We start from the raw sequence: 269,493 nt of genomic DNA, 5'->3' as shown, positions 1-269,493 counted from the left end.
AGTTTAGACACAGTCATTGAGAAATTGCTTTCTGAGTTATAAGCAGAGTTGTGTTTTTGTGGTGGAACTTTAGGGGACTTTTCTTTATGCTTTTTGCCCTAATTTCCAACCCTTTCCCTCATGAACAAGAATGACTTCATTATTATATTCATTATACTGATCTCCTGGGAGCCTTGCATATTGTTGATTCTAATCCAAGCTGTAGACAGTCTGGGCATTTGCCTATTTCCTGTCTCTGTCAGCGCAGAAGACGCTGAGAAGAACCTGAGACCAGAAGGGATCTTTGCTTCTTCTCTCCACCGGATTCCAGTGGCTGAGGGCTCAGACAGTGAACACACATCCAGGGAGTATGTACAGTGATTTCCTGGGATTCCACAAGAAGATGCAAGGACATCTCTAAAAGTTTGCATTTTTTAACTAGATCCTTTTAATATTTTTGTATGTTTTGTAACAATCATGCTGTGTCAAAGAATTGACAGATGACATTTGTTAAGGGTTGGGGCTGAGATATTTTTTCACTGATTGGGTGATCAATGTCGGGATGCTGATTTATCTGATGAGTGGTAGCCTGTGCCATTTGGAGAGTGTCCTTGGAAGACTTCAGAGGTAGGGACCATCTGGCCGGTGGGCTGTGCAAGTCCTGTGAAATCATTTGGCCTGACCTTGCCAAAGCAGCCACAGGAGGCTGTGGTGAATAAATATCCAATATCCAATAAATGTAATGCAAGCTAATATTTAAGTTGATAATTTTGTATTGCCCGTTGAACGATGTTCTAAATATCTAAATGGCCGTTGGCAGGAAAGGCTCTTCTCTCCTGCATCTAAGAAGGGTTCCCACCTGGGGAGTTGGAGTGGGTCTGTGTTGGGTGAGCTGGGAATGTATTTAGCTCCCAACACTGGGCACTGGAAGTAACAACTGACTGGCCTGGGCCAGACTGCTGCTCATGGCCAAGATGAGGCTGTGGTCATGAACACTGTCCTCAACCTGATTCAGAGCCCAGTGGACACCAGGGAGTCTTTGCTCTAAAATCACATAAATTAATCAGTTCAACAGCTTGCATTCTGATACTCCTTGGAAATTTTTGAATATGTAACATGTGATTGTGTATATACACCACATTGTGTCTGTTCATCCACTGAGGGACACCTAGGCTGAGTCCCCACCTTAACCACTGTGAACAGTGCTGCAATGAAACTTGGGGTTACGTTTGTTCTCCTGGGCACCCTGATCTCAATTCCTTTGGGTATATATCCAATTGTGGGATCACTACCATCAGATGCAGTTCTTTTTTTAAAAAATATTTATTTATTTGAAAGAGTTACACAGAGAGGAGAGAGGAGAGAGAGAGAGAGAGAGAGAGAGAGAGAGAGAGAGGTCTTCCATCCGCTGGTTCACCCCCCAATTGGCTGCAATGGCTGGAGCTGGGCTGATCTGAAGCCAGGAGCCAGGAGCTTCTTCCAGGTCTCCCACGTGGGTGTAGGGGCCCAAGGACTTGAGCCATCCTCTGCTGCTTTCCCAGGTCATAGCAGAGAGCTGGAAGGGAAATGGAGCATCAGGGACTTGAACCGGCACCCATATGGGATGCAGGCGCTTCAGGCCAGGGCGTTAACCTGCTGCACCACAGTACCAGCCTCAGGTGCAGTTCTAATTTTAGTTTACTAAGGGAACCCTATATGTATTGCATATTTCAAAACTGCTAGAAGAGTTATTTCTAAATGTTCTCACCACATACACAGAAAACAAATATATGAGATGATGCACATCCCATCTCAATCTAGAAACTTGATCATTTTTTTCCCTTACTCTCTTTCTAAGAAATCTCATCATCCAAGATAATGGTCTTATTTATTTTTATTTTTTTTTGACAGGCAGAGTGGACAGTGAGAGAGAGAGACAGAGAGAAAGGTCTTCCTTTGCTGTTGGTTCACCCTCCAATGGCCGCCGTGGCCGGCGTGCTGCGGCCGGCACACCACGCTGATCCGAAGGCAGGAGCCAGGTGCTTTTCCTGGTCTCCCATGGGGTGCAGGGCCCAAGGACTTGGGCCATCCTCCACTGTACTCCCTGGCCACAGCAGAGAGCTGGCCTGGAAGAGGGGCGACTGGGACAGAATCCGGTGCCCCGACCGGGACTAGAACCCGGTGTGCCGGCGCCGCTAGGTGGAGGATTAGCCTAGTGAGCCGTGGCGCCAGCCCCGATAATTGTCTTATAATAATTTTTCTTCTCCTCTCTTACTTTCTCCCTGGTTTTTTTTTTTTTTTTTTTTTTTTTTTTGACAGGCAGAGTGGACAGTGAGAGAGAGAGACAGAGAGAAAGGTCTTCCTTTGCCGTTGGTTCACCCTCCAATGGCCGCCGTGGCCGGCGTGCTGCGGCCGGCACACCGCGCTGATCCGATGGCAGGAGCCAGGAGCCAGAGCTCTCCCCTCTGCTGGTTCATTCCCCAAATGTCTGCAACAGCCAGGACTGGGCCAGGCCAAAGCCAGGATCCAGGAACTTCTTCCAGGTCTCCCATATGGGGGTCCAAGGACTCGGACCATCCTCTGCTGCCTTCCTAGGCACACCAGCAGAGAGTTGGATTGGAAGCAGAGCAGCCGGGACTTAAACCAGCATCCGTGTGGGATGCTGGCAGCTGCTTAACCCACTAAGCCACAATGAATCATATAATCTGTGGGCTTTTTGTGAGTGGTTTCTTTCACTTAGCACAGTGTTTTCGAAGTTCATCCATTTTGGATAGTGGATCAGTTCTTCATTCCTTTTTATTGCTAAATAACATTCCATTTGGGGTGAATGTTTGGCACAGTGGATAAGATGCTACTTGAGATGCCTGTGTCACATGCTGGAGTGCCTGGGTTCAAGTGCTGACTCTGCTTCTGCTTCTAGCTTCCTCCTAATGTGCCCCTGGGGACAGCAGGTGATGCCTCAAGTTGGTGGGTCCCTGGCATTCATGAGGGAGTTTCTGTTTCTGGGCTTTGGCCTGACCCAGCCCTTGTTGTTACAGGCATCTGGGAAGTGAGCCAGAGGATGGAATATATTCTCTCTCTCTCCTTCTCCTTGCCTCTCAAATAAATGAAAATTTTGAAAAATGCAAGAAGTTGGTCTAAAACCCAACTCCATTGTATGACAGTTTATCTGTCAGTTGGTGGACATCTGGGTTGTTTTCACTTTCTAGTTGTAGTGAATAATGCTGTTGTGAACATTAGTGCCCAAACTCTTGTTAGTGACTAGTTCCTGTCTCGCTCTTTCTTTCTTTCTTTCTTTCTTTCTTTCTTTCTTTCTTTCTTTCTTTCTTTCTTTCTTTCTTTCTTTCTTTCTTTCTCGCTTTCTCGCTTTCAGATGTTATTTGAGGGGTAGAGTTATAGACAGAAAGAGGGAGAGACAGAGAGAAAGGTCTTCCATCTGCTAGTTCACTGCCCAAATGGCGATAATGGCTAGAGCTGAACTGATCTGAAGCCAGGAGCCAGGAGCTTCCTCTAGGTCTCCCACGCTGGTGCAGGGGCCCAGAGAGAGGTAGAGACAGAAAGAGAGAGTGGTGTTCCATCTGCTGGTTCACTTCCCAAATGGCTGTGACAGCCAGAGCTGAACCAATTTGAAGATAGGAGCCAGGAACTTCTTCCAGATCTCCCACCAGGGTGCAGGGGCTCAAGGACTTGGGCCACCCTTTGGTGCTTTCCCAGGCACATCAGCAGGGAGCTGGATTGAAAGTAGAGCATCTGGGACTTGAACTGGCACCCATAAAGTTTGCCAGCACTGCAGGCTGGGGCTTTAACCTGCTGTGCCATAGCGCCAGCCCCTTGAAGTTTTCTTATGCCTTTTTTTGATCTTGAAAACTAGACAGAGACACACAGAGAAACAAAGAGTTCCCATCTGCTGGTTCACTCCTCAGTGGCTACAATAGTCAAGGCTAGGCCAGGACAAAGCTGGGCATACTAGAATGCCTTGTGGGTCCCATGGGAGTGGCAGGGACCCAACCACTTAGTCATTACCATGGATCCCAGGGTGTTTTAGCAGGAAGCTGGAAACAGGAGTGGAACTGAGCCTCAAACCAAAGCCCTCTGATATTGGATTCAGGCATTCCAAGTAGCATTTTTATATATAATTTTTTTTGACAGGCACAGTGGACAGTGAGAGAGAGAGAGACACAGGGAGAAAGGTCTTCCTTTTGCCGTTGGTTCACCCTCCAATGGCCGCTACGGCCAGCGCGCTGCGCCGATCCGAAGCCAGGAGCCAGGTGCTTCTCCTGGTCTCCCATGCGGGTGCAGGGCCCAAGGACTTGGGCCATCCTCCACTGCACTCCCGGGCCACAGCAGAGAGCTGGCTTGGAAGAGGGGCAACTGGGACAGAATCTGGCTCCCCAACCGGGACTAGAACCCGGGGTGCTGGCGCCGCAGGCAGAGGATTAGCCTAGTGAGCTGTGGTGCCGGCCTATATATAATTTTTTAAAAAGATTTTATTTATTTGAGAAGTAAAATTACAGAGAGCTAAAGGCGAGACAGAAAGATCTCCCATCTGCTAGTTCACTCCCTAAATGGCTGCCATGGCTGGAGATGGGTTGATCCAAAACCCAGAGCCAGGAACTTCTTCCAGGTCTCCCAGGCAGGTGCAGGGGCCCAAGGACTTGGGCCATCTTCCGCTGCTTTCTCAGGCCATAGACAGAGAGCTGGATCAGAAGAGGAGCAGCCAGGACACAGACTGGAGCTCATAAGGAATTCTGGGCCACAGGCAGAGGCTAAGCCCATTATGCCACAGCATCGGCCCTCCAAGTAGCGTCTTAACCACTAGGCCAAATACCCACCCTGACGTTTTCTTCTTTTTGAATTTATTTCCTCTGAATTTCTTCTCAAGTTTGCTTTGGTTCTTTCATTCTCTTTATCCCTGAATAACTCAGCCCTTTACCTTAAGAACTTATTGAATGAAACCCTGCACATGTGACATCACTGTTCCACTCTGGCATCTTCCCTATGTGTGTGTGTGGGGGGGTGAGGGATGTGACTGGAATGTGCTATGGTGGTAAGGTCCCCAGTGGAGCATCTTTAGGTCTTTTCTCTTTGATGATCAGAGTCCCCAGAAAAGTTTGCTCCATGTTTTGCCCTAATGGTCTTGATCTTGGCTTCCAGCAATTCTGACAGCAGAGTGTGTATGTGTGGGGGTCTCATCACTCAGGGGTAAAAGTGTCACTCCCCCTCTTCGTGGAGGAACGACACAGGACCCTGCGCTGTTCTTTTGTCTGCTCGGCCCTCCCCGGGTTTGCTGCTGGTTCTTCCCGGGTTGGCTACCGTCCCTTCCACCTCCGTGGAAGGGCAGTTCCCCCTGGCCACTTTCCCCACTTCCGCGGGGGAGCGGCACACCGCCGGCCGGCTCTCTCGGGGGCTGCACAGGTGTTCCTTCAGATGTTCCTGGTGCATGTTGTCTCTCTCCTCCTTTATAGTCCTCTTCCGCCAATCCCAACTCGGCTGCCCACACGCCGAGTACGCTGCCCTCCTCCAATCAGGAGCAGGTCCTGCTGTTTATTGGTTGAACTGGAGGCAGCTGTGTAGAAGCTGTTTACTCCTCTCCCAGCGCCATATTGTGGGAGAGCAGATGCATAGAATAAGTCTTAATTCCAGTAACTTAGTCTAGTCCGAGTTGCTCCCCACAAAAAGCCTCACTAGTCTCCCCATCTTCAGAATAATGAGTCCCTCTTTCAGCCATGCTCCTTGTCCTCCAGAAGATCCTGATTTGTCCTCTCCCAAGAGTGGAGCTGGGGTCCTCTACCAGGATAGGTAGGGGTAAGTGTTCAGCTGTGTGGAGTGTGGGAGTGGATGGAAGGTGGGCTGATATTTAAGAAGTTTTTATTTCCACGATTCCCAGCATTTCCTGATTTACCAGTCACATCTATTCTGCTGCTATATCTTTGGGAATCTCATGATGAGAGTCAGGGTGCTATCCTGATTTTCCTACTGCAGCCCAGGGTCCAGCTTTCTCAGGCCCGCTCTGTCAATCACAATTGACATCTGCACTGTCCCCCTTCCAAAACTGTGTTTCTATTTTTTTCTGTTATTTTTCTTTTTAGGTTTATTTCAATTTAGTGGGGTTTGGGAGACAGTAGAGATTAAATGCCCTTGGTCAATTTTGACATATATGTGGGGGATATTCAAAAAGTTCATGGAAAATGCATGTTGTACAAAAAAGGTGTGGATTTTCAAAAGATTTTTGCACCAAAATAAACTTACCTTTAATTAATTTATTTACAAATTGTTTATTTGAAAGAGAAACAGACAGACAAGAGATCTCCTGTTGGCTGATTCATTTTCCAAATATTTGCAACAGGCAGAGCGGGGCCAGGCCAAAGCCAAGAGGAGCCTGGAATGCAATCCAGATCTCCCATGTGGGTGGTGGGGACTCAAGAACCTGAGCCCCCCAGGGTGCACTTTAGCAGGAAGCTGGAATCGGGAGCCGAGTCAAAGCTTGAACACATGCACTCTGATATGGAATGTGGGTGTCCCACGTGGAGTGATAACCACTGTGCCAAATGTCAGCCCTGGAACTTCTCTTTTCACTCCATCTTCCCACAAACTGTTTGAAGTACTCTCCTAGATCAGGATGAAGAAGTACTAAATTCTCTTGCATCTAATAGGCCCTATTAGGACTCCATTTTTTAAAAATACACTATCATTTGGCACTCTCAATGAAACTAGACTTGTTTATCTGAGACACCAAGAATTGGGAAATGGAGAACTCATTTAAGGGCTGTTGCAGTTGATTTCTCAACAATGTTGCAGTGGATTCCTTTCTGAGAAGAGGAGCGGGGTGCGGGCAAAAGGCGTGGAGTCACCACACAGACCCTGGGAGTCCGGTGAAAGCAGGCCTGAGGCACGCAGCCCGCAGGCTCATTTATTTGAGTTAGTACAACAGCTTATATAGCCAAGACCAGCCAATCCGGTCAAGGGGCAGTCTATGCCCCAACCAATCACAGCCTGTTGCCAGGCAGTTTCCAAAGCCATCCAATCACAGCCTGTTGCCAGTCAGGCTCTTGTCGCCGGGCAGTTTCTGAAACCATGCAATCACGGCCTGCCGTCAGTCGGGCTCTGTGCCAGGTGGGTTTCAAAGCCATTCCTGAGTAACTGACACTCGCTTGCCAGCGGCCACCTTGGCATGGCCTTCTCATTCCACCACAAAGGGCAACCTTTGTCTTAGCACCAGAAACAGAAGGCTAGTTTGCTTCACCTGGGAATGATACTCAGCTTCCTGAAGCAACAATTTTAGGCTCACACACAGCTGCAAATACTCCACAGTAGCCCAGATGCAGCCTTCAATCGGCGGTATCTGCTGCCCTGACTTATACCTTTTAGTTTCCTGAACTAGGTGCGCATGGTGATCAGGAGAAATCATTTTCTAGTCCCAAGATGGTCCGTGACAGTCCTGCATATTCAATCTGTGAAGTCTAAGATCTTGCTTCGTACCTCATGGAGAAACTAGTAAAAATGTGGAGGGAAGCCTCATCTTCCCACGGCCATGTACAAATGCATTTTTTTTGATGCCACTATGTTCTATCTTCCTCTTGGTAGGTGGTCGGTGTCTCTTCCCTTATCAACAGCTAATTCCCCACATGGTCCCAGTGCCATTCCTCTCACTCTCTCTAGCACTTGCTCTCTTGCAATTTCCTCTCTCTTCCTTGCACCACACGTTCCTTGCTTTCAGTAGATCATTCTCTACAGAAACTCAGGTCCCAGTTGCTTCTTGATCCATGGAAACAGGTCTTGTCAGGATTCCTGCTGCCAGGATCAGAGGGCTGTCCTGTGGCATCATTGATGCAGTGCCACTTGATGCTGCTCTTAAGTGGCGCTTCTCTTCCTTTCTGTGAACCCTCCCTGTGCCTTCTCTCCCTGCCTCTTCTTGGTCTCTTTTGCTGTCTTTAATTCTTCCTCTTGGCCCCAGAATGGTGGGGGGTCCAGGGTGCAGCTCCAAGAGCTCCTCCCTTCTCTAACTCTTGCTCTCTCCCAGGTCACGGCTTAAAGTAGGCTTGTGGTATAGACCTGTCCTTCATGTTGATCACTCCCAGATTTCTACCACATCTTCCCCTCTCTCCTTGGGTTCCAGACTCTTCTCTTTAAAACTGCCCTTTGTATGCCTAATGGCCATTTCCTTTTCACAAGTACAAAATGAAAGGCACACTTCCCATCACCAATTCCCTCTTCTCTCTCATTTCCAGCTCAGATAAGGAGATCATGGCTGTTCAAGGCTCAGGTCGAAAACTTAGGAGGCCATTTTTATTTCTTTCTTAAGTTCCACATCAAATTAGTGATCGAGACCTGTCCGTTCCACCTTTGGGGTGCATCTCTAATACATCACTCCTACTTCAAATGATCACCTTCTTGTAGTTGGTTTTCCATAGGATCTCAATCTTAAATGATCTCTCTGCTTCTACTACAAAGTGGCTTTAGGAATATTTTAAAGCTATAAACCAATTGTATGCGTTCCATTTCTTATAACATTTTTGTGGTTTCCTTTGGTATTTGGAACAAAAATGCCACACGCACTGTGCCCTGGCTTTTGTGCTCTGCACTATGTGCCTTCTGCTAACCACTGACCCTTGCCATGCCTCCGTCACATGAGTCAGTCACTTTTATGGGCTTTTCTGTCCCTGTTCATTCCTGCCTCTGGAATTTTGCAACTGTCTTTTCCTATGCTTGATATATTTTCCCAAGAGCCAGTAGATTTAACGTGGCTGTATTGCTAATAGCTCCATGGAAGTAGGAAGCTGGTTTTTCTAATTTTCTGTAGCCTCAGAGTCTATCTCAGTGAATGAATGAATGAAAGTTGTTCTAATCTTGATGCCCCAAATGAAGGAGTGATAGAGGCAGTGTGCTGGGAAGAGAGCTGAGGAGGCATCCAGAAGAGAGTGGGGAACTCCCCCATGTTACCTGCTACCCCTTGCTGAGCTTTGGGAGGAGAGAGAGAAGATTAAGGAGTCATGCCTTGGTTTGCTGGTGGAACTCTGGCAGTGCAGTGAGAGCCAGAGGGAGAGGACGGTGAGGCCTTGAGGCAGATGATGTAGTGTCATCAGACCTGAGAGGTTGCACAGGCATGCATGATGAAGTCACTGTGGATAGGTAGCTCAGAGATGCCTAGCCAGCACACCTAGGGCCATGAGCTGTTATGTATCCCAAGGAAAGAGGCTGGGGAGGGGAGAGGGTGTTCTGGACTGACTCTCCAGGCTCATGGGGAGTGGTTTACATTCTATGCTTCCTTCCAGTCCTCCCAACCACCCAAGCCAACTTAGGTTACTTCACACCACGTATTGAGATTGGCCATGGTGGGAGAATCGATATCATGGACATTAGCAAATACTAGAAAACTCAGGACTTTCCCCTCAGAGGTCCTGATTTACCAGCACACCCCTAGGGCCAGGCCTGTTTCTAAGCAAACACTTGAATCTGGGAGAGACAAGGTCTCTAAATAGAACTTTGCTGAGTTTGGGAGATGGGTGTTTGGTGCAGGGGTAAAGATGCCACTTGGAGCCAGGTTCCACTCCTATTTATCGGCACTCACTATGCTGCAATGGGTATGTGTGAAGATTAGGGGTTTACTTAAAATGCCTGTGTGTATGGGTGAGGTAAGGTGGGGGATGTGCTACAGTCACTCCCTAGCCTTCAGTTTCAGAAATGCACCCATACAAGTCCAGAGGGAGGGGTGAGCCCATGCACTAGGACTGTGCATCCAGCTGCAAGCTTGGCTGGGGGTTCCAGCACAGAAACTGGGCCACCTGCACCAGAACCACAGTGTCTGTTGCTACTGACACACTGTGGCAGAGGCCCGGCAGCTGGTGGCAGCTGGTGGGGCAGTACCCCAAACCCCCCCAGTCCCTCTCCTCCCAGCCACCAATGTTGGGAAATAGGGTGGGAACTGTAGTCGCTGTTCTGGCAGGCAGCACTCTGCTTCCAGAAGCCAGCTGAAGGGAAGGAGCCTTAGGAAGCACCTGGAAGGTGCACCAGTGACACCAGCCAGAGACTCTCCCGTGCCAGGCAGCAAGCCCAGCCCAGAAGGAGTCCCACAGACATGCAGGTCTTCCCCAGAAGTGCCTGGTGGCAGAGAAGTTTTCAGAGCAAGAGAAGTGGGACTGGTGGGCCTTTCTGAGGTCAGAGGTAGAGCATTTGATGTATGGCCAGGTCGAAGGCTACTCATCCGTATCCCTGTCTATCACCTCTTGCTGTGGTTGTCCCTCTGTGGGTTTGTGTGTGTGAAAGCAGGCCCAGGAGGAGCGAGGAGGCAGTCATTCCCCAGACAGGAAAGAATAAAATGAGTGTTCAGAGAAGAGCAGAGGCAAGAAACGGGTGCCACCCAGGGCTTTTCAGGTTTGAGTCCTGGGCCTTTTCTCAAGCCAGTGGGGGTCTGGGCCTGGGGTTCTGCACGGTCTTGGCCATGAAAGCTCTCTCTCTCTCTCTCTCTTTTTTTTGCCTTTCCCGGTTCCCCGGTTTCTTTATTTGGGGGCCTTCCCTTTATCCTTGCTGATTTTAACTCAAGCTCTTTTTCTTTAGATAAGTCCCCCCTGCCTCTCCTGGTACCCTTGTGTGTTCCATCTGCAGCCTGGCCTCTGGTGCCCACCAGATCCGGTCTCTGGAAGAGGCTCTCCTGGAATTCAGCTTTGAAGCCCTGTGGTGCATCACAGGGCCTGACCATCACAAGAGCTCGCGCAGAGTTTAAAGACTGAGCATCCCAAGATGAGGATAAAACCTTCCCGTGCTCTGGGCAGAAGCTCGGGCATCTCCCACAGAAGATGGATGTGGTCATGGAGTGGTCAGGGGAAGTCAGGATGCCGGGGATCAAACAGTGCTCAGGAGAGATGGAAGGAAAGGAGGAAACTGAGCAAAACTTTCCAGAAATTTGTCTGTGAAGAGGAGACAGCATCATCATGTCTGGGCGGAGCTCATCCCTTGAGTGACAAGAGGAAAGGGTGGCCTCAGGATGGAGCTTGGTTGCATAGCAGCCCACAGTTCTGTGTAAAATTTGAAATGATGGATTTCTGGACATTGGGTCCAGACATCACGGCCCTGGTGGTTGCAGGCTCAGGACTAGCCTCCAGTCACACCTACATGGGGAAGGAGTGGGTGGGTGGTCACATGGGTCAGAGCAGTGCTTCTGGCGGGTTATTCGTTGAAATAGTTATTGTGTGATCCTGAGCTGCCCTTGGCACACATCTTTGGGGGGTCCTCCAAAGGCTCACTTGTTAAGACAGGATGAGGCCCATTCATTGAGATCATCACCTGTCCTCAGCTCCATTTAGAAACTGTGAGAAAGCTGGGGTTCGCCCTGGGAGTGAGAACTGAGTAGGTTAAGGGGGAGTTGGCCATGCGACCACTGGCCCCAAAGATTCTCAGGCAGTGACAGTTGCTGGGGGGACAGTTAGAACCTGAGGCAGTTGGAGAGGCTGTGACAGCCGGCAATCTAATAGCCAGCAGGTGCTGTTGGCAAGCAGCTGGGGCTGAGGCAGGGTGAAGACCCAGGAAATATCACATCATTGAGACCCTCTATCCTCTTTTGCGTCACAGTTCCCCATTGCAAGCTTTGGTGGAAGGTGCTGAGAAGGTGGAGAGCTGGAGGGGCGAGTGCTCTTCCACTTTAGCTGCAAGGTGTGGGGTGAAGCTTACCCCAAGGAGCAGGGGTGGGACCAGAGGGACCCGACCTGCAGGGACAAGTTTTTCCTGTTCTTCCACCTCTGTGGTCAGGTGTTTTCTCCTGTTCCACCACCTCTGTGGTCAGGTGGCCCCTGCACACTCTGGTTACTTACTTGGCCCTCATGAGCACAGCCAGGTGGGAGTCAGTCTGGTCCTTTACTAAAAGGCCAGTGGAACAAATGGGAAGACCAGGTATTCCCCAAGGAGATCATTGCCCTTGGCAGTAGCATCTGCCGGAGGTGTTGGACTTGACCATGATTTTGGCTCCCAGTTCCCTAACAACCTGTGTGAAAGGAGGAGGGAACGCTCCCTCCCAATTCCCACAGCTGTCACTTGGCCCTCACTGCTCTCAAGTGAGTGGGACGACTGGCTTTTCTGGGTGGCCTACCTCCACTCTACTCTTCACAAAACAGCTGGAATTTGAAAGTGGGGCCCTTCCTTCCACAAGCCCTTGCATGGCCTCGGAGACTTCCCTGGCCTTAGGCCCCCGCACTGCCCTGCTAACTACCTGCCTGACATCACTGTATGCTTCCTCCTCCTGGGGACTGTCTCCCTGCCTGCCTCTGGGGTCCTGCAGGTCTCACCAAGAGCACACATTCTGGAAAGCACGCCTGTCTCCCAGCGCCTCCCTGCCTGGTCTCTGCCTCCAGTTACACTGTCCAGGGCCGTGGTCACAGAGCATGGGTGTTTCTCTGGTCAGGTCTGTCCATTGGTGACTTTGTTTTCTTCCTCCAGTGCTGAATGCACACGCGGTACAAAGCTGATAAGTGAACAAACTCCAGATTTCTCCTTTGGGCAAGCTGGCCTGCATTCTGCCATGAGGAAGACTTCATTTGCGCCTTGCTCACTTGCTAGGAAGTTTTGGTGGCTTGGAGTCTTACGGGCTGATGCTACAGTATCGCAGTGGGGCTCTCATAGGCACCAGGATTTAACACTCTGGCCAAGGCGGTCCCTGGAGAAACCCAGCTCTTTTTGGACTGTGGTTGGGGCTGTCTCTCCTGCACACTAGGTGCCTCCCAACTCCCTTCAACAAGCCTATGGCCTCCTTACATTAAACTCTGATTTCTCTTCCTCTGAATGATTTTAAGGGTTCGTTTTTGGCCCTGATCATACTACTTTAGCCTATGTCTTTCACTGGTAATTGTTTTTGTGTGTCTGATTTCCCCTCAGCTACTTTTAAACTTTTAAAGGGTGAAGACTCTTGGTTTTGTGCTTCTCACAATGCCTCCAAGGACGTTAACCAAACTCCGACATACAACCCTCTGCACTGAAATCAGAAATATGTGGTTCCTGGTAGAATATAAGGATGTGAGAGTGCATGTGCACATGGGCAGTCAGGGGTTTTGTTTGTTTGTTTGTTTGTTTTACTGTTTTGATCACTCTTACACCCGCGGAGCTTGAGTGTAAGTGCTTGGAGTACTGACACTAGTTAGTTGAAGAAAGTAATTTTTTAAAACATGGTGGGGAAAATACACAGGCTCATTCTTACTCTGAAAAGTTCTAATAATAAAAAGCTGTTAACATGGCAGCAATCTTCCCAGTTTTTCCTGATCAGTGGTTTTGAGTTATTTTGAATAATATATTATAATTTACTACTTATGTATTATAAATAGTATATAGTAATAATTTATCGGTTGGTTTCTGACATGTTGAACCCGACCAAATAACAGCACTGCTAGCAAGATTGGTTTAATCTACAGGAAAATAGTATTGGATGACAAAAGTTTGCTTCCTAGCTGAATACTTCAGAGATGTGACCCTTAGGCAGGGCAGCAGCTTCTTAAAAGCAGATTTGCAGAAGGGCAGCTGGAATACAGGGAGGAGCTCTTCTCTGTGATTCCAGAGACTTACTGCCCTGCTGTGCCCTAGGCGAAGCAGCCCTGTGACTTTGGGAGGGGAATAAATAGGAGGAGGTCTTACTGGGTTCCCTTGAATTTTAACACTGGAAGGGATATTATATCAGTCATTCAAGCTTTTCCCAAAGGTTGCCCTGATGGAGATGGGGGAAAATGTGGACTGGGGTCTGGGGGTCATGCTGCTGTGGGGTGACAGCATGACATATCTGGAACTTGAGTTGATGGGCAGGTGCATTACACAGATAAGAGATGCGTTAACTTGTGCTACCTCACCGCTGAGTTTCTGGGCCTGTGACGCTGATGACCGATCGATCCACCCAGGAGGCAGGCATCTTTCTTGGTGTAAAGATCTGACCTCCAAAGATTTTAGGGGAGATGATCTGTGTGCAAAATGGTTCACACAGTTAAAAGAATCTGAAAAAGAAGTGTGACAGTAAACAGGAGATGGCAGCATTTTAAATTTATTTCTTTACACTGTGATAGGTTCCTCCCTGATTTCATCCTTTGTGGGCCCACAAACTTGCCCGAGGTACACTGAGAGAATGTTTCTGCTCTCACTGTTTCTAAAACAAGAGAGTTGAAATAGATGATCCCTGGACTCCCTTCAGCTTTACCAATCTGTGATTTAAGTTTACATCCCTGAAATAATAGGTGCTAGATAACCTTTGGCTCCGATCCTGCCCTCTTTGGTTTACTGACCTGGTATTTTTTGTTGGCAGCAGGATCTGGGGCCACAATTGCTGCAGCCCAAAACAACTAGTGAGAAACATTGTGCAAAATGAGTTTTATCACTTCTCAGGCTAGGGCTTCCTTTATCCTTGTGGATGGGTTAGGGGGAAAGCTTCATGCCCACACAGCACTGCCTGAATCGCTACTAGGGGGAACTGATGGGCAGGTGTGGAAATTCTCAAGCTTGCTTGCCTCTCTTTTATCCGCAGCCGAAAGTTGCTCCCATACAACATTTGTCATTTTCACTGAACACATGACTGAAAATCCTGCCTCAGTTCCTTCCTTCCTCTGAGTTGAAAGAATGGGACAACACTGCAGTCTGTTCCTCTTTATTTTGTTTGCAAGTCCAAGCATCTTGATGCTTAGGCATGTTTTTGCTAGCCATGCTCCTTAACTACCAACACAACACTTTTCAGAATACCATGATTACTATTGTGTCAAAAAAAGAAAGAATACCACGATTATTGATGAGCAATACTATTGATAACAACTATAATATAGCAAGTACACTCAGATTATCATGCATTTTCCTTTACAATATTTCTAGCAGGACATCAAATACCCTTCCAAATTAATAATTTAGCTATTTCAATTCACAAAGTTTTGCTTTTTGATGAATGCTAGCTTTGAGTCAAGACTCCTGGTTGCAAGTGACAGAAACCCAACTTAAACTAGCTTAAGCAAAAGGAATTTCTTGGATCAGATCATTCAAAAGTCTTGAAATGCAATAGTCTCAAGTTTGCCTAAATCCAGGTGGCTCAAACACCATCAAGACCCTTGCTCCATCTCTTAGCTTCACTTTCTCTCTGCATTGGCCTCTTTTCCAAGCAGACTCTGTATGCAGGAGGAATCAAATATGGCTTCCCTAACCTCACAGTTCATTCTCCAAGCCATGGAGAGTTGTTTCTTTTCTGATAATTGCAGCATAAGTTCTAAGAAGAGGTCTGGCTGGACAGGCTTGGGATGCATGCTCCCTTCCGAATCAGTCTCTGGGACCTGGTTGAGAAAGCACCCTGGTGGGCTGGGCCTGGGACACATCCCCAGAACTGGGGGCCAAAGATCAGTCTCTCCACCCCTCATACAAAGCATAAGAACTACGGATGAGGAGGGCTGGAAACCTGGGTGGACACCGGGCAGGGAAAGTACTTTATCCATAGTAATGGAATGAACAAAACCGATGCCGCCTTCCCAAGCCCCCTAGCATTCCTGGGAAAACCTATGTGGCCCATAAGCTGCATGACTGTAGGTTACAGCTACCGTGACATCTGCCTTGGGTTTTAAAGGGACCTGACATTTCAGGCATGTGTGCTTACCACGTGTGGCCCTTCACGTCTTCTGCACTGGTTCCCTCCAAGTGTTGGTTTTGTTTTGTCATTTCCCCAAGTGACAACACCTATATAGCAAAGAATTTTTGACAATGTGGCAGTTGCATTTTCTTGCAAATATTTAAGAACAGGTTTGGAGCTGCACCCAAAGGCTGCCAAGTGAAGTGGGGGCTGGGGGTGGGGAAGAAGCACTGGCCCCACGTGAGAGACCCTGGGCTCAACTTGTAGGTCTCTATTTTCATAACACTGGTGAAGGAGCCTTATCTCACCTCACTTTCCTGATTGGCAAAACAGGGGTGATTCTATTAGTTTCTTCTGCCTTAGAGGGTTTTTTTGGGGGGGGGCAAATGAGAGTGTGTGTGAGAGAGTGCTTTGGTAAGATGGATAAAGGTCCTACAATTTAAGCTGATATATAAATGGTATGTGGCAGGTACATGCTTGAGTGGGGGAATCTAAGCCTCTTCAATGAGTTGTTCTCCTAACAAAGCTCACTTTTATATCCAGCCGAGACAGAGCCACCTGTTTCTGCTCCAGGGTATGTGACAGCATCACCATTCTGCAAGGGCAGCAAGAGGACCAGGCAGGAGATAGGGCCTCCTCCTGGTCATCAGGGCCCTCCTGGGAGTGCTCCATGAGGGACCTGGGGCTTAAAGACAGCCTGGGTTCTCGGCTGCCAGTAAACTCTGAAAGCTGCGCAGGCCAAGGAGTCTTCTGTCGCCCGCGGGGACTATGTGGAAGGGAGGCACCTTCACAGATAGATTGTAGCCCAGGCACTTCACTTTCTTCACTTGAAGTGGCTATTTTACAAAATTGTCCTCTAGAAGCCCCGGAAACCCTGGACAAAAGCGTTCCTTCCTCTCTGCAGAGAATGCGAAATTCACCGGAGACCCTACACAGGGTCGGAGCTGGCCCGGGGCTGGGATGATCTCAGGACGCACCCCCTGCTTGGGGCCTGAGTTGCGTCTGAAGAGCTCTCAAAAGTCTGGGACTTTGGGAAGCTGCTCCACCATCCTTCATCTGCGCTCTGTTAAGGATTCTGTGAGTGCCAAGCTCCTAACTGGAGGGCTGTAACTCAGAATGAATGATGCCAAGCTGCCCTTTGGCCTGCCTTGCTGTCTGTTCTTCCGAAGGAAAAAAAAATGAACTTTCTAAAGAAAACAGTACTTAGAGTGCAAGCCTATGTGATGATCAGATCGACAGTCAATTTCAGACAACCTTTCAATGTTGCTTGAAAGAGAGGCGGAGGAGCTGCTGCCTCATAGGGACCATGCAATACGTATGCTGGCTTGGGGACAGGTCCTTGGATAAGCCCCTAGGAAAGCTGTGACTCCCCCCACTCCCACCCCACCTCCGAGGCTGGGAAATGTGTGTGAGTTAAGTAGCCTCAGCCTGAGGGTGGCCCTAAGCATACACTGGCTTCTCATCGGCACACTGACAAAGACGTGTTCTTTAGTTCACAAGGGATTTTAAGAAAGTTTGAATTGGTTACAATCAAAAACTGGGGATTTTAACATACACACAAAGTTGTGCTTTTGGCTCCTTTTGGGGGAAACAGACTCATGGAAACATCCTGCTTTGTGTGAAGTTTCAATTTCCACGTCACAGCCAAAGGGTATTGAATGGACACACCCAGCCTCTTGCTCTCGGGTGTGTTTTTCAGTGGTAGCTCCTCAGGATAAAGCGAAAACTTGCAGAGAGTCCCATGCCAGCTCCCACATGCTTCCCTCTCCCTCCTGCTCTGGATCCCTCCTGACGTGACAATGAACTTCAGCCGGTGCATTTGAGTCCTGTAGGGTGAGTTCATCGCCTCAGCTCTGCCCCTGGCATATTTTCATTTCTTTCATGTTCTTTGGAAGTCTTTTCCTCTTCTTTCCAAATTAGCAACACCTTACATGTGTTATCGGCTCTAACAAGATCTTTAAGAGAATTACTTTGTTTGAATGTTTGAGTTCTGGGTGGAAATACAAGGTGAATTTAGGGTCCTAAGAAGTTGCTTCCCCTGCCCTTCCCACTCCCAGACCATAATAAGCAAATGTGTGGGCAGAAATGTCAAACAACAAACAGGTTAGCAGTGTCCCTAGGCACTCCTGAGGCACCTCCTGCCCATGCCCCCTCCACGGCCGGCATCTCAGCTGTCTCTCAGTTGTGTCTGCCTCATTTTCACAGTGCACTCATTTGTCTCTGCGTAGATGCTGACTTCTATGTTCAGTTAGCTTTGCAACTGTGGTCAGACGGTGTCTCTTCCCCAGAATAAAATCCTCTCCTCACTTGGAATAAAATCCAAGTTCCTGGTCTGGGCTCAGAGGGTGCTGCATGCTTGGTTTGGGGCCTGAGTCATTGAGCTCAATTGGAATCTTTGCTCTCTGGGGCTGCCTGCCCCCCTGGCCTTTGTCCTGTACAGCGTCCCTGGGACACAGCCACGCTGCGTCTCCATGCCCTCTTTGCAGAAAAGCTCTCCTGAGGCCTCTGCACTCTCTCCTTCTGGAGAACATAGCGTCTCCATCATACTTTGGAGAAGACACAGGCTCCAGTCAGTAGAGGAGGGGAGGCGCCCCGCCTGGCCGGACCTGCCCCATCACAGTGCCCTTGGGGGTCTCTGCCTGAACTTGGCTGTGTCGCTAGCTTGGAAGCTCCGTGAGGGCAGGGGGCTGGTCTGTTGAGTTCACTGCTTTGCTCGTGCCCACCAGAGTGCCTCAGTAAAAACTGTCGGGGAAACGTTTTGCTTCTCCAGTGTGAGCATAAGCTCCTGGGCACGGGGATGAACGGCAGCTGAATCTCACTTTCCTTCCTTCTCCCAGTGAGTGTTCACCTGAGGCTCCCTTGAGTGTAACCAGCCATCACATATGTGGCAGACACGAACGGGGGAGGACGACACCTAGAGTAACAGTTTTCAAAGTGGGGCTATGGATTTTCTCTTGGAAACCGGGTAAAAACTGGGAGTGCGTGAAGTGGGGGAAAAGCTCTGATTTGGATCCTAGTTCTGTTGCTGCCACTACCAAGCTGTGGTTCCCCGGGCAAGTATTTTATGCATTCTCCATGTCTCTCAGCCCCTCTGGTCCTTCCATCTCGGATCCATGAAGGTTTCAGGATATTGGAAGTCACCTTTCCACTTCTCAACTTGAGACCTGGGTCCTTTTAGGCTGGCACAAGCACCATCATGAGGCTGTCTTCATGTGGCTTTTTGAACAGATGTAAATGGGGGCTGGTTGCATAATCACAGAATGACACAGGATGAAGCATTGTTGTTCCCATGGGGGAGAAAAGGGACAATGGTGAGAGAAGCAATGGCTTCAATGAGAAGTTGAGAGATGTTGGAGGGAGAAGAGGGCTCTGTAGCTGGAGAACCAGGGTCCTGGGCTGTGCATGGTCCTGATGCTCATAGTGTGTTGCACACACAGATGCCCCAATGTGGCCGATGGCTAATGTGAGAGAACTGGCCTGGAAAAGAAGTCTTGTCCTGGTCATGAAGGAGGCAGAGGAGTAGGTGCAAGGAATATTGAACTCTGCCATGACTCAGGTCTGTGTTACACCCAAGTTCAACATGTACTCCACAGTGTGGGGAGGGAGAAGCTGCTTCATGAGGTTGTTCCAGTGAGGATCCAGCTGAAACCAAGATGTGCATGCAGTGCTGGGTTGAGGGGTTTGCAGGTTGGGGCTTCCCAGCTAGATTCAGGACCTGTCTCTGGTGAATGGCAGATGAGTACTTGAATGGAAAAGAAAATTCAGTTGGGCCTTAAGGAAAAATCTCCCCAAGTGTGTCTTCCTCAGCTGCTTCCGCTGGCCTTTGTGTTGGGTCCAAGCTACGTATTTTTCTTTCCTACATTCCTTAGCTAATCTTAACCAGGGCCCAAGGAGTAAAATCAGCCTGAGACTGTAGTCATTCTACTCAGCGTGATGCGGGGATTTGTGCTTCTCCAGGAGTTACTAAGCAGCTCATATGCTTCCTCTCCTTTGCTCCAGTTTGTGTGAATGAGTTTTTGCCTTGGTTTCCCTGTCTAGCCTCCCAGGCCTTTGTAGGCCCTAGAGCACTGCCCACAAAATTCCAGCCTGAGTGCCAAGCATGTTGACTTGCTGCCTGACTCCCTGGTCCTCCTGGCAGGGGTAGGCTCCCCCTGCCATCCATGTCTGGAAACAAGGCACCAACCTGCTCAGGACTTCCCAGAGCTGTGCTCTCTATGCCTGCATCTGCCCATGGCAGCAGACCACTTCTAGTATTAACAGGCCTGAGCTTACTGGACCCCTTGGGCTTCATTGTTGACTTTGTAGGTGGGTGAGTCTTCTCTTTATTTTATTATTATTATTATTTTGACAGGAAGAGTGGACAGTGAGAGAGACAGAGAGAAAGGTCTTCCTTTACTATTGGTTCACCCTCCAATGGCTGCCGCAGCCGGCGTGCTGCGGCCGGCTCACTGCGCTGATCCGATGGCAGGAGCCAGGTGCTTCTCCTGGTCTCCCATGGGGTGCAGGGCCCAAGTACTTGGGCCATCCTCCACTGCACTCCCTGGCCACAGCAGAGAGCTGGCCTGGAAGAGGGGCAACTGGGACAGAATCCGGTGCCCCGACCAGGAGTAGAACCCGGTGTGCCGGCACCGCAAGGCAGAGGATAAGCCTAATGAGCCGCGGCGCCGGCCGCGAGTCTTCTCTTATGGACTGGAGGGCCCCTGATGCTCCCAGATCCATGTCCTTTTCCCTCCTGAAGGCTTGTGTCTACACCACGATGAATAGCCAGATCCTCTGAGGAAGTTACTTCATGTTTGAAAACCACCCATCCCAAACCCAACTCTGCCTTGTGAGTATGGGTGTTGGTGTGAATTTTATCTTTGAATGTGCATAAATCAAAGAAAACTAACTGGGAAAAATAAAATTAGTCAATGAGTTCAGGGATGATACATCGAAAGGAACATGAAAAAAAAGCATACATTTCAGAGAGTTGTGTTGCTACCTACAAGCCGATGGGACTTTCAGGATGGCTGCACTTTGCAGATGGAGTGTGCATGTGATAGCAGTCAAGAAGGCTTGGGAATATTGTATCTTTAATCATTTCTCAGTCTTGATCTTCTGGCTATGATACCTTTATTTGGACCATGGTAAGCCAGAAGCTTCATAGAAAACAGCTCTTTGAGTTAAGGTTTGCAAACTAAGTAAGTATCCACATTTTAGTGTCTTTCTCTAACCAGACAGACATACAAAAGAGCTCTTTGTGAAATACAGAATTATAGAATGCTCAGGGGAAGACAAGGATTTGCCCAGCCTCGCTGGAGGCTGGGGTCTTCTCTCAAACCCTCGCAGCCCACCTGTGACTGGCTGGCTGTTCGTAGTCTTACCTCTGCTGGTGACAGAGCTCATCAGTTGTCAAGAAAGACCATTGCATAATTGATTGTGGTGTTAGATGGGTCTTGCACGGAGCCCAAATGTGTTCCCTTCCCCTACTTTTTTTTCATGCTTCCCTTTAGTGCTGGATGGAAGCAAATCCTCACTTGCACCTAGGTTCTCTAGAAATCAAAGCCCAAGGCAGAAAGAAGGCATAGGAGTAGGGCTAAAGAGGAGTGGGAGATGGAGAATCTCTATCAGGGAACTTATGTCACTGAGGGTGACCAACTTCTCAGTCTCCTAAACTGTGCCTCAGAGAGGCCCCACCAAGCCCAGGGTGTTCCATCTGCAGTGGAAAAGGGGGCTACTTCACTTGCTGGTTCCCATGCTAGATGGGGCTGCCAATTCCTGGGCATTCTAGGCTCATGCATGTGCGAGCATGGACACATGGTGACCTGTCCAGGCATGTGGGTAGGGGTAGGAAAAGGGGAGGTGGCACTTTCAGCCTGTGCCTGTTGAAGTTGGCCACAGCTCTGTGGCCATGGTTCTTACAGCTCAAACTAAGACACTTGTGAGTGGGGGCATAACAAGGATCCGAGGACAACAGAGGTGGACAAAGAGATGGATCTGGGCCCACTGTGATGTGACTGCCACCCACCTCTCCAAAGCCCACAAAGAGCTCAATCAGACACTCCTGCAGCCTTGAGGCCCTAAAGGGGTGCAAGCAGCAGGTGAGCTACTAATGGACCACAGGAGGGCAGAATTTTGATGGATTCCAATGTTGAAAGTTTAGGGACAAGGAAGAGCAGGAGAGGGCCTCAAGGGAAATTCAGACAACATGGCTTATGGTATAAGGTATACAGAGAGCAGTTACTCAGGAACAAGGTGGGTAATTCCGTGTAAGGCTGCTGGGAAGTCTAAAGGGAAAAGACAGCGGAAGGATCAATGTGCGAGTCACTTTGGGCCCAAAGAAGGGCTGTTCGGTGGCGAGAAGCATGCTTGGAGGGGAGAGGTGTGAGCCTGGTGGATGGGTGAAAGCCAGTGGTCAGCCCGTTCAGGAAGAAACAGCGTGTGTGGGAACTGGAGGGAGGGGGTCCTGCTGGGAGAGCCTAAGGTTAAGAGGAGGAAGAGGGTAAATGGAGTATGGTTCCTAGGAAGGCACAATGGGGACAGAACTCAAACCCCGGGGCTTAGTAGGAAAGAGAACGGAGCGGAGGGCACTAGCTTCTCTGTAGTATTTGAGATAAGACCACCAGCCAGAGCACGCTGCAGAAAGAGGTGGAGGTTTGAGGAAAATGGAGACTGCCTGAAACCGGTCTGGGTGGACCAGCAGAGTTTGGGAATCTTGATGCACTTAGAAGAAAATTTCTCTAAGAGGCTGCCGAGCTGAACGGGCAGCTGAAAAGCCAGGACACTTTCTTGGGCTGTCCTTTAACCCCGGATGTTCATCAATTTCTTTCATGGCCCTGGAAGCAGTTCTGCACTTCCGGAAGCTGTTCTGAAATTCCTGGAAGCAGTTCTAGACTCCATCTCCTAGGAGCGTTTTGGGGGTGGAATCCCTGGAACTTCCAACTGATTCAGCCAACGTGGTTTCACACAACTCTCGTCTACTCCCAGTGTGGGGATCTGAAATGTGGCTTGAAAGTACACCCGAGTTTCTGGGAATGTTTGTGACCCCACAGTGGAAGCCATAGAACCTCCGAGAATAGTGTAAGTTTTGGGGATTCTTACTCTTGTGTTGATGGGATGTGGTAGCCATGAGGTGGACTGAGGGTAAAGGCTGATGAGGTCAGAGATGGAAACTGCCCCCTCCCTTGTGTTTAGCCTTAGCTTTGTGTTTCTTAGTTGTAGAAACGGTGGCCAAGTTCTCAGGACAATGCCTGAGTTTGCTAAAATGTGGCGTATACTTCAACAAATCAGACTTTTTATGAGAATGCCATTCTGATTCAAAACTTCAAAATAGTTAGTTCTGAAGCACTCTATAGTGAGTAGCCTAATTTTGACTTGTGTCCCAGTAAGATTCCCTGATAGTGGGCCTGAGATGTTCCTGGTAGGGACAGAGTAAAAGCGGATAAGGAGAAATGTTGATCTGCATGCCAGTGGTTTGGACTTCGGTACCTTCTTTGGTGATACATTTGTAAAGTTAATGGCTACTTATAAACCTAATAACTACTGCATGCCCTGCCTTGGTTTCCAGTGCTCCACGATGTGGTTTGACTCAGGTGTCATCTCTGATCCCCGACAGGAGCCTTTTACTCCAGTTATACTGATAATGTAAGAATGGATCACCCTTGATGCATAGAGCGCTCCTGAGTCAGTACCTTCTTTTACCGTTGTTAGATCAGTTTCTGGAAGGCAGGATGGTGTCTGTTTTGTATTCCCAGTGGCCACCGTTGAGTAAGTCCTTTTTTGGGATATGCTTACCTTCTTGTATTGTTAGAAAAGCTGCTCAGTTATAAAGACTAGAGACTGAATTTGCTATTGAAATTTCTGAAGCTGGCACCCTTTTTTTTCTTTTGCTGTGAAGTCAGAAAATCCCATTTTCTGGCCTGTGTTTAGGAGACATGAGGAGCCTCTCATCTGCGTTACCCTTTTGCACAGTAGTTTCTTTCTCAGGTTCCTCCTCTTTTTCTCTCCATGGTCTCTCTACTGTCGACTGCGATTCGACCATTTGGAAAACAAATGGTTAGTATCTATTTGCTAAAGCAGATATTTAAAATGAGCATTTTGAATTTCATTCCAAACTGCAAGCCATACTAGAAAAGCAAACAGTGGGTGCAGATGGCCCTCTGCTGGTTTCCCCCCGGATTGCAGGGCCCCAGTTGGGAAGAAGCTTTGCCCAAACCCAAAAAGATTGAGCTTGTTGGAATTGCAAAGGCAGAGCCTGTGCCTGGTCCTTTGAGCCCCGTGCCTGCAGCTGTAAGGAATGTCGGTAAATAGCTTAGCGTCACTTGGGAGCTTATGTAGCTTTGAAAATCAAATGATATTTCTGCTTTGCATCTTTGGACCACACCTGGGCTTGAGGTGAAGCTGCCCTTCCCGATTCACACTCAAGCTTAGAGTCAAAGAGGGCAGGGCTGTGCCCTCTGGGGCAGGCTGGTGCCATCCTATGGTGGGGAACAGGGCTACGCTGGGGTTTTCTTTGTGAAAAATCAAGTGGCTTGACTAGATGATTTTTAAGGAGCCTTCCGGCTGTATATCTATGGCGGGCAGCACCATCTCTGCCTCCTGAGCTGCCGATGGTCAAGGTGGTAAGGGCAGGCAACATGGCAGGCTACCTGATGCTATCAGACAAGATGGGTGTCTTGCCACCTGTAGGACTGGACCTGGGCGACTGAGTTTGCTGGGACACACACAAGCACGCACACTTCCTTCCAGGGCTGTGTTCCCAGATGTCTGCATTGGCCGAAGTCCTCTGGGTGTCAGTTCCCACCTGGAAATTCTTATTTCTGGTACAGCTTGCCTTTCTCTGGCACTCAACACAGGCACTGTTTCTACAGGTCTCAGCTCTCCCAGGACTTTAATCCTGACACCATTTGTCCTACTCTGAGCAGGTGACTTTGCCTCCCTCCTGAAAGACAGAAGCTAGCCCGAATTGCTAGCCTGTCCTACCTCTGAGCAAATAGCTCTCCCTGGATGCCCAGTATCTCATTTCTCTCTTCTCTTTCACAGCCAAATTTCTTGAAAGCAGTGTCTACATCTGCTGTCTCACTGACCACTGCAGTCTGGCTGCCTCCCTCATAGCTACTCTGCCCAGATCACACTAACTCAAGGTCAGTCATGACCTGCAGGTGGCTAAGCCAGTGAACCCTTGGCGCTAGTTCTTGTGATTTTCCCAGCAGGGGGTGTTCCCCACTCTGTGATGATATGCTCTTTCTTCTGTCTGTGGCTGCCTATGTTCGGGTCAAGAGTCTATGTCAAGAGTTCTGGTGCCTTTGTTTCTCCTTTGGTTATGGTCCCTTCTGCTTCCCTCTTTTGCTCCACGCACTTCCGCCATGGAAAGAAGAAGGGAACAGAGGCAGGGGCCCAGAAGCGTAGTGGGGGAAGTGCCTGCATCAGGTTGGATAAAAAGCCAAATGCAGAAGGGATTTGGTCCTGTTATGTCAGGACTCCTGAGGGGAGGGGGACTTCACATGGAAACATGCGGATGTTCAAGTGCTCGTGCACAGCTGGGTGGGACCAGCTGTGCATGCACACCCACAGGGCAGGGGATGGGCTGGGCTTGAGGGATTTGCTGGGAGCAGCCCAGGAAGGCTGTCAAGATGGACCAAGATGGGTACGATAGAGGGTCCTGCACACCAGGGTGGCCTGGTGAGCTGCCTGGGTCAGGGATTGGAGTGGAAGGGGGTGGCAGTGCATCAGGTGGACTCCACAGGGCCCGCAGTATCAGTAGGAGCTGGGCGTGTAGGCTAGCTCTTTGGCAGGAACACTTATGTGGAAGCAAAAGTCTAATTTTTCAGCTGGGTTCTAGTGTAGGACCCCAAAAGCGGTGTCCTCTTGTGACGACCCCAGAAACACAGACTCCGGACCAGACGATGCAATAGAACAGGAGGTAATTTATTTCATTTGTACAAATGGGCCCTCTACTGCTGCAAGCAGCAAGCAAGCGAGAGGAGCCCCGAGCAGCTATCTCACACAGCTTTTAAAGGGCAAAACCACAAAATTAACATATTATAGGCTGGTGTAAGTTCATTGGATAATTTTCAGTAGCGGGCCTTGTATGGCAGTCTAAAAGTGGTAATGTCGGTGGAAAAGTACTAGGTCAAAGGGATACATTAGGGGAGGGGGTTTCTAGGAGAGAGGAATAGGTTGCTACGTGCCTTGCAGCTTTCTTTGTTAACCTTGAGCAAGCGTAGGGAAGGGGCTTATCTACAAGGCAGGTGTTCTGTGTATCTCTGGTTAGTAGCTGACTGCTTTCTCTGTGAACCGGTTTACTCCCCATTTCCCAAGGCCGTCTCTGGAACGGTTTGTCTTAGGAGCCCCATTTTTTTTATGGTGGCTCTTGGCTCCTTTCATTCCCCCATTTTCTCTTTGAACTAATTTTAATCCTAAAATTGTGTGCCGTTAATGAGGGGTTTTAATACGGTCACTGGTGGCCAGGGCTTGATAGTGTTGCGTGAGGACTAATGCCAATGATCAGCAAGCCAGGCCTTAGCATGTGGGCCCATGGCCAGCCATGGGTCCCCACATTTCCCCCTTTTTTTATTAAATTGAGAATGGCCTCTGTCTTAGGTTGCCCTCAGTCATCTCTGTCCTTACCCGTCATCGGTAACTCTGGCAGCTTGGCCTAGAGCCCTGTCTTAGGTTGGTACAGGATGCTGAGCGTCTTACCCGTCTTTGAGTACCATTCCAGCCCAACATTAGGTGAGAGATGAAACATACAGCCAAATATCAATTATTTTGATTACAAAGGAGGCTTGGTACGAAGTTTTAAATGATGAATCTCAGTCCATTTATACTATAGGGAAGTCAGCATAAAATGCAGAACACACGGAAGACATCCTATACAAAGTGGGAAAAGCAGTAGCAGTCCAGCCAACATTAATAACCAATGAATCCATTGAAACCCTTCAAATGAATAGTGGGTTAGTAATAAACATATGTTGCATTTTACTCTTAAGTTTATCAATAACAGACTCTATATATGGCACATTGTTAGTAATGTTAAAATAACATCCCCCAGGTACAGATTTATAACTTAAATGATCTTTTTAACAGCAAGTAATTGTTAGCTGCATGGCTTAAAAGCACTCCTGAGTGAACTTGATCCAATTTTTTGGCTATATTGGATAGCACAGTAGCAGTAAGATTGATTGCTTTGGTCACCAAACATGTAAGCCTTCATAGTCCACGATTATTTCCAAAAGCCAGTCCAGGAACACTTACTACTGATGCAGCCATGGCAAGGGCAGTGTCCTCTCCTATTAGGATGACGTTGTTATTGTAGTCTTCAGGTAAAGCACACCACTGACGTGCTCTATCCGCTGCTGTAAATACAGATGTTAGCATCAGGGCCACACGGCCCAGGGAGCAATTGCAGAAAGGCATGTTGGTTACATGGAAAAACCCATCCCTTAGGAGCCCTTGTCCCATACCAGTACTGGATCAGGTCCATTCCATTGATTGGTGATAGGATCCCTCCATTTCACCATTGCTCTTTTTACAGCTGTTTTTAAGCAGTTAGAATTTAACAGAGACATCAAGAGAACATAATAGATTACTTTAACTCATTGCTTTAACAGAGGATCAGATTTTGATTTTATGTCAAAGAAAATAACCAAAGATTTTTTCTTTCCATAACATTTTGCGACTTTTTTACACCTTCTGTAACTTGCTTAAACCTTTCCCCCCCCTTTTTTTTCCAGTATAAACCAGCCATTAAGATAAACAATTTTTACAAATCATATCCTTTTAAAAGTATCTCTTTTTTTTAATTTTTTTTATCAAGAATATGCTTTTATGTTTGTGATCTTTTACATTAAAATGATGGTATCTGGGACTGTAGCAGTCAATGGGAGAGTAACTTTGTTTAATTCCCTGTAATTCACAGTCATTTTTCAGGTTTCATCTGATTTCTTAACATGCCAAATTAGATAATTCCTTTTAGTGATTATGGGAATCATCACTCCAGCACTAAGATAATTTTTTTTACTGTTTTAGATATTTCCTCATATCCACCTGGAATTCTGTATTGTTTACACTGAATAACCTTAGTTGGCCCTGGCAGCAGTACAGGAGCTTGATATAATTTTTTTACCACTACCTAGCAGTTTGACTCCAAAGGGCAGCATTTTTTTTTTAATTTATATTTATCCTGTACTTATTTTTCTAATTGCTTACACATGCATCAGTATGCAGATAACAAAATCCATTCTCACCTCCCAAAGCCTATAGTTTATCCCCCTTTTCTACCGGCACTGATAGCAAAACCTCAATAACTTGTGGAGGCTGTGCACTCTGTAACTTGCCATCCCAATTCTCACTCGATTCCGAGCAGAGAGCCCATTCCTTCACCAAAGAGGCGAACTGAAGGTCTTTTCAGCCAGGAACATCACAGGTTACACATGCAACTTCAGTTTTTCTTTTAAAGAAAGGCATTGCTTTGCATACTTGCAGATCCTGCCAACTACGCCAATTTGTGACAGTAAATTACTTTTTAGCTGTCTGCTGTGCACAGACTTAGTTACTTTTAATCTGCAAGAAATACGCTGCAAGCCTTGTAGTGCACACTAAAATTATTTAGAGGAAAGATGGTAAAGGAGCATAGATTAACAGAATGTTGCAATAAACATGGCTCTATTGCTTTAATGATACTATAGCAAGATGGTCCACTGATCCCTGTAGGGAGGGCCTGAGGCTGGCCCCGCTTCCAGTTTCCTGAACTCTGTTTTTTAATGAATTACCTTCTTTATCAGTTTTGGAGTGACACTTATTGGCCCAATGCCTTTCCCTTTAGCACTGGAAGCAAATCCCAGGAAGAGCCTTATTTTGATTTTTGACTTCTGGACAATTTTTGTACATGTCCCTGTTGCCCACATTTATAGCACCCTCATTTATCAGGCATAGCCCTCCTTGATGATTTTTGTAATGACATACCAAGCAGAGCGTCAGGTCCTGAATGTCCTGTTATTAATCCATTTTGTTAATTTTTCATTAAAGGGACTGTCACAGAACACCTCAATCACAGTAGCCAATTGATCATGTCCACGTTGTACTTATGTTTTGTAGAATTTACAGTACTGTGGGCATCACTAGGCAATCTTCACACAGCTCCGGAGAAGGATCCATACTGAGAATTAAACATTATTAGTAATCATCACGGGCACATTTAACATTCAGCTTGACTGCGTGTTCCCCCCGAAATGAAACAGCAGCAGCAGAGGCTTGCTCCGGCTCCCCCTTAAAGCCTCCAAGGACAAGGGTGGCTCATTGCCAAGATTTTAGGCAAGCAGTGCGTCCCATCTCGGGTCTTGGCCAGAGAGCCGAGACATGAAGCATGCCCACCTGTTTATCAGAAAACATTCCTTTATCCTCCTCCCCGGGAACTGGCCAGGCTCCCAAGGAGCAGGAGAAGGTCATTCGGCAGCAAAGTTTCTTGGTTACCAGAGCCAAATCTAGGTACAAGCCTCTCCAGCCCAAAAATTTGTCCTTACATTTGGCCCTAGAGTTGCATTGAGAGGTAGACATAATTAACACATTATAAGAATACAATACACATTTTTCATACAAGTATACATCTAGCAATCAAACACAACAATAAAAACAGATGGGGGAGACAGTAAGAGATAAAGGACAACAAAAACAGCGACACACAGAACACAAATCACAAGCTGCGTGGCAACAGACCGAGACAAAACCGAAACTATCAGAAGGGAGCGGCAGTCTGGCCAGGCTCTCCCCTGGAAGAAAGGAAATTCCCTCTTTCCCTCCTTCCCAGACCACCACTGGAACATTCTCCAGGGTTGAACCAGGGGTCTCAGGACACGTCTGAAATCACAAGCCGCGCAGCAACAGACCGAGACAAAACCAAAACCAGAATTTCAGAAGGGAGCGGCCGTTTGGCCAGGCTCTCCCTTTGAAGAAGGGAAACACTCTCTTTCCCTCCTTCCCAGACCACCACTGGAGCGTCCTCCAGGGTTGGACCAGGGGCCTCACAACACGTCTGTCTCCCCTTTGGTCCAGTCAGTACTGAGCCTGTACAGGCGCCCCAGGACGGATTCCACGTCGTCCTGGCAGACAAGAACAAACAGTACAAACCACAGTTACAATAATACACAAATAAGCAAACTTACCTCCGTCTGGCCGATGGAGTGTGGGAGTCTGGGGTCCCCCAAATCCCGGACGAGCCCCCATATATAGGACCCCAAAAGCGGTGTCCTCTTGTGACGACCCCAGAAACACAGACTCCGGACCAGACGATGCAATAGAACAGGAGGTAATTTATTTCATTTGTACAAATGGGCCCTCTACTGCTGCAAGCAGCAAGCAAGCGAGAGGAGCCCCGAGCAGCTATCTCACACAGCTTTTAAAGGGCAAAACCACAAAATTAACATATTATAGGCTGGTGTAAGTTCATTGGATAATTTTCAGTAGCGGGCCTTGTATGGCAGTCTAAAAGTGGTAATGTCGGTGGAAAAGTACTAGGTCAAAGGGATACATTAGGGGAGGGGGTTTCTAGGAGAGAGGAATAGGTTGCTACGTGCCTTGCAGCTTTCTTTGTTAACCTTGAGCAAGCGTAGGGAAGGGGCTTATCTACAAGGCAGGTGTTCTGTGTATCTCTGGTTAGTAGCTGACTGCTTTCTCTGTGAACCGGTTTACTCCCCATTTCCCAAGGCCGTCTCTGGAACGGTTTGTCTCAGGAGCCCCCTTTTTTTTATGGTGGCTCTTGGCTCCTTTCACTAGGAGTAGGACCTGCCACCTCACTGAATGAAACCAGCCTGTGTGCACCCATGAGAGGCTCCAGGTCGGGGGGTGGAGGGAGTAGATGTTATTCGTCCTCAGAAATCACTGCCAAGAGCTCATTTAATTGAACAGGGCCTGTGGCAACATAAAGTGTCAGGTTCAAATACTCATCCCCCATAGCTCAGAGTGTGGGAGGACTCAGAGTATCTCTGAGACATTATGGGGCAGGACAGGGAGAAGCCACATATGACCAGTGAAACATTCATCAATTTTGCAAGAAACTTGAAAGAGACTATGGTAACTCACAATCATGATGAAAATAAAGTCGGAATAACCACAGAGATGTGATGTTAAGTGAACAAAGAGTAAAACTGTTAGGCAGGTCAGGCTTATATGCATTTGAGTAAAATCTGGGACATGTGGGAAAATGAGATCAGTTCTGTCACGGTGGCAGGCATGAGGGTAGCTCAAGAAACTGTTTCAAGATGCAATTATTTTGATATGTTTTTAGAATAAATGAACAGAAATTATATTTTCATCTCTTTTGCTTGTGGTGTCATCTGCGCCATACTTTTCTTTCACTGGAACTCCTAATGTTTCCATTTGAAAACCACACATGATTAACATTTCAGTAGCCATTAATTTAAAAATATCTTTTTTAAAAAAACATGAAAAAGGCATATTTCTGTTTCCCTGAAAAAATTATATAAATGTTAAGAGTGAAATAGGCTCTGAATACTAAGCACAGGGTGAACCCATTTGTGGAAAATAACCAGTTGTCTCCAACTGCATGCCACTTTTCTGTTATAAATTCTTTAATGTGTTCTCTTAATTCATTTTGGTTTCAGTATATTTGTTTCTTTTGTAAAATTTTTTATTATAAAGTGTATCACTTATTGCTGCATAAAAAATTACCCCAACACTCAGTGGATTTTTTTTTTGACAGGCAGAGTGGACAGTGAGAGAGAGAGACAGAGAGAAAGGTCTTCCTTTGCCGTTGGTTCACCCTCCAATGGCCGCCGCGGCTGGCGCGCTGCGGCTAGCGCACCGCGCTGATCTGATGCCAGGAGCCAGGTACTTCTCCTGGTCTCCCATGGGGTGCAGGGCCCAAGGACTTGGGCCATCCTCCACTGCACTCCCTGGCCACAGCAGAGAGCTGGCCTGGAAGAGGGGCAACTAGGACAGAATCCGGCGCCCCGACCGGGACTAGAACCCGGTGTGCCGGCGCCGCAAGGTGGAGGATTAGCCTAGCAATCCACGGCGCCGGCCACTCAGTGGATTTAAATGATAGTAGCTCGTTTATCATCTTATGCTAATGATAAATGAGCAACTTGGGACTGTTGTAGCTGGAAGTTGCTCATGGAGTGGCAGTCAAGACCCCAACCAACACTGCAGTTACTGAAAACTTTGTATTGGGTGGACTATCCAGCTCTTGCCACTGCCAGAGCTAACGCCACAGCTTCTCCTATGTCTTAAAGTCTTTGTCATTGAAGCACTCTATTGCCGCATTTCAGCATAACAAGTTACCCCAGCAATTAGATGCCTAAAGCCACATTTTAGAGATGTCTCACTCACATGATTGGCACACTGGGGCTGACTACTGGCAGGAGCCCTTGGATCCCTGCCACATGGGACTCTCCGTGGAGCCATTGGATTTCCCAAGAAAGGTGATCCAAGAGAGCTAAAGGGCGGGCTAAAATGTCCTCTGTTACCTAGCATGGGATGTTGTACCCTGTGATTTCTGTAATATCTCATTGATTGCATACACAAGCCCTGTGCAGGTGTACACAAGTGTGTTAATACTAGGAGGTGAGGAACAGCAGAGGGCGTCTTGCTGACTGGCTACCACAATCTGCCCTGGGGCCCCAGAGGACTCATGTCCTCCTCACAAAACATCTCTGCTCAAGACCTTGAAAGTCTCATTCTGTGAAAGCCTTACTGTGGTAGGTCCAGGGTCTCCTTATCTCTCTGGCCTGGGTGTCACTGAGGCTACTTGGATCTAGTTCTTTCCAATATAAGGAGCTAAGAACTACAGATACAAGTTGTTTCCTTCCCACAGGCCTACACTCCATGGTGGAACAGGCCCAGGGTGTCCAAATGGAGAGCGGGTGGGATGCGATCCACTTCCGAGTCGCGTTGTTCCAAGGTTGCTCTGTAAGGCAGCCGGGCCCATTTGGAGGGTTACTCCTACAGGATGCAGTCCTGCTCCTGCCTGCCTCCTGGCCCTGCCTCCCCATCTTACTTTCACTGTGACACATCCTTCCTTGGAACCCGTGATTGCAACTGAAGAGTTTCCCAGCCATCCTGTCTTTGGATTACTGCGGGTTCAAAAGCCACTTTTTATTTGGCGCACTCTCTGCTCCTTCAGTCCAAGTTGAAAGTATGTGGGTATCCTGTCTTAATGGGCTTATACTGTTGAATGAAAGTCACACCTACAAGTCTCTCCAAAATAAGTCTTTCTCTACCTTAGGCTGCCACTGAGACTACTGAAAAGGTGATAATATCCTTTTAAATACTTAAGAAGCCCTACTGTTTAGTGCAGCAGTTTTTTATCATGGGGACAAAGGGCTTTGTAGACTTGCTCTGGGTTTCATTTTGAGAATATGTACGTTTTTGGAAAAGGCCTCAACTATGATCTTTGTCAGAAGTCTCATCTTAACCTAAGCTCCCTTTGCCACTGGGACAACCTGGGAATGCAGAAGGCCATTCCTGGCTCTTTCCTGCCACAGTCCCTTCTTTAGCTTACCTCTGTCCAGGCGCATCTTAGTGTGAACTCCAAGAAACAAAGTCAGGTGCACCTTCCAGTTTGGCCATATTGCCTTGTACTTTGGGTACACTTTCTACCCTATGCCTTCGGTAGATGACAGTGTGGTCAACTGTGTCACTGTGAGAGACACTCAATTTCCAGTCACATAGGCCCCAATCCTCTTTAATCCCTGGCTGGAAACCTTGTCATTGTCACTGAGCATTTGCTAACAGTCTCTTCCGAGTCCTTTTAGTCTTCCGGGAACACTCCTCAAGTCCTTCCAGTGTCTTTGCCAAATCTACAGCTTTGTTCAGCTTTTAGGTTTTTGTTGCAGTAGCACCCCAGTTGACATTTCCAAACTCTGTTGGTTACTGCTGCTCATCAAATTACCTCAAAACTTGGATGCTTTAGAATGATAACAACCGTGTATTCTGCTCATCCATTTTCTAAAGGTCAGGGCATTCTAGGAAATGACTTAGCCTGGTGGTCCCACTGCAGGGTCTCCCCTGAAGGGGCAGCTCACATGTCAGCTGGAGCTGAAGTCCTTGGAAGGCTTGCCTGGGACCTGCAGTCCAGTTTCTAGCTGTCTCGCTCATGCTGCTGGTGAGTTGTTGCTGACTGTTGTCTTCTCCACAGGGCAGCTTGCGGTGTCTCATAGCACGGCAACTGCTTTCTCTCAGAAGGAGCAAGAACTTGCCTTTATGCCCTTGACCTGGCTTGGATATCAAACACTGTCCTCTCTGCAGTGATTGCTCATTCTGCTTATTATGGGCAGGGACGACCCATGGACATGGATGGCAGGACACAGGCCATTGGGGCCATCTTAGAGCTGGGCTACCCTATGAAATGTGTAAACAGAGGAGTGTGTGGTTATACATATCTCTATTTACACAAAATGAAAGCCAACTCTCCTCTTTCCCCAACCCCCCAAAAAAGGAGAGTGCACAGGCACACACACACACACACACACACACACGAACACGTAGAGTAAAAGGAAAAAAATGGAAATCTATAAACATATGTATGGGAAATAGACCTTACCAATAACTTCAACTTTTAAGTTTTTATTTCCCACATCCTGTTCCTATCCTGGAATGGGAAGGAGTTGAATTTTGTGATTATATTTCCTCAACCTTCTTTACTTTTTTGGTGGGGGTGGGGGATAGGAGGAGATGGTAATATTCAGTACATCTAACAACCAAAAGGCCCTGGGCAGTGATCAGCAAGATAGGACAAGGCCATGGGTAACCTGATCTTTCTAGTACGTGCTGGCCAATGTGATGTTTGATTTTACCATTTGCCTTTGTATCACTAACCAATAAATTTTAGTTTTTAATGTTTTTAAATTCTGTGTTTTTCATTTAACATTAACATAATGTGGCGCTTTATTCCTGCTGAAGCGTGTAGCAGGAGTTTGTTTCCACTGCTATAGAATGTTCCCTTGTGTGACAATGCTTTTATTTACATTTTCTCCTGGTTGTGCCAAAATGTCCTGTTCTGTTTTCTCCTGCTAGTCATATAAAGTTCCTAGGAAGTTTTCTGTGCCTTTCTTCCTGCTAACTTGTGTAAGAATTGCTCAAGGTGTATATGTAGCCGAGAAATTCCTGGCTCTCAAAACACAAATGTGTTCAGCTTCAGAAGGCAATGGCAAATGTTCAAAGTGGCCCTGGGAAGTTCTGTTCTTCTTCTTCTTCTTTTTTTTTGGACAGGCAGAGTTAGAGAGACAGAGAGAAAGGTCTTCCTTCTGTTGGTTCACCCCCCAAATGGCCGCTATGCCTGGCGCGCTGTTTACTCTCATAACACGGAGCCCTCTCCCCCAACTTTCATGGTAACTGTTGCATGGTAGGTAAACTCTTCGAAATTGTACGTTTGCAAACTTACTCTGCCTTTCTTAGGATTGACAGTTGGGAGAGCTTTAAAATTCTAATTTGGGGATAAAATTTTCCCTTAGAAGTTTGCATTGTGCCATTATTTTCTAGATTGTTTTTATTGAGAAGTGGGGGTCAATTCTCATTCTTGATCAGTTTTTCCTCTGAGAATATTTTCAGATTTTGGGGGACCAAAATCCCCTAATTTTATGATTGTGTGTTATGGCATGGTTCACTTTCCCCTTAATTTTGTCCCAAGAGCTTTCACTATCCTTTTGGTCATGTCATACAATTCTTTTCATATGTTGTCAGATTCCATTTGCTATTTTCATTTTCAAAACCTGTTGATTTTATTATAAGCATGTCCATTGTCCTGTGTCAGTGTAAGATTTGTTGACTGTTTCCTCTTAGCCTGCTGTGGAGATGCAGTGTTAGTTCAAGGTGTCTGGGACTCGCTGCACACAGGGTGTTGCATGAATTGGTGGAGTTCTCTAGGTTCCTTCGCTGCTGCTTGCATTTCCTTTTCAGCAAGTGATAATAGATAGATATTGTGGCTTTTCCCTTTTTTAGATCATCTTGAATGGGTGGTAGGTGTTCCCAAAGGTTTTTTTTTTTATTGTTTCAACACATTTAAAAGAGGTGTTTTTACGCATATGGCTGTCTTGTGTACTTTGTTACTGTCTCTGGACTTGCACTGATGGTGGCAGAGTGGGGAGGCAGATGGCATTCTCTCCTTCCTTCACAGGAACGTTGTAGCTCATTCTCCACTTATGTTTGGTTGTTTCCTGCTTCTGGTAGGTTATTCTACTGCTAATAGTTTGCTGAAAATTTTGCATCTCTGTTCAGGAGAGATACTTGTCTATAGTTTTCCTTTCTTACGATGTGTTTGGCTGGTTTGGATATTAGGTAATGGTGGTCTCACAAAATGACTTCGGAAGTGTTTGCTCTGCTTCCAGTTTTTGAAAGGGATTGTAGAGAACTGGTGTGTGATTTCTACCTTCAATGTTGAATAGAATTCTGTGAAAGACACAGTGATTTCTGATTTGGAAAGTTATTAACTATTAATTCAGTTTTCTTTACAGATATAGTCTTTTTTTTTTTTTTTTTTTTTTTTTTTTTTTGACAGGCAGAGTGGACAGTGAGAGAGAGAGAGAGACGGAGAGAAAGGTCTTCCTTTGCCGTTGGTTCACCCTCCAATGGCCGCCACGGCCGGCGCACTGTGGCCAGCGCACCACGCTGATCCTATGGCAGGAGTCAGGTACTTCTCCTGGTCTCCCATGGGGTGCAGGGCCCAAGCACTTGGGCCATCCTCCACTGCACTCCCTGGCCACAGCAGAGAGCTGGCCTGGAAGAGGGGCAACCGGGACAGAATCCAGTGCCCCTACCGGGACAAAAACCTGGTGTGCTGGCGCCGCAAGGCAGAGGATTAGCCTAGTGAGCCATGGCGCCCCCCCCAGATATAGTCCTTTTAAGGTCATTTATTTTTGTTTCTTGTGTGGATTCTACTAGATTACATCTTTCAAGCAATCAGTCCATTTTATCTGGGTTAAATTTTGGGGCAGAGAATTGTTCACTCTTCATTATTATTATCCTTGTAATTTGTTGGGATTGGTAATGATGTCCCCTCTTTAATTTCTGAAGTTAGACATTTGTGTCTTCTCTTTTCTTAGATTACTTGGCTAAGAAGTATCAGTTTTATTGAATTCTTCAAGGAGCACAATTTTTGTTTTGCTAATTTTTAGAAATGAATGCACTATTTTCAATCACTTTGATTTCTGCCCTAAATTGTATTTCTTTTCTTCTGCTGACTTTGGGTTTAATTTGTCTTTCCCCTGTGCCATGCCATCACTGTCCCCCAATTTTCTTTTTTTAATTGATTTATTTGACAGGTAGAGTTATAGACAGTGAGAGAGACAGACAGAGAGAAAGGTCTTCCTTTTTCCGTTGGTTCATTCCCCAAATGGCTGCCATGGCCGGCGCTATGCCAGTCCGAAGCCAGGAGCCAGGAGCTTCTTCTGGTCTCCTACGTGGGTGCAGGGGCCCAAGGACTTGGGCCATCGTCTACTGCTTTCCCAGGCCATAGCAGAGAGCTGGATCAGAAGAGGAGCAGCTGAGACTACTGGAGCCCATATGGGATGCTGGCACTTTAGACCAGGGCTTTAACCCGCTGTGCCATAGCACCGGCCCTGTGTCAGCGTAGATTTTTATTTATTTATTTATTTTTTATTTATTTATTTATTTTTTTTTTTGACAGGCAGAGTGGACAGTGAGAGAGAGAGACAGAGAGAAAGGTCTTCCTTTTGCCGTTGGTTCACCCTCCAATGGCCGCCGCTGCAGCCGGCGCACCGCGCTGATCCTGGCAGGAGCCAGGAGCCAGGTGCTTTTCCTGGTCTCCCATGGGGTGCAGGGCCCAAGCACCTGGGCCATCCTCCACTGCACTCCCTGGCCATAGCAGAGAGCTGGCCTGGAAGAGGGGCGACCGGGACAGAATCCGGCGCCCCAACCGGGACTAGAACCCGGTGTGCCGGCGCCGCAAGGTGGAGGATTAGCCTATTGAGCCACGGCGCCGGCCCAGATTTTTAAGTATGTATTCTGATTTGCAGTCTCCAGGTTTTCTGGATTTGTGGTTTGGTGTCTGTCTTTAATTCTGCAAAAATTCTCAGCCATTATTACTATTTCTTTTGTTCCTTTCTCTTTTTCTTCTCCTTCTGATATTCCCACTACATGTATGTTAAATCTGTTATAATTGTCCCACAGTTCCTGGATATTCTAATCTATATTTATTTTTATTTGTATTTCAGTTTTGGAAGTTTCTGTTAACTAGCTCACTAATTCTTTCCTTGACATATCTGGTATATTAATGATCCCATTGGGGTCATTCTTAATTTTTTATACAGTGTTTATTATTTTTGACATTTTCTTTTAAGAGTTTCCATCTCTGATTACTTGACCTACTTTCTCTTGGCTATTTCCCCACAATTTTTTTAAAAAAAGATTTATTTTGTTTGTAAGAGTTACAGAGAGGGAGAGAGAGAGAGAGAGAGAGAGAGAGGGAGGGAGAGAGAGAGGTCTTCTATCCACTGGTTCAATCCCCAAATGGCTGGAACGGCTGGAGCTGAGCCTATCTGAAGCCAGGAGCCAGGAGCTTCTTCCAGGTCTCCCACACGTGTGCAAGGGCCCAAGGACTCGGGCCATCTTCTACTGCTTTCCCAGGCCATAGCAGGGAACTGGATTGGAAGTGGAGCAGCCGGGTTTGCAACTGGTGCCCATTTGGAATGGCGGTGCTACAGGCTGTGGCTTTAACCTACTGTACCACAGTGCCAGCCCCACTATTGCTCTACTTTTTCCTTTATGGCTCTAAATGTATTGTCATAGCTGTTTTAAATTTTTGGTCTGATAATTCTAAAATGCCTGCCATATCTGTCTCTGATGCTCTAGCTCTTCAAATTATGTTAATTTTGTTAAGGGCATATGTGTTTTGGTCTGACTTGTACTTTTTTATTGAAAGGCAAACATTTGCTGGGTGAAAGGAACTAAGGTAAAGAGGTCTTTGGAGTGAAGTTGTATGCTTATCTGGCTAGGAGTCAGGCTATGTTTGTTGTTTGCTGTATCGGTAGGTGTCAGAGGCTCAAACATCTTTTCGTTTCCTTGTTTTGGTCTTTCCTGTTGACCTTCGGTTCCCCTAGAGTCTTCTTTTTTAAATAACGTCTGAGACATGCAATTCTTGCAGTTGAATCTTCTGTTACTGCATGGGAGTCCAGCTGGTATGGTGGTAGGGCATGGAGAAAGGGAAAGGGTCTCAGTCATCTAGTGAGGCTGTGGCCTTCCTAAGCACGTCTCAGTTTTCTTCCCCAGCCCTCTTTAGGTGAGCTGAGAAGGTTAGAGGGGACTGGAGTTGAATATTCCCCTTCATTCAAGTCTGTTAGGTGATGATAGAACCCCAATTGGTCAGGCACTAGTGAAATGGGTTCTCTTGAGGGTAATCCTTGCTGAGATGAACAGATTATTTGGAGTGCATTTCTTTTTTTCTTTTTCTTTTTTTCTTTTTTTTTTTTGACAGAGTGGATAGTGAGAGAGAGAGACAGAGAGAAAGGTCTTCCTTTGCCGTTGGTTCACCCTCCAATGGCTGCCGCACCGCGCTGATCCGATGGCAGGAGCCAGGTGCTTCTCCTGGTCTCCCATGGGGTGCAGGGCCCAAGCACCTGGGCCATCCTCCACTGCACTCCCTGGCCACAGCAGAGAGCTGGCCTGGAAGAGGGGCGACCGGGACAGAATCCGGCGCCCCAACCGGGACTAGAACCCGGTGTGCTGGCGCCGCAAGGCGGAGGATTAGCCTAGTGAGCCACGGCGCCGGCCTGGAGTGCATTTCAAAATGCCTAATTTTACCACCACCTAGCTGGAAACAAGGGGAAATTTTTGTCTGATCTTTACTTTGAGAACGTGGTAGGATAACTAGAAGTAAAATTAATGAAAGTAGAGCTTCCCTAAGAGCCCATTCCTCCTCGAGTGTTTAGCACTCCAGCTTGTCTCCACCTAGTCTCCAGGCTCTCAGTTCCACTTTGGTTTTCTGACTCCATAAATGAGTTCTGTGGCTAGCTGCTGCTCCGGACTTCTGCTCTTGGTAAGCTGAGATGCTGTTCATCTGCCTTCTTGTATGTCGTGCTTTTGGGGCGGGCTTGCCCTGAGATCTCAGTTATCTGATGGAGCCCTGAAGACTTGTTGATTTTCAGCTTTTTCCTTCTTTTGATGATAGGAGTGATGATTTTCATGCTCTTTATTTGTTGCACCAGAAGCCAGAAGTCCACACATTTATGTTTGTAAATGATTCCAATTTTTCACCCTTGTTACCAGAGCATCACTGAGTCAAAGTTGACTGATAATGAATGTCTCAATGTATATCTGTCCATTCCTATAGAAGAGTCAGGCAAAAAAGGCTGATTGGAAACTGTGTGTGTGGTTGATTAAATGGAGCAATTGATATGGAATTATTGATGGAGGTCTCTCTTTGAGAGACCTGCAGCATCAGCATCTGCTAGTCTTTTGTGACTTTGAATTTCTCTGAGAGAATCCTACAGTCTTGTTTGTGGGTCACAAGATTGAGGCCAATATTTTGAGTTTTGAGTAAGCAAAGTAGGTTATTGATCTCATTTTTCCCCATTAAAATATGCTTCTGCGTTTAGTTCTTCACTGTGTCCTTATCTTCTGTACTTGGAATTCTGGGATTCAAAACCCCTACCCTTCATTTTTTGCAGAGAGTAAATCTCTTGTATTCTGCCTGGTTGTAGTAGGTGGCACTGGGTGACAGCACTCCTTTGTTGTGTACCTTCAATTTTATCTTCAAAGTTATTTGATGCTTTTAATTTCAGGTTTTTCCTCTGGTATGATTTTACTTGCTGATGTCTGTCTTCTGTAAATAGTAGGTTTTAGCTTTCTTTGTTTTGCTAAATCACTTGCCATTTGCTTTTCATCTCAGCATTTGTTATTGTTCTCATCAGGTGTCATTCTCTATTTCAATCTTAATGAGTTTTGCCCTTTTAAAAAGCTATTTTAGTGAAAGCAGAGGTAGGAAAGTATGTTTCAATGTGACACACTTAAAGTGGAAATCTCTTCTGTCTTTATTGTCCCCAGGGACTTTTTGGTTTGGGTACTGGACTGACTCCTGGATGATTTCTCGGAAAAACCTTGGATTTGGATGAAAGTTTTCCACAAAATGATGCCATTGATTTCACTCTCCTTCCACTGCCAGCAGTTAGCACTCATTGAGAACATGACATCCCAGATATCGAGTTAAATCATTTACATATATTATCCCATTTAAAACCTATCAAAAGGCCGGTGCCGTGGCTCAATAGGCTAATCCTCCAATCCTGCGGCGCCGGCACCCTGGGTTCTAGTCCCGGTCGGGGCGCCGGATTCTGTCCCGGTTGCCCCTCTTCCAGGCCAGCTCTCTGCTGTGGCCAGGGAGTGCAGTGGAGGATGGCCCAAATGCTTGGGCCCTGCACCTGCATGGGAGACCAGGAGAAGCACCTGGCTCCTGGTTCGGATCAGTGCGGTGCGCTGGCCGCAGCGCATCGGCCGCAGCAGCCATTGGAGGGTGAACCAACGGTAAAGGAAGACCTTTCTCTCTCTGTCTCTCTCTCTCACTGTCCACTCTGCCTGTCAAAAATAAATAAATAAATAAAACCTATTGAAAGATTATGCTCATTTCATTTAGAGGAATATGAACCTTAGAGAAAGTTAATACTGAAAAAAATCACACAGCTGATGAGTGAAAGAACCTTGAATGAGGCAACTTAGTTCTAGAGCTCAATACATATGAAATATAAATCTCCAATTCTATAGAGTGTTATAAGATATTTAATTATAATAAAAATGAGATTGAAGCAGGAAACTTCTGAATTTTCTACTCTTCTTTGTTGTTAGGGGACAGTCTTTTTTTTTTTTTTTTTAAGAAGTCAAAATGCTCTGTGCTTTCACAATGGCTATCTTGTCAAAGATATCTTGGATTAGCTATGGAGCTTCCAACATTGATAATGGCATACTATGTAGTTTCAAACAATGTTACCAGTGGGTAAGACTAAAAATGTCATACAATACATCTGCTTGAAGGACTCAGATTGTTTGAGTAAAATGTAGCCCAAATTCACAGAGCAAATGAAAAGGTAAGGAGACCAGCTGACCTGTTGGAACTCAGAGTTTTATGTTCTTCTTGCTTCTTTTCAATCCTCTTTACTTATTGGCAGTAACCATTGTCTCCAGAATAGACCAGCAGCTTGTTCATGTTTGCATGTCTATGCCATGTAAGAGGAGAAGCCTTATGTCCTTCAATGATCATGTGACAGGTTGATTATGACTTTGGCTGCTGAAGGAGGCTAGTCACAGTTGTACATTAGCTGGTGAGTAACAGATGGGATAGAAAAGGTTGAGAAAGAGTTCTTGGTCAAGAATTACAAAGGGGGAGGATCATGCTATGGCTTAGCAGGTAATGCCACCACCTGCAGTGCTGGCATCCCAGATGGGCACCAGTTTGAGTCCTGGCTGCTCCACTCCTGATCCAGCTCTACGCTATGGCCTGGGGAAGCAGTGGAAGATGACCCAAGTGCTTGGGCCCCTGAATCCGCGTGGGAGACCCAGAAGAAACACATGGCTCCTGGCTTCAGATCGGTGCAGCTCCAGCTGTTGTGGCCATTTGGGGAGTGTACCTGCAGATGGAAGACCTCGCTCTCTCTGCCTCTGCTGCTCTGTAACTCTGCCTTTCAAATAATTTTTTTTTTTTAAATTATGAAGGAAACTTCTTATCTTGACCTTTTGGTTAATGGGGCTGTCTGATCATGGCAGGGGGACATACAACCACTTGAGAAATTGATGGAAAGTTTTGGCATGACCCATGAAGACACTTGTCTCCCTGAATTGGGCATGGCTTTTCCTGGAGCCCATAGCAGGAGTACTTTTGCTAAGTGAAATCTTCCAAGTACCTATAAAGCAGAGCCAATCTTGTATTTGGTGACGTCAGGGTCACCGCTGCAGGTCAGATTGTTCCTGTAGCAGTAGAGAGTTTGATGTTTAAACATGATTTCTTGGAGAAATCAGTAATTTTTCTCCTCCTGAGCAGGTAAAGTTGCAGCAAGCTCAAGTGTTTAGCTGCATCAATAAGAATACAGCAGCTGGTGAAGCACTGGGAGAGAGAGAGAATTCTAAGTTCTTGAGCTGAGAAGTTACAGATTTCCTGGACAAAGTTTCCTTACTTAACCATATGGCCAAAGTCAACAAATCTCCTGCCTAGGCTTTGAAGCCTTTCATGTATTCCTTAACGCAGTAAAAGGTAAGGGTCCAGTTTCCTCCATGATATCATTTCACAGGCCACACAGACTTCACAGCAGAACTTTTGACATATCATGCAATGGAATCAATGCAAAGGTTTTATGATTATTGAGAACCCCACAACCCCCACTCCTTAAGTATACTGTTTTCTTGTTGATTCACTATTTCCAAACTTTGAGCTTAAATTTTTTTCCTTGCTAGAAGATGGCTCGTAGGGTTTACAAGTACAGTGTAATCGGGTAAAAACATTCATGCAGAGATGACTGTGTTCAGCGTGACAGTAGGCAGGTTATGTCATATCTGTAGACCACCTACTCGGTGTCTTTGGCCGTTGGAGCTTTATGGCATCCTCACACATTTGGTTTTTAAGCTGTTAACCTTTCAGGAAACACAGGGGGAAGGAAAGGAGACTCTGTACCTTTCCTGAAGATCTTTCCCATTCATGTAAAATGAGAAGCCAAGAAGACACAGAGCATGGCCAGGTATCGTTAGGAGACATCCAGACAAGACCACCTGAAAAATGTCAGTATGAACCTCAGCTTTAACACGCAGCTCCTCAAGTGGAGGACAGGCAAGGAGAAAAAAGATAGAGGATTGAGCAACGCAAGCAGGGGCATTTGCTTGGTTCCTGTCTCAGCAGCAGGAGTGAAAACATGACATTATCTTGATTAGTTTAGAAATGTGAATTAGGATGGCAACTTCCTGCTTCACCTCCAGCCTCGTTTGAGGCCACTTCCTTCCTACCTCATGCCTTTGAAGCTCCCAGTGAGCACCACTCCTCCTCCACTAAAGTTCCCACACAGCTTGTCTCTTCTGCCTGAATTGTTCATTCTCACATTCTTTGTATTGTTTGGTTCCTTCTGAACTTTCTGATAGTACATTAGAGAGAGGTTTCGTTGGAGCAGACAACATTCTTTTGGGCAACATCCCTGCAGGGCACATGGGTCATGCTGGGACTTCTCTGAGCTGTTTCTCTTGCTGCTAATGAGTGACCAGCATGCATTATTCCCCTGTATGTACTCCAGCTACCTGTTATTGCTGTTCCTTTGGCCTCTCTGTATTGCCAAAGCAGATTGAGTTGAGGTGGTTTGTGGTTTAAGATGTGGTTTTGTATTGTTTGTGTTTTGCAAGTTATGGTCTCTGTACAGTATGTTCTCCTATTATATATATTTTTTTAATTTCTACAGGTGAGCCCCATCTTTTGGCAAGACTGTAAGATCATACTTAAGCCAAGACTGTGATCTTAGGTGGTGACAGCTCAAGATCTACACTGCTGATCAAAGCAGCTGTAACTATCTTGAAGGTCAGTTGAATGACAACAAACTTTTTTTTTTTGACAGGCAGAGTGGATAGTGAGAGAGAGAGACAGAGAGAAAGGTCTTCCTTTTGCCATTGGTTCACCCTCCAATGGCTGCCATGGCTGGCACGCTGCGGCCGGTGCACCGCGCTGATCCGAAGGCAGGAGCCAGGTGCTTCTCCTGGTCTCCCATGGGGTGCAGGGCCCAAGCACTTGGGCCATCCTCCACTGCCTTCCCAGGCCACAGCAGAGAGCTGGCCTGGAGGGCAACCGGGAAAGAATCCGGTGCCCCGACCAGGACTAGAACCCGGTGTGTCGGCGCTGCTAGGTGGAGGATTAGCCTATTGAGCCGCGGCGCCGGCCAACAACAAACTTTGTAACTTTTTGTATGTTCTGTTGAACTGTCATTTGGTGAGTTAGTGGCCGAATAACAGAATTTTAGACCTGGGGATCATACATCTGTGCACTGCAAATCATGTGGAGGCTAAAAGAAGGATCAAAATCAGAGTGTGTATCACACTTTCAAGATAGGTACCACAAATAGCCAAATTAAATCAGAAAACATATCCCACCTTCAATCTCTGAAGCCTGTAGTAGCAGACTTAGGAATATCAGACAGTTGTCTGGTTTTGTAATTTCTAGTGTTTTCAGATCTCTGTAGGAACATTAAAGTTTCTGGAAAAGTCTGTAGGGATTGGGGGCTGGCACTGAGACACAGTGGATTAAAGTCCTGGCCTGCAGTGCCGGCATCCCATATGGGTACCAGTTCAAGTCCTGGCTGTTCCACTTCTGATCCAGCTCCATGCTATGGCCTGGGAAAGCAGTGGAAGATGGCCTAAGTGCTTGGGGCCCTGAACCAATGTGGGAGACCCGGAAGAAGCTCCAGCTCCTGGCTTCAGATTGGCTCAGCTCCGGCCATCACGTCCATCTGGGGAGTAAACCAGTGGATGTAAGACCTTTCTCTCTGTCTCTACCTCTCTCTGTAACTGTCTTTCAAATAAATAAAAAATAAACCTTAAAAAAAGTCTGTAGGAATTAAGTGCAATTTTCTTCCATAAATTGGCACATGGTCCACATGGGAGCTGTAACGACCAGGCAGCTCTTTCCAAACCACTGTTTATTGATCTCATGACATTTTCTGTAAGCTTTATAGTCTCGGTGGCATTATTGTCTAGTCACCCTGGAGTTCTTGGAACTGTAACATAAAGGATTTTTCACACCTGTTAGGCCAGCTTTAAAGCTTCACATGAGATGTGAGCAAGGAAAGAAGCATCCCAAGAATATGATTAAGTTCACAGATGGAGAACTGGATTTTCTTCTTCATGAATTAATTTTTTGAATATTTATCTATTTATCCAAAAGTTAGATTTTCAGGGTGGGGCAGAAACTGATTTTCCATCCACCAGTTCAGATGATTGCAATGGCCAGGCCAGAGCCAGGAGCCAGGAGCTTCTTCCAGGTCTCCCATAGGAGCCCAAGCACTTGGACAATCTTCTGCTGCTTTTCCCAGGCCATCAGCAAGGAGCTGGATGGGAAGTGGAGCAGCTGGGACATAAATTGGCATCCATGTGGGATGCTGGCATTGCAGGTGGTGGCTTTACCTGCTATGCCACAATATCAGCCCAAATTAATTTGTATAAAGAGATATATATTTTTCTGAGAGTATAAACTGGTAGGCTAAAATGTACCTAAAGTGATATTTGGAACTATTCTGAAAGTAGGCATCAGTTTACCAAGAAAGCAAGTCCTTCTTTGATTTGCAAGTGGTAACGAAGAGCTTTCAATCTGAAAATCCTAAAATAGTCACTGGGGAGTACCCAAGAGATCCTACGAGGTTAAAGCATGTTGCACCAGCTGATGGAATTTAAAGATCAGCCAGTACAACTATGGTGGAAGAGAGTGAACTTGTGTTTCAGTTGTGAATCTTCCTCATAGGGTTTATAAAAATGAAGCATCTTCCAGTTGTGTACTAATTTCTTAGTTTCTTATTCAGCTCTATTTATATGAAAACATGGTTATAAAAGTGGGCTCTTATAAAAGAAATCTCTCTTCCTAGTTGTGAGGTGAGAATTACGTATTACCCAAAGGAAAATTGGTAGCAATCAAAAGAAAGTGACTACTGCCCAAATGAAAGTGGACCCGAACCCAACAGATGGTTTAATGACATTTTTTTTATTTTTTATTTTTTGACAGGCAGAGTGGACAGTGAGAAAGAGAGAGAGTTTAGAAGGGTCTTCCTTTACCGTTGGTTCAGCCCCCAATGGCTGCTGCGGCCGGCAAACCGTGCTGATCTGAAGCCAGGAGCCAGGTGCTTCTCTTGGTCTCCCATGCAGGTGCAGGGCCCAAGCACTTGGGCCATCCTCCACTGCACTCCCTGGCCACAGCAGAGAGCTGTCCTGGAAGAGGGGCAACCGGGACAGAATCGAGTGCCCTGACCGGGACTAGAACCCGGTGTGCCGGCGCTGCAGGCGGAGTATTAGCCTATTGAACCGCGGCGCAGGCCTCAATGACATTTTTAAGGTAAATCATAGTTGATTTATAATCAAATATTGTACTCACCTTAGGGAGTGAGGAGGGGTACAAAAATCAGTATCAAGAATAGGGCATTGGAGGCCAGCATTGTGGCACAGTGGATTAAGCTACCACCTATAATGCTGGCATCCCGTATGAGTGCTGATTTGAATTCTGGCTTCTCCACTTTTGATCTAACTCCTTCTAATGTGCCTGGGAAAGCAGTAGAAGATGACTCAAAGGCTTGGAACCCTGCCACCCATGCGGGAGACCCAGATGGAGTTCCAGGCTTCTGGCTTTGGTCTGGCCTAGCCATGGCTCTTGCAACCATTTGGGGAGCAAACCAGCAGATGGAAGATGGATTTCTCTCTCTCTCTCTCCTTCTCTCTATGTAACTCTGCCTTTCAAATACATCTTTAGAAAAAGAATAGGGTAACATAAGTCCCATAGTTAAGAGAGACAACATATCCATCAGAAAGCCAAGACCTTAAAACTGCAAAGACGAAAGTCAGTTACTAGGGTTATAAAGAATGCAAGCACGCAAAGAATGCACAGCAAGTAAAGGTTCCAGGGATTTGAGAGACTTCCTGATATTTTGGATGGGAGCTGTCTGCCTCATGTTGCCATGTCTGTCTGATCCAGGGGTTTTGGGTCAGCAGGTATCTTCAGAAGATTATGTTGAAAATAAAGTCGAGTGCCTTGATTTGGATCACTGTCCAGTGTCTAAGGACTTTTGATTTCATTTTTATTCAGAATCTCAAATCCAAGGATCAACATCTTAAAGGTAAAGCATGGTATTGTTGGTCAGCAGGCTGTAATGGAACCTTTTTCGCTGGACTTGAGAGCTTGTATCTCTCCCAGAAGACTAGCAAGTCTCTGGGTTTTAGTTTAATTCGTTGGTTAGAAAGATACTGAGGAATGATCAACAGCAAGATGATAATATCAGTCCCTTTAACTATTTAGCCATATATTTATTTTTTAAAAGAGATTTATTTGTTTATTTGAAAGGCAGAGTTACAGAGAGGCAAAGACACAGAGAGAGAGAGAGGTTTTCCATCCACTGGTTCACTCCCCAAATGGCTGCAACAGCCGGTGCTGTGGTGTAGTGGATAAAGCCACCGCCTGCAGTGCTGACATCCCATATGGGCTCCGGTTCAAGTCCCAGCTGCTCCACTTCTGGTCCTACTCTCTGCTGTGGCCTGGAAAAGTCAGTAAGGATGGCCCAAGTCCTTGGGCCTCTGTCCCCGCGTGAGAGACCTGGAAGAGGCTTCTGTCTCCTGGCTTCGGATTGACTCAGCTCCAGCTACACCATGGCGCCGGCCCCTCCATGTATGTTTTTAACAGAATATAAGGTCTAGGATCATATTATGAGATGTGTAGGGTGGCCAATCACTAACTCATGGAGGGAAAGTCAGTGAACTCCAGTAAGAATTCATCCATGGTCACTAAGGCCAACAACAACTTTGGTCACAGGACTTTGAGGGCTCCTGAGAGAGTTCTGCTAATTCTCCTTTTTTAAAATCAATTTTTTTTAAATTCAGGCTTTCACTACTAAATATGGTGGTTACTAGTTTTTTTTTTTTTTTTTTTTTTTTTTTTTTTTTTTTTTTTTTTTTTTTTGACAGGCAGAGTTAGACAGTGAGAGAGAAAGACAGAGAGAAAGGTCTTCCTTCTGTTGGTTCACCCCCCACCCCAAATGGCTGCTACGGCTGGCGCTGCGCCGATCTGAAGCCAGGAGCCAGGTGCTTCCTCCTGGTCTCCCATGTGGGTGCAGGGCCCAAGCACTTGGGCCATCCTCCATTGCATTGCCGGGCCACAGCAGAGAGCTGGACTGGAAGAGGAGCAACCGGGACAGAACTGGCGCCCCAACTGGGACTAGAACCTTTTAAAATAACATTTGTTCTGCAGAATCCTAAAGTTAACAGATCATATGATTGGTGGACTTTTTGAATGAATGGTAGGATTTTTCAAATCTTCACAATGAGTTTCAGTGAAGTATTTCTCTACTACTGGAGATATACATTGAAATTCTCTAGGTAAGATGATGGTAATTGCATGAAATCTATGTGGAAGTGTTCAAGGGGGTGTTAAGGACTAATCACTTAATTAACATTCTACCTTGATAGGCTTCAGAGGAAAATATTGGTCACAAATGACATATGTAACCAGTGTCTGCTTGGTAGTTTTAGTAATTTCCATATCAGAATTTAGTACACCTTATTCCTGTGGATAATTTTATGTGTAATGTTTGTAAGGCTCCACTTTTGAAATTTCATAGCAACACCAGAAGGCTAAGATAAAGAGCGGGAGAGAGGAGAGTATTCTCATGCAATATACAGCCAGGTCATTACCAATATTTTTTCTGTCTGATTCTGGAGTCAGTAATAGCTTCTTTCAACCTGTTCAGCAATTTGCACCTGTGTAGTGTGAGGAGGACTTGATTTTATTTTGTCTTGTGGCACAGTGGTCATCTAGAGCATTTCCCATAATATCTGAAGATGCTTTTTTGTACCTTCTCCTTCTTCTTTCTTCTTCTCCTTCTCCTTTTTTTTGACAGGCAGAGTGGACAGTGAGAGAGAGAGAGAGAGAGAGAGAGAAAGGTCTTCCTTTACCGTTGGTTCACCCTCCAGTGGCTGCTGCGGCCAGTGCACTGCGGCTGGCGCACCGTGCTGATCTGAAGCCAGGAGCCAGGTCTTCTCCTGGTCTCCCATGGGGTGCAGGGCCCAAGGACTTGGGCCATCCTCCACTGCACTCCCTGGCCACAGCAGAGAGCTGGCCTGGAAGAGGGGCAACTGGGACAGAATCCGGCTCCCCGACCGGGACTAGAACCCGGTGTGCCGGCGCCACAAGGTGGAGGATTAGCCTACTGATACGCGGTGCCAGCCCTGTATTTGCTGCTGCTGCTTCTTCTTCTTCTTCTTCTTCTTCTTCTTCTTCTTCTTCTTTTTTTTGACAGGCAGAGTGGACAGTGAGAGAGACAGAGAGAAAGGTCTTCCTTTGCTGTTGGTTCACCCTCCAATGGCCGTCACGGCTGGCATGCTGCGGCCGGCGCACTGCGCTGATCCGATGGCAGGAGCCAGGTACTTATCCTGGTCTCCCATGGGGTGCAGGGCCCAAGGACTTGGGCCATCCTCCACTGCCTTCCCAGGCCACAGCAGAGAGCTGGACAGGAAGAGGGGCAACCGGGACTAGAACCTGGTGTGCCGTAGCCGCAAGGCGGAGGATTAGCCTAGTGAGCCGCGGAGCCGGCCTGTATTTGCTTCTACATTTACAGTAGCACTTGCTTTAGGAAGCATGAGACATCTAGGAGTTTTTTTTTTTTTTTTTCAACATGAGGACCATTATTTGGCTCCTCAATCTCATTACTTCCAGAGCACCCCAAAATCATGTACATCCCTAGAGGTGTGCCTACCACCCGTGCCTATATTAATTCTTTAATCTTGGGCCTCACTGATAAGCTTTTGTGAGCGTATCAAATGAGCTTATCCAAATGAGCTCTGCCATTGGATTAATTTTATCTCTAGTAAGAAGTGATAATCTGCAGGTGAGTTTTGAGTCCCTGCACACATTTCTTAAAACTCAAAATCCAATTTCGATGTGACCCATCAACAAATGATATTAGGTCTGTATTTTCTATGAGTCTAACAAATTTGTCTGAGGTCCGGAGAGTTCCCAAGATGTTAGTGATTGTCATATTTACCTTCCACAAGTAGAATTATGGCAATATATTTAAAAGCATTACGAGGGAAGATAAGAATGTCAAATTTGGAGATCATGTAAGATGATGTTGCTTGCAGAGAAATGTTGACTTTTCCTGGAGAATAGCAAGGACTATTTCACATGACAGACAGTAATGTTCAGAGGATATCCCAGGTCTCCACACACTTTGCTGTTGTTACTACTCTGAAACAAGTTGAATACATGCTTTTTCTTTTTTTTTTTAAACTTTTATTTAATGAATATAAATTTCCAAAACAGCTTATGGATTACAATGGCTTCCCCCCCATAACGTCCCTCCCACCTGCAACCCTCCCCTTTCCCACTCCCTCTCCCCTTCCATTCACATGAGGATTCATTTTCGATTCTCTTTATATACAGAAGATCAGTTTAGCATACATTAAGTAAAGATTTCAACAGTTTGCTCCCACACAGAAACATAAAGTGAAAAATACTGTTTGAGTACTAGTTATAGCATTACATCTCAATGTACAGCACACTAAGGACAGAAATCCTACATGAGGAGTAAGTGCACAGTGACTTCTGTTGTTGACTTAACAAATTGACACTCTTGTTTATGGCATCAGTAATCACCCTAGGCTCTTGTCATGAGCTGCCAAGGCTATGGAAGCCCCCTGAGTTCACTGACTCTGATAATTTTTAGACAAGGCCATGGTCAAAGTGGAAGTTCTTTCCTCCCTTCAGAGAAAGGTACCTCCTTCTTTGATGACCCGTTCTTTTCTTTCCACTGGGATCTCACTTGCGGAGATCTTTCATTTAGTTTTTTTTTTTTTTTTTTTTTTTTTTTTTAGAGTGTCTTGGCTTTCCATGCCTGAAATACTCTCATGGGCTTTTCAGCCGGATCCGCATGCCTTAAGGGCTGATTCTGAGGCCAGAGTGCTGTTTAGGACATCTGCCATTCTATGGGTCTGCTGTGTATCTCACTTCTCATGTTGGATCATTCTCTCCCTTTTTTATTCTATCAGCTAGTATTTGCAGACACTATTCTTGTTTATGTGATCCCTTTGGTTCTTAGTCCTATCATTATGATCAATTGTGAACAGAAATTGATCACTGGGACTAGTGAGATGGCATTGGTACATGCCACCTTGATGGGATTGAATTGGAATCCTCTGGTATGTTTCTAACTCTACCGTTTGAGGTAAGTCAGCTTGAGCATGTCCCGAATTGCACATCTCTTCCCTCTCTTATTCCCACTCTTATATTTAACAGTGATCACTTTTCAGTTAAATTTCAGCACTTAAGAAGAATTGTGTATTGATTACAGTATTCAACCAAAAGTATTAAGTAGAACAAACAAAAAAAAATACTAAGAGGGATAACATATCAAGTTGCTCATCAACAGTAAGGGTGAGGGCTGATCAAGTCACCGTTTCTCATAGTGTTCATTTCACTTTAACAGGTTTCCTTTTCGGTGCTCAGATAGTTGTCACCTATCAAGGAGAACAAGTGGTATTTGTCCCTTTGGGATTGGCTTATTTCACTCAGCATAATGTTTTCCAAATTCCTGACGGTTGATGTACAATGTAATATTTTATCCATTTTAGTACTTTTTTTTGTTCTAGTACCGTTGGTTGAACTCTGTAATTAACACACAATTATTCTTAGGTGTTTAAATTTTAACTGAAAAGTGATCCCTGTTAGGAATTTGGAATACATGCTTTTTCTATAAGTGAAGTGTTATTATGAGCAGTCAATCTCTATGGTGCCCATGAGGTTGAGTTGAAGCCAGAAGAGCTTGTCTAGAATGTTTGTGCATAAACAACTAGATACATTATAATAGCCATAATAACTAGGTAGATTCATTAAATGAGGTCGTTAAAGGGTTAATTCAATTTATTTTTTAAAAAGTTTACATTTTGGGGGCCAGTGCTGTGGCTTCTGCCTGTGGTGCCAGCATCCGATATAGGCACTGGTTCTAGTCCCAGCTGCTCCTCTTCTAATCTAGTTCTCTGTTATGGCCTGGGAAAGCAGTAGAAGATGGCCCAAGTCCTTGGGCCCCTGCAACCATGTGGGAGACCCAGAGGAAGCTCCTGGCTCCTCGCTTCAGATCAGCTCAGCTCCAGCCATTGCAGCCGTTTGGGGAGTGAACAGCGGATGGAAGATCTTTCTCTCTGTCTCTCCTTCTCTGCCTGTAACTACCTCTCAAATAAATAAAAATCTTTAAAAAAAGTTTACATTTTGAAAATCAGAGTAATAGAGAGGGAGCAATATGGAGAAAGAAGGGGAAAGAGAGATTCCACCAACTGGTTCACTCCTCAAATTCCCATTAATAGCTGGAGATGGGTCAGGCCAAAGCCAGGAGCCAGAACTCCATCCAGGCCTCCCATATGGGTGGCAGGAACCCAAGTACTTGCACCATCACCTGCTACCTCCCAGGCACAGTAACAGGAAGCTGGATTGCAAACAAAGGTGGGACTTGATTCTAGGCCCTTGGTATAGGATATGGGTGTCCCAAGCCACAGCTTAACCTGCTGTGCCACAATGCCTACCCCACGGGCTAATTTTAAATCACAAAGTACCTACTCACGTTTGGGTTTCCAGTAGAAGGACCCTGAAACTACAGCTTATGGGCCCACCTGGCCTCAAGTCCTAAAGGTTCTGCCACCTCTCAGGAGTACTGCCCTGGAAACCAAGCCTTTAACACATGGACTTGTTGGGGAGGCACAAACCATAGCAAAAAATTCTCTAGGATAGACCACATACTGAGGCTATGAAGCAAGCCCAAGAAAGTAAAAAAATAGAGCCAGTATCATGCATCTTCTCTGACCACATGGAGTATAAATAAAAATCAAAAACAAAAGAAACTTTGGAAATTGTGCAAATACATGGAAACCAAAAATCATGCTTTTAATTGAACAACAGATCATTGAACAAAATAAAAGGGAAATTTAAAAAATTTTGAAACAAATGAAAATGGAAACACAGCATACCAAAAATTGCAGGAAACAGCAAAAGCAGTACTGAGATAATTTTATAGAAATAAATAGTTTTATTAAAAAAGAAAGATTTCAAGCGATCTAACAATGCACATCAAGGAACTAGAAAAATACAAACACACCAAATCCAAAATTAGTAGAAGGAAATTAACAAAGATCAGAGAAGAAATAAAAGAAACTAAAAAATACAAAAGATCAATGAACTGAAGAATTGATTTTATAAAACTGACAAACTTGTGATGGTGCTAGACTAACGAAGAAAAACACTCAAATAAAATCAAAGGTGGAAAGAGATATTATAACTGATGCTACATAAATGCCAGTGATCATTTAGGATTACTATGAAAAACTGTATTCCAATAACGTAGAAGAAATGGGTAACTTTCTGGACATGCATAACTTACCAAATTGAATCATGAAAACAGAAAACCTGAAAAGACCAATAATGATTTAAACTAATGAGTTTGAATCAGTTACAGTGCTGGCTTCAGCAGCACATATACTAAAATTGAATCAATCATAAAGAGATTCCCAACAAAGAAAAGCCTGGCAATGAATGGCTCCATCACTGAATTCCAGCTAACTTTAAAATAATACCAATTATTTTTTTTTGACAGGCAGAGTGGACAGTGAGAGAGAGAGAGAAAGGTCTTCCTTTGCCGTTGGTTCATCCTCCAGTGGCTGCTGCGGCCTGCGCGTTGCGCTGTTCTGAAGCCAGGAGCCAGGTGCTTCTCCTGGTCTCCCATGGGGTGCAGGGCCCAGGCACTTGGGCCATCCTCCACTGCACTCCCTGGCCACAGCAGAGAGCTGGACTGGAAGAGGAGCAACAGGGACAGAATCCAGCGCCCTGACCGGGACTAGAACCTGGGGTGCCGGCGCCGCAGGCAGAGGATTAGCCTATTGAGCCGTGGCACTGGCCAAAATAATACCAATTCTGACTATTCCAAAAAGTCAAAAAAGAGGGAACTCTTTCCTTCCAGACTATTCTATGAGGCTAGCATATCCTTGATTTCAAAATCAAAGACACAACTAAAAAAGAAAACTATAAATGAATCTCCCTGATGAACATAGATACAAAAATTCTCTTTTTATTATTATTATTTTTTTGACAGGCACAGTGGACAGTGAGAGAGAGACAGAGAGAAAGGTCTTCCTTTTGCCGTTGGTTCACCCTCCAATGGCCGCCGCGGCTGGCGCACTGCGGCCGGCACACCGCGCTGATCCGAAGCCAGGAGCCAGGTGCCTCCCCTGGTCTCCCATGCAGGTGCAGGGCCCAATGACTTGGGCCATCCTCCACTGCACTCCCTGGCCACAGCAGAGAGCTGGCCTGGAAGAGGGGCAACCGGGAAAGAATCCGGTGCCCCGACCAGGACTAGAACCGAGTGTGCCGGCGATACAAAAATTCTCAACAAAATACTGGCAAATTGAATCCAAAGCACATGACGAGGATCATACACCATGATCAAGTGGAATTTATCCGAGGAATGTTGGGATGCACCAACATATGCAATTCAGTAAACATCATGCATCAACTGAATAAAGGTCAAAAATCATATATGATCATCTCTATAAATGCAGAAAAAGTGTTTGATAAAATTCAATACTCACTGGAAAATCCTGAACCGATTCAGTTTAGGCAGAGCATACCTCAACACATATGTGAAAAAACTCACGGTCAACATTATACTGAATGAGAGAGCTGAAATTGTTTCCTCTAACTATGGAGTAAGAGAAGAACTCTTGACTTTTAACACTCTTATTCAACATAGCACTTCATGAAAGTCTTAGTCAGAGTATTTAGTCGAAAGAAAAAAAAAAAATACAAATAAGAATGGAGAAAGTAAAAATATCCCCGTTTGAAGAAAACATGATTCTCTATATAGAAAAATCTAAAACTCCATCAAAAATACCATTAGAACTGATGCACAAATCTACTAAAGTTGCAACATACAAAATGAGTAGCATTTTATACAGCAATAATGAATTTTCTGAGAAAGAAATCAAGAAAGTAATCTAAAATATCTACCAAAAATACCTAGGAATTAAGTAGCCAGGTGCCCTAGCATTGGGTGCATATACAGTTACTATGTAACACTTCCTGTTGAATTGGTCCCCTAACCATTAAATAATGGTCTTCTTTGTCTCTTTTAACAATTTTTTAAAACTCCATTATGTCTGATATTAGAGTGGTCACTCTTGCTCATTTTTAAAAAAGATTTATTTATTTGTTTGAAAGGGAGAATTACAGAGAGGTAGGGAGAGAGAGAGAGAAAGAGAGAAAGAGAGAAAGAGAGAAAGAGAGAGAGAGAGAGAGAGATATTTTCCATCCGCTGGTTCACTCCTCAAATGGCCGCAATGGCTGGAGCTGCACTGATCCAAAGCCAGGAGCCAGGAGCTTCTTTCGGGTCTTTCATGCAGGTGTGGGGCCCAAGGACTTAGGTCATCTTCTACTGCTTTCCCAGGCAGAAGCAGAGAGCTGGATCTGAAGTGGAGCAGCCAGGACTTGAGTCAGTGCCCATAGGGGATGCTGGCACTGTAGGTGGCAGCTTTACTCCCTACCCCACAGTGCTGGCCCCCTGCTCATTTTTGATTCCCATTATCATGGAATATCTTAGCCAAACCCACAATCTAATATGGGATGCTGACTTCACATTAATGGCTTAACCCACTGTGCTACAAACATGGCCCTGATAAATTTATCTTGGTGCAAAAAGTTTTCAAAATCCGCTATTTTTTTTTTAATTTTTACAAAAGATTTGGTTGAAAGGCAGAGTTGAGAGAGAGAGAGAGAGAGAGAGAGAGCAAGAGAGAGAGTGCGAGAGTTTTCCATCCACTGGTTCACTTACCTAATGACTACAACCAAAGGAGCCAAGTCTCCCACTTGGGTGGCAGGGGCTTAAGTACTTGGGGCATTTTGCAGTGCTTTCCCAGGCATAGTAGCAGGGAGCTGTGTCAGAAGTGGAGCACCCAGGACTCAAACTGGCACTCATATGGAATGCCAGTGCCACAGGCAGTGGCTTAACTCATTACACCACAGCACCAGCTGCCATGAATGTTTTTTCATAAAACGCATTTTCATGAACTTTGAAGATGCTTGTAAATATATAATAATGTTGAGTTGCGTAATAGCTCCCCTCACTAACAATTTGCCCATGCCCTTAAAATGAAGAGGAAATTGAGGGAATCATTCCGTTAAATCTACTGCTACAATGGAAATTACTGCTTCTATGGAAAAATGAAGTGTATGATTGGATTTCCTGCAATTTCTTTTCATCTAAAATGAAGACATACACAAAAAAAGACTTTGCTTGAAATTTATATTTTTTAGCAAAATTTTTTTAAAGGTTAAAAGTATTCACACAAACAAGACTAGTGTCTGAGAATACTAACTGATAGAATAAAAAAGGGAGAGAACTATCCAACATGGGAAGTGGGATACACAGCAGACTCATAGAATGGCAGATGTCCTAAACAGCACTCTGGCCTCAGAATCAGCCCTTAAGGCATTCGGATCTGGCTGAAGATCCCATGAGAGTATTTTAGACATGGAAAGCCAAGACACTCTGGCAAAAACAAAACAAAACAACAACAACAAAACAAAAAAACAAACAGCAAGTGAGATCCCAGTAGAAAGAATGGGCCATCAAAGAAGGAGGTACCCTTCTCTGAAGGGAGGAGAGAACTTCCACTTTGACTATGACCTTATCCAAATAAGATCAAAGTCAGTGAACTCAAGAGGCTTCCATAGCCTTGGCAACTCATGATAAGAGCCTAGGGAGATTTCTGACGCCATAAACAAGAGTGTCAAATTGTTAAGTCAACAACAGGAGTCACTGTGTACTTACTCCTCATGTGGGATCTCTGTCCTTAATGTGTTGTCCAATGTGAATTAATGCTATAAGTAGTACTCAAACAGTATTTTACACTTTATGTTCTGTGTGGGTGCAAACTGATGAAATCTTTTCTTAATATCTACTAAATCAATCTTCTATATGTAAAGATAATTGAAAATGAATCTTGAATGAATGGAATGGGAGATGGAGCGGGAAATGGGAGGGGTGCGGGTGGGAGGGAAATTATGGGGGGGGGGAAGCCATTGTAATCCATAAACTGTACTTTGGAAAATTATATTTACTAAATAAAAGTTTAAAAAAAAGAAAAAAAGGTTAAAAGTGGAAAAAATACTATATGGGCTCTTCCCAGTTAAAATTGCTTTCATATGGGCACTGAATAGTTATTTAATGTGACAATTTTTGTTTGTACAGAATTACATTCAACAAAGGTTTTAAAATATTTTATTACATTTGCTTATTATTAATTTCTAAGAGCTAAAGGCTTGAAGGGTAATTTTACTGTCACTTTACTTTATGGATAACAGTTAAATATGCACTATATTTGCAGTGATGTTCTATAGTACTACTTTTAAAAATGAAGAGGAGAAAAAAATTCGTCCTGCTTGTCAAACTATCTTCAATTTTTTTCACCTCATCTTATGTGGTATATACATACAATAGAATAATACTCAGCCATAAAAAATAATAAAATGTTTTCTTGCAACAAAGTAGATGCAACTGTAGATCATTATGCTTCGTGAAATAAGCCAATCTCAAAAAGACACATATAATATTTTTATGATATTATCATATCAGTTTTCCTTCCACCTTTTTAGATAAATGTATGTTCGCGCTAGCTCAAGTTTCTGTCTGTAGCTTCAGAGTGTACCATTTTTTCCTTATGGCACTTCTTTTCCTACATACTCCAGAATCACTCTGATAGGCTTCCATCGCAAAGGATTAAGAGGAAGATCCTTACCCAAAAAGTGTCTTGGACTGACTGAAAATAACCTCCCCCATCAGGTCAGTTCATTCTTTTGAGGTTTGGGAAACTGAGGTCAGAATCGTTTTTAGCCCGCAGGTCTTCCAATTCAGCAACATAGTGTCCGAATGAGGTGTCAGCAGGCTGAGGGCCGGGTTTTCCCTGCACGGAGCAGCCAAGCTTTCTAGCCGGAAACCCCTGCACCTGCAACCAATGGGGGCGGGGGGGCACCCACGCGACCCCCTGCCAGCTAGGGAGGCACTCGCGGCGGCCTCCCCCGCACACCGCCCGCGCGCGTCCAGGAGACAACCGCGTCCACGAGCAGCTCCTGCATTCGGAGGCGCGGTCCCGGGATGCGGCCCGCGGCCCTCGGCGGTCGCGGTCCCCGAGCGCTCGGGAGGGGCGGCCGGCCGGGTGGGGGTGTCGCCGGCCCGCGAGGGCCGCGGAGGACGCGGGCTCGGACGCGGGCGGGAGCCCCGCGCCCCGGGGTCTTCGCAGAGGGGTGGGCGGGGCGGCGGCGAGGGGGCGGTTCCGCGCCGCCGGCTTCCCCTGCCTGGCGCCGCGACTCGGGGCTGAGAACTTCTCCCCGCAGCCGCAGCGCCCCGCGGCTTCCGCACCTCGTCCGGGCCCGCCGCCTCAGCCTCCGACTGCGGCCGCGCTTCGCCAGCTTTACGAAGGAGGGAAAAGTGAGCCGGGTGGCGGCGGCGAGCGCGGAGCCTCCACAGCGGCGGCGAGCGCGGCCGCCCCCGCACCACGTCAAACACCCCCGCCGGTCAGCCCAGCCGCGGCCCAGGCCCGAACGGAGCCCGCCCGGGCCGCTCGCCCCCCGAGCCCTGCGCGTCGCCGCCGGCCGGCGAGGAGGTGGTGAGGAGGACGAGCCGGAGGCGCCGCCGTCCCGCGCCGCGCGCCCTCGCCGCTGTCTGCGCTCCGCTCTGGACCAGTTTGGGGAAGTGGCCTGGGCCCGCGTCGTCCAGCTGTGTGACCGGATTGAGCCGCAGCCGGCCGAAAAGATCGGCACGTGAAGAAGTTGCGGAGAACCTTGTCGGAGAGTTTCAGCCGCATCGGTGAGTGGCCAGCGTCCCCCGCCCCGCTCCCGCGCCCTTCGGCCTCGCACCCCGACGCACCAGCCGGGCCGCTGCCGCCCGGGCAGGGCTGGAGGGAGGCGGCGACCCGGGCGACGGCGAAGGCGGAAGGGGAGACCCTTGCGCCCCCTGACCTGGCTCCTGCGTGGATGGCTTCAAGCCTGGGGTTGGGGGCGTCCTCCCCATCCCGTGTGCTCGCTCCTAGCGCGCGCGGGCGAGGGGACTCCGTCGCCCCGCAGCGCACCGGGCGGCGCGGCCGTCAGGGTCTTGGGCTAACTGTCCGCTGTTTAGGTTTTTTGCACATTCTAGAAATGCTCTTAATTTCCACCCCTCTCTGTCATTTTAATTCCATTCCTGTATTTACTGTATTTTTTAGTACAGTAAGTTCACATTTACATTTTCTGTAATTATTGTTACATCAAAATTTATTTCTGAATTTCATATACCCATTTAAGGTATTATTTATTCTTCCATTTTTTCTTGTCTTCTTCCCGCTATGTAAAAATTTCTAATGCTGGTTTGAGAGTTATGCGTTAATTGTGTCCTTCTAGTGAGTTATTCTTAATATTAAGAATAAGTATTAAGACCTATCTTGCTGGTTTCTATTTTTCAGTCTCACAAGTGAATCAATAACTATGTCTTCCCTCAAACACTACAAATAATTTAGTATTCTCTCAACTTTATTTAGTTCTTCTCTGAAATGTGTTGGTTCCTATCACCCAGAGTTCTAGTTTGAGACCATTATGTATATATTTTTCTCACTGTCTCTGTCATTCTTTTTATTCTTTTTCTTTTCATTCCCTACTTTTTGTCTTTATTTTTTTAAACAATGATAAATTTAAAAGTTATATACTTACGTTTTCTTCTCATATATCTATAACATCATTCTGAATTTATTTCCCTTCTAATTGGAGTTCTTCCAAACACTTGTGTCTTTCTGTATTTTAATGGTGATAAAATACATGCCAACTTTACTGTTAGTCATTTTTAAGTGACAGTTCAGTGCATTCACAAGGTTATAAAATCATCACCACCCCATATTTCAGAAGTCTTTTTTCCTCCAAATTGAAACTCTGTCCCTGTCAAACAGTAATTCTCCATTCCCTCCTCACCCTAACCTAACCCCTGGCAACCCTCATTCTACCTTCTGTTTCTATGCATTTGACTCTATGAACTGCATGTAAGTGGAAGCATACAATGCATCCTTTAGCGATTGACTTATTTCCCTTTGCACAGTGTCTTCAAGGTTCTGTCAAGTACTAGCATGTGTCCAAATCCCCTTCCTTTTAGAGGCTTAACAATCCACTGAATGTGTGTCCCACGTTTTGTTTATCTATTCATCCATCAGTGGGCACTTGGGCTATTTCTACCTTTTGGCTTCTGTAAGCGATGTTGCTCTGAACATGGAGGAACAAAGAAATACAGGTTTGAGTATTTGCTTTCAATTCTTTTGAGTCTATATAAAAAAGTAGAATTGCTAGATTATATGATAACCCCATATTTAATTTTCTGAGGATTTGATTTACTTTTTTCCATGGAAGTTGTACCAGTTTTACATTTCTATCACTAATGCAGAATAGTTCCAATTTCCCTACATCCTCAGTAACATTTGGTGCTTTTTGTTATCTTTAATGTTAGCCATCCTAATGGGTGTGAAGTAGGCTACCTGTGATTTTGAATTACATTTTTTTGTGATAATTGATGTCAAGCAGTTTTCCATATGCTTATTGGCTATTTGCATATTGTCTGGAGAAATGGCTATTCAAGTTCTTGGTTCATTTTTGAATCAGGTTTTTTATTGTTGTTGAATTATAGGAGTTGTTTCCATATCCATGAGAGTAATTGCTCATCTTATACAGGATTTGCAAATGTTTTCTCCTATTTGCTTGACTACTTTTTCATTCTGTTGATAATGTCTTTTGGTACACTAATGGTTTTCCATTTTAATGAAATTCAATTTGTCTATTTTCTTTTGTTACTTATGCCTTTAGTGTCATAAGTAAAAATCATTGCCAAGTCTAATGTCATTAAATTCTTCCCCTGTGTTTACTTCTAAAATTTTAGAGTTTAAACTCTTCTTACTTTTTATTTTCTATTTTTTTAAATTTATTATTTATTTACTTGACAGGTAGAGTTATAGACAGCGAGAGAGAGAGAGACAGAGGTCTTCCTTCCGTTGGTTCACTCCCCTAATGGCTGCCACGGCCAGTGCTGTGCCAGTCCGAAGCCAGGAGCCAGGTGCTTCCTCCTGGTCTCCCATGTGGGCGCAGGGCCCAAGGACTTGGGCCATCCTCCACTGCACTCCCGGGCCACTGCAGAGAGCTGGACTGGAAGAGGAGCAACCGGGACTAGAACCTGGTACCCATATGGGATGCCGGCACCACAGACGGAGGATTAACCAAGTGAGCCACAGCGCCGGCCCCTAGAGTTTAAAACTCTTACAGCGGCCTGGCACTGTGGCATAGCGGGTAAAGCTGCCTCCTGTAGTGCTGGCATCCCAAATGGCTACCAGTTCGAGTATCAGCTTCTCCACTTCTGATCCAGCTCTCTGCTATGGCCTGGAAAAGCAGTAGAAGATGGCCTAGGTCCTTGGGCCCCTGCACCCACGTGAGAGACCTGGAAGAAGCTCTTGGCTACAGGCTTCTGATCTGCACAGTTTCAGCCATTGAGGCCATCTTGGGAGTCAACCAGTGGATGGAAAACTGCTCTCTCTCTCTCTGCCCCTGCTTCTCTGTAACTCTGCCCTTCAAATAACATGAACCTTACAAAAAAAAAAAAAAAAAAAGAAAAGAAAAGCTTTCGCTATAACATATGGGTTGATCCACCTTGAGTTTTTTGAATATAACAGTCCAATTCCTTCCTTCCTTCCCCCCCTTTTTTTCTTTTTGCATGTGGATATCCAGTCTTCCAAATATAACTTAGTGAAATGACTGTCATTTCCCACTGGATGACCTTGGTGTCTGTGTCAAAAATCATTTTACTATATACATAAGAGCTTTATTTCTAGGCCCTTTATTCTGTTGCTCTATATCTGTTTTTTTTTTTTTTGTGTTTGCTAGTATAATGTTGTTTTGATTAGTGTAACTCTACTAAGTTTTGAAATAAGATGATGAGAGGTCTATATTTTTGTTCTTTAAAAAACCGATTTAGCTCCTTGGAGCCCTTGATATTCTGTATGAATTTTAGAGTGAGTTTTACTATTGTTTTAAAACTGTTTTTGGAGAATTCATACATACTGCATTGACTATGTAGATTGCTTTGGGTAGTATTAAAATCTGAACAATATTAAGTCTTCTGACTCATGACATCAGAATTTTTTTTTTTTTTTTCAGATCTAGATGTTTTATCTGCTAGTTCATTCTCCAAATGCCTGCAATAGCTGGGACTGGGGCTGGGCCTGACCAAAACCAGGGATCTGTAATTCAATCCAGGTTTCTCATATGGGTAACAGACACCTAAGTATTTGAGTCATCACCTGCTGCTTCTTAAAGTATATATTAACTAGCAAGAAGCTGGAACAAAAGCAGAGACAGGACTGAAACCAGGTACTACACTATGAGATACAGGTTTCCCCAGCAGAGTTCTGTCTGTTGTGCCAAATGCCTGTCTCCTTTCTTCTTTCTTAGAGTAAGCATTTACAGCTATAAATTTACATCTTAGCACTGTTTATGATGCATTCCATTCATTTTGGTATGTTGCTTTTTATTTGCCTCAAGTATTTTTGAACATCCCTTGTCTTTTTTTTTTTTTTAAATTTTGACCTACTGGTTCTTTAAGAATTTGTTTAATTTCCACATATTTGTGAATTTTTCTGTTTTTTCTTGCTGTTCATTTCTGGTTTCTGCACTCCCTCTGGCCATAGCCCCTCCTGGAAATGGGGTCAAGGCAGCAGGACTGACGTTGGCCAGGGGAGCTCAGCTGAAACCCTGCATATCCTCAGATCTGAGAAAGGAGTTCTCTGGGAACCTGGCAATGAGTTCCTGTTCTCCTGAATGATGGTCTGGGTGCCACCGTTTTTTAACTCTTAACCCGGAACTCCTTAAACCCAGTAGGTTGGCAAGAATACCAAAGCTGAAGCCGACTTTGCGGAAAAGCTCCCTGCCTCCCTGGCCCTCTGTTTCCTCCTGGAATGAACTAAAGCAGACATCCTGCAGGGGCTGGGCGGGTGACCGCCATATAATCCACTCACCCAGTGTAACTAGAAATGATATTATAGGATTGCAGTTTTTTTTAAGTATTTATTAAGAATTTCTTTGCTGTTGTTAGATGGAGTATTTTGTATATGTCTGGGATATCTGCCAAGTGTTGTTCAATTCTCCACTTATGGTCTTCTGAGAGAGAAGGAGAGAGAGAGAGAGAGAGAAGGAGAGAGAGAGAGAGAGAGAGGACTGGGGAGTGGGGAGAGACAGAGAGATATCCTCCTTCCACTGGTTTACTCCCCAAATAGCTACAACAGCCAGATCTAGGCCAGGCTGAAACCAGTGGCTTGGAAACACATACACGTATCCCAGGTGGGTGCAGAGGGTCTAGACACTTGAGCTATCTTCCACTGATTTCCCAGGTGCATTAGCAGATAGAGCTGGAACAGAAATGGAGCAGTCAAGACCAAACTTGTACCCACATAAGATGTCAATGTCAAAAGCAGCGGTTTACCCGTTGCGTCATAATGCCAGCCCTCTACATTTATATTTTCTAATCTGTGTTGCTGTTGTATAGGAATGCAGTTGATTTATATAAACTGCACTTGAATCCACACACCTTGTTGAATTCTCATTCTAAAAACTTACATGGGAGGGGTGGCACTGTGAGGTAGTAGATTAAGCCTCCACCTGCAGCACTGGCCTCCCATATGGGCACTGGTTCCCATCCTGGCTGCTGTATTTCTGATCCAGCTCCCTGCTGATGACCTGGGTACTTGGGCCCTTGCACTCACCCTGAGATGGCTCAGGTGATTGGGTTCTGGCCCCTGAAGTGTTAAGACCCAGATTGAGTTCCTGGCTCCTGGCTCCCGGCTCCCGGCTTTAATCCCAGTCACCGTCCACTACAGGACTTTGAGGAGTAAACAAACAGATAGTTGCTCTTTTTCCACAAATCTGTCTCCCTGTCCCTTAAATAAATTTTAAAAATTGAAAAAATTAACTGCATGTTGTATTCTATGTAAATTATCGTGTTGTTTGTGAATAATGGCAGTTTTGATTCTCCGTTTCCAGTACCTGTAATTTCTATATAGCATTCTTTTATTATTGAAAGGATTGGGACCAGTGTTCGATAGAGGCGGCAGCAATAATAGACATGGTTATGCTCCTGCTTTTGTGCGAAGTTTGGCTGTTTCACTGTTAAGGATGTTGCCTGCTGCAGTTTTGGCAGTTTTAAAGGCAGTTTCCTTTAATTGTGGTTATGCTAATATTTACTTGAATTTTGTACAATTATTTTTCTTTCTATTGAAATGATTCTATAAGTTTTCTCCTTTATCTATTTTTTTTTTTTTTTTTTTTTTTGGACAGGCAGAGTGGATAGTGAGAGAGAGAGAGACAGAGAGAAAGGTCTTCCTTTTGCCGTTGGTTCACCCTCCAATGGCCGCCACGGCTGGCGCGCTGCGGCCGGCGTACTGTGCTGATCCGAAGGCAAGAGCCAGGTGCTTCTCCTGGTCTCCCATGGGGTGCAGGGCCCAAGCACTTGGGCCATCCTCCACTGCCTTCCCAGGTCACAGCAGAGAGCTGGCCTGGAAGAGGGACAACCGGGAAAGAATCCAGCGCCCCCACCGGGACTAGAACCCGGTGTGCCGGCGCCGCAAGGCGGAGGATTAGCCTCCTTTATCTGTTAATGTGGTGAACTATGCTACTAGATTTTACAATCACAGTTCATCATAGTGTCCTCATGAGACCTTGGAATCAAGATTTAACCCAATTTATGAAATAAATTGGAGGGTATTCCCTTGGTTATAGTATCTGGCAGTGATTATATCATTTTGGAAACCCACTTCCTTAAATACCCGGCAGATTTTGCCAGTATAGTCATCTGGATCTGGTCTTTCCTTGGAGAGAGACTGTCCACTACTGAGTCTGATTTTTTTTAAGTTTTAGATTTAGTCAGGGCTTCTTTTCCTTTTTGATGTATTCTTAAGGAGATACATATTTAAAAACTTTGGAATTAAATTCTTTTTACTATACTCCCATATTTTTCTAATCTTTGAATTCCTTTATCATTGACTGTTTCTTTGGGTCCTTTCTCTCCTTTTTTCTTGATGCCTTTCATCAGTAGTTGCCCACTTACTAAATCTTTTCAAAGAATTAACGTTTGGCGTAGTCTGTTTGTTTTGGGATTTTATTCTTACTCTGTTTTCTTTGGGATTAACTTGTTCTTTTTAAAACATAGGCTGGAAGGCCAGCTCTGTGGCGTAGTGAGTTAAGCCCTCTACAGCCACAGATTGTGACTCTGTGGCTCAGGCTTGGAACCAGCTCTTTGCTATTGGGCTGTCCTTGCCTCTGGTGCTGCCTGTGGTGGCAGTTACTCGCTGAGGGACTGGACACTTTCCTCATCTAAAAAAATTGGGCTCACTGCTGGGTTCCTGTGATTATTAAATGAAATTGGCGTTTATGCAAAACATTTATGTGGCCTTGCGTTGTGAATGGCCCATAATAAACATGCACAAAATGTATTTTATGTTATCCTTGAATGGCCTGATTGCTAATTAATGATAGTTTATTAAGTAAATGATGCTGAGAGATTTATTTCGGCTAATTTTTTTATAAAAAGAATTTATTGGGCCGGCGCCGCGGCTCAATAGGCTAATCCTCCGCCTGCAGCGCCGGCACACTGGGTTCTAATCCTGGTTGGGGCGCTGGATTCTGTCCTGGTTGCTCCTCTTGCAGTCCAGCTCTCTGCTGTGGCCCAGGAATGCAGTGGAGGATGGCCCAAGTCCTTGGACCCTGCACCCACATAGGAGACCAGGAGAAGCACCTGGCTCTTGGCTTCAGATCAGTGCGGTTCGCCGGCCGCAGCAGCCATTGGGGGGTGAACCAACAGCAAAAGAGACAGGGAAGCCCTGTCTCTCTCTCTCACTGTCCACTCTGCCTGTCAAAAAAAAAAAAAAATTATTAATATGAGGGTAATTCAGAATGTTCATGGGAAAATGGAATTTATGTATGTGTGTGTGCAAAAATGAGACAATAACCCATGAGAGGTCATCCCATCCGCATCCAGTGAGGATCTCCACATTTGTGGCAGTCCCCAGGCACCCCAGGCTCTCAGGGCAGCCGCTAGACTCCATCCCACCTGTATGTTTGCTGTTAATGTCAGAGTGGATCCAAAATTCAGGCCCTGGATTCCAACGCCTGTAAAAAGGCTTCTGCTAACCAAGGGCCGAGGATAATCTTGTGTCTTTCCAGAGAATATGGGACAGCCCATATGGGTACCAGCCAGAAACGTCAAGCCTGCAACTGACAGTGAACCAGACCAGCTGAACAAGACTGAGAGTCTGCCTTGTTAGCAGATGCACCTGCCCTATCATCCTACCCTGAGACACTGCCCATAGCCACATCCGTTACTGTTTTATACCCCACCAGCTCTGGTCAGCCACTCAAACGGCCCACAGCCTGTGTGTGGTCATGCCTTTCCTGAGTACTATTGTTCCTTGTTCCTACCCCCATCTGAGCAAGCACTCCTGTGGTCTCCGGTTTTGAGCGCTGGTTAGTCAATGATGGGTAAGATCCCCTGGGGGACAACCTAAGACAGGCATAGCCGCGAACGGAGACCATGTGGAAATGGGGTCAACAATGGTATGGCCAAGAATCATGCCTCCAAATGTGGTGGAATGAGAAGGCCATGCCAAGATGGCCACTGGCAAGCGACTGTCAGTTACTCAGGAGTGGCTTCAGAAACCCCCTGGGAAACCACCTGGATAGAGCAAGCCTATCAACAGGCTGTGATTGGATGGCTTTGGATACTGCCTGGCAACAGGCTGTGATTGGTTAGGGCATAAACCGCCCTTGACTGGATTGGCTGCCTTGGCTATATAAGCTGCTGTACCAACTGAAATAAATGAGTCTGCAGGCTACTCGCCTCTGGCCCGCTTTCACCAGACTCCCGGGGTCTGTGTGGTGACTCCGCGCCTCTTGCCCCCACCACACTCCTTTTCTCAGAACGAATCCACCTCAACATCATTCCTGTTTTCCCATAGATAATTTAATTGTCCTAGCAACTTTTATTGAAAAGACCATCTGTTTCCATCATTTTTCATGTTACCTTTGTTGTAAATAAGGTGATATAATACGTGTGAGTCTGCTTCTCATCTTCATTTCTATACCATTCACTGTTTGTTTCTTTAATTTGAAAGGCAGAATTATAGAGAGGGGAGAGGCAGAGAGAGAGACACACACACAGAGAGAGAGAGAGAGAGAGAGAGAGATCGATCTTCCATCTTCTAGTTCACTCCCCAAATGCCTGCAACTGTTTGGGGCTGAACCAGTCAAAAGACAAGAGCCAGGAGCTTCCTCTGGATCTTCTGCATGGGTGCAGGGGCCCAAGCACTTGGGCCACCTTTTGCTGCTTTCTCAAGCACATTAGCAGGGAGTTGGATCAGAAGTGGGGCAGCCGGGACTTGAACTGGCATCCATATAGGATGCCAGCATCACAGGTGGTAACTACCAAGTATGCACAACCCCGGCCCCATCTATACCATTCAGTTTGAATTTTCTACTTCTCAGTATGTGTGTTTCTTTCCCCTTGTGTATTTTTGTCCCTTTGCATTTTCTGTATAAAGTTTTAATCTGTTTATGAAGATCCTTGTACAAAATTGTTGGGATTTTGGTTGGGATTCAACTCTGTTGAATTGTAATGATTTTTTAGATCAGTTTAGGAAGAATTGACTTTTTAACAATCCATGAAAATGGAACATTCCTCCAATTTAATAGAACCTTATTTCCCCTTCCCACCCGCCCCTTTTTTGTGCTAGAACTTTATTTTTCTTAAGATTTTCTTATGTAAGCCACTGCAGCGCTGGTCTGGGTCAGTGCGGTCTTCACAACTGCCTCCACATGGCAGAAGCCTCGAGCCTGGCTCCTCCCCTGGTGGTGGTGGCAGGAAGGAGTGGAGGAGAACAGAGGGAAGGTTCCACGGAGGATGACAGACATCCAGGCAGAGAAGGCGCTTCCCTCCCGGACCCTGGGCTGCAGTGACCCTTGCTCACCTCCAGCACTGAGTCAGAAGGACCACTGGCCCCAGGACTGAGTGGCCTTGTCCCAGCTTCCCGTGCCGCCCTCTCACCCTTCAGTGCGCCTGATGCCCCTGTGCCCCAACTCGCCCTCACCCCCACTCCCCAGCAGGATGGCAGCACCCTGAGCAGCAGCTGCAGCAAGAGCCCACCTCTGTGATGAAATTCAAGGCCAACCAGACGTGGACCTATGACCACAAGAGCTTCAAGAAGTGGCCATAGTGCCTGTGCTTTACGAGCAAGTAAGAGGAAGAGGTGGGGGCAGCTGGCACACAAGCTGCCTGCTATGGGCTCCACACGGCCAGGCAGGTGGTCCTCCTCCCCCTCCCCGCCAGGCCTAGGTCTGTCAGCAGGGCCAGGAGGGAGTTGCTCCCCTCCCCTCTCCCCTCTCTGCCACAGTCTCTCCCCACTTGCTTCTTCTCTGAGTTCATGGAGGAGACAAAGGAGTTCGCCCAGTGGTCAGGCCCTTCTGAGGACGTTAGGTGGAGATGGCCCCCTGGCCCCAGGAAGGTAACAGGCTGTGTGTGTCTCCTGGGAGCCACCATCTTGACCTGTGAATTGAGCTTGAAGCTGAGTGAGGCTCCAGGGCTGACAGAAAGGGTAGCAGTGCCTTGAGGCTTGCTGGCCTCTAAGCCCTTGTGCCTCTTTTCCGTTTTCTTTCCGTGTTAAGTTCAGTTTGCATTTTCAGATTAGATCCAGGTGCATCGGTGGAACAGCAAACAGCCTTCATGCTTCGAAATAAAATGCCCTTTGGTCTGGCAAAAAAAAAAAAAAAAAAAAAAAAAGAAAAGAAAAGATTATCTTATGTATTTGAAAGTCAGAATTCATAGAGGCATGTACGGACATAGAAAGATCTTCCACCTGGTTCATCCTCTATATGGTGCCAACGGCCAGGCCAGGATGCAACCAGGAACCCAGAATTCCACCTGAGTTTCCCATGTGAGTCTTGGGGACCCAAGCACTCAGGCTTTCTTCTGCTGCTTTCCCTGGTGCCTTAGTAGGGAGCTGAATCAGAGGTGGAGCAGCTGGGGCTCAAAACCGCAGCCACATGGGATGCCTGTGTTGCAGGCTACAGTTCAAACTTGTGTGCCACAGTGTGAGCACAGTAAAGATCTATGGATCTTTACTTTCTCTCAGCAAATAGGCTTACCACAAACTATGTTCAAATCATTTTAACTACTAATTTGATAATTGTTTTCATTTCATTTCCCAATTTTTGCTGGTAGTGTGTCAAAATAAATTTTACTTCTGCATATGTACCTCATGTATTGCTGAGTTTATGAATTTTTCACCTATCAAGTCTAGTCATAGGTGCTTTATGGTTTTCTATGTAAGCAATCATCTTATCTACAAAAAGGGGCAGTTTTACTACTTTTCTTTATGCTTTTTTATTTTTTTCCCCCACTGATTAGGTAGACCTCCAGTGCAATTTAAGTAGACAAAAAGAGAATGACATTCTTATATCATTCCTGAGCTTAGTGGGGACATCATTCCATATTTTAAACTATATTAGCTCAAGGCTTTTCAAGTTTCTTTGATCAGATTCAGAATTTTTCTGTCTCATCCAGATTTTCAAGAATTTTTTGTGATGAATGTGTATTGAATGTTATCAGTCATCTGCATCTTTTGAGATGGCTACATGATTTTCTCCTTATTCAAATAATGTATTATGATGTGTGTTGATTTTTAAATCATTTATTTTTATTTGAGAGGTAGAAAGACACAGAAAGAACTCCTGTCCACCAGTTCACTCCTCAAATGCCCAGGAGCCAGGACTTCAGTCGTCCCACGTGGGTGGCAGGGACTGAACCATTTGAGCCATCACCTACTTCCTGCCAGGGTGTGCATTACAGGAAGCTGGGATTGGCTGCAAAACTAGAATTTAGATGTAGGCACTCTAAATTAGGACATGGCTTCTTAAAGGCATCTCAACCCTTTGTGCCAAATATCCATCCCTGTTTTGATTGCTTTTTGAATGTTAAAGCAATTTTGAGTTACTGAGATAAGACAGTTTTTTTTACATTACTGAATTCATTTGGCTTATATTTTAATATTTTACTGGGATATTAATTACTGAAAATCATCTATAAATTTCTTATAATGTGTTTGGGTTGTGTATCAGGATTATATAAGCCACATGAAATGAATTGGGAAGTATCCCCTTCTTTCTTATATGAAAGAGGTGCATGCAGATTGCATTATTTTATCCTTAAATATTTCATAGACTTTACTAGCTAACTAATTTCTTCTTGCAGTTTTCCTTAAGGAAAGGTTTTCATAGTTAAATTACCTTAACAGATATTAAGCTAGCCATATACTCTATTTCTCACAGTGGTAAATTTTAGTTTTCAAAGAATTTCTCCATTTCATCTAAGTTTTTGATTGGTATAAAGTCGCTTATGGCTTTCCTTGCTCTTTGAATGATTGTAGAATTTGTATGATATCCCTTTCCATTCTAAATGCAACTGTTTGTGCCTGTTTTTATCTATGATTAATCTAACTTGTGATTTATTCACTCCGGATCTTTTCAACTATTTTCCACTTTGTTAATTTTCTCTTGTTTTTCTGTTTGGCATTTCACTGGTTTCTGAAATTATCTCCATTATTTCTCTACTTCTTACTTTGGATGTATTTTTCTCTTCCTATTTGAGCATATTCAGGTATAACCTTGTATCATTTGTTTCTTTTTGTGCTGTTAAATTCCTTCTAAACATTACTTTATCTCACATGTTTTGATATGTTTTGTTTTCATTTTCATATAATTCAAAAATGTTTTCCGATCTAATGTTTGTATTATTTATCAAGAATATGTTTGGTTAGCATTAATTACCTTTTCCCCCTAGATATCTTGTTGGCAATGGTTTCCAGTTCCTTGGTAGTTAATATATTCCATAAGAATTCGGCATTTTAGGCCGGCGCCGCGGCTCACTAGGCTAATCCTCCGCCTAGCGGCGCCGGCACACCGGGTTCTAGTCCCGGTTGGGGCGCCGGATTCTGTCCCGGTTGCCCCTCTTCCAGGCCAGCCCTCTGCTGTGGCCAGGGAGTGCAGTGGAGGATGGCCCAGGTGCTTGGGCCCTGCACCCCATGGGAGACCAGGAAAAGCACCTGGCTCCTGGCTCCTGCCATCGGATCAGCGCGGTGCGCTGGCCGCAGCGCGCCGGCCGCGGCGGCCATTGGAGGGTGAACCAACAGCAAAAGGAAGACCTTTCTCTCTGTCTCTCTCTCTCACTGTCCACTCTGCCTGTCAAAAAAAAAAAAAAAATTAAAAAAAAAAAAAAGAATTCGGCATTTTGAAAACTGGGAGAATTATTCTATGAGTATCTTATGGAATGTGCTCTCTGCATTAGAAAGAACTGTATTCTGCAATTGTTGGATATGGTCTTCTGTAAATAACAATTAGCCGCTCAATGTGATTCATAATGTTCATTTTATTCTATGTCTTTACTATTGATTGTGGAGAGAGAAGGATTTAAATTTCTTACTATGGTTGTGAATTTGTCTATTTCTCCTTTCAATCTCAATTTTGCTCTCATTACATACAAAAGTTCTGTTATTAGGGTCATATACCTTTATGATTGTTGTTTCCTGATTCATTATTAGTTTGTCATTAATAAATGTCCTATTCTGGTCATACTCTTTGAGTTGTACATTATCTGATATTAAGATAGCCACTGCAATATCTCATGACTTCTTTCGCAGGGTATATTTTTCCTCAGTCCTTTATTTCAAGCTATCTTTAACCTTATATTTAAAGTATTTCTCTTAGAGATAATGCCTTTTTCTATTCTGACAATCTTTGATATTCTGTTGGAGTATTTATCTAATTTGCATTTGATATAGCTTGTTTTATGTTTGAATTTGGATATAAAAATTTATTCTTCTCAGTTTGAATAGTCTGTCTTCTCTTCTAATATTCTTCCTTTCCTACATTCTTTTGGGTTGGTAGGATACTTTTCAGAATTTCATTTAAATTCTTCTATTAACTTTTTTTTATTTTTTGACAGGCAGAGTGGACAGTGAGAAAGAGAGACAGAGAGAAAGGTCTTCCTTTGCCATTGGTTCACCCTCTAGTGGCCACCGTGGCCAGCGCGATGTGGCCAGCGCACTGCGGCCAGTGCACTGTGCTGATCCGATGGCAGGAGCCAGGTACTTCTCCTGGTCTCCCATGGGGTGCAGGGCCCAAGCACTTGGACCATCCTCCACTGCATTCCCTGGCCACAGCAGAGAGCTGGCCTGGAAGAGGGACAACCGGGACAGAATCCGGTGCCCCGACCGGGACTAGAACCCGGTGTGGTGGCGCCGCAAGGCGGAGGATTAGCCTAGTGAGCCGTGGCGCCGGCTCTGTTAACTTTTTAGCTATACTTCTTTTTGTCTGATTGCTGAAATAACAAAATCCATACTCAACTTTTAACACTGTACCTAATGATGATAATGTACTACTTCATTTAAATTGTTAAGTTTGTTGTAATGTAATAGGTCATCTTATTCTTATTGTAAGGAAATTAAGAATTGGGAGCTCAGTAAATGTAATGCCTAACATACTTGAAGTTTAATGCAAACATACATTTGTAGAATAGACTCAACATGGTTTTCATGCATATTTCTTTTTAAAATTTGTGTTCTGCTAATACTTTATGAGTTTGACTTTTGTATGAGGAAGAGAAATTAGCCTGTAAATGTTCTTTATTTTAAGTGTTCTTGTCAGGTTTTGTTATGAAGGTTATGGTAAACTCATGAAGTGATTGAGACCATTGTCATATATTTCAAAGCTACAGTTCTAAGAATGTTAGGATACTTCCCTCTCTCCCTGCTCCTTTCTCTCTTTTTTCCTTCCAATTTTTGTGATAACATGCTTCAAATTACTTTAAATTACAGGCTTAGTATTTTTTTTATTTGTTCCTTTTCATCTTTGTTAATTTCTTCATTTTTTTTAACTTTTATTGAATGAATATAGATTTCCAAAGTACAGCTTATGGACTACATTGGCTCCCCCCCCCGCATGACTTCCCTCTCACCCGCAACCCTCCCCTTTCCCGCTCTCTCTCCCCTTCCATTCACATCAAGATTCATTTTCAATTTTCTATATATACAGAAGATTAGTTTAGTGTACATTAAGTAAATATTTCAACAGTTTGCACCCACATAGAAACACAAAGTGAAAAATACTGTTTGAGTACTCGTTATAGCATTAAATCTCAATGTACAGCACATTAAGGACAGAGATCCTACATGAGGAGTAAGTGCACAGTGACTCCTGTTGTTGACTTTACAAATTGACACTCTTGTTTATGGCATCAGTAATCTCCCTCTGCTCCAGTCATGAGTTTCCAAGGCTATGGAAGCCTTTTGAGTTCTCCGACTCTTATCTTATTTAGACGAGGCCATGGTCAAAGTGGAAGTTCTTTCCTCCCTTCAGAGAAAGGTACCTCCTTCTTTGAAGACCTGTTCTTTCCACTGGGATCTCACTCACAGAGATCTTTTATTTAGTTTTTTTTTTTTTTTCCAGAGTGTCTTGGCTTTCCATGCCTGAAATACTCTCATGGGCTTTTCAGTTGGATCCGAATGCCTTTAGGGCTGATTCTGAGGCCAAAGTGCTGTTTAAGACATCTGCCATTCTATGAGTCTGCTGTGTATCTCGCTTCCCATGTTGGATCGCTCTCCCCTTTATTTATTCTATCAGTTAGTATTAGCAGGCACTAGACTTGTTTATGTGATCCCTTTGACTCTTAGTCCTTTCATTATGATCAATTGTGAACTGAAATTGATCACTGGGACTAGTGAGATGGCATTGGTACATGCCACCTTGATGGGATTGAATTGGAATCCCCTGGTATGTTTCTAACTCTACCATTTGGGGCAGGTCAGCTTGAGCATGTCCCAAATTGTACATCTCTTCCTTCTCTTATTCCCACTCTTACATTTAACAGGGATCACATTTCAGTTAAATTTTAACACTTAAGAATAACTGTCTTCGTTTTTTTTGTTTGTTTCTGTTTGGATAGATTGTTTTGTATTACTCTATTATTCCTCTTGTATTAGTGGTGTTGATATACATTCTGTTTTTTTTTGACAGGCAGAGTTAGTGAGAGAGAGAGAGAACGGTCTTCCTTCCGCTGGTTCACCCCTCAAATGCCCGATATGGCTGGCGCGCTGCGCTGATCTGAAGCCAGGAGCTAGGTGCTTCCTTCTTGTGGGGAGCAATCCGGACTAGACTAAGTTACTCGAATTAAGACTTATTCTATGCATCTGCTCTCCCACAATATGGCGCTGGGAGAGAAGTAAACAGCTTCCGCACAGCTGCCTCCAGTTCAACTAATAAATTGTAGGACTTGCTCCTGATTGGAGAGCAGCGTACTCGGCGTGTGGGCAGCCGAGTTGGGATTGGCGAGGAGGACTATAAAGGAGGAGAGAGACGGCATGCACCAGGAACATCTATGGGGAACATCTAAGGGAACCCGTGCAGCCCCCGAGAGAACCGGCCGGCGGTGTGCCGCTCCCCTGCGGAAGTGGGGAATGCGGCCAGGGGGAACTGCCCTTCCACGGAGGTGGAAGGGATAGTAGCCAACCCGGGAAGAACCAGCAGCAAACCCGGGGAGGGCCGAGCAGACGAAAGAACAGCGCAGGGTCCTGTGTTGCTCCTCCACGAAGAGGGGGAGCGACATAATGGTGCCGTGACTCGGATATGAAGCCTAGGCAGGGTTTAGTGTCGTTCCTCCACGAAGAGGGGGAGCGACATAATGGTGCCGTGACTCGGATAGGAAACCTAGCTCGGATAGGAAACCTGACTCGGATAGGAAACCTAGGACGGATAGGAAACTTAGGAGGGAAGAAACGGGAAGAACTGGGAAAATATCAGAGAGAGAGACTAGCAAACAGCCTAGGGAAAATACCGGAGAGAGAGACTAGCAAACAGCCTAGGGAAAAGCCGGACGAAAAGGGTGCCGGAAGAAGCTATTGAAAGCCTAGGCATAGACTCAGATACGGACTACGGGGGGAAGCTGGGAGAAATCTCTAAGGTCGAAAGTGAAAGTGAAAGCTAGAACAAACAGACTCGGACGTGGACTGTGGGGAGAGGCCAGGAGAAATGAGGGAGGAATATTGTTGGAGGAAAGCTTGGGGAAACATACCGGGTAGAGAAAAATGTTAGGGAAATTGAAGCCGCGGGGGGCAGGCCGAGGCGGATACGAAAGCCACTTTGGGGTTCCCAAGTTAGCCCGGGAATAGGGGGCGAAAAGTTGAAACCAGAAGCTGAAACGTGAGCCAGATTGGGATCCGTCTGATTAGCCCGGGGAGCAAAGGACGGGAAGCCAAATCATGGGGCGGAGACGTACGCTGGGTTGAATTCGCCAGGCTAGCCCGGGGAACTTAGATTGAATGCTAGTGGCGGACACGTAAGCTACGCTGTGTTACTCGCGGAAGCCGCCGCGTGCAGAGAGAGCACGGGGCGTGAATAGATAGGGAACGCTGGCGTAGGCCGTGGTGCAGACGCGAAGGGCGTGGAGACCGCGGAGCGCGCAAAGCCGGAAAGCCGCGCGGAGCCGTGAAGCTGCCGGCAGGGCGAGGCGCCGGGAAGCTGCGGGGATAAGAGAAACAGAAGTTTTAGAAGTAAAGTGAGAGAAATAGGAATGCTGGAAGATAGAAGTAAAATGGGAGAAATAGGAATGCCCGGAGATAGAGAAATAGAGAAATAAAGGCCTCCCTACAACACTGCAATGTGAGAGCTTGGATTCGGTCTGCCCGATTAGTGAGGCGATGAGCACCTGGGCGGCTAGCAGCTTATGCGCCGCAGGTCACCGAAGACAGGCACGAATTAACATCAGTAAAGCTTCCCCACAATGCAACAATTAGGAGGCTTGGATTCGGTCTGCCTGATTTAAGGCGGTAAGCGCCAGCAAGCAGCTCGACCAGAGTATGAGCTGCAGGTCACCGAAGATAGGCACGAACCAACACTAATAAGTCTCCCCCACAATAAGGCAATGAGAAGGCTTGGATTCGGTTTGCCTGATAGGTCTTGTAAGTCCCCTGCAGGCAGAGCAGAGCATGCGCTGCAGGGCACCGAACACAGGCACGTATCAGCGCCTAAAAACCTCCTCACAACATGGCGAAGAGAGGACCCGGATTCGGTTTGCCTGATAGGACTTGTAAGAGCCTGTGGCAACTCTAGCAAGTAGAGCAGAGTGTGTGCCGCGGGACACCGAAGACAGGCACGTATCAACGCTAAAAAATAAAAAGAAAGGGGGATCTGTGGGGAGCAATCCGGACTAGACTAAGTTACTCGAATTAAGACTTATTCTATGCATCTGCTCTCCCACAATATGGCGCTGGGAGAGAAGTAAACAGCTTCTGCACAGCTGCCTCCAGTTCAACTAATAAATTGTAGGACTTGCTCCTGATTGGAGAGCAGCGTACTCGGCGTGTGGGCAGCCGAGTTGGGATTGGCGGAGGAGGACTATAAAGGAGGAGAGAGACGGCATGCACCAGGAACATCTATGGGGAACATCTAAGGGAACCCGTGCAGCCCCCGAGAGAACCGGCCGGCGGTGTGCCGCTCCCCTGCGGAAGTGGGGAATGCGGCCAGGGGGAACTGCCCTTCCATGGAGGTGGAAGGGATAGTAGCCAACCCGGGAAGAACCAGCAGCAAACCCGGGGAGGGCCGAGCAGAGGAAAGAACAGCGCAGGGTCCTGTGTTGCTCCTCCACGAAGAGGGGGAGCGACACTTCTGGTCTCCCATGTGGGTGCAGGGCCCAAGGACTTGGGCCATCTTCCACTGCCTTCCCAAGCCACAGCAGAGATCTGGACTGGAAGAGGAGCAGCCGGGACAGAACCGATGCCCCAACTGGGACTAGAACCCGGAGTACTGGTGCTACAGGTGGAGGATTAGCCTAGTGAGCCGTGGTGCTGGCTGATATACATTCATAGTTTCTTCTTCTAGTGGTTGTACCAGAGATTACAACAGCCATTCTTTTTTTTTTTTTTTTTTAAACAGGCAGAGTGGACAGTGAGAGAGAGAGAGAGAGAGAGAAAGGTCTTCCTTTGCCGTTGGTTCACCCTCCAATGGCCACCGTGGCCGGCGTGCTACGGCTGGTACACTGTGCTGATCCGATGGCAGGAGCCAGGTGCTTCTCCTGGTCTCCCATGCGGGTGCAGGGCCCAAGCACTTGGGCCATCCTCCACTGCACTCCCGGGCCATAGCAGAGAGCTGGCCTGGAAGAGGGGCAACTGGGACAGAATCTGGCGCCCCACCAGGACTTGAACCTGGTGTGCCGGCGCCGCAAGGTGGAGGATTAGCCTATTGAGCCGCAGCGCCGGCATAACAGCCATTCTTGACTTAGCAAAATCTAATGTAAATTCATGCTTTTACTTCCTCCTGGACATCATCAGGACCTCAGAATTTAACTACACTGTGCTCCTGCAGACTCATATATTGGTTGTCGTAACTTTTAATTCTAAATTCTTTTAATGATCTAAATGAAAGATCTCTGTGAGTGATATTGCAGTGGAAAGAACGGGCCATCAAAGAAGGAGGTACCTTTCTCTGAAGTGAGGAGAGTACTTCCACTTTGACTATGAGCTTGTCTAAGTTCAGAGTTGGCGAACTCATGAAGTGTGCATAGCCTTGGCAGCTCATGACAAGAGCCTTGGGTGATTACTGACATCATAAATAAGAGTGTCAATTGTTAACAACAGGAGTTGCTGTGCACTTACTCCCCATGTAGGATCTCTGTCCTTAATGTGTTCTACTATGTGATTAGCGGTAAAACTACTGCTAAACCAATACTCTATACTTTGTGTTTCTGAGTGGGTGCAAACTGTTGAAATCTTTACTTAGTATATACTAAATTGATCTTCTGTATATAAAGACAATTTAAAATGAATCTTGATGAAGAATGGAATGGGAGAGGGAGTGGGAGATGGGATGGTTGCAGGTGGGAGGGAGGTTATGGTGGGAGAAGCCACTATAATCCAAAAGTTGTACTTTGGAAATTTATATTTATTAAATAAAAGTTAAAAGAAGTAGGCTATAAGTTCAAGGATTCAGATTCATTGGCTATGACAGAAGAAATTAGTGGTTCAGAAGTGCTGGATACATCAGTGATATCAGGGATAATCATAAGGGGTAACATGGCTCCATTGCACTAGAAAGCTTGGGAGAAGGGCCTGATGCAAGAGTGGGCAAGGAAAGGGGAGAAGGGCGTCGGCACACGTGGATGTCAAGGCTTCCTTTCTGTAAGAGAGATGCTGAAAGCAGAGTGTGTCAGGCCAGTGTGGTGGGGAAGATCAGAAATGTGAGGTGCTGCCACTGGGTATGAAGGCAAAGACTCTACACCGACAATGGACCTCAATAGAGGAAGAGTCAGCAGGGACGGTGGAGGAGGAGACTTAGGGGCAAGTGCGCTGTGCTCTCACCAGCATGTGGTATGGCGTACATACAGGGTTGAAGGAAGAGCAGGCAGGTCGCCAAGCCAGTTGTGGTTACAGCAGCTAAGACCTGCAGAGTGTGTGTGGACAAAGACAGGAAGCTGTCTCTGCCTCAGGTGAGGAGGAAGAAGGGCAGGTAGTGAGGCACTGCAGGCTCCCATTGTGTCTGTTCCATCCCTCAGAAATAATATATTTGGACACTGAGTCCCAAAGCTTTCCCTCATTAGCTGTAAGAGGCAGTAGGAGCTGGGGGAAACTCATGTGGGTTTATTGCGCTCCCACAGGAGTCCACCAGCGGAGGTGGCAGCTTCAGTGTGGTGAGACTTCCAGGCCCAGTGACGACCTGCAAGAGGCAGGTGCAGCTCATGCCGGATGCTGGTTTTCATTAGCGCTGCAACTTCACGCCTGAAGATCAGGATTCTCCTGGATTATCTCTTCCACCATTGACACATAGTCAGGTTGGGCAGGACAAGTCTCTGTCAGCACCTCCCCATCTGTCCAGGCCCAGGCTAGGCGGACGGCAGGACGGGATTTGGGATGAGAGTGTTGTATGGCAAGGTCTGGCTTCTGGAGACAGCCCTGGGCCTCTCGATCATCAGGTGGTAGGGACTGGTGGTTTCCCTCCAGAGGCCCAGGACTTCTCTTGAAGGTGTGACAGGCTCTTTGGTCTTCCCGGGACATTCTTTCCTCCAGCTCTTCCTCCTCCTCCTTGCTCTGCCTTTTCCAGCCCTGTTCTTCAGTCCTCTCTTGGTTTTCCCAGGAGCCTAGAAGCGAAGAGTCACAGGACTGCACCTCCTCCTCCTCTTCCTCTTTAATGGAAGGCAGGACATTGAGCATCAGACTTCCTTCCTGGCGGTCCAGATGCCGATTGGCCTGGACTCTTTTGTTCACATGGCGCCTGTCCTTGTGCCCTTTTATGGACAGGGGCCACCACCTCCTACTGCTGGGCCTGGAGCCAGAGCCAGCGTGCTCGAGGTCCCTGCCCCACTTCCTACACTCCCAAGTGGGAGTGGGTGGCGGCGCAGGTGGAGTGTGGTCCACCCAGTCGGGTGGGCCAGTGCGGCATGGCTCCGAAACCACACAACGGTTCCTGAAGCACGAGAATTTGGGGAGACAATTTCCCATCACAGTGAAGTGTGTGAGTTTGCAAGTGGCAGGATGGAAGAGCTCGACCCCTCCGCTCCTACGGCATTCAACTTACTGAAAACTGCTGAGCTGAGGGCTTATGAGGTGGCATCAGAGGCAGTGACAATGCCAGGGTGTGTCACGAAGGAGGTTGCCTGGCAGCTGTGGTGGGTGGGGTGCGGGGGTGTCACAAAAGCACCTGGCTCTGAACTTGGCCCCAGCTGGACTTTCTAGCGCCTAGGTGTGTCCTGTTGCTGCTGCCAGCTGGGAGTTGATGCTCCATGAGCCACCGCATAGCCTGAGGGGGCCTTAGACAGAGATGTGCTTGAGGTCCCGTGGCCTGGGATCAGTCTCTGGCTCAGGGGGCTCCTTGCCACTATGTCTGGGCCTAGCTTGGCACAGTGACTCTGTGAAGCCAACCATCTCTGCTAGTATCCATGGCAGAGCCAGCTCCAAGCTGAGCCCAGAACCAACCAGGACTCCCATTCTCATCCAGGTGTCCAGTTCGGTGCCCGTTGGATGGAGCTGTACCTTCTCCATGAACACCCTGGCTGGCCCTGATCAATAGCCTGGCTGCCAAGATTTTCTTGCAGGGGCCATGTGCCCTGAGTGTCTGATACCTAACAAGACACCCATTGCTGCCATATAAATTCTCTTTCCTATCTGTTACAAATGCAAGCAAACATTTAGGCCTAAAACTTATTTTGTTTCCTTTTTTTTTACTTTTATTTAATAAATAGAAATTTCCAAAGTACAACTTTTGGATTATAGCAGCTTATACCCCCATAACCACCCTCCCACCCTCAACCATTCCATTTCCCTCTCCCTCTCCCATCCCTTTCATATCAAGATTCATTTTTTTTTTGACAGGCAGAGTGGAGAGTGAGAGAGAGAGAGAGATAGAGAGAAAGGTCTTCCTTTTTCCGTTGGTTCACCCTCCAGTGGCTGCCGCGGCTGGTGCACCGTGCTGATATGAAGGCAGGAGCCAGGTGCTTCTCCTGGTCTCCCATGCGGGTGCAGGGCTCAAGGACTTGGGCCATCCTCCACTGCACTCCCGGGCCACAGCAGAGAGCTGGACTGGAAGAGGGGCAACTGGGACAGAATCTGGTGCCCCAACTGGGACTAGAACCCGGTGTGCTGGCGCCGTAGGTGGAGGGTTAGCCTATTGAGCCGTGGTGCCGGCCAAGATTTATTTTAAATTATCTTTATATACAGAAGATCAATTTAGTATATACTAAGTAAAGATTTCAACAGTTTGCACCCACTCAGAAACACAAAGTATAGAGTATTGGTTTAGCAGTAGTTTTACCGCTAATCACATAGTAGAACACATTAAGGACAGAGATCCTACATGGGGAGTAAGTGCACAGCAACTCCTGTTGTTAACAATTGACACTCTTATTTATGATGTCAGTAATCACCCAAGGCTCTTGTCATGAGCTGCCAAGGCTATGCACGCTTCATGAGTTCGCCAACTCTGATCTTATTTAGACATGGCCATAGTCAAAGTGGAAGTTCTCTCCTCCTTTCAGAGAAAGGTACCTCCTTCTTTGATGGCCCATTCTTTCCGCTGTGATCTCACTCACAGAGATCTTTGATTTACATATCTTTAACTTTACATATCCTCCCTCTCTTATTCCCACTCTTATATTTAACTGGTATCACTTTTCAGGTAAATTTAAACACCTAAGAATAATTGTGCGTTGATTAAAGATTTCAACCAATGGTATTAAGTAGAACAAAAAAACACTAAAAGGAATAAAATAGTACGTTGTTCCTCAGCAGTCAGGACAAGGGCTGATCAAGTCATTGTTTCTCATAGTGTCCATTTCAATTCACAGGTTTCCTTTTTGGTGCTCGGTTAGTTGTCACTGATCAGGGAGAACATATGATCTTTGTCCCTTTGGGACTGGCTTATTTCACTCACCATAATGTTTTCCAGATTCCTCCATTTTGTTGCAAATGACTGGATTTCATTTTTTTTTTTACTGCTGTATATAGTATTCTATAGAGTACATATCCCGTAATTTCTTTATCCAGTCTACTGTTGATGGGCATTTGGGTTGATTCCAGGTCTTAGCTATTGTGAATTGAGCTGCAATAAACATTAAGGTGCAGACAGCTTTTTTATTTGCCAATTTAATTTCCTTTGGGTAAATTCCAAGGAATGGGATGGCTGGGTTGTATGGTAGGGTTATATTCAGGTTTCTGAATAATCTCCAGACTGACTTCCATAGTGGCTTTACCAGTTTGCATTCCCACCAACAGTGGGTTAGTGTTACTTTTTCCTCACATCCTCACCAGCATCTGTTGTTGGTAGATTTCTGTATGTGAGCCATTCTAACCAGGGTGAGGTGAAACCTCATTGTGGTTTTGATTTGCATTTCCCTGATTGCTAGTGATCCTGAACATTTTTTCATGTGCCTGTTGGCCATTTGGATGTCCTCTTTTGAAAAATGTCTACTGAGGTCCCTGGCCCATCTCTTAAGTGGGTTGTTTGTTTTGTTTTTGTGGAGTTTCTTGATTTCTTTGTAGATTCTGGTTATCAGCCCTTTATCTGTTGCATAGTTTGCAAATAGTTTTTCCCATTCTGTCAGTTGCCTCTTCACTTTCAGGACTGTTTCTTCTCAATTTGATTCAATCCCATTTTTTTTTGGCTTTGACTGCCTGTGCTTCCAGGGTCTTTTCCAAAAAGTCTTTGCCGGTGCCAATATCTTGCAGGGTTTCTCCAATGCTCTCTAATAATTTGATGGTGTCAGGTCGTAGATTTAAGTCTTTAATCCATGTTGAGTGGATTTTTGTGTAAAGTGAAAGGTGGGGGTCTTGCTTCATGATTCTGCACATGAAAATCCAGTTTTCCCAGCACCATTTATTGAATAGACTGTCCTTACTCCAAGGATTGGTTTTGGATCCTTGATCAAATATAAGTTGGCTGTAGATGTTTGGATTGATTTTTAGTGTTTCTATTCTGTTCCATTGGTCTATCCATCTGTTTCTGTACCAGTACCATGCTGTTTTGATAACAACTGCCCTGTAGTATGTCCTGAAATCTGGTATTGTGATGCCTCCGTCTTTGTTTTTGTTGTACAAGATTGCTTTAGCTATTCAAGGTCTCCTTTGTCTCCATATGAATTTCAGCATTTTTTCTAGATCTGAGAAGAATGTCTTTGGTATTTTGATTGGTATTGCATTGAATCTATAAATTGCTTTTGGGAGAATGGACATTTTGATGATACTGATTCTTCCAATCCATGAGCATGGAAGATTCTTCCATTTTTTGGTATCCTCTTCTATTTCTTTCTTTAAGATTTTATAATTTTCATCGTAGAGATCTTTAACGTCCTTGGTTAAGTTTATTCCAAGGTATTTGATTGTTTTTGTAGCTATTGTGAATGGGATTGATCTTAGAAGTTCTTTCTCGGCCGGCGCCGTGGCTCAATAGGCTAATCCTCCACCTTGCGGCGCCGGCACACCGGGTTCTAGTCCCGGTCGGGGCGCCGGATTCTGTCCCGGTTGCCCCTCTTCCAGGCCAGCTCTCTGCTATGGCCAGGGAGTGCAGTGGAGGATGGCCCAGGTGCTTGGGCCCTGCACCCCATGGGAGACCAGGAAAAGCACCTGGATCCTGGCTCCTGCCATCGGATCAGCGCGGTGCGCCGGCTGCAGCGGCGGCCATTGGAGGGTGAACCAACGGCAAAGGAAGACCTTTCTCTCTCTGTCTCTCTCTCTGTCCACTCTGCCTGTCAAAAAAAAAAAAAAAAAAAAAAGAAGTTCTTTCTCAGCTGTGGCATTGACTGTATATACAAGTGCTGTTGATTTTTGTGCATAGATTTTTGGCGCCGCGGCTTACTAGGCTAATCCTCTGCCTTGCGGCGCTGGCACACCGGGTTCTAGTCCCAGTCGGGGTGCCAGATTCTGTCCCGGTTGCCCCTCTTCCAGGCCAGCTCTCTGCTGTGGCCAGGGAGTGCAGTGGAGGATGGCCCAAGTGCTTGGGCCCTGCACCCCATGGGAGACCAGGATAAGTACCTGGCTCCTGCCATCGGATCAGTGCGGTGTGCCAGCGGCTGTGCACCAGCCGCGGCAGCCATTGGAGGGTGAACCAACGGCAAAGGAAGACCTTTCTCTCTGTCTCTCTCTCTCACTGTCCACTCTGCCTGTCAAAACAACAACAACAACAACAAGTTGTGTTGATTTTTGTGCATTGATTTTATATCCTACTACTTTGCCAAACTCTTCGATGAGTTCCAGTAGTCTCTTAGTAGAGTTCTTTGGACCCCATAAATAATCATATCATCTGCAAAGAGGGATAGTTTGACTTCTTCCTAATTTGTATCCCTTTAATTTCATTTTCTTGCCTAATGGCTCTGGCTAAAACTTCCAGAACTATATTGAATAGCAGTGGTGAGAGTGGGCATCCCTGTCTGGTACCAGATCTCAGTGGAAATGCTTCCAGCCTTTCCCCATTAAATAGGATGCTGGCCATGGATTTTTCATAAATTGCTTTGATTGTATTTAGGAATGTTCCTTCTATACCCAATTTGCTTAGAGTTTTCATCGTGAAAGGGTGTTGTATTTTATCAAATGCTTTCTCTGCATCTATTGAGATAATCATATGGTTTTTCTTCTGCAGTCTGTTAATGTGGTGTGTCACAATGATTGATTTGCAAACATTGAACCATACCTGCATACCAGGGATAAATCCCACTTGGTCTGGGTGGATGATCTTTCTGATGTGTTGTTGCATTCTATTGGCCAGAATTTTTGTTTTTAAATTTTTTGACAGGCAGAGTGGACAGTGAGAGAGAGAGAGACAGAGAGAAAGGTCTTCCTTTGCCATTGGTTCACCCTTCAGTGGCCGCCACGGCTGGCGCGCTGCGGCTGGCGCACTGCACTGATCTGATGGCAGGAGCCAGGTACTTATCCTGGTCTCCCCTGGGGTGCAGGGCCCAAGGACTTGGGCCATCCTCCACTGCACTCCCAGGCCACAGCAGAGAGCTGGCCTGGAAGAGGGGCAACCAGGACAGAATCTGGCGCCCCAACCGGGACTAGAATCTGGTGTGCCGGCGCCGCAAGGTGGAGAATTAGCCTAGTGAGCCGTGGCGCCGGCCGGCCAGAATTTTATTGAGAATTTTTGCGTCTATGTTTATCAGGGATATTGGTATGTGATTTTCTTTCAATGCTCTATCTTTTTCAGGCTTAGGGATCAAGGTGATGCTTGCTTCATAGAAAGAACTTGGGAGGATTCCCTCTTTTTTGATTGTTCTGAATAGTTTGAGAAGAATTGAAGTTAGTTCTTCTGTAAATTTCTGGTAGTATTCAGCAGTGAATCCATCTGGTCCTGGGCTTTTCTTTGTTGGGAGGACCTTTATTACTGATTCAATTTATGCCTCAGTTATGGGTCTGTTTAGGTTTTCTATGTCTTCATGGTTCAGTTTACGTAGGTTGTAAGTGTCCAGGAATCTGTCTATTTCTCATAGATTTTCCTGTTTGCTGGCATACAAATCTTTGTAGTAATTTCTTTTTTTTTATTCTTTGTAACATCACAGCCCAGGAAGACTAATATTTATTGCTGACTTAGCTCACAACATTATCCCTTTTAAAAGCAGCAGCATGGTCACAAGAAAATGTTTCATGGGCACCTCACATGAGCATCAGAGCTTCACAGAGCAAGGCTCCATGGCTCTGCCCCCCAGGAGCTTCCAGTGTAGCTGGAGAGACACTGCAGACATCCAGAACACAAGGGAGGATCCAGGGCTCAGTCCACACCCAACAGCAGCAATCACTGGCGGAAGTCATCATACACCTTACAAGTGAGCCACAGGAATTTCTTAGCAATTACACACTAAATCAAGTTTCAACTTGACACAGCAAAAAAAAAATTTTTTTTTTTACTTAGTGTGTTTATACTTGTGTTCATTTGTATTTCCACTCAATTGAATTAAGAGAGGAAAAACATAATTTCAGGCCAACTGTACCATAATGTTCATTGTCCTACGTGGAGGGATGGCTTGTTCAGGTCCTAAATTTTTCCACAGTTCCACGTCCTGATGTCAAGCTCAGTAGCTTTTACTGCCAAACCGATGTGCAAATTCAGATAGTGTGTAGACAGTGCCCCATCCCAACTTAGGGTCCATACTGATAAAATCATTCAGGTTCATTTTGGAATCTCCAGTCTCAATGCAGGGATAAGGCGGGGACGGCTCCCTCCAGTTCCCACTGGAGTCTTTCATGTGCGATCGGTTGGAAGCAAAGTTCTTCAGATATGAATCTGCACGGATCACTCTAAATTTCCTCCTGAACTGTGGGTGAATGTCGTCATCAGACTTAAAGGCATCTTCTACGTAAGTGTCAGAGGGACAGGGAGAGGGCAAGACAGTATCCAGATCATAGATGAAGCTCTGTCCTCCACTTGAAACATGGAGCAAAACAACGTGGTAATCCCAGATCACAGGTCCGTTCCCGCATCTTGCCTGTTGTTTCCAAATAGGTATCATCTTTCTCTCTTTAGATATGAAGACAGCATAACACTCTTCCAAAGGGTACTGGTCATGGTTCTTGATGTGTTCACAGAGCTTCCAAATATTTTCTTCACAGTAGCAGCTGCTGTAGACACAGGCATCCCGCGGAGGGCCGGCTGGCTGGTAGCAGGCGGCGGCGGCAGTGGCAGGGCCGTCCCCCGCCTCCATGGTGGGCTAGCTTGGGCCGCAGCCCGGGCAGGAGGCCGCCCAAGTGGGCCAATCACTGCAAGCAGCCGGTGTGCAGCCCACAGTGCCCGTTCCCGGAGTGGAGTAGGTGGAGCCTCTTTGTAGTAATTCCTTATGATTCTTTTTATTTCTGTGGTGTCTGTTGTTACATTCCCTTTTTCATCTCTGATTTTTATTGATTTGGGTCTTTTCTTTTTTAGTTAGTTGGGCCAATGGTGTGTCAATTTTGTTTATTTTTTCAAAAAACTAGCTCCTCGTTTAGCTGATCTTTTGTAATTTTTTTGGATTCAATTCTGTTTATTTCTTCTCTGATTTTAATTATTTCTCTTCTCCTACTAGTTTTGGGTCAGGTTTGCTGCAGTTTTTCTAGATCCTTGAGATGCATTGAGTGCTCATTTATTTGGTGCCTTTCCAATTTCTTGATGTAGGCAGCTGTTGCTGTAAACTTTCCTCTTAACACTGCTTTTGCTGTATCTCATAAGTTTTGATATGTTGTGTTGTTATCCTCATTTACTTCCAGAAAGTTTTTGATTTCTCTTCTGATTTCTTCTATGACCCAGTGTTCATTCAGGAGCATGTTGTTCAATCTCCATGTGTGTGCATATGCTCTAGGGATTCCTGAGTTGCTAATTTCCAGCTTCATTGCACTGTGGCTGAGAAGCTGCATGGTATGATTCTAATTCTTTTGAATTTTCTGAGACTTGCTTTATGGCCTTGTATGTGGTCAATGCTAGAGTAGGTTCCATGTACTGCTGAGAAGAATGAAAATTCTTTAAGTGTAGGATAATAAGTTCTGTAGATATCTGTTGGATCCATTTGGGCTATAGTGATGATTAAATCTGCTGTTTCCTTGTTGATCGTCTGTCTGATTGTACTGTCTATTTCTGAAAGTGGAGTATTTTTCTTTTTTGACAGGCAGAGTGGATAGTGAGAGAGAGAGAGACAGAGAGAAAGGTCTTCCTTTTGCCATTGGTTCACCCTCCAATGGCTGCCCCGGCTGGTGTGCTGCGGCTGGTGCACTGCGCTGATCCGAAGGCAGGAGCCAGGTGCTTCTCCTGGTCTCCCATGGGGTGCAGGGCCCAAGCACTTGGGCCATCCACTGCCTTCCTGGGCCACAGCAGAGAGCTGGCCTGGAAGAGGGGCAACTGGGAAAGAATCCGGCGCTCCGACCGGGACTAGAACCTGGTGTGCCGGTGCTGCTAGGTGGAGGATTAGCCTATTGAGCTACGGCGCTGGCCTGAAAGTGGAGTATTGAAGTCCCCCAATACTATTGTATTGGAGTCTAGGTCTCCCTTTAAGTCCCTTAACATATATTTTAAATAAACCAGTGCCCTGTAATTAGGTGCATATACATTTATAATAGTTACATCTTCCTGTTGAATTGATCCCTTAATCATTATATAGTGCTCCTCTTTGTCTCTCTTAATGGTTTTTGTGTTAAAGTTTATTTTGTCTGATATTAATATGGCTACACCAGCTCTTTTTTGGTTTCTGTTCGCATGGAATATCTTTTTCCATCCTTTCACTTTCCGTCTGCATGCATCTTTGTTTGAAATATGTGTTTCTTGTAAGCAATAAATAGATGGGTTTTCTTTCTTAATCCATTCAGCTAGTCTGTGTCTTTTAACTGGAGAGTTGAGGCCATTAACATTCAATGTGACTATTGATAAGCAGTAACTTTGCCCTGCCATTTTCCCAAAGATGTTTCTAATATATGCTTTGAATTTCCTGTGATCTTTTACTGGGAGGTTTTCTTCTCTTACCTTCTTTCATATTGATGGCTGTGTTTCTGTGTTTCTGTGTGTTACATATCTTTAAACATCTTTTGCAGGGCTGGACGAGTGGTGACAAATTCTTTCAATTTCTGTTTGCTATGAAAGGTCTTCATTTCACCTTCATTCACAAATGAGAGCTTTGCAGGATATAATATTCTGGGATGGCAGGTTTTTTCTCTCTTAGTACTAGAGAGTGTTTCTCTTTCCACCTCAGGGACCAGAAGACGTCTTGTTCCCTGGGAAATCTTGTGTCAAAATGATATGAAAATGATCTGGTTGCTTCAGAATGGACCTAAAAGTTCCCCCATGAGCCCTCCATGTGGTCCATTCTGTTCACTCTTCCAGTGAGGAGCACACAGACAAGGCCTCCTACTGGTGACCCCTTTCAATTCAAACAGGCATGGGCCTCTGTCCTGTAACTCCTAGACTCCCAGTTGTTCTCAAGGTGGTGGATAGACCTTTATAGAGTTAAGGAGTAGCTCCATGAAGTCTGATTTTGAACCCTGTGTCTTCAACATGTCAATCTCCCAACAGCCCAGGTGCATGCTGACGCTGAGTTGAAGGGTTTTTGGAGAGTCTGAAATCCCTGATTGCTCAATGCCTAATAGTGCTGAAAGTGAGGAAATAAGGAGGATCCAGCACCACCCCTACTCACATTGTGATATGGATGGGCCCATGGTCATGACATGTGCAATGACAAAAGCAACTTTACTCTGTTACTCGTTTCTCCATGATAATGGAGTACCCCTGATGCTTTCCAACTCTCTTAGTGTCATTCAAGGCCTGGTATCTATTCACCTTATTAGCTTCTGTCACATCCACAAGAGCCTCTCCCCTAGTCCACAGATGGATACTGGATAGTGGGAATAGTCCAAAGTTGCTTTTCCCATTAGCAGTGATCTGGAGCAGAAGGGGAGCAGCCAGGACTCAACCAGTGCCCACATGAAATGCCAGCATTGCAGGCAGAGACTTTACCAGCTGTGACAATTTTTTTTCCAGGGCTGGGCCAGGCTGAAGCCAGAAGCCAGGAAATTAATTTGGGTGTCCCAGATGGATGGAGGGACCCAAACATCTGGGACATCTTTTGCTGCTTTTCTAGGTACATTAGCTGAGAGCTGGTTCAGGAAGGGTGCAGCCAGGACTCAATCAGTGCCCATATGGAATGCCAGCATTGCAGGTGGAGCCTTTGTCTGCTGTGACAACACAGGCCCCAGTTAAGGATTTTTTTTAAGATTTATTTTATTTATTTGAAAGACAGAGTTACAGAGAGAGAGAAGGAGAGATAGAGAGATCTTCCATCCACTACTTTACTCCTGCCCCAAATGGCCACAACAGCTGTGGCTGGGCCAGGCCAAAGCCAGGATCCAGGAGCTTCATGTGGGTCTCCCATGCGAGTGCAAGGGCCCAAATACTTAGGTCATCTTCCATTACTTCCCCACGCATATTAGTAGGGAGCAGAATTGGAAGTGAATCTACCGTAGATTCACTGGGAAAAGCAGCAAAAGATGGCCCAAATGCTTGGGCCCCTCCATGCACATGTGAGAGACCTGGAAGAATCTTCTGGCTCTTGGCTTTTGGCCTGGCCCAGCCCTGGAAGAAAATTGTTAATTGAGGTTCTCTAAAGGGAGACTTTTAGGTAAATTGCTCAATAGGGGTTCTGATTGCTAAGGGAATCGACTCTACCCAAAAGCATTCCTGGGAGCAGCCTTAACAGACAACTTGGAAACACAGAAGAAGACTTTGTGGGTCCTGGGAAGCAGTTTCTGCAGAGGCACCCTGCCGGGGAGATCCTTCCCATGAATTGGATGAGTACAGCCGGCTCAGTCATGTATATTTCCTCCAGCTCAGCACCTGCCTCTCTTGGCGCCTCTTCCAGGTGCTTCTCTGCCTCTTCTGCTCTCTTCCTCTCCTCCTTGGCCTCCTTGTACCACCACTTAGAGAGCTGTGGGTGGGTGCTGTCCTTGGTGCTGCCCTTGCCAGCGACTTGCTGGACTATTCCCACTATCCAGTATCCATCTGTGGATTAGAGGAGAGGCTCTTGGTGGATGTGACAGAAGCTAATAAGGTGGATAGATACCAGCCTTGAATGACCCTCAGAGAGTTGGAAAGCATCAGGGGTACCCCATTACCATGGAGAAACGGGTAGTAAAGAAATGAGCCCACACTGAGAGGAGGGCATGATGTGCCTTGCAGCCTGCTTGGAGGAGCACGGTGATTCAAGTCCATACTATGGGATGGGAGGGGGCCATGTTCTCATCATTCACTTTGGGACCTTGGCCTGTGCAGGGTGGTGTGGTCCTACCTGAGCCTCCTGCAGATTCATGCCTGCCCATCTTCTCTAACACAAGGCTCCATCACACAGTGGTCAGAGCTCTTAGTCATAGCTCATCTTTGCAATGACGGAATGTTAGTGATTTTTCTTTTTCAGTGTTTGAGAAGCTCTAAACATGCTCCCCATGTATTTGCTCTGCACCTGGCCTCCACATGGATTACCTTACTTAGCCACGAGGTAAGTGCTCCCTTTTTGGAAGCCCTCCAGAGCCTGTCCCTGTTGCCTCACTGTTGGTTTCCACCCTGTCAGGCTTGAGTTAGTCTTTTCAGCTGCGCAGCCTTTGGAGGTCATGTTCTTTAGCGAAGGGAAGGTTCAGTCTTTTTCAGGAGAGAGCTTTATGAAAACAACTAATTCACAGTTGTGACAACTGGAACCACCACAGTGGGAGTACTGTTAGCTCCAAGCATATACAGATAAAAAACTCTTCCTTAAACTCTTGTGGCCCTCTCCTCAAATTTGTACCTCCTCCAGGTGTGGTGCATTTGGAACTTGCTTTATTCACCATTATAACTCTTGAGTTAGCAACTCATTTCTGGGTCCTTGAATTCACATGTTTCTTCATTAACCTTTTATATAAGGGGCTCAAAATTTCCCCTGGAAGTGTTTTTTTTTTTGAAAGAAATAATGGGGAGAAACACTATCTGAATGAATTGGAGTAATTGCAAGAGACTTGATTGAATGTCAGTGCTATATATATACTGTCCTCTCACTCTGACCAGCCTGAAATAAGTCTCATAAAAGACACAAGCCCTGCTGTGTTCTGATAACCCTCAGCTGATGATGTTGCATCAGTGTGGACAGTGTTAATAACATGTGAGTATGTGCACACTTATGCATGTGCACACATGCATTGAAGGGAAACCCAGCCTGTGGTCACAGGCCTGGCTCTGGCTTTGCTGTGGCTCCCAGGGAATGCCAGATGTGGCCAGCTTTGATAGCATGAATTCAGTAGGATTGCTTAGCCTAAGGACCCACTAGGAACATCCTAGCAAATATGACATTAATGTGGCTAGAGTTGACACAACTGAAGCCTGCTTATACAAAAGTGGTAATGACTCAGGCACCTAGTGTGGACCTTCTTCAGCAGGTCTGGATCATGGCTCTGTCACTGATGAACACTCGGGGGCCCAGATGCAAGAGAATGTCTACCATGGGGACCTCCACCAGGTGTCTAGCCTATAGCCACAGCAAAGGCCACAAAGAACTCCTTGCAATTTGGCCCCAGGTAAACCAAGGAGTCAACATCATAACCTTAGGAGACTCTTGAGATTTCACATCTGCCCAAGTATTATCTAATCAGTGTTGACTATTTTATGTTTTAGAGAAATCATTGAATCATACTGGGACATCCTTCTCCTGCTTTTAAAGAATAGGTGGGGGAGGGAAAGGAAATGAAGCCACCCATCAGATAGCACAGTAGTCTCTGGTGACCAGCTGGTTTGACAGATTTTGAAGACAGTCACAGAAGCTCCTTCAGGCCAGTTTTTAGCAGAATTTCTGGAAGCTATATCAGAAGTGCACAGCTATGCACACTTGTAGGCAACCATGAAAGGGCACTCCAGATCCATGTAAGCAGCAGCTCTGTGAGTCTCTGGGGCATCCTAAGGAATTTGAGTACCATTCCCCATTCCAATGAGCATGGACAGCATATCTTACGGGAATTCTCTTTGTTCAAAATGCAGTTCTGCCTGTCATATACTGAGTGTCTCTGGACTTCTAGTTTTGACAGTGGTGACTTTGTGACAGGTGAAGAATGGAATGGTCTTCTCCAGGGACCAGGCTTCAAGTAAGGTCATCTTGGGGTAAGCTCTGCATTCTGAATGTAAACCTATTTTCATTGTCATGCCTAAAAATCTGGTAGGTCTCTGGATATTATAAAGATGTTGACTATGGATATAGCTGTATAAACTGCAGAGAGTTTTCTTTTGAGTTGAGGATTTTGTTATGGTTTATGAATGGTATTTTCATATTTAGACTTCAAGGCTATTTGGGGATCCACAAGATCTCAAGTGTGACCTAGCAGCTTTAATTCTTGATATTCACCTTTCAGTGAAATGAGATGTCGTGTTAATTCCAAAGAAAGAGCGTCTTTTCCTTTTTAGCTTCTAACAAGTTCTGTGTCTAATATTTTAAACGTATATAAAGGAGATAATATAAAAAATTGGGGAAATTATTGCTAAAAATTTAAAAAATACTTGCAAAATAAATAATTTATGGTAATGAAAATTACTTGCCACCAATATTATAATATTAGAAGTTTAAGATCTTGAATACAGGGACCCAGCACTGTGGCACAGCAGGTTAAAGCTCTGGCCTGAAGCGCCAGCATCCCATATGGGCACTGGTTCTAGTTCTGGCTGCTCCTCTTCTGATCCAGCTCTCTGCTATGGCCTGGAAAAGCAGTGGAAGATGGCCCAAGTCCTTGGGCCCCTGCACCCATCTGGGGGATCCAGAAGAAGCTCCTGGCTCCTGGCTTCGGATAGGCTCAGTTCTGGCTGTTGCAGCCATCTGGTGAGTGAACCAGGGATGGAAGATCTCTCTCTCTATCTCTACCTCACTCTGTAACTCTGTCTTTCAAATAAACATAATAAATCTTAAAAAAAAGATCTCGAATACATTAAATCTTTCTGAAACTAGAGAACATTATGTTAAGTGAAGTAAACCAGACAAAGAAAGACAACTACTTCATGATCTCAGTCATATGTGGAATCTAAGACAAATTTAATCACATGCAAAAAATGCAAGGATGTAATTTTGCACTTACAGTATTCCAAGTCATGTGGAGTTAAGTGCTAAGTTACAGTTTGACAGCAGGGAGACAGTGATCCTGGAGCAAAGCTATGCTTTGTGATTCTTGTGTAAAAATACAAAAGTGAGGGCCTGCGCTGTGGCATAGCCAGTAAACCCACTGCCTGCAGTGCCAGCATCCCATATGGGCGCTGATTCAAGTCTCGGCTGCTCCACTTCTGTTCCAGCTCTCTGCTGATGGCCTGGAAAGCAGTAGAAGATGGCCCAAGTCCTTGGGACCCTGCACTCATGTGGGAGACCTGTAGGAAGCTCCAGTTCCTGGCTTCAGATTGTCCCAGCTCTGCCCATTGCAGCCATCTGGGCAGTGAACCAGCCGATGGAAGACCTTTCTCTCTCTCTCTCCCCTTTTCTCTCCCCCTCCCTCCCTCCTTCTCTCCCCCTCCCTCCTTCCTTCTCTCCCTCTCTCCCTTTCTTTCTCCATTTCTCTGTCTTTCCCTCTCTCCTTCTTTCCTCTCTCTGACTCTCAAATAAATAAATAAATCTTTTTGAAAAATACACAAATGAAACACATCATCTCTCATTTTTGGAGAAAGCTCTGAAGTAAAAAATGTTTAGGACAGCACTCAAATGTTCACTCCTTACTCTGCTAAAATGTCAATGATGAATCAGAGCCATCTGATTCATCTTTAAGAAGGGCCCTGGCTCCCTGGGCTAGGTTCCTTCACAATGATGGAGCAGATTGTCTTGTCAGTCCTGAAGTCCATCTTCCCACTTAGAAAACATTAGAATGGAAGGTACAGAAGCTGACTGAGGTCTGGCTCATGGCCTGTTCTCATCCATGAGGAGTCCCTGGTCTCTTGACCTCCATTTCCCCTGTCCCTATGAGGCTATTGGGTTTACATCATGGCTCTCCCATGTCAAAGCAGAGAGCTGGATCAGAAGTGGAGCAGCTGGGACTCGAACTGGCCCACATATAGGTTGCTGGTACTACAGGAGGCAGCTTTACCCACCATGCCCCAGCACTGGCCCCATGTGGACCTTCTTGTTCTGGGAATTCGGTGCTGCTTCTTACACTGAGTCTGCTGGGAATACAAAGATGAGGAGGTTACAGTTGTCTTCTACATGCACAGACTCCACCATGGGCATTGGGCCAGGGTGGCATAGGGTAGTGGCAAGTACCCAACATATGCTAACGGGGACTTTTCTAGGTGGACGGAACAGCCCAGTCTCCCTGCCCTTTTCTGAGTTCATCAGGAACACTCTAGAAAATTGTAGCGCAATGTGATGGGGACTGCATCACTAAATAAGAACTTTGCTTTTTCACCAATTCCTCTTGCACTGCAGGTGGGAATACTATAGACTGTCAGGTAAGTATGAACCTTTTCTCTTGGTAGTGATGCTACAGTTTCCCACCTCCCCATGGGTGGGGCTCTTCAGGAGAATATCATCTGGGTTCATCCACACAAGTAGAGGCAGAGGCAGGCTCTCCCTGGAGTCTGCTTCTTGAGTAAATTAATGCAAAAACCAAAATGGTGGAAGATTTTCAGCTTTTTCTTACCTTCTGTGAGGGTAAAAGAACTTCTATCAATTCATTCCTTTTATGATCAAGTTGGTGAGAGTTTGTGTTGCTAAAAAACAAAGCACCCTGGGACCAATACTGTGATGCAGCAGGTTAAGCCACAGCCTGCAGTGCGGGCATCTGGTATGGGCAGCAGTTCGAGTCTTGCCTGCTTTACTTCTGAAGCAGCTCCCTGCTGGAGAGCCTGGGAAGAGCAGGGTGGATGACCCAAGTGCTTGGGCACCTACAGCCACATGGGAGACTTAAATAAAGCTGTGGCTCCTGGCTTTGGCGTGGCATAGCCTTAGCTGTTGTGAACCATTTGGAGAGTGAACCAGAGGATGGAGAGTCAGTCTATCTCTCTCTCTCTCTCTCTCACTCTCTCAATCTCTCAATCTCTGTATCTCTCTCTCTCCATTTGTAAGTCTACTTTACAAATAAACAACAGCAAAGCACCCTGATAAACATAGTCTGTCATGGCTGCATTTGCAGTCCTAGAGATGGTTCCCTTGTGGAAAAACAGCATGTACCTTAGTGGATGCTGACATCTGCTTCCAGGTATGGTAGAATGGCTTGCATGAGATGAACCATCTTCACCCCAAGATGTGAACACTAAACAAAATTTCTAAGGTATATGTTTGAAATTAGGAGAGAGTAATCAAGGCATCCAAAAATTAAGGCTGTAAACCTCAATGTCAAGAAAGTGCTCTACAGTGGGCACCTGGAGTGGTAGTGGTGCTGTCATAGGAGGGTTATGGTGGTTGCTAAGTTTGAGCAGTGAGCTTCCAGGATGTCAGGCAGAGTTTGAGGCTGAGAGATTTGCAGTGTCTCATGCCTGAGGATACAAAAGTTGGAATTTAAGGCATCCAGGGCAGTAAGGAATAAAGTCCTGGGGCATTGGTATGGACGGTCTCTGGGGTACATCTCCAAATATTGGCAGAGGCCAGTCAGACAGAGAAAGGGCTGGGGACTGGGCAAGAATGGTGTGAGGTGGAGGAGTGGGGTGTTCAGAGCACCTATGAGGTGCATTCAGTATAGCCTGAGATAGTTACCAAAATCCTGGAGGATTGGAGACCTATAGAGAAGGGAGTAAGACCCTGGGCACCTGGAGTGGTAGTGGTGATGTCATAGGAGGGTTGAGCCTCGGGGTTGCAGAGTAGAAGCAGCGTGAGATATACAGTCTGATTTTCTGGACCCTCTGCCTACACCTGTCATTTGTCTACCACTGTCATCTTCCTAGCCAGATTATGGGAATCAAAGTCTAGTAAGGAGATAAAGATTTCTGGCACAACAACAGGGAGATCCTATGTCAGAGGACTTGATGACTCTCTGACAAGCTGGCATGTCCAGAGCACATCTAAGAGTTGTTACAGGACAAGGCAAAGTAGCTGCAGCTGCTCTGACCAAACTCCTACATGATATGAGCGCCTCACAGAGGAAGTGGGGTGGACAAAGAAAACCAAAAACATTTGTTATCACTGAAGCTGGTAATGTATCCTTAGGAGAGTTTGGACACAAAAGCTGCTGGGGCTTGGAGGTGCTTTGCTGTCTGGTGGAGCACTGCCTTTCTCCACTTAGCACATCCCCCATCACTTGTCTCTTGGGAATTCTTGGAACCTAAAACTCTGTGCCCTTTTCCCCTGGACTCTTCCTACCTGCCTAGGGGTCCTACAGACTCTGAAGGACTCCAAGCATTCAGTGCTTCCAAACCCAGGAAGACAGAGGCCTTCTCAGCCAGTGATTATGAGACCAATCCAGGAAGGACCTTTCCTTGCTGAGATGGGGGAGGAAGCCAGGGGAAAGGCTGCAGATGAAGAGGGAACAGACAAGGGGGAGGGCCGAGGAAGACCTCAGGGGTGTGGGGCAGGGAAAGGCTGTGATCTTTGTGCCCATCCACTCTACACCTGCAAGCAAGGAAGCAGTTCTGAAATCCCACCCAAACTGCACACTCCTAGATTTTACATTAAATAAGCTTTGTATGTTTTTCTTTTCACCAGTTTGACTTTTAAGTTTTATTCTTTTAATCCGGCTTTCAGTAATGATCTGTCTGCAAAGGCAGAAGTATTCTGAGAGAGGCCTTAAGAAAAGGAACTGGAGAACTGGGGACAGTTGTGAAGCAACATTGGTCTCAAAGCCTTGGATTAATAATCAGTTCTGTGTCTTTTCATGATGTTGCTTTGAGGTCATCTTGGTTCTTTGTTTTCCTACAAAAGCCAACAGTGCTACACTGGTGAAGGCCCCAGGTATTCCTGTAGCCAAGGATCATCATCACTTGGACCCCATGCTGGAGGATGGCCCAGGGGCAGGAGGTGGAGGGTGAGGTGATTCATGTCTCCCAGGGATCTCATGGGAAGAACTGACAGGGTCCTCCAGCCAGAGATCACCAGGAACATGTAGATCTGAGCACACTGAGTCTCCTACTAGTTACAGGAGGACAAATATACCATGGGGAGCAGCAGGCAGGGGTCTCAAAGAGGGTGTTAGAAAGAGCCTCATACATCATTATGTTTTTCCTTCGTTATTTAGAGTAGATTTTAAGGAAACAATGGTCTTACTGGGTTAAGTGTTGTCAGAAATCAGAGGAAAACACTGTGAATACTGATCTAAATATATATGATGTAAAGAAGAATATAGAGGAATAAATCTGTTATTGGTATAGATATAAAAGCCAAGGATGAAAAGAGAGAGAAGGAAGGGAGGAAAGGAGGGAGGGAGGGAAGGGAGGAAAGGAGGGAGGGAGGGAGGGAAGGAGGGAAGGAGCAGTTACCCACTTAGCAAGGAAAGGGTTGTTTGATATTTTGCAGGCTTCATGTGACCTTATCTGTGGGAAATTCTCTGTGTCACAGAACATGACGTAGCCATGAGCATTTGTTCAATTTGTAATCATCCTTATAACTTCTTATCATGAAGTGAGGTCAATTTCTAGATGTCAGAGACACTGTTTTTCTTCCTCAGAGGGAAATCATAAAAAACAAAGTTCATTTGATTCAATCTCCACACTTTACAGTTGAGGTAACTATAGCCCACAAAAGTCATGCAAATTCTCAACAATGCAGAGCTGGATTTAGGTTTCAATCGTGTACATAATGTATCCATAACACTGCCACATTCCAGGCATGGTCTATAGCATACCTCCGTGTGCATTATGCCATTGAATGCTCAGATACCTGGGAGACAGGTATTATGAGGACAATGGAATGGACTTTCTACTTCACCTCTGTTACTTAGCTAAAACTTGACAGAGCTGGGAATTTTTTAAAAAAATTTTTTTACAGGTAGAGTTATAGACAGAGAGAGAGAGAGAGAGAGAGAGAGAAAGGTCTTCCTTCTGTTGGTTCACCCCCCAGGTGGCCGCTACAGCTAGAACTGCGCCAATCCAAAGCCAGGAGCCAGGTGCTTCCTCCTGGTCTCCCATGCGGGTGCAGGAGCCCAAACACTTGGGCCATCCTCCACTGCACTCCCAGGCCACAGCAGAGAGCTGGACTGGAAGAGGAGCAGCCAGGATTAGAACTGCCGCCCATATGCGATGCTGGCGCTGCAGGCGGAGGATTAACCAAGTGAGCCACGGCACCGGCCCCGAGCTGGGAATTTTTTAAAAGATTTATTTATTGGCCGGCGCCGCGGCTCACTAGGCTAATCCTCCGCCTAGCGGCGCCGGCACACCGGGTTCTAGTCCCGGTCGGGGCGCCGGATTCTGTCCCGGTTGCCCCTCTTCCAGGCCAGCTCTCTGCTGTGGCCAGGGAGTGCAGTGGAGGATGGCCCAGGTGCTTGGGCCCTGCACCCCATGGGAGACCAGGAAAAGCACCTGGCTCCTGGCTCCTGCCATCGGATCAGCGCGGTGTGCCGGCCACAGCGCGCTGGCCGCGGCGGCCATTGGAGGGTGAACCAACGGCAAAGGAAGACCTTTCTCTCTGTCTCTCTCTCTCACTGTCCACTCTGCCTGTCAAAAAAAAAAAAAAGATTTATTTATTTACTTATTATTTATTTATTTGAAAGGGAGGGGGGAGCGAGAGAGGTGGGGGGAAGAGAGAGACAGAGAGACACACAGAGAGAAATAATCTACCAGCAAATGGCCTTTGGGCTCCAGCCACAGCACCAATTTTTCCTTGGGCTTCCAGCCTGTGCCATCACCCCCGCTCCCACACCCTTTCCTGGGCTTCAGACCCCACAATTGCATGAATCTATTCCAAATTAAATTTGTTTCCCTGGAGAACTCTTAATACAACATGTGTTATCTGAAATAAGATTTTATATTCATTTTTTCACATGTGGATGTGCAATTGTTCTAACGTTGAAAAGTGGAAAAAAATTTTTCATTGAATTACGTTGGCACTTTTGTTGAAAATAATTCAATATGTATTGAATTGTAACTTTACAATAAATCATCCAATCTGTTAGTGTAAGCCCTCAAACTTTTTTTCCTTAAAAATTGCTTTGGCTGTTTTACAAAACACCTGCTGGAATTTTGATTGCAACTGAATTTAATCTATAGATCATCTTGGCAGTTTAAATACCTTAACAATGTTGATTCTTCCAAATCATAAACATGGCACGTCTCTCCATTTATTTAGGTCTTTAACAATTTCTCTCAACAAAACTGTTGTTTAATTTTTGCATTTTTTTTCATATCATTTCTTAAAGTCATCTCTGATTTTATGTTCTGGATATCTGTATTTGAATTGTTTGCTTTTGTTATATAAAATATGATTGTTTTTTATGTTACATTATTAAATTTAACTTCATTCAATTCTTAGCTGTTTTGTAGATTTCTCAGGATTTTCTATGGAAACCATCATGGTAATCCTAAATAGAGACAACCTGGATTTCTGATTTTTACACCTTTTTATTTTTCCTTTCTTATTGCAGTGAGTAGGGTTTTCACGACTGTACTGAATAGATGTGATAAGAATGGAATTTCTTAACTCCTTCCCAACTTTAGGGAGAAAAAATGTTCAATGTATCACTATTGATTTTAATAGTAGATTTGGATCTTAAATTTTGGATGTTGTTAATCAAATTGAAGAAGTTTCCTTTTATTCCTACTTTGGCAAACATTGGCAAATTTGTAATTCTCTATCTATTGAATAATAATATGGTTTTGCTCTGTTAACACTGTGAATTGTATTGAATGATTTTCCTGGGAAAAAACTATACTTGCTCATTTTTTCATTATCTCTTACACTGTATTAAGTTTGATTTGCTTTTGCGTGTATGTTTATGAAACAAATTTGCCTATACGTTTATTTTCCTATAACGTTTGTCAAATTACTTTTAAGTCAGTATTACATTGGCCTAATAAACACACTTGGAAGTGTCCCCTCCTTCATTTTCTAAAAAGTTTGTCTATAATTTATTATTTGACGGTTTGAAAGGATTCACTGATTAAACATTTGGGGACCTGGGTTTTCATAATGGGAAGGATTTTGATAGTAAATTAATACTTTCAGGGCTTTTCAGATTTCCTTCTTAAATCTTCTTTAAATTTTTATAATTATTAAATTTCAACTTTGCTGCCAAAAGTTCTTGGTATTAAGTTTTGAATATTCTGTTATTACCACTCTCTTTAATGCATTAGGAAGATACAGTGATAACACTCTTTTCTTGGTTGTTGGTGGTTTGTGTTCTCTGTTTTCTTTTTTTTTTGTAATTGTGAACTTTTATGTTTTTAGTAAATATTTACTATAATATGAGAAGGAGAGACATAGATAGAGATCTTCCATCAGCTGGTTCACCCCACCAATGGCTGACAGGCTGAAGCCAGGATCCTGAAACTCCATCCAGTCTCTCATGTGGATGAAGCAGCCCAAGAACTTAGGCCATCTTCAGCTGCTTTCCCAGGTGCATTGGCAAGGAACTGGATTGGTACTAGAGCAGCTGGGACTCACACAGCTGCTCTTTTGGGATGCTAATGTCTCAACTCGCTGTACCACAATGCTGGTCCTGTTCCCCTTTTTTTTCTTGATCCATTAGTGAATAGTTAATCAAATTTGTAAATTTTTACAAGGAACAGGTTTTTGACTTTGTCGTTTTTTTCTGTCACTTGCTTTCTAACATCTGCTCTTGTCTTTCATATGTCTTAATTTTTATATATATGATTGATTTTGGTTGTATAGATTGGTGGAGTTGGGATTATTGCTTCTGACAGTATGTGTATTTACATTTTTTTCTGAAATTCTCCCTTCCGGTAGCCCCTGTACATTTTTGTTCCTATACAGAATTCACAGGAGTATCTGTTCCTGTTTACCCACCTTAGCAGTGAATGCTATCAATTTTAAAAATGTTTTCTAATATGATAGGTATTGAATTTTTATTTTATTATTGTTTTCATTCATATTTTATAGTTACTGGCAAGAATCACCATCTTTTTTTTATTTTATAGATAATTTTTTGGTGTGAACTTTCTGTTCCTAGCCTATATTAATTTTTCCACTGGATTATTTGTATTTTTCTAATTGAGTTTTAGGAACTTTTAAACATTATATTTTGTTATATATGTTTGCACATAAATTGCCACTCTGTGATATGTCTAAATTTTAATAGATTTTTTTTACACAAAACTAAAAAAATTATAATGTCAGAACACTGTTCTTAAAATAGATGCTTTTTGTTCCTTAGATAACTAAATTCATCTACATAATATAAAATTATTATATTTAGAAATTGATACCATCTAAAATTTACTTGTAAGGATGTTTACAGGTAGGAATTTAGTTTTACATCTTTCCAGAGAGATATGTAATTGTGCCAGCACTCTCACTTCTTCACCATTGGTCTGAAATGTCAACTTTATCATCCTAAATTTCCTCATATGAATTTCTGAGGATTCTGTTATTGCATGGGTATTCTTTTCTTTTAAAATTGAAAAACATACATTTAATTATTTTTTAAAGATTTATTTATTTATTTGAAAGTTGGAGTTACACATGGAGAGAAGGAGAGGCAGAGAGAGAGAAAAAGAGAGAGAGAGGTCTTTCATCTGCTGATTCACTCCCAGATTGTCACAATGGCTGGAGCTGTGCCGATCTGAAGCCAGGGGCCAGGAGCTTCTTCTAGGTCTCCCATGCAGGTGCAGGGGCCCGAGTTCTTGGGCCATCTTCTACTGCTTTCCCAGGCCTAGCAGAGAGCTGGATCAGAAGTGGAGCAGCTGGGACTTGAACTGGTGCCCATATGGGATGCCAGTACTGCAGGTGGCAACTTCACCTGCTACACCATAGCGTCGGCCCCATCATACATTGAATTATTAAAAGATTACATTATGTTTGAGTTCTAGTAGGTATCCTCATTTGTCTTTTTAATATTTTTGAGTTTACATGCATTTTCCCCTTCCAATGATTTTTTTTTTTTTTTTTTTTTTGACAGGCAGAGTGGACAGTGAGAGAGAGAGACAGAGAGAAACGTCTTCCTTTTGCCGTTGGTTCACCCTCCAATGGCCGCCGCGGCCGGCGCGCTGCGGCTGGCGCACCGCGCTGATCCGATGGCAGGAGCCAGGAGCCAGGTGCTTTTCCTGGTCTCCCATGGGGTGCAGGGCCCAAGCACCTGGGCCATCCTCCACTGCACTCCCTGGCCACAGCAGAGGGCTGGCCTGGAAGAGGGGCAACCGGGACAGAATCCGGCGCCCCGACCGGGACTAGAACCCGGTGTGCCGGCGCCGCTAGGCGGAGGATTAGCCTAGTGAGCCGCGGCGCCGGCCCCTTCCAATGATTTTTTAAAAAATTTACTAGGTTCTGTAAAAATGAATTACTTCAGGAATTTCACTACAACTAATTTGTAACATAATATGATAAATTATTTTGATGGGAGGGACACTTTTACAGTATGGGATCTTTCTTCCAAAGAACATAGTATATTCTTCCATTTATTTAGATTATTTAAAAAATCCTTCAAGAAAATCTACAGTTTCCTTCAGCAGTTTTCTTATATATTCTTAGATATCTTTAATTTTTCGATGCTCTTGAAATGGATGCTTTCATCCAGTATAATTCATGTATTAATCCTTTCATTCAATGAATTAGTTTATTTTGCTAATAGTTTACATTATGAAAAACAATGCATGAATTTCAAAAATTTTGACATCAAAATATTGGTGCAAAAGTAAGTTCTTTCTAAATTTAATTTTTCCATGAATTTTTTCTGCTATGCTTGTCTGGCCAGCAAACCATAACCTACATAGCAATGCAACAATGAATTCCACATTTTTGCACCTTGAAAATATTAGTGCCAAGGGACTGATATAAAGATGTAACTTGTAGCATGCTCTGTCTCTTCTTTCTGCCTCTCAAAAAAAATCTCAAAAATGCATATCATAAAAAATGCCTAGATTTCAATTATTGCACAAAATAAATAGGCTTTTAAAATCAGTTTTCCAACAAAATTTTTAAGTACTTTTGTATATTTAGAAATGTGGAGCAATTTTTTGCTATCATTGGTTTGCCCTGAAGCTATTAGAAATTAACTCCCTTGTTTTTCCTCTCCTCCATTTTCTGGTCCTTGTAATTAAATTTAGAACATGTCACAATGTTTCTCTTTGTCAACTAGAAAAGGTCAAAGCAAAACAAGAGTATTTATAAGGGAGTAGTGAATCAAAACCCAAATGTTAGCAACAAAAACATTGTGTTTTTTTTTAGTAACACATGAGGGCGCTGTTGGCTAAAAAAAGAAATTTTTTTTTTTTTGTTTGTTTTTTTTTTTGTTTTTTTTTTTTTTTTGTTTACTGGAGTATTTTCCAGCCTTCTCAACTTCTTTAACTCCAGGAGTGCCATCTCCCTTCTCAACTTAACTCCAGGAGTGCCATCTCAGGGCAGTGTTTATATTTTGGAGAGTTTTTATTGCCCTTTCCGCCCATCATTTTGAAACACAATCTGAAAGAAAATCAACTCAGATATCTGCAAGTTGTTTTGGTGAAACTTTTTTGTTGTCTTCAATTCCTGAGTAAATACAAATTCACAGTTTAATTCAACCACAAAGAATTATGCAGGTAATTCAGGGCCATTTGCTGAACATTTTGTCTATATGTACAGGGATATTTTATTCATTATATGAATTGTCTACTTAGAAATAGGTCCAAGGAAGTGAAAATTTTGTTTCTTTCACTTGAGATTTGTACAAGACTTAAGAAGCGAGCAGTGGTGGCAAACTGATTTTACATGATGCAGGCCTCAGGGAACTATTTCTGTAGGAAGGGGGCCTCAGTCCTGGGCCATGGGAACTGTGAAAATTTCTCTCTCCCAGAGTCTGGGCTGGGTATTTTATTTGGAGGGGGAACACTTAGGACCACCCAGGGAAACAAGACAGAAGTTGCACGGGAGAAGAAGGTGGGACCCACACTCCCTAGTGGACCTGGCCTGATGCTGGGTCCCCAGTGTGTTGCAGAGCTTCTCCCCTTCTGGGAAGTCTGGTTCTGGAGTCTCAGCTGGAAATGGCTGTGTGGGCTGCTGGGGCTAGGACCCTGAAGTCTCAGAGGGGCTTTTGGCAGGAAGATGCTGCCTACATGTGGAGTGCCCATGTCCTTGGGCAGGTTTTGGAACCTTCTCTCGGGCTCTTCTGCACACTTCCTTCTAAAACCCAGATGTGGCTGAGTCTGCATAGTTTGAAGCCTCCACCTTCTGTACCTGATCATCCTTGACATCTAGTCTGTTCCTCATCCTCCACCCGAGAATGTCCCAGGTGCTGTCTGGTAGCCCTGGCTTCCTTTCAGCAAGAATCCTGTTCACTTTGTTAGCCAGAATCGCCCTCAGCACTGCTGCTCCCTTTTAGTCAGTTTCCATCCTTTGACCCCTCCCTGCTCCTGGTCTATACACTCCCACCTGCCTTACGTGTATTTGGAATAGAGCCCAGTCTTCCTCCCCAGCTGCGAGACTCCATTGTAGTGGTACTGTACCTGTGGTGATAGTCCTGAGTGAAGTCGTACTGTGCTTTGACAAGTGTTAACAAGTCATTGAATATTTTTTTTAACACTGCCCCCAGGAGGCCAGGCAAGATCTTGGTGTGAGGCCATGGAAGGGTGATCAGGAGTGCAAGGTGGGCTCCACAGCCCCTTTCTCTCCCCTGTCCTGCACTGAGCTCTAACAACAGGCTCCAAAACATTAGTTTCCTCTATGTCGGGATTTTTTTTATTCATTCCAGTTTGAAATTTTGTATTGCTGTAGTCATTATTTAAAAGTAAATAAAAGCCCCCTTATAATTTGCTGTCAGGTTTTTGCAGGAAGCATTTTGATTTTTCAGTCTTGAGGCATTTGCTTCCAAAATTTGCTTCCTTTGCTATACTTTTTTATGTTTATTAATTTCTAACTTTTTAAATTTCTCATTGACGTTTTGAACTGTTCAGTTCTTTTCACTTTTCTTAGGTACTAAATAGTGTGGACTTTCTATACTGAATGATGTTAGCTTTAACTGATAGATTGTTATGGACAGGTTTTTTTAATTGTCAGTTTTTTCTAAATGCTGTTCAGTTTGGTTTTGGTGGCTTCTTTGATCCGAAGATTATTTAGGCAATTTCTGAATTTTTTAAGCAGTGGTTGATTTCATTTTAAATTTATTTATGCTTTTGCTTGCTTCTCATCTTCCTGAAATTCAGTTATGGGGAAATAATTTCCATTTCAGTATTTTATTTTTAAAAAATTGTGGTTCTTGTATTGTGGTCCAAGATGGAGAATTGAGACGAATGTTGTATGCTCACTTGATGTTCAATATTGTAAACCTTTCAGATTATCTGCCTCTGAATTCTGGGTCTGTAGGTGTTTTAAACTGACCTGTGAAAGGATGCACTGAGTCTGGAGAGCACTTTGTGTGACTCTGTGGGGACAGCAAGTGGTGGCTTTGTTTCATTCTCATCATTCAGGTGCTCATTCCCTTATCATCTTCACAAACATGCGTGGAGCTTGGAGCCCCTTCCAGGCCCTGCCGTGGGTGCTGGAGACACTGAGTCACAGGATGAGACACTGAGTCTTCCCATTCGGGCTGTGGAAAGAAGAGTCTCTAGGCTGAGGCTGGTGTTCCACACATGGAGTGAGTGGGCCTTCTGGGCAGCAGAGCAGTTTGAAAGGAAGATAGAAGAGCCGAAAGCAGCCGGTGTGGGCGTTCGTTGTGACTTCAGACTTGCCTGTCTGACCTCCCTGGGCACAGTTGTCATGGGCTGCCGCACACAGCTTCGGCCCTGGATGGAATGCAGGTCAGTGTTCCTGTGGTATGGAGGAGCCGAATGGCTGTGGTGTTTGCAGGGGCCTCTGTGTTGAGTGGGGCCACTCTGGAGGACCTTTGTCATCCTAACAGGATGTGTTCTGTGGGGAAACCCTAGAGATTGCAGGAGTTTCTGATCCCATGGTGCCAGGTGTAACTGTCCCTAGGTGTCTGTGGAGATGGTGGACGGTGCTTTGGGAGTTCAGATGTTTCCTTTTAGGAAAAAAGTCTTCAGGCAGTAAAGATTGGCTTATTCTACAGGGAGACAAAGAACATTCCAGCAGCACTTCAGCACGGTTCTGGCCGACAACTCCTGGTTATTTTCATCCTGTGTTGACAAGATGAAAACCTAGAGATGGCTGGTGACCCAGATATGCCCAAATCTGAGACTCAGAGAACTGTATGCATTCTAATGAAATAATGGTGCAAAGAAAACCACTGGTTTCTGATACCCAGTACTGCAAGATACACCCAAATTCTAGAAGGATAAACTAATGTAATCAAGACATAAAAAGGTGATGGGATAGCCTAGTTACAACTCTTTGGGTAACTGAACACAAACTTGGAATATCTGTAGCAATCTCCGTGGCTGTATGGCATCAGGTCACATGTCTGCTGCTTTAAGATCCAAGAGTGGTCAGCTTCCAGGCAGAAGAGCAGAGGGGAGATGATGTGGATCAGGGCATAGAGGACAGGTGATGCCTAGCAAAGAGATCTAGGAGGATGCCGCACAGTCCAGTGACCACCGAATGCTCAAGACAGGTAGAGGGACAGGTGTTTGTCACAGCAGTAGAGATGCTAGTGGGGTTGTCTGCATCCTGTGCAGGAGTGCCTGGGTTCAAGTGCTGGCTCCAATCCAGATACTAGCTTCCTGCTAATGTGTATCCTAGGAGGACGCAGGTGATGGCTCAAGTAGTTCAGTCCCTGCTACTCAGATGGGAGACCTGGATTGAGTTCTTAGCTTTATTCTAGCCAAGCTCCAGCCATTGTGGGCATTCGTGGAGTAAACCAGTAGATGAAAGAATCCTGTCTCCCACATACATTTTCAAAGAAAGTAAGACGCAGACACCAGCAGCAGGGTGGCAGTTTGGGGAGGGAGGCACATCTGGAATGGGCCAAAATAATCATTCCTTGTCCATGTGGCCCTTTTCACCACTCCCCAATCTCAGGGTCCTACCAATGACCTCATTCTTGAGGTCAACAGTCACCCTCACTCATATCCCATAAACCAATTGGACTCATTTCTATTCCATTTAATGATGTGAAAGAAGATGGTTTTGTTAATGTGAGATGTCACCTTGGAGCTTACTGATCCTAACCACTGTAAAAAGTACTAGTTCTTCACAGATGTTGGTTGCAAACCAAACACTAGTTTCATCAGCTCCATGACATTCTCTACCCCCACAGCAATCAATGCCCCAGATGGTGTGGCAGTGCCGTTGGGGTGCAGATACGTGGCATCTCCAGGGTGGCTGATGTCAAGGCTGTGTAGCTGTGAGGTAGCATGGGAATGGGGATGGGCCCCTGGGGTTTAAAATGAGACTGTTTTGTCCACCAAAGGCATCACTTAGCAATCCCAATTCAGTATAGTCATAATTATTATAATCCTGCAGACAAGTATTTATTTAATGCTGCATTAGTTGGAAATTACACAAATCTTAAAGAATTATTAGGTTCAAAATAGTAACAGGGAAAGAACCATTCTAAAGAGTTGTTTTGTTTTTACTGAATCCTCTGGAATCATTCACATTCTAGATAATGTGTTTATTTTAAAACTCTCCTCTAAGATCTGAACTAACAAATCATAAATGGGTCTGAACTAACAAATCATAAATGGTATAATTTTAACTGTAGACTGCTTTGAAAAGAGAACTTAATGTCTTCATTAGTTTTGTCTAGTTAGTGTTAGAATGCATATTTGCATACAAAGAAACATTAACTGCTGAGACCTGAACTTAAATTGTATTTTCCTGTGTTTAACAAGCTGAATTACTTCCTTACATCAACAAAAATGGAAGTCTTTCTTGAGAAAAACTTATGAGAGCAGCTCTTGGCATAAACAAGCTTAGTAACTGTAAATCTCTTAGGAGTGTTTCACAGGGCCGATGCTGTGGCATAGTGGGTTAAGGACAGTGTCTGCCATGCTGGCATCCTATGTGGGTGCTGGTTTCAGTCCTGGCAGCTCCACTTCTGTTTCAGCTCCCTGCTAATGTTCCTGCAAAAGCAGCAGAAGCTGGTCCAGGTCCGTGGGAATCTGCACCCATATGAGAGATCTAGAGCTAGCTCCTAGCTTCTGGCTTCAGTGTGGCCCAGCTGTGGCTCTTGTGGCCATTTGGGGAGTGAAATCAGCAGGTGCAAGATCTCTCTCTCTTTTCTCTCTTTTTCTCTGTAACTCTGAATTTCAAGTAAATGAATAAATCTTAAAAAAGGAGTGTTTGATGACAAAGGCATAGTTATGGCTTACTAGCTTTCTTATGGGAGCTTAATACATATCATGGTTTGCTTCTGAGGGCATGAGCTCAGTAAAACAATGGAAATCCCAGTTCAAAATTGTGTGAATTTCTGTGGCTCCTATAAGAAACTACCAGAAGGGCAGGCATTTGGTGTGGCAGTTAAGGCACTGTGTGGGACACCCACACCCTCTATCAGAAGGCAGGATTTGAGTCCTGGCTCTGCTCCTGGTTCCAGCTTCCTGCTAATGTGTACCCTGGGATGCAGCTATATTGGCTCAATAGTTGGTTCCATGTCACTCATTTGGGAGGTGTGGATAGAGTTCTGGCTTGTGGCTTTGGCCTGGCTCGGCCCTGGCTATTGTAGACTTTTGGGAAGTGAAACAGTAGATCTGAATTCTCTCTTTGTCTCTGTCTCTATGCCTTTCAAATGAATAAAATAATTTTTTAAATGAAACTACCACAAACTGGGTCATTTCAAATGCAAGTTTTAGTAAATCTGAAGGATGAAAGACCAGGTTCAGTCACTGAGCTGAACTTAATCCAGGTATCAGCAGACTGATGCTGCTTCTGGAACTCCATGGAGAACTCAGTCTTGCCTCTTCTAGCTGTTGGGCTTTTGTGCCATTTCCTGGCTTGCGGTAGCATCACTCTGACTCCTGCCTCTGTCTTCCATGGCTTTCTTCTAGGCCAGTCTGAAGCAGGAGCCAAGAACTCCATCTTGATATTCTGTATGCGTGGCAGGGGTCCAAGTACTTCAGTCATCATCTGCTGTCTTCTGAGGTGTATTAGCAGGAAATTGAATTAGAAGTAGAGCTATAGGGACTCGAACCACACTCTGATTAACCCACGGTGTCACAGTGTTCACCCTGTGGCTCACTGGCACCTTCACACACATTTTATCAACTAAACACTCCGAACTTATTGTTTGGAGTTCCATTTTTCCATGAGTTTTCTTAAGTACTCTCACTTAGTCACTGAACATGATTAAAATTAGTGTTTTAGCTCCATGTCTTGATTTATTCTTTTATTTATTATCCAGTTGGTATAGTTTGTAAAATATTATATAGTGTTAGATATGGATTAAATAATGTTTTCTCCACATTGATAAAAGTGCTACTTGAAGAATGTAGGGAATAAACCTTTACTGCACACCCAAATCATTACTCTGCAAGATGAATTTGTAGCAAATGACCTGATATTTGGCCTTTAAAATTTTATGTATTTATTAGAGCTGCCATTTGTGGGTCCACTCTCTAAGAACTTAAAATGGCTAGGATTGGGTAATGCTAAAATTAGTTGTTGCTGGTTGGCCTTGGAGATAGGAACCCAATCCAAGTCTCCTATGTGTATGGCAGAAACTCAATTACTTGAAACATCATTGACACCTCCCAGGGTCTCCATTAGTAGGAAGCTTGAGTCAGGAGCCAGCCAGAGCCAGAGCTGCAGCCAGGAGTCAAACCCAGGCTTTGTGATGTTGAAAGGGGTTGTCCTAACCAGTGTCTTAGGCAACTAGGCCAACTGTCTGCCCTGGGAATTCACATTTCTGAGCACATTCTGGGTTCTGTGTCCCTGCCCTATCTTTTTATTGGGGTGGAATTATGGTTGCAAGTGCTGTACCAAGGCACTCTGTAGTATTTCATATTGTTCACAGAATTATTGCCTAATTTAGATCTTGTGTGAATGGATTTTTATTGCTCCAGTAAGAAACTCTCTTTAAAAAAAGCATTTATTGGCCAGTGCCGCGGCTCACTAGGCTAATCCTCCGCCTAGTGGCGCCGGCACACCGGGTTCTAGTCCCGGTTGGGGCACCGGATTCTGTCCCAGTTGCCCTTCTTCCAGGCCAGCCCTCTGCTGTGGCCAGGGAGTGCAGTGGAGGATGGCCCAGGTGCTTGGGCCCTGCATCCCATGGGAGACCAGGAAAAGCACCTGGCTCCTGGATCCTGCCATCGGATCAGCGCGGTGCGCCGGCCGCAGCGCGCCAGCCGCGGCGGCCATTGGAGGGTGAACCAATGGCAAAGGAAGACCTTTCTCTCTGTCTCTCTCTCTCACTGTCCACTCTGCCTGTCAAAAAAAAAAAAAAAAGCATTTATTTTATTTATTTGAAAGTTTACAGAGAGAAGTAGAAACAGAGAAAGAGAGAGAGAGAGAGATCTTCTATCCTCTGGTTCACTTCCCAGATGATCTCAACATTTAGGACTGGGCCATGCCAAAGCCAGGAGCCAGGAGCTTCTTCCAGGTCTCCTACATGAGTGGCAGGGGCCCAAGTACTTGGGCCATCTCCTGCTGCTTTTCCCAGGCCACAAGCAGGGAGTTGGATTGGAAGTAAAACAGCCTGGACTTGAACCAGTGCTCATATGGTATGCTGACATCGCAGGCGGTGCCTTATCTGCTACACCACAATGCTGGCCCATGCATGCTTTTAAAATAGCTTCCTCGGGGTCAGCACTGTGGCGTAGTGGGTAAAGCTGCCGCCTGCAGTGCTGGCATCCTATATGGGTGCAAGTTTGAGTCCTAGCTACTCCACTTCCAATCCAGCTCTCTGCTATGGCCTGGGAAAGCAGTAGAAGATGGCCCTTGGGCCCCTGCACCTGTATGGGAGACCTAGAAGAAACTTCTGGCTCCTGGCTTCAGATCGGCGCAGATCTGGCCATTGCAGCCAATTGGGGAGTGAACCAGCAGATGGAAAACCTCTCTCTCTGCCACTCCTTCTCTCTCTTTGTAACTCTTTCAAATAAATAAATAAATAATCCTTTAAAATAAATAATAAATAAGTAAAATAGCATCCTCTATGCAGCAACTGCCCTTTCTATGTTTTCTTTCAGTGCTTCCAGGCCCACTTTTTTTTTTTTTTTTTTTTTTTTTTTTTTTTTTACAGGCAGAGTGGACAGTGAGAGAGAGAGAGAGAGAAGGGTCTTCCTTTGCCATTGGTTCACTCTCCAATGGCCGCTGCGGCCGGCGCACTGTGCTGATCTGAAGGCAGGAGCCAGGTGCTTCTCCTGGTCTCCCAAGTGGTGCAGGGCCCAAGGACTTGGGCCATCCTCCACTGCCCTCCCGGGCCATAGCAGAGAGCTGGCCTGGAAGAGGGGCAACTGGCGCCGCTAGGTGGAGGATTAGCCTATTGAGCCGCAGCACCGGCCCCAGGCCCACTTTTGACCATCTCAGAACTTCCTACTGAACTTACTGGATTGGATTATCTTTGGTTGAGCTTGATGCTGATGCAGTTGACCCAGATATATCTCATGCTGTTACTGTGCTGTTGGGCTTCATGGCTATCAAATCAGTTTGATTCTTCATTTAGGAATAACGTTCATCCTCTTTTTTTTTTTTTTTTTTTGGACAGCCAGAGTGGACAGTGAGAGAGAGAGAGAGAGAAAGGTCTTCCTTTTTTCCATTGGTTCACCCCTCAATGGCCGCTGTAGCCGGTGCGCTGTGGCCGGCGCACCACTCAGATCCGAAGCCAGGAGCCAGGTATTTCTCCTGGTCTCTCATGTGGGTGCAGGACCCAAGCACTTGGGCCATCCTCCACTGCACTCCCAGGCCACAGCAGAGAGCTGGACTGGAAGAGGAGCAACCGGGACAGAATTCGGCGCCCTGACCGGGACTAGAACCCGGTGTGCCAGCGCCACAGGTAGAGGATTAGCCTATTGAGCCATGGCGCCAGCCAACTTTCATCCTCTTTAAATGCAACCCCAAACCCCAAATCCCATTTAAGGATTTCTACTGTTTGAATATGATTTGGTTCCCCAAATCTTACAGGAGTTTAGAGCCCAAAGTCTTGAGTTAATGACACTAAGGAGAAAGTTAAGCCAATGACCATGTTTAGAGTAGAGAACTCTGGAAAGTGATCAGGTGGAATTGGTCATTAGGGTAGAACTCCTATGGTTTAATCCTGGTGGCTGCACAGAGGCAGACGTAGACTCTTGATCTCCCTGTGTCTTGCCGTGTGATGGTTGTGCCATCTCAGGACTCTGCTTGTGGGAAGTCACAGTCAGATGGGCTCCTGGACTTTGAACCTCCAGAACAATAAGTCCAAATAGACCCATTTATTTGTAAAGCTAGGCTGCCTCAATCCTGTCCCCATGGATGTTGGTTTCCTATATAGAAGGAGATGAAAATGACTGGTAAGGATTTTTTAGGCCCCAGAACTTGGACTCTTCTCATATAAAGAGGATTGATGGAAATCTTTACCAGCCCTTCTTTGTGGAGAAATACGTAGGGTATAGCCTCATCACCAAGACTCAGTGGCCGCAAATGCTGAGCTTGTGCAGTCCCCAAAGCCAGGCTGTCTGCTCCAGGAGCCAACGGCCATGGCACAGGTATGGCCCTGTGAAGAAAGGCATTTGAGTCCCAGCTCTGCCACCACCTGGCTTTGGGACCTCAGCAGGTCACTTAATTTTTGGAAATTTTGGTTTGCTCCTCTGTAAATGGGATTCATAATGCTTCACATTGTGAGGCTGACATGAGATAATACTTGGGGGTTAAGCACATAGCCTGGGACCTAGGACGTAGAAAGCACTGACAATGTCAATACCTGTTATGAGTAAAGTCTTTGCTTTGTGTCCTTAGGTTTCTCCAGGTGAAACTAAATTTCCCTGCAGTCCCCAGCACAGGTGCAAAGGGCAACCAAAGGAAAAAAACCATGACTGTAAATCTGTCACATTTTCTGTTGATGCAATATTTTAGATATTTAAATATTCATGTGTTTGGCAAAAGCATTAGGGCTAGAGTGATAAATCTGAAACATATAGATAGTTATCTGAGACATTAAAGGGAGACAGATGGTCTTTAGGGCATTGAGGATTGACCAAGTATGCATTAGTAATTCAGGCTGTTCTATGTCATTAAGTTTGAAGCCATTTTTCTGTTCCTTCTCTATAAGTTGCAGTACTAGGTATGCTGTATCGACAGCAGCAAAGTGGAATGCAGATCAATATGATCAGCTTTGAAGGGAACTGAAAGTACAGGGAAGGTATACCTTTAAAAATCTGATTTTTCTTATAACGGGAAATAGCTTTATTATTGTGGATATAGGTCAGCAGATAGTTTCTTGTTGTTAAAAAAGCCATTTACTTTTTTGGGGAACAATTTTTGGAATAGAGAGTAAAGTCAAGATTTCCTGAGTCTTTGTATTTCTAGAAGTCATTTAAGATATTTTCCTTCATTTTTTTCCTGCAGAAAATGTCTTCAGCTTGTAAGTTTTCCTTATCTTGGCTTTGGTGATATTGTATCTGCAATTTACTTTCTTTTTAAAAAATTGATTTATTATTTATTTGAGAGACAGAGTTACAGAGAGAGGGAGGTCTTCGTCTGCTGGTTCACTCCCTAAATGGCTGCAATGGCTGGAACTGGGCTGCTCCAAAACCAGGAGCCAGGAGCCAGGAATGTCATGCAGGTCTCCTGTGTGGGTGCAGGGGCACGCGCACTCGCACCATCTTCCACTGCTTTCCCAGGCCAGAAGTACAGAGCTGGATCAGAAGAAGAGCAGCTGGGACAGGAACCAGTGCCCACATGGGATTCCAGCAACACAGGCACAGTGCCGACGTCACGTGTAATTTGCTTTCTAATCTCTTCTTATTAACCCATCATTATGTCAAATATTTGAAACTCGCTTTAGTGCTAATATTATTTTTTAAAGATTTATTTATTTATTTGAAAGTCAGAGTTTCACAGAGAGAGGAGAGGCAGGGAGAGAGAGAGTGTGTATGAGAGGGAGAAAGGTCTTCCATCCACTGGTTCACTCCCCAATTAGCCACAACAGCCAGAGCTGTGCTGATCCGAAGCCAAGAGCCAAGAGTTTCTTCCAGGTCTCCCACATGGGTGCAGGGGCCCAAGCACTTGGGCCATCCTCCACTGCCCTCCTGGGCCACAGCAGAGAGCTGGCCTGGAAGAGGAGCAGCCGGGACTAGAACCCAGCACCCATATGGGATGCTGGCACCGCAGGCAGAGGATTAACCAAGTGAGCCACTTTGCCAGCCCCAGTGTGTGTATATTTGAGTGAGTTAATTTCCAATTTGGTTACAAGGTACTGGCAAAATTTAATAGTAGATAAATATGTTGCATTGACTCAGCCTAGGTGTGGTAGAAGGTGTTGTCTGAAGTTGCAAAAGTATTTCCCATCCTACTGTCTCTACCGGAATTCTGCCCCCCTCTGTCAAATGGTGGCCTCTACAGCTACTCTCTCTGAATCTGTGTGCTACTTTACGGCAGCCTCAGCTAATTGAGGATGGCCGAATTGAAGCCATGGGACTTGTGCGGCTGGTAGAAAAAAAAGTGGAGGGGATGAAAAGCTTCTTCTGCCTGGCCATTCCTTGGGTTGCTCAGTTTTGTAACTCAGACACTGTTCTGATTGGAAGCCAAGTAGCTTCATAGAGGAGCCTTGGGGACACAAGTTCCAGCCGACAGCCAGTGTCTGCCTCCAGTTAGCTGAACTAGTTTTGAATCTGTACCTTCGGATTATAGCAGACCCAGGAACTGCCCTAACTGGTGCCATCTGCTTCAGAACTGAGCCAGTCCCCATGAAACCACGGAGTGCAGGCTTGGGAGCAGCATGGATGCCTGCTGGGATTTGCACCAGTGCGTAGAGATGTTTGTTACACAGTGTTACATGACTAGCCATCAGGTTCAGTCTCTGCATTTAAACAGTTTCCTAGTGTTTTTAAAGAATCCCTTGGATACATCAGTAGTCTGGATTAAAAACAGCCCCAATTGACTGGGAAAACTGTAGAATTTTGTTCAGATTTTTACTATCACCTGTGGAAGAAATAGATCAATATCTTGATAGTAAGAGCCCCTAGGATTTTCAGATAAGCAATTATCAATGTTTTAATTTCTAGAAAGAAGTTATTTTCACCTTTGAGACAGAAATTGAAACTTTGTGAGAGTTATTCAAGCTCTAAGCATCACAATCATCTCATGATATTGTTTTCTGCTAAAAGGCTCAAGGGCAAAAATAGCAACAAATAGCAACAAAGAACAGCAATAAAAAACACAAATTGAAAGTTTTGCCCTGAAATCAGAGAGGTTTGCTTTACAAAGGAATGAAAAAGAAAGTCCAAGAAGAATTTGACTTAACTAATTTTATAGATTGGTTGGTTTGTGACATTTTTGACAAATAGTAATACTTAGTTATGTCTCTAGTTTTTGATTTGTATGTCTAGTTATTTAAAACATACATTTATTGCACACTGACCTAGAAGAGGATTGTCTGTAAAACTATTCAAAATTTCCTTCCTTCCTTCGTTCCTTCCTTCGTTCCTTCCTTCCTTCCTTCCTTCCTTCCTTCCTTTCTTTTGACAGGCAGAGTGGACAGTGAGAAAGAGAGACAGAAAGGTCTTCCTTTGCCGTTGGTTCACCCTCCAATGGCCGCCACAGCCGGTGCGCTGCGGCCGGCGCACTGCACTGATCCGATGGCAGGAGCCAGGTACTTCTCCTGGTCTCCCATGGGGTGCAGGGCCCAAGCACTTGGGCCATCCTCCACTGCACTCCCGGGTCATAGCAGAGGGCTGGCCTGGAAGAGGGGCAACCGGGACAGAATCCGGTGCCCCGACCGGGACTAGAACTCGGTGTGCCGGTGCTCAAAATTTTCATAAATAGCACCCTAATAAATTCTCATCCAGGCCTCTGTGGTCGTACTAACATTATTCCATTTTTGTAGGTAAGGCAACTGAGGCCTATAGAAGTGAGGTAATTTTTTGAGAGTGCTATACTCAGTAGAAGGGCTGGAACCTGGGCTCACAGCCCACATTCATAATAAATCAGTTCCCTCTCCTGCCTTCTTAGTTTAAGAAACTCACTAAAATTTCAGCTAATTATCCAATTCCTTAATTAACTGGATTTTTCCTCTCCACAAACATTTGAAAAGGAAAATAATAGGAAATCAACTTAATAATGGAGAGTTTTAATGCAAGTCAGTTCAGCTTTGGGGGCTGTCAACTGAGACATGACCACACTGAGAGGCCCAGGAATGTCCAGGGTCAGTCCAGGGAATGCAACAGAGGCCCACGATGATGTAACTTGGACCAGGGACAATATAATGCAGACTAAGTTCAGAGACCAAAGACAATATAACCAGGACTCAGAGCAGGGCGGGGGATCCAAGGGCGCAGAATTCCCTGACAAAGCAGTAGTCCATGAGCCCAATACATTTGTGATCCAGGAACCTAATGACTGACCTTTCCCAGAGATCACAGTAAACTGTAGGTCAGGAAGTCAGATGAGCAGACAAGTAGCTCTGGCCGCATCTGACTCCTAGCAGAGACCGGTTCAAACAGCCCAAGAAATATCACTGAGCACTTGTCTTGTGCAAGGCACTGATTCAGAGTTCAGGTGTCAAAAGCACTGAAATAGGACCCCGTGTGTTTAGAATCTCCAGTCCAGCGGTAAAGATGACACACCACCCTTAACAGGCCACAGAAGGGAGCAGGTCCCTGAGAAGCTTGCTGAGGTGGACGCAGCAGAAGCAGTGTTGCTTCTTCACCACCCCACTTCAGAAATGCAAGGTGACTTCCTACATTTGATCTTATCCAAAAGGTCAAGAAGTGATGCCGGGTGACTTCCTGATCTGGTGGGGGGGCACTTCCTCTGCCTCCCTTGCTCCCTCCACTGCAGAGTTCTTTTCCTACCCATCTGCCTGCAAAACTCGTGACCTTTTTGCTCACTTTGTTGCTGACTCCTTGAGGAAGGCTCCTCCCCACTGCCTCAGTACTTAGCAGTTAATGCCCCGTACCTCAGCTTGCCCTGCCTCGTGGGGCTGTGTATTGTGCCATCAGATAGTGGATCCTCAAGTGTGGTGCATCTGTTTTTCCCAGAGCCTGGTAGTTATTAAGTGTCCACATGGAACAGACCCTGAATCATGTGCTCTATGTAGGCAATTTATATATTTCATAATTTCCTCACCTCACAAACAATGAAACTGAGGCTCCAAGACGTGTGTTGTAAGTGCTAAGAAAAAAACTAAAGCAAGCTGATGAGACAGAATTGGGAGCTCTTTCTTACAAGGTGTTACTTATGCCTGGTCGTCCCTTGCTTCAGCCTCAACAATAATGGATGCAGGACAAGGGCTACAAGAACCTGGAGCTCAAACACTGTGTTTTTCTATAGAATTACGGAAAAGTATGTTTGGCAAGAGGAGCAGCGTAGATCATGTAGGTGACATGAGACTGGATTTGTGACCAGCCCAGGACTAGAGCTTTATCTGAAGTCAAAGAAAGGGTGAAGAAAATTTTATGTTTCAAATTAAGTGTACTGTAGGAGGATATTGTTTTTAAAGATTTTTGTTTTGTTTGAGAGGCAGAGTGACAGGGAAGGAAAGAGAGCGAGAGGAAGAGAGGTGGAGGGAGAGGGAGAGAGAGAGAGAGAGATCTTCCGTTTGCTGGTTCACTCCCCAAATGCCTGCAAAGGCTGGGGCTAGGCCCAGCAAAAGCCAGGAACTAGGAACTCCATCCTATTCTCCAGTATGGGTGGCTGGGGCCCAAGTACTTGAGTCATCAGCATTGCTCTCCCAGGTACATTAGCAGGGAGTGGGATTAGAAGCAGAGTAGCTGGGACTCAAACCAGGACTCTCATATAGGATATGGGAGTTCCAAGCAGCAGCTTAACCTGCTGCATCACAATGCCCACCCCTGTAGGAGAATATTTTTATGTCAAAGAAGTATTTTATTGGGAAGTTTTATGAGGTAATCAAAAATTCAATATCCATAAAGTTTTCCAAGTTGGTGTCTCATTTACACCTTTGAAAGTCTAAAAGGCAAGAAGCTACTGGCTGCTGCAATGTGCAACAGGACCAGTAAGTTCCATGGCCACACAGTCTCTTTCCACCCCCTTTGTTAACAAGTCAGTCTCTTGGTACACTGCATTGTATGTGGGGCACTGTGTCAGATGGTGAAACCCTGTATGTGTTTGTTCTGAGGCTCTGTGGCAGAGCAAAGGCTAAACATATTTGCATTAGTATTAATTGTAGTCATTAGAAATCAGTGGTCTATCCAGGATAGAAGGGCCCAGTGTAATCATCTTGTCACCATGTGTGTAATCGGTTTACATGAAGGGTGGCCCTATTTTAGAGGCTAAACATTGATCTCTATTGCTGGCAGGTTGGGCAGTTGGCAGTAGCAATGACTAGGTCAGCCCTGGAGAGTGAGAGCTCATTCTGTTAGTCCTATGCATCATCTCCATTCCTCCCCCCTCAGCTACTTGGTTCATGAGCTCACTGTGACACCAAAGGTGCCCTTTGACAGAAGCTGGCTAACTTCAGTGTCTGAGACTCACTGGGTCTTCAGTGTTTTGTCAATGGTGGATGTTTTCTGATAGTGTTCTAATGCTACACAAAGATCTTCACACTTGGACCCACTCCTCTATATTCATGCATTTGTCTCTCTTCCAGAATGCCTTGTCCTTGATAATCCAGTCTTCCTCCATGGTGGTGCCTAACCAACCAGCCAGACCATTTACAACCAGCCATGAGTCAGTACATATTCTGACCCTGATTTCCTCTCTTCCTACACTAAGCATATGATAAGGTAAAGCGCTCAAATCTCTGTCCATGGGGAGGAGTTTTGAGTGGAGCTGTAATACAATAGCTGTCCAGTTTGGCTTTATCTGCATGCTAAGCCAAAGCATTTGTGAACAAAGTTTTCCCCTTGCCCTTCTCCATGAGTTGATTATATGGGAGACCCTCACCTCCAGTGAGTGGGAGGTGTCAGCTGAGAGCTACACTGTAAATGTATTCCATATCCATCTCAGGTGAATGCAAGGAGCTTCTGGCTGTCACTTCTGACAAGGACAGGAGGAGTGCATTTGTCACATCTCTGGTAGCAAATCTGAAGCCATGCTGATCTTCTCTAAGAAAGATACCACATTTTCATAGAAGCTGCAGTTGGGGACACTGCCCCCAGCAGAGATGCAAGAGTGCACTGTCATCTGTTAGCATCTACCTGCTTATGTAGGTGCCAGCCTGGTGAAGGAACTGGGACTTGATGGAGACCATCACCTTTGCATTCTCAAGGGTGCTGAACATAGTAACTTGGATTCATCCTGACTTGGTGTGTGTGTGTGTGTGTGTGTGTGTGTGTGTGTGTTGACATTAGGAGCTTCTGTTTTGTCTTTGCACTTCTGCCACAGGCCAAAAAGACTAAGGGAGATAGTGTATACACTATTGAGTCCTTCATCCTAACTATGCATTTGAGATCCAGTGAAATGACCAAGCACACAGTTGGGCTATTTTGAATTGGAAGTGGCCTAGGACTTCATTTATTGCCTGAGCTCACATCCTGGTTCTAACCAGGTGCTGGGAAGATGCTTTGTGTCTCTATGTTTTAAAACCCTCTCAGATTTTGTATCAAATTATCCTTGACATGTGCACATGATTCCCTTTCCCTGGTTCACACTTACAGAAGTAAATAGCATGACCACTTTCAGAGGAAGGACTTGGGGAATCATGGCCGTGCACTCACTTGATGGAATATTCTACATATTCTTTCTCTTGGGGATAAAACCTCTCATCACAGAGCTCTTGGTAGGGAAACTGGATCAAGTATGGGAACTGGACAAGGGATTGTGAAATTTTATTAAAACTGATACTCAGCCTCTTAATCATCGATTTTTTTAACTTTATATATTGAGTAACACTCATGTTGGATGCCCATCTGTCTTCCCCAAAGCACACCGAGTTCTGTTCATTATCTCCAAAGCTCTCTGTGGGCCGGGCCTCCTGGCTGCCATTCCACTCTTGCTACTCATTTTGGTCCCTGCACTCACCTTACTTCTCCCAGCCTGGTTCCAACACCTGGCATCCCCATCACTCTGAGTTCTGGAACAGTGCATCCTTCCATCACTCTGCCCACAGCCACCTCTGAGCTTCTTAGGGATGCTTGTGTCCCTCTCACCAGCACATTTCTAATTTCTGAAAAGATCTCTTGGGACAAGGTGGGGGTAGTTCAGGGCCCTAGAATAGCTGGATAACATCTGTAGTATGTCTACCTGGGAAGCCTCTTTATGGGTTCTTCTATTCTCTACTACAGCAGGTGTGACATTCATTCCCACTAATGTAGTGTGCTGTTGTAGTAGAGAAAAATTCTCCTCTCTTTTCAATGAACTTTTTCCGTTTTCCAACTTACGTTCCATTAGTCCTGACCCAGAGCCCTCAGTGCCTGGTCTCATATGCACTCCCTTGTTCTTGCTAGGACATACTGGTTGTGTGCAGCAGCAACATCAGTGTTGTCTTCCCATCAGTAGTCCTCCCATTTAGTGGCTTACAATAGCAACTATTTTATTGTTGTTCACAAATTTCTGGCTTAGGAATAGAGGCAGGGCTCAGCCAGACTGTCACGGCCTCAGTGAAGGTCACTTGATGGGGGCTAGCTGTATAACTGGCTGGTCGGGGGGTCTTCACACAGCCTGGTTTGTGTGTTTTTTTTTTTTATTTTTGACAGGCAGAGTGGACAGTGAGAGAGAGAGAGACAGAGAGACAGAGAGAAAGGTCTTCCTTTTGCCGTTGGTTCACCCTCCAATGGCCACCGTGGCCGGCGCACTGCGGCCGGTGCACCGCGCTGATCCGATGGCAGGAGCCAGGTACTTATCCTGGTCTCCCATGGGGTGCAGGGCCCAAGGACTTGGGCCATCCTCCACTGTACTCCCTGGCCACAGCAGAGAGCTGGCCTGGAAGAGGGGCAACTGGGACAGAATCCGGCGCCCTGACTGGGACTAGAACTGGTGTGCCAGCGCCGCAAGGCGGAGGATTAGCCTAGTGAGCCATGGGCGCTGGCCATGGTTTGTGTCTTTAGAAGGACAGTTGCAGGGGCTTTGCATGACTCTGCAGTATGAGGATCTCAAGGTAAGTGTACTTGCTTTTTTAAATAAAATTTATTTATTTATTAATTTATTTTAAAGGTAGAGTGCTGTGGATGTGTGGAATGAAAGGGACACACACACACACACACACTCTCCTTTCATTTGCTGATTCACTCCCCAAATATCCACAAAACAGACAGGACTAGGCCAGGCTAAAGCCAAGAACTCCATCTACTTTTTTTTTTTTTTTTGACAGGCAGAGTTAGACAGTGAGAGAGAGACAGAGAGAAAGGTCTTCCTTTCATTGGTTCACCCCCTAAATGGCCACTATGGCTGGCGCTCTGCGCTGATCTGAAGCCAGGAGCCAGTGCTTTTCCTGGTCTCCCATGCAGGTGCAGGTGCCCAAGGACCTGGGCCATCGTCCACTGCCTTCCCGGGCCACAGCAGAGAGCTGGAGTGGAAGAGGAGCAACTGGGACAGGACCGGCACCCCAACCAGGACTAGAACACGGGGTGCCGGCACCACAGGCGGAGGATTAGCCTAGTGAGCCGTGATTCCAGCCCATTTAGGTCTCTTGCATGGGTAACAGTGGCCCAAATTCTGGGGCCATTATCCACTGCCCTGTCAGGTGGGTCACAAGCAGAGCAGCTGTGACTTGAACTGGTACTCCATGCCAGTGTTGTGGATGGCAGCTTAACCTGTTGTGAACAAATGAGACCTCAGCTCAGAATGGGAAGACTAGCAAAAAATTTGCCACCACCTGAACCCTACCATACTTCTTTAGCTGACCAGTGTGTGTTCACTTGGATGTACTTTGTTGTGGATTGAACTTTGTTACTGTCTTGTTGGCTAGGATGGCTTCTGAGGATGGAATTTGAGGGTTGTACTTATTGTTAGGCAAAGCAGAGGCCTCTGCATTGAATGGAAGCAAGTGGGGACACTGGCCACAGATAGGGAGGAGGAGCCAATTCTGCAAGCCCTGATGGCTCAGGGAATTATGAGGCTCCAAATTTTTCCAGGTGGTCCTATCCCACCTTGGGATTCCCCTCTTTCCCCTGTGGATCCATGACCTTGGTCTATCACTTACCAGAGCTGAATCCTTTCCTGCTATACTTCATAGTTGAGCCCTGCAGCTGATCTGCCTTTACTGCCCTTTTGCTGGAGAATGTGTGGTCATGGTGGCCCAGTGACTTCCTCATTTCACTTTAGACAGGAGCTGAATTTAGTGCAGGCTTTGTTGTCTTTCTACAGTATATCATTGGCTCCCAGAAAAGTGTCTCATTCCATGGACTTTATAATTACTATTTCACCAAAACTTCTTGGAATGCCTGTGATGTGGCGCCCACCATGGACTCTATTTATAGTGACCTTGTCTTTCTATACACTCTGAGACCTTTGGCACCTGCCTGCCTGTAGCCTTCCAGGAGTGATCAGTTGCCACTTGCCCAGAGGAGGGAGCCTCACGCTGATGAGTGAACTCCTGGTGACTCTCCCCTAGGCCTATTCTCAGAACCTGATATCTTCCTTTGTGTTCCTGTGAGAAGGGACTGTGAAGCAGGTATTTGGATGCAGTGTGTTTTGTGGTTGGTACTCTCCAGATTACTATAATACCCAGAAGGGTGAGGGGATTAAGATTGGGAAAAGGGAGAGGCAGAGGTAACTCTGGAGCTGCCTTGGCTCAGGCTGAGTCTTGGTCCTGGTCTTTGTCCTTCTGTGATCAGTCCTGTGTCTTGTGATGGCAGGTCCCGTCCCTGCCCCAACAAGTAGTCATGGTTTTGGCTGAGCAGTGAGGCATCTTCCTTCATCCAGTGGCAACACCTGGCAGTACTCAGCTGTACTCTACAGTAGTCAGCATCCTGCCATATGGAGAAAGGGCGCATCAGCACTGAAGGGAAAATTTGAGGATGTCCAGTAAGATTGACCACACACCCCTTGTTTGGGCCATGAGATGACACCCTGGAGACAATGATGAGCAGCTGGACAGGCAAAGGCCATGAACTGGGGGATTTGAGTTCATAGCTCCAAGGTAGGCTTGCTCCCAGCAATGGCAACCAGAGGAAGGGCAACAGCAGAGCCATGGCATGTGCTAAGTGCTAAGTTTTTATTAAATAGAAAGTTTTGAATATATTTAAGGCCAGAAATATAGTGAATAGACTCAAAAGAGGAGTCTATCTGGGTAGACTGTGGTGGAATTCCTCCTTCTAGTGAGCCCCTAAATGAACTTCAGATACATGTCATAGAAAGCCCTTCCTTGGGGTAGGTTCTGGTCTGGACCAGTTCCTTGTTATAGCCCTTATTCAGGTATGAGTGAAATGATCTTTTGTGGAACAGCTAAAAATCAATAATTTTTTGTTATGTTTTCATGGGATGATGTGGTTGAAGTTTTAAATCACCCACTAAGTGAGTTTTTGGAATAGTGTTATTTGTATTTAGTTAGAAACTGTATTTGCTCTACTGCCTGAGTTAGGGAAGCCCAGTCATTCTGGAAAGATTTCCAGCAGGAAAGGTTGGAATAATGACACTTGTTTGACCACAACTAGGGGTCTCAGCCATATGTTTGTACAACAAGGTTATAACTAGGGGCAGAAAATTAAGGTCTTTTTAAAAAAGATTAATTTATTTATTTGAAAGAGTTATACAGAGAGTAGAGGCAGAGAAGGAGAGAGAGAGAGAGAAAGAGAGAGAAAGAGAGAGGTGTCTTCCATCTGATGATTCACTCTCCAATTGGCCGCAATGGCTGGAGCTGCGCTGATCCAAAGCCAGGAGCCAGGAGCTTCCTCTGGCTCTTTCACGTGGGTGCAGGGGCCCAAGGATCTGGGCCATCTTCCTACTGCATTCCCAGGTCATAGCAGAGAGCTGGATCGGAAGAGGAGCAGCCGGTACTAGAACCAGTGCCCATATGGGATGCCAGCACATCAGGCCTGGGCGTTAACCTGCTACGCCATAGCGCCGGCCCTGAAAATTAACGTCTTAAGCTAGAAAACTATGCTTGCTTTTTTCCCTTTCCAGAAGTGAGATTTGGAGAGTCCTAGGATGGCAAGTATTAAAAACAGTGACAGAGATTTGGCCATATGGCCCAAATCAGGAGAGTTAGAAAAGCTGTAAATTGAGAAATGTGGACAGGATGTACATGGTGCAATGATGGGTCTTTGAACTTGGGTGCAGAGAAAGATGGCATTTCTCCAAGAGCACAGGGGAAGCACGAGGGACCCCTCCCTTTCCAGCCCCACACCTTTTCATAGCAGCTGCTGCTTCCTCGAGCTTCCAGTGGGACAAGGTTCACCTTGACCAGAAGCTGCCTGAAACTGCTGCTCTCTCTTAAAACCAATCATTTGTTTCCATTTATTAGTTTAAAAATAGGTAAAAATATCACTCAAGCACATAGACATTTCTGAGCCATCCTGGATTTTAAAGTAACAGATGATTATATGGACATTTGCCAGTAAGAAATATCACTGCCCCACTCAGAATGCCAAAATACACCCTTATCAAAGGTGCCTCAGCTTCAGACATGACTAAAGCTATGGTTTAAATGAGTCTCTTTGTGCCTAGCCCCATGCTGTGAACAAATTGCCAAGCTAACAGTCTAGGAAGCAAAAAAATATTAACTTTCCTGTAGTTTTTGGATAAGTTGAAAAGGATCTTTAAAAAATGCGGTGCTTGAGCCCAGAAAGCACATTCCTCAGACACTTTTACAACCTCTAGAAACATTTCTAACCTCTAGTTGAATGCATAACTCCTCATTTATATCAGAAGGTACAAGGCAACCTGGGAAGGCAATGGGGCCCAACCCTTCCAAGCCTGGAAAGAGGCTTTCTGGGTTTTTCTAAGGAGGTAAAGAGTGTATTTAAATTGTTTCACTGAGGTCATGAAGGAGCCATGTGCACTTTGCTTTTATTTTATTGAAATTATTTAATTATTTAACAACGTTTTAAAATATGTATTTTATGTATTTGAAAGGCTGACAGACACATAGATGCACAGACAGGGATTTCCCATCTGCTGGCTTACTTCCCAAATGTCTGTAACAGCTGGGATTGATCTAGGCCAAAGCCAGGACTCAGGAACTCCATCTAGATCTCCCATGTGGGTGATAGGATTCTAACTGCTTGAGCCAGCACCTGCTGCCTCACAAGATATGCATTAACAGGAAGCTAGAATCAGGAATGGAGCCAAGACTGGGACCAGGCATTCTGATATGGGATGTGGAATTCCCAAAAGGCACCTTAACTGCTATGTCAAAAGCCTACTCTGCAAATGTTACCTATTTGAGAGTCAGAGAGAGAGTCAGAGTCAGGGAGAGAACACTCCTACCTGCTGATTCACTCTGTAGATGCCTGCAATGGCCAGAGCTGAAGCAATCTGGGTGTCCCATGTGAGTGGGAGGAACCCAATCACTTGAACCATCACCATCGCCTCCCAGGGTCTGCACTGGCAAGAACCTGGAGTCTGGAGCCAGAGCCAGGAATGGAATTTAGATACACTGATACCTGAATACTTCTTTCATCCCTCCCACCAGACCTGCATCCCCTGTCTGTGTCTCTGCAGCTAGACCGACTTTTCATCTCCATGTTTACTTCTAGACAAGCCTCCAGAGCATCCCCATGATGCTTGCCATAGTGAGGCAATTCCAGGCCATGCTGCTGACCATGGCAAAGCATCCAGGCAAAGGAGAAAGAGAAGAAGATCACAGTGCTCTGGTGCCCTGAGTAAAAACCCGTATGAAGAAGTGGCAGCAGCTGCTGTATTGGTGGCCATCCCGGCATAGCTAATGGATAGAGAATGCATCAGTGAAACACCAGGTAGATCAGTTGCCCAGTGCCTGTTTACCAGCTGTGCCATGATCCCTGGAGGAGAAGCAGCAGTCTTATGGGATCTATGGGGCTGAGGGAAAAGGATTCACAAGGAATGAATTCTTACCAGCTGTGCTTCAATGGCTGCACAATAGTTAAGGAGACATCATGTGGGGAGCAGGAAGGATGTAGAGGGGAAGGGGAAGGAGACTTCCAGAAACAGGAAGGGAGTGAGTTGCAGCAACCCATGAAGGCCTTCCTAGTTGGATGAAGGATTACAACCTAAAAGCGATGGGAGCTACTTGGGCTTCAGGCAGGTGCAGCACAGAGAATGTTCTGATTTTAGAGATTGAGGTTTGACTTGGGTGATCTGTAGGAGTTGTTTCAGAAACCTAATGTATCAGAAGTGAAGCTTGGACTAGGGAGGTCTGGTGGAGACAGAAAGCGAAGAAATTCAGTAGAATTTAGATATTTAGTGTGTGTGCAACCATAGTGAGCACAATCTTTGGAATTTAAATTGACAGGGTTTGGTATAAAAAAAAAAGTAAGAAAAAGGGAGTTTGTAATGATCCATCCCAAGATTCTGGATTGAATTTCTAGAACGATTGTGCCCTTCATGGACATAGGAGACACATATTGCCATGGGGAATATTTGATTTCCCTTGGGACGAGAAGTTGCATATACTTTTGAGACACCTATTTGATGGACAGAGAGGTCTAGAACTCTGTGTGGAGGTCAGGGTATGTGAGAGAAATCCCTAAGTGAATTAATATCACTCAATTGCTTGTCTAGAATCAAGAAGTGGGGCAGGGGGAGTGTGATTTTCTCCTTCACAGTGTTCAGGAGTGTGGAAAGGGTGAAGGTGGGGTGGGGGGTTAGGGCATGACTCGTGTTTTTTGGAAAAGAATACAAGAATCAGAATAAAGTAGAAATGTATATGCCATGCTGAATGCCTTATCCACCTTGCTTGTGCTGGAGTCCAATGCACATGGAAGCCACTTTTCCTGTGATCTTTGTTACATACAGAAAAAAAGCAAAGGAAAAGCACTGATTGAAGTATCTCATTGTTTTCTTGTTTTAGAAGCCTTTTGGGTTAAAACTGCAGGTGCAGAACCATAGCTACCCACAGAATTACAAAAAACTTAACTGGTTGCCCACATTCATTTGTGTATTTTGAAAGTGTCGCGTCCCTCGACCAGCAAGGAAGACACGACCCGAACTCTTCTTCCAGCAGTTTATTCAGGAACCTCTTTCAAACTTCTACTACCCCCTCTTTTCCTCTCCCCTCCCTCTTATAGCCATCAGCGCACCAATCAAAAGCAGCCAAGTGGCAAGCATTGATTGGTACAGCAATGCGGAAGCCGGAAGGGAGCTCAGCCATCTCCTTATTAGGAGATGTTTGTTTCTCGCCAGTCCTTCCGGGGGAAAGGAGCCGGCGCCATCTTTAGGGTGCCGTGCAATGGCTCCCCACAGTTCCCCCTTTTTGTTTTAGAACCAGGCATCTAAGGATTACAGGAGAAGGTAGGGGTCTGTCCCCCACTGCCAGGCATCCACCTGGAACAGCATCCTTTTCGCGGGGGTGGGATCTGGGATGCCAACCCACATGCAGACAGACTTGCCTTCCAGAGAACGTAATGGCTCGTTCTCTCTGCAGTGCTTTGCCTCGCACCCTGCACCCATGCCTAGCATTCAAGGAAGGCCAGCCATGCTTGCGGCGATTGTCCAGCCTCAAGGGCATAAAAGCCTTGAGCTATCATGGCCAATTCCCGCCGATGAGCTGTCCTCATCCTGCACAAACACCACAGGCAAAATAACACAACAAGTAACAGCAACCCCGTCAAAGCTCCAAGTCCCGCCCACTCCTTCAGGCTGGAGACAGCTGGATCTGGGATGACAGTCCAGATGCGAAGGAGACATCCACACGCGTGGAGTTGATGGTGACCACGGCAAGGCGCAGTTGCTCCAAGGTGTAGTCAAATTCCGCGGACCAATTCGGCATCAGCTTTGGGAATACTGATAGAATCCCCCATCTCTGCTCCGCCAGCGTCCGCTGCATTTGAGGCAGAAGTATCAAAAGCAACAGCAGGATTCTCCTCGTGGCAGACCCGCCTGACCGCTCCACACCGGGTCATGTTGATCCTGTGGAAAAACACAAACAGCACCTCGTGCCCATGCCAGCACGGGATCAGGGCCACGCCACTGGCCCGTCAAGAGATCTTTCCATTTTACCAACCCTCTACTTGGGTTTCCTTGTTGCTGATGCCTGTCCGCGGCTGAGTGCCCATGCACATCCAAATTTAAAAAATTAATTGTAAATAAGACTAAGGCAATTCTCTCTCTCGGGGTGCGGCTATAGCCAACTCCCCCTTTTTGTTTTAAAAGATATTCTTTCAGTGTGCGGTGTGCTCGCTCAATTATGCCCTGGCCCTGAGGATTGTATGGCAATCCATGGACAAGTTGAACCTCCATTTTTTGGCAATAGGTGGTAAAGGTTTGAGATGTATAGGCTGGGCCATTATCAGTTTTTAGCACCTGGGGTTTCCCCCAGGTGGCCCATGCATCCAGACAATGAACAATCACCTGATGTGTAGATTCACCACTGAGGGGAGAGGCATACTTAATGCCTGAGCACGTGTCCACTGAAACATGAACATATTTCAATTTCCCAAATTCCGATACATGGGTCACATCCATCTGCCATACTCTCCCAGGCAGTAACCCTCTAGGGTTTACGCCAACACTAGGTTGCGTACAAGTAACAGCACAGTCAGCGCAATCAAGTACAATCTGTCTGGCATCTGCGTGGGAAAGATGAAATTTCTGCTGCAAAGCGCACGCGTTGACATGAAAAGATTGATGGAAAGCTTTAGCAGCCTCTGCAGAAGCAGTAAAAAAGATGAATTCCTGTCTAGTACACAGGTCTACTTGCGCATTGCCTTCACATAAAGGACCAGGCATGCCTGTGTGGGCTCTAATATGCTGAGCAAAAAAGGGATTTTTCCGTGACCAAAGCAACTGCTGGGCTATATGTAATAGGGATGCAATTGGGCTAGAAGGTTTAATCGGCCCTGCGGTTTCCAATATCTTTAATGCGTTCACCACATATAAGGAATCTGACAACAAATTAAAGGCAAAAGAGCACTGCTTAAGGACCTCAATAACTATTTTTGGCCGGCGCCGCGGCTCACTAGGCTAATCCTCCGCCTAGCGGCGCCGGCACACCGGGTTCTAGTCCCGGTTGGGGTGCCGGATTCTGTCCCGGTTGCCCCTCTTCCAGGCCAGCTCTCTGCTGTGGCCGGGGAGTGCAGTGGAGGATGGCCCAGGTGCTTGGGCCCTGCACCCCATGGGAGACCAGGAAAAGCACCTGGCTCCTGGCTCCTGCCATCGGATCAGCGCGGTGCGCCGGCCATTGGAGGGTGAACCAACGGCAAAGGAAGACCTTTCTCTCTGTCTCTCTCACTGTCCACTCTGCCTGTCAAAAAAAAAAAAAAAAAAAAAAAAAAGGACCTCAATAACTATTTTTAACTCCACAACTTGAGGTGAGCCTGGCTGAAACTGATGAAATACCGGGTCATTACCCTCTACCATATAAACCCCACAGCCTGTTTTTGACCCATCCGTAAATATATTTGGAGCACCTAGTAATGGCTCAGCGGCTGTAATTTTTGGAAATACTACCGGATGTTCTTTAAAGAATTGTAACAATGGACTTTTTGGTAAATGATTGTCTATAAAGCCTGGGAACCCACAGCGAAACACTGCCCAATCATCTAAAAGAGCACATAGGACGTTGACTTGTTTGGCATCATAAGGAACAATCACTTCACACGGCAATTTTCCAAAATATTGTAAACATTGTGGCAAACCCTCCAGTGCTAGCTTTGCCACCGCTGCCAGATAATACTCAATAGACTTGGCTGGAGAGCTCCTTGGATGTATCCACAAAAGCGGACCTTCCTGCCATACTAACCCTGTAGGTTGGCTAAGCGTTGGGAGAATGCATAATGACAATGGCAGATTTTCATTCATTCTGCATAAGAATGCCTCCTGTAATTTCTTTTCTACCTTCTCTAGGGCCTCTCTGGCCTCCGGAGTTAAGCACCGCGGTGAGTCCAACGCCGAATCACCACGCAAAATGACATAAAGTGGCTTAAGTTCATAATTGGGAAGATTCAAATAACCCCTAACCCAATTTATATCTCCTAATAATCTCTGAAAATCATTTAAAGTCTTTAAACTATCTTTGTGCAATTCCACCTTTTGAGGAACAATTTGAGTACTAGTTATGCGGGATCCCAGATAAGTTGCAATGCTTCCTTTTTGAACCTTTTCAGGGGCAATAAATAACTTCTTACTTTCTAACAACTGAATCAAATATGCAAAGCCATCATCTAATACGAATTCGTTTTTTGCTGCTAAGAGGATGTCATCCATGTAATGGATGCATTTTAAGGAAGAAAATCTCTTACGTAAAGGCCCAATCGCTTGACCCACGAATAGCTGACACATTGTGGGGCTGTTAGCCATGCCCTGCGGAAGCACAGCCCATTCATACCTCTGGTCAGGCTGCTCATGATTGCACGCTGGCAAGGTAAAGGCAAACCTTTCACAATCCTTTGTATGTAGGGGTATGGAGAAGAAACAGTCTTTAATATCTATTATTATTATGGGCCATCCCTGTGGAAGTGTAGATAGAAGAGGCAGCCCACGTTGCACAGGCCCCATGACCTGCATCTGCATATTAATAGCTCTCAAGTCATGTAGCAACCGCCACTTCCCTGATTTCTTTTTTATTACAAAAATAGGAGTATTCCAAGGCGATACAGAGGGTCTAATGTGTCCTAAATTCAATTGTTCTTGAATCAATTGCTGCGCTGCGACCAGTTTGAGGACAGAGGCCACTGAGGAACCCACACTGGGTCCTCGTGCTTCCAAGTAATGGGAATACCTTCCTCAGTGGCCCCTATGAAAAACCCAGCCCTTGGCGAGGAGGCATCTGCACTACTTCAGTGGGCTCATTTCTTCCTTGTAAGAATTTTCCTATTCCATAATTCGGATGGTGTCCCATATCCTTCATCAATTTTTGAGAAACACGGGAGTATTCATTACTTAATTTATAGTTCATGTCTTTCAAAAGGTCTCGGCCCCATAAAGAGATAGGTAAATCCAAAACATAAGGTTGCACCGTGCCTGAATGTCCCTCTGCATCCTCCCAGCGCAGCATTACTGCGCTCATCTCAGGAGTTTCTGAATATCCCAGTCCCCGAAGGGATTGTGAGGATGCCTGCTTAGGCCACTTTGGAGGCCAATCCTTGGAGGCGATGATACTACGGTCTGCACCTGTGTCTAGTAGGCCAAGAATGTCCTTTCCATTTATTTTTATCTTTAAGGTTGGTCTCTGGTCTAGTTCTAAAGACAAGAAGGTACAATCTACGCCTGTGGACCCAAAGCCTTCACTTCCTCGTTGTTTCTTTGATGCACTGAACTGCAAATGCTTGCTAGGAAGGATTACAAGTTGTGCAATCCTGTCTCCTGGATTAATAGCTGTTATACCTCTAGGGGACTCAACCATGATTTTCACCATGCCAGTATAATCCGAATCTATGACTCCTGGATGAATTATGAGACCTTTCAAGGTAGAGGATGAACGTCCCAACAACAATCCCACTGTCCCTTCCTCTAGGGGTCCCTGAAAGTCTGACTCAATGGCTTGCACTCCCATTTTTGGTGTCAGTATGAGTCTGGCAGTGGCACAGAGGTCCAGGCCTGCGGAGCCTGCAGTGGCTCTCTGTGGTCTCTGGGATGTCTGAAGCTGGGCCACTGACTTTGCCTCCCCTGCTGCTGGTCCTGATGGGGGCCCTGATGCTGACTCTCGAATGCCCCATATATTTGCGGGCCCTGGGGACGAGGGCCCCGCTGCCCGTTTTTTGGACGCGCCCCACCATTGCCAGAAGCAAGGACGTTGCCGTCAATGTCCTTTACCGAGCGGCATTCGTTGGCCCAGTGCTTTCCCTTCCTGCATTTTGGACAAATTCCTGGTCCTTCCTGTCTTTGTTCTTTGCCTCTTCCCCTTTGCGGACATTGCCGCTTCATATGTCCCATTTTTCCACAGCTGAAACATGCTCCAGCGTTCCCTGATCCCCTATTGCCCTTCGTGATTTGAAGGACTGCTGCAGCGAGGCCAGTGTTGGATAGCGGCCCTCCTATTTCCCTGCATTGTTTTATCCATACCTGAAGCCCTTTGCTCTTCCATGGTGTTATAGCGGCTCTGCATTCCTTAGTGCACTGCTCAAAAACCAACTGTTCTATCAGCGGCATGGCGCGATCTGGATCTCCAAAAATCCTACCCGCAGCTTCCACCATGCGCGCTGCAAAGTCTGAAAATGGCTTGGTGGGTCCCTGTGTAATCTTTGTCAAATTCCCACTTACCTCTCCTCTGTTGGGTATAGACTTCCAAGCCTTGATGGCTATCTTGTTAACTTGTTCATACACTGCATGTGGGTAACCTGTCTGCTGGTTAGCGAATCTCCCTATGCCTAGCAGCATATCTGTCCCAATGCGGATTCCCTGCCACTGCATTTTCTGCCGCTTGTTCATTGGCAAAGTCAATCAGGAAAGCTCTGAAGTCTAAGTATTGTCCTGGTGACAATGCGGCACGAGCCAACCCACTCCAGTCATTTGGAGTCATGCAGTATCTTTGAAGATTTTCTACTTGAGCCAGCGTGAAAGAGCCGCTGATGCCATAGGCTCTTACTGACTCCGCTAGTGATTTGATTATCTTTATGTCAAGGGGTTCCTCGTACCTCTGCCCTTGCGGATCTTGGAAGACAGGATAGGCACTTAACAACTCCGCACCAACCTGTTTCCAGACTCCCGGACAGAAAGTCCGCCCTCTTTCTTGTGCGGATAGAGGCTCATACTGAGGAGGAGAGGCTTCAGGCTCCTCCCCTAAGTTCCCTTGGAAAGTACCATGCTTAAGTTCCTTTTTTCCTTTTAATTGCAACTTCCTCATTTGCCGATTTAATTCCCGTACTTGCTTTATATCAGACTCTTTGTTATCGCCACACTCTTCAGACTCACTGCTGCTTTCTGAGCTACTTTCTGCACTAGAACTACTTACTAAGGAGGGGCTGCGCAACTCGGAAAGATCGGGGTACAGTTTTTTCCTAGTTCTTTTCCGACTCTCCTTCAAAGTTTTCCCTTTTTCACTGGCAGCTCTCTCGGAGCGCTCTTCCTGAAGCTCCTCCAAGGCAGCTTGACCGCTCAGAATAGCTTCACTACACTGCTCATCCTCGAGGCATGCTCGCACTAACTTCCATATTGGTCTCACTCCCCCTTCAAGATTACCCTGTTTGAATGCAAAATCCAAATCCCTGCCTAGTTTGTCCCATGAAGGGATAGTAAGGCTTCCCGAAACCCCATACCAGGGTGCAATGGTATCGCAGTTATGTAAAAACCTATGCAACGTACTAGGCTTAAGTTTCAAACCGTTTTCCCGAAGCAGCGCATTCAGCGCCAGAAAAATTTGATGGGACTGTGAATTACCCATCGTCAAAAATTGCGCTCTTTCCCTGGCCGCGGGTCAGAGCTCCTTCTGCTTTTGTCGCAGAACTTCCTCTGCTTTAATCGCAGAACTACCCTCCCGCTATTATCGCAGGACTGCCCGCTCTTATCGCGGATCCCCACCTTATTTTCCTGGGGGACTTACCAGCGCTGCCCTGACTGCAGGAAGTTCTGAGTTCGCATTCGAGATGTTCCCCGTACGGGCCACCAGTTGTCGCGTCCCTCGACCAGCAAGGAAGACACGACCCAAACTCTTCTTCCAGCAGTTTATTCAGGAACCTCTTTCAAACTTCTACTACCCCCTCTTTTCCTCTCCCCTCCCTCTTATAGCCATCAGCGCACCAATCAAAAGCAGCCAAGTGGCAAGCATTGATTGGTACAGCAATGCGGAAGCCGGAAGGGAGCTCAGCCATCTCCTTATTAGGAGATGTTTGTTTCTCGCCAGTCCTTCCGGGGGAAAGGAGCCGACGCCATCTTTAGGGCGCCATGCAATGGCTCCCCACATGAAAGCTTGCTTAGAAAACTGAAGGAAAATAACTATTTTTGCAGTTAGAGGATGAAATACAAGGATGTCAAGCTGCCTGCTTATCTGTCTCTTAATTTGCTTAATTAAGAAAAGCAGAGACTTTTCCTAGCCAAGAATTGTTGAGTCATGTGTGTGATAATTGCTAGAAATGCAAGTAGCTGCAAAAACAGTGGTTTGAAAAGAGGCAGGGAAGATGGACTATGGTTGCCTAAATAGGACACAGCAGTAGCCAGTGGGCGGCTACATCGTGATCTTACCTCAGTTCGTGCTGCTCCTTCCTTCCTTCCTTCCTTCCGACAGGCAGAGTGGACAGTGAGAGAGAGAGAGACAGAAAGGTCTTCCTTTGCTGTTGGTTCACCCTCTAATGGCCGCCGTGGCCGGCGCGCTGTGGCTGGCGCACCACGCTGATCTGATGGCAGGAGCCAGGTACTTCTCCTGGTCTCCCATGGGGTGCAGGGCCCAAGCACTTGGGCCATCCTCCACTGCACTCCCGGGCCACAGCAGAGAGCTGGCCTGGAAGAGGGGCAACCAGGACAGAATCCGGCGCCCCGACCGGGACTAGAACCCGGTGTGCCGGTGGCACAAGGCGGAGGATTAGCCTAGTGAGCTGTGGCGCTGGCGCTTCTTGTTTCTTTTAAGACAAAACTATTTAAAGCTATTAATAACAATAACAAAAAGAAAATAATTTGTGGTGACCAATTACAGGCATACCTCATTTTTATGGTGCATTGCAGACAGTGTGTTTTTGTTTGTTTTGATTTTATAAAGTTAAAATTTGTTGCAACTTTGCCATGTTTTTCAACAGCAGGTTGACACAATATTGAAATTAAGCCAATTAATATCATTTTGACGACCTCTAAGTGTTCATGTGAAAGGAACTGTCAAGGCCGGTGCCGCGGCTCAATAGGCTAATCCTCCGCCTTGCGGCGCCGGCACACCGGGTTCTAGTCCCAGTCGGGGTGCCGGATTCTGTCCCGGTTGCCCCTCTTCCAGGCCAGCTCTCTGCTGTGGCCAGGGAGTGCAGTGGAGGATGGCCCAAGTGCTTGGGCCCTGCACCCCATGGGAGACCAAGAGATAGCACCTGGCTCCTGCTTTTGGATCAGCGTAGTGCGCCAGCTGCGGCGGCCATTGGAGGTGAACCAACGGCAAAGGAAGACCTTTCTTTCTGTCTCTTTCTCTCACTGTCCACTCTGCCTGTCCAAAAAAAAAAAAAAAAAAATAGAAAAGAAAGGAAATGTCAACATGCCTCTGACTTTGAATCAATAGCTAGACATGAACAAGCCAAGTGAAGAAGACACATCAAAAGCTGAGATGAGAGATGCGGGAAGCCAGGCCTCCTGTGTGAAACAGTTGGCTAAGTTTTGAATGCAAAGGAAAAGTTCTAGAAGGAAATTAAAAATGTTCCATTGAACACATGCATGATAAGAGAATGGCTCTGCCTCATTGCTGATATGGAGAAAGTGCTAGTGGTCTGAATAGATCAAACTAGCCACAATAGACCTGAAACCAAAGCCTAATCCTGAGCTAGGCCCCAACACATTTCAATTCCATGAAGGCTGAGAGGTGAGGAAGCTGCAAAGAAGAGTTTGAAGCTAGCGAGGGTTGGCTCATGACTTCTCTTTTCCCTCTCTCTCTCTCTCTCTTTCCTTTTTTAAATCAATATATTCATACCAAATAATGTGAGATTCATGACACAGATCATAAAATGAGGAAAGAAGGGGAAAAATTCACTGAACACAACATTTATACATATCTATATAGCAAAGAATATGGTATTTGTATTTTTCAAAAATACTCTGTGTGTGTGTGTGTATATATATATATATATATATATAAACTTCCACATTTGAAATAAAACATGCAGAATTTGTCTTTATGTGTCTGGCGTATTTTGCTAACAGGAGGATCTCAAATTCCATACATATTGCTACAAATGTCAGTATTTCCTTTTCTTTATGGCTGAACAATATTCCATTTGATATATATATATGTATATATATATAATTTTATTTTATTTATCCAGTCATCAGCTGATGACCCTCTAGGGAGATCCCATATCCTTGCTGCCATGCTTTGGGCTGCTATAAGCAGGGGAATGCAGGTATTCCTTTCATTCGTTGATCTCATTTGCTTTGTATACCAGCTCATATTGCAGATCTAGTTTTAGTATTCTCAGGTCTCAGGTAACTCCGTGTGTTTTTTGTAATGGTTGTCCTAATTTGCTTTAACACCAGCAAAAGGTGTAGTAGTGTTCCTTTTCTCCAAATTCTGACTAGCATGTTATTTTTTGACTTTTGGATAATAGCCATTCTAATTGAAATGATATGGTGCCTCCGTACATTTTTTATCTACATTTCCCTGACAGCTAGTGATCCTAAGCTTTCATTTTTTGTTTCTTGGTGACTAGCATTTCTTCTTTTGAAAGCTATTTAGATCCTTTGCCCATTTCTTAACTGGATTGTTTGTTTCGTTTTTGTTGATTTTCTTGAGTTCTGTGTACTCTGGATGTTAATCCTTTATAAGATGCACAGTTGCACCTATTTTCTCTCATACGATTGGTTGTTTCTTCACTCTGTTGATTGTTTCCTTTGTTATGCAGAAGCTTCTTGGCTTGATATAATCCCATTTGTCTATTTTTGCTTTAATTGCCTGTGCTTTTGTGGTCTTATTCAAAAAATTGTTTCCTGTGTCTCTGGATGTTTCCCCTAAGTTTGCTTCTAGTGGTTTCATAATTTTAAGATTTATTTAATCTATTTGAAAGACAGAGTTGCAGAGAGAGGTAGAGACAGAGGAAGAGAGAGAGGTGATCCATCTGCTGATTCACTTCCCAAATGGTCATAATGGCTGGAGCTGAGTCCATCTGAAGCCAGATCCAAGAATTTCTTCAGGTCTCCCACTTGGATCCAGGGGCCCAAGGACTTGGGCCATCCTCTGCTGCTTTCCCAGGCACATTAGTAGGCAGCTAGATTGGAAGTGGAGCAGCTAGGACTTGAAGCAGCATCCATATTGGATGCTGGAGATGCAGGATGGGGCTTCAACCCACTGCAGCACAGCACCAACCCGGTTTAATAGTTTTAGAGTTTACAATTGGTTCTTAGATAAAGTTTGAGTTGATTTTTGTATAGAATATAATATACAGGTGTTGTTTCCAACTTTTCCATGTGCAAATCCAGTTTTCCCAACATCATTTATTGAATAGACTATTCTTTCTGTAGGGAATGTATTCATAACTTTGTCAAAGATAAGCTGGTTGTAGATGTGTGGTTTATTTCTGGGATTTCTGTCTCTTCCATTGATTTATATGTCTCTTTTTCTGTAAGTACCATTCTGTTTTGGCTAAAATAGGACTGTAGTATGTTTTATAACCTGGTATTGAGATGCCTCTGGCTTTTTTTATTGTCCAAGACTGCTTTGATGATATTAGGGTCTTTTGTGTTTCTATATGAATTGTTATTTTCTGTGAAAAATATTATTGGTTTTTTGATGGGAGTTGCGCTCAATTTGTATATCACATTTTCATATTTATTAAGTCTCAGGTTTTTAATTCTATCAATTTTTCAACAACATAATATTTATTTTAAAATTGCCATAGTAGTATATTTGTTGCTCTTTATAATTGTATATATAGGTCAATTGGACATAATGGATTAATTCTTCCAATCCACAAACAAGGGAGGTCTTTCACTTTTTTGTATTCCTCAATTTCTTTCATTAATGTTTTACAATTTTCAATGTAGAGGTCTTTCTCATTCTTGGTTAAATTTATCTTAAGCTATTTCAAAATGTTTTGTAGCTATTGGGAATGTGACTGCTCTCATAAATTTTTTCCTCCACAAGAGAGTGGTTTGTGAGTTTTCAGGAATGAAGCTGTGTACATAACATCAAAGTGCAATGGGAAACAAGTAGATGTAGAAGCTGCAGGAAGTTATCCTGAAGATCCAGCTTTTCTACACTGAGCAGCAATTTTTCTTTTTCCTTTTTTTAGAAGATTTATTTATTTATTTGAAAGTCAGAATTAGTGAGAGAAGGAGAGGCAGAGAGAAAGAGAGAGAGGTCTTCTATCCACTGGTTCACTCTCCAATTGACCACAATGGCCAGAGCTACACTCATCCAAAGCCAGGAGCCAGGAGCTTATTCCAGGTCTCCCATGCGGGTGCAGAACCCAAGGGCTTGGGCCATCTGTTGCTGCTTTCGCAGGCCATAGCAGTTGGATTGGAAGTGGAGCAGCCAGGACTTGAACCGGCACCCATGTAGGATGCTGGTACTGAAGTTGGTGGCTTTACTCTCTATGCCACAGCTCTGGCCCCCAACAATTTTTCCATATTGATGAAACAGCTTCTGTTGGAAGAAGATTCCACCTAGAACTTTCATAGCAGGAGTGTAAAAGTCAATGTGTAGCTTCAAAGCTTCAAAAGACAAACTGACACTTGTTAGGTGCTAATACAGCAGATATCTTTCAGTTGAAGCCAATGCTCATTGACCATCCTGACAGTCATTGCGCTTTCTTTTTTTTTTTTTTTTGAGTAAATACATTTTATTCAGAACAAGATAATAAAATAGCACGCTCTTTATTGAAAACCAACCCAGCGCTGAAAAAAATATGTATCACTGCAGCTGTGATTCCGCATCAAACCCTAACAGTCAGAACGGGGCATTTCTTCTTCCCTCTGCGTGCCAAGCCCGGCAGAGGACACCCCCCTCCACAGGAGCCTCAAAGGAAGCAGTAGGCTCTAACGACAGCAAGGCCCTGGTGGAGAGGTGTCAACCAGCTGCTCTTCCCAGGCTGCTGGCGTGGGCGCTGATCAGCAACTGCCCTCAGAGGCAGGAGCTAAGGCCTCCTTCCTGTAGGGTCTCTGAAATTCCCACAGGGCAGGGCAGGGCAGGGCAGGGCCACTGCAGGTCCCTACTTGCAGACACAAGCCTGGGAAGCAGCTGAGGGAGAGTCGTGACGCTGAGAGGGGCTGCTCTTTTCTCAACACAAAGCAGCCCCGTGCACTCTCCTGCACTCAGCATGCAAGCAGAAGAGGGCCCTGCTGGCTCGGATTAAGGCACTTGTTACAGACTCCCTGTGCTTCCTCCCAGAGTTGCACAGGCCTTGGGGGGCATGGTTTCCCCCTTCCTCTACCCATGGCCTCTGCCTCTCCCCCACAGCTGGGCAACGAGGAGGACGGGAGCAGGCCTTCAGGGGCTGTGGCTTGGTGGACATGCAGGGCTAGCCGGAAGGAAGAGACAATGGGAAGAGGCTGGAGCTTGGCTAAGGAGGAGCTGCAGAAGGCCTGGGGAGCCAGAGTGGAAGGAGGAAGCCAGGCAGCAGCAGGGGGGAGCTGGTTAAGTCACCAGAGACTAATGGCAGTGATGTCAGCTGAGAGCAGATGCAGAAGCCAGAGGGGGAGGCCACTACAACCTGCCCTGGCTGAGACGGGCTGGAAGCAGAGAAGGGTTGGAGAGAGCCAGCCCCAGACAGAACCTCGGAAGACAGAGGAATGCTCTTCCTTTCCCAGGAGGCTCAGACACAGAAAGGGGCAGAGGGCAGAGGGCAGAGGGAAGGCAGGCGAGCCAGAAGCAGCTCTGCTCTTTATAGTATGACAAAGGTGGTGCTGTGAGGCATCCGTCTCATTCTTCCTCCACGCTCTGGGCACCCCTTGGCGGCTCGCCACTGTCTCCAACGCAGCTCGTCCACCTGGCGCTCCAGTCCTCACAGCTTGGCCTCTAGTTGGGCCCTCGACACCCGGCTGCCCGTGAGCTGGCTTAGCAAGGTGTACAGGGTCAGCAAGGCCAGGAGGAGCAAGGCCCAGGTGGAAGGATCGGGCACCGACCTCACCAGGGCCACAAAGCTGGCCAGGAAGGTGACGAGCTTCAGGCCCCCCACAATGCGCCCCAGCACAGCCAAGACCAAGCCGAGGAGCAAGGACAGCAGCCAGCAGACGACCAGGGCCCCTGCTCCCCACAGCAGGAAGGTCTGGACCTGGCTAGGGCTGAGCTTCAGGCCCTGGGAGAGGTGATCACCGTCGAGCCCCAGGGCAGTCAGCAGCTGGACAGCGATCCCAGACAGGGCAAAGAAGGCCACGGAGATGGCTGGTGAGATGGCCCACATCACCTGAGACCTCTGAAATCAGGTGCATGGTTTCTGGCCCAATCCAGGTATCCAGTGTTTCCTGCACAGACCAACCTATCTGGGTCAGGAGGTCAACTGGGGCCTCTCTCCTCTGCTGACCTGAAGGTGCAAAGTCTCGATGGGACTGGGCCAGTGCTGAGTGAAGGAGGACGAGGGCTACTAGCACCATCAGGACGGCGTGGAGCAGATGCCTGCCCCATGGTGCGCTGCTCCCCGAGCCTGCCATACTGGTTCGGGCTCTGGCTACCGTTACCCTTCACGTGCGACTTCGCTAAAACACGCCACCAAAACCACACCTCAACTCTGGGGCATTGGTTTACAGTCTGCCAGTCATTGTGCTTTTAAGAATTACACTAAATCTGTCCTGTCTGTGGGGTGTACATGGAACAAGAAAGCTTGTAGGACTGCAAATGTATTCACAACATGGTTTACTGAATATTTTAAGACCTCTTGCTCGGGGTCGACGCCATGGCACATTAGGTTAATCCTCTGCCTGCAGTGCCAGCATCCCATATGGGTGCCAGTTCTAGTCTTGATTCCTCCTCTTCCAGTCCAGCTCTCTGCTGTGGCCTGGGAAAGCAGTGGAAGATGGCCCAAGTCCTTGGGCCCCTGTGCCTGCATGGGAGACTGGGAAGAAGCACCTGGCTCCTGGCTTCAGATCGGTGCAGTGCCAGCCATTGTGGCTATTTGGGGAGTGAACCAGCGGAAGGAAGACCTTTCTCTCTGTCCCTCTCTCTCACTGCCTGTAACTCTACCTGTCAAATAAATAAATAAAATCTTTTTTTTTAAATACTTCTTTCTCAGAAAAGTTACCTTTAAAAATATTGCTGCTTCTTGAGAATGCACTCAGTTGCCCAAGAGCTCTGATGGAGCTATCAAAGATTCTCATCATTTTCATGCTCTTAACATAACATACATGTTGCTATCCACGAATCAGTGAGTCATTTCAACTTCCGCATCTTTTAACTTAAGAAATGCATTTCACAATGCTATAGATTTCAAAGCCAGTGATTTCTCTGGTGGGCCTAGGCAAACTCAAATAAAAAACTTTTGGAAAGGACTCACACTCTAGATGTCATTAAGAACATCTGGACTCATGGGAAATCTTGACATTAACAGAGGAGTTTGGAAGTTGATTCCAACCCTCGTGGATAATTCAAGGATTCAAGATTTTTGTGGAGAAGGCAACTACAGAGGTGGTAGAAACAGCAAGAGAACTAGCATTATATGTGGAGTGTGAAGATACGACTGCATTGTTGGAATTGCCTGATATAACTTTTAGAGAAGAAGAGTTGTGTCTCAGGAAGGAGCAAAGACAGTGACTTCTTGAGATATAATCAACACCTATGGTGAACATTCTGAAAATGACAACAAAGGATTTAGAATGATACATGAATTTAGTGGATAAAGTAGTAACAGGATTTGAGAAGACTGACTCTGATTTGAAAGCTCTGTAAAAAATTGAATTTAACTAGGAAAAGTTATAAAAAACATTTCTAGGAAAATTTTCTCATAGTCTCAGAACTGTTAGGAAGGAAATAAGGTCTTTGGCAAAATTAGACAGTTGTTGTTGTTGTTGCTGAAAACTAGCTCTGTTGCTACTGAGGTGGGATGTGATCTGAGCTCCTTTCACACTTGGTTTCATTATTTCTTCAGCGAAGCTTTTGCTCATGCTGCAAATTAAGTGGCACTTAAAACACTGTCAACCAACGGCCATATTCCTTGACTTCCTCAAGGTTACCTGGAAAGTTCTGTGTTCACTCATTTGTCAGTGGAGCTGTCCTTTCATCCATGCCCCTAGCTGCAAACTTACAGCAATCTTGTGAAGTTTTGAGAAGTGCAGTTTGCAGGGAGAAGGATCCAGAGCTGCCATATCCTGAGTGGGGTTAAGATTCCCCACACTTACAGACAGAATAAACTTCCTGAATGACCACTAGAGAGCCTGCATTAGACAGCAGAGGGAGCTCCAGTCCCATTGAGCCACTCAGAAGAAGCGCACAAGCCCACAAGTGAAACCATTTAAATAAGACACAACAAGAAAATAACAAAACGAACCTTGGGTATTTCTGTATTGGTATATTTTCTTGTTTACTACTAATAATTAGTTTTTAATAGTGGCAAAGGTCATTTTTATTTGACGCTTTCCACTGATGCTTGCAATCTTCACAATTAAGGATTGGGAGGTATTAACTAAAGGAATAAAAAAATTGCATTCAGCGTATTCAGTTATCCTTTGGACATTAAATTTATGGCTTTTATTCATATTTGGATTTTCTAAAATCTATTTTGAATCAGATTTAGTGGAAAGCCTCAAAGATGGCCGTTTAATAATCCTGGTTCCACATTTAGTGGTGTAGGACCTTGGGCAGACCACTAAGTTTCAGTTTTTCCAAATGGTTTCTGAATGGCTACTTTATATGTGCCCTGTGAAGATTATGTGCAGATGCTTGTAAAGGAAGCTAGAGTGTAAGAATTACTGAAGAATTGATTAATTCAGAATTAACATTTTAGTGATCTCATAAAAGTTGAGAACAGAATGGTGGTTACCAAAGAAAGGAGGTTGGAGAAAAGGTTGGTTAATGGGTGCTTACTCCTAGTTAGCTTGAAATATGTTTTGGTGTTCTGTTGCACATGGGGTGACTGCAGATAATAGTGATGTAGTGTATATTTCAAAAAAACTAGAAGAAAAGTTTTAAATGTTTTCATGACCAAGAAATGATATGTTTGAGGAGATACTCCTACTGTGAACATTACACATTGTGAACATGTGTGGAAATATAACAAGGTAACTCATGAATAGGCATAATTTTATGTCAATTAAAAAATAAAAGCATCTAAAGAATTAAAAATGTCAGTATTTTAATGTTTTCATCTACCTCTATGCATTTTGTGTTTTGAATATGTTTTGATTAAATTTTGTATGGTAAATGTTAACAGGATTCTGGTATTTTAAAAACTATGTTGGCCAGCACCGCAGCTCAGTAGGCTAATGGCCGGCACCACGGCTCAATAGGCTAATCCTCTACCTGCGGCGCCGGCACACCGGGTTCTAGTCCTGGTCAGGGCACCGGTTCTGTCCCAGTTGCTCCTCTTCCAGTCCAGCTCTCTGCTATGGCCCGGGAAGGCATTGGAGGATGGCCCCAGTCTTTGGGCTGTGCACCCACACGGGAGACCAGGAGAAGCACCTGGCTCCTGGCTTCGGATCAGTGCGGTGCACCGGCCGCAGTGGTGGCCATTGGAGGGTGTACCAACGGCAGAAGGAAGACCTTTCTCTCTGTCTCTCTCTCTCACTGTCCACTCTGCCTGTCAAAAAAAAAAAAAACTGTTACTGTTATTATGAAATAATACATGCTTATTATAAAAACTGAGAGCATTATGAAGACAAAAGTAGAAGTTACTCATAATTTCACTATGAGATATTTACAAGTATACTTTTGGTCCCTATGGATTGTGACTAAGTGTACAATTAAATAGTGATTGAGAGCCTGGAAGGCCATCGGGGATAAAGATGGAATGAGGAGATAGATAGTTAATGGGTTTAAAGGTATAGTTGGACAGGAGGAATAACTTCTGTCATTCTGTGGTACAATAGGGTAACTATGGTTGACAGTAATTAATTGTGTATTTCAGGTAGCTAGTAGAGAAGATTTTGAATCACCCCAACACAAAGAAATGATAAATATTTGAGATGGTGAATAGGCATTTGGCCCTGATCTGATCATTACATGTGGTAGTCATGGATTTCAAATGTCAAACTATACCAATCAATATGAACGATTATCATGTGTCAATTAAAAACAAAAAAAATATGTTTACTGAAAGAGTTTCAAGCATCCTGTGGATTTTTGAACACATGAAAGGTCTAATAGTCTGTTGAGAGAAAAATTGTTGCAGTTAATACAGTCTCTCATGACCCATGAACAGGATGATAAATTTCACTATCTGAAGAATTTTATTATTTTTTGCTTATTAAGAACCAAGAAATTATTATTATCCAACCTTCTGTTTCCAGTGAAATTAAATGTAAGACAGAAAGCAGAATATATTTTACAATTTAGGGTGTTTACAGCTTTGATTTTTAGAACAAGAGTTGGTTGAAAAGTATTGTTAACATCTGACAGTATAGTCTACCAGTTCCTATCCAAGGGAATAGTTTAAGTTCAGCTTCACCAGCTCCAGAAAATTGTTGTAGTACTTGTGATCATTTAAGTATTTAACATACTGGTTGACTAAGAAGAAAGAAAAGCCCAGCTTTGTACATCTGCTACTCTTTGTTCAGATGAAAGTTATTCTTTGGTCAGAAATCATGAGTTCATCCTGTGTTGGGAAGCTCAGGGGAAAGACGTTGCCAGACCTCAAGTAATGCTCTGAAAATTCACTTAACAGCCTTTGGAAACACTGAACTCCTTTTATGAGAGTATTAGTTGAGCTCACCTCTCTTTTGGGCATTGATGGGTAATCAATGATTAATTAGGGGATTTTTTTTTGTTTAAAAAAATATGTAAGTGACCAGGTCTCAGTGTGCCTAGAATACATACAGGTGCCCCTTTAAATACTGAGAAACTGGAAGACTTGGTTCCAGGGCCAGGCAGAGGGGAGCAGCACTGAGAGAGACCTCTACCTGACCTCCATGTCCTTTCTCTCAAGGTGGCCAAGTTCTTTTGTCCTGGGGAAAATTCATCTTTGGTCCAGACAAACCCAGTATCCCAAGCCAAGCACAAGCCAACAGCAAAGGTCAGCTCAGTGGCAAAGAAGCTTCCTCATGCCAGCTAATGGGACTTCTCATTTAGAATTATTGGTTCTCCCTGTGCCCCACCAAGCAAGGTACAACTGCTATTCCCACTGATGAAATTGGCCCTGTCAGTGTCAGGCGGATGAGATAAAAAGGACTTGTTCCCCTTTATTTATTTCTTTATAAAGATTTATTTATTTATCTAAAAGGGAGAGTTACATAGAGACGTGAGACAGGAGAAAGAGAGAACTTCAGCTGCATGTGCACTTCCCAGATGGCTGTGATGCCTGGGGCTGGGCCAGGCAAAGCCAGGAACTCCAAATGGGTCACTCATGGGTAGCAGCAGCTCAAGTACTTGGGCCATCTTTTGCTGCTCTCCCAGTCACATTAGCAGGCAGCTGAATCAGAAGCAGAGTAGCCAGGAGTGAAAGCAGTGTGCATATTGGATGACAGTGTGGGAGATGGTAACTTAAATCACTGCTCCACAATGCTGGCCCTGGTTTGTTTTTGTTTATTATTTTTGGTGTTTTTGGCTTTCTCATTGTAGCTAGAATAATGCAAGGCTCTGTTGTATCTGTTCATGTGAAGGTAGCCATCTGAATCAATACCCTGCCCCCCTCCTCCACCTACAGCACCAACAGCCTGCAGCTTCTGCTGGTATTTATTACAAACCATGGGACATCAAGGGGGTCTCCAACAGCAAAGCATAGTCTCATTTACTTGGAGGATGGGAGGACATTGGCTACTTTCTAAGTAACGTGGTCACAGTATGACTTCTACCTAAAACACTGTGCCTGAGCTGCTTGGGTTCCTGTGATGCTTGGGTAGACTTTTCATAGTTGGAGTAGGATTTGTATGGGCTCTTGGCCTCTGCACCAGAGGTTGCCACACATTGGTGAAGGGCAGATGATAAAATCCTTATTTTTGCCAGACTGCACAGTCTCTGTCACAATAATTCAGCTCTGTCACTGTAGCATGAAAGCAGTCACAGGCCATGGATGTGAAGAGTCATGTCTGCATTCCAATAAAACTTTATTTATAAAATTTGTTAATAGGTAACTGACTGCTCCTGCTCTCACCCACCTCATTCCCATTAGCTCCACTGAAAAGTGGCCAACAAGACAACCTGCCAGTCAGGAAGGAGAACCAGGCATAAAAGGGGCAGGCATCTGTTAAACTTTCTTAAATACTTATTTGGGTTTTGTCACCCCATAAAGCCTCTGAAGTCCTAACAGACAGCATGGTGAGATCTCTTGTGCAGACAGCACCTTCACAGGGCAGGAGAACCAGCCCCCATCTGGAAGCAATTGGAACCTACGCCTCATATGCATTTGTAGACTCTATTAGGGTGGGCCTCTGGGGGGTAGGACTCCAGAGAGTGGGCTTCTTTACACATCAGGCTGTTTTCCTCAGGGAATATTTGCAAGAGAGACATAAATTTCTTTCCCCTCCATTTCTGACTGTGTTGCAAAATGTGTGCTGGATGGAAAACCCTCCAACTAACACTTCATCAAGGGGCCCCACTGGCCACTGTTCCTTTCTGCTGGCCTCTGGCTTTGAAGAGACTGGCTCCCAGCCTGGCAGTCCTGCACTTAGAAGGACCTGGGATTCTCCTGTGAGGGCCCTGCTGCATCTGGCCATCTGAAGTGATGATGTCACCTCCTGTGTACCCAGGGACTTCATTTTGGTGTCAGTGATGCACAGTGATAGCTGAATGTTGTGGTGAATTAGATCTTGCCTTCCAGAATGTTCCTACGTGGTCTCATAAGGGGATCCTTTGCTGTTTCCTTGCTGAAATCATGAACTCCAGTGAGGTATCCTCGATTGAAGCTGAGTGTCTGAGGAAGCAGATTTTAGCACTTGCTGCACAGTCTCTAGGATGGGCCGTCCCTTGGTGGTCAGTAGAATCACTTCATAGCTTGTGACTGAGTGAGTCCTTCCAGATCATTCGGATGCATGGAGGCTTGGGTGGAAGAAGGGCAACTGCTGCTGAGAATTCTCAACAGCGACTTGTAGAGCTGATGAGGAGACTCCCAAAAGTGTTTGTAAACATGAATAGATAAATTTACTTTGACACAAATAATTTTGAAGAAATTTTTCATCATATGTGTTTCACATGAACTTTTGCAGACCCCTTGTGTATTATTTCAAATAAATAAATAATTTTTAATAATTATTTTTAAAAATTATTTATTTGAAAGAATGACACACACACACACACAGATATAGGTAGGTAGGTAGGTAGATAGATAGGTTTTCCATCAACTGGTTCACTCCTCAAATGACTGCAAAATACAAGACTGGGACAGGACGATGTCAGGAGCCAGGAACTCTCTCCAAGTCTCCCATGTGAGTGGACTTCTAATGGACTTCTAGTGACATCTCAGGCACATTAGCAAGGAGTTGGATCTGAAATGGAGAAGTTAGGATTCAAAATTTCCCTCCCATATGTTTGCTGGCATCGAAAGCAACACGATGTCAGTCCCTAGGTTTGTTTGATTCTTTCTCAAGTGGATGACCTTGTCCGTCTGTGTTCCTTTTAGGCTGTGAGTGCTTTTAGGGAAAGGGCTCCTGCTTCATTTGGAAATGATCCAGACCCTTTAGTGGATGGTCCAGAGTCTGACCCCTCATGGTAAAGCCCAGGTCTAAGTTTCATTGAACTCTTTGTTCAGTGTTCAGTATTTCACTTGTTGATAGTTTAAAGTGAAGCCTGAAGCCATGGTTTTATCCTACTGTCTGCATTATTATTTTCCAGGGTTCTTTAAAAATTCAAACATGGGAAATGATTTATTTAAGAAACGTTGCATTAGATGCAGGCATTTTTACATCCCTCAAACATATAATGAGATCAGAATCCAAAGTACAGTAGGCTCCACTTATGTGAGGTCTTGTTTTTTGTTGTTTCTGTTAACCTGAGGTGAACTGCAGTCCAAAAATATGAGATGAAACCAATTCATAATTTTAAATTGTGCACCATTCTGAGCAGCTTGACAAGATTTTGTGCCTTTATCCTTCATCTTGCCTGGGTTGTGATTCATTCCTTTTTGCTGTCTTTCCAGGTTGTACACACTACCTGCTCATTAGCCAGGTGGATAGCTATCTTGGTTATCAGATCAACTGTCAAAGTACTTTCTGGATTCAAATAACCCTTATATAATAGCTTGACACTATATCACCATGGCTGTTTCATTCCCTGCACCTCATCTCATCACACAGGCATTGTATCATCTCAGTCATTGCAAGAAGGGTGAGTGAAGCACAATAAGATAGTTTGAGAGAGGGAGAGAGAGAGAGGAGAGTGAGTACATTCACATAACTTTTACTGTGGTATATTGCTATAGTAATTCTATTTTATTAGTTATTATTGTTACTCTCTTAGGATGCCCAATTTATAAATTAAATTTTATTATAGTTATGTGTGTGTAGGAAAAAAATATAGGGTTTGGTGTTATCTGTGTTTTCAGGCTGGGGGTCTTAGAATGTGTTCCTGTGGATGAGGGGTCGGGAGGAGACGTACTGTAATTCAATCCACGCAATTTTGGAGGATTATGAGGCCTCTGCATAATTTCATTTCTCAGGTGAGGTCTCCTGAGTCACCCAGAGTGACCTACATATAATGGAGATGAGAACTCAGGCCGTGTCCACTCTGCTGCTCTTCCCTTGCTTGCTGTGCCTGCTGTGTGTGAAGACCCCGTCATTTTTATTGTGTAGTGCAGCTCCACTCATCTCTTCTTCCTTAGGGAGGCATAGGTACTTGTAGTCCATCCATCTGATTTGGGGCTCACATATTCATTGGTTAGGTGTTCACGGATTCCCTATAGCGAGAGAGCAATGTGGTTTGGAAAATCTGCTGCAGATCAAATCCCAAGCTACACTGAGAGACCCTTCAGTTACGGTCTGAAAGTCCTGCCTCTGGAGAGGATGTTCTTGACACCATCTTCGGAGACTCTTTGGTCTCTGGAAAACAACTTCTAAGAGGCTATGGCTTGGCCAAGTGACAAGCTGGCACATTTTCAATAAATTCACTTTTGGGTCAGTCCTCGTCAGTCTCCTCCACCTTTGCAGTGGGTACAGATCATTCCCAGGTTAAGAAAGGACTTTTGTTCTATGCCAGTTAATACCCCAGCTTTCAAAGACAAAAACACCATACACACACAAACACACACACACACATAAGTGTGTGTGTGCACACACAGACTCTGACAAAACCAGGGATGTAGTATTTTTTTGGCAGACAAAGTCCCATTGAGGTAGAAAGGGTTAGGATTAAGGAAAGAGTAAAGATATTTATTAGATGTTTTCCTGAAATTTTGGAAAAAGCTATAAAAGAACAAAAAATTATCTAGAAAGGCAGAGGTAATAAATATATCCTTATATTTACTCATCAATGTTTGCATTTACAAAATATTTTAGAGGAAATGAGTGTATATAATACAACAGTTATTAAATATTTCCAGAAGTATTCTGTAAGGACAATGAGAACCATGTTGTACTCTGGAAGTACACAGTAGGAGTTCAATAGATGTTTGCTGGTCTTCTTATGGGGTGCTACAACACACTTTGAAACTTTCATTTCCAAGCTCCCTACAGTTTTACTCTTTTTTGTAGAACTACCCATTTTTATAATATGATCTTTATATACTGTTAAATGCATAGAAGCATAAAGTGATAGACACAAATGATAACCCTAACAAAGTCAGTTGTTCTTTTGCAGTTGAAAGCCCTACTGAATTAGAAAAAGGAATCATTTGGATATATCACTACGAAGTTTAGTCTACAAAGAACTGGTGAAATAACAGTAACTTACTTTCTCGTTTAGATATGTAGATTGCAAATAGTTTGGCTTCAAACTATATATTGATATTAGATCCCTCAGATCAACATTAATGATATCAAGTTTTAGGAAAGCTATGTCGATAAAGATGATACTAGTTGCATTCATGAAGCTGTTTGCTCCATTTCTTGATGAAATTTGATCGCTTCAAAGGTCTAATTCTACAAATATACATCCCTAAATTGCATTTAGGTTCATCTGGAATTAATGCTACATCTTGAGGTTGTTGATGAAAGTGGAACTCCTGAAAATTGCATTATTTTGTTGTGACAACATAACTGTTATTAGGCAAGGATGGACATTGTTGAACACAACAGAGTCATAAAAATGGGGAATCTTTGCCATCAAGATTGCAGATTGGTACTATTTTTCTCTTCTCCAATGATTCATTCTCTGTCTCTGTCTCTGTCTCTCATCATTTCTACTGAAGTGAAGTACAAATCTTGTATCTTTTCTACATTGTGAGAAAAAATACTTCTTACCAAGTAAGGACACATTAAGGAAGGCAAGTCCGTCCTGAGCTTAGTATAGCCTGGGGCTTCTGAGCAGATCTTGTACCAGTGGTGCCTTTCGTACGTGCCACCCTGTTCTCACCTGGAGACAGCTGCAGCAGTGGGAACAGGTGAAAGCAGAATGCTGATCACTGGACAGGAGGGAGCTGACTTCAGCATTAAAAGCTTTTCAGATAGTCGTGCTCCTCCAGAAAAGTCCTGTTGTGATGAAAGGTAGTTTTGTTGTACTATTTTTCATGGTGTATCAGGAGGATAATATATCATTTTCTCATTTCCTTTGAACGAAACGGTCAGCTAGAAAGGGGAGGATACACCAGCCAAAAATTATCTAAATGAAACCAAATGCAATGGAGAAAAACACTTGGACTTGGTTGTTTCCAAAACCTATTCTTCCTTTGTGGAATGAAATCAACCCAAACTGCTGTCTAGAATGTAATATAGATTGGGAGGGCCTCTCTTTTAACAATGTGTTGGGAGAGTGTGTTTCGATGCCCACCCTTGGAAGGTTATATGATGGGCTGGTTTGCAGGCCTGGTTCCTTTCCTGGGAAGGGAAAATCGATAAAGGAAATCCATTTTTTTTGTCCCAGCCTTGCCCCACTATACATTTGAAATGTTTCAGCCTCTACGACCTAGTGAAGTCGGGCTGGGCGGGCCTCAGGCTTTTGGCCATTCCCTTGCATGGTCCACTGTGCCGTTCATTTCACTGTGATCTGCAGGCCTAGAAGAATAATGATGAGAAAAAAATAAATGATGAAGCTCGCATTCTGCAATCTACATTAGAGAGGTTTTCCTAATAGAAATGGAGTGGAGAAGTCAGTAGGCAGAGTTCCATAACAAATAGTGAAAAATAATTTTATGTAGAAAGTTTAGAAAATCATAAAATGAAAAAAAAAAGCGTATTTCCAATGGCTTAATTTTTCTAGTTTTGAGGTAAAAGTGAAAGTCACCTTTCTCTCCCACTTATCCCTAAAGAAAACCCAGCTAACTTTAGCAACATTCATACAAGACTCTTTCTGGGGCCTCTATGTCCAACTGCACATATTTGCAGAGATTTAGTTTTAGGGTACTTGTAGGATATTGGATCACACAATATGTGTCATTTGTAAGCATCTCTTTTCATTTAATAATTTGTATGCTTTTCCAAGGGAGTTCATGTAAATGTGCTTCATACATGTGTAAAGAAATCTTTGGAAATTCATGAATAAATGAGGAAGGCTTAAAGATTGCATGATGTGCCACCGAGATACAAGTACCATGTGATCTTCCTCATGTGGGGAATAGGAGAAACATGATAAAAGAGCAGTGTGATGGTTACTACAGGCTGGGAAGGGAGAACTGTTGAAAGGTTAATTAACAGGTAGAAAACTATAGAGTTAGATAGGAGTAAGAAATTCTGGTGCTCTATTCTCACAGTGAGATGACTACAGATAATGACAATATACTACAGAGTCTTCTGAAAAAGCTTAGAGGAAAGAATTTTGAATGTTTTCATCATAAAAAATGTTTGAGGACGGCGATAGTTTATCCAAGTTTATGCATGTGTAAAAGCACCACAGTGTCCTCCATGAATATGTGTTATTTTTATATATCAGTTAAAAAATTATAAGCACACACACACATACACAAAATTCCTGGAGAATGTGTACTAAAAAACAATGTGTGGATTATATTTTTTGCACCAAAATAAATTTATCTCTTAATTCATATTTTACAAATGTTTCGAAGTACCCCATCCTCTCAAGAAGGCATCACCACAATAAAGATAATGAACGTTACCCATTGTGGTCAGAAGCTACTTAATATGCCTTAAGAATTCTCCCTCCACCTATCTAGCCATTGGTGTGCCTCTTGCACTATACAGAACCTGGAATTTTCTAGATATTTATATAAATAGAATCATATGATATTTTAATGTATAATTATTTTGAAATGCAACCATCATGTTGAGAGTATCAACAATAGTTCACTCATTTTTAATAGAATAGCGTTAGACTGTCTGTGCATCAACCATGTGATGGCTAAGTGAATTGTTTCCAGTTTAGGTTTGTTATAAATGAAGCTGCTATGACTCTTCATGTGCAAGTTTTTGTGTGAACAAATGTGTCATTGCTCTTGGAAAAATAACAAGGAATGAAATGACTGTGTGAGGTGATGTGCATAAGTTTAACTTTTTGAGGAAATGCCAAACCATATTTCTAAAGTGCTAGAAGCATTGTAGATTCCCACCAGCAATTCATGAGGTCCCAGTTGTTTTGAATCTCCATCAGTGCTTATCATGATCATTTTTACATTTCCGACGTTTTCAAACATGTGCTAACATCTCATTGAGATTGAAATTTGCGTTTACCTGATGAATATTGATGTTGATTTTCTTATCTGTTCTTATTTACCTTCCATATGTTTTTTTTTTACTTCTTGTTAAGATATTTTGATGTTTAAAAAACTGGTTTTATTTTTATTTGAAATGCAGAACTAGAGAGAGAGGGAGAGACAAAGAGAGAACTTCCATCAGTTGTTTCACTCCCCAAATGGCTGCAACAGCTGGGATTTGACAAGGCTAATGTCAAGAGCCAGGAGCTCCTTCCAGGTCTTCCATGTGGGTGGAATGCCCAAGCACTTGGGGCATCCTCTGTTGCTTTCCCTGGGCCATTAGTAGGGAACTGGATTGGAAGTGGAACATCCAGGATATGAACTAGTGCCCATATGGATGCTGGCATCACAGGAATTGGCTTAATCCACTTTGCCACAGCCCTGGCCCCAAAACTGGGTTTTTAAAAAATGGAAACTTGAGAATTTTAATATTCTAAATATTGATTCTTTATCAAATATGCAATCTGCAAATATTTTCTCCTTGTGTGTGGCATATCTTTCCCTTGTTTTAGGAGTGTCTTTGGAAGATCAGAAGTTAATTTTTTTTCTTATGAGAGAGAGAGAGAGAGAGACAGAGAGAGACAGAGAGAGAGATAGAGGCAGAAAGAGCATTCACATTGCTGGTTCACTCCTCAAATTCCCACAATGGCTAGATCTGGGTTGGGGCCAGAGCCAGGAACTGGGAATGTAATCCAGGTCTCTCATATGGGTGACATGTACCGCATTACTCGATCCATCACCACTGCCTCCCACGGTCTACATTTGTGGAAAGATGGAGTCAGCAGCCAGAGCAGGACTTGAATCCAGGTACTCTGATTTGGTACCCCAGGCTAAATGTCAGCTCCCAGAAGTTCTTAATTTTCATGAAGTTCAATTAATATTATTTTTCTGTTAGGTTTCTGATGTTGTAGCTAAGAAATCATTCTCCATCTCCAAGTCACAAAGATTTTTTTTATGTCTTCTTTCAGGAGCTTTATTGTTTAATATCATGCATTTGTGGTTATCACTTTTTTTGAGTAACTTTTGGGTATGGTGTAGATTATGAATTGAGACAGTGTTTTAAAATTCCTAACAGTGTTCCATTGTCCCATCACACCTTTATTTCTCCCTTGATTCAGCTTTCTGAAAAACAAACTGACCAGACACAAATGGGTTTGTTTTGTGACTCTCTTTTATTCCATTTGTCTATATGTCCATCAATACTCCAGCATAAGATTAATTTGATTTTCATATTTTTATAAGTCTTGACATTAGGGAATGTAAGTCTTCTAAATAGGTTCCTTTTCAAAGTCACCTTTGAAACAGCTATGAATTTTTTAAGTGTTTTTTTAATTTCTATAAAAATATTTGGTGGAATTTTGATTTGCATTGTTTGGTGTTTTTAGGTCAGTTTGGAAAGAATTGACAATTGAATCCTTTGACCTATGAAGAGAAATAATTCTCCATGAATTCTTTGATTTCCCTCAGCAGTGTTTTCTGGGTTTCATATTCCATACCGTCTCTCAGACTTATTCCTTGGTATTTTATGCTTTCTGATGTTATTGTAAATATTCATTTTTAAAACTTAAACTCCCAATTAATGATTGCTAACATAGAAATACAATGAATTTTCTGTACCTATTACTCAGCAGCATTGCTAAGCTCTTCTGTTTGTCCTGATGGCTTTTAAAAAATATTCTGCAGACCTGAATATAACCCTACCATACAACCCAGCTTTACCACTCCTTAGAATTTACCCAAAGGAAATTAAATTGGCAAACAAAAAAGCGGTCTGCACCTTAATGTTTATTGCAGCTCAATTCACAATAGCTAAGACCTGGAACCAACTCAATGCCCATCAATGGTAGACTGGATAAAGAAATTATGGGACATGTACTCTATAGAATACTATACAGCAGTCAAAAACGATGAAATCTGGTCATTTGCAACAAGATGGAGGAATCTGAAAAACATTATGCTGAGTGAATTAAGCAGGTCCGAAAGGGACAAATATCATATGTTCTCCCTGATCGGTGACAATTAACTACCAAAGTGGAAACCTGTTGAAGTGAAATGGACACTATGAGAAACAGTGACTTGATCAGCTCTTGTCCTGACTGTTGATGTACAATGTAATACTTTATCCCTTTTAGTATTTTTTTTGTTCTAGTACTATTGGTTGAACTCTATAATTAACACAAAATTATTCTTAGGTGTTTAAATTTTAACTGAAAAGTGATCCCTGTTAAATATAAGCGTGGAAATAAGAAGGAGGAGATGTACAATTTGGGACATGCTCAATCAGACTTGCCCCAAATGGTGGAGTTAGAAATGTGCCAGGGGATTCCAATACAATCCCATCAAGGTGGCATGTACCATTGCCATCTCACTAGTCCAAGTGATCAATTTCAGTTCACAATTGATCACACTGATAGGTTTAAGAGTGAAAGGGATCACATAAACAAGACTAGTGTCTGCTAATACTACCTGATAGAATAAAAAAGGGAGAGAATGATCCAACATGGGAAGCGGGATACACAGCAGACTCATAGAATGGCAGATGTCCTAAATAGCACTCTGGCCTCAGAATCAGCCCTTGAGGCATTCGGATACGGCTGAAGAGCCCATGAGAGTATTTTAGGCATGGAAAGCCAAGACACCCTGGAAAAAAAAAAAAGAAGACCTAAATGAAAGATCTCTGCAAGTGTGATCCCATTGGAAAGAACGGGCCATCAACGAAGGAGGTACCTTTCTCTGAAGGGAGGAGAGAACTTCCACTTTGACTGTGACCCTGTTGGAATAAGATTGAAGTCGGCAAACTCAAAAGGCTTCCTTGGCAACTCATGACTAGAGCTTAGGGAGATTACTGACGCCATAAACAAGAGTGTCAAATTGTTAAGTCAACAACAGGAGTCACTGTGTACTTACTCCTCATGTGGGATCTGTCCTTAGTGTGTTGTCCAATGTGAAGTAATGCTATAACTAGTACTGAAACAGTATTTTACACTTTGTGTTTCTGTGTGGGTGCAAACTGATGATATCTTTACTTAATATATACTGAATTGATCTTCTGTATATAAAGATAATTGAAAATGAATCTTGATGTGAATGGAATGGGAGCGGGAGTGGGAGATGGGAGGGGTGCAGGTGGGAGGGAAATGATGGGGGTGGGGAGCCATTGTAATCCATAAACTGTACTTTGGAAATTTATATTTACTAAATAAAAAAAATGTTGGATCAAAAAAAATATTCTGCAGAATTTCTTCATACATAAACCTGTTACCTGTGAAAAAAGAGTGTTTTTTTTTTTCTTTTCAATCTAGGTGCATTTTTTTTTGTCATGTATTACTGCACAGATTGGTAATTCTAGTACAGAGCTGAATAGAAGTAGTGAGAATGGATATTCCTGTTTTGTTCCTGACCTTAGCTTTTAACATAAAGTCTTTCACCATTAAGAAGTGTGTTTAAAGGCTGTATTGCCTGAAGGTTTGTTATAGATTCCCTTGATCAGGTTGAGATAGTTCCCTTCTATTTTTAAGTAAAGTGAGTTTTTACTCAGTATTAGCTTTTGGATTTTTTTTTTTTTTCAAATGCTGTTTCTCTGTTAACATAGTCACATGGTTTTTCTATTTCAATCTGTTAATGTGATGAATCATATTAATTGATTTTTTTAGATGTTAAAACAATCTTGTGTTCCTAGGATAAAAACAACATATGTTATGATGTATTTTTTATTGTTGGCTCAGATATGCTATAATTTTCTTTTCAATTTTTACCTCTATATTAATCCGGAATGTGGTTCAGTAGTTTTCCTTTAATTGTAAATTTTGTTTTTCCGATTATGATACCATATTTATGCTGGTCTCAGAATGAAATGGGAAGTATCCTTCCCTTTTAAATTTTCTGGAAGACTCTGGTATAATTGCTGTTGTTTCTTTCTTAAATGTCTGATGATCTTTATGGGAAGATCTGAACTATAATTCCTTTTTTTTCCCAAATACTTGTAGGTTGTACAGGTTATCTATTTTTATTTTTAGAGAATTTTGATACTTTTAAAAATTTATTTTTCATTTTTTTCTTTGTGTGTGTGATATATATATATATATATATAGAGAGAGAGAGAGAGAGAGAGAGAGAGATCATTCATCCACTGCTAATACACTCCTTTAAATACCTCAAATACCTTCAAATACCAACAAGATTGAACCCAGCCAAAGCCAGGATCCAGGAATTCAGTTTGGGTCTTCCATATCAGTGGTGGTGATCCTAGTACTTGAGTCATCATTTGCTTGCTTCCCAGGACGTGCATTAGCAAGAAGCTGGATCAGAAGTGAAGTGGAGACTTGAATCAGTCATTCTGATATGGGATGTGGGAATCCCAAGTGTTGACTTAACTGCTGGGCCAAAGGCCACTCAAATATTGGCAGCTTTTTCCTGCCTCAAAACATTTTGTCCATTTAATTAGAATTATCAAAATGTTTTCTTGTTATTTTTTAAATACTTGTGCAATTTGAATTGCTATGATTCTTGGTAAAGATCATTTGCTTTTATATCTCTTTTCCCCCTTTAAATCACTATTGCCAGAGGTTTATTAATTTTTTTCCTTTCATGAAAATTTATTAGATACTGTGATAAATTACTGCAGAATACATATTATGTTTAAATGAATACAAAATATTCACCAAGATTGCTCAAATACTAAATCAAAAAATTATTTTAATCAATTAAAAATTAAATTATTCCACAAAATAATCTCCTATTCTTTCTTTAACTTTTAGGGTATAGCAGCTTTTTCCCCCCATAACCTCCCTCCCACCTGCAACCATCCCATCTCCCACTCCCTCTCCCATCCCATTCACATCAAGATTCATTTTTTATTATCTTTATATACAGAAGATCAATTTAGCCAGCGCCATGGCTCACTAGGCTAATCCTCTGCCTGTGGCGCCAGCACCCTGGGTTCTAGTCCCGGTTGGGGTGCTGGTTCTGTCCTGGTTGTTCCTCTTCCAGTCCGGCTCTCTGCTATGACTCGGGAAGGCAGTGGAGGATGGCCAAAGTGCTTGGGCCCCTGCGCCCACATGGGAGACCAGGAGGAAGCACCTGGCTCCTGGCTTCAGATCGGTGCAGCACGCAGACCATAGCAGCCATTTGGGGGGTGAACCAATGGAAGGAAGACCTTTCTCTCTCTGTCTCTCTCTGTCTAACTCTGCCTGTCAAAAAAAATTAAAAAAAAAAAAAGAAGATAAATTTAGTATATACTAAGTAAAGATTTCAACAGGTTGCACCCACACAGAAACACAAAGTGTAAAGTACTGTTTGAGTACTAGTTATACCGTTAATTCACATAGTACAACATTAAGGACAGAGATCCTACATGGGGAGTAAGTGCACAGTGACTCCTGTTGTTGATTTAACAATTGACACTCTTGTTTATGGTGTCTGTAATCACCCTAGGCTCTTATCATGAGCTGCCAAGCCTATGGAAGCCTCTTGAGTTCACCAACTCCTATCTTATTTACACAAGGCCATAGTCAAAGTGGAAGTTCTTTCCTCCCTTCAGAGAAAGGTACCTCCTTCTTTGATGGCCCATTCTTTCCGCTGGGAACGCACTCCCAGAGTTCTTTCATTTAGGTATGCAGGGATTAATTTTTTGACCTTCTTTGAGAACTGTGAGTTACAATGATTGTATCTCTTAGCTCTGTATTACTATTTCAATATTTATCACTCTGATCTTTATTGTTCCTTTTATTGTTCCCTTTGATTACTTCAGGATTAACTTTTTTTTCTTTGAAGATACTTTCAGGCTACAGGAAGAGTTAATTAATTTGAGACATTTCTTCTTTCCCCATATGGTGTTAATACTAATTTTCTATTTACACAACTTCTTTAGCTATATTCTACAAATTTTCATCAGTGTTGCTTTTATTTTCTAATTGACTTTGTAATTTGCTTTTTAATCCACAGATCATGGGATTCTTGTGAAGTGTGTTATTTAGTTTCTTAATATTTGTTTATTTTCCAGATATCTTTCTATCACTTATTTCTAGTTTAATTTCGTTCAGAGAATATATTTTGTGTTATTTGAAATCTTCTATTTTACTTTTTTAAGATTTATTTATTTGTTTATTTGAAAGGCAGTTACAGAGAGGCAGAGGCAGAGAGAGAGAGATCTTCCATCGGCTGGTTCATTCCCCAAATGGCCACAACCACCAGAGCTGTGCTGATCTGAAGCCAGGAGCCAGGAGCTTCTTCCGGGTCTGCCACGTTTGTGCAGGACCCAAGGACTTGGATCATCTTCTGCTGTTTCCCATGTGCATTAGCAGGAAGCAAGATCAGAACTGGGGTAGCTAGGACTCGAACCGTTGCCTATATGGGATGCTGGCACTGCAGGCAGTGGCTTTATCCACTATGCCATATCACCAGCCTCTATTTGAAATCTTAAACTTACTGAGACTCTTTGTTTCATTCAAAGTAAGCTCTATCTTGGTAAATGTTTGATGCTTACTTGAAAATCACGTACGTTATGCTGTCATTGGGTGGAATGGCTTTTAAATGTCAGTTTTGTTGGAGTTGGTTGACAGTGTTTTTGGAGTCTTCTATATTTTTTTTTAATTTATTTGAAAATCAGAGAGAGAGTATTCCATCTGCTAATTCACTCCACAAATGGCCGTAACAGACAGAGCTGGCCCATTCCAAAGCCAGGAGCCAGGAGCTTTTTCTGAGTCTCCCACTTGGGTGCAGGGGCCCAAGCACTTGAATCATCCTCCACTGCTTTCCCAGGCACATCATCATGGAGCTGGATAGGAAGTGGAGAAACTGGGACATGAACTGGTGTCCATATGGGATGCTGGCGCCATAGGTGGCAGCTTTACTTACTATGCCACAGCAGCAACTCCAATGTAATCTTTATGTGTTTTTGTTTAGTTTTAAAATCAACTATTATGAAGAGATGTTGAAGTCTCAGATTTTCATTATGGAAGTTTAAAATTTCTAACATAAATTCTATCAGTTATTTTTCTTACTGTTTAAAATTCTATTATTGTTTGTCTACACATTTATGATTGTAATATCTTCCTGGAGACTGAATCCCTTCATAATTATGAAATAGCCATCATTGGGGATAGTGTTTTGGCCCAGTGGTTAGAACCACCACCTGTGATGCCAGCATCCCTTATGGGCAACTGCTTGAGTCCTGGTTGCTCCATTTCTGAGCCAGGTCCCTGCTAATGAACTAGGGTAAAGTACCAGAGGATGGCCCAAGTGTTTGGAACCCTGATGCCCATGTGGAAAATCTGGAGGACACTATTGGCTCCTGGCTTCAGCCTGGTCCAGTCATGGCTGTCATGACCATCTGGGGATGGATGGAAGATATCTTTCTGTGTCTCTTCCTCTCTCCCTCTCTCTGTAGCTCTTGCAAACAGATTAAAAAAAAAAGAAAAGAAGAAGAAAAAGAAATGGCCATCTTTATCACTGATTATATTCTTTGTTGTAAAATCCATTTTGTCGTAAACTCCAATTTCTTTTGTTAAGTCTAGCATAATATATCTTCTTGCATTTTTTTTTACTATTAATCTATGTGTTAGATATTTAGAGTGGGTTTCTTGTATTCATTGTAAAATCTAGCCTGACAGTTTTCTGTCTTTTAATTAGCTATTTAGACCATTTACATTTAGTGTAATTGTTAGTGTTGTTGATTTTAAATTCATCATCTTACTATTTCTAAAATGTTGTCCACCTATTGTTTCTTTTTCCCATTTCTGTTTTTGGATTAATTTAGCATATTTTGTGTCTTTATTTTAATTATTTTGTTGATTGTTTTATATGTCTTTTTGCTGTAGTATTTTAGTGGTTTCTTTAGGATTCATAGTATAAACCTCTATTTTATCATTGTTTACCTTCAAGAGAGAATATAGCTTTTCAGGTATTATGTAAGAGTCTTTTAATATGTAGTTTTTTTCCCATCTGTTTTTTGTGTTATTATTTTCAGACATTTTAATTTTACATGTGATTGATTTCATAATAAATAATTTTTGCTTTAAGTAGTTAATTATCCTTTTAGAATGTTTGAATAATTATTTTTAAAATTTCTCTAAATTTTGCTCTTTATTTCTTTGTATAGGCCTTCATATCCTCTGGTTTTGATTTCCATCTGTCCAGAGAAATTTTTTAAAAAGTGTTTCCTATACTGTTATAAATTCTTGAGATTTTTGTATATCTGGAAAAGTGTTTTGCCTTAGTTTTTTTTTTTTTTTTGATAGGCAGAGTGGACAGTGAGAGAGAGAGAGACAGAGAGAAAGGTCTTCCTTTGCCATTGGTTCACCCTCGAATGGCCGCCGCGGCTGGCATGCTGTGGACGGCGCACCGTGCTGATCCGAAGGCAGGAGCCAGGTGCTTCTCCTGGTCTCCCAAGGGGTTCAGGGCCCAAGCACTTGGGCCATCCTCCACTGCACTCCCGGGCCACAGCAGAGAGCTGTACTGGAGGAGGGGCAACCGGGACAGAATCTGGCGCCCCGACCGGGACTAGAACCCGGTGTGCTGGCGCCACAAGGCAGAGGATTAGCCTATTGAGTCGTGGCGCCGGCCTTGTTTAGCCTTTTATATGTCTCTACTTCCCATGTTCAGTTTTACCTCTAACATGTTGTCTGATGTCCAGTGTTGTAATAACTGGGGCTTTGTGTATTTTTGTTGTTCTTTTAGGAAGGAGGTAAATGCAGCTCCTTATATTTTATCTTTTCATTGAAAGTCCTGTTGGTCTTTGAAGTTTGTTGGTATTTGTAGAATTTTTATAAGGTGACTTTTGTGAAAATACTTGTTCCAGGCACACAAAACAGCTAAATGAAGATCCTGTAGCACGAGTTTGTCTGTCCTGTTCGAAGAACTTTCAAGAAGCCTGAGAGGCTGAAGAAGACTGCACAGAGGGTGACAGTAAGGGATGCATTCAGAGTAGCATTTGGGAGACAAACTGTGTACCCTGCGGTGCCTTTTGATGTTTTTGAGTGAGGGTTTAAAGGGTTAACTGACTTAATGATTTAAATAATTGTTCTGACTATTGTGATGAGAATGGAATCTGGGATGGGGAGAAGTATGGAAAATTAGATGGTGAGTGAAGAGACCGTTGTAGTCATCTACCGATGCATTCATTGTTCATCCATGTATCCATCCATATGTCAATAAAAATCATCATCAATGAGAGAGAGAGAGAGAGAGAAAGAGAGAGAAAGAGAACCATAGCAATAGCAATAATAATATTTATTTGAGAACAGCAGAACATGATAATGGGAATAAGAGTGCATTACAATGAGAACATGTGTGCCATAGTAGACTACAGGAGTATTCAAGGAAGTTGAGGAAATGGAAAGATTTTATAAGCAAAAATGAAGATGATTATACCAGGCATTTTGAAATAGTAATCTTTGGTCATGGTGATTAATAACCAGAGTTATTTAGTCCAAATTTGAACAGACCGTTGCTGGGTTAGTACTTTTTGTGTAGGTTGTGGTGTCTTTGTGTAATGTTGTGGCTTTGGTAGAGTCTTTTGTGATTGTTATTTTAAGACAATTATGCATAAGAAAATCTTCATAAACTTCTGTCTTTATTTAATTTTTTAAGGTTGATCAACACAGATGACTATTTTAACTCTGACAACTTTTACCTTCCTTTCATATATCCATTTAATGCTTAAAGAATTGCCACAATTCTATAGACATTTCAAAATTTATTTGTCCATTCATGAAGTAACATTTGGGCACCAACTACTAGTAGTCTACCTGTGAAAAGACAAAAATATCTCAGTCCTAATGGTTTCCCATTCTAACAGGATTCACCGATACTAAAGAAACACTCTCACCATTGCTTAATAGTTTTGAAAGTGCTGCATAGGAGGCAACAGATGTGCTGAGAATATATAATGGGGAACATATAATTAAGCATGACACCACTGAACTTTTAAAAGAAGGTTTATTTATTTTTTATTTATTTGAAAATGCAGTATGAGAGAGAGAGAATCTTTGATCCTGGTTCACTCCCCAAATGGCTGCAACTGGGTTATATGAAAGCCAGGAGCTTGGAACTCCATACAAATCTCCCATGTAGATGACAGGGCTTAAGTACTTGGGTCATTTTCCTTGGCTTTCCTAGGTGCAATCCAGGGAGGTGGATTGGAAGCAGAGAAGCTGAAACAGAAACTAGTGTTGTGATATGGGATGTTGGCATTGCCAATAGCAACTTAACCCACTGTGCCATGATGCTGACTCCTTTATTCTCTTTTAGAAGCAAGATAAAGCTTGAGGTAGAGAGAGGTTCAGACACTTCTCTGTTGAGTGATACTCAGAGGCAAGGGCTTTCTAGCTCTCTGATCCAGCTTGGCCACATACTTACTAGGTCTGTGATCACAGAAGCTGATTTGTCTTTCTGAGGCTTAATTTTCTCATTTTTAACAATACGAATAATGTCTGATTCATATGTGCAGATTAAATACTTTGTGTAAACCATTCTGCAAGTGTAAGATACAATTATTTTACTAGTGCAGAACTAGGCAACACCAAATGAGAGCAGGGTTGAGAGGTTAGGTTTTCTTGTTGTTGCTGGTTTGTTTTTGTTCTTTTGCTTCTAAACTGATTCTAAAAATCTCGGAAGTTCAGCTTCTGGAAACATGTGCATTGTTTCCTGAGCACTGGGTGACCAGTTAACCCTGAGGTGTATAGATGTGAGGTCTGTATCATAAAATCCTAGGCAGATTGTATTCACAGAATAGACATTATTGCTATGGTGCTTATCACATATAGCACAGGATATTGTTATTTTGCAAACCAGTCTAATGAATTATAGATTTTCATGTAAATAGCACTAAAAAAGAAAACAAACCCAGTCTTTATCTTGAAAAAGCAAGGTAAAGATTTCCCCTAGTCTCCTCTTTTGGCTTTCTGGATCTTCCATTAAACAATGAGATCACCTAAGGCTCCAAGTTAACACTAAGTCCAGAGGTGGTGTTTCATCGACTGGTCTGCACCCTCTTGCTCAAGGGTTTCAATCTAAACTTGCATTTCATGGCTTTAAAAAACATTTTGTTTATTTTATTGTTTAAAAGGCAGGGAGAGAAAGAGGGAGGGAAGAAGGGAGGGAGGGAGGGGGAGAGGGGAGAGAGGGGAGAGAGAGAGAGACAGACAGACAGACAGACAGACAGACTCTCCTACTTGTTGACTCACTCCCCAAATGAAAGCAACAGTCATGGCTGGGTCAGGCTGAAGCCATGAGCTGCGAGCTCAGTGTAGGTCTCCCATATGAATGGTAAGGGCCCAGATAATTGAGCCATCACTTGCACCAACCAGGAAGCTGGAGTCAGGAGCCAGAGCTGGGAATTAAACTCACGTACTTTGATATAGGGTGAGGTGTCTAAGTGTTGTCTTAACCACTATACCAAATGCCTGCCTCTCCTCTACATTTCTAAAATGACAGTTATGGGGGGATAAGTGTTTGGTTTGGGTTAAATGCCCAGCTTTGGCTCCTGACTTCCATCTTCCCTGGGAAGCAACAGTAATGATCAAATGACTAAGTTCCTGGAGTGAGTTATCAGATTCTAGCTTTGGGGTCCATTGAGTGCATTAGAGGAGGAGTGAATGACCAAATGGGAGCATTATCTCTCTATTTCAAATAAACAGCGAATTACAAAAAAATATAAAATATCAGTTGATACTTTTTTATAGGCTAACAGCACCACTTTCTAATTTTTTTTATAAGATTTATATATTTATTTGAAAGAGTTACACTGAGTGAAGGAGAGGCAGAGAGAGAGAGAGAGAGAGAGAGAGAGAGAGAGAGGTCTTCCATCCTCTGGTTCGTTCCCCAAATGGCTGCAGTAGCTGGAGCTGTGCCAATCCGAAGACAGGAACCAGGAGTCAGGAGATTCTTCCAGCTCTCCCACGGGGGTGCAGGGGACTAAGGACTTTAGCCATCTTCTACTGCTTTCCCAGGCCATGGTAAAGAGCTGGATTGGAAGTGGAGCAGCTGAAACTTAAACCAGCGCCATATGGGATGCTGGCACTGCAGGTGGTGTCTCTACCTGCTATGCCGAAGCACCAGCCCCTCAGTTGATACTTAATGCCACTGAAATTACTGTGAGTTATGGCTGGAATATTCTAGGGGATGAAAGGTCAAGCACTGAAGGATTAAAGAGGCGTGCACCTGCACGGGTGGATTTGTGCCTTAAAGATCCCCGAAAACTCAATCAGTAATTGATTAAACGTAATGCATAATCAGAGACAGACAAATCACAGTTTGAGTCAACATGGGAACAGTGTTAGTGAGCCTGAATCCCCAGTGCTGCTGGACCTGAGCATCTTAGGCTTCCAACAACACCTCCTGGCTACCCACATCCAGGTTAGCCCTTCCCCCACCCGAGGCCAGCATTCTGCATTGTGGTTCTGAGTAAGGGGCCCAGGTGGTGTTTCTCTGCAGTCTATGTGATCTTTCTGATAGCACCACCTCTCTCCCCTTAGGGAGCCTCTACATTTTGGCCAAACATTATGAATTTAATATTTAATGTTAAAAGAGAAACGGTTCAGAAAGTCTAAGAACTCTCATGTGCCTCGTGGCAATTATGAGGTCCCTGGGCCCCCCTTAAACAAAGAGCTTTGTTCTTTTAAAGCAATTACCAGAAGTAAAACAGCAGTAATGCCAGTAAAACTTTTAAAAGGCACCTTGGCAGGAAGAAGATGAGTTCAGGCTGTCTGTGGGTAGCTGGGTTTCCAGCTGTGACCCTGGAGTTCTGAGCCATGGCTTCTGCCTGCAAAAGCCCTGCCTGTGATTACTGCAGATCTTAGCTTTTAGCCAGGACTTCACATTCGTAGGAAGGGAGACACTGCATCAGTGACATAGTACCATGAGAGCATCCTGAGTCTTGAATTTGCAAGAGTACTTCAAAAAGTTCATGGAAAATGGAAGTGAAGACTTCATTTTGGTGCTTTTTTTTTTTGGAAACCCATGCATACTTTTTTCATACTATGCATTTTCTAAAAATATTTATTTGTTCATTTGAAATACTGTTACAGAAAGAGAGAGAGAGGGAAACATACACACACACACACATGGGGAGAGGAGGGGGGAGAAAGAGAGAAGAGGGAGAGAGAGAGCAAGCGAGCGAGAGAGAGAATCTTCCATCTGGTGGCACAATGGCCACAGTGCAGGGGCTGGGCCAGGCTGAAACCAAGAGCCTAGAAGTTATCAAGGTGTCCTGCATGGGTGACAGGGGCCCAACCACTTGGCCATCATCTGATGCTTTCCCAGGTACATTATCAGGTAGATTAATGTGAAAGGGAACAGCTGGGACTTGAACCAGAGCTCATGGGATTAATGCTGCAGGCAGTGGCTTAACTCACTGCACCACTATGTATTTTTCATCAACTTTTAAAAGACCTCTTATGTAATGGATTTCAATTTTTTTTGGCACCTTAATAAGCTTATCTTTGAATTCTTTCTCCACAAGCTTTTTGAAGAACGCTTGTATTGGTCTAGCAGTTCTCTAGCATTTTTAGTAGCAAGCTATCATGTTTGTCAAGTGATTGAATTAATAAAAGTGACTAAGTGATATTAAAGACTTTTGTTGGTGAGTCATCCTTTGTGGAGTGGAAAGAACGCTCGCATTCTGGCAGTCACACTTGTGTCCTGCAGACCCTAGCTGTTCTTTCAGCTGTACTTTCTCCAGATTCTTCCAGGAGTCTCACCCCTCAGAGGCTCCATCCAGGGGCCCAGCCTGCATCTGCCCTCCTTATCTCTCTGTGCCTCCTTGCAGCCTGGAGTGTCTTTCTCACAGTGCCTGCTGTCCTCGCTGGGGGAGGGCCATGCTTCTACTCATCTGGATGAGTCATTGTGGGGGAAAAGGGCTGCAGGCAGGCAGAAGGGAGGGCAGCAGTAGGAGACGGATCCTCCCCAGAGTCCATCTGCTAACTTGACCTTGTCTTCTCAGAGAAGTCTTCTTCCTGGGACTTGGTCTCCTCCCCACAGTCTCAGCACTCACTACTGAAGACTGGCCCCTCCTCCTTTTCTTGGTTTCTCTCTCACTTCAGGGCATCCTTCTTCTGTGTTTCATTTCCTCACTAATCTTTGCCACATCAAGCACCTTGATTTGTAGCTTTTGCAGTGAATTCCTTTTGGATAAGGGCAGGGAGCCTCTGGTCTCTGTATTTTTATTAACACAATCAGATTTATGTGAGCACTTTCAAAACCACTAAAATGTTGCAAGACCTCTGCAAATTTATTTTCATCCTGATTAATCTATGAAGGCATTTCAAAAAGCTCATAGAAAGATGGAATTGAAAAAATAAATTCAAGGGCAGGAATTTGTCCTAATGGTTCAGATGCTGGTTAGGATGCCTGTGTCCTACACTGCAGTGCTTGGGTTCAAATAGCTGACTCTAATTTTCTGTTAACGTAGACCCTGGGAAACAACTGTTATGGCTCAGTGATTGGGTTCCTGTCACCCAACTGGGGGAAATTGACTGAGTCCTAGCTCCTGACTTTTGCCTCTGCTGGGGGTCATTGTAGGCATTTTGGGGGGAGGGAAACAGTTGGATGGGATCTCTCTCTCTCTTCCAAATAATAAAATTTAGAAAAATTTATTTTGGTGCAAAAATTTTTGATATGCATGCGTAGTTTTTGTCATCACACATATGTTCCATAAACTTTCTGAAGATCCCACTACATGATTTGTTTATCTTAAAGAGGATATTCTACTTTTATATTTCTACAAATTGTTCTTTCCAAAGCACATTATATCTAAAGATCTCTATGTTAGTTCAGGTAGATCACCAAAAGTTTTTTGGATTCTTTTGTAGTACTCTACTAGAAATGTATGGCTATATATAAATATTTTCTTATTTGATGGATATAGGGGAGCTGAGGTGCACATTTTTATCAAAGTATCTTAATTGTTTAAAAATGGCTCTTCAGGGAGGAGAGAACTTCTACTTTGACTATGGCCTTGTCTAAATAAGATAGGAGTTGGTGAACTCAAGAGGCTTCCATAGCCTTGGCAGCTCATGACAAGAGCCTCGGGTGAATACTGATGTCATAATTAAGAGTGTCAATTGTTAAATCAACAACAGGAGTCACTGTGCACTTACTCCCCATGTAGGATCTCTGTCCTTAATGTGTTGTACTATGTAAATTAATGGTATAACTAGTACTCAGTACTTTACAATTACGGAGATTGGAGAATCAAGCTGGCTGAAGGAGGAGAAGAGAAAGGAGAGAGAATCTGCTGGACTGGTAATTCACAGATACACTATCCATTCCTGAAGAATCCAATCTGTTCTGAAAATTCACCTTATAAAAAGGAAAACATGGATGATATTTGCTCATTTAATCTTTGTCAAGTACCTGCTACATGCCAGGCCCTGCTATTCACTGTGGATTCTGTACAGAAAATAGTAAAACCAGACATGGTGCTTACTCCCTGGGACTTACTGCCCTGGAGCAGAACGTGTAGAGATGTAGAAAATCATGCACCATATAATGATGTCTTGTTCAATTATAGGTGGAATATATGACAGTGGTCTCGTAAGAATATGAACTGAAAAGTTCCTATTACTTAGTGATTTCATAGGCATTGTAACATGGTAGGGCAATGTATTACACATGTGTCTGTGTCTGGAGATGCTGGTGTAAGCACACCTACTGTGTTGCCAGTTGTATAAAAGTAGAGCACATACAGTTATGTACAATGTGTAGTACTTGATAATGATAACGAGCATATTGTGATATATGTATTTACTACTGAGCATTATTTTAAAGCATATTCTTATTTATTAGCAAAAGGTTGGCTGTAAACCAGCACACCCTGTCTCACTGGCAGCAGCCTCATCATCCTGCATTTACTGTGTATCTTTATTGTATCTAAAGACCATCCGAAGGCAGCAGCCTCATCATCCTGCATTTACTGTGTATCTTTATTGTATCTAAAGACCATCCGAAGTGACTGAGCTTCCCCTCTAGGTTCGTGTCAGTAAGGTCTGAGATGTACACTCCATGACAAAAGGCAACTAGAGATATATTTCTCAGAATGTGTTCCATTGGTAAACCACACGTGACTGTCATCAAATAGGCTCAGAAATGAATGTAAAAGCTTAGCTGTGGCCAGTGATGGCAAGGGAAGGCCAAGGATCTGGGAAGCATAGTGCACAGGGCCTGTCCTGGATGGGGGTTCAGGGAAGATTTGATGGAGTCATGTTACAGCTCAATCTGAAGCAGCAATAGGATTTTGACTCATCACAAATTGAGGAACTCCTTCTAGGCAAAGGGCAGATGTATTCAGGGACCCTGTGTTGGTGGCAGAGGTGGAAAGAATGGTGTTTGAGAAGCAGGGTATGCTGGGACTTGGCTATCTTGGCAGCGGGGAGCATGGTGGAGACAAAGGGAGTAACTTTGGCAGGTGCATCAGGAAGAGCCTTGTGGGATTTTTAATAGGAGCACAGGTCAGCCACTGAAGAGGATTATATAATCAAATTTGTTTTTGTTAAGAATTTCCTGTCTACCATATGGAAGGCAAATGTTGGAGGACTGTGTTGACATTTGGACTGAAGTTGAAGCGTTGTGACAAATGAAAGCATGGTTTCCAGGAAAAGATGGAAGATGGAGTCTGAGATTCCTAGGAGAGAAAATTCCCTGAAATGGAAATGGGTCATTCAGAGGGGGAGAGAGAGAGCGAGCGAGAGAGAGAGAGAGGGAGAGGGGGGATATGGAGAATGAGAGGGGGAGTGAGAGAGGGAGAAAGGGGGAGAGGGTGAGGGGGGATAGGGAGAATGAGAGGGGGAGAGAGGAGGAGGAGAGAGAGGGAGAAAGGGAAAGAGGGTGAGGGGGGATGGGAGAATGAGAGGGAGAGAGAGGGAGGGAGTGAAGGGCAGAGAGAGAGAGAGAGAGAGAGAGAGAGAGATACTGTAGACAGACTCCCAGGTTTTGAGCTCTCCAAGCAACTGCTTGGTGGTTTCATTCACTTAGAGAGCAACCACTGGAAAAGGACTAATTAATTTTGGGAAACATTCTAAATTTAGATGTTGACAATATTGAGATACCCCTTTCTGATACTCCAGTGTAGTTAGCTAGTAAGCAGTTGACTATATAGATATGAATCTCAGAAGTTCAGTGGAGATGGACTTAGGAATTTGGGAGTCATTCTGTGACCAGTGGGTATGGATCCAGTGCAAAATGAGTGACCTGTAAGTGAACCTTGCGAAATTGCAATATGTAGCAACTGGGCAGAGGAGGATGGGCCAGCAAAGAAGATCGAGAAGGAAATGGAGGAGGAAAACCAAGAGAATTGTTTCCTGGAAACCAAAGGAAGATGGTATTTCAAAAAGGAGAAAATAATAGTCAGTGGTGCCAAATGCTACAGATGGTCAAATAATATGAGCACTGAAGAAATGCCCTTGGATTTAGCAATGTGGAGATTCTTGGTAACCTCAGGAAAATTAACTTCAGAAATTAAAGTGAAATCCAAGTGCAGGGAAACTTTTTACCCAGTATGAACTATAACAATATTTTTAGAGCACCAGCTCTGAGTTTAAATTGTAGATAAACACTGACCTCTGGCTTGGCTGATTATACAAAAAGATATGCCATGTGGAAATTTTTGGAAAGGTTTATACATTTCTGGACAAAGGAGTGGGGAAGCAAATTTGAGTATAGAGGGATGAAAGGATAATCAGAAGATCTGACCTGAGTCTTTGGGCGTCCCTTAGTTAAATGTAACTAGTTAACCTATTGTCCCCTTGTTTGTCTGATGCACCTCTTGCATCTCCAAAGCTGCAGACTGGGATAAACCCTGAATCATTAAAATACCAGTACTGTGCATACTGTTCCCTGGAGGCAGCACAAGATCCAGAGTCCCATCCACTCTTCTGCCAGCTCTACATTCAATTGGGGATAACTCAATATATTCAATTTTGTTTTTTTTTTTTCCACTTGAAAACAAAATTGTTCCACTCTGTTCTCCTACAGCTATTTGCAGTTTTGAAATTACAATAATTATGTTTAGGAAGGTAAACATCTGATTCTTTCAGCTCACTTAACCTAGGAGGGTGTTTGCTATAATTTTTTTTGTCATTAGGTGAGCTAATTCTTTGGTTTTATATAATCCTGATATTTTGTCTCACGACATGCCTTTTAATTTCTTTGTGCATATGGAGGTGATCTGTCCCTATCCCTCCCAGTAAGTGAGGTTGTATTTGCTCCTCAGTGGCCTTTTCCTTATAAACATGAGCTCTCTATAACACCAACACTCACATATTTTCAGGAGTAAACATGATGGGAGTGGATGCTCCCCTGGTTTCATGAAACCCCCAAGGCACAATAGATTATGTTCATTGGTAGAAGTAAAACTCATTTATCCTCTGTGCCAGTAGTTCTGATGTCTCATAAAGCAGTCTATTGAAGGGCTCACTGGATATTTCAGACATGTCTGGAAATGATGCATTCATGGAATTGTCTTCAAGGGAAAGTCATTGAATGCTTGCTTACAGTCCATGGTGGGCTTTTTGAAATCACTCAGCCCCACCATTATTGCGTTTTGGGCTTTTTTTTTTTTTAACAGTACTGGATGGGACTAATTGTTTAGCAAAGGAGCAGATACTCTTGAGTAATGAAAACTCACTGGATTCTGGAACAGTAGAAACTTTGAGAACTATGTCTCAAGAAAGGCAATTTTAATCACTTTGTATTCTATAGTACCAGTGGGATAATTAAAAGCATGATGATTTAAGTAGACTCTGGATATGATAGAAGAAGTATTAAATTTAGTTTGGGGTATTTAAACTTCAGAAATCTTTTTTTTTTTATTTTTATTTTTTTTTGACAGACAGAGTGGACAGTGAGAGAGAGAGACAGAGAGAAAGGTCTTCCTTTGCCGTTGGTTCACCCTCCAATGGCCGCCGTGGCTGACGCACTGCGCTGATCCGATGGCAGGAGCCAGGAGCCAGGTGCTTTTCCTGGTCTCCCATGGGGTGCAGGGCCCAAGCACCTGGGCCATCCTCCACTGCACTCCCTGGCCACAGCAGAGAGCTGGCCTGGAAGAGGGGCAACCGGGACAGAATCCGGCGCCCCGACCGGGACTAGAACCCGGTGTGCCAGCGCCGCTAGGCGGAGGATTAGCCTAGTGAGCCGCGGCGCCGGCCAAAACTTCAGAAATCTTATTAAAATCTGAGGATAATGTGGTGGCTGTTAAAAGTTAATCCACTGGAATATGCCCAACAAGCAGATGGTTTCTGACTTAAATTGGTTTGGATTAGGACTTTGCAGCATCACCATGGTGTGCAAAGTAGAACCTCTACAGAAATTAAATTCGCATCTTTCCTGGGGCTGATTTGCAAACTGATCCTCTCTCATATGCTGGGCAGTGGCAGTGAGTGCAGTTCCCAGTCAGCCCCCTCCCTGGTCATCAGGGGTACAAGCCTGCTCTGCAGTGCACTGTGCTGGGATGCTCAGTAAGTCAGCTGTAATAAAATGAATTAGCAGAAAGCTAGATTAGAAGGGGAGGATCTGGGACTTGAATGAAGTGCTCCTATATGGGATGTATGTATCCCCCATGGCGACTTATCTGCTGTACCAAATGCCTACTCCATCCCTGCTCCATCCCATTTTGATTATCTTGTGTCTCCAGTTTCAGTTTTTCAAGGATGTTTTTAATTTCTTTTTTGATTTCTTCACTGATTCATTGTTCACTCAGAAGCATATTGTTCAGCCTCATTGTTTGTAAAATTCATGAAGTTTCTTTTTTTCTGTTAATTTATACTTTTATTCTGTTGTCAGAAAACACACATGATGCTGTTTTTATTTTTTTAATTTGTTGAGATATTTCTGTGGCCTAATATATGATTTATCCTAGAGAATGCCACAGAAAATAATTAAAATAATGTTTTCTCCATTTACTGGATGAAATCTTCTGTAGTGTTAGGCCCATTAGGTGTATAAAAGGATTTAACTCTGCTGTTTCTTTGTTGATTTTTTTGCTTAGATCATGCATCCATTGGTTAAAGTGGGGTGTTTGGTTCCCTACTATTACTGTATTGGAGCTTACTTTTCCCCTTAGATCTAATGTTTTTCTAATATAATTGGGTGCTCTAGCATCATTTATAATTCCAGTAAGTGTATATTCTTATTTGATCTTTTAGTCATTATTTAGTCATTTGGTTTGTCTCTTTTACAGTTTTTATCTTAAAGTGTATTTTGTATGGTAGAAATATAACTTCTTATTTTTGGTTTGTGTTTGCATATAATATCTTTTCCATCCTTTTATTTTCAGTCTTTGTGTGTCTAATTTTGGAGTGAATTTCCTGTAGGCAGAATATCATTGAATCTTTCTTTTAATCCATTCAGCCAGTCTATATCTTTTATAATTGAGGGAGTCAGTTCATTTATATACAAGGTTATTAGTGAATAAATAAAAAAAACATTTTTAACATTCTATGTTCTATTTAGTTGATTTTATACTTTCACATGTTTTCATGATGATTGTTATGGTTTTTTTTTTGCTTCTGCATATCTTTTTTATTATTTATTAAGCATCTCTTTTTTATTATTTGAAAGACAGGTTATAGAGAGAGGTAGATACAGAGAGAGGCCTTCCATCCGCTGGTTCACTCTACAAATGGCTGCAATGGCCAAAGCTAAGCACATACAAAGCCAGGAGCCAGGAGCCAGGAGCTTCTTCCATGTCCCCCATGTGGGTGCAGGTGCTCAAGCATTTGGGCATTCTCTGCTGTTTTCCCAGGCCATAGCAGACAGCTGGATTGGAAGTGGAGCAGACGGGACTCTAACCAATGTCTATATGGGATACCAGCACTTCAGGCCAGGGCCTTAGCCCACTGTGCCACAGTGCCAGCCCCCCTAAACATCTTTTAAAATTTTGATCTGGTGGTGATGTATTCTGTCCGTTTTGCCTTTGCTGTGTACAACATTCTTGGCTGGCTGGCATTTCTTCTTATTTTTTTCTTCTAGAACTTGAGATATGTTATTCTGTTCTCTTCTGGCCTTTAAGATTTTTGCTGAAACATCTGCTCTTAGTTGACTGGAGTTTCCCTTTAATGTTATTTGGCAGTTTTCCCCTTGTAGTTTTAGAATTCTGCTTGTGATACATGCTTGAGAGTGTTAATATAATGTGTTCTTTTGAGGATCTTTTTTGGTCATGTTTATTTGGTGGCCTGTTGGTCTCTATAGCTGGATGTCTACATCTTCCTCAAAACTGAGGAAGTTTTCAACTATTATTTCTTGAAATATGTTTTCTATGCCTACTCTTCTCCTTTCTAGAGAGGTCATATTTGTTTCAGAGGTCATATTTATAGTTCATTTCATATTGTAAAGTTCTTAGAGTCGATCTTCATTCTTTTCATATTTTAAGGGTTTTTGTTAGACTGTATATATTTCAAAAGACTTGTCTTCTATTCAGATATTTGTTTTACTGCTATATCTAGCCTGTTGTTGAGGATCTTAATTGTATTTTTATTTGACCTACTGAGTTCTGCATTTTCAAGACTTTTTGTTTTTTTTTTTCCAAGACTTCTATCTTTTTGCTTAAGTTCTCATTTATATCATGCATCTTTTTCTTAATTTCTGTAAATTGCTTGTATTCTCTTATATCTTTTTGAGTTTCTGTATAATGATTTTATTGAATTCTCTATCAGATATTTTTCAGTCTTCTTTATTTTGGAAGTCTGATACTGAAATGTTATGTTCTTATAGGGATATCATGTTGCCTTGCTTTTTCATACTTTTGCTTCCACATTAATGTTTGAACATCTCATTGGATCAACTGTGCCCATCACTTTAAAAAGATGAATTTCATGGTAAAAGGCTTTTCCTGTAGATGTGTCGTTAGGTGCCAATTTTGTCGCTTTTTCTGGCTTCAGTTCTGGTTGGATGCTGTAGTGATGTCTTCATATGCCTTTCACATTGTCATTGATGAGAGAAGCAGAGGGGGCAAGAAGTGCTCTTTTTAGTCTAAGTATGGTCACAATGGTAGACCATGGGGCAGAGCTGAATCATAGTGGTGGAAGCCCTCAGATAACAGTAGTTGGGATTGTGGAAGTACTGACCCATTGTCCCAAAGGGGGTTTTTTTGGTTCTAAAACAGTAGGGTCATGGCCAGTGTCACAGTAACACTGGCCACAAATCTTGTTGATAGTGTATGGTTTCTCCATGGCATAAACCCCTGGTTTCTATGTAATGTCTTATACTTACTTGTCTTCCCTTCTGCACAGAATTAATCTCTCCATATTATGCTTCCTGGAGTTGGATTAGAAGTGCTGTGAATAGCCCAGTGGTCACCTATGCCTCAATGCTAGATCACACCAAGGGCCCATAACCTGTTGATCACAACAAGGCCCACTTTGCTGTAAGTTTCCTGCTGTTGAGGTGAGCTTGCAGCACAAGGATGCCTCAACCAGTCACAGGTGATCCTGGCTAAGTTCTGAAACCAGCTGGGGCCTTAGGTCTCTGGCACTGAGAGAGGTCTAGAGTCTCCATTCTCAGGCGTTGACCTGGAGATAATGACTGTTGGGATCTGTCCAGTATGGATTTTACCAGTCTTACACCGAGTTCTTAGACAGAATTCTGTGCTCACTTTGGTGCCCTACTCCCAGGTTTCTGGGACCTTGCTCTTGCTGTCCACTCACAATTGTGAGAGGTGTGTGGCCACCATGGCTGACACGAACAGGTTTACAGCTACATCTTGTAGTCACCTGGCTCTGTGCTATCTTGTGAGTCCATTAGGCCCATGTGAAGCTGGGGGTGATGTAGTTCGAAGCACGAGTTCATCTCACCAGAACACAGGTCTTTGCCAGATACTGGGGAAGATCTGTAGGCTCTGTGAGCACTGGCCTGGAGATAGAGGCCTTGAACTTTATCTAATGCTGGATCTTACTGCAGCAGGTCCAGTACTGAACTTTAAAGTAAAGCCCTAAATTCACGTTCCCACCCTGCTCTCCAGAGATGGAAGTGTTGCTCCACTGTCTGCTGGTGCTTATGGGAAGGGGGTGATAAAATGGTCCTTTGCAACCTTCAGACACTCAGGCTGCAGGTCCTGGCCTGGGAGCAGACATCATGGGACCCTGTCTTGCACTGGGTTATACCATAGTGGGCCTGGCAAAACTATGGAATCAACTGCTTTTCCCTCTCCCAAGAAGGAGGGTGGGAGGGCTCCCTATCCAAGCTGTGCTACTTGGAGCTTGAGAAGTGATTACATCCACCCCTTTCTGCCCTTTCCCTATGTCTTTCCTTATTGTTGTTCTAAAATAGGCACTACAGTCTCTCACCTTGTTTCCTTAGTACTTGTGAAGACGAGTTGGTATGTGAATTGCTGCTCAAGTTATTGTCTCTATAGAAAAACAATCACTGGAGCGTCTTACTTAGTTGCCATTTTTCTCTGTCTCCTTTCCACAAATGTTTTGAAGGACTCCTGTATGTCTAGTGATAATGTAATATCTATATGTCAAATCTAGGTCAAATTTGGATGTTGTGCCAACTTCTATACTACATCTATGCATGTTGTTGTCTGGTTTAAACAGGTAACAATCTGTGAGATTTACCTGTAGACGAAGTGCAATGGGAGGAATGTGTGTTTACTATGTATGGGGAAACAGTACTGGACTTGGCCAGAAGAACTGGAACTGTGATGAAGTTGCAGCAGCTGCTAATTCTGTGAGGACATCCAGTGGATGATTGAAATTACAGTGAGGAAATGAGAGTTGTGACAGTTGGGGTGTAGTTGGTTATCACATTTAAAACAGGTAATCAGTCTCAGGATATAGAGATTTGGATCTGTCTTCCTTTTACATCGCAAACAAGCAGTCCAGTGTGTGTTGCTGGAAAACAGACGTGCAGTTGTAAACCAGCTATTCCTTCTCCTTGATTGTCTGGGGCTATGGCTGAGAAGAATAAATAGGCTATAATTACAGATTAGTTGCTGCTTTCAAGCATTTTTATTCAAGATGAACTTTTCAGGCGGCCTTTGGAAACTGGCCCAGTACCATCATGATTTAGGAAATGCTTGGTGCCTGAAACTTACCAGCAGTAGCATGAATGAAAATGCTTTGGTCGTAGACATGGCTAAGAAGACTGCGTCAGGGTTTGGGTGATAAGGCTTTTCTGTGCACTTTGATGAGACATGCTTTGGGGCGGCTGTTGCTTGAAGTAGGATTGAGAAATTAGGAAAGAGACTAAGTATTTGAAAGGTTTTATTTTATTTATTTGAGAGATAGAGGGAAAGACACAGAGAGAAACTGTCCACTGATTCATTCCCCACATGGCTGCAACAGTAAGGTCTGGGTCAGGCCAAAGCCCAAAACTCCATGCAGGGCTCCCATGTGGATGGCAAGGACACAAGCACTTGGGACATCATCCACTGCAACACCTAGGGATCTGGATTGGAAGCACAATGGCACTCTGGTGTGGAATGCCGGCATCACAGCAACACCTTAACCGGCTGTACTACAATGCTGGCTCTGAGATTAAGATTTAAAGGGAATACTGATCTTCTGTATATAAAGAGAATCGAAAATGAATCTTGATGTGAATGGAAGGGGAGAAGGAGTGGGAAAGGGGAGGGTTGTGGGTGGGAGGGATGTTATTGGGGGGAAGCCATTGTAATCCATAAGCTGTACTTTGGAAATTTATGTTCATTAAATAAAAGTTAAAAAAAAAGATTTAAAGGGAATATTTTTAGATTTTAAAGTAAGATAAATAATTCAAAATATCAACTCTAAAAATAAAAAAAAACTTCAAATTTTTAATGTCCTTTTTAAAGGAAATAGTGAATATTTTCTACTCAACTCAAAGTTACAAGGTGTAATTGAAGTTGTCTATTTCATATTTGAGTAGTTCTCTTAGGCCCCTCAGGATACTGAAGGTTAGAAAACTATGCCACAAATGGAATCATTGAAAGATGAGGAGGGTATTTAGTATGGGTGCTACCTAACAAGATTGCTGATTATGGTTTTTGAACATGAAATTCTTACTCACATGAAAGAAAATCAACCTAAATTGTGCTGTTCCAGAGGGAAGACTGGAAGCCTTGAGCTGATATGGGGAGACAGAGCTTCATTCAAGCCTTGAAAAGACTTTCTGACATTAAGATCAGTGGGATTGAGAGCCAGAACCAGACTAGGATGCCCACTCTCACCATTGTTATTCAATATAGTCTTGGGAACTTTAGCCAGATCCATTAGGCAAGAAAGACATCAAAGACATTCAAATCGGGGAAGAGGAAGTCAAACCATTTGCAGATGACATGATTCTCTATATAGCAGATCCAAAAGACTATTGGAACTCACAGAAGAGTTTGGTAAAATAGGAGGTTATAAAATCAACACACAAAAAACAATAGACTTTGTATATACAAACAAAGCCACAGCTGAGAAAGAACTTCAAAGATCAATCGCATTCACAATAGCTACCAAAAAATATCAGATACCATGGAATAAATTTAATTAAGGGTGTTAAAGATCTCTATAATGAGAATTATAAAAAAAAAGAAATAGAAGACACAAAAAACTGGAAAAAAATTCCATGTTGTGAACTGGAAGAATCAATATCATCATAATGTCCATACTTCCAAAATCAATTTACAGATTCAATGCAAGTCCAATCAAAATACCAAGGAGATTCTTCTCAGATATAAAAAAATGATTCTGAAATTCATATGGAAACACAGGATACCCCGAATAGCTAAAACAATTTTATACAACAAAACAAAGATGGAGGCATCACAATATCAGATTTCAAGGCATTCTATAGGGCAATTATAATCAAAACATCCTGGTACTTGTAAAAACAGATGAGTAGACCAAAGAAACAGAATAGAAATGTCTGAAATCAATCTAAGCATCTCCATCCAACTTATCTTTGACAAAGGATCTAAGATCAATTCCTAGAGCAAGGACCATCTCTTCAACAAATGGTGCAGGGGAAACTAGATTTCCACACACAGAAGCATGAGGTAGGACCCCTACCTTACACCTTATACAAAAATCCATTCAAAATGGATTAAAGACCTAAATCTATGACCTCATACCATCAAATTATTAGAAAGCATTGGGAAACCCTGCAAGACACTGGCACAGGCAAATATTTCCAGAAAAAGACCCCAGAGGCACAGGCAATCAAGGCCAAATTAACAAATGGGATTTCGTCAAATTGAGACGTTTCTGTACTGCAAAAGAAATAGTCAGGAACATTAAGAGGCTACTGACAGAATGGGAGAAATTATTTGCAAACCATGCAACTGATAAAGGATTAATAACCAGAATATATAATGAGATCAAGAAACTCCACAACAACAAAACAAACAACCTGATTAAGAAATGGGGAAAAGACTTAAAACAAAGAGTTTTCAAAAGAGGAAATCCAAATGGCCAGCAGACCTATGAAAAAAAGCTCAGGATCACTAGCCATCACGGAAAAGCAAATCAAAACCACGATGAGATTTCTCCTCAACCCAGGCTGAATGGCTTTCATACAGAAATCAACAAACAACAAATGCTGGTGAGGATGTGGGGAAAAAGGTACCTTAATCCACTGTCAGTGGGAATATAAACTGGTAAAACCACCATGGAAGACAGTTTAGAGATACCTCAGAATTCTGAAAATAGTCCTACCATCTGACCCAGCCATTCCACTCCTCGGGATTTACCCAAGGGAAATGAAATCAGCAAATAAAAGAGTTATCTGCACCCCCATGTTTATTGTAGCTCAATTCATAATAGCTAAGACATGGAATCAACCTAAATGCCCACCAATTGAAGGCTGGATAAAGAAATTATAAGATATGTACTCTATGGAATACTACACAATGGTTAAAAATGAAATCCAGTCATTTGGAACAAAATGGATGAATCTGGAAAACATCACACTTAGTGAAATAAGCCAGTCCCAAAGGGACAAATACCATATGTTTTCCCTGATCTGTGAGAACTCACAGAGCACCTAAAAGGAAACCTGTAGAAGTGAAATTGACACTATTAGAAGCAATGACTTGGGGCCGCTGCCATGGCACTGCTGGTGAAAACCCTGACCTGAAGCGCCTGCATCCCATATGGGCGCCAGTTCTAGTCCTGGCTGTTCCTCTTTCGATCCAGCTCTCTGTGATGGCCAGAGTCCTTGGGCCCCTGCACCCATGTGGGAGCCCTAGAAGAAGCTCCTGGCTCCTGGCTTCGGATCGGCGCAGCTCTGGCCGTTGCGGCCATCTGGGGAGTGAACCAGTAGATGGAAGACCTCTCTCTGTAACTCTAATCTTTCAAATAAATAAAATAATTCTTAAAAAAAAAAAAAACGAAGCAATGACTTGAATAGCCCTTGTTTTGACTGTCAAGGATTAGTTTTTTCTTTCTTTCTTAGTAACCTTGGGTGAACTCTTCATTCAACCTAGAATTAATTATGTGATTATGTGCATGTAAAGTCAATTGAAAGTAGATCCCAGTAAAAAATAAGAGTGAGAATAAGAGAGGAAGGAGCTATATAGTTCTGTATACATTCCTACAGACTTACTTCTAAGTGTACAGCTAAAAGCTTGTCATGGGACTCCAAATCCCATTAAGCTGGGTGGTAACAATGACATCTTCAATGTTAAAGTGATCATATGAAGTGTTTAATTGATCGTATATATAGGATTAAATGTTAAAGGGATCATATAAATAAGGTCAAGGGTCTGGTAAAAACAATAGATAGAATTAAAAAGGAGAGGATGTTCCAACATGGACGCAATCCACATAGCAGACTCGCAGAATAAGAAACGCTCTAAACAGCACTCAGAGCTCAGAATCTGCCCGTGAGGCATTCTGATCTGGCGGAAATGCCCATGAGAGCATTTCAAGCATGGAAATCTAAGATACTGTGGCAAAAAAAAAAAAAGTTCTACATTAAGGATCTCTGTGAGTGAGGACTCAGGGGAAAAGAAGGGGCCATCAACGAAGGATGTGCTTTTCACTGAAGGGAGGAGAAAACTTCAACTATGCTTATGGCCTTGTCTAAATACTGATGGAGATTGCAGACTCAAAAGACTTCCATAGCCTCGACAGCTTATATCAAGAGCCTTGGGTGATCACTGACATGATACATAAGAGTATTCATTGTTAAATTAAAACAGAACTCACTGTGCACATACTCTTCATACAGGACCTCTGTCCTCAAGTAAGTTGCACTGTGAGAATTAACTGTAAAATTTGTTCTCATTTTTTTTATATTTTGTGTGTGTGTGTGTGTACAAACTGTTGAAATCTTTACTTAGCATAGAGTTGGTCTTTTGTGTATAAAGTTAATTAAAATTAATCTTTTTTTTTTTTTTTTTGACAGAGTGGACAGTGAGAGAGAGAGAGAGACAGAGAAAAAGGTCTTCCTTTTCCGTTGGTGGTTTGGCGCGCTGCAGCCAGCACACCACACTGATCTGAAGCCAGGAGCCAGGTGCTTCTCCTGGCCTCCCATGGGGTGCAGGGCCCAAGGACTTGGGGCATCCTCCACTGCACTCCCGGGCCACAGCAGAGAGCTGGCCTGGAAGAGGAGCAACCGGGACAGAACCCGGTGTGCTGGCGCCGCAGGCGGAGGATTAGCCTATTGAACCATGGCGCCAGCCTAAAAATGAATCTTAATGGAGAATGGAACTGGGCATGGGAGAGGGAAGAGGAGGTGAGATAGGAGTGGGGATGGAAAGGTGGGTATGGGCAGAAGAACCAGTATATTCCTAAAGTTGTACCTATGAACTTTGTACTCATTAAATAAAAGATTTCTTTGGAAAAAAATCACTGGGAGCCAAAATGTTGAAAGTGGGGGGCGGGGGGAGGTAAGTTTTTTTTGGTGGAAGTTTTTTGGAAATTAATACATATGAAGGATCTTCAAAAAGTTGGTAGAAAATGAGTATCATAAAAAATCGCTGCAAACAAAATAAACTTATATTTTAATTTCATTTTCATCCAAATGTTTTGAAGGACATTTCAAATCCCCTTTCTACTTTCAGTCATGATGTAATTGATAATGTTCAAGTTTCAGCTCCAACTGGTGCTTCTTTTGACCAAAATTAGTTATCAGACATTCACTATGGCTGAAAAAAATTAGGAAGAACCATAAGGAGTCCAAGAGATAAAGCATGGCCTGGCCTGAAATTTCTCATCTTCAAGACCAATGTGCCATATTTTTCATGGTCTGCCTTTGTTCCTTTTGTTTTTTTATTATTTATTTATTTATTTATTTGATAGGTAGAGTTACACAGTGAGAGAGAGACAGAGAGACAGAGAGAAAGGTCTTCTGTCCATTGGTTCACTCCCCAGATGGCTGCTATGGCTGGAGCTGCGGTGATCTGAAGCCAGGAGCCAGGTGCTTCTTCTTGGTCTCCCACACAGGTGCAGTGGCCCAAAGACTTGGGGCATCTTCTACTGCTTTCTCAGGCCATGGCAGAGAGCTGGATTTGAAGAGGTGCAGCTGGGACTAGAACCAGCACCCATACGGGATGCCAGTGCCACAGGCGGAGGATTAACCTATTGTGCCATGGCACCGGCCCCTCCTGATGTGTTTTTGACACCAGCACCATTGCCTGCATCATTTGTCCTTGATCTCATCCCCAGACCACATCTGATGCAGGTGACTGGAGAGGACAGTCAGAATTACTAGGAGATACTGCTAGGCCAACATAATCAGAGTGAGAGCAGTGGTCAGATGGCTGGAAGGCCAAGAGCACAATCCAAAAGATGCAAGGGATGGAGCAGGCAAGAACTCAAGTCAAACATCCCCTGTCACACTGAAGAGTTCTCCCGAGATGAGACGGCAGCATCTGCTGTCTCTCATTGCCTGACACATGCCTGACACATGCCATGTTGATAGGGAAAGATCAAAATTGTCATTTCAGTATCATATGGGAAATGCTCTTCTGAAACCAAAGAATTCACAAAAACTTGATAGGACAATTTGATGAGAGAAAGAAACAAAGATGTTTGAAAGGAACTCAATAGCTCCTCACTGATGATTCCTTGCTAGTGACTCTGTTCATTGTTTGCTGAGGTTTTGTGGTTGTGTACTTGAATACAAAATGAAACATACACATTACTGTGAAGGAGGATTTCGGAGGATTTTACTATTAATGCTCAGACCTGCAGCCTTCCCTAATGATTGGTCTTGGATGAATGGAGCTGCCTCCACATGGAGGAACCCTTGATTTTTTTAACCATTTCCTGCGTTATTTAGCCAGCAACTGTTTGGCATATGGGTATCAAGGTCATGTATTCTTGCTCTATGACTGAGCAAACTGTGGGATGATTTATTGTCCGGACTTCCCCAGACTTCAAGGGAAACCACATCGTTTTTACCTCCTTGAAAGGGCTCCTCCCAAACTCTTACAGGTGCCTCATGAGAACCCTTAGTTCATAATGGCTTGCACCAAATATCCCTTCTTGGGTTCTGCCCTTAGGTGCTTGATCTGTGACACTACCACAATCTGCTCTTTGAATGCCCCCACACGCTAGCCACCAGCTGTATTGAAATGAACCTCTTAGCACGATACAGGCACAACTGCAGACACACTCGGTGCTTGCTAGAGAAGAATCAAACCAAACTCAAGTCTTTCACTCATCTGCAAATTATGTTCTGAAGCTGTTATTTGCAGAGCCCATTATCTCTGGGTACTGTAAGTTGAGTATCCCTTTTCTGAAGTTCTTGGGACCTGAAGCATTTTTAGATTTCAGTGTTTTTCAGATTTTTAAATATTTGCATATACATAATGAAATATTTTGGGAATAGGATACAAGTCTAAACACAAAATTCATTTCTGTTTCACAGACATGAGTATATCTATGAAGCCTGAAGGTAGTTTTATACAATTATTTTAGTGCATCTTAGTTTTGAATATGACCATCACATGAAGTCAGATGTGTAATTTTCCACTTGTAGTATCAAGTTGATGCTCAGAAGGTTTAATATTTTGTTGCGTATCGGATTTTGTATGTTTGGAGTAAATATGCTCAATCTATATATGTTCCTTCTCTACTTCTGTCTTGATCAACTCTCCATACTTCCAAAAGGAGAAAAAGATGAACAAAGACCTTGTCATTCATGTGTTGGTCATGAGACTGGGAGCTTGCATGGTATGATAAAATAACTGAAAGGAATGGTCACTTTCATCACCATTAACTTGTTGACTAGTTTATTGAGTTATAAAGTGAGTTTCTGGCCACAGTTCCATCCTCTGGGAGAATTTTATTTGGTCATTATTCTTCCTGAATATACAGGGGGTCTTCAGAGCAGAGGGATGTTGGTCTAGTTGCAGCTGATCTCAACTTCACTAACACTTGTGATTGGAGGCTGTAGTGAATGCAATTTGGAAGGGTTTTTTGTACAATACTGTTCTTGTAAAGACCTAGTCAGTTGTCTGTATTTGCTGAAGACTGATGTCAGGTATATGGTTGAAGCATCTTTGTGAATCTTCTGGATGGGTACATTCCCAGGACTAAACCATATCTGTGGAGCTTCTGATTTTTGGAAGAAATTCGGGGACTCCACCTATTTATTATTATTTTTTCTTTCTTTCTTTTTTTTTTTTTTTTTTTTTTTGACAGGCAGAGTGGACAGTGAGAGAGAGAGACAGAGAGAAAGGTCTTCCTTTGCCGTTGGTTCACCCTCCAATGGCCGCCGCGGCCAGCGCGCTGCGGCCGGCGCACCGCGCTAATCCGATGGCAGGAGCCAGGAGCCAGGTGCTTTTCCTGGTCTCCCATGGGGTGCAGGGCCCAAGCACCTGGGCCATCCTCCACTGCACTCCCTGGCCACAGCAGAGGGCTGGCCTGGAAGAGGGGCAACCGGGACAGAATCCGGCACCCCGACCGGGACTAGAACCCGGTGTGCCGGCGCCGCTAGGCGGAGGATTAGCCCAGTGAGCCGCGGCGCCGGCCTATTATTATTTTTTCTTAATGAACTCAGAGCATGAGTTAGATATGGTGGACTAGAGTTTTGCCATGGGGTTCAGAGAGCTTATCTTCTCAAATCAGCTTTGGAGTACTGCCAAATTGTTGATCATGGAAAAGGAAGGCATCATCATTTGTACTTGGGGATGGAGAAAGTCCATTGTGAAAAGTTTGTGTCTTAAAATGAGGACAACAATCTCTCATCAGTTAATCAGAGAATTAAGAGATGATCACATTCTAAGGAGTTAGATAGCTACAGTTACAAATGGCCTCTAGTTTTCCAAACTTGGATGTGGTGTCCTCCTGGTTCAGTGAACTGTGTTGAGACCAGGGGCACAGTCCTGAGTGCAAGTTCAGGGGCTGTCTTTAAACCAGGCAAGCACTCTCAGGACCTGCAAATTTCCTTCACCACTTTACTCCCCCAACATACTTTACAACTGTGTCATTAGACTCAGAATTTCTACTCATTAAAACATGCACCCTCTGAGGATTGCCCAAGTGCCCTTGCAATTAGCAAAGCTTCTGTAAATAGTTAATGGAACTAATCAGACTTACAACAGAGACAGCAACGTTGCTTTCACAAAGTACTTCATGGCTATCAATTTATTTTCATTTCTTGTTGCATTTTTATTTAAACCAGGCCTCAAACAAAGATGGAGATTGGCAAACTTGCATCAGTCTTCTTGGTGTGATTATCTTTGATAGCTGCTCCAGTCGTGGCAGGTTCATAGAGAGCCACACATACACATACACCTGCACACCATGGAGCCAGTGTCAAGTGTCTTCAGACTTCATGTTTTCCTGACAGCCCTAAGGACTCTGTCTTGGACTGTGGTTCCTGGGCAATGTGCCTCCCCTCTGATATTGCTTAAAAAAAAACCTCTTATTTTTTAACAATATTTATTTTATTTATTTAAAAGACAGGGAGAGGCAGAGAGAAAGGTCTTTTTTTAAAGATTTATTTATATATTTGAAGGTCAGAGTTACACAGATAGAATGAGAGGGAGAGGAGAGAGAGAGAGAGGGAGAGAGATGTCTTCCATCTGCTGGTTCACTCCCCAGTTGGCCGCAACTGCTGGAGCTGAGCCGATCCAAAGCCAGGAGCCAGGAGCTTCCTCCGGGTCTCCCATGTGGGTGCAGGGGCCCAAGGACTTGGGCCATCCTCCAGTGCTTTCCTAGGCCACAGCAGAGAGCTGGATCAGAAGTGGAGCAGCCGGGACTTGACCGGTGTCCATATGGGATGCTGACACTGCAGGTGGCGGCTTTACTTGCTATGCCACAGTGCCAGCCCAAGAGAAAGGTCTTGCATCTGCTACTTCTCTGTGTAAATGGCCGCATTGGTTGGGGCAGGGCCAGGCTGAAACCAGTAGCCAAGAACTCTAGCTTGGTCTCCCACGTGGGTGGCAGGGGCCCAATTACTTGGGCTGTCTTCTGCTGCTTTCCCTGGCCCATTAGCAGGGAGTTGGATTGGAAGTGGAGCAGTCAGGACTCAACCTGACATTCTGATATGGTAAGCTGTTGTAACAGGTAGCAGCTTAACCCACTGCACCATGATGCAAGCCCCTTAGAAAAACTCATTCCAACCTGATCTAAGCAGCTACAACGTCAAACCTAACACCAGAGACCTTTTATTGTTGGTAATCATAATAGAATACATGCTCTATGGGGACAAGGATTTTGCTTGATTTGTTGGTATGTCAGCACCATCTAGAATAGTGCCTAGCATAAAGTGAACACTCACTTGGAGCCAGCGCTCTTGCACAGAGGGTTAAAGCCACGGCCTGCAGTGCTGGCACCCCATATGGGGGCTGGTTTGAGTCCCAGCTACTCCACTTCTGCTCCAGCTCTCTGCTATGGTCTGAGAAAGCAGTAGAAGATGGCCCAAGTCCTTGGGCCCCTGCACACATGTGGGAGACCCGGAGGAAGCTCCTGGCTTCAGTTTGGCTCAGCTCTGGCCATTGTGGTCATTTGGGGAGTGAACCAGCAGATGAAGGACCCCTCTCTCTGTTTCTACCTCTCTCTCTCTCTCTCTCTCTCTCTCTCTGTCTCTCTCTCTCTCTTTTGCTCTACCTTGCTCTGTAACTCTGTCTTTCAAATAAGTAAAATAAATCAGTGAGAGAACGCTCACTGATTTTGCCCTGTGTGGGATGCATACAGTTCGAAAGGCTATTCCTTCAAGCAGTATCTTTTCTTCTGTACTTGGTGATTAAAAAGAACGGTGGATTAGACTGCTGGTCACAGTCTTTGAGGCAGAGGTGTTTATGGGTAAATGTAAACTCATCTTCCCTTAAATATCATGCATGGAGTTATTTTCACCCCTGGTTCCTGCCTTTGCACATACCACTTCCCCTCTCTCCATTCATGTTCTTGTTTACTATCTATTCTCATTAAGAAAGAGAAAGTGTGAGTTAGAACTGGGCTGTTTGCAATTTGTGGACCAGTGAGCCTCCTTCAGACTTGCCAACTGATGGTCTTGGATTTTTCCTGAATCAATACAAGGGTGGTCTCGCACTCATTCTGCATTTGGTCCCTTTTGCTCTTATTTTTCTTCTGCAGTGTAGAGAGGGTTAGGGGCAGGAACTAAAGAGTATGTTTTCAGATCAATTTGTAAGGCTTTTGATATACAGAATATTAATTTATGACCCAGGTAATGAAAGTCTGTGCAGAACTCTGCAGAAGGGAATTCTGTTCATTTCTGCCAAGACCCAACACTGCTCTGGCCCAACCTGAATGTCCTCGTTGGGAGGTCGGATTCCTGTTTTTGTGATTGAGGACTGAATTGACGGTATCACCAAACTCCAAAGCTGTGCTGGCAGCAGTTTTTGAGACAAGTACTGCCCAACCTATGACCCCCTCCGCACAACAAATGTATGAATTTGTAGGTATATAACTTAGATTATACAAAGAGTCAGAAAGAGATGAGCAGGGCTGCAGATGGCATTTCTAAAGCTATTAAAATAGAATTCTCTTTCGTGTTGAAATTTACTGTCATTAAATTTATATTGTCAAATTAATTTTCTTGTGATCACTTGTATCTTTGGAGCATTAATTTCCAAAATGTTTTTTTTAATAAATCAGAAGCCTCTGAAAAGCAATTGAAGTAGCAGGTTAAGCTGTTCCCTCCAAGGCCAGCATCTCATGTGAGTGTGTATCAGTTTGAGTCCAGCTGCTCTATTTCTGATCCAGCTCCCTGCTATAATGCCTGGGAGAGCATCAGCAGTTGATTAAAGTGCTTGGATCCCTAGAAACCATGTGGAAGACATGGATGGAGTCCTAGGGTCCTGGTGTCAACCTGGCCTACCGCTGACACTACTGAGGCCATTTGGAGATTAAACCAGAGGCAAGAAGATATTCTCTCTCTCTCTCTCTAACTCTGCCTTTCAAATAAATCTTTTTTTCTTTGATTTCTTAATCTAAAAGTAAAACCAAACCAAACCATAATTCTGTATTCATTTTGGGGGCATAATTTTGTATTCTAATACCCATGTAGAAATGTTCCTTATCATATTAAATCCCAAAGAAATATTTATTAAGAAAGTGTTATTCTTTGCTAACTCACACTATCCAAAGTTACATGTCCAGAAGAACCCCTCATCCACATTTTTCTTCCCCCCAAAATCATTAATATCTGATGACATCTTACAGATCTCTTGGGAACACCCTCTCCTATAGAAGCATTTTTCATTTACTTTAAAAATGAATCCTGGATCTGTGTGTTCATTTTTACAGTAATTTCCAAGGAAGCATTGTTGTTAAGGCTACTGGGGCTGATACTGTTCCCAAAACTGATCCCTACTGTTGATGGGTTAAGCTCTTGACTATGTCTTTTTTTATTTTTTTAAAGAGAGAGAGACAGAGAGAAAGGTCTTCCTTCTGTTGGTTCACCCCCCCAAATGGCTGCTGTGGCCTGTGAGCTGCGCCGATCCGAAGCCAGGAGCCAGGTGCTTCCTCCTGGTCTCCCATGCGGGTGCAGGGCCCAAGCACTTGGGCCATCCTCCACTGCACTCCCTGGCCACAGCAGAGAGCTGGACTGGAAGAGGAGCAACTGGGACAGAATCCGGTGCCCCAACTGGGACTAGAACCCTGGGTGCCGATGCCACAGGCAGAGGATTAGCCTAGTGAGCCACAACGCCAGCTTGATTATGTCTTTATATATATTTTCTTGAATCCTCATCACATTAACCAGGAAAGTATGAAAATGTGTATTTCATCAATGAGGAAATTGAGGTTCAGTGGGGTTAAATAATAAGCCAGAAGTCCAGAGGAACACAAATTTCTCTGCAGAGACACATTTTTGACTGCAATATTGCCTTTCCAGGAATGTTCTATTTTCCAACACCAGCTCACCCCTGAGAGTCAACCAATAGATGGACATACTCCTTCCTAATTGTTTAAGATGAATAAGGTTCTTATCTCACTGTCCCTTAATGTAATTGCTTGCTGAGTACTTGCTTCCACATGCAGTAGTAATGTGAGGGAGAAGGTAGTTGTAGCAATGTATAAGCTCCTTAAATAATGGATTATTATAAACAGGACACTAAAAGGTTGTGTGTTCAGTTGTTGATGCAAGCATGGGGAAAGTGCCTGATGTTGAATCACGAAAGAAAGAGGAACTAGCAAATCATTTTTTCTGTAAATTTGCTGAGCAGCAAATCTGACAAAACTGCCCCTCTAGTTCTCTGGGTGTTTTCCCCAAACCCATTTTCCCCACCAATCAGGGTGCCTGAAAGCCATCCTTAAAGTTCTGCTTGTTGGCTTTGGGCAGGTCACTTCTTTCTGTGCTGCACTAAAACCCAAGTTTGGAGGCTGAGTCCATTTTCTAGGTCCCAGCACATCCAAAAATCCAATTTAAGCAACTATACTTTGCAAAACTAACTGTAAGACACTATATTTATTTTTAAAATAATTTGTTACATGTTTTAAGAATAAAAGACATTTTTCAGAATAATTGCATATTATACTGGACAGTTTTCTTTTTATCTGAGGAAAATTGTGCCTCAGTTTCTTTGGAGTTCAGTTTGTATGATGTTTAACTTCAATTATTGATTGAAAATCCTATAACTTTATGATTCTGACATCAACTGACTTGGGATATTCCTGTGTGTATTGTGACTTCCCTCTATTCTTGACCATGTCATAAGCTGTCTCCAAAAAGTTCATGGAAAACGCATGGATACAGTTTTTTTTTTTTTTTTGCATTTCAAGAAGTATATTTTTAACTCTACTTTCTGAGGAGCTTTTTGAAATACCTGTAAACAATCAGTTGCAATAATAATTCCTGTGCGGATCTGCATGTGAGGTTCAAAGAGCAGGTTATATTCATTTGGTCAAGATAAAGAATTTATTCATAGAAGGTATTCTTCATGGTCACCATTAGGTAATGTCACCAGAATTAGTTCACCCACAAAAATGCTGAAGTTAAAAAAATTCCAAAATGCACCAGTAGAGAAATTTAAGGTCATTTCTGTAGCATAGATTAACTTACACGATGCCAAAAAAATGCTCTAAATTTCTCACATGCCTCAAAGATTTTCAGCTCTAATAAAGTAACTAACAGAGAAGTGAAATCAAATTAAAATTACCTGTATCAGGTTATATTTTAATTTAAAATTTATTTGTATTGGTTACTACCTTTATATCAACTTCAGGCTGCCTAAATCCTAGGTTATGCATATCAGAAACTTCAATCTCAGAGAAACAAATTTCCAAAAAGTCCCAGGCAATTATCAGCTCAAATCACAAGAGAGAAAGCCAGGAAATCTACAAGTTTATCTTTTATTTTGATTAACTTTTGAACCTGTTCTCTGAAGTCTTCAAATTACCATCCACACATAAAGTCTGCATTAGAAAATTCTCTAACAGGGTGCGTGTTTTCTATATATTTGTATTGGAAGTGCCTTGGATGATAGGAATTTCTCCAAGTGCGTTCAGCTAGTTTTTCTCAGAAGGTGAGAGTTTTTCAGAGGCTGTAGCTGATCACAAAAGATCCAGAAAAACCTGGCAGTTCTTCTACCTTTCCTGGCACAGGGTTATCGTTCCATTAAGTGAGGATATTTGTGACTGTGAGCCTTGAAGTAACTTCTTCCTCTGATTTGAGTAGAACCGAATGGGCTATGCTCCTTGAGTCATCTAACTAGAAATATAAAAACAAATTGACTACAGGAAAATTTACTTGAAGCACAATCTCTTTGTTCCCATCCCTGAATCAGAACCCTATATAAACCTTTCAGGTATTTTGCTGAGAGCAGGAGGGAGCAGATAATTCATTTTCAACTGAAAAGTATGTTTGCTAACTGTTCTGGAGGAGTGGAGCCAAATAGATATTTCTTATATCCCAAGGAACTAGACTTCCTTGAATATTGTTTGTTCAGTCTTCACTCTAAGAAGACTTGTCACCTCCTGAGTAACCAAGTGAATACTTTTCGACTTGGCTTAGAACCCACTGTTAGCATTTAGCATTCTCCAATCAATGCTGGAGTGGGCCTGGGGATTGATAAAAGTTAAAGTGAAGAAGTAGCAACATGTGTGATAGAGATCTCATAAATTTTAGAATAACTACAACTACGGGTTTTGCAATGAGTAAACATGGCCAAAGTTACCTTAAAACCAGAAATGGTCTGTTTCTTTTTTAGTTTTATTTAAGGTATACACATTTTATGTATTTCCTATATACAGATTTAGTGACATAGTGATGTTTCCCACCCTACTATCCCCCCTGCCCAGTTAGATTTGTGCTCAGAGTCCTTAAATATCAGCTAATTTTATTTTAGTTTTATTTTTCTTTTTTTACCAGTGAGGCCTGTTTTTTTGGCCACTGTAGAGAAGAGGCCCTAATGCTAACCAGTCCTGGCACTGACCACTGCTGTATCAGTTCTAGGTAGTGGGTAGAAGCTGAGAAAACAGTCACACATATTATTTTTTAAGATTTATTTTAAAGGCGGAGCCAAGATGGCGGAATAGTGAGGGCGCGCACCGATAGTCCGGGAAAATTTAATTTAATAAAAGGGGAGTTACGGTAGCCGCAGAAAAAAGAACCAGGAAAAAATTGCACGGGAATCGTGAATCGGAGGACCTACTGGGAGAACAAGGTCGCCCACCGCGCGGAAGCCAAGTCGCGGGACCGAGCAGCAGAAGCCCCAGTGCTCCAAGGGGAGTGCATGCCACACAGACAACAGCGGGGAGACTTGGGACGCTCAGGGCTCCGAGTCCACACATCAGCGCTGGAAGGGGAGGTGAGCTCAATAACCCGAGACATTGGTGGGGAAACGGGGGTCAGAATCTAGAGGGGGGCCGGAAAGTGCAGCAAACTCACTACCGGAAAGAAGGAAAAAAAAAAAGCTTCGGGGTTTCTCTTCCCCCTAACCTTGCAAAGGTTACAAGGCTGCAAGGCTAGAAGAATTCCCAAGAGACAAAGAGCAGGCCTGCTCTCTGGATTTACATATCAATGGGGGAGAGCTAAGGAACTGAGTCACTACAATTCAGTAGCTTAGGCAACCCAGTGGGAGTCCAGAGGAGCCAAAGACTGGAAGCTAAATACCATCAATTCTGCACAGCCATGCCCTGCGGTGTTACTTACCCCCTGAATAAATAAAATAAATAAATAAATAAAAAGAGAGAGATTTACCACGCATAACCTGAGGGTGTCACCTTTGCACACCCTTAACCTGGAAGAACCAGGCAGAGCTCTCAGGCCGCACCCATCTCAAGCCTCCAAGGCTCCTCCAACAGCAGGCAGTCCACTTAACACGGACACAGTATAAAAAAAAAAAAAAAAGCACAGTGACGCAAGAAGAATTAACTATGCCGAGTAACAAACACAGAAATAGAGGGAGCAAGATCAACGATGACACTATGATGCCTCCAAATAAGCAAAACACCCCAAGCCAAGAGTATGAAGATGATGAGATAGAAGAAATGCAAGATACGGATTTCAAAAAATTTATGATAAGAACATTTAGAAGTTTTCAAAAGCAAATCCTTGAACTACAGAAATCCTTAATGGACAAGATTGAAAATCTCTCTCGTGAAAACGAAATTTTAAGGAAGAGTCAAAATGAAACTCAGAAACTAGTAGAACAGGAAAGTGTTATAGTGAAGAGAAATCAAAATGAAATGAAGAGCTCAATAGATCAAATGACAAACACATTAGAAATCCTTAAAAACAGAATGGGTGAAGCAGAAGAGAGAATATCGGACTTAGAAGATAGAGCACAGGAAAACATACAGTCAAACCAAAGAAAAGAAGAGGAAATTAGAAACCTAAAAAATATTGTTGGGAATCTACAGGATACTATTAAAAAAACCAACATTCGAGTTCTAGGAGTTCCTGAAGGCATGGAGAGAGAGAAAGGATTGGAAGGCCTTTTTAGTGAGATACTAGCAGAGAACTTTCCAGGTTTGGAGAAGGACAGAGATATCCTAGTACAGGAAGCTCATAGAACCCCAAATAAACATGACCAAAAGAGATACTCACCACGACACGTGGTAATTAAACTTACCACAGTGAAACATAAAGAAAAGATCCTAAAATGTGCAAGAGAGAAACGTCAGATTACTCTCAGAGGATCTCCAATCAGACTCACAGCTGACTTCTCATCAGAAACCCTACAAGCTAGGAGGGAATGGCGAGACATAGCACAGGTGCTAAGAGAGAAAAATTGCCAGCCCAGAATATTATATCCTGCCAAGCTCTCATTTGTGAATGAAGGTGAAATAAAGACCTTTCATAGCAAAGAGAAATTGAAAGACTTTGTGGCCACTCGTCCGGCCCTGCAAAAGATACTTAAAGATGTGCTACACTCAGAAACACAGAAACACGGCCATCAATATGAAAGAAGGGAAAGGAAGAACACCTACCAGTAAAAGAGCATGGGAAGCTCAAAGCATATACTAGAAAATATTTCCGGGAAAATGGCAGGGCAAAGTCACTATGTATCAATAGTCACATTGAACATTAATGGTCTGAATTCTTCAGTTAAAAGACACCGTTTAGCTGACTGGCTCACAGAACACAACCCAACTATTTGTTGCCTACAAGAAACACATCTCTCTAACAAAGAGGCATGCAGACTGAAAGTGAAAGGTTGGAAAAAGATATTCCATGCCAACAGAAACCAAAAAAAAGCAGGTGTAGCCATATTAATATCAGACAAAATAAACTTTAATACAAAAACTGTTAAGAGAGACAAAGAGGGACACTATATAATGATTAAGGGTTCAATTCAACAGGAAGATGTAACTATTATAAATGTATATGCACCTAATTACAGGGCACCGGTCTATTTAAAAGATATGTTAAGGGACTTAAAGGGAGATTTAGATTCCAATACAATAGTACTGGGGGACTTCAATACTCCACTCTCAGAAATAGACAGATCATCTGGACAGAAGATCAACAAGGAAACAGCAGATTTAATTGACACTATTGCCCAAATGGATCTAACAGATATCTACAGAACTTTCAACCCTACATCTACAGACTTCACATTCTTCTCAGCAGCGCATGGAACCTTCTCTAGGATTGACCACATACTAGGCCATAAAGCAAGTCTCAGCAAATTTAAAAGAATTAGAATCATACCATGCAGCTTCTCAGACCACAGCGGGATGAAGCTGGAAATTAGCAACTCAGGAAACCCCAGAAAGTATGCAAACACATGGAGACTGAACAACATGCTCCTGAATGAACACTGGGTCATTCAAGAAATCAAAAGAGAAATCAAAAACTTTCTGGAAGTAAATGAAGACAACAACACAACATATCAAAACTTATGGGATACAGCAAAAGCAGTATTGAGAGGCAAATTTATAGCAATAGGTGCCTATACCAAGAAATTGGAAAGGTACCAAATAAATGAGCTTTCAGCGCACCTCAAGGACCTAGAAAAACTGCAGCAAACCAAACCCAAATCTAGTAGGAGAAGAGAAATAATTAAAACCAGAGAAGAAATTAACAGGATTGAATCCAAAAAAAATTACAAAAAATCAGGCAAGCGAGAAGCTGGTTTTTTGAAAAAATAAACAAAATTGACACCCCATTGGCCCAACTAACTAAAAAAAGAAGAGAAAAGACCCAAATCAATAAAATCAGAGATGAAAAAGGAAACGTAACAACAGACACCACAGAAATAAAAAGAATCATCAGAAATTACTACAAGGACCTGTATGCCAGCAAACAGGAAAACCTATCAGAAATGGATAGATTCCTGGACACATGCAATCTACCAAAATTGAACCATGAAGACATCGAAAACCTAAATAGACCCATAACTGAAACAGAAATTGAAACAGTAATAAAGGCCCTCCCAACAAAGAAAAGCCCAGGACCAGATGGATTCACTGCTGAATTCTACCAGACATTTAAAGAAGAACTAATCCCATTTCTTCTCAAACTATTCAGAACAATCGAAAAAGAGGGAATCCTCCCAAATTCTTTCTATGAAGCCAGCATCACCTTAATCCCTAAGCCAGAGAAAGATGCAGCACTGAAAGAAAATTACAGACCAATATCCCTGATGAACATAGACGCAAAAATCCTCAATAAAATTCTGGCCAATAGAATACAACAACACATCAGGAAAATCATCCACCCAGACCAAGTGGGATTCATCCCTGGTATGTAGGGATGGTTCAACATTCGCAAATCAATCAATGTGATTCACCACATTAACAGACTGCAGAAGAAAAACCATATGATTATCTCAATTGATGCAGAGAAAGCATTTGATAAAATTCAACACCCTTTCATGATGAAAACTCTAAGCAAATTGGGTATAGAAGGAACATTCCTCAATATAATCAAAGCAATTTATAAAAAACCCACAGCCAGCATCCTATTGAATGGGGAAAAGTTGGAAGCATTTCCACTGAAATCTGGCACCAGGCAGGGATGCCCACTCTCACCACTGCTATTTAACATAGTTCTGGAAGTTTTAGCCAGAGCCATCAGACAAGAAAAAGAAATCAAAGGAATACAAATCAAGAAGGAAGAAGTCAAACTATCCCTCTTTGCAGACGATATGATTCTGTACTTAGAGGATCCAAAGAACTCTACTAAGAGACTATTGGAACTCATAGAGGAGTTTGGCAAAGTGGCAGGATATAAAATCAATGCACAAAAATCAACAGCCTTTGTATACACAAGCAATGCCATGACTGAGAAAGAGCTGCTAAGATCAATCCCATTCACAATAGCTACAAAAACAATCAAATACCTTGGAATAAACTTAACCAAGGACGTTAAAGATCTCTACGATGAAAATTACAAAACCTTAAAGAAAGAAATAGAAGAGGATACCAAAAAATGGAAAAATCTTCCATGCTCATGGATTGGAAGAATCAACATCATCAAAATGTCCATTCTCCCAAAAGCAATTTATAGATTCAATGCAATCCCAATCAAGATACCAAAGACATTCTTTGCAGATCTAGAAAAAATGATGCTGAAATTCATATGGAGGCACAAGAGACCTCGAATAGCTAAAGCAATCTTGTACAACAAAAACAAAGCCGGAGGCATCACAATACCAGACTTCAGGACATACTACAGGGCAGTTGTAATCAAAACAGCATGGTACTGGTACAGAAACAGATGGATAGACCAATGGAACAGAATTGAAACACCAGAAATCAACCCAAACATCTACAGCCAACTTATATTTGATCAAGGATCTAAAACTAATTCCTGGAGCAAGGACAGTCTATTCAATAAATGGTGCTGGGAAAACTGGATTTCCACGTGCAGAATCATGAAGCAAGACCCCTACCTTACACCTTACACAAAAATCCACTCAACGTGGATTAAAGACCTAAATCTACGTCCTGACACCATTAAGTTATTAGAGAACATTGGAGAAACCCTTCAAGATATTGGCACAGGCAAAGAATTTCTGGAAAAGACCCGGGAGGCACAGACAGTCAAAGCCAAAATCAACTATTGGGATTGCATCAAATTGAGAAGTTTCTGTACTGCAAAAGAAACAGTCAGGAGAGTGAAGAGCCAACCGACAGAATGGGAAAAAATATTTGCAAACTATGCAACAGATAAAGGGTTAATAACCAGAATCTACAAAGAGATCAAGAAACTCCACAAAAACAAAACCAACAACCCACTTAAGAGATGGGCCAAGGACTTCAATAGACATTTTTCAAAAGAGGAAATCCAAATGGCCAACAGGCACATGAAAAAATGTTCAAGGTCACTAGCAATCAGGGAAATGCAAATCAAAACCACAATGAGGTTTCACCTCACCCCGCTTAGAATGGCTCACATACAGAAATCTACCAACAACAGATGCTGGCGAGGATGTGGGGAAAAAGTGACACTAACCCACTGTTGGTGGGAATGCAAACTGGTCAAGCCACTATGGAAATCAGTCTGGAGATTCCTCAGAAACCTGAATATAACCCTACCATTCGACCCAGCCATCCCACTCCTTGGAATTTACCCAAAGGAGTTTAAATTGATAAACAAAAAAGCGGTCTGCACCCTAATGTTTATTGCAGCACAATTCACAATAGCCAAGACCTGGAACCAACCTAAATGCCCATCAACGGTAGACTGGATAAAGAAATTATGGGATATGTATTCTTTAGAGCACTATACCGCAGTAAGAAACAACGAAATCCAGTCATTTGCAACAAAATGGAGGAATCTGGAACACATCATGCTGAGTGAAGTAAGCCAGTCCCAAAGGGACAAATACCATATGTTCTCCCTGATCGGTGACAACTGACTGAACACCAAAAAGGAAACCTCCTGAAGTGAAATGGACACTATGAGAAATGGTGACTTGATCAGCATAGCCCTGACTGCTAATGGACAACTTAATACATTATCCCTCATAGTATTTTTTTTTGTCTGTTCTACTTAATATGACTGGTTTAATTCTGTAATTATCACACAGTTATTCTTAAGTGTTAAAAATTAACTGAAATGTGATCCCTGTTAAACATAAGAGTGGGAATAAGAGAGGGAAGAGATGTATAATTTGGGGCATGCTCGGGCTGACTTGCCCCAATTGGTAGAGTTGGAAACATACCAGGGGATTCCAATTCAATCCCATCAAGGTGGCATGTGCCAATGCCATCTCACTACTCCAAGTGATCAATTTCAGTTCACAATTGATCATAATGAAAGGACTAAGAGTCAAAGGGAGCACATAAACAAGTCTAGTATCTGCTAACACCAACAGATAGAATAAATAAAGGGGAGAGTGATCCAACATGGGAAGTGAGATACTCAGCAGACTCATAGAATGGCGGATGTCCTAAATAGTACTCTGGCCTCAGAATCAGCCCTAAAGGCACTCGGATCTGGCTGAAAAGCCCATGAGAGTATTTCAGGCATGGAAAGCCAAGACACTCTGGCAAAAAGATCTCTGTGAGTGAGATCCCAGTGGAAAGAACAGGTCATCAAAGAGGGAGGTGCCTTTCTCTGAAGGGAGGAGAGAACCTCCACTTTGACTATGACCGTGTCTAAACAAGATAAGAGTCGGAGAACTCAAGGGGCTTCCATAGCCTTGGAAACTCATAACTGGTGCATAGGGAGATTACTGATGCCATAAACAGGAGTGTCAATTGGTAAAGTCAACAACAGGAGTCACTGTGCACTTACTCCTCATGTAGGATCTCTGTCCTTAACGTGCTGTACACTGAGGCTTAATGCTATAACGAGTACTCAAACAGTATATTTCACTTTGTGTTTCTATGGGGGTGCAAACGACTGAAATCTTTACTTAATGTACACTAAACTGATCTTCTGTAAAAAAAAAAAAAAAAAAAAAAGAAATTATCAATTCCCAACTTGACTCTCACTGGAATTAAACATGACAATAGGTCTGATCTGATTTCATCATGATTTAAAAAAAAATCATCTATTATTTTTCACTTTATGTTTCTGTGTGGGAACAAACGGTTGAAATCCTTACTTAAGGTATACTAAGCTGATCTTCTGTATATTAAGATAATCGAAAATGAATCTTGATGTGAATGGAAGGGGAGAGGGAGTGGGAAAGTGGAGGGTTGTGGGTGGGAGGGACAGTATGGGGGGAAAGCCATTGTAACCCATGAGTCGTACTTTGGAAATTTATATTCATTAAATAAAAGATAAAAAAAAAGATTTATTTTAATTTATTTGTAAGGCAGAGTTATAGAGAGAGAGAGAGAGGAAAGAAGAAGAAGAAGAAGAGGAGGAGGAGGAGGAGGAGGAAGGGGAAGAAGAAGAAGAAGAAGAAGAAGAAGATAGATAGATAGATAGATTGATTGATCGATCGATCTCTCATCCACTTGTCCACTCTCCAAATGGCTTCAACAGCCAGGGCTGGGCCAGGCCAAAGCCAGGAACCTGGAACTCCATCTGAGTCTCCCACATGGGTGGCAGGGGCCCAAGTTCTTGGGTCATCTTCTGTTGCTTTTCCAGGTGTATTTGCAAAGATCTGGATCGGAAGTGGAGCAGCAGCTGGGATTCATATGGGATACTGGCATCACAAGCAGCAGCTTCACCTGCCATACCACAATGCCAGCCCCATATTCTAAAAAAATTAATTTGTAGCCCAGAGCACTTCAAAATGAGTAAAAAAATTAAATTTCCTTCTGTAAAAACTAAGAATGATAATATGTACTAAAGGCATTGAGATTTTGCTTTCTTTAAGGTTTTTTGAGAGGAGAGTAATTATGTTGGGCAGTATTATATACAGAATGAGAAGTATTTATATAAATGAATTAAATGAATGGATTAAAGTAATTAAGTGAATGAAATCCTTAAAAAAATGACTATTATGAAGAGTCTTGGAGTGGACATTTTGACAAAGGTTAAGTTGCTGTTTGGGACGACTGCATCCCATATTGGAGTGCATGGGTTGGAGTCCCAGCTCCACTTCCAATTCCAGCTTCCTGCTAATGCATACCTCAGGAGGCAGCAGTGACAGCTCAAATACTTGAATCGCTGCCACTGAATTACTGACATGATTTATGTGGGAGACCTGGATGGTGTTCTGGGCTCCTATCTTTCCCTAGTCCAGCCCTGGTTGTTGTGGATATTTGGGGAGTGAGAAAGCAGATGGACAGTCTCTCTCTATCTTTCAAATATAAATAAATAAATTAAAAGCATTAAGCCTTTTTACTGTAATGTAATTTTAAAATGTTATGTCAAAAAGAAAAAAAGAGGGGGAGGAGGCAAGAGAATGGGAGGAAGTAAAGGGGAGGGAGGGAAGAAGGGATATCATTGTGTGCTTAAGAATTGTATGTATAAATTACATTGAATTTGTTAAAAACCAATTTAAAATTAGAATTAAAAATTTGGATAGCTTATAGAAGGCATGAGGTTTTTGTGTGTATTGTGGGTGCATATACTTGACCATGAATTCTGTTAGTACTCTTGATAAGTTTTGGTAAGAGAGGAATACCTTGACTATGCCTTCTATTTGCCTTTGCATGGGAGAACAGTAGGACCCCTGAGCCACAGTGAAGTGTACTTTGCATGTTTCTTCCCCAGGTTGTCAGAGGTTTCTTCTTTTTCTGAGGGAGATCAGCAGCTCTTGAAAGTAATTGGAAAGGAATTGAAGTACCATTCCTTTTGTGGGAGTATGGGTAGGTGGGAGGTGGGGGGAGAAGAATCACCACTAAATTTGTATATACTAAATGAATGAAGTTTGAAAAAAATCTTAATAAAATGAAAAAAATTTAAAAGTAGCATTCCTTTATCTTGCTAGATACCTGATTTCAGACATACAGCAATATCAAACCATCTCTCAAAGTAAAGACTGAAGAAAATGAAAATATTTCACAATATTAAATATTAACACAATATTAAAAATTAACACAACATTTATCTTAGAAATAGGAACTAAGTGTTGAAATGTGGTTAATGAAAATTTGTTCTAGAATAAACCATATATGCATGAAAATGCAATTTAAATTGTACCTCCTCATGCATATGCCATTTCAAACATGGTTAAATATGTCATGGCAAAATGCAAATGCTGTCATTTGATAACCTCTGAGATTGCTTATAGTTCAAACATTCTAAGGCTTCTTTGGTTCCAGTGTATGAGGAGTTTCTGGGCGATTTTAGAACAGTGATCTAAAAAGCAGTTTCTTCCTTACACATGTCTCTGTGTGCAGCAACCATCTGATTTTGAAGATGAGCTGATATCATTGTGATCCTGTTGGCCCAATGTGGCTTCTCTCAGTGTTTACATCCTGCTAATAGTTATGCCACAGATGCCATGGGGTCTTCATGGTGATGTAGAGACTGAGTGCAGCTGGTTTGCTACATCTCATGGTCAACTGTATTCCTGCACTCACAGGTTAGTGTGCACAATTGCCAAAGTTTGCTCAACACTTTCTCTTTGTTATTTTGTGGATATCATAAAAATGCTTCCAGTATGATATGTTATGATTTATGTTTCAATTCTATGTTCTCTGTAAGCATGGAAGAATACTTTTAAAACTCAGTGTGTTTGCTAATCCTCAGGATTTTCCTGTAATTTTTATTCTGGATTAGGTAGCATACAGGGACAAAGAGGTTTTTCTTTTTCCCATAAATGTGTTACTTTAATTGCCATTTAGAAACACTGACTTGTTAGACCATGTCACATTATTTGAGTTTTCTACTGCATGAAAACTATTATTCCTTTAAGTTAATTTAGCTAGCATATAAATTTTCTCTTAGCATAGATACCTAAGAATTTCTGATGCAAATATCAATGCTATTCAATTTTAAAAAGTAAAACAAAGCAACTACTTTCCATCCTTCATGTCACAGCTTTGGGAAAAACACACAGTGGTTTTGTTCTGAGATATATACACCTTAAACAACAAAGCCTTTTCAGTGATCCAGATTTAAGATAGTGTTATTCATATGGATAAATTTTTTCCTTGTAACTAAAACTGTTTTGTTTATTTTGAAATAACCTGGGAAGTCACTTGAAGATGAAAAGGTTTACAGAATTTGAGGGGTTGATCATTTGGCCTGGCAGTTAAGCCACTGATTGGTATAACTTCATCCCAGATCAGGGTGCCTGGATTTGAGTCCTACTCCACTCTCAGTTCCAGCTTCCTGCTAATAAAGAGCCCAAGAGGCAGTGGTGGTGGCTCAAGTACATGGAAGATCTGCATTGGGTTCCCAGCTCCCAACTTTGGCTTAGCACAACCCAGCCTTTATAGGTTTGGAGAATGACCCAGCAGATGGGATCTCTCTTTCTCTTTCTCTCCTTTCTTCTCCTTTTCCTGTTTCCCTGTCTCTCAAACAAGAATATAATTGTGTAAGGAGAAAAGAGAACATTCCATGTAGACTATATTATGAATTCCTAAAAGGGCTTGCTTATCTTACGACTTTCCAAATCTTGCTGAAGAATCATTGCCAAACTCTTATTTATGAATAATATGCTCATTTTATAAGCTTTCTAATATTGTGTCCACCCTAAGTAAATACCTAATATTAGCCATTCAGTAAAGTTCATCCAACTGGGGCCAGCGTGATGGTGCAATGAGTTAATCCTCTGCCTGTGGCGGCAGCATCCCATATTGGCACCGGTTGTAGGCTAGGCTGCTCCTCTTCCGATTCAGCTCTCTGCTGTGGCCTGGGAAATCAGTAGAAGATGGCCCAAACGCTTGGGCCCCTACACCCGTGTGGAAGACCTGGAAGAAGCTCCTGGCTTCTGGCTTTGGATCGGCTCAGCTCTGGCCATTGTGGCCATTTGGGAAGTGGATGAAAGACTTTTCTCTCAGTCTCTCTCTCTCATTGTATGTAACTCTACCTCACAAATAAATTTTAAAAATCTGAATAATAGTTCATCCAACTTCAACTCAAGCAAAATTAAAACTTTAACATGTACTACAACTATTTTTTTTTTTTTTTGCCAGGCAGAGTTAAAGAGACAGAGAGAAAGGTCTTCCTTCCATTGGTTCACCCCCGAAATGGCCACTAAGGCCGGCGCGCTGTGCAGATCCAAAGCCAGGAGCCAGGTGCTTCTCCTGGTCTCCCATGGGGTGCAGGGCCCAAGCACTTGGGCCATCCTCCAATGCCTTCCCGGGCTACAGCAGAGAGCTGGACTGGAAGAGGAGCAACCAGGACAGAATCTGGTGTCCCAGCTGGGACTTGAACCCAGGGTGCTGGCACCACAGGTGGAGGATTAACCTAGTGAGCTACAGCACCGGCCCATGTACTACAACTCTTAAAACCTGAATCAGAGAGCTCATAGTTCCGGAAAGCTTTTCTTTTCCTTTTAATAGACCCAGGGTTTAGTTCTTGCTTTGTCACTTATCATCCAAATGCCTGAAAGGGTCAGTTTAGTTTCAAGGTCTCAGTTTCTTCCTTTGTGAAGCAAAAGAGTTGGAAATAGATTAATTTTTGTGTCTGTTTCTAAACTTCTGTCTTAAAATGAATGATGGAATTAGTAGAAATCAAAAGAATTAAGAAAAAAATTGTGAGGAATATTTAGGTAATCTTTTCATCTCTGCCCCCGTTTGACACCCGTGTAATATCCCCTCCTTGTCTCCCTTTAATGTGGGCAGGTAGCCCATAGCTAACGGGATATCAGTTCCTTGATTAAGTGAAATTAGATTTCAAAATTGATGGGCTGTCACTCTCAGGGTTGTCTCACATTGTGCAAGATTCCGTCTTAGTAGACTGGAGGGAGGTTCTTTCCTGGTCTTGAAGAAGCAAGCAGGTACTTTGTGAGGGGTCCATGAGGAGATCATGTGGCCAGGGACTGTGGAGCTGTCTCCAGCTGACAACCAGCTGAAAACCCAGACTCAGTCCTACTACTATAAAGAACTGAATTCTTCCATCACTCACATAACACAGTGAAGAAGAAAGAAATGTCCTAGATTTCCGAGGAATCTCCAGACTGACTGCCATAGTGGCTTAACCAGTTTGCATTCCCACCAACAGTGGGTTAGTATCACTTTTTCCTCACATCCTCATCAGCATCTGTTGTTGGTAGATTTCTGTATGTGAGCCATTCTAACCGGGGTGAGGTGAAACCTCATTGTGGTTTTGATTTGCATTTCCCTGATTGCTAGTGATCCTGAACATTTTTTCATGTGCCTGTTGGCCATTTGGATGTCCTCTTTTGAAAAATGTCTACTGAGGTCCTTGGCCCATCTCTTAAGTGGGTTGTTGGTTTTGTTTTTGTGGAGTTTCTTGATCTCTTTGTAGATTCTGTTTATTAACCCTTTATCTGTTGCATAGTTTACAAATAGTTTTTCCCATTCTGTCGGTTGCCTCTTCACTTTCAGGACTGTTTCTTTTGCAGTACAGAAACTTCTCACTTTGATGCAATCCCAATACTTAATTTTGGCTTTGACTGCCTGTGCCTCCAGGGTCTTTTCCAAGAAGTCTTTGCTGGTGCCAATATCTTGCAGGGTTTCTCCAATGCTCTCTAATAATTTGATGGTGTCAAGTCATAGATTTAGGTCTTTAATCCATGTTGAGTGGATTTTTGTGTAAGGTGTAAGGTAGGGGTCTTGCTTTATGCTTCTGCACGTGGAAATCCAGTTTTCCAAGCATCATTTATTGAATAGACTGTCCTTGCTCCAGGAATTGGTTTTAGAAACCTGAATATAATCCTAACATACAACCCAGCCATCCCACTCCTTGGAATTTACCCAAAGGAAATGAAATTGGCAAACAAAAAAGCGTGTTTTATTGCAGCTCAATTCACAATCGCTAAGACCTGGAATCAACCTAAATGCCCATCAACAGTAGACTGGATAAAGAAATTATGGGACATGTACTCTAGAATACTATACAGCAGTCAAAAACAATGAAATCCAGTCATTTGCAACAAGATGGAGGAATCTGGGACACATCATGACGAATGAAATAAGCCAGTCCCAAAGGGACAAATATCATATGTCCTCCCTGATTGGTGACAACTAACTGAGCACCCAAAAGGAAACCTGTTGAAATGAAATGGACACTATGAGAAACAGTGACTTGATCAGCCCTTGTCCTGACTGTAGATTAACAACTTAATACTTTATCCCTTTTAGTATTTTTTTGTTCTACTTAATACTATTGGTTGAACTCTGTAATTAATACAGAATTATTCTTAAGTGTTGAAATTTAACTGAAAAGTGATCCCTGTTAAATATGAGTGGGAATAAGAGAGGGAGGAGATATACAATTTTGGACATGCTCAGTCGGACTTGCTCCAAAAGGGTAGAGTTAGAAACGTGCCAGTGGATTCCAATTCAGTCCCATCAAGGTGGCATGTACCAATGCCATCTCACTAGTCCAAGTGATCAATTTCTGTTCACAGTTGATCATAATGATAGGACTAAGAGTGAAAGGCATCGCATAAACAAGACTAGTGTCTGAAAATACTAACTGATAGAATAAAAAAGGGAGAGAATGATCCAACATGGGAAGCAGGATACACAGCAGACTCATAGAATGGCAGATGACCTAAACAGCACTCTGGCCTCAGAATCAACCCTTAAGGCATTCAGATATGGCTGAAGAGCCCATGAGAGTATTTTAGGTATGGAAAGCCAAGACACTGTGGCAAAACAAAACAAAACAAAACAAAACAAAAAAACCTATATGAAAGATCTCTGTGAGTGAGATCCCAGTGGAAAGAACGGGGCCATCAAAGAAGGAGGTACCTTTCTCTGAAGGCAGGAGAGAACTTCCACTTTGACTATGACCCTGTTGGAATAAGATCAGAGTCAGCACTCAAAAGGCCTCCATAGCCTTGGCAACTCATGACAAGAACCTAGGGTGATTATTGACGCCATAAACAAGAGTATCAATTTGTTAAATCAACAACAGGAGTCTCTGTGCACTTACTCCTCATGTAGGATCTCTGTCCTTAATGTGTCGTACATTGTGATTGAATGCTATAACTAGTACTCAAACAGTATTTTACACTTTGTGTTTCTGTGTGGGTGCAAACTGTTGAAATCTTTACTTAATATATGCTAAACTGATCTTCTGTATATAAAGAGAATTGAAAATGAATCTCGATGTGAATGGAAGGGGAGAGGGAGCAGGAGACGGGAGGGTTGCGGGTGGGAGGGAAGTTATGGACGGGGGAAGCCATTGTAATCCATAAGCTGTACTTTGGAAATTTATTTTCATTAAATAAAACTTAAAAAAAAAGAAATGTTCTAGAAAGAAGTGAAGCCCCCTAACACCTTGACAGCCGCCTGTGAGACCCTGGGAAGGGGACTCCTGGACCCATAGAAATGCAGATCATGACTGGGCACAGCGGGTCCCTCTCTGCTCTTCATTGCACTCATGTGTACCATCTAGCATTTCAGTGGTAGAGGTATCAAAACTAAGAAACATACCTTACTACACCAGTGTTAACTGAACTGCAACCTTTATTCTGATTTCACCCGTTTTTCCTGAATGCTCCAGGAACACAGGTTTCACTGAGATGTTCCCTGTTGCCTTCTTCTGCTATGTGGCCTGGGATAGTTTCTTATTCTTTCTTTGTTTTTCATGACTTACCATTCTTTAAAAATATAATTAGGTAATTAATTAGAGAGAGGAGAGTGCAGTTGAATCTACTAGTTCAGTCCCTAAATACTTGCAATGGCTGGGTCTGGGCCAGACTGAAGCCAGGAACTGGGAACATAATCCAGGTCTCCTATGTGAGTGGCAGGAACCTACTTGATCCATCATCTGCTGCCTCCCAGGGTCTGAAGTAACATAAAGCTGGAGTCAGGGGGCCAGTGCTGTGGCACAGCGGGTTAACGCCCTTGTCTGAAGTGCCGGCATCCCATACAGGCACCGGTTTGAGACACGTCTGCTCCACTTCTGATCCAGTTCTCTGCTATGGCCTGGGAAAAGCATTAGGAGATGGCCCAAGTCCTTGGGCCCCTGCACTGACATGGGAGACTCAGAGGAAGCTCTGGCTCCTGGCTGCTGCCTTCACATCGGCACAGCTCCGGCTGTTGCAGCCAACTGGGGAGTGAACCATCGGATGGAAGACCTCTCTCTCTCTGCCTCTCCTCTCTCTGTGTAACTCTTTCAAATAAATAAATAAATCTTTAAAATAACATAACATAACAAACATAACATAACAAACATAACATAACATAACATAACATAACATAAAATAAAGCTGGAGTCAGGAGCTTGGTTGGGCCTGGGATTAAATCCAGGTGCTCTGATGTTGAACACAGGCATCTTAACTGTTAGACTAGGTTCACTATGCTCAGTTTGGGTTTTTGTGATGTTTTTCTCATTATTAGCCTGGGATTATGGTTTATGGAAAGAATGAAGGAACTCTTTGGAGTGATGAAAATGTCTTACTATGGTAGCGGTTATGTGGGTGTATACACTTTTCAAAATGAGTTAAACTGTGACATGAAATGAATGTACTTTGTGGTATGTAAATCATGTCTTAATGAAGTTTTTGGAGGTATGTATTTCATATGTATATGTATATGTATACAAGCAAACTTACCCATCAACATGAATGCAATAATAATCATTTGGTTCTTTACTGTAACACTGCTTGTAATCTTTAATAAACTCAAAGTACTAATGTTTTCTGTGAGTCTGAAGCATTTCCAAATATTTTTAGAATATGAGATCCTTTTACTAGCACCTCATAGAATCTGAAATGCAGATTGGGAAATTTCTGGTTTAAGCAAATTATGTTTTAGTGTGTAGGAAAGATAAAAGTGTGGAGAGTTGTTCAGTTTTTCTGCTATGGCTGACTAAAGACTTGGAAAATATATTTTTCTATTGCAGTAGAAATATATTCTACAGGGCCGGCGCCGCGGCTCAATAGGCTAATCCTCTGCCTTGTGGCACCGGCACACCGGGTTCTAGTCCTGGTTGGGGCGCCGGATTCTGTCCTGGTTGCCCCTCTTCCAGGCCAGCTCTCTGCTGTGGCCAGGGAGTGCAGTGGAGGATGGCCCAAGTGCTTGGGCCCTGCACCCCATGGGAGACCAGGAGAAGCACCTGGCTCCTGGCTTCGGATCAGTGAGGTGCGCCAGCTGCAGCGTGCTGGCCGCCATGGCCACTGGAGGGTGACCAACAGCAAAGGAAGACCTTTCTCTTTGTCTCTCTCTCTCTCTCACTGTCCACTCTGCCTGTCAAAAAAAAAAAAAAAAAAAAAAAAAGAAAAGAAATATATTCTACATTCAGCACATTGTTACACCTATGAGTGTGAAAAGGTAATACTATTTTAGAGTTTCAATATGTTTTTCATTTTTTAGAATGGTCTTTGCACATATATTATTGCTACAAGGTAACTTGGAATCTATTTGGAAAGAACAAGATGGAAAATATCAGCAGATGAATGGATGACAGTGCTGTAAAGCTGGAGACTTTATTTGCTCTTTGCTGTTGTTGAGCACTCAAGTCTGGGATCTGAGTGGATCTGGGAGGAGCTCTCAGGTGCTAGGGCCAGTTGCCAAGAGCCTGAGTGGGTGGTCTTGTCTTACAAGTGGGAGGAAGAAAGTGAGGTGATGGTAAGCCCAGGAGGTACTATTCCCACTCCTGGAAAGTCCCCTCAGTTGTACATTGTTTGATTTGGTTCAGTTGAGGTCCATAAAATATTAGTAGCTAGTAAAGCTACCTCTGTCTCTATGCGCACAGTTTCCTGTTTAGAGGTCAAATTCGTGGGTGAAACAACATCAGTGGATTTTTATATCGAATTGTGTCTTAATGCTTTGACAAGACTTACTGGCAGGTTTTGATTTATGATTTGTTTTATGTGATTCATGGATCTTGATTGCAATTATATTGATAAAAACTTTCCTTACACATGCAGTTCCATTATGCACTTAAATATTGAAACAGTATTGAATGCTTTCAACTTTTTCTCAGAGAGCCTTGGACCAAAAGTCTGCAAATAATAACAGTTTGTAAAGTTTGGTGAGGTTTTAAATGTAGTAAAAGTCTTCAACTATGCATAATCATCTGTTTCCTGGTCACTGCTTTGTCTTGGGATATGGCCAAGCATGGTTCAGGTTAACTGTGGTGCATTGAGGCAGATGGTTAAGGGCCACTGCTTGGAACTGAAATTGCTGGCTTGAATGAGCCAGGTTTTGGATTTAGATACAGTAGGACACACCAGGTGAAAGTCTAATGTGGCAGTTGGTTTGTGGATAGTGCACTGGGAGTAAATATTAAGGCATCCAGAAGTCTGATTTGAAGGAATGTGAGTGGAGGTTGCTGGCTGCAGATGGAAGGGAATGAGCAATGAGACCGAGTGATATCTCCAAGGAGGACTGTCTGTACCCCAGACAGGTTTCCCCATCAATGCAGGAAGCTGGGATGCCTCACCATTGTCCTTGGCTCTCCAGGCTCAGAATGTCATTGTTAATGTTTTCAGAAGTATTTAAGCTGGAAGACTCCCACCAAATTCACCAAGGGCAGAGATTAAAAACTAAAGTACCAATCTATTACTTTACAATAAGAACTGGCAGCAGAGGTGATGTTAGATCTGTTTCTCAACTTGCTTTCCCTTTGTGGACAAATCTATATGGGAGCCAAACTGTAATCAGGAGCTGCTCAGGGAGCGTGGACTCTTAGCAAGAGGATTCTGGCACGTTAGCCCCATCCATTCACCCTCATTCCTGGAAAGTTCTGCCTCGTAAGCAGGTTCCTGCTGTCTGGGGCCAAGGTGCCTTCCCTGTGCACAGGCAAGAGATCCCATGCTTGAATGTTCCCCTAACTTTTCTCTACCTTTATTTCTGCTTATTCCCTTTCTTCTGGGCCCAGTGTTTCTTGAGATAAGCTGGTATCTTTCTGTTTCTGGTCAGGTGTTGCTGGCCTGAGAATCATTCTCTCTCTTGATGGTAAATTGGCGTAAGTGTTCTAATCTGCTAAGTATTTGTTTTAGGATTTATCTCTTAGAGATTATCTGCTTTCGAAGTTTCTGGAGGAGAGCAGCTATGGAAGAAGGGCCTCATTATTGATCCCAGGAACTATCTGTAGTGAGTAAGTGAAGCAAATACACAGCAGACCTCTAAACAAGGCTTGCATTAAAGAGAAAGTCTCAAGGAAAATTAAAATATACATCAACTGTATGAAAAAATAGCATGTCAAAGTTTGTGGGTCACAGCTAAAGCAGAACTGGAGGAACACTGATAGCACTAAGTATTTATTTACATGTGAAAAAAGCAAAAATCTCCAATCAATAATACAAACTCTTGTCTCAAGAACTTGAAAAAAAGAACAAAGTAAAATTATATAAATTAATAACAGAAATCAATAAAATTGAGAACAGGAAACCAGAGAAAATCAATGAAGCAAACAGCTGATTCTTTTGAAAGATCAATAAAATCAGACATGCCTCTAAAATGAATATGAAAGAGAAAAAGAGAAGACATTACTTGCCAATATCAACAATGAAAAGTAAACAATCATTACAGACCTGCATACATCAATAGGAAAACAAGGATGCACAGCACAATCCATTCCATATGCACAGTCTCATGGGACCAATTCCAAATTGCCACCTCTTACCAATGATTCGTATAGCTCTACCAATATTAAGGAAATTGAATTCATATTGAAACTGCCAACAGCAATTTCTAGATCCTGATGGTTTCACTGAATAATTCTACAAAATGAAAGCAAGTTGTAACAACCAATGGGAGGTGCATCACACTAGAGGGATTTCTTCTTAATATATACTTGAATGTCACTTATCTTGAATTTATTTACCGATTAAGCCAATAAATTACACTGGAGATGCTATTTCTTAATCTAAAAATTGTTTTTATAATATCTGTTCTGTTGGGGTGGAAAATACTTCATGTGAAAGGCTTCTTTCCTTGTGAAGTGTTCTTCAAATACTGGGGAAGTTTTCTTATTTGGTGTAGATGTGATAAATAATTAAAACTGTCCTTCATATGAAATGGATTATGGATGCTGCAATATTTATCTAAATTTTAGAAGACAAATAAGGAGGTATCCTTGAACAAATTAGGCATTTTGACATCATGTTGAGGTTTCCAGCTGCAGAAATATTGGAGGAGGATCCAAGGTGATAAAATATTTGGTGTGAGATGGGATTTTCATTTGCTTCTAATTTCACACTCATCATATTAATAAGTGAAATTATGTTGTTCAGTTGATATTTTGCAATGTTGCTAGTATGAGTGAACATTGTACCAAATATCTATAATTCTCCTGTATTCTCCCATACTGTTATTCATGTACGTTTTAGAATCTTAGAATTTAGAATATTAATTTCTATAAAATTTTTACATACTGATCCTATAATATAACAGATTTTTTTCTTTTCAATTATTTGTTTTACATTTTAATCACTATTATTTAAAAAAGATTCATTTACTTGAAAGGTACAGTGACACAGAGAGAGGGAGAGAAGGAGGGGGAGGTTTCTTCAATCCACCAGTTCATTCCCCATATGGCTGCAACAACTATGCCTGGGCTGGGCTGAAGCCAGGAACCAGGAGCTCCACCTGGGTCTCCCATGTTGGTAGCAGGAGCTTAAAGTCTTGGGCCATCATTTACTGTATTCCCAGGTGTATTCGCAAGAAGCTGGATGAGAAATAGAGCAACTGGGACTTGAACTACTACTCCACTATGGAATGGTAGTCTCCCAAACAGTGGTTCAGTCTACTTAACCATGAGGCTGACCCTTCCATTTATTTATTATTTAAGTGCTCAGGAATTTTTAATCCTCCTATAGTTAAATTTTTATTTTTTTCTTTGCTGATTTTTGTATATCTTTAAAATTTCCTAACTATGAAGTAAAAATGTATTTCTTTCTAAGTTTTTAATTTAGGGTTTTAAACATTATTTTAATCCATTTGCCATATATTTGAATTTATGGTGTGGGAGGACTATCTGCCACATTTTTATTTTAAAATATCTGTTTTAGTTCTAATTTTCATTCTTAATATTTAGTTCTTGGTCAAGTGTAATCTGAGATCAGCACAAATTCATTAATTGCCTCTATCAAACCTCTTATCAATATACTTTGAAACCAAGTAAATCGATATACTGTCTCTACTGTGCTCATGTAGTAGCAAACATATATTTCTGCACAAGAAGGTGATCAGAAAAAAAGTATCTACAGCACGTTATCAACAGCTGGTTGACATACTTTGAGATGAGTGAGCGGCTCCACATAAGAAAATCAGTTACAATTGCTAACAGCATGAAATGGAAAGAAAACTGAGACCTAAAGTCATCAGTGGCTGCCCAAGTTCACACTGCACTTAAGAAACCAGACTTTTGCTATGGAAACTGCTAAACTGCTGTGCACTTATTGCTCAATTCTTTTTCTATCACCCTGCAGATAACCTTAAATCTCTTGATTCATCATTTTGAATCCCAGATTAATGGTGCCAATTCAGCTCACTTCACTCCTGGGTTCCTATAGTGTGGGAAAAAGATGAGATTTTATAATTGAGGTTATAAATATCTTGGTATTAATAAAACATAAATAGCAAAATTCATTAAATCTATTCCTACCTAATTTACTCTTTTTTTTGGTGCATTGTTGAATTTCCCAATTGAGGATTTTAACAAGTTGTACAATAAGAATTGGACATGTTATAGAACATTAGAGCAATTAATTTGGGATCACATTAGAATGTTCCATTACTTTCATATTTATTTTGTTAACTATCCTGTGCAATTATCATTCTTCATAAACTAGTTTCTGTATCCTGTGAAGAGGATACTCAAATGATTTCATCACCATTCACAACCAATACTTCTTAAGGTTTTATGAGTCACTGTTGGTGATAACTAGGTTATGCCAAACCAATGAGAACTGGATAGATGAGAATTAGTATAGATATAATCAGAAGTGTTATAAAGCTACTTATGTGCATTGAGATTGTGTAAGACTAAATGACCAGATAAGGTGTGTGCATGCACACACACTCAGGATTCTCTCTGAGAGTAGAGGCAAGAAAAGGGTAAAAAATGAATTGTTTAGGGGCAAGCATTGTGGCATAATACGTTAAGATGCCACCTGCAATGTTGGCTTCCCATATGGATGGCATTTCGAGTCCCAGCTGCTCTACTTTTGATTCAGCTCCCTGCTAACGCTCCTGGGAAATCAGGGGAATATGACCCAAGTCCTTGAGCCTCTGCACCCACTTAGGAGACCTGGATGAAGCTTTCAGCTTGTGGTTTTAGCCTGGCCCAGCCTTGGCCCTTACAACCATTTTGTGAGTGAACCAGCGGATAGAAGACCTCTCTCTCTCTTTCTGTAAATCTGCCCTTCAAATAAGATCTTTTAAAAAAGTGAATTGTTTAGAGCATATCAGCATAATTATTTTTGAAAGATACTGTATTGTAAATATTTTCTAATTTAGGTGGCCAGGGAATTTAGAACCATTATTAATATTAGAAATCCTAAGATGAAAATAAAAATTATCTGATGTTTTATTAGTAAGTTTTCTTTGTTTCTTTTCCCCAAGTATTCCATATTCCTGCTGGAGGCAGTGATGAATGGTCTAGCCCAAAGCCTTCATAAAGCCATGGGGTGCTTGGATAATAAAACAAAATTATTTGGCAGGGAGGAGATTGTTTATGGTTCTCTTTTATTGCTTACTAAAAGCCAACATTCTACTTTAAAGAGGTCGATATTCCTGAATTTCAAACTTTTTAGAAGTCTAAAGGAAATGGATACTGGACACGCTCAATGTTAACTCTCTGTTATAGGATAACAAATCTGTTTTCTGCTTAAAATTTAATTTTGCTCTACTTTGGAAGAAAGAAGGGATAATCCTTCAGGATCCCATGACTGTCTAGCCTTTCCTTTAGTGTTATAACCAACCCTCTCTTCCTCTATTAAAATACATATGCTGGATCTGGGTCTCCTGAGAGCACCTTGCAGGATGTGAGTATCTGCTGTATGTGCAAAAACTCTGCAAATGCCCCTCAGCGCATAGGGCCATGAATAAATTATCTTTTTATTACTCTTCAATCCCAAAGCTTCAGCTTAAGCACCAGATCTTTAGGGTGTCCTTCTCTGATTCTCAAGAGCAGTTGGCCTTCCTGAGACAAGTTTTCAGAGCTACCTATTCATTTTACATCATATCATTCTAAACATTTTGTTTCTAATTTTCTGATACTCTAAATTTCATGAACATAGACAGTATGTCTGTCTATTTTTTCCTGGTTGGTATGAGGTTCAGGGTAAGGCAGCCAACACACACACACATGGTGGATAGAGAGAATTCCATCAACCAGGCTCCCCAGCATCTGATACCTTTGCAGTCTGGTTGGGCAACACTACACCACATCCCACATGCAGACATGAGATTGCAGAGGGATGATATGATTCACAGTTATAAATCCGATTGTTTCAAACCCAAGTCTATACATTGCTAAGTTGGTGCTCCTTTCACCATTCCCTGAATTCTAACTAATTCTGATCCTGGGGGGAAGGCTAGAGAAGATCCTTGGCTCCCCCTCCCCTATGACTTTACTGAAAGTACTGCCCAGGGAGTCATCTTTGCCCATTCTCAACTAAAATGATGTCAAGTGGGAGTGGCACTCTCATCCCCTAGTTACTTATAATTTCTGAAATGGAAATGGGAAGGACAGAGGGTAAGTGAGAACTGGGGAAAGCTGAATTGGAAGTAGCCTTGGAGGCAGCCTTATAGCCTGAATTAAAGGTCACCCCTCATTGTGACCTTCTCCAGAAAGCAGGGAAACAGAGATTGCCCACATAACACTCGTACTGTGCCAGAGCTTCAGCTAGAGAAAGGCCAGGCTCTTCAAGCTGACCGCATAACCTCTGAGTCGTAATGAACCCTTAACCAGAGCAACCTCTACAGAAACTAAGTGAGGCTCTCCCAAGGCAATGGCAAATTGTGTCCAAAGGGGGCCAGATCTGGCCCCTGCCTGTTTGGTATGGTCTGTGGGCTAACAATGGATTTTATGTTTTCAAGTTGTTAAAAAAGGATCAACAGTAGAATACTTCTTGATACATGAAAAATCATATGAAATCACAACTTTGTCCATAAATAAAATTTTATAGGTACACAGCCACATCCATTAAGTTACGTGTTGTCTGTGGCTGATTTTGCACTGCACACTGGAGTTGAGCTGCTGCAGCAAGAGACGGCCAGCCTTACAAAACCTAAAACTTCTTTCTCCAGGTGCTCACTTACCCTCTTCCCTCCCCATTTCCTTGCCAGAAATTTTAAGTTAAGTAGGGCATTAGAGTGCCACCTTCATCCACCCTTAATCAACAAAATGCAACAAAAATTTGTATTCATATTTTAGAGAACTGAAAAGATATGAAACAGTGAATGAATAATGATGTTATTTACTGGAATGTAGATGTCTGGGGGAAAGAGTTGTTGGTGAAATCCAGGAGCTCTGTTCTAGGGATAATGTTTGAAGGTCCTGTTAGATCTCAAAATGGCTTATTAAGTTAATAGTTTGACCTGAAAATGAACCAAGAGGAAATCAGAACAAACATGGTGAGCTGTTTCTCTGAATGCTGTAACAGAAATTACTGGTATTAAGAACGAAGAGCGTTGGGTTTTAATGGCCATGCAAGACAAGAGTGCAGATATAACCTGTGAAATGAAGTGAAAAGCTAGATTTGAGCTGCTTTTATGATACCTGGACCTTGAGAACATCATCAATGAAATAATGCATTCAAGTTATATTTTGGCACAGAGCGATACCAAGTTATTTTTTTCTATTTCAGCCAACATTCTGGGTACAAATAAAGAATCATACCAGAGAATTTGTAACCATAAGCCTATTCACGTGTGGTTTGTGATTTGAATATAAATTGCCTACTTGGTCTGATAAACCATAAATCTCATGACCAATTAATATTTAAACATAGTTCATAATGTTCCAAATCCATTAATAGTGGAATATTCTTTGTCAGATGATCCCTCCTACACCATGGAGATTATAAAGTCTGCATAAAAAATGTTAAAAACATAAGTATTAGAAGCCATTAAAGAATAAACAAAGGCAGGCTGAACCTGGGGGAGGTTTGACCCTCGAAAGAAGAAAAATGTATTGGGTGAGAATTACATTTATCCATTTCTCTGCTTATGGCCTGGGAAAGCAGTAGAAGAGGGCCCAGGTCCTTGGGCCCCTGCACCCATGTGAGAGACCCAGAAGAAGCTCCTGGCTCCTGGCTTTGGATTGGCGCAGCTCTGGCTGTTTTGACCATTTGGAGAGTGAACCAGAGAATGGAAGACCTTTCCTTCTGTCTTTCCCTCTTTCTGTGACTCTGCCTCTCAAATAACTATCTAAAATGCTAAAAGAAATGAGATATAAAAGTGCTTAACTACAGACATAAATTGAAATTGTTTCATTGCAAAAATTAAAAGAAAAATAAGAAAGGAAGAATGAGGGATGGTAGAAAGTATCATTATGCTCTTGAAACTGTATATATGAAATTTGTTCCCTTTATATAAATAAAAACCATTTTTAAAAATAAAAAAGAGAATTACACTTATTCTGCTTTTCTCCTGAAAACAGTCTCCAGTACACATATTGTGGGGATTAGCCAGACTTCAAGCAGAAAACATCACCGTTTTATGAGGATTAGATGTAAAAAATATGGAATTGCAGGCTGCCAGAGAGGGTGGAAATTGAGAATTGAAATCCTAAGAAGGAGGGAGACAGAGAAGAGCATACAGGTCTCACAGGTATTTGGCTTGCCTTTGAACTGCTGAAGACTCCCAGTAGCTGAGTAGAAAGCAACAACATCAGAGCAGAAAAGTTGAAGCAGACTTTTAACTTCTTCCTGTCACAGAGGAGGCAGAGTTTGAAGTTTGAATCACAGCAAGTTAGAAAGATTTGGTCTTTCTGTTGAAATTCCAGAAGGCCCATCATTTGAGAAAATACATTATATCTCAATAATAAAGATGAATTCTAAAACTTATGTAAAATCTGAAGATTTGATACAGAAAGTGAAAATGTGTCTTCTGCATGTATAAGGTGTTGAGCAAATAATTAAATTACATTCAAGAACAAAATAAACATTATTCAGAATAGAATAATGAAATGAAGAATCTCTTTGCAGGAGTGAACATTTGATGTGCAGATCCCACATAGAACACACACATCCCATACCTGAATGCCTGATCTCAGCTCCTGGATTTGCTCCAAATTCGTTTCCTGCTAATGTGCACCTGGGAAGCAGCAGGTGGGGGCCCAAGTAGTTGGGTCCTTGACATTCATGTGGGAGCTCTGGATTAAGTTTTGGCTGCTAGAATCAGCCTTACCTAGCCTTTGCTGTTGTAGGCATTTGGAGAGTGATCCAAGATGGGGGATCTATGTCTGACTCTCAAATAAATAAAATAAAATTTAAAAACTACATAGAGTCACTTAAGCTGATCAACATATAAAATGTAGAAAAATTAAGTAAAATGTAATACTTAAGAGAAAAAGAAGCATTGGAAACAATAAAGTTCCCTGATTTTAGAATTAACCAAAAATGACTTTAAAACAAAAGCTTTAAATATAAATTCAATATAAACATAAAGGAAAAGATAATCACAGCTATTGAATAATACATTTTTCCAGCAAATAACTGGAGCTATTAAAAATCCAAATAAAGGAGAGATCCAAGATGGCTGAAGAGGAGCTCAGTGTTCACTTCCTCCTCCATTGAAGACCTGAATCAGCTATATCTTGGGGTGAATGGCTGAGGAAGAACAAGTGAACTCAATAAAGGACCAGTGGGAAGACCGTAGGACCCTGAGGCCAGACATAGCAGCGCAGAAGAACAAAGCCAAGCAGGTGATTAAATCTCTGGCTCTTTGGCAGGGGAAGGGGTGAGAAGGAGGTCCCAGAAGAGCCCACCTGCAGGAATATATTATGTGGGCAATCCTTGCTAGAGAAGAACACACACACACGCCGCAGACCTGCAGCTCAACGAAGAGAGCTTCCTGGAAAATTCATGGCCATTTTGCTCCAGAGAAGCAACTCATTTAGTCCCCTTTTCATAGCTGAGAGCATAGACTGTGGCAGTGTGGCACTACCTGGAGAAAGGCATCACTGTTGGAAGCTCTGCTGTGCCAGGAGACAAAGCCCTTGCATATTTCCTCCCCAGAGTCCTTGTGGACATTACTTCATTCTGGCAATGAAGACTGACCCCTACAGGTCCAACTCTGGCCCAACAGAGTCAGTGTGATCATGGTACATAGTCCAAATGATGCTTTGTACATGATGGAACTGTAGAAGCAGGGAAGCAGGGATATCCAACCCCTATTGATATGGGGCCCATAATAGACATGGAGTTAGGGGAAACATAAGCTGGAAGGTTCCCTGCCCCACAACATCCATCTCCCAGAGCTGCACTTTAACTCAGCCAATCCAGTATGTCCAATTTCCCACAATATGTCTACATCTCCTATACCAGAAAGGAGAGACACCTTGATGAACACATGTAAGTTGAGTTCCATGTGGAGATGTTACAAAGCTCCCAGAAACTTCACACACATGATAAACCATGCCAAAACAACACCCTATTTTTATCTTTATTTAAGGCACCACCCTCTACTCCATACATAGGACTGTTGGCTGTGGGAATGGCCCTTTACTGAATTTCCTTCTCTTTCCTGATCCTATACTCACATCTTTCTGGCCCTCTCAGTATCCCTTCTCATGGAGTTGCCTGCCCTCATGCTGAATGTATACTGACTTTCTTTAAACAAACTCTGCTTTCATTTATATATTTTATTTATGCCTCTGCCTTGCATTCAGATCTCATGTGTGGGCAAATACTTGGACTAAAATCTAGGAAATGCATTTCTGCAACACCAGAAACTAAGAAGTGGGGTTGCCTGTTCCCTTATATTTGAGGATCATCCTCCTCCCACTGCCTACCTTCCCCTGACCATTTGAAATGTCACTGGTTGCTGAACCTGTGCACACCAGAACTCAGGCATATTCCTGTGCTCCCAGCCAGTCTTCCTACTGAGGCTCTGAGCTTCATGTGCACGAATAATAGTTTTTGCAACATGGTCTGAGCACACCATAGGGAGAGTGTTCACACTCTAGAGATTATGCCTGTCTGGGAGAGTGACCATGTCCACCATGCTTTCACTCTGAATAATGAGGCAGCCTGCTTCCAACATGAGCACAGAGAAGGACCTGCAGACTATGGCTCCCACTGACAGTACTCAGAATTTTTTCTCCATGTGCATCCAAGGCATCACTCTGGACTCTGACATTTCTCATGAACAGCTACCTGGGTTTTCTGGCCCTCACCAATGTGCTCATTCAGAACTTTTGGCCAGGGCTTTCTGTCCCCTACCAAGCCCAACAGGCTTGCTCACCAGGGCTTTGTCCTGGGCTTTCCATGCCCCATGTAATGTAATGAGATACATTTTCTTGGGTCTTGCCCCTGAGTTTTCTGTGACACACCCAACTCAGAACATCACTCGCTGGGTTCTCTGGCCCAGAGTTTGTGTGCTCCATCCATGCCCAGGAGAGATATTGGGTCTCCAGCCCTTCTTACAGATGTTTCCACATCTCTGTGCCCCTCCATGACCAGAGCACTTCTTGCTTGTGGCTCAGTCTTTGTGATTCTGTACCCCACCCAGCTCATCAGAGCCTGTAGTCCTGGAATGGTCTAGGATTGCTTGCTGCTGTCCCAGAGCCAAAGTCACTCTTGCAAATCCAGTCACTCCCTCAGATAGCATCATAGCATCTATCTGACCCACCTTCTCCACCTAGCATTAACACTCTTCTCGGAACTTGAGTTGTGCAGTGACTGGGAGTGCATGAGATCATCTGGCTCCTAGAGACAGTGCTGATCTTCCAATTCCAGCTTCTGATTGACTTGGACTCTGTGCCAGGTCCAGTCACAGCATCAGCATAACCATCCCCCAACACCTCGGAAGCTTCTGACTCTAGTCCTTTCCTTTCTGGGACTGATGTCCTAGTACTTGAATTAAAGGGTTTCCAGAAACTGCACCAAGTCATAGGAGTACCCCAAAATCATTACTACTGCTTCCACCAACTAAGTAAATAAAGTATAGGAAAACTATACTATAGAATCTAAAGTCTAAGTAGTCTAAGAAACTACTACGCAGAAGCATAGCTTCAGGAAAAAGCTTTCAATCAACAAAAACCACCATCTAAAAGTGATTGAAACAAGTGATATCCTAGATGCACAAAATCAATGTAAGAACACAAGAAATGTGAATAAGCAAGGCAACATTAAGTCCCAAAAGAAATCAGTAATGCATTAATATCAGATTCTAAAGAATTGATTAAATGTCCGAGAATGAATTCAAAAGATAAACACAGTTAAATGAAATTAGGAAATCAATACATGACATGAATGAGAAATTTAGCAAATAGGTATATATATATATAAAAGAACCAAATAGAAATATTAGAAATAAGTCTCACTGAGTCAATAAAAACAGTAGAAAGTATTACCAATAGACTAAATCAAGCAGAAGAAAGAATATCCTATCTTAAAGACAGATCTGTTGAAATACCTTGAACAAAAAAGGAAGAAAAAATTGAAAATGAAACAGTGCTCAGGATATCTGTGATACCATCAAGCAAACTAATGTTTGAGCTTTGAGAATTCCTGAAGGAGTGGGGGAAAATAGTGGCTTAGAACACTTATTCAATGAAATAACGGAAAACCTCCCCAATTTGGAGACAAAACATATTCAAATACAGGAAGCTTATAGAATCCCAAATAGACATGATTAGAAAAGAAACTCACTATGACACATTATAGATTATAGTCAAACTTTCAAAAATATGACACAGAGTTTATGCTGTAATTTGTGGGATGAAACTGCTATGTAACCTTTAATGAACTGCATTAGTTAGAAACCTTCAGGCCAGAAGAGAGTGGAGAGACTGTGCACATTCTGAAAGAAACATCCATTCAGTTCACAATACTTTTCCCAGCAAAGTTATTTTTTAAATATGGTAGTAAAATAAATACTTTCTAAGACAAGCAGTAAGCCCTACAAATGCTACTTAAAGAAAAAATGTAATGTACATCATCAAATATCATGAAAGTATGAAATCAAATAGAAAAAGAATAAAAGGTTATTCAAACCAAAAGGAATTTAAAATGGAAAGACCAAGTTATTAGTTATCAACAATAATATTGAATGCAATAGAACTAAATCCCCCAATGAAAAGATACAGACTGACTGTTATATTTAAAAAAATCAACTATATGCTTCTGGCAAGAAATGCGTTTCACCAGTAAAGACACACAGAGACTGAAAGTTAAAGGATAGAAAAAGATATTCCAGGCCAGCGCCGCAGCTCACTAGGCTAATCCTCCGCCTTGTGGCTTCAGCACACTGGGTTCTAGTCCTGGTCGGGGCGCCGGATTCTGTCCTGGTTGCCCCTCTTCTAGGCCAGCTCTCTACTGTGGCCAGGGAGTGCAGTGGGGGATGGCCCAAGTACTTGGGCCCTGCACCCCATGGGAGACCAGGATAAGTACCTGGCTCCTGCCTTCGGATCAGTGTGGTGCGCCGCAGGCAGCATGCCAGCCGCGGCGGCCACTGGAGGGTGAACCAACGGCATAAGGAAGACCTTTCTCTCTGTCTCTCTCTCTCTCTCTGTCCACTCTGCCTGTCAATAAATAAAAATAAAAAAAAAGAAAAAGATATTCCATAAAAGTGGAAATCAAAAGCAAGTACAAGTAGCTATATTTATATCAGACAAAATAGACTTCGAGAAAAAAAAAATCAAAAGAAGCAAAGAACAATAACAGGCACAAAGATTACTAAATAAGGCTCAAAGAATCATATCAAAAAGAAGGTATGACTACTGTAAATGTGTATGCATCTAATGCCCGATCACCCCATTTTATAAAACACATGTTTATAGATCTGAAGGAAGACATAATCTCCAATATAAGAATACTGGATAACTTCAACATCCCTGTTTCATCAATGGACAGATTAACCAAAGGAAAAAAATCAACAAACATGCAATAGAGTTAATCTGCACAGCAGAGCAAATGGACCTAGTAGGAATTTACAGAATATTCCATCTCACAGCCATGGAACACACATTTCTTTTCATTGGCACATAGAACGTTCTCTATTATTGAACATACACTGGGCCATAAAAATGTGTCAACAAATTAGAAAAAGAAAATCTTGTATCTTTTTTCTGACCACTGTAGAATAAAGCTAGAAATTAACCACAAAAGAAACTGTATAAATTATACAAGTACATGGATATTGAACAGCATACTCATGAATGAACAGTGGGTCATTGAAGAAATCAAAAGGCAGATTAAAAAAATCTTTGAAACTAATGAAAAGAAACATAATGTATCAACACTTATGAGGTACAGCAAAAGCGATGTTGATATTAAGAGGAAAGTTTATATAAATAAGTGCTACATCATGTAAAAAGAAAGGTACTAAGTAAATAACATAACAATGCTTCTCAAGGACCAGAAAAACAAGAATAAAACAAACCCAAAATTAGAAGGAACGAATTAATAAAAAAAAGGAAGAAATAAAAAATAGAAACTTAAAACCATGCAGGAGGTTAGTAAAATGAAGAGCTGTTTTGTGAAAGAATAAACAAAATTCATAAACTAGCCAGACTAACCTATAACAAAAGAGATAAGATTCAAATAGTTAAGAGATGAAAAGGAAGATACAACACCCTGATACCACATAAATACTAATAATCATTAGGAACTCTTGTGAATCTGGCAACAAATTGGAAAACCTAGAAGAAATGGATATTTTTCTGGAAACATAAAACTTACCACAAAACACGCCAATAACCAAGGATGAGATTGCATCAGTAATAAAGAGTCTCCCAACAAAGAAAAGCACAAAATCTGAAGAACTTCACTGCTGAATTCTACCAGACTTTTTTTTTTTTTAAGATTTACTCATTTATTTGAAAGGTAGAGTTACAAGAGGAAGAGGCAGAGTCAGAGAGAGAGAGGTCTTCCATCTGCTGGTTCACTCCCCAGATGGCAGCAATGGCTGGAACTGAGGTGATCCAAAGGCAGGAGCCAGGAGCTTCCTCTGGGTCTCCCACTTGGGTGCTGGGGCCCAAGAACTTGGGTCACCTTTCATTGCTTTCCTAGGCCATAGCAGAGAGCTAGATCAGATGTGGAGCAGCCAGATTTGAACTGGTTCCCATATGGGATGTCGGCACTACAGGCAGCAGCTTTACCCACTATGCCCCAGCACTGGCCCCACCAAATTTTTAAGGAAGAACTAACATCAACTCTTCTTATTCCAAATAACTGGAGGGAACCCTTCCACACTCATCCTGTGAGGCCACATTAGCTTGATTCATGGTAGGAGTAATTTAGGAATAATGTAGATTAGAAAGAATAAAAACAGCAAAATGGTAGTCCTGAGCCTAGTCTTAGTATCAGTGTGAATTCCTGGATTAACACTCAGTTCCAATGCACTGAATTAATACAAGGAAAGGCTCACCTGTGTGCTATTTCAAGGAAACTGTAATTATGAAATCATAAGAAGATAAAAGGATGGAAAAATATATTCTTTTCAAACTGTAAACATATGAAAGCTGGTATAGGCCAATTATTGTCTTTCTAACTGTATATTTCAAAAAGTATAAATATCATACAAAGTGAATTTCAAATAAAGGACTATTACCAGGATATAACAATGACATTTTATAATGGTATAAGAAAAATACATGAATAAAACATAGCATTCTAAAATGCTAATGTTCCTAATAATGAAGATTAAAAATGGATGAAGTAAAAATGGGCAGAATTAAGAGGAGAAATAAACAGGTCCAACTCTATGGTGAGAGATTTCTATAACCTTTTCAGAGTTGTTGAAAGAAAAGTTAGACAAAATATCAGTAACACCATAAACCAATGGCTTAATTGATATTTATAGAACACTAGACTAAGAGACTTCATAATATACATTTTAGTGCAAAATAACACTCAACAAGATAGACTGTGTGCCATGTCCTAAAATAAGGGTAAAGAAATATCATAAGACTAAAATTTTTAAAAAACAAATTATATGGAGTCAATTAAATTAAATTTAAAAAATAGTTAAGAGATTTAGAAAAATTCCTTGACATTTTTGAAGGAAATAAAACATTTTTAAATAACCCATGGGTTAAAGATGAATGTACTAGTGTAATGATAGCATATTTTCCAGTGAATAAAAATGAAAAAACAGCATTTTTTGGGAGCAGCTAATGATCTACATAAGGAGAAATTAATCGCTTTAAATGCTTATATTTAAAAAATGTTAAGGTCAATGGTCTTCTTTCCTTGTATAAAAAGGTTGAAAAATATGAACAAACCAAAGCCAAAGTAAAAATGTTAGAAAACAATAAGAACAGAAATCAATTAAATAAGAAAGCAAAAAATAGGGTGCATTTACACAACTAAACCTTGATTCCTGAAAAAAGTAACAGGGACAGATGTTTGATGCAGCAGCAGTAAAGACACCTCTTAGGATTCCTGGATTCTATTGGAGTCCCTGAGTTCAAGTCCTGGCTCCACTTCTGATCTAACTTCCTGCTAATGTACACCTGGGAAGCAGCAGATGATGGTTCAAGTAGTTGGGTTCCTGAAACCCATGTGGGAAACCTGAATTAATTTCCCAGTATCTGTCTTTGACTTGGTCCAGTCCTAGGCATTAAAGATTTTTGTTAAAGACTTTTGGAATATGGGGTGGTAGACATAAGAATTCCCCCCCCCCTTTCAATTAAAATAAGTAAAAACTTAACAGGAAAAGTGAAAATAAAATTTATAAACTTTTAGCATTCTGAAATGCTAATGTTCCTAATAATGAAGATTAAAAATGGATGAAGTAAAAATGGGCAGAATTAAGAAGAGAAATAAACAGGTCCAGCTCTATGGTTAGAGATTTCTAATTTATAAACTTTTTCTTTAAAAAAAGAAATAAAAACCACATATTCGAGGCCGTCCTTGTGGTGCAGGGGGTAAAGCTGCCGCCTGCAGTACCGGCATTCCGTATGGGCGCTGGTTTGAGTCCCAGCTGTTCCTCTTCTGATACAGCTCTCTGCTATGGCCTGCGAGGGCAGTAGAAAGTAGAAGATGGCCCAAATGTTTGGGTGCCTGCATTCACATGGGAGACCCAGAAGAAGCTCCTGGTTCCTGGCTTCGGATCAGCCCAGCTCCAGCTGTTGCGGCCATCTAGGGAGTGAACCAGTGGGTGGAGGACCTCTCTTTCTCTCTCTCTCTCTCTGCCTCTCTCTCTCTGTAACTCTGCCTTTCAAATAAATGAATAAATCTTTATTAAAAATAACCACATATTCACAAAAATAGGGAAAACAGAGGAACTATTGCCGTGAGCCTCTTGGGGAGCCTGGCCAGCAGACTTAACCCCGGGCCCGCGACGACGCGAGAAAAGAACGAACGGCGCTTATCGGTCTTCAGTAGACTTTTTATTAGAGAAAGTAGACGTGACAGAGAAAGAAAGGAAGGAGGAAAGGAGAGGAAAGAGCTTCCTCCTTACACCCGCGGCTTATATACAAAATGTGACCAATCAGAAGCAAGCTAGAGTCCATGCATCAGGCACACCAATCCGGTCTCTGTTCACGTGAAGGGCACGCGTCCTTCGGCCAATCAGGTGAGGTGTCACGCGGCAGGCAGGCAGACTCACTGCGGGGGGGGGGGGGGGTGGTGTTACCATCTTGTTTACCGCGACCTCCATCTCTCTGCCTCCGGAGAGCCCTGCCCGTTGGAAAGCCCCTGGTCAAAACCGAAAGTAATGCGATGCCGCCGCGGACTATTCCCCGACAAAATATCACCACAGATCCTATAGATACCACGTAAAAAGAATATGAGAGAATATTGTGAACAAGTTAATTCCAATAAATTTTTTAACTTAGGTGACACCTACATGCTCCCTGCAAAACAGCACTCCAAAATGATACATTAAAATACTAATATTTCTATATCTAGTAAAAAACAGATACAAATGAGGTCTTTTAAAATTTCATGGGAGGCAGGTGCCACGGCTCAACAGGCTAATCTTCTGCCTAGTGGCGCCGGCACACCGGGTTCTAGTCCTGGTCGGGATGCCGGATTCTGTCCCGGTTGCCCCTCTTCCAGGCCAGCTCTCTGCTGTGGCCAGGGAGTGCAGTGGAGGATGGCCCAAGTGCTTGGGCCCTGCACCCCATGGGAGACCAGGAGAAGCACCTGGCTCCTGCCTTCGGATCAGCGTTGGAGGGTGAACCAACGGCAAAGGAAGACCTTTCTCTCTGTCTCTCTCTCGCTGTCCACTCTGCCTGTAAAAAAAAAAAAAAAAAAAAAGTTCATGGGTTTCAAAATTTTTTGTACCAATAATAAACATCTTTTAATTTCATTCTCTAATGAAGTTTTTGAAGTATCCTCATTTCTCTGAATTGCTCTATAAATAAAGCTACAGGAATAGATAGTTTCAGGTGAACTCTGGAAACATTTTACACAATTTCTTTCAGAAAGTCTCTTCCAAGGGCAAACACTGCTCAACATTTCCTTGAGGTTGGGAGCTCTCTCAATTTCTCCATATTTGAAAGTCTCTCTGACTCTCAAATAGTTAAATTCACAAAAAAAGGAAGAAAAAATGAAGAAAAACAAAAACCCATGAAAAACTATGAAATACATGTATTAGGAGCAAATACATCTGTAAAGGAAAAAGAGATTTTTTATACTTTTCCAGAATCTAATATATCAGTTATTCATGTCAGAAGACGAAGACTTAAGCGTGATCACAACAAGATTAAAATCTTACCCAGGAATATTGGAGTGAAACAAAAGAACATCAAAGGCAAAGAACAAATCTTTAAAATAGATCAAAAGAAAAGACAGATTCCCCAAAAGAAATAACTAAGAGCAGTTTCTTTAACAATAGAAACTGGAATCCTGTTTTCCAGAGAAAGTAACTGCAAAGTATAGTTTTATGTATCTAAGTGATACTTTAAAACCAATGGCATTTTCACACAAAGAATAGGAATAGTTGATGGTTCATAGACTCTCATCGAAAGCACTGCTGAAGGACTTACTCCAAGAAAAGAAAATTAAACTAAGGAAGGACTGATGAAATAATAATAATGTTTCAGTAAATTGACACAGATGAAGTATACACTGACTGTTATTTTGATTGGCTATTGAAGGAAAATTTCTGTAAGGAAATACGACAAAGTGTGAAACTATTTCTGTGAAGTTATTTCACAATAAGCGTTTCCTTTATTACTATTTTAAAAGAAAAAACTGAAAGAAATAGTAAAGAAAGTTTGACTTTAGAGAATCCATTTGGATTTCAACTTTTTTTAAGAGACTGAGTTTTCATCATAAAAAGACAAATATTTTAGGTAACAGAAAATCATTATTGAATATGAAGATATATGATAATAATAAGCTATGTAATTTCAAAAACCAATATCAAGAATAGTAGAAAAATGAACAAAGTGTCAAAGATTTGTGGAACCAAGTCAAGAGGTCCAATATTTGTATGTTGGAATTCAACAAGGAAAGAAAGAAGAAAATGGGAGACAAAAATATTTGAGTAAATAATGGTTGAAATTCCTAACTTTGATGAAAACATGTAATGTACAGACTCAGCTCCTCAGTAAATCCCAGAGAAACTAGATACAAAGAAGACTATATACATTGCAGGCAAATTTCCAAAACCCACAAATGAAGTCTTGACAACATCAAGAGATGACATATTAACCCAACTAAACAATGATAACCTTAAAGGATATTTTAACAGAAATAATGAAAGAAGACATTGGCATGTTCTCTCAATAGATCAAGAAAACACTGTAATCAAAAATTATATATATCCATCAAAACCATATTTCAAAATTGAAGTTTTAATGTATATGTAGATAGACAAAAAGATTTCATTGTTTGCTGACTTTGCTTCAAGATACATCAATAGTAACTTGAACCCAATAGTAACTTGATTGGCAATGAGCAAATAAGAGCATCAGAAATGGCAAACATGGATATTTATGAAAGTATGTATTTTCCTTTTAATTTTTGTGAATATTCTACTACACTACTGCATTTCATCAGAAATAATTAAAAATTAACTTCCAGTAGATCAAAGTATATTAAAGATACATGTTGTGATCCCTAAAGCAATCTCTAACGATAAATATTAGAAATGCCAGCAACACATGCTTTATATTCTATCCAATTTTCTCCTAATGCATACCCTGAGAAATAGTAAGTGATGGCTCAAATGCTTGGGCCCCTGCAACTCACATAAAAGACCCAGAAGGAGTTCCTAGCTCCTGATTTTGGCCTGGTCCAACCATGGTTGTTAGGGACATTTAGGAAGTGAACCAACAGATAGAAGAATCTCTCTCTCTCTCTCTCTCTCTCTCCATCTCTCACTCTCACTCTTACTCTCACTTTCGCTCTCATACACGAACACCAAGTGTTGGCAGGGACATGAAACAAATGTTAGTTTTATGTATTTCTTGAGGGAAGATGGGAGAACCACCTCAGGAAACAGTTTGACACTTTGTTTCAAGTACAGCATAACTTTATCTCGCAATTCAGTAATTCCAATTCTAGATTTTTACCCATAAGATACTTATGTCCTTACTAAAACTTATATGTATTCATTATTCATTATAGAGAAGACAAGATACAACCCAAATGTCTATCTGTTAGGAAATGGATAAATAAAATGTGATATATGAGGGGTCTTGAAAAAGTTCACGAGAAATGTGTATTATGAAAAAACTATGTATGGATTTCAAATTTTTTAAGTTTATTTGCTTTATTGTACAAAATTGAATAGAACTAAATGTACATAAGCATCACATTTGTTCACATCACTATCTTGTTCTTCACATTAGCTTTATTATTCAAACTTAGAAGTTTGGATTTCAGTTGTTTTGGAACAAAATAAACATATCTTTTAATTCCATTTGCCCATACATGTCTATAAAATAGAATAGTACTTATCAATACAAATGCAAAAACACGAAATTTCAAAAGCGTTGTGCTGACCTACGTACTGAATGGTTCCATTGGTATAATATTTTAAGAAATGTGAAACTATTAGCTTGTCTGAAATTGGGGTTGTAGGGGGTACAGCGAGAGAGGGTAGGACAATAGCAAAAAGCAATGTGAAACATTTCTAAGTGGTGAAAATTGTCTCTTGAGTGTGATTGTGGTTACATCATGAAATTCATTTGCCCAGACTCATCAAACTAGACACTGAAATGATTGTGCTTCAGTAAAGATGTTTAAATAAAGGAAGCTATAAAAGCTTATGATAGTGACAATAATGAATATCAAAACTTGTAACTTGCAATCATAAACCATTTCCAGAATTTTATATGTATTTAAATGGTTATTCTTCTAAAATAACAAGGAGAAGGATTTCAGATTAAGTGTTCATTGTCAGAAATTATAGCCACACATGGTCAGGCATGGTGGGATTAGTCCCCCAGAAGAGTGGTAGGTAGACAGCTCATGCCACAGCCCTGAACATTGAATTCCATGGTATGCTTACTTGTAGGAGTTGTCTTCTCCTGAAACCTGTGGTCTCTTCGCTGGAGGTACAATACTCAGAGAGTCCTGGGATCAGCTCCATTTCTGTTGTTGAGTTATTTATTTATTTATTTGTAAGGCAGAGCTACAGAGAGGCAGAGACAGAGAGAAGTCTTGCATCCACTGCTTCACTCCCAAATGGCCACAACAGCTGGAGCTGGGCTGATATGAAGCCAGGAGCCAGAAGCTTCCTCCAGGTCTCCCATGCAAGTGCAGAGGCCCAAGGACTTGGGCCATCTTCCACTGCTTTTCCAGGCCATAGCAGAGAGCTGGATTGAAAGCAGAGCAGCTGGGACTAGAACCAGCATCCTAACAGGATGCCAGTGCTACAGGCCATGGCCTTAACCTGCTACGCCCCATTGCTGGCCCCTGAACACATCTGTCAAAGAACTGGCGGCCATATGGGCTGCCGGCACTGCAGCAGCGGGTTTTACCTGCTATGCAACAGCCCTGGCCCCTTTTGTTGAGTTCTTGTGAGGAGCTTATCTACCTTTCTCTTGCAATTGAACTGATGGCTGCAGCTGCTGGAAGAGAGAAGGAGGAACTGCTGAAGACTTCTGAATGCAGACGAAGAGTTCTCATCAAGAAGCTGAAGAGAGAAGAGCCTGCATGCAAGACGTGGTGGTGAGGACAATGAGAAGGCAGACTCCCAACAGACTTGGGAGGAACACTGTGTGTGTGTGTGTGTGTGTGTGTTGAAGATGACTGAAGAATCATTATTGGGTTTATCTTAGAAAAAGATGGCTCAGAGTGGAGCTATTTTCTGAGGTAGGAAATATGGGAATAGAACATTTGGATGGGTGTCAATCAATCACATTGATGCCTGATGTGGTTCAGAGAGACACCTCCAGTGTGTCAGTGGCAGTAGAGTTCTGAAGTAGTGAGAAATGGAATATTTGAGATTCACCCATGTAGGGGAGCTAATAGATGCAATTTTGTATGAGGAGGATGGCCTGAGGAGTGGAACCATGGGAGCACTAATGCTTAGAGGGTTAGGGTTGGATGTGGAGCGTTAATCTAAAGTGGAGGTTGAGGACATTCAGAAATGAAGGATCAGAGTTGGCCTGGTGGTTAATGTGTTGGATAAGACACACATCCCACATTAGAGTGCTTGGGTTTCATATGCTGCTACAGCTCCTGACTCCAGCTTCCTGTTGGGAGGCAGCTGGTGATGGTTCAAGTAGCTGGATTTCTGCTGCCTGGGTTGGGGATTTAGATTGAGTTTCTAGTTCTTGGCTTTGGCTTTGGTTCTGTCCAAGTCCTGACATTTCTAGCATTTGGGGAGTGAATCAACAGATGGAAGAGCTCATGTTTTCTCTTTTTCTCTCTCTCTCTCACTCTCCTTTTTGAATGTATGAGGTTTTTTTTTTTTTAAAGAAGAAACTGTTAGTTAATAAGTCAGATCAGCCAAAGGAATGATGTGGCAGTCAATATACCTGTTTACAACAACTTGGCACAAAGTACTTCATTCATATCTCTAGACCTAAGTTTTTCTTGTGATTATTTAGATCATCTCTTATATTCTTTTAGTTTAAAGCTACCATCTAAATATGATGCTTTTTTAGTTTAAATATACTTTGTGGTATCTTTATGATAGTTAAGATGGCATGCCCATGCACACAAACTACTTAGAGAACAAATGATTCTATCAATTAAATTTGTCTCAAGGGAGCTCATGAAAGATGGAGAAACACATTGGTTAGTTAATTAAATGCAGCATCTGAAAGACTCTGGTGACACAGGAGACCACTAACAGTGTGGAAGAAGCAGCAGTGCTCACTGCTCACCTCCACCTGTGCAAGTGTTGAGGGGTTGGAATGGGAAGAAATGCACTGCAGTGCTGTCACCTTGGCCCCACAGTAGTCTCATGGATGTGAGAGTGAAACCTGCAGGGGGAAACAGGCACACAGCCGTGGGAAGGCCCCTGGACTTGCATACCCACTGCTTATGGAGAGCTCAGTTTTAAATAAAAGATGAAATTAGTTGACTTGGTAATGGGTTCAGCCCACATGTCCCGGGCAGGCTGCCGCAATCAACACAGCTCACAGATTCACAGTAGCTCTCAGCGGTCTCCCCAGTGGAAGTTGATGAGAGATTTAAAGATGATTTCCATGCCTCTCTCTCTCTTCTCTCTCTTTCACACACACACACACACACACACACACACACACACAATCTCAGTCTACTTTGCATTGCCTCATTTCTCTTGACATGCTGTGATAATTAGTGAATAATTTTGGCATGGCCGTATCTCCCCACCAACTGATAATACGTATATTTTCTAGGGTCAAATGGTGCTTGAGACATGCACAGTGATCGCTACCTCAAAGGATAGGGTATGTTTATCCCAACAGACTTAAAAGAGCTATGAAGCTCTTGTGTTCCAGGCTTGCAGAATGGTCTTTAAGAATTGCATAGGAATGGTGTGTGAAGGTTCTTGGCCTTTCTTCCTGCTGTGGTCCTCTACACAGATGAGTCCAGATGCCCCAAGACTCCTTCTTCTAAACTTCTAAATTAATGAAATGAAGTGGGGAGGGAAACTCCCAAAGGAGTCCATCTATATAATATTTGGAACCTAGAGAAGCTTTTGTGCTCTTTAGACACATGGAAACTAGCAATAAGAATATTTGTATTATGTGTAAGTGTTGAGTACCATGAGAAGGAAATGGAAAGCTAGAACTGCAAGGAAAGGCAGGCCTGGGACACTGAGTCTTAATCTTTTCTGATGTTTTTCTCTAGGGATCCTTAGTCAGAATCCATGGTGCAATTTTTCTTCAGATCCTCCCTGTTAAAATAAGGGGAAGTAGTAATGTTCTACTTGTTGCAGTATGAACATAAATTTATGGCTGTCAAAAAAAGGAAAGTATGAAGTACTTGGAAATAGGCTGAAGGATGGTGTAACTGCAGGTCTTATATTTAATTTTGCTAGATACTCTTATTACAGAGCAAACCAAATGAGTGGTGCAAAGTAGAAGGCGACTCAAAATATTAAACTGGTTTTCCATCTATTATGGATTGAATTTTGTCTCCCTCTATAACTCTGAATTTGTGTGTTGAAGCATTTACCCTCAATGTAGCTGTATTAGGAAATTACACTTTTCAAAAGGTAATTAGGCCCTCTTGGCCTCCATCCCTCCCTCTGTGTCTACATTTGTGCATGTGTGTGTACAGGCATATATGCACACAGAGGAAAGGTCATGTGAGGACACAGCAAGAAAGTGGCCATCTGCAAGCCAGGAAGAGAGACCACACCAGAAGCCAACCCTGCTGGGACCTTGATCTTGACTTATAGCATCCAGAACCAAAGGGAAATAAATTGCTATTGTTTAAGCCAGTCAGTCTGTGGTATTTTGTTACAGCAACCCAGGCAGCAAGTATGCCATCTGAATTGTCCCTAAAGTGGGCAATTAGCCTAGCAGTTAAGATGCTGGATAAGATGTTCATATTCCTTATCGGAGTGTATGAATTTGATACCCGAATCTGTCTCCTGACTCTAACTTCCTACTAATGCAGACCCTGGAAGACAGCAAGTGATGGTCCAAATGACTGAGTTCCTACTACCCACAGAAGAGACTTGAGTTCAATTCCTGGCTCCAGGCTTTTGCCTGGCCTAGCCCTGGCTATTGTAGTTATTTGGGGAAATGAACAGCAGCAGATAAGAGCTCTCTGTCTCTCTCCGCCTCTCAAACAAATAAGTATTTTAAAATAAAATACAAAAATTTCACTTACATATAAAGTTTTCTAATGTAGAGACACAAAGAAAATATATATATATTTTTTGAATTTTACCAAGGCATTTATTGCACCTATAGAAATGATTGTATTTTTTTTTAAACTTTTATTTAATGAATATAAATTTCCAAAGTACGAATAATGGATTACAATGGCTTCCCCCCCATACCGTCCCTCCCACCCACAACCCTCCCCTCTCCCACTCCCTCTCCCCTTCCATTCACATCAAGATTCATTTTTGATTATCTTAATATACAGAAGATCAGCTTAGTATACATTAAGTAAGGATTTCAACAGTTTGCTCCCACACAGAAACATAAAGTGAAAAATAATAGATGATTTTTTTTAAATGATGATGAAATCAGAGCAGACCTATTGTCATGTTTAATCCCAGTGAGAGTCAAGTTGGGAATTGATAATTTCTTTTTTTTTTTTTTTTTTTTTACAGAGGATCAGTTTAGTATGCATTAAGTAAGGATTTCAACAGTTTGCACCCCCATAGAAACACAAAGTGAAATATATTGTTTGAGTACTCGTTATAGCATTAAATCTCAATGCACAGCACATTAAGGACAGAGATCCCACATGAGGAGTAAGTGCACAGTGACTCCTGTTGTTGACTTTACCAATTGACACTCCTGTCTATGGCATCAGCAATCTCCCCATGCTCCAGTCATGAGTTTCCAAGGCTATGGAAGCCCTCCAAGTTCTCCGACTCTTATCTTGTTTAGACAAGGTCCTAGTCAAAGTGGAGGTTCTCTCCTCCCTTCAGAGAAAGGTACCTCCTTCTTTGATGACCTGTTCTTTCCACTGGGATCTCACTCACAGAGATCTTTTGCCTGAGTGTCTTGGCTTTCCATGCCTGAAATACTCTCATGGGCTTTTCAGCCAAATCCGAATGCCTTTAGGGCTGATTCTGAGGCCAGAGTGCTATTTAGGACATCCGCCATTCTATGAGTCTGCTGAGTATCTCACTTCCCATGTTGGATCACTCTCCCCTTTATTTACTCCATCGGTTAGCGTTAGCAGGTACTAGACTTGTCTATGTGCTCCCTTTGACTCCCAGTCCCTCCACCATGACCAACTGTGAACTGAAATTGATCACCTGGAACAGTGAGATGGCATTGGTACATGCCACCTCGATGGGATTGAATTGGAATCCCCTGGTATGCTTCCAACTCCACCACTTGGGGCAAGTCAGCCTGAGCATGTCCCAAATTATACATCTCTTCCCTCTCCCATTCCCACTCCCATGTTCAACAGGGATCACATTTCAGTTAAGGAAAATATATTTTTAGATGCTATTTCTTTTTATGAGAGAGAGAAAGAAAGAGAGAGAGAGAATATCTTCAGTCTGTTGGTTCACTACCTAAATGCCTTGGAACTGGGAACTCAATCCATTTCTCCCTTTCAGGTGGCAGGGACCCAACTACCTGAGCCATCCCCTTCTACCTCACAGGATATACGTTAGCAGGAAGCTGGAATTGGGAGTGAAACTAGCACTTTAAAATTCTGATATGAGATGCAATAGTCTCAAGCAGTGTCGTAACCACTGCACCAAATTTTGTTTCACACTAAAATTTAGACTGATGCTTCCATTGGACAGACCCATGCTTCTTTGATATTTAAAAAGTAACAGGAAATTTTACAGGTTTTGATGGGAATGTGTTTTTTTTTAGTTTTAGATTTTTTTAACTTTTATTTAATGAATATACATTTCCAAAGTACAGCTTATGGATTACAATGGCTTCCCCACCCCCATGACTTCCCTCCCACCCACAACCCTCCCCTTTCCCACTCCCTCTCCCCTTCCATTCACATCAAGATTCATTTTCAATTCTCTTTATATACAGAAGATCAGTTTAGCATATATTAAGTAAAGATTTCAACAGTTTGCATCCACATAGAAACACAAAGTGAAAAATACTGTTTTAGTACTAGATATAGCATTAAATCACAATGTACAGCACATTAAGGACAGAGATCCTACATGAGGAGTAAGTGCGCCGGCGCCGTGGCTCAATAGGCTAATCCTCCACCTTGCGGCGCCGGCACACCGGGTTCTAGTCCCGGTTGGGGCGCCGGATTCTGTCCCGGTTGCCCCTCTTCCAGGACAGCTCTCTGCTATGGCCCGGGAGTGCAGTGGAGGATGGCCCAAGTGCTTGGGCCCTGCACCCCATGGGAGACCAGGAAAAGCACCTGGATCCTGGCTCCTGCCATCGGATCAGCGCGGTGCGCCGGCTGCAGCAGCGGCCATTGGAGGGTGAACCAACGGCAAAAGGAAGACCTCTCTCTCTCACTGTCCACTCTGCCTGTCAAAAAAAAAAATAATAATAAAAATAAAAAAAAGGAGTAAGTGCACAGAGACTCCTGTTGTTGACTTAACAAATTGACACTCTTGTTTATGGCATCAGTAATCATCTTAGGCTCTTGTCATGAGCTGCCAAGGCTATGAAAGCCCCCTGAGTTCACCGACTCTGATCATATTTAGACAAGGTCGTAGTCAAAGTGGAAGTTCTCTCCTCCCTTCAGAGAATGGTACCTCCTTCTTTGATGACCCGTTCTTTCCACTGGGATCTCACTCGCGGAGATCTTTCATTTAGTTTTTTTTTTTTTTTTTTTTTTTTTTTTTTTTTTGCCAGAGTGTCTTGGCTTTCTATGCCTGAAATACTCTCATGGGCTTTTCAGCCCGATCTGCATGCCTTAAGGGCTGATTCTGAGGCCAGAGTGCTGTTTAGGACATCTGCCATTCTGAGTCTACTGTGTAACCCACTTCCCATGTTGGATTGTTCTCTCCCTTTTTTATTCTATCAGTATTTGCAGACACTAGTCTTGTTTATGTGATCCCTTTGGCTCTTATTCCTATCATTATGATCAATTGTGAACAGAAATTGATCACTGGGACTAGTGAGATGGCATTGGTACATGCCGCCTTGATGGGATTGAATTGGAATCCCCTAGTATGTTTCTAACTCTACCGTTTGGGGCAAGTCATCTTGAGCATGTCCCAAATTGCACATCTCTTCCCTCTCTTATTCCCACTCTTATATTTAACAGCGATCACTTTTTAGTTAAGTTTCAATACTTAAGACTAACTGTGTATTGATTACAGTATTCAACCAAAAGTTAAGTAGAACAAACAAACAAAAAATACTAAGAGGGATAACATATTAAGTTGTTCATCAACAGTCAGGGTGAGGGCTGATCAAGTCACCATTTCTCATAGTATTCATTTCACTTTAACAGGTTTCCTTTTTGGTGCTCGGTTAGTTGTCACCATTAATGATATCCTCAGGGCATACATTTTTCTTTATATCTTGAATCACTGAGATATTACCCATACATAAAAGAGGCTTAATTAAATTGAAATTTTTTGCTAATAGAACTATTTTATTACTTTCATCTCTAAGTTTCCATGGAGATTTTGTTAACAAAGCGTATTCATTCAAATACTGCTTTACAAGCAGTGTTGGGGTCTGTCTGGCGTTTTGTGTCACCAAAGTCTCCTTAATCTTCCTTGACAGTTGTTTGGTGAGAAAGGTTTGGCTGGGTGCTGACAGTATTACTGAAGGAAGCATGCTGGAAGCTGTTCTAGAGAATAGGGATGTGAGGGAGGTTACTGGAGAGGCAGTACTGTGCCCTACCCATCACATCACATCAGCATGGCATTGCTGCTGTTAATGCAGACATCCTGCTGGGCTAGTTTGTCAAGTCTCCTGTATTAATCTGCTCTCCCCGTCCCCTTTCCATGTTGCAAATTTTGAAAGAAAGTCTATGTATGTATTCTTGAAAGTAAGCTCACACTAGGAATTTTGTTCTAACTCCTTTAGGGAAAAGTACCTATATAAATTATTTTGGAATCCTACTGCATGAGAGATTTGACTGTTATATTCAGTTTATTTATTTATTTACCCATCATTTATTTATTGGCATAGTAAGAACTCCTTATCTGTGAGGACCCCCCAATGAATGGCTGAGATGTGGATAGTAGCAATCCCTAGATACACTACACCTTGTCCTAGACATCCAAATCTATGATAAACTCAAATCCATAAATTATGCACAGAAATTAACAGCAATAACTAATAATAAAACAGAATAATTATAACAATATAATGGAATAAAATTCATGTGAATGTGGTCTCTCTCTCTCAAGATATCTTATTGTACTATATCATTTCACTTAAAGAAAGTACTTTATGGCCTCTTTTTGGCATATCAAGTTTCAAGCACAACCATTCTTTCTGCTTTGAGGTCATTATTAAGTAAAATAAGGCTTATTTGAATAAGCTTTGCAATATCCCAATAGTCCATCTGATAACTGAGAAGGAACTACTAAGTGGCTTATGGGCGGGTAGTGTTTACAGAGTGAATACATTGGACAAATGGATGATACATACTCGAGGTGGGAAGGAACAGGGAGGTGTGAGATTTCATCACACTCTTAAGAACATTGCATAATTTAAAACTTCTTCATTGTTTATTTCTGATATTTTGTATTTAGTATTTTTGGACCACAGTTGAGTGTGAGTAGTTGAAATTATAGAAAGCAAAACCATAGATTAAGGGGAGAGTAGTACACTGACGCCTAGAGATTTATTTTATACTTGGATTATAACACAAAACTACTTTACTTTGTTGCTCAAATTGTTCCAACTTTGGACATTGAAAGCTCTTTCAATTGGCTCCTGTGTACCTTCAACATACCTGCATCATTATGGGAGTTTTTTGAGCACTTCCTTACTTTTTGAAACTGTATGATGCTCCAGACTCATGCTACACAGTTACAGCCCCAGTGTTAAACATACCGATTTCTCCAAAAGCTTGTTTTTTTTTTTATAGGAGTTTATTACTAGAAATCAAGAACTGGATTCTAAATGTGCCTTGTGCTACTAGAGTATCATTGCTTTGGGGCTTCTCAGCTGACACAGAAAGAATATATGTGTGGATATTAGCTTATGCATATATAAATATTTTTGCATGTAACTCTCTGTGTCTATATTAAGCTAAATGTGAGTTCTTACAGATGTCTCCAACCCTAACCCATTGCCACATAGACCATTAGAACATTTACCCTTTGCTTATCTGTAGCTTCCCATTCCAACATTGACAAATCTGACTCCAACCATTGTTGACTCACTTAGTTAATCAATTATTCTAGCTAACAAATGTAGTTATTTCTGAACTGTTAACTTGTACTCCTGTTGGAAATGACTTTATTAACTAAAATACCTTGTGTTCAGGTCATTTTACTTTCAGTCTTACACACTCTGCTCATTTCCAGTTAGGTCAGCACCCTTATCCTACACCCCCTTCCATGAATTTATTGCACTCACTTGTGCAGTCAAATGCCATTGTCATAACCTGCATTTCATCTTGTGATTCCTCTATCTACTAGTTGATATTTTTAAATGTGTGTACATTAATACTCATTCATTCTGCCATAATGTTTCATGAGTTTTGACAAATTCAGTGGCATATGTCCATGACTGCAGAGAATGTCACCACCCAAAAATACACTGAGTGTTGTCTATTCCAGCCGCTCTCACCCCACACCACCCCCAAATCCTGCAACTATGCCTCTGTTTACTCGCTTTATATATAATTTTTCCTTCTTCTAAATGTCATATATTATTAATTGACATTCTTTAATTGTGTTAGTGCATTTTCAGTGGCTGTAAAATCTACCTGAGGCTAGATATTTTATAAAGCAAAGAAGTTTATGTTGCTCACAATTTTGGAGGCTAAAGTTCAAGACTGGGAGGCTCTATCTGTTTAGTCTTCAAGACATATCCCCTTGGCTGCTCACAACACGATGAGTGACATCACAGTGGGATCACTGTGACAGCAAGAGATATGTGGTGAGACAGGGAGCCTGAGACCAGGGAGGGGACCTGGCTTGCTTTGTTTTATATCAACCCACTTTCAAGTGAATTCACTCATTCCATGACACAGCATTAACCCCTTCTGATGGTGGCTACCTTTGTCACCATCTGCATTCCACCATCCATTACCCTTCTTCCCCTTAAAGGTTCCATTGCCTCTCACATTGCCACTCTGTGGCCCAAGTTTCTAGAATATACACTCTAGGAAGACACACTCAAACTAAATCCAAACCAAAGCAGTAACATTTTCATACTAATGTATTTCACTTTACAACATGCATTTAAGTTTTAATTATGCTTGTACATGACTTCACATCCCATTTATTAAAATGTCTAAATAACATTTTATTGCATGGGTATACTTTAGTTTGTTTTACCAGTCACCCAATTGAAGCATATGCTCATTGCTTCATTTTCAGCAGTTACAAGGTGAGGATATGATCATTCATAAGCTGATTTATGTGTGACATTGTTTTGAACTCATTTGGGTAAATATCTAAGACCATCACTGAATTGTATGGTAAGGCTATGCTTAGCTTTATAGGAAACTAGCAAACTCTTCTGAAGTGTCTGTGCCATTTTGTATTCCTGTGAGCAATGAGTGAGAGTTCCTAGTGCTTAGTGCTTCACATCCTCACCAGCTTTTGGTGTTGCCAGCAGGTCTTGGATCATGACCTTTTTTAAGATGTTTATTTTGAGAGAGAGAGAGAGAGAGAGAGAGAGAGAGAGAGAGAGAGATCTTACATCCACTAGTTCATTCCCCAGATGGCCATAACCCAGGAGCCTAGAAATTCATCTGAGTTTCTTACATCAGGGTGGCAAGGAGTCCAAGAACTTGGGACACCTTCTACTGCTTTCTCAGGCAAATTAGCAGGAACTGGACCTGGAGCAATCAAGACTCAAAATTGAGCTCATATGGGGTGCTGGCAATTCGGGTGGTGGCTTAACCAGCTGCTCTACAAGGCCAGCCTCCGAGTTTAGCCTTTGTAAAGCATAGTGGCATCTCATCTTTGTTTTCAGTGGCATTTTCCTGATGACACATGATGTGGAGCACCTTTTCATGTGCCTGATGGGCATCTGTGTATCTTTTGATGAGGTGTCTGCTCAGTTCTTTGCCCAGTTTTTAACTGGGTCATTTATTTTCCTACTGTCGAACATTAAGAACTTAGATTTTAAAAAGAAATTATAAAAAATACAGTAAAGAAAGTTTAAAAAGGTTTTAGCCCCTTGATAATATGTTTAATAACAAATGTCTTTATATTTTGGATATCTTTAATAGTTTCCATTTTATTTTAAAGTAACCCATTTTTATTGAATTTTACAAAATTATCAGTTCACATTACATTAGAAATTTAAAAACCACAAAAGTAGTCTTCCATCACAGTTAATTTGAAAAGCACTGCATTGAAGGATTCGTTTATTCTATTTGAAAGGCAGTAAGAGGGAGAGAGAGATAGCTTTCATCCGCTACTTAACTCCCCAAATGCTTATAATGATGAGAGCTGGGTTAGGCCAACGCCAGGAGCTGAAAACTCAGTCTAGGTCTTCAGAATGAGTGCCAGGAACTCAACTACTTGAACAATCACTGCTGCCTCCCAGGATGGAGAAAGTTGGAATCAGAAGCAGAGCTGAGATGTGGACCTGGGTACTCAGATATGGGACGTGAGTGTTCCAAATGGCATCCTAACCATTGATTGTGCCAACACCTTCTCCAAACTAAGGATATTTTTATCTGCTGGTGTCTCATTTAGGCTTATGAATAAAATATGCCTAGGTGAGCTTAAGGAAAAATAAAACATTTCTAAGATTTAGAAAAACACATAATTGAAAAACTAGCTCAATAGTAATATTTCTGCCTGACCATGAAATTTTAGATTGTGATTTTTCAGGTGATAGCTACAGACATATAGGATACCTGGCATGAAGATATGAAATTTGTTCTGAAATATTTTTAGAATCTTCCAATATTTATTTATTTACTTATTTATTTATTGGACAGGCAGAATTAGACAGTGAGAAAGAGAGAGACAGAGAGAAAGGTCTTCCTTCCGTTGGTTCACCCCCCAAGTGGCCACTATGGCCGGCATACTGCACTGATCCAAAACCAGGAGCCAGGCGCTTCCTCCTGGTGTCCCATGAGGGTGCAGGGCCCCCCAAGAATATATTTTCTTTCGTACATTTTAAGTTATAGCTCTGAGAATGCTGAGAATGAAATGCTTCACAGAAGTGCTAGGTCTGGGTGGAAACAAATCCTCTACATTAGGTGAGTCAAGCAACACAAGCAAATGTGTGTACAAGAATGCAAAAGAGTACATTTGAAGCAATGTTCACTACTGCCATAATTACAAGACATGCGACCAGAAGGGTCTCTTTCCACTGACTGTGTAGTAATGTGGTTGCTATCTTGACAGAGGTTTCTGTCCCAGCCTTGATGCTGTGGGGAGTGGGCTGTGGGCATTACAGTCAGGCAGAGGCTCCTGGTAGCTGCCTGATGTTGAAGTTAGAATGCTTTCTCTTTAAATCTCTAGACAGCCCACAGAATGCCATCAGAAACACTCGTTTATTTTAGAGCTACTTTTGAACCACAAGTAATCTTTTCAGCTTTGTTGGCATAAACTTTTTATAATTTTTCTTAAATTACTTTAAAAATCATATTTAGTTCCTTGCATCATCTTGGCAGAGTGTGGTCAGAGCCATGTTGCTTTGTTTCTCTCTACAGTTCATTTGGGAAATTGCACCAGAGAATCCTGGCATGTGAAAGCTCACTCCCATAACAGCTTCCAATGAGACTGAATTCTTTCTAGCTTTAACTCTGGGATTGGTTTGTGTGCTCTTTTTTTCTAGACTTTCAAGAAGACGAGAATGGAAAAGAGTATGCGTTAGCTCACTATCAATACGTTTGCCAAAAGGTGGTAGGACCAAAGTGGGTATTTTGGAAGTGGCTTTTCTAATGCCTCTCAGACTTCAAGCATGATAGCCTTTAAAATGTTATGGCCAAGACATGCACTCCATGAATAACTGTAGTGCCCACACTATCTACTTGCTCTTGCCGTATCAACATCCTGGGCAAACATAACATCTTGTTTTTGCATTTCTTTACTGGATGGCTTTCTCTGTCCAGCAAAAGCCACTTTGCTGGCCTAAACACATGCAGCAAAGGTAGTATTTGGAAGTGAGGGAGAGGGGGAAATTAACACTCGTGCAGATAGTCCTTAACCATTGTTAGGAGTTGGAGGATAAACACCCCAGCTGTTTTATCCCTCAAATGGCACATCTCTAAGAACTCCTGGCTTTCCCCCAACCCTCAGTGATAACTGATGTGATAATTCACCACTTCCTGTCTACTTTCATGGCCTTGTCACATGTCCTACTCCTGTGGTGATGTTTTCTGCATGTGCTTATGTCCTTTCCTCAAGATCTACACCTGAAAGAACCCAAATTAAGGCATTATGCAAATGTCTTTTAGTGGAAATCAGGATCTAAGTAACTAGATACTCTGAAGAAAGTCAGTTGTGTGCATATACTTCTACTTGATGGTGTCCATATATCTGCCTGTTGTACTCTCAATGCAGGTACAGCAATACTGACAAAGTGAAAACAACTTTCCTTAGCCCACTCCCCATATATTCTTTTTCAGTACTTAGGAAGTGTGAATGACAGGAATTTGAAAGGCTTATTCTAGATGAATTAGAGTTCTGCTTCAGAAGACTAAGAACGTTGTAGGATCTGATCTAGAAGATCTGAATCCTTTTTAGTAGTTGCCAGATGAAAACTTGTTTAGGTTACTTTTTCACATTTTCAGGATCATGAGGATACTTCAAAAATTTCATGGAAAATAGATTCATTTATATACTTGACAGGCAGAGTGACAGAGCGAGAGCGAGAGCCAGAGAGAGAGAGAGAGAGAGAGAGAGATCTTCCAACCACTTGTTCACTTCCCAAATGACTACAACAGTCAGGACTGGACCAGACTGAAGGCAAGAACAGGAATTCCATCCTGGTCTCCCAGGTGGATGGCTGGGGCCCATGCACTTGAGCCATCATTCTCTGCTCCTCAGGAACATTAGCAGGGAGCTAGTTCAGAAACAGAGTAGTAGGATTTGAATTATTGCTCTGATATGGGATGTTGATGACACAGGTCCTAGCTTCAGCTGCTGCACCACAATGCTACCCTTCCCCCCCTCCCCATACACACATAAAAAGTTCCAGTAACTTTTTATTTCTGGTAAACATTCACATTTATCAAGTCTATTTTACTTCAGATGTTTTTCCTCATTCCTGAAAGAAAGACTCTCCATGTGGGGGGTCTAAAATAGACTCCAAGGATTCTTGTGTTTGGGAAGTATTTAAGGAGGAGATGTAACTTTAATACTTTGAAAATTTTGTTAACAACTTAATCCATTCTTCTCAGTAGGAAGTGCATTTTTGTAAACACCCAAGACACTGTATCTGTCATTTCTGATGGCACTTTTTGGTTTGGTGAATGTTTTCTATAAATAGTCTCTGTTAGAATACAAGCTCCTTGAGTACAAACCATGTATTAGCTTCATTTCTCACGCATGGTATAAAATATGTTACATGCAAAATAATAGGTGAATAACTGTTTCTTACATAGCTTTCAGGTAACCTTCCTCAGAAAACATAAACTTGCTCATGATGAAACTTATTTGCCACTTTCCTTTCTACTTTTTTTTTACATCATTTTGGGTTTACTTTTTATCACATAGGCATTTCATTATTTAGAGAAAATAAGAACTAAATTTCATTATCCTTCTTGGAGACTTCCCTTCTAGTATACTGGGGAGGGGCTGAGATGAATTTCTGCGCTAAACTGTTACATGAGTAGACACCACCAGGTCTCATCCCAATGTTAAGATTCTATAAATTAGTTAGTAGGGGAAATGGACACTTACAGAAGGCTGAACAAGACACAGAAAGGAAGCTCTTCTTTTCCTATTAAGAGCACATCCCATTTTGCTTATGTGATCTTAGTGGTCATTAAAAGCACTTACATATGATGAGAGCATCTAGATGATTCTACGGAATGTCTAACATCATCCATCAAATGCAAAGATTAAGTATTTGAATCTCAGGAAAACTGATGAAAATTCACCGCTAACTGTATTTACCTATTATACTTTAATTTATGAAAACTTTTAAGTGACTGTGTAAGACCACATGGATTCCCTATTCATGTGGATTTTTAAAGGAATATATAAAATAGAGCTAGTCTGGGCATCAGTGAGGGCTGGCCATCTCTTACATGCCTGGTAGGACTATGAAGTGTGTATTATATTTTATTATACATTGTTCTCTTGCTCTTCTCACACATTGATATCTGGATTAGAGTAGGAAAGAGTAACTCTCTTGTGTACTATAAAATTATTGGAGGTTGACATTTGTTGTAATTCTCAATATTGGGCCTTGAGGTATCTCTGTAGTCCATTTGCCAAGTCGGCCACTTTCTTAGGAGATCCCTGGCCAGGAGGAGGGTAGCTTCAGGTGGGATACAGAGGAGGCATCACAACAAAACTCAGGAAATAACAGAAACAGTTTCATTACTCACAAACTACAAAGGAAATAGGGGCCCTTGGAGCCTGACAAGCAGTTCAGAGACAGCAGGGAGCTTAGCCAGCAGCTTAGCCATTCCCAAATGGGAGAGGGGTCTACAGACTAGTTCCTTATTAACCCATGGGCACATCCCTCAGACTTTCCACAAGGGGTGGGAACTGCTTAGTTTAAAGAAAACAGGTATAAAACAAGACTGCTTTCCATGACTATTGTGTTGACCATTAAGCTATACTATGGACAGCAGCTGTGCAGTGTGTTGCATGTAAGGTCAATAAGATAAGGAACAAGCAGGCTTATTCACAGATGACCATAGTAGGAGGAACATTTCAGTTACAGCAGGGATGGAGGGCAGGACTGGGTTTCATGTAACATAGATCAAGCCTACAGATGGTGCTAAAGCAATGTGAAATCATAAGAATTCAGTGCATGTTAAATGTTAGCTAGAACTGGGATTAAACTTCTCAGATTAAGTCAAATTACACAGTGAAATGCTGGAGGACTAGACACAGAAGGGGACAGACAAGCACAAGCTGGAAGTGTTCCTGTGCCAGGCTGGTGGGGCATGATCACATATGCAATTTCATGGAATCATCACAAAAAGTTGGCAAGGGAAGAATTTTTGCAGGTCTACTCCTGAGCTTGTGGAAAAGCAGGATGGACTCGGGGCCACACAGCTGGTCAGTTAGAGGGCTGGCAGCAAACCCAAACCTGATGGACTCCAAAGTCTTCGATTCAGTTTGTAACACTGCAGGACACAGGTTATTGATGGAAGGGAGGAGGGCAGGAAGCAGGGAGGAAGGGAACCAAGGAGGGAGGGAGGGAGGGAGGGAGGGAGGGAGGTGGGGAGGGAGGGTAATGACTAGGAGACAGGTAACAATCGTGTCTAAAGGGCTTTAGAATGGGAGGATAGGCTGCGGGTGGGACTACAACAAGGAGGTACATATGGGCGTGCTCACTGCTCAGGTCAGGGGGCTCTTGTGGCCCCCTGGATTCACAGAGCTGCAGATATGAGTCTCTTGTTTTCCTGTTCCTAAAATCACCCACGTTGAGCCTAGACAACAACAAAAAATGTTATTGCAAATCAGTTATGGGAGGGAAAGTGTCGCTCCCCCTCTTCGTGGAGGAACGACACAGGACCCTGCGCTGTTCTTTTGTCTGCTCGGCCCTTCCCGGGTTTGCTGCTGGTCCTTCCCGGGTTGGCTACCGACCCTTCCACCTCAGTGGAAGGGCGGTTCCCCCTGCCACTTTCCCCACTTCCGCGGGGGAGTGGCACACCGCCGGCCAGCTCTCTCGGGGGCTGCTCAGATGTTCCTTCAGATAGATGTTCCTGGTGCATGTTGTCTCTCTCCTCCTTTATAGTCCTCTTCCACCAATCCCAACTCTGCTACCCACACGCCGAGTACGCTGCTCTCCTCCAATCAGGAGCAGGTCCTGCTGTTTATTGGTTGAACTGGAGGCAGCTGTGTAGAAGCTGTTTCCTCCTCTCCCAGCGCCATATTGTGGGAGAGCAGATGCATGGAATAAGTCTTAATTCCAGTAACAGTCTAGTCCGAGTTGCTCCCCACAGGAAAGGTGGTGGAAGGTGATTGGGACTGTCTTGTAATAGTGAAAAGGATGCTCCCTAGAGAAAGTGTTAGTTGACCAGCCATGAGCTCTTGGTAAATACCTCATGTGTTTTACGTGTCGGCCTTCACTTTCCATGGCTGTGAGATAATCAGTCAAGTTCTGAAGATAATTATTAATATAATTACCCTTTCCTTGAAAGAGGTAGCTGCTTAGATCCAACGTTAGCATCTGTGTGTGGCAGATGGGGGAACCAGGGACTATGTGAATCATGAGTGGGCAGTGAGGTGGGCTCAGGGCCAGGTGGGAGTCACTCAGTCTCTGTTTGCTCTCATGGCTGTGGGACGGCACCAGCTCTGCAGAGACAACCATTGTTAATGTGCAGTTTGTAAATGCACTTGGCGTTGACCAGCAGGACAGCAGGATGCATTATTAATGCCTGACTGAGAAGGGGAGCGAGAGGCTTTTGTGGTTTATGCAGTAAACTGTGTTTTCACTTAGAGTGGAGTAGAGTAAATACAAACGATGCAGGCAATAGTAATCATAAAACCACAGAGTAGATGTGCCTGAGCCAACTTGCAACTCATTCAGTAGCAAAAGTCTGCCTTTAAAACTTCATATCCAGGGTAGGTAGGTTTCAGCAAACACTCTTGCCACTTCAGAAAGCTTTGTTCACACAAAGATCTCCCAGGGACCATGGTCTGGAATGGCCAATTTATTCTTCAGACACTATTTGACTTATGAGTGATTTTAATGATTACTATTTTGGATATACAGCTTTTTTTCATTTTAAGCAATATAATTAAAAAATATAATGAGTTAAAATCTTTTTTTTCAGTATTTCTAGTAGTATAAACTAGTGGCCTTTGTTGAGACAAAGTTTTCTTATGCATCCTTTTGATCTGTGAGAACCTATTGTTTATGAAAACGTTAGAGTTTTCATCAACTAAAGAATAGACATGCTACTAAAGAGCCAGCATGGACAGGCAGTGCCAATAGAATTTTCTGGATGAGTCTTCATTGCTGAAGCCATAGCTAAATGGATTGGTGCCCTAGGTCGGGGCCATTTCAGATGCAGTTCGGTGAAATGGGTTTCTATTCCAGCTAGTCAAGCTATTGTCTAGTTACCTGTGGGAGGAAAACTTAATTGCAAATAATAGGATAAGAAGCAGTGCTGGGAATATAACTCTTTCTGAGGTTGTGCGCTACCCCTGGTACAAATGCATGCCAGCCATCAGGCCAATTATCTGTAGGCACTTATCAATATGCCACATCAGAATCTTTCCTCCAGAAAGTCCTTCAAACTACACTTAAGGCCAGGAAACTGAAAGCCCAGCATCAGCTCCCACGTGGTTCTTCTTAAAATGTTAACAGCCCTTTCCTTCCATCCAGTTTGATGTTTCTGCTCTTTGTCTAAAGTGGCTGCAGTATAGATGTCAGATTTATAAATTTTCCCTGCCCCCCTTGCTTCACATCATCTTCTATACTTTTCACAGAAAGAAAAAAGGAAACATCCATGTTGGTCACTTAGCAATCAACAACCAATTTAGGGACAAAGAAAAGACCCAAGTACGTAAAAGGGAAGGGTTTGGTTGGTTGCATGTTTATGATGAACAAAACATGGAATAGATTGCTGGGCAGTTCCATCTAGCAGAAAAAACAAAGGGCACCAAAAGTTTTTATTCGTTATGTATTTTTAAACTGCATTGCCGTCACTTCCTTAAGAACGAAGATGGTCTAAATTATCTCAGAAAGAACTGGACAGTGTCTTTGGGGAAACTCTCCCAAAATAGTATAAAACACATTTTGCAAGCAATTTCAGAGTTCAACTGCAGGGCCAGCTGGCTGCAGAGATGGCCTTTCTGGTTTCTTCCAAGGCTTTCCTACCTGCCCACTTCTCTCTGTCCCTGTGTCTGTCTCTCTATGTCTCTCTCTCTCTCTCTTTCCTCTCTGTCTGACACTTTCATTTGGGATATTTCACTATGTGCCCTGCAGTGCACTGCTCAATATCAGTATTTGTGATTTTCTTTTCATAGACCATAGAAACATGTAAGAAACATTGATACTTATGAATCTCTTTGTTCAGAAAGCATGGAATGAAGCTGAATACAGTGGTTGCATTTATGATCTCTGAGGATAAATGGCTCAACTATTTAGGAGTGAAAAATCAATGCTTTAATGTCAGATTATGGTTTTGCATTCCTCAGTTTGTTGTAGAATTTATTGCACCACAGAACGATTACATGATGTTTGCAGATTAGACCCAGATGTATATCCAGAATGTAAAGTCACAGAGAGAAATGTATAACATATGGTCTGGAATTCTTATGAACGTTATGAAACTTCTGGATCTCAATAACTATTAAGACCTCAATGTTATAAAACAAGGTCCCTGTACAGATATTTGTACTTTTTCATTATGGTGTGTCATCAGCTGAAAGAAAATGAGATGCTGGCAGGTTTTGGAGGCGAGAAAGTTTAGTGAAATAGCTTTCTGAGCTCTAAAATGTTTATCTCAACCCTATTCAAGTGCCAGAAAGCCTGGCTCACCATCTTCATCCTGGAAAGAGAAAGCCATGCTGCTCTTCATGGGCTGACTTGCTGCCCTTGACCCAGCTGGTTCCATTGTGAAAGGAGCAAGTGCTGGAGGCTGCAGGGTGAGCCTGTGAGCCCGGGTTATTTTCCTTCTGAAGGCTTGTAACTATACACTGATGTGCATTTGCCACAACTTTGAGCACACAGCTATGTGTTATGGACAGAAAGTTTGTGTCCCTCCAAAATTTATATGTTGAAGCTCTAACTCCTAATGTGATGACATTTGGAGAGGGGCATTTGAGTAGTAGTTAGGGTTAAGTTGGGTTGTAAGGGTGGGTCTTCCTGTAGGATTAGTGCCCTTAAAATCAGAGACCCGAGAGAGCTCACTGTCTCTGCCTGTAAGTGCTCAAGGAAAGGACCCTGTGTACAGTCAGACATTCAGGAAGCAGCTGCCTGCAGGCCAGGAAGACAGCCCTCACTAGAATCTGACCATGCTGGAGCCCTGATCTTGAAGTTGCAGCCTCCAGAACTGTGAGACTACACATTCCTGTTTTTTTAAGCCACTGGTCTATGGTATTTAGTTGTGGTGGCTTGAGTAGACTAAGACATCAGGTACATAGAGAATACTGAATTAAATAAAGGATACTCTTTTGCCATCTGCAGAAGACTCAATAATGTCCCCCTACCCCTCAATACATCAGATTTTATTCTGAGGAACCTGTAAATGTCACTTTTAGGGAAAAAAATTCAAATAAAATATCTTGACATGTGGGAGACTATCTATGCTTGTCCACATGGTCTCTAAATCCAATCACTACCTCTAAATCAAATCCTGAGGGAGCAACAGAGGGAGACTCCACACACACAGAGGAGGAGGAGGTCAGGTGACCACCGGGGCAGTGACACAGACACAGGCAAAGAATCGAAAGAGCGAAGAACAGATGTTCCTCAAGAGCCTCTGGAGAAAGCATGGGCCTAGCAAAACTGACCTTGGACATTAGGCCTCCAGAATTAGGAGGTAATCCATTTCTGCTGTTTTAAGCCACCAGTCTATGGTAATACATTGCCTACCAGAGGAAATGAGTATCCTCTGACTTCCTACTCTTCCTGACTACAGTGTTTGTTAACTGGATTTGCAAGGCCCTGACCTTGAGGTTCAGCCTACTGGTCCCCTTTGTGGTGGCAGAAGCTGAGATATCAGAATTCAGGCCTTCTATCTGGCTGTTTTATAGGAAGTGAGAAGGTATGTGAGTAGCTTTTCTGACCTCTTTATAATTGCTGACAATATCCATCTCCCAGGTCCAGATGTCAGACTCCAGTAAATGATGCATGATCATATTTGGTGTTACAGCCTTGTGGTATTTCTATCACACTGACTATGGCTAAGGGCATGATTAGAAAGGAGGGAGACTATTGTCAGTAAACTCCCCTGCCACCAAGTCATACCTACATTGATTAAGAGATAAACATGGGGCACTGGCAATATGGAATAGCAGGATAAACCACTGCCTGCAGGGCTGGCAACCCATATGGGAGCCAGTTCATGTCCCAGCTTCTCTCCTTCAGATCCAGCTCCCTGCTAACGTACCTGGGAAAGCAGCAGAAGATGGCCCAAGTACTTGCGCCCCTGCACCCATGGGGGAAACCCAGAAGAATCTCCTGGCTCCTGGATTTGACCTTTTGACCTGGTTGTTGCAGCCATTTGGGGACTGAACCTGCTGATGAAAGGTATCTCTACCAACCCCCCGCCCCTCACTCTACCTTTCAAATAAAATCTTTTTTAAACACGGTACGCCAGCCACAGCGCGCCGGCCGCGGCAGCCATTGGAGGGTGAACCAACGGCAAAGGAAGACCTTTCTCTCTGTCTCTCTCTCTCACTGTCCACTCTGCCTGTCAAAAAAAAAAAAAAAAAAAAAAAAAAGAGATACATGAATTTTCTATTTTAACATTTCTAGTCTGTTTATATGACATAGAATGCTTAAGGTGATGTTTCTAGAGTGTGAAGATTCCTATCTGGCAACCAAATAAGCAGAAGATGGGTAGGAGCAATGCAGCCACCACATGGTCCTTTCTCTAATTATCTGAAGCTTGGCTTAGAACAGAGTCCTTTAGCTCCTGGGAAGGCCACTGAATTCTCAAGAGACTAAGAGAAGGGGTTACTCCAAGTACTCTTTTACTCAAAAAAGGTCAACTTTCTTAAAAATCAAGCCAGAATTAATTGGAGGTTTAATTTTTAATCCCCATTGGGAGTTTGGCTGAGAATCAACCCAGTACATTGACAGCGATGCACAATTGTCTTTACCTCCATGTTCTCTGGATTTACATCCTTTTGTGAGGTCTCCATAAAATATTTTGAGTTCTATACTTGTTCCTTGTATGCAACAAGAAAAAAAGTGTGTGCCTTGTTTTCTCATCAATCAATGTCTTGTGAATGTTGTGGGTGCCTGGGATGATTGCCCAGTTCCCAATTTTTCTGCTTTAGATGATCAGACCTTAAAGCATAAATCCTAACAAATACCATCTGCATCATCTTTCCAAAACCTTTCTGGTAATCTCTGGAGCAACTAATTAATTACTCATGGAGAAAATAAAGTATCGAGAAAATCTCTGCAAATCCCTGCCTTCCTGTTTAGGATGAGAAACTTTGAACAAATAAATAGTTCGTTGAGTGAGTGCATGAGAATCTGTGCCAGGAAGGCCAGGGGATCGCTGACAAACAACACTCAGTGCACACAAGGGATTCCACTGTGTGTTGCAGAGCCCTGTTACGTGTTGAACTTCTTCCTTTCCTCCATTTTTTTTTTTTTTTGTCCTTTGCAGAGGTTACCCATAGCCTGGTTAAATAATCACTTAATATTTTTAATTCACTGAGCATCAGAACCATTCACATCTTTGCTATGTGTCCAGTTTAAGGAAAGATCTGAAGGGCCACTGAAGAAGAATGGATGTTAAAGGAGAGAAGAGATCATCTCCCACATCTGACGTCCAGCATCTGGGCTCAGAAGAACCAATGGTTCTTGGCCAACATTTCCTTAGAGGTCTGGTTTTGTCCAAAACAGGGATGTGCAAATCCAATATGGAGCTATCCTGGGGAAACTGTTCAGCCTTATGCCAGCCCTGCTGGGGAAACTCTCAGTATCTTAGTCATCATCTGTATTAGGAGTCCAGTAATTCTAGGATGATTCATCCAGTGTGACTGAAAAACTGCATCCATTTTGAAAAGTGTTTCTCAACCCAGATACGCAAAGAGTGCATATTTTTCCTCCATAGATTTAGTCTAGTTAAACTGGATCATTACAGTGATTTGTCACTATTTGAAGCGACCAGAGGAATTTAAAAAATGATGCATGAGAGCAGTTTTACTTACTCGCAAAAGTTCGCAGATGTTGTTTTCTGGATAAGGTTAAGTCTTATAAAATGGACCAGTAACTTGGAAGCTCATAATACACTTTAAAAATAAAAATAGGATAGGTTTTTGTATTTTCCACATTTAGAATATTTCATTTGAGAAGTTCAAAACCTTGTGAAGATGATATAACCCTGAAGTAAGTTTATGGCTTTCCTCAGTGTTGGAGATGCCAAGAAATGCATACTGAGGCTAGAACATCACACTTCACTTACCCACTTTGGGAGCAAATGGCTCCCACTTGCTGAAATAGGAGACAGCAGTGTTGGCTCATGTCACATGTGTCTATTCCAGATTGTTATGATTAACAACACCAGTGATGACTGTAATACAAGGCTTTAGGTTTTTATGAATTGAAATTTTCTGGATTGTTAAGAACTAAATGACACCTTTAATTTTCTGGAAAAATTGAGGGAATTTAATGCATTAAAATTTCATTCTCCTAAAAATCAGGGGAATTTAAATAAATCTAATATTTATTTAAGTGCCTATATAAGATCTTACGCTAGGGAGATTGATAGAATGAAAAAGAGATAGATGTAAACAAAATGCAGTGAATGTCTAACTATTCCTGGAGGGGCAATGGCAACAAAGGATTGGGGAATTAAGCTCAGCTCAGGAAAGTCAGGAAAAGTGATTGATGCCTAATCTGAGTCTTGGAGTATGCATAGAAGATTTGAAAATACAGTTGAGAAGGACATCTCACAGAGAGAATGGAAAACTAAGGACAGAGGTATAGATCTATGTGAGCTTGCAGTTAGCAATCTTAGAGTCAGAATACAATCTAAGAAACTTTAAGAAAGCAAACCCAGAGATATGGTTCATTTGGGGCCTTACATGAAAGTACTTCAAGAAGTTCATGAAAAATGGGACTTAAAATGAAGTTTATTTTGATGAAAAAACTTTGAAACACATGCATTCACAGGGTCTTTAGAAAATTCATGGAATCATGCTATCGGAAGACTAAGCATGGATTTCAATTTTTTGGTACACAAATGAACTTATCTTTTAGTTCCTTTGTTATACAAATTTTTGAAATGCTCTCTGATTCCATGTTTGAGAATACTGGGCTTTAACTGAAACACATTTTAGGAAGCTTGTACCAGCAGTAATGTAGATAGCCACCGTCATGCTCCAGGTAAATGGGTGAGGGACTGGATCAAGGTAAAACTGGAGAAGGAGAGAAGAAGAAAGATTCAAAAAAAATTTTTTTTTGTTTGACAGGCAGAGTGGACAGTGAGAGAGAGAGACAGAGAGAAAGGTCTTCCTTTTTGCCGTTGGTTCACCCTCCAATGGCCGCCGCGGCCGGCGCACCGTGCTGATCCGATGGCAGGAGCCAGGTACTTATCCTGGCCTCCCATGGGGTGCAGGGCCCAAGCACTTGGGCCATCCTCCACTGCACTCCCTGGCCACAGCAGAGAGCTGGCCTGGAAGAGGGGCAACTGGGACAGAATCCGGCGCCCCAACTGGGACTAGAACCCGGTGTGCCGGCGGTGCCGCTAGGTAGAGTATTAGCCTATTGAGCTGCGGCGCCGGCCGAAAGATTTAAATTTGTTTATATATTTTTATCTAGTAAATCATGGCTGCATGAAGTTGTTATCATCACCTGGAAAACTACTCTGCATGTCAGAAAATACTGGTGGGTGGGTTCTTCATTTGGGGCAGCCATTTCCAATTGTACCAGGAGCTCCTGCAGGTATTGTTGAAGTGTATACTTTTCTTTCCCAGTAGGTTAACGCCCTGGCCTGAAGCACCGGCATTCCAATTGGACACCAGTTCGAGACCCGGCCGCTCCACTTCCGATCCAACTCTCTGCTATGGCCGGGATATCAGTAGAAGATGACCCAAGTCCTAGGGCCCCTGCACCCACGTGGGAGACATGGAAGAAGCTCCTGGCTCCTGGCTTCAGATTGGCTCAGCCCCAACTGTTGTGGCCAATTGGGGAGTGAACCAGCGGATGAAAGGCCTTTCTGTCTCTCTCTCTCTGCCTCTCCTCTCTCTGTGTTAACTCTGACTTTCAAATAAATAAATAAATCTTTAAAAAAAAAAAAGTGTACTGTGTTAGAGTGTGACTCCAATAGGAAAAAATCCTATGAAATGAGTCAGCTAAGAAGTTTTGCTCCCATTTTTAGTGAAATTGAATAATTCAGCTGGAATTTATAAGAAATATTGTATCTCTTTTGTCTCTCTGCTGAAATAAGTGTAGAACCAGCCATTAAAGTACATGTTTTTAGGCCTTAAACCCCTTTTCTGCTGATAAGCTAAAGGAAACCAAAATTGTATGTTTTAAATTTGAAATGGTGTGTAAGTTATAGTAAAAATTCAGCTCATGACAAGAGCCTAGGGTGATTACTGACGCCATAAACAATAGTGTCAATTTGTTAAGTCAACAACAGGAGTCACTGTGCACTTACTCCTCATGTAGGATCTCTGTCCTTAATGTGTTGGTCAATGTGAATTAATGCTATAACTAATACTCAAACAGTATTTTACACTTTATGTTCTGTGTGGGTGAAAACTGTTGAAATCTTTGCTTAATATATACTTAATTGATCTTCTGTTTATAAAGATAATTGAAAATGAATCTTGATGCAAATGGAATGGGAGAGGGAGCAGAAGTTGGGAGGGTTGTGGGTGGGAGGGAAGTTATGGGGAGGAAAAAGCCATTATAATCCATAAACTGTACTTTGGAAATTTATATTTGCTTAGTAAAAGTTAAAAAATATTTTTCTAATTACATATAATTTATTTTTCAATTATAGGGTTTCCATTTTTTAAAATTTATTTTATTTATTTGAAAATCAGAATTACAGAGAGAGAGAGAGAGAGAGAGAGACTTTCATCAGCTGGTTCACTCCCCAAATGGCTGCAATGGCCAGGGCTGGGCTAGGCTGAAGCCAGGAGTCTGGAACTCCCTCTGGTTCTCCCCCATAGGAGCACATACATGAGTACTTGGGCCCTCTTCCTCTGCTTTCCAAGACAGAATCAGAGAGCTGAATAGAAGTTGAACATACAGGACTAGAACTGGTACTCATAGGGGATGCCAGCTTAACCCACTGTGCCATAATGTCAGCCTCTCCATTTGATTCATTTTTCATTGCCTCTATTTATAAGGTGATATTTCTTGTAATTTCATTTATTGAGAGCATATTGGTTGCACTCATTAAAGGTAATTATTATAGCCACTTTAAAATTGCTGTTAGTTTTAATATCAGAATCATTTTGGAGTGATTCACAGTTGATTTTCTTTTCCCTTAATAATATTTTCCATTTTCCTTGTTTTTTGTACTTTAAGTAATTTTGGATTTTATAAGAATTTCTCCAAACCTTGGTTTGTTATTGCAGGCAATTGTCTTGGTTTAACGTGGACTGAAAACCTTATTGAATGGAGGCTATTCTCAGTTTAGGTTGTTTGTCATGATATATGTTGCTTTTTTCTGTTCTGTGAATGCTCTGAGTGTCCATAAGACACTCATGTTTACCCTGCTCTGTTCAGATTCTCCCAAGCCTGTTTTCTGGGTTTTGGGCCATAAAGAGAGATGCTCCCTACTACTTTTCCCCAAGCTGTGGGCCATGCAGATGATATTTTGTTTTGTACAATTACCTTCCTCTACGTGTGTTCCCTGTAGATGCATAACTGTTCCTATTCACTTTTTATGCTGTCTGGCAGCAACCTTTTATATTGTGTCCACGTTTTATAGATTGTTTTTAATGGTAGAATCTTACTTTGTCATTAACATAAGTAAAACTTTTTTGTTTATGCAATCACTTTTCACCTTCTGGAGTATGTAGAACCTTATTTTTCCACTTAATCTTCTCTGAAAACCATATCTGATTTCAGGATATAGATTTGCAGAAAACTCCCATTTCATTTAAGTCACCAAGATTACATGATTAAATTCAGAGTCTACCAGACCTACTTGTAAGCCCCTCCCTTTTTTAAGATTTATGTATTTTACATATGGAAACACAAGAGATATCAATAGCAAAAGCAACGTTATACAATGAAAACAAAGCGGAGGAGCTGGCACTGTGCCATTGTGGGTAAAACTGTTGCCTGCAGTGCCAGTATCTTATATGGGCACCAGTCAAATCTTGGCTGCTCCACTTCCAATCCAGCTTTCTGCTATGGCCTGGAAAGCAGTGGAAGTTGGCCCAAGTCCTTAGGCTCCTGCACTTGTGTGTGAGACCTGGAACATGCTCCTGGAGGCTCCTGGTTTAGGATTGGCTCAGCTTCAGCCATTGCAGCTATCTGGAGAGTGAGCCAGCAAATGGAAAGCATCTCTCTCACTCTGTCTCTGTCTTTGTCTCTGTCTCTCTCTCTCTGTCTCTCTGTAACTCTGCTTTTGAATAAATAAAGAAATCTTAAAAAAAAAGTTGGAGGCATCATAATACCTGATTTCAAAACATACAAAAATGCAGTTTTAATTAAAAAAAAAAAGCCTGGTACTGACACAAAAATAGATGTGTAGACCAAAGGAACAGAATAGAAACTATAAATCAATCCACACATCTACAATCAACTTATCTTTGACAAAAGAGCTAAAATCAATCCATGGAAGGAAGGACAGTCTCTTCAACAAATGGTGCTGGGAAAACTGGATCTCCACATGCAGAAGTATGAAACTAGATCCCTGCCTTATACCTTACACAAAAACCCACTCAAAATGAATCAAAGACTTAAATGTATGACCTAATAACGTTAAATTACTAGAGAACATTGAGGAGACTCTGCAAGACATTGGCATAGTCAAAGAGTTCTTGGAAAAGACCCCAGAAGCACAGGCAATCAAAGCCAAAATGATGAATGGGATTCTATCAAGCTGAGAAGCTTCTGCACTACAAAAGAAACACTCAGTAAAATGAAGAGGCAACCAACAGAACTGGACTACATCTACTTGTTGTTAGTTAATGCTTTGATTGTGCTTTGCCTTTAGGATTTTACCAGTAAATCCATAGTTCATCTCCTGTTAGAAATCTTTGAAAAAATGCCTCAAGATCTTGATCCAACTTGTTTAAAACTTTCCATTTGAAAGCTGTATTCTTGTCTGCAGCTGGTCTGGGCACAATGATTTTTGTATCCATCAAGAAGAAAGTCTTTCTTGTTATCTTTTCAGTCAAAATTATGTAAGCTGAGTCAGGTGAGAAGAATATGGTGTTAATTATTATTTCTATGGTAATCATTGATCCTCTTCAAATTAAGGCATAAAAAAGATAAATTTCTTCTTCACAGACTGATGTGGATGGTCTGCGACTCGAGGCATCATTTCATCCATTACTATAATGAATTACCCATTTTTAAACTACTTATTTTTTGGGGCATTGTCAGCATAAACTTTTCATAAAGCATCAGTGATTTCCATGCTCTTTCACTTAAGCTTGACCATCAATCTGATATTTATTCATGTATTAAACTGAGTATATGTGCCTGATGGGCAGCAAGTAAACTCTTACATCCAGGTGGTGGGAAAAAAGGAGTGATGTATTTGAAATACATAGAGCAAAAAATCAAGCAATGATCACTCAATTCTCAGACTTCCTGGGGACCAAAGGCAATGAATCTTAGGATGAAAGCAGAGGTTGAGAAGTGCCTGATCAGCTCATGTGTGAATCTTTGGGCTGTAGTGTTCATGTCCTTCCTTTGATTGGTCAGTAAGAGGAAACCAGCGTGTTTCTTTTATAATGGCAAAGGTGGGCTCTGGTAGGTTGGATATTACTTTGATCAAGGCCTGTGAGTTCCTGCAAATCTCTCTGAATAGAACCTAGCTTTAAGGTGCCAAATATTGAATTCTGAGTCTTAGTGATTAGTGCTATCTTACAAGGACAGCAAAACTCTTCAGACACTTCCTTAATTTAGTGAGTTAATTTTTAGCAAGGAATTGATTTATAGTCATTGAAGGGAAGACAGAGGAACGGCTATAGGCAGGAAGGTAGCCCTAGCAGGGAAGAGCTGAGGTTTGCCAGACTTGACTGTCTTGCATTACAGCCCTGCTCATGCTGCTCAAACCACTCTCCCTCTTTTCTGTGCACTGCCCAAGCCCTCTTTCCATACACCGGCCAAACCCCACTTCTGTGCACTGCGTCCTTCCCTTCCATGTAACAGAAAACAAGTTCTGCAATCTTGAAACTTAGATACAGTATGAATTAGAAATATCCAATGTGGCTGCAGCTGGTGTTCCAGGGGTGACCTTTACATGATTATAATAAAATAACCATGGGCAGGCCGGTGCCGCGGCTCACTAGGCTAATCCTCCGCCTAGCGGCGCCGGCACACCGGGTTCTAGTCCCGGTCGGGGCGCCGGATTCTGTCCCGGTTGCCCCTCTTTCAGGCCAGCCCTCTGCTGTGGCCAGGGAGTGCAGTGGAGGATGGCCCAGGTGCTTGGGCCCTGCACCCCATGGGAGACCAGGAAAAGCACCTGGCTCCTGGCTCTTGCCATCGGATCAGCGTGGTGCGCCGGCCGCAGTGCGCCGGCCGCGGTGGCCATTGGAGGGTGAACCAACAGCAAAGGAAGACCTTTCTCTCTGTCTCTCTCTCTCACTGTCCACTCTGCCTGTCAAAAAAAATAAAATAAAATAAAAAAAAATAAAAAACTTTAAAAAAAATAAAAATAAAAAAATAACCATGGGCAACATGCCCACTGCCATCACCCACCTGACACTATGACACTTTTGAGATTTCCAAAAACTGGCAAGGAAATGGATACTACTCAAGTCCTGCCCTAGACTCCTCCCCTTTTGAATAGTCCATTAAATCCACTGCCCCTTATTGTATCCACATCATGTACAGGGACAGATCTGAACCTTGTTGAGGACAGCTCTCTCTCTCCTGAATTTGCCCACATTTATTTTTTATGCAAGTAAATCTTGCTTCTGTACTAAACTTTATACATGTCTCTTCTTTGAAAAGAATCTGGACCCAGCCTAGCCTGGGGCCACCCCACAACAGGATTGCAAGTTGAGGGAGAGATAATGGGACCTAATAAATTCTACATCAAAAGCATCAGAGGTAAGGGCTTTGTTGTATTTCAATTGTGTTTCAGATCCCACCTTCTTCCTCCTTTCTCCTTCCACTCATCCATTTTGACTTTCCAGTAGTTTGCCCTCTGTTCTACATTCCTTTATCATCTCCTGCTTTCCCCTTCTCCTCCCCCTGTTTCTTCATCTCCTGTGTCTTTCCTCCTCTTTTTCCTTCTCCTGCAACACTGCATCTCATTAACAGCCTTATCTAACCATCTGTCTCATAAAATTTCTCCCAAATTTCTTGTTGATTAGTAGTATAAAAATAATAGTAAGTGATATATAATCAACAAAAAATAAAATTGGCATTAGCTAAAACCACATGTAGTTTTCTGCTACTTGAAAATTGGCAGATAAATCAGAATATCTTGACATTTTTAGAACTGGAAAATTTGACTTACAAAAGTTTGTATTCTGGAGAAAGAATAACTACAAATGAAAATTCTCAATAAGATAGTCTATAAAATGTAACCATAGAAAATATTTACTGAAGAATTAAATCTATGTGTAAAACGCAAGAATAAAATGATTAATTCCAGGGGTGGGTGTTTGGCACAGCAGTTAAGATGCCAATTGGGATGCCAGCATTGCAAATCAGAGTGCCTGGATTTGAATTCAGGCTCTGCCGTTGGACATTAGGTGATGATTCAAGTTCTTGGATCCTTGCCATCCACATGGGAGACCCAGATTGAGTTCCAGGTTCCTGGCTTTAACCTGACCTAGCTCCAGCTGTTATGGCCATTTGGGAGTAAACTAGCAAACAGGAGATAACTTCCTTACTCTCTGTGTCTCTCATATACATAAATAAAAATATCAATGCTACTGAAAAAATTATATGGAAACATGATAGTTTTTTAAAAGATTTTATTTATTTCATTTGAGAGTTAGAGTTACAGACAGTGGGAAGGCAAGACAGAAAGATCTTCCTTCCATTGGTTCACTCCCTAAATGGTCACAACGGCCGGAGCTGCACTGATCCAAAGCCAGGAGCCAGGTGCTTCTTCCTGGTCTCCCACGTGGGTGCAGGGGCCCAAGCACTTGGGCCATCCTCTACATTTTTCCAGGTCACAGAAGAGAGCTGGACTGGAACAGGAGCAACTGGGACTAGAACCAGCGCCCATATGGGATGCCGGCCCCACAGGCAGAGGTAAATTAACTTACTGTGCCATGGTGCTACCCCAGTATGAAAGTTGTTTAACTGTGCTATGGATTTTATTCTGGAAGACACTATCTTGATGAACTTTTATCAATATTGGCATATTTATTATTTATTTTTACTTTTTTCTACTGTTTATTTATTTTCGTCATCTGGAGAGGCAGAATGCCAAAGAGAGAGACAGAGAAAGTGATCTTCCATCCTCTATTTCATTTCTCAAATGCCCACAACTAGGACTGGAGACTAGGCTGAGATCAGGAGCCAGGACCTTCATCCAGATCTCCTTCATGGGTGGCAGGGACCAAGTACTTGAGCCATCACTTGATGCCTTACCAGGGACAGGAAGTTGGATTAGACACCTGGGTTAGCTGGGACTCTAAGCAGTACTCCTATATTGGATAGAGGACATCTCAAATAATGGCTTAGCCCTTCGTGTCACAATGCCTGCCTCAGTTTTTCAAATCTGGTGTTTTGAAATTTTCTTTGTTAAAATGTCAGAGGTCAAAAAGGCCTGAGACTGTGGGTTTGACCTGTTTTTGTTAGTTTGGCAGCTCCATTGGGGTCAACGTTTCCTTCCTTGTGCAAGAAAAAGGCAGAAGTCAGGGTCACCAGGGGTTCTTCTTGCAGTGTTACAGGCAGAATGACCACTCTGAAGAATGCCAAAGAAAATGCGCCCAGAACTGAGTCTGAGGGACTCTTTCCAGCAGCGTCATCTCCTCCCATGACTAATTCCACCACATGATGTTGCAGTGCAAACTGCTAAGCCAGCAGAGTGTACAAACATTCTGGTTCCACTGATGCACTTCAGTTGTCGCCAGGACTTAGGCAGTACCAGGACACTGAGAAAATAATGTCTGAAATCAGCCAAGAGACAAAATCTATTGGGAAGGAAATAAAGCATCACTTTATTTATGAAGTTAAATCATTTCCAGGAATCTGTCCAAGGTGGCCCTTATTAAGCAGGAGACTCTGAATGCTATGATCAAGCTATATGGTTCTGCACCTTTTAAGCAATCTAGCATCTGCTTCTGCCCATCCTGATGATAAGGAATTGGGAATGTGTGTCATCATGTAGATGCTGCAGTTCATGAGTCTTTAATCCCTGTCCTGAAAGCAAGTGCTAACTGCTACTTTGAAGGGAGGGCATGTGGCACAGTGGGTTAAGACCCAGCTTGGGACGCCCATATTGCACACTGAAAGTGAGTTCAAATTCCAGTTAGTTCATTTACAGTCCAGCTTTCTGCTAATGCACCTGGGAAGCAGTGGGTGATGGCTCATGTACTTCAGTTCCTGCTGCCGATGTGAGAGACCCAGATCGAGTCCCAGGCTCCTGAATTCTAAGTGATCCAGCCCTGGCTGTTTAGGGAATAAACCAGTGGATGGATGATTTTTCTCTATATAGATGTCTCTCTGTCACTCTGTGTTTCAAAAAAGAAAAAAAAAAACACCCGGTGAAATATATCTAATGGCTTTGTTGTGTGTTTGTATCAACCTCCTCTTTCCTACTATTAACTCAGTAGGTAATTATGTAAGGAATGGCAATGTGCTTATCTCTACTCTCTACCTATTTTTATTCCATCCTTATCTCTCTTAGGTAAACTGCTGACTTGTTTACATCGGCATCATTTCACAAAACTCGGCTAAAATAAATACTGCACATTCAGCAATCTCAAATCAGAATCAGCTAAGTGCTTTTTGTTTTTCATCATCAACTCATCCTTCAAGAAACCCTGCCAATTGTTTTCTCCTTAGAACCCCTTCCCCTCAGCATGATTTCTCATTTTCATCTCTCAGTCTGCATCAACCACTCAGTCAGTTGTGGCAGGGAAAGCTCCTGAGCACAGGACCCTCCAGTTCACAGATGGACACAACCTTCCTGCAGTTCTACCACTGCACTCACTGCCGCCTGTCTGCCGCCTGTCTGCCGTCAGTCTAGACAACCCTTTCTTCCTCTCGAGACCTGGTGGTTTGCTCCTGTCAGGCAAATATCGCTATTCCATTTAATCTACGCTTTGTCCTGAATGGAAAACAACATTGAATAAGAGAATTGACCCATCTGCAAAGGAGCAAGAAAAACGAGCTCTTGATCTGTGAAAATACAACATTGTACAGGTTCCTGTCAATAAGTATGCCTTCAATTCACAAAATCAAGAAACATCAGTTCATCTTTTTGTCCCTTTAACAGTAAAAAGTGACTGAATCTACAATAAATAAGTCTATAAATACTAATTGATATCAATACTGAATGATTAGAAAATTTGAAAGCAAAGACTTACCCCATTCAAAACTTGCTTAGCCAAAGGAAATTACAGAGTCTATGACACAGAATTACAAAATTAGTAACCAGCACTTAATGATTGAGTCAAGCATGATAGATTATAAATACAACACTAGACTGATTAGAAGTTAATGACTGTGATGTTCACAAAAATCTTTCATGTATATTTAAATCAATAGTGCGCGACTCATTCGTTGGATATAGGATTAAAGAGTTCATATATATTTATTAGAAGAGTTTATTTAAGTTGGTAAATATTTAGTGATTTATTAAAAATTTAGTAATAGAGTAGATTTTCACATTCTCCATTTTCTTTACTACTTGCAGGTTGAGAGAGATTTTAAAATCTCCCAAAACTATTGTTTCTATTGAAGTTTCAATGACATGCTAAGCTCATTGGCTTTGCAGTGGTCTCGCATTACCTACAGAGGGTCTGTTCCAAGACTCCAGTGCATGCTTGAAACCACGGGGAGGTAAGGAACCCTATATATAGTATGCTTCTTCTTGTGCATACATACCTATGCTAAAGTTTAATGTATAGATTAGGCACAGTAAGATGTTACTAATTGCCAGTGAAATAGAATAATTATAACATACACCATAATGTAAGTTATTTAAAGTTATTTATTGCTTATTTCTGGAATTTTCCATTTAATATTTTCAGATCATGGTAGACCTAATAGAAGCTTCAGAAAGCAAAACCTTAGATAATGGGAACCCTCATGTGTCTTTCAATGTACTTCGTTTTTTTTTTTTTTTTATTTAATGGATACAAATTTCATATGCACAGCTTTTAGGGATATAGTGTTTCTTTTTTATTTTTATTTTATTTTATTTTATTTTATTTTATTTTGACAGGCAGAGTAGACAGTGAGAGAGAGAGAGACAGAGGGAAAGAACTTCCTTTTCCGTTGGTTCACCCGGCAATGGCACACCGTGCTGATCCGAAGCCAGGAGCCAGGTGCCTCTCCTGGTCTCCCATGCAGGTGCAGGGCCCAAGGACCTGGGCCATCCTCCACTGCACTCCTGGGCCACTGCAGAGAGCTGGCCTGGAAGAAGAGCAACCGGGACAGAATCCAGCACCCCGACTGGGACAAAAACCCGGTGTGCTGGAGCCGCAGGCGGAGGATTAGCCTAGTGAGCCGAGGCGCCGGCCGGGATATAGTGTTTCTTACCCCATTCCTGCCCTAACACCCCCACTCCATCCCACCTCCCACTCCCTCTCCCATTCCATTTTACATTGATTCATTTTAATTGACTTTATATACAGAAGACCAACTCTATACTAAGTAGAGATTTTAACTATTTGCACCCACACAGACACACAGAATATAAAGTACACTTTGAAGATTAGTTTTATGGTTAGTTCTCATAGTACAACTCATTAAGGAAGAGGATCAACATAGGGAGCAAGTGCTTGGCTTTCCATGCCTGAAATCCTCTCATGGTATTTTCAGTAGTATCTGAATGCCTTAGGGGCTGATTCTGAGGTCAGAATTTAATGTACTTTGTTTTAACACAGATTTTCATGGAAGTTATAGTAACAAGATGACTTCTTATCATTTTATATTTAACTTTTATCTATTATTTCATGTTTAACAAATACATAAATTCATAAAAATAAGCAGGAAAAAACATTGCTTGTAAGCCCAAGCCTCATAGCATATTAACTCATTGAACTTTTTTTTTTAAAGATTTATTTATTTTGAAATGCAGTGACAGAGAGAGAGAGAGAGAGAGAGAGAGAGAGATTCCATCTGCTGGAAATGGTCATAACGGCTAATGCTGGGCCAGGCCAAGATCCAGGAACTCCATTCCAGTCTCCCATGTGGGTGCCAGGAGCCCACGTTCTTGGGCCATCTTCTGCTGCTATCCTAGGCACATTAGCAGGAAGCTAGATCAGGAGCAGAGCAAACATATCTTGCATCTGTGCTCCAACGTGGGATACCAGCACCATAACCAGCAGCTTAACACCCTGTACCACAACACTGGCCCCCAACTTGTCTTCTGCTGCCATCTCAGATGCACTAGCAGGGAACTGGATCAGAAATAGAGCAACCAGGCTTGGAAGTGCTTATATGGGATGCCGCTTTATTTTTTTTAATTTTTAAAATTTTTATTAAAGAGAAAAAATTTCATGTATTTAATAACTGCAATTCTAAGTAGATAAGCATACTTCCCTTCCTCTTTCTTAAATACACTTACTTAAAGGTGTGCAGTTTCATGAATCTGGGCACATGCCTGCATCATAAAACCATCTCCACAGTCAAAATTATGGGTAGCTCTGTCACCCCCAAAATTTCCTCTTGCTCCTTTTTTTTTTTTTTTTACAAGCAGAGTGGACAGTGAGAGAAAGAGACAGAGAGAAAGGTCTTCCTTTTGCCGTTGGTTCACCCTCCAATGGCCGCCGCGGCCGGCACACTGCAGCCGGTGCACTGCGCTGATCCTGATGGCAGGAACCAGGTACTTATCCTGGTCTCCCATGGGGTGCAGGGCCCAAGCACTTGGGCCATCCTCCACTGCACTCCCGGGCCATAGCAGAGAGCTGTCCTGGAAGAGGGGCAACCGGGACAGAACCCGGCACCCCGACCAGGACTAGAACCCGGGGTGCCAGTGCCGCAAGGTGGAGGATTTGCCTACTGAGCCACGGTGCCGGCCTATGGCTTTTCAGTTGTCTAAGTCGTTGATTTTATTTTAATCATTATTTCCCCTCTTTTGCTTGGGTTTAATTTGAACTTGGATTTCATGCATTTCTGGTTTGTTAATGAGGAAATTTAGGCCACTGGTTAAGACCTTTGTTTTTTACTAATATAGGCATTTAGTGCTACAACTTTTTCCTGTCTACTGCTTTACTAGAATCCCTAACAGTTTTGGATGTTGTGTTGTAGCTTTACTGAAATTCTTTCTGCTTATCTTAGCAATTTATTGAGAAATGAGTATAGAAGAAGTATACCATTCTTATAGATTGTATTTTTTCTTCTTGTAGTTCTAACAAGTTTTCTTCATGTACCTTGGAGCTCTGGTATTAGGTACATAAATATCTCTGATTTTTATTGATGTGAAAATTTTAGTACTATGAATATACTATTGTATGTCTGGTAATAGTCTCTCTGTGAAATCTACTTTATGTGATATTAATATGTACACTCCAGATTTCTGTGTGTGTGTATGTGTGTGTTAGCATGGTATATTTTCTTCCATCCTTTTACTTTAAAACATTTTTATCTTCATATTTAACATTTTCTAATTGTGTTTTTGTTTCATTTTTATTCCCTTATACCTTATTTTTACTCTTTTTAGAATATTTGGCTATTGTTTATCTTTCTATATTATTACTTTTGTTGTTTGACTAGTTATAACTTTTTTTTATTTAGTGGCTATAACATTTTTTAGTTTCATTTTACTCCTGCCTGTGTTTGTACTTTCTCCATCATACATTTTACTTTTACATGTATTAAAATCCCATAACACATTATTATTTTTGTTGAAATAGTCAATTATATTTTTTATTTCTACTTACATTGTCAATGTCCATTTGAGATACTAAGCTCCTGATTATTTTGCTTTGCTAGTTTGTCTTTATGATTTTAACTATTTTTGACATAAATAGGTACAGACTGAATAGCTATTATCTGAATGGATAATGTGATATAAGGACGGGTTCTACATTTTTTCTAGAAATTTTTGAGTTTTAGCTCTTATAGATAGAATTATGACCAATTTTGTACTATTTTTTAAATTACCTATGTTATGAGACAAGCTTTGAGGTTATTTTTTCCATAATTGATATCTTTTTGTTACAGCAACCATTATTTGAAATGACTGTTCTTTCCCACTCAAATCTGGAAATCTTTGCCAATAGCTCACCGATTATAATTGTATATGTTTGCGTATGTGTTTGAATACTCTGTTCTGTTCCATTGATATTTATGTTGATTCCTTGCCAGTACTGCATTTTTCTTATTATAGTTCTAATTTAATTCCTTTTTAAATTTATTTTTCATTTTATTTGAAAAGCAATGAACAGAAACATATAAAGATCTCCCATCCACTGATTCACCCAAAATGCCTGCAACAGCCAGGGCTGAACCAGGAGCCCAGAACTCATTCCAGGTCTTCCTTGTGAATGGCAGGGAACAAGGCATTTGAGCCCTAACCTGCTGCTTCCCAGGGTTCACATTAGCAGAAAGCTGGAATTGGAAGCAAAGTGAGGACTCAAGCCCAGGCATTCCAATATGTGATGCATGCATCCCAACTGGCAACCTATCTGCTGCCCCAAATGCCTGCCCTGGTTTTAGTATATTCCTTGAAAATAAAGTTTAAGTTCTTTAAATTTATTCTTCTTTTCCAATTTGTTTTGATTTCTTTTAAAAATTATTATTTATTTAACTGTTTGAGAAGGAGAGAGACTTGGACAGATAGAAAGCGCTCTCATCCATCTGCTTGTAACTCCACAGGTACCTGCAAACACTCAGAACAGGGCCAGGCCAAAGCTGGGAGCTGGGAACTAAATCTGGTTCTCTTACACAAGTGGCAGTGATCCAATCACCTGATGTTTCCCAGAGTTCACGTTAGCAGGAAGTTGGAAGTGGAAGTGGAACTGGGACTTGAACACAGACACAGTATGGGATGTAGGCATCCCAACTGGCAGCATCTTACGGCCCCTCGGCTATTCATGGCCATGTCCGTAAGTTTTAAGAGTAATAGCATCAAACACTTGCAGTACTTAGTCTTCCTTCAGGCCTGCGGTTCAGAAGGCTGGGTGGCATATCCTGCTGAAAGGCCGCATTTCTCAGTGGCCTTCTTTTTGGGTCAGTGTGATCATGTGACAAGTTCCTGGCCCCATCAGATGTGATCCTATGCATTGTGTAAGACGTCTATGAAGGCTCTTGCAAAGGTGAGAACAAGCACTCTTTTAGCTTTCCTTTCAACTTTCTTTGAAATGTAGAGTTAATAACTGGGAAGTTAAAGGATGCTTTTAACAATGAGGGGACTTTGAAGATGGAAACCAGCATTGAGGAACAGGACAAAAGGAGCTGGAAGCCCTTCGTTATTGTTTTCCTTTCTTTATCCATGAAGTTACAATATCAGGTCTTGTCTGGATTCTTTCACAAGAGAGAAAAATAAGCCTCTATCTTGTCCAATTGGCTGATATTTTGTGCTTTTCTGTCACCTGCAACCAAACTTATTCATAACAGAGCGATTCCAAAGTAATGCAGAGTGATTCCTTCTATTATTCTTGAATTCATTCCCTGACTAGTGGGGGCTAGTTTGAACTTTTTCATTAAAATGAGAGAATTCCTGTACAATGGCTTATACTACCTTCAGTGTTCTTGTTTACTCACCATTACCCAGAGCCCATTTATCCTCCCTCTCCTTGAAAATGACGCACAGACATTCACCATGGATCCATGCCTCCTCTCAGCTCCCTCATGAAGAGACAGTGAACTCCAGCTTCATCTATGTCACTCAGCATCTTCTACTGCTCTCATCAAAGATAGCAGTGGACCAGCCAGCAAGTGACCCAAGCCTGCATTGTTGCTATAGCTCATCTATGATCTGCAGGAGACATGGTGAAGACATGGGCAACCAAATCAGGAAATCCTGCTCCCTGCGCACAACTGGGCTTGCAGGTTCAGAAGCCTAAAAATCTCTGCTGTTATTTTATCCAATCTGAGTTTTCTGAAATATAAATATGCCTAATGTGATGAATAACATATTTTTTCATGAAGCTCTTCAAGGAAGTGGAGAATGAATGATGGGTTACAGTTGTGTGATGGGTACCTGGAGTTCCTGGAGCTTAGTTGCTCAGCCCTTTCTTTTGGTATTTGTCAAAATCTGCCGTAAAATAGTCAACAATACAAATTTGAGAGTATACTCAAGGAATTGGAGCATGCCCTCTCAAATTTAATTTGTTCTGTTGACTTCAGGAGTGACTTAATTACTTCCATGTGAAGTTAGTTTAAATAGCTGGTCTTCAGGTCAGGATATTTAGATTGTGGAGTTTATATGAATGTTTTTCTGCCTTAGTTTTTTATAGAAATATTTATTTTTTATTTACCTGAAAGCAGAGAAATGAGGGAGGGAGAGAGGAAAAGAGAGAGAGATCTTCCATCCCTATCAAATTGACTACAATAGCTGAAGACAGGAGCCTCGAACTCCATCCAGGTCTCCCATGTACCTGACCCATCATTGTCTTCCCCCCAGGGTGCATATAAGTAAGAAGCTAAAATCAAGGGGAGAGCCAGGACTTGAACTTGTACTCCGATATGGAATATGATTTTTCTTTTTTTAAAAAAGATTTATTTATTTTATTTGAAAGAGTTACACAGAGAGAGAAGGAGAGGCAGAGAGAGAGAGAAGTCTTCCATCCACTGGTTCACTCCCCAATTGGCCGCAATGGCTGGAGCTGCACTGATCCGAAGCCAGGAAGCAGGAGCTCCCTCCGGGTCTCCCACGCGGGTGCAGGGGCCCAAGGGCTTAGGCCATCTTCTACTGCTATCCCAGGCCATAACAGAGAACTGGATCAGAAGTGGAGCAGACAGGACTCAAACCGGCGCTCATATCGGATGCCGGCACTGCAGGCAGTGGCTTTACCCGCTACGCCACAGTGTCGGCCCCGGAATGTGATTTTTCTAAGTGGCTTCTTAATTGCTGAGCTGAACACCTGCCCTTGAATGGAGGTTTTTAAAAGTGTAACTCCAAAGTTTCAGTTCTCTTTTGTACCTGCCTTCCAGATTAGAAGGGTGTTATGCACACATCAAAAAAATATTCATGGGGGCCAGCACTGTGGCATAGCAGGTAAAGCCGCCACCTGTGGTGCCAGCATCCCATATAGTGTTGTGTATAATAGGATATATATGTGTTGAACACACACACACATATGTATATATGTAGATAGATAGATAGACAGATTTATATCTGTGTCTCTGTTCTGCCTTTTAAATAAAGAAATAAGTCTTTAGAGAAAATTGGAAGCTCTGTGGTAGAATATGCTAAGAAGCATTTTCTCATTCTGTCTACATGTATATATAAGTGAAGAATCAAACTCATTCTAAACTAATTATAATTTATATATGAAGACCTCCAAAATGTTCATGGAAAAATGGAGTTAGAACATAACACAAATTTCCCATAAACTTTAAAAAGCCCTCTAATATATACATAATATGAATATATACATAATAACTATAATCATTG

The 269,493-nt window shown here is 43.0% G+C and overlaps 2 protein-coding genes and 2 pseudogenes across 16 annotated transcripts; 1 reads left to right on the top strand and 3 right to left on the bottom strand.

Annotated features, from left to right (window-relative positions):
- Window positions 1–57,395: 57,395 nt before the first annotated feature.
- LOC108177122 (uncharacterized) lies at window positions 57,396–254,449 on the top strand. Of its 13 annotated transcripts, XM_089305344.1 has the most exons (6): window positions 57,398–59,070; window positions 90,748–90,828; window positions 91,739–91,876; window positions 92,334–92,453; window positions 250,002–250,163; window positions 253,571–254,449. In XM_089305344.1, the coding sequence occupies exon 1, from the start codon at window positions 58,360–58,362 to the stop codon at window positions 59,026–59,028; it is 669 nt and encodes a 222-aa protein (XP_089161470.1). In that variant the 5' UTR covers window positions 57,398–58,359; the 3' UTR covers window positions 59,029–59,070; window positions 90,748–90,828; window positions 91,739–91,876; window positions 92,334–92,453; window positions 250,002–250,163; window positions 253,571–254,449. The 13 variants fall into 13 exon arrangements, with proteins under 13 accessions (XP_089161476.1, XP_089161470.1, XP_089161472.1 ...); XM_089305346.1 differs by lacking the exon at window positions 91,739–91,876 and having other exon boundaries at window positions 92,398–92,453; XM_089305347.1 differs by lacking the exon at window positions 91,739–91,876 and having other exon boundaries at window positions 253,574–254,449.
- Window positions 84,930–86,668, bottom strand: LOC138847700 (protein N-terminal glutamine amidohydrolase pseudogene; annotated as a pseudogene). Its single transcript, XR_016214161.1, has one exon. The product of XR_016214161.1 is annotated as a protein N-terminal glutamine amidohydrolase pseudogene (transcript).
- LOC138844054 (endogenous retrovirus group K member 10 Gag polyprotein-like) lies at window positions 127,745–134,550 on the bottom strand. The gene is made up of 2 exons (XM_089305340.1): window positions 129,670–134,550; window positions 127,745–129,315 (listed from the first exon to the last, which is right to left on the bottom strand). The coding sequence occupies exon 1, from the start codon at window positions 133,709–133,711 to the stop codon at window positions 132,680–132,682; it is 1,032 nt and encodes a 343-aa protein (XP_089161466.1). The 5' UTR covers window positions 133,712–134,550; the 3' UTR covers window positions 127,745–129,315; window positions 129,670–132,679.
- On the bottom strand, window positions 138,464–154,187 carry LOC149123806 (voltage-gated monoatomic cation channel TMEM109 pseudogene; annotated as a pseudogene). The gene has a single exon (XR_016214160.1). The product of XR_016214160.1 is annotated as a voltage-gated monoatomic cation channel TMEM109 pseudogene (transcript).
- Window positions 254,450–269,493: the final 15,044 nt, after the last annotated feature.

The sequence above is a fragment of the Oryctolagus cuniculus genome, chromosome 10, assembly GCF_051225735.1.
Source record: "Oryctolagus cuniculus isolate XC-2025 breed Fujian yellow rabbit chromosome 10, ASM5122573v1, whole genome shotgun sequence".
NCBI lineage: Eukaryota > Metazoa > Chordata > Mammalia > Lagomorpha > Leporidae > Oryctolagus > Oryctolagus cuniculus.
Note: the sequence above shows the minus strand (reverse complement) of the source record. Positions and strands in the feature narration are given on the sequence as shown.

Bases quoted from the DNA above. Each gene is read 5' to 3' on its own strand.
- LOC108177122 (XM_089305350.1), top strand. From the start codon at position 58,360: ATGCGGCCCGCGGCCCTCGGCGGTCGCGGTCCCCGAGCGCTCGGGAGG.
- LOC138844054 (XM_089305340.1), bottom strand. From the start codon at position 133,711: ATGGGTAATTCACAGTCCCATCAAATTTTTCTGGCGCTGAATGCGCTG.